At 46.5% G+C, this 261889-nt stretch overlaps 1 protein-coding gene and 3 long non-coding RNA genes across 14 annotated transcripts; 3 read left to right on the plus strand and 1 right to left on the minus strand.

Moving 5' to 3' along the window:
* The first annotated feature begins 23764 nt into the window (after positions 1–23764).
* LOC147574702 (uncharacterized) lies at positions 23765–31561 on the plus strand. Its single transcript, XR_015243439.1, has 3 exons — positions 23765–23897; positions 25450–25705; positions 30381–31561. It is a non-coding gene; the product is annotated as an uncharacterized LOC147574702 (long non-coding RNA).
* KANK1 (KN motif and ankyrin repeat domains 1) lies at positions 26749–241465 on the minus strand. 6 transcript variants are annotated; one of them, XR_015243429.1, is made up of 14 exons: positions 241313–241465; positions 170842–170962; positions 101391–101510; positions 63100–65769; positions 48467–48664; positions 47706–47814; positions 46284–46526; positions 44815–44902; positions 41588–41807; positions 38818–38960; positions 37828–38028; positions 35468–35566; positions 34701–34880; positions 26749–33793 (listed from the first exon to the last, which is right to left on the minus strand). XR_015243429.1 is itself a non-coding variant. In XM_086684946.1 (13 exons), exons 3-13 carry the CDS (start codon positions 101425–101427, stop codon positions 34818–34820), a joined length of 4068 nt encoding a protein of 1355 aa, XP_086541072.1. In that variant the 5' UTR covers positions 101428–101510; positions 170842–170962; positions 241313–241465; the 3' UTR covers positions 33851–34817. The 6 variants fall into 6 exon arrangements, 4 of the variants coding, with proteins under 4 accessions (XP_086541072.1, XP_086541071.1, XP_086541073.1 ...); XR_015243431.1 differs by having other exon boundaries at positions 26749–33821; XM_086684946.1 differs by lacking the exon at positions 26749–33793 and having other exon boundaries at positions 33851–34880; positions 47706–47816; positions 48472–48664.
* Positions 141590–178540, plus strand: LOC112868730 (uncharacterized). 6 transcript variants are annotated; one of them, XR_015243436.1, is made up of 8 exons: positions 141598–142102; positions 158485–158650; positions 159057–159347; positions 171332–171755; positions 172384–172469; positions 174565–174699; positions 177711–177825; positions 178023–178540. It is a non-coding gene; the product is annotated as an uncharacterized LOC112868730 (long non-coding RNA). The 6 variants fall into 6 exon arrangements; XR_015243432.1 differs by having other exon boundaries at positions 141590–142102; positions 171332–172469; XR_015243435.1 differs by lacking the exon at positions 174565–174699 and having other exon boundaries at positions 141591–142102; positions 171332–172469.
* LOC147574703 (uncharacterized) lies at positions 163790–165056 on the plus strand. The gene is made up of 2 exons (XR_015243438.1): positions 163790–164499; positions 164896–165056. It is a non-coding gene; the product is annotated as an uncharacterized LOC147574703 (long non-coding RNA).
* Positions 241466–261889: the final 20424 nt, after the last annotated feature.

Here is a 261889-nt window from a genome sequence, read left to right on the forward strand (position 1 = left end):
GGAAGAATAACGTTCTGAAGCTAGTGAGCTTAGGTCTGCACTCCTGTGCTCGGCATTGAAAGCCAAGGAATCTAGCAGAGCCTTGCTTACAAATAGAAGGGAAGAGAACAGAGTGGTTTTGCCAGTTCACCCGTGTTCTGTTAGGTGATTAAAATACGTCTGCTCCAGATGCTGGTATTTTCATGGTTCTGTGAACATGATTGTTTTAGAGAACAATTTTATCGAGGAGCTCACTCTGTGACCTGTAAGAAAGAACGTGGTTTTTAGCAATAGACTAATGCAAGTGCTTACACCCCCTGAGAGAGCAGACCCCATCTTCACAAGTGACCTGTGCGTTTATTGTTAGCTCTGTTTTAGTTGCTATTTCTTTTGTTTTTTAAGTTTATTTATTTATTTTTGAGAGAGAAAGAGAGACAGCCGGGGGAGGAGGAGGGGCAGACAGAGAGGGAGGGAGAGAGAGAGAGAGAGAGAGAGAGAGAGAGAATCTCAAGCAGCCTCTGCACTGTCAGCATGGAGCCTGATGCGGGGCTTGAACCCACAAACTGTGAGATCATGACCTGAATCGAAATCAAGAGTCGGATACTTAGACTGAGACACCCGGGTGCCTCAGTGGCTGTTTCTGATCATGGTCGTGGCCGGGGGCTGTGTTGCTGACAGGGTAGCTATGTCAAAGACTCTAGAGGATCACCTGTGTCCATAATGGAGCCAGAATCCTTTGGATAGTTGGGGCCATTCACGCAATAACTGTGTGTGTAACACTGGCAAGAGCCAGTCTGCTTGTCTTACTTAGCAGCTATATAGCACCTTCTTTAAAATGCTTGGACATTCTTTTATTATCTGACCATAAGCCCACTGTAAAATTATGTCTGCATTCCATCTGCTTTTTTTTAAATGTTTATTTATTATTGAGAGAGAGAGAGAGTGTGTGTGTGTGTGTGCAAGTGGGGAAGGGGTAGAGAAAGCCGGAGACACAGAATCTGAAGCAGGCTCCAGGCTCTGAGCTGTCAGCACAGAGCCCGACGCGGGGCTCAAGCTCACAAACTGAGAGATCATGACCTGAGCCAATGTCAGACGCTTAATGGACTGAGCCACCCAGGCGCCCCTCTGCGTTCTATTTTCAAAACAAATTATAAATTCTCCTGTGTGCTGTTTGCCCTTAGATTTCTAATACTGGAAAAACGTTAAAGCTGATCTCAAACTTCTCATTTTTATAGATAAGGAAACAGAATCCAGAGAGATTATAGGACTCACCCAAGGTAATTTAACTAGTTAATATTTACAAGTTTTGTGTTTGCGCTGTTTTTTGTTTTTTTTTTTTTTTGTTTTTTAAGAAATCCAACATTATTTTCTTTATTTATAAATCAGCTTTGTGTTGAACAAAAGCAGGTTCATGCTGGCAGATTTCAACGACCCACTCAACCATTTGTTCTAGAAATAAGGCAAAGTTATCTATTGGGAGTTGAATTGTGTCCCCCAAGAGCTCATGTGTTGAATTCCTCCTAACCCCCAGGGCCTCGGAACGTGGCCTGCTTTGAAAGTGGGGTCAGGGGCGCCTGGGTGGCGCAGTCGGTTAAGCGTCCGACTTCACCCAGGTCACGATCTCGCGGTCCGTGAGTTCGAGCCCCGCGTCGGGCTCTGGGCTGATGGCTCGGAGCCTGGAGCCTGTTTCCGATTCTGTGTCTCCCTCTCTCTCTGCCCCTCCCCCGTTCATGCTCTGTCTCTCTCTGTCCCCAAAATAAATAAACGTTGGAAAATGTAGGTTTGATCTGGAATAGGGTCCAGAAATCTGCATTAAAAAAAAAAAAAAAAAAAAAGAAAGTGGGGTCAATGCAGGTGTAATTAGTCAACTTGAAATGAAATCGAGCTGGAGCAGGCTGGGCCCCTAATCCAGTACGACTGGTGTCCTTATCAAACAGGGAAATTTGCATACAGACATGCACTCAGGGATTAGGCTGTGTGAAAATGAAGGCGGAGATCACGATGATGCGTCTACAAGCCAAGGAACAGGTAAGATTGCCTGCAAACCGCCAGAAGCTAAGTAAGAAGCTTGGGCCAAGATCCCCCCCTCCCAGCCTCAGGAGGAACCCCCCCCCCCAGCCTCCAGCACCATGAGCCAGTATGTTTCTATAGCCTAGGCCCCCTACTTAGAGGTACTTTGTTTGCAGCCCAGCAAACGAATACAATACCCAAGACTGCCGGGTATCTAATGAATTTGGGAGGCCACAAATAATGTGATCACGTCTTTGGAAAAGGTAGGAGAACCTCCCTGAGCCCACAGATACCAACTATTAATATGACAGCAATTTGTGGCTGTGGACCTGAGTGCCACGGATTGCCAAACTACCAATTATGAAGGTTTCCTAAAATCCAATGTAATATCAGCCTGCGGGGTTTCTAGAGACCTCCGATTGCCTGGTCTGCCCAACCGTGGGGGTGTTACAGATCAGCTGTGCTGCCCCATATAAAGCCGTTGCAGAAAACCAGGGATGAATTTAAGCATCCTGATTTCTACGTAGTACGGCACAGGATGATGATGTTACGTTTTGTTCCTTTTCTTTCTTGAGAGCCATTCCCGTGTATTATGGGAAAAGCCATATTCCCGTTCAGTTTAAAATCCTTCTCTCCTAAGTTGTCATTTCCGTTAGCATGTCCCCAGCATGTCACTGCGAAATCGAGGGAGAGGACAGGTGGACGGCAAGGGGAGGGGGACGTTTATCTCCTTTTAGGTCCAATCACAACTGGACGGAGGAAAGCATAGGATGTAGGAGCAGATATAACCACCCTTCTCTTCCCAAAAGTACCGCCAGGAGGTGACCCTAGGGGAGCGTGACGCTTGGCTTATATGACAAAATCTCTCTGAGGAGGGCTCAACATGAAAATACACAGTCTCAGCACAAAGGCAGGTACGGTATAACCTTTCGAAGCCTTTGTCCCGTTAAAGACTATTTACCTGAGCTGGCAGGTAAAATTATGGCCTGGAGGTGAAACTCTGGAGGGCAGCAAATGAAAGAAATTAGTGCGCTGTTAAAATTAGATTTGCCGATGAAGCAGGGAAACCTTTGCCCGCTGGGGCTGCTAGGGCACCCTCCCGGGTCTCTGGCCGAGGACACTGCCACGGCCACGGAGGAGGGGATTTTTAGCCCATTTGAGCGAGGGCCCTTCCAGAGTCCACTGCCATGTTCTAGCTCAGGAAGGGCTGGATTCTCGGAGAGCGAGAGCGCTGCCCAAGTCCCCGGGCCCATTTCCTCACCTTTTTTTTTTGTTTTGTTTTGTTTTCCTGTTTGGCTCCCATAATGATTCTGCTTATCAGACCACCTCAGGTTTTGCCCCCTGGAATGCTTTTTTGCCTTTCAGAAAGCGAGGAAATTACCAAGAATTACAAAAAGGCAAGTCAGAACCATGGCATTTAGAAAACAACCATATTACTCTGCCCCGCATGGCCTTTGGAGAGGGAAAAATAATCGAGTCGGCGACTTTGAATCCTGAGCCGCTTTGCATGACTCATTAAACTGCCATTTTGAACACTTTTGCCTCATGCTGTAAGAATGATAGAATCCTGGAACAATCTGTACGTTTAAACTCTTTTATATCTGAAAAGCCTCATGGCACGAGTGCCTTCAGACGTGAGCACAGACATCAATTGAAATACAAGACAATCATAATAGACCTAAATTTGATAAGCCATCCGAGCATGACCCAGGCAGTGCGGACTCTTAAATAAGGATGCACAATTAATTGCTATTCTTTTATTTATTATCTTTAATCCCTCCTTGAATACAGTTGACTTGCTACTTCCTGGGATGAAGCCACAGCATAGGTGGGAATGAATAATTTTAAAATTATGAAGCAATTTCTTTGTACAAACCTGGGTTCAGACAATGTCAATTTCCAGTGGCTTCCTTTTCCCAGGGCCCTTTGAACTTGGGAAGGGCATTCATTTTTCCTTCCTTCTACCTCCAGTGGGCAGAAAGTCAGGTTCTTGGAGGCCAGTTCTTGGAGGCCACTGGTGTTTTTCTTACCCTCACTAAGGACTTTGCATCATTTCCCAGAATCTCCTTCTCGACACCCTACAGGCTCTTTAAAGACTGATATTATATTCAAAAGAGTAAAACTCTCTCCTGGGTGAACTTGCCCTTTCTACAGCCCTCTTCCACCCCACCTCCAACCTGGTGTATTCATTCCTAGTAACTAGGTCAAGGTCTGCACCTCTCAGGAGGTGAGGATTTTGCCCTTTGAACCTTTGGTGGTTTTGAGCTGAGTCAGCCTAATGAATCACCAGGATGTGATTTCAGAGGCATTAGGAAACCACTTTCCTTCCTGCTTATTTAACAGTATTCTCCACTGTCTAGAGGTGTCTAAAATTCTACTGTTAGGGATGTCATCCTTTGCCTTTGTTCCCTGGTGAAACGTATTGTCGCGGGTAGCATCACATGTTAAGCATTAACAGTCTTTGACAGTTGAGCCTGAGTAAATGACGTCATAGACTCCTATCTTGAAAGGAAGCCAAGTAAGGGAGAAAGGAAGCAAGTGACAAGACAGTGGTTCGGGAAGGGCCACACACAGTGGGGACACCAAGAGAACAAACAACGCTTGAACCCCCACTTTGGAGTAGCATTGGCGCTAATGTTGGGAGAAAAGGATTGGCATTGTTTGATACGTATACATATTTCAAGATCCTTTTGTATTAAAAAAAAAACTATTGATTCCTGATCATAAAAGTCATTGATTCTTATTATAGAAAACCTCATAAAATATGTAAAAATATATAAATGCTCGGGTGCCTGGGGGGCTCAGTCAGTTAAGCATATGACTTCAGCTCCAGTCATGATCTCACCTTTCATGAGTTCAAGCCCTACGTCGGGCTCTGTGTTGACAGCTCAGAGCCTGGAGCCTGCTTGGGATTCTGTGTCTCCCTCTCTGTCTTCCCCTCTCCCATTTGTGCTCTGTCTCTCTCTCAGAAATAAAATAAACATTAAAAAATTTTTTTAATATAAAAATGCTCATAATCTTATAATCTGGACATATCTAATACTTTGCTGTCATTTTTGTGTCATTAATAGCATACATTATGTACACTTGTTTTTGATTCTTTCTCAATTAACACTATGTTGTGAGCATTTTCTCACGGTGATTTTTTCATGGCTACGTAATATTCCATTGTTTATTTCACAGTTCCTCTATCCATCTCTGCTGTTAAATACGACAACGGCCAACATTTACAAAGCTTTCTTGGTCCTTGTCTACATGGCTAACGTGGGTTAGTTCACCTCATCTTCACAAGAGCTTAGTGAGGAAGTCCAAGTATTATTCGTATTTTAGAGATGAGGAAACAGGCACGGAGAGGTATCTTGTCCAGGGTCACAGGCCAGGAAAACCCTGGTGCAAGTAGGACCTCCAGGCCCCCGGCTCCTAATATTTCTGCACAGGTGTGATCATTTCTTTAGTAGAATCTCCAGGTCAGAGTTTCCCTTTTTAAGGCTCTTGAAACATTGCTAAATTGCTTTCTGCACAATTCACTCTTTGACAATGAGTTTCTATTTCCCTTCCTTCCTTGATGTTTAAAAACAAAAGTGAAAGACAAAAACACCTGTGTTGCTATGGCTGAATGGTTCTATTTATATCCTGCCCCCCCCCCCATCCCTGAGCTGGCAGCAGGAGGAGGGACCCAGGAAACAACAGTTAGTCTGCACAGGAGACCCACAGTCCTTGAATTCTGGCAGCTTTGGGGATTTCTGAAAGCACATGCAGATCAGATGCATCCTGGGCCCCGCCCTCCCTGTTCTTTGAGTTGCCTTGGAAACGAGGCAGATTATCAGTGTCCCTCCTTGTGGGCTGCTTTTCTAAGCACGGGTCGGGGAGTCAACCACAGGAGTCTTTCCAGCCCTCTGTCTGCAGAGTACACAGTGTGCCTGGGAGACCTGCATCCCAGCGGGCAGGGCAGCTTGGAGGGGGCAGCCTGGGTGGGCCGCAGCCGCAGCTGGGAAGCCCTGACATTCACATGGTTAGGTGTTTGTTTACGTGCTTGATGTTTTTGATAGAAAAGGCTTCTAAATGTTTCCATAGAAGATGGGTTAAATAAATTATGGCATACCCACTTAATGGCATAGTGTGAATGAAATAATCAGTATGTAGGGAAGTGGAAAGATGCCCAAAGCATTTAGTTAGGAGGAAAAAAAGGAAAAAAAAAAAAAAGAACAAATTACAGAATTGTACCCGTTAATCGTTCCCATTTCAGCATATATACAGAAAAAAAAGATTTCTTCTAGCAACTGGGATGGGAAGGGTTTAGGGCCTTCTATTTTCTATCTTACATATGTTTATATTCCTTGAAATTTTCAGTGAACATCTATTATTTTTAAAATTAATTTAAAACCAGAGCATCTGGGTGGCTCAGTAGATGAAATGTCCAACTCTTGATTTCGGCTCAGGTCATGATCTCACAGTTCGTGAGTCCCAGCCCCACATCAGGCTCTGCGCTGACAGCACGGAGCCTGCTTAGGATTCTCTCTCTCCTTCTCTCTCTCTCTCTCTCTCTCTCTCTCGATAAACTTAAAGAAAATAATTAATTTAAAACCAATAGAGAATTTGCAGTAAGGTAGAATACCTGGGGTATGAAATTTTAAAATACACAAACATATAAACTCACATTTACAAGGAAGGGAAATACATAAAGAAGAAACCGAGATCTAAGGCTATCTGGTACAATTAATACAAAAGGACTCATTGATCTGGTATTTGGGAGATGGAAGTATGTTTTTCCTCATTGTGTTTTCTAAATGTTTGCTTGGTGTAATTATATAACTACTTTACACACCATTTATATAGTTGCAACGTAGATGTAATGAAAAAAAGCACGAAACTGTATTAAAAGTAAACCAAAAAGGCAACTCTACACGGAAAAGAGAGAGTATACAGGAGTAGCAAGAGTGAAGCCTAGGATCCAGATACCTACGTCTCCCCCAGGCTTGCTGTGTGACCTTGGGCAAGTCACTTGGCCTCTCTGGGCTTTGGATTCTTTATCTTAAGCCTGGCGGTTCTCAACCCTGACTGCACATCAGAATCCCCTGGGGAGGTTTCAGAACCGTATCCTAGGCTTTTTGGGGTGGGATCTGGATAGGCTTCCTGGTGATTCTGGTGAGCACACAAGGGTGAGAACCCCGATAAGCCCGTGCTCAGGGAAGGTCAGTTCACTCGTACTGGGGAGCCTCTTGACCCAGACCCAGAAGCGACTAGTGGTCATTTAAATAAGTAAATAAGTAGATGTTTATGCAGCTCTCGGAGAAGAAAATTTTGAAAGGCATCATTTGGCTGGATCACCTCTTGGGTTTGAAAAGTGGCTGCTCTTTGCGCATAATGACCACTTTCTGTTGGGATTTTCACTCGGCATTTGGGTGTAAAGAGTATGCATTTTTAAAGCTGTCCAAATGCCTATTTATGCAATAGACCATAACTCCTCTCTGGATAAGCTGCTATGCTTTATCAAATAAATGATACACATTTAAAAAACTGTCTGAAGGGGCATTTACCTGAGGGAGTGTTATTGTGTTGGGATTTTTTTTTTTGAGCCCTTACGGTTCATTGGTTAAATAATACCTTTTAACCAATTTTTAAACAGATGTGTCTAAGCAAGATGCCATTGAATCAATCTTACCCACTCCCATACTCTTCAAAGAGGGATCTTTTAGGTTTTTTTATTTTACCTATTTATTAAAAATGTTTATTTTTTTTTTTGAGACAGCACATATCAGGGAGGGGTAGGGAGAGGGGTACAGAGGATCCAAAGCAGGCTCTGACCCCATGTGGAGCTCGAACTCATGAACTGCAAGATTACGACCCTGAGCTTAGGTTGGATGCTCAACCAACTGAGCCACCGAGATGCCCCTAGGTGGTTTTTATTTTAAATTTTACATTAAGATACTTTACCAAAAAAAAAAAAAAAAAAAAAAAAAAGGAAGAAAACAAGAAAAAGGATCAGGTCTTTATTATTTTTTTTTTTTTTAACGTTCATTTATTTTTTTGGGACAGAGAGAGACAGAGCATGAACGGGGGAGGGGCAGAGAGAGAGGGAGACACAGAATCAGAAACAGGCTCCAGGCTCTGAGCCATCAGCCCAGAGCCCGATGCGGGGCTCGAACTCACGGACCGCGAGATCGTGACCTGGCTGAAGTCAGACGCTTAACCGACTGCGCCACCCAGGCGCCCCAAGGATCAGGTCTTTAAAAACTGAGTATTACGGACTCCTGGCTGGCTCAGTCAGCTGAGTGTCCGACTTCAGTTCGGGTCACGGTCTGACAGTTTGTGAGTTCAAGTCCTGTGTCAGGCTCTGTGCTGACAGCTCAGAGCCGGGAGCCTGCTTCAGATTCTGTGCCTTCCTCTCTCTCTCTGCCCCTCCCCCGCTTGCACTCTGTCTCTCTGTATCAAAAATGAATAAACATAAAAAAAACACTAAAAAAAGCCTGAGCATGAAGAAGGCACCTGGCCTTGGACTTTTCTCCCCTCTGGTAGATAAAAAGACTTTCTTATAAGTTTATTTTTTTTCTTCAATTTTTGGAGAAAGTGGGGGGATTGGAACTGTTCCAGAACGAGAGGGAGTTACTGATCTATGATTGTCGAACGAAGAACATTTGGTGGGACGGGGTTTGCATCAGCATGAGTCACGGGACTTGTACAAGCAACAGAGCCAGGGACGGAGCACTGCCCTGCAGACCCCCAGCGAGGAGACGGGAGGATTTGCTAGAGAAATACAAGAAGGCTTCGAGCATCCGTACGGAGGACCAAGAGCCTTCTACGGATCAGGGCTCTTAGTGGCAGACAATAGGAGCCACTTGAGCTCGTTCCAGCAGAAAGGGGTTTACCAAAGGATATTAGCTGATGCACAGAACCTCCAGCAAGGCCACACAGGCTTTTATACACACAGGAAATGACACAAAGTAACAAGGCAGCCAGCAGGAGAAAGGAGGAATCAGACCTTAAAAGGGTAATTTCGGGGGAGGGGAGGGCCTGGGTGGCTCAGTCGGTTAAGCATTTGACTCTAAAAAAAAATTTTTTTTTTAATGTTTATTTACTTCTGAGAGAGGGAGAGAGAGAATGAGCAGGGGAGGGACAGAGAGAGACAGAGACACAAAATCAAAGCAGGCTCCAGACTCTGTGCTGGCAGCACAGAAGTTGGATGCTCAACCGACTGAGCCACCCAGGCGCCCCTAAAAGCACATCTGTTTGAACACATTCCATTCGCAGTCAGAGCGAGAGCTTCATACACACACCTTTATAATTTACACCTGTCCTATTAGGTGACATTGCTGTGGCCGTACCGACTGTAAAGTCTAGCAGGGCGCTGAGTCGCAGCGGGGACGTCTGTGTCCTTGGCGGGATCCGCGAGCCCCCAAGATTCAGGTGGCCGGGAGGATGTCCCTTCAGTCCCGCTCTGGCTGACAAACGCTTCCCCTCTCGCCGTTCAGCTCTCAGTTCAAACATCATCTCCTTACAGAAACCCTTCGCCAGGGCCCCAAACTCGTGTTGCTCACCCCGGAGGTCACTCCCCACCACCACTGTCATTGTCTCCTCGGTCCATCTCACTTTCTGCAATGAGCTCATTGATTTGTTCAATGCCCTTCTCCCCACCAGAACATAAGTGGGAAAGTGACTTGCCCACCTTGTCACCGTGGCATCTCCCTGCCTTCCCTACTCGCTGCCCAGCAGGCTCCAATGACTATTTGGAATAAATGACGAGGCACGGATGGGCAGCCCCAGGACCACAGTGCCTGCGTCACAGCTGTGGCCGGTGAGAGAGGCAGTGTCAGGTAACGTGGTTTCTGTAAAATGTGTGGGGGTGCTCCGTCTCTCCAGAGATAGCCTAATGGACTCGCGGGGACAGAGGAGAGGGAGGCGCCCCATGGAAGGGCCATCTTAGTCACTCAGTTAGAGAGGAGTTGATTAGGGCCAGAATGGTTGTCCCTTCTTCCGGGCTGCTGCTGAAGGTGGAGATCGGCTGCTGTCACAGTCACGGAGACCACACATGTGGCACCTTTCTGACACGATGCTCATCGCTTTTGCGGAAAACCTAGCTCATAGCACTCAGGTGTCCAACCCCGGGACTTGGTTTAAGTTAGCTGGACATGGCCGATTGGAAGACACTTGTGCTGTCTTCTTCATAGGCAGGCTTCTGTGTTCTCATCCCTAGATGGTTGTTCGCGTTATCTCGGTTAATTCACTTTTCAAATCTATGATTTAAAAAACTTGGACACTGATGTACTCTTTCTCAATGGAATTAAAGTTTTACCTGTCTTAGAAATACAAAAAGCAAAATAAACAGCTGAAAGCAAACCTTGTCCACACCAAAATGCTCTGCACAGAGGTGGTCTGGTGCCTCTGTGGGGGTCCGTCTACGATGCACTCACCTTCTCAGCACCTTTAGTGTCCTTTGCCAAACGAGGAAGATGAGAGTCAGCCTATTGGGCTTTGTGTGGCAATAATGAGCTACTGCACAGAAAACAATATAAAGCCTGGCCCAGAGTAAGTGTTCAATTGTGATGGCCACCTTGGGGCAGACCAGAGGCCAAGGTAAAGGTGCTGCATGGGAGGGAGAACGGAGCAGCCACTCTGGGACACGCCCTGATGCCCAGACAGACTTGCATTCCTGTGATTAGTCACTGCGGTGTCCCCAGGTTGACTACTGTCCCCTAAAAGCCATGTGCACCTAGAACCTCACCATGTGACCTCATTCAGAAATAGGGTCTTTGCAGAAATAATCAGACAAGTTAAAGTGAGGTCACAATGGCCGGTGTCCCTGTCAGAAGACGGAAATGTGGACGCGGACCCACAGAGAGGAAGGTCTGGAGTAACTCGTCTGCGAGTCAGACTGCCGGCACCCACCGGAAGCGACAAGAGACAAGGATCCTCCCCTAGAGCCTTGAGAGAGAGCGTGACCCCGATTTCACCTTGATTTTGGACATCTAGCCTCCAGAACAGCTAGAGAATACATTTCTGTTGTTGCAAGCCCCTCCTGGCGGTGTGTGTGCCTTCCTGTATTTGCTCGCCACACGGCCGCTGGGCGCCACAGAATGATGACATCACATTTGGAATAAGATCCACTTCCGAAAGCAAGCTGGGGTGGCCGAGTGAGAGACAGGTGCTCCAGGGACAGAGAAATCCAGAGATGGAGAAGGAGGCAGACTTGACCATGGTGTAGACGATTGGAGAGTCTCAGTCTTTTTTCAGGGGTGAAAAGCCAAGCACGTCTCCTTTGATGATCACATCAAGCTTCCGGTCAGGGCTGCTAAGTGTCACGGGAGGAAGCGCACCTATCCAGGAGGTCACCTACCTCCTTCTGGGCTCTTCCAAAGACTTAGGCTTCCTGATTACAAAGGCCTTTTCTCTTTGAATTCTGTGGCAGAAACCAAGGCGCCTGCCCGTAGGAGGAGCTAGGATGGCCTTGAACAGCATTAGCTGCCCTTCTGTGTGGTGGTGGTCTGGCTGACTCATTCACCTTGCCTAATTCCTTTGGGATCCGTGGTGGCCGTGGACCCATCACCACTGTCTTAAGTCACGGTAACACCCTCCTCCCCACCACCTCTCCCACCCCAGCAGAAGAGCTTTAAAATTCCAAGTCCCAGGGTTGGGTAATTTTTTAAAAATTACATAAATTGGAGCACGTGGGTGGTTCAGTCAGTTGAGTGTCCAACTTTGGCTCAGGTCACGATCTCACAGTTCGTGGGTTCGGGCCCCACATCAGGCTTTACGCTGATAGCACAGGGCCTGCTTCGGACCCTCTGTCTCCCTCTCTATCTGCCCCTCCCCCGGCTCGTGTGCTCTCCTTCTCAAAAATAAATAAACATTAAAATAATTTTTAATTACGTAAATAAAACAAAATTGCAAATCCCCATAAAACCCTCTCAATATGTTTCTGTCGCTGGTCTGTATGCATATAACCAACTATATCTGAGTGCTGGCCAACGGATCCTTCCAATGGGCCTTTGACTCCCGGAAAAGCTGCCAGGTGTGGGATTCCGTGCTAGATTGGAGTTAGCAAGCCGGTGGCACCAACCCCACATTATGGAAGATACAAAGTCTAGTCTTAATGTCATGCCCAAGAACACATTTCGCTCGCGATGTGATTCCTCTGTAATCTCCACGCGGGTTGCTGGGAGTCAGCGATGGGCTGGAAACCCCAGTACTGAGCCGATAAATGAACCAAAGCACCTCAGTCCACCAGCTCTCATCAAGTTGCCAGTCATGGGGGCCCAAGTCGCCCTCTTCCTACTTATGCCACTATTGTTCTCTCTTCTCTTAATATTCCCCCGTCTGCTTATCTAAGCTCTTATTGTACCCATAATTTGTTTTCTTTCTTTCTTTCTTTCTTTCTTTCTTTCTTTCTTTCTTTCTTTCTTCTTTCTTTCTTTCTTTCTTTCTTTCTTTCTTCTTTCTTCTTTCTTTCTCCTTTCTTCTTTCTTTCTTTCTTTCCTTCTTTCTTTCTTTCTTGGTTTAATTCAAACCTGTACTGTACTTTCCAATATGTTGATTCGCAGACTACCTTCTTGGTGCACACGTATCAGCAGTGAGAACAAAAGGCGAAAAACTGCACTAGTATAATTCAGTCCTTCCAATCACAAAGGACAGAAGTAGAGAGAAGTTTCTACTTTCGGGGGCCAGAAGTGCAACCTTACTCTGTACCCAGAACAGGAGAAAATCAGAGTGCTTAGTGAGCGTACATCATCAGGGGTCCCCACACTCTGCCCACCTGGCGGCCCAGTGCCCGGCTCACCCTCCCGCTGGGCGCAGAATATATTCATCCCTCTCTCCCGCCCCTTGGAGCCCAGATGTCCCATCCATTTTCAGTCTCCAGTTCACAATTCGGGGTCTCAGGACAGCCTGTACTTCAGCGAATGAGGTGCAGTCTTATCTACCTGCAAACCAGTGAGCAGGAAAGCTGGGCTAGCTGTGTCCCCCACCCCGTACGCGATGGCTGTGTCACGACAGGATCCGTGCACTAACCACTCCTTCGGGAAAGGAAAATAGGAAGTGCACCGCAGTCCCCGGTCAAGAGCAAGACTGAGGGCGCACAGACATTCTGAGAAGCCCCCACTCCTCCACCTCGGCAGGGAGAGCGTCGTTCTTGAAGGGCCCTGATTCCGCGCCCTGGAGCCGGCTCCCTGTCTGTGCTGCCCGTGGCCTGCGGTTCTGCCTTGCTGTTTGATCACTCTCCTAGATGCCATTTGAATAGGGCACTAGTAGAGGACATTCTTGGGGGAGGGACAGCTTTGTCAGTCTGCTTGCTCCTCAAAGGTGGTGGAGAGGACCAACGGTCATTTAAAGTCTCAAGCAGGGTGCCTGGGTGGCTCAGTCGGTTAAGCGACAGACTCTTGATTTCAGCTCAGGTCATGATCTCGCGGTCCGTGAGTTCGAGCCCCGCGTCAGGCTCTGTGCTGACAGCTCAGAGCCTGGACCCTGCTTTGGATTCTGCGCCTCCCTCTCTCTGCCCCTCCCCTGCACTCTCTCTCTCTAAATAAATAAATAAAACATTAAAGAAAACAGGATGGGTAAATATTCTTCCTGGGCTCCCCAAACAAGCCCTCAGCTTTGGGGCACCTGACTCAGTCCCCAGAGAGAAGGTCTGGAGCCCCGCAAGCTTGCACCCTCCAGTTAATCAGACACCCCTGCCTTAGCAAAGTTTTCTTCCTTCCCTCCTCCATCCTCTCTACTTCATCTTTCATGCTCTCCTTCCAGCCAAATGATTATTAACATTTATGTTTTTATCTCTAGTGCCGGGCAATATGGTTGAAATATACCTACAATTTCTCCCCTACTATCAAGGATTTTCCTGGGCACTAGGGATGTAAATCTTAAATGAGGGTTGTTCTGGGCCCAAGGGACATAAATATTAAATGGGACACACTCCGTGCTGGATAGCTTCCCTTGCCCAGCCAGATCGGCTCTCTACCTCCCCTCCCTGCTCTCTGCCGGAAGTGTGCTTGATTCTATGGATCACCTCCCTGGACTCCTTGCCCTCTGGCATCGGTTCAGCCCATGGGGAGCCTTAGTAGAGACCAGAGGGCAGGAGGGGGGTGAGGCTGGGGTATGGATTCCCCTGGACTGTCCTTTCCTGTCCCTGTATGCTTGGCTCGGGCTGTTTATGTCCCTCCTGTAAAGGAGACCCTTTTCCACTTGATTGTCTCCTTCTGGCTTTGCTGGCTCTGGGTACTGTGGCATCCTCTGTGGTTCCCCCTCTGCCAGCCTTTGTCTTGCTGAATTGTCCCTTATTAAGTCCCCATGGACTTTCCCAACTTGGCAGTGGCACCTGTTTCCGACTGAGACTGGTCCACGGCTCTGTCCTAATTGGACAAGAAAGTGACACACAGGTAAACAATAGGCATACTATGTTGTGACGATAACTCTAATACAAGAAGCTGGGGGAATTAGTGTGGGTGAGTATGGGTAAGAGAAAGCTTTTTTTTTTTTTTTTAATGTTTATTTTTGAGGGGGTGGGGTAGGGGCAGAGAGAGACGGGGGCAGAGGATCCGAAGCAGGCTCCATGCTGACAACAGACAGCTCGACGCGGGGCTCGATCTCACGAACTGCGAGATCATGACCTAAACCAAAGTTGGATGCTTAACGGACTGAGCCACCCAGGCGCCCCTAAATTATGATTTTTCAAAGATTATGTATTAATTTTACTCCAGAAAATATCCACGAAAACGGGAACAATGGTAATCTCTGGGTAGTGAGGATATAAATACTTTTTCATATTTTTATTATCTAGTTGTATTCGTTATCTATTGCTACAGAACAAAGTCACCACAAACTCTGTGGCTTAAAACAACACACAGTCATGACTCCACAGTTTCTATAGATCAGGAGTCCAGGCACAGCTGAGCTGTGTCTGCTGCAAGGCTGTAATCAAGGTGATCACTGGGGCTGTGGTCTCATCCGGGGCGAGAGTGGGAAAGGATATACTTCCTTGCTCACGTGGTTGTCAGGAGCATTCTGTTTCTTGTGGGTTGACAGACTGAGGGCCTCGGTGTCTTGGAGGCTGCTGGCCAGAGGCCACCCTCAGCTCCTTGCCACGTGGGTCTTGCCAACATGACCACTGCTTCCTCAAAGCCAGCAAGGAAAAGAGTCTCCTTGTAAGACAGGCATTACAACCTTACGCAACGTGATCACAGAAGAGACATTCTATCGCCTTTGCATTCATGTATGGGTAGAAGCAAGTCACAGGTCCCACCCACTCTCAAGGGGGGGGCATCACAAAGGGGTGAACATCAGGAGATGATGGGGACAATCACAGTGTCTCTGCCACAATTGTTTCCTGATAACAATTTACAGTAAACCTATAGTTTCTGTAATCATGTACTATTTTTAAAATACTGTATTTTAAAATTTAAAAACAGGGGCGCCTGGGTGGTGCAGTCGGTTAAGCGGCCGACTTCAGCCAGGTCACGATCTCGCGGTCCGGGAGTTCGAGCCCCGCGTCGGGCTCTGGGCTGATGACTCGGAGCCTGGAGCCTGCTTCCGATTCTGTGTCTCCCTCTCTCACTGCCCCTCCCCCGTTCATGCTCTGTCTCTCTCTGTCCCAAAGATAAATAAATAAACGTTGAAAAAAAATAAAATAAAAATTAAAAACAGAAAAAAAGATTATTTATAAACAACCTAAAAGGTATTAATTTCTTGGTGAAAATAATTTCTTAAGTTAGGCTCTGTTCCGATTATGTTTCCTAAAGTTGAAATCTGTTTAATGAAGTTAATATAAAGGATAAGACCACTGTTTTTTTGTTTTTTGGTGTGTTTTTGTTTTTGTTCTTACAGAAAGACCCCTGAACCCTTATTTCAAATTGGAAGGTCATCGAGGATTAAAGGGCATACAGTAACATACTAACTTCCCATGGGGCCACATCTGGAAGATGATGCCTCCTGTCCAGCTCATCAGAACTTCCTGGGGGTTGGTCTTAAAAAATCTGACCGTTTCCTCTAAAGGCTGCTCTTTACCTGGGGCCGTCGTGCTGTGTTGGAAGAAAACCTCAACCAGAATGTGGAGAGCTCAGGTTCTAGCTTAGAACACGTTATTTTTGTAACATCAACTGAGAAACCTAATTTCTCTGGATTTCCATTTTTGTCCATTTGAAGGGGAATAAAAATGATACTTGTATCAGCTGACTCCTTAGAGGCAGATGGATGAGATAAATCAATCCACACCCATCTGGCTTTCTAGAAGCTCATTGGTTAGAGTCTGGCAATTCCAGCCTAGGCGTTTCCTGTTGAAGACCTAACTCGGTATCAGGAGGGTCCTCCCCACCCATAGCCTGTTGCCACTGCTAGCTGGTTCAGACTCTCTTGTGTGCAGTAAGCACCCTCCGGAATGTCAATCGAGTTGACATGGACCAACCCCTTCCTGGTCTTCCTTAACCCACAAGCAGACCCTTGGCCGGATGTCTGGATGAGGGACGGGCTCAAACCCAGCTAGGCCAATTGGTTTTGTATCTTTAGGAATCTGCAGTGGGATTTCCTGCCCTTCATCTCACTGGGTCCCTCAGAAGAGGGACTTAAGTTGGACAGATGGACCCATCTTCTTCCCAGGTTTGCTCAGTCAGCCATTCTACTCATTCTTTCATCTGTTCAGGAAGCATTCGTTGTTGTGTGATTTGCAGGCACTTTACCCCATTTCATTTAATCTGTACAGCAGCATCGCACCCATTTGGCATTCTAGAAGTTCAGTGGCCACGAGTCTGAAGGCAGGCATTATTACCACCCGCATTCTACGGGTGCATAAGCGAAGTCTCACAAAGGTAAAATAACTTGCTCACAGTGTCAGGTGTAAAGGGGGAAACCGGGAGCCTAGATGAGGTGTGGTTCCAGAGTTCCTGCACTTTCCCCCTGGAGCCTTGAAGGTACTTGCCAAGTCCCATGGAGTGGGCTCGGGCTGGGGTTGGGTGTCTGGTGATGGACAGGAGGGAGAACTCCACCCTTCTCAGACCACACTGGGGACAGTGCAGTATCCAGATGGAGACACAAGGTGGCAGAGAGCCATAGGACATGCAGCTCCCCAGGCCAGGGCTGGGACTGGTTCTTGCTTCTGCGTTCACACATTCTTTTACATTAAGGAAAGGATATGTGCAACTATTCCATATATACCCAAACTATAAATGTTTCATAATTCACTACAAGAAATAGAGGGAGAATCATAGAAGGAAAAACAAACGTAGGGAGAAAAAAAAAACAAACAGTAGTGACAGGTATCAGCATTGTAACAGGCAAAGATTCACTTAAAATTGCTTTTTTTTTTTTTTAAATATGGTTGTTTAGATGAAAACTTGCAAGAATTTATTATTAAATGGTATATTAATTCCTACCTAAGTTTTGAGACAATAATAGACCTCTTTAAATTCTCTTTTCCTTAGTTTTACTGGAGGGAAGAATATCTTTTTTTTTTTTTTTTTTTTTAAGAGAGTGAGCATGAATGTGAGAGCAGGGGAGAGACAGAGAGAGACAGAGAGAGAGAGAGAGAGAGTGAGAGAGAGAGAGAGAGAGAGAGAGAATCCCAAGCAGAGAGAAAATCCCCACTGACAGAGTAGGGGCAGACGTGGAGTTCAATTTCACAACCGGGAGATCATGACCTGAGCTGACATCAGAAGTCAGATGCTCAACTGACTGAGCCACCCAGGTCCCTCAAGAGTTTCTTTCTTCTAATTATGGAGCGGGAAGGGCATCTGATCTCATTTTCTAGGAAAGAAGTCTACTCAGATGGTGTTTTATTTTAGTCTTACAGGGTTTTACAACGTTAGTACTGAGACTTGAAATCACGTTCTATTTCTTTTTTTTTTTTTTTTCAACGTTTATTTATTTTTGGGACAGAGAGAGACAGAGCATGAACGGGGGAGGGGCAGAGAGAGAGGGAGACACAGAATCGGAAACAGGCTCCAGGCTCTGAGCCATCAGCCCAGAGCCCGACGCGGGGCTCGAACTCACGGACCGCGAGATCGTGACCTGGCTAAAGTCGACGCTTAACCGACTCCGCCACCCAGGCGCCCCAACACGTTCTATTTCTAAGACTGCAGGTGGAAATGGGCCCACAGAGCGGGTGAGGTAAAGGGGAGATCTGGTTTAGCTGGTCCAGGGAGCCCTCTTCGGGCCCTAACCTTACTTGATGTGAGGTACGGCACGTCCAGAGGCCTACAAGAGGAGAGAGTTTTGCTTTGTCTTTTTCCAAAGTAGTGGAGGGCACGCTTTCAGAGATGAAGACTTTCCCACTTTTTTTTTCTTTTAATTTTTTAAAATAATTTACACCCAAATTAGTTAGCGTATAGTGCAGCAATGATTTCAGGAGTAGATTCCTTAGTGCCCCTTCCCCGTTTAGCCCATCCCCCCTCCCACAACCCCTCCCGTAACCCTCAGTTTGTTCTCCATATTTATGGGTCTCTTCTGTTATGTTCCCGTCCCTGTTTTTATATTATGTTTGTCTCCCTTCCCTTATGTTCATCTGTTTTGTCTTTTTTTTTTTTTTTTAATGTATATGACATTAGCAAGAGGATGAACATACGAATAAAGAGGTATTTTCCTAGAATTTATAAATATAATTGTGTGTGTATGTGTATATATGTTTTTTTTTTTCAACATTTATTTATTTTTGGGACAGAGAGAGTCAGAGCATGAACGGGGGAGGGGCAGAGAGAGAGGGAGACACAGAAACGGAAACAGGCTCCAGGCTCCGAGCCATCAGCCCAGAGCCTGACGCGGGGCTCGAACTCACGGACCGCGAGATCGTGACCTGGCTGAAGTCGGACGCTTAACCGACTGCGCCACCCAGGCGCCCCTGTTTTGTCTCTTAAAGTCCTCCTATGAGTGAAGTCATCGGATATTTGTCTTTCTCTGGCTAATTTCACTCCAGTTCCATCCACATAGTTGCAAATGGCAAGATGTCATCCTTTTTGATTGCCGAAGGCTCTCCCACTTTTAGCCATAATGAGATCCAAAGCCTTCTTCCCTGCGTGCCGCCATGTCTGGTCACGAAGCTCCACTGGTGGATGGAAACACTCAGCATTGCGGGTGTTAAGCGTCTGGTGTGTGAGAAATGAGGGGCCACAGCTGTCAGCCGCAGAACGGAAGCAGGGAGGCCCTGGAACAGGACCAAAACTGGACTAGGGTCTACTGACTGCCTTCCCTCCAGATGAGTGGACATGAAAGGCGTGCACTGTTCCGGTCCATCCTGATTGTCTACTAATACGCCCAGGGGTACGGAGAAGGCCACCCCTCAGAACCTTGGCAGGGCCGTGCTTCTCCTTGTGGCGCAGACACGTTTGCTGGGCAAACAGACCAGCGTTTGGGGCTCAGAAGCGCGAGAGAAGCCAAGGAACATCAGCTCTTTGTCGAACACGCTGGGGAAAGGTCATGAGTAACGTAACTTTGTTAAGGTGGGTGACACGTGTGCCTGAGTTTGAGGACCCTGTGGCAGCTTGGTCTGGCAGAGTTGGGGGCTCTGGGGATGCCTGAAACAGGGAATAATAGGAGCATCAAGAGGGACAAGACTGGAGGTGGAGACACCAATTCAGACACTCTCCTTGCAATCCAGGCCGTCGGGGGCCCTGCGTCAGGGGCCAGCGGTGGGGGCAGGGGACGCACACATAAGCTGCTAGGTAGGTCGAACGGGTGAGCTTGCTGAGGACCTAGCTCAGGGGATTTGATGAGGTGATGCCCGGGAAGTGCTTAACACAGTGTCAGCCCCGAGGAAGGGACCAGGGACCGGCAGACATCAGCTGCTGCCTTACGGGAGGAGGGGTGAGTGCGTCGTTACAGAGGGGGGACCTGAACAGTGCAGTGCATCCGGGGAGGGGGGAGTGTGGAATCAGTTTGTCCGACATCGGGAGGAACACGGGAATGAGGGCCCCCCTTCCTCCTCGTGCCCCACAGACGGGCTGCAGGTTCCACAGAGAAACCTTCTCGCTGCCCAGTGTGGGCTTTTCTTTTTGTCCGAGACCAGCCTGCCTGGGGTCAGCGTTGCAGAGGGCTCTCCAGACGGAACATGGGCATCTATAGTTTATTCGTTTATTTTTTTAATTGTTTTAAATGTTTTTATTTATTGTTGAGAGAGAAAGACACACACACACACACACACACACACACACACACACAGAATCCAAAGCAGGTCACAGGCTCTGAGCTGTCAGCGTAGAGCCTGACGCGGGGCTCGAACTCACAAACTGCAAGATCGTGACCTGAGCCGAAGTCGGACGCTTAACCGACTGAGCCACCCAGACGCCCCTGGACATCTATAGTTTAAATGATTGCCCAGCTGCTGTCCATGCTCACAGGGTAACTGGGAAGACATTGTCTTTGGGTGAGTGCCTGGGTGCTCTGGGGAGGAACGCCAGTGACTGAAACTTGAAATGCAAAGCAACCCAACCTTGGGGAAAAAAATGCCCTTCCCCTCAGTGAAATAGCTGACCAACTGCTGCAGCGCTCGGCCACGTCTACAAAACACCCTCACAAGCATGACCTCATGTGATTCCTTGTCCCTTGCTTTTCCAGGTGTAAGAGGCTTGGAGCAAAGCAGCTACAGAGTCTTTTTGGCTTTCCTTCCAGAAGTTTCTCTCCTCCTGGCCAAGTCACATGACCTGAACGTAACTAGGGGAGGCTGTCAGGTGTGCGCGTGGCTCTTCTGGGGTCTGCGCGTCACTGGCAGGGTGCTGTTGCTCACAGGCGTTTCCCACTTTCATGAATCCTTTCTTGCTCTAGCTCTGGACAGGGTCTTAGGCTCCATGAGGACTCACAGGGACCGGTCTGTGAAGGCCTCTGGGCAAGAGGGGGGCTGGAGTGGGGCTGGAAGGTGTTTGAGCTCCAGAGAGCGGTTCTGGAACTGCAGTGTCCAACCCGTGGCAGGAGACACAGTTCCCTCTCCTTGACCGTCTCACCCTGATTTCTGTGGCACCTTACCTCTGACGTAGGAGACGTCGGCTAACACTGTTGGGTGGGGAAGGTTGAAGGGAAAAATTTCAAAATGGCCAGACACATGAAGGAACAGGGCTCGCGTGCCCTGTCTTGCTGTTTTCACAGTCTGTGCCGCAGAGGAAACGGCAGAGGCCAGCAGACTGGTTGCTTTCGAAGGGCACCTTGAAGGAGCCTTATCAAAGCTACAGCCTGATGCTCTGTGGCGGGTAAGGAAGTTCTGTTCTTGTTGACTGACCAGCTGAAGTCCTTAGACTTACTGGCGGAAACCACCCACAAGCTGGAGCACTCAGACAGCCACACTGCAAGGGCACAGAGTCCCCTGGGGCTTGGACCTTCTAATGATACATTCTCTCAGCAGTGCCTGGAAATAAACGTCCTTGCTTATTTTGCTGGAGACAGCAGGCCTCCCTCCTCTAGTCTCCCTCCTTGGGGTGGGAGCGCTTTCCCTCATCGCTTGCTTTTCCAAGTAGAACAGACTTGGAGAAAGCCGCCGTGCTTTCGCTCTTCGTTCTAGAAAGGTCTGTCTTCCTACTCAACAGGTCACGTGATCTAAAAAGAACTGGGACAGGGTTGTGGGTGCTTGTGGGACTTTTCTGGGGTCTGCAGATTACTGGCCCAGCCGTAATTATAGTGGCTAGGGTAGGCTGGAGCATGACACCCGGACGCGTGGAAAACCAAGTAATTGTACTTACTAGGAGCAATCACATCCCCAGAATGAGACTTCTGTGTCTTTAAGTGAGCAAAGTCTAGAAGTTTTTCAGGAACCAATTTTGGGCCTGAAGGATTTTCACTTGCCCTGTAGTTCCTTGGTCATTCGGTCAAGGGAGGAGATTATCCCCCGAGACCCATGCAGAGTTTGGGGCCACAGACATTTGCTGAAAAAAGTCAGGTGTAACTCAATTTGTAATCTTTTCCCTGGAATAAATTTGCCCTCCCCAGTTAATCTCAGACAGAGGGCAGCTTGACTGATTTCCTCTCTGGAATTCAGGTCTCTAACACTAGAAATGTAATCCCACTGCATGTACTGTTTTGGTGAAGAATGCTTTTCTTTCTGTAACAGGGATAGGGATTCTGGAACTGGGTTCTGGGCCCAGCTTTGTCACTTAATAGCTATGTGATGTTGGGCAAGCTGCTCTCTGCTTGTTTCCTCATCTGTAGAAAAGGGGACGGTTTCCAGTAAGGAGAAAATGAGTCAATATGCCTAAAGCACTCAGAACAAAGCCTAGTATGCATTGGTATATAAGAAATTGTTATTTTTTACCATATGAAACCAGAGCAGAATGTGAAATGAAGGGATGTCGTGTTGGTAACTTTAAGTAGTGACAGTCTCGGCCTAGGAGGCAGGAGGCCTGGAACTCTCTAATCAGGCTTCCCATTAAGAAATGGGGGAATTCAGGGGCGCCTGGGTGGCGCAGTTGGTTAAGCGTCCGACTTCAGCCAGGTCACGATCTTGCGGTCCGTGAGTTCGAGCCCCGCGTCAGGCTCTGGGCTGATGGCTCAGAGCCTGGAGCCTGTTTCCGATTCTGTGTCTCCCTCTCTCTCTGCCCCTCCCCCGTTCATGTTCTGTCTCTCCCTGTCCCAAAAATAAATAAACGTTGAAAAAAAAAGAAATGGGGGAATTCTGAGCTACTCAGTTCCTTTTTTTTTTTCATTAAGAAAATATTTTTAACGTTTATTTATTTTTGAGAGAGAGAGAGAGAGCGAGAGAGGAGGGGAGGGGCAGAGAGAGGGAGACAGAGAATCTGAAGCAAGCTCCAAGCTGAGCTGTAAGCACAGAGCCTGATGCGGGGCTCGAACTCACGAGCTGTGAGATCAGGACCTGAACCAAAGTCAGACGCTTAACCGACTGAGCCACCCAGGCGCCCCCAGTTCCTGCATTTTAAAGGGGGGTGGTGGTAACAAGCCCATCAAGAGATAATGGATAAACATACAACGCACCATCACTCAGCCATAAAAATGTAGTGCTGACACTCGCCACAACATGGATGAAACTTAGACCTTATGCTAAGTGAAATAAACCAGACACAAGCAGACAAATTGATTGCGCTTATGTGAGATATCTAGGAAGACAAATTCACAGAAATAGAAAGTAGAACCGGGGCTACCGGAGGCGAGCAGGAACGGGAGGTGGGTAGTTAATGCTCAACGGTTAGCTCCTGTTTTGGGTGATGAGGAAGGTTCTGGAGATGGGGGGTGCCAATGGTTATTCAACCATGTGAATGTACTTAAGTGCCGCTGAATTATAAGCTTAAAAAGAATGAAAATGGCAAACTTTGTATGACGCGTTATTTTACCACCGTGAAAAAAAAAAATCAAACAAAAGAAGCCAAAAAAAGAGAGGGAGAGAGAAGCTTTGAAAGAGAAAGGCACTTGCTATAAACTTTGAACTTGTATAGTCCGTGAGGCCACAAATATGGGCTACCAGGGGAAAACATGAGGTGGTGACATTAGCCCCAAAGCCCTTTCCAGCCTGAGCCTGCTGTGGGTAAACTCCCTTCCTTTCGGGCACTTTCAAGCCCTTTGCTTCCTTCGGGACACAAGTCTGGACAAATCTTCCCAGCCCCCGTTCTCTGTCCCGGGAGCTCCCCTACCTACTCTGGGCTCCGCCAACCTGCCATCCCTTCCCAGTTGCCCGCTGCTCCATAACTTGCTTTTCTTTACTTGTGTGCGGCTGTTTGTCAACTATATTGTTAGCCCCTCCATGGGGAGGGGCTGGTCTTCCCCTACTCAGGGCTGTGCCCCAACCCCAGTCCCCAGTCCCTGACTCAGAATGAGTCACAACGGGTGCTTGACAGGGTTCCTCCCTGCATTCCTTGCCGGGAGGAACTACAACTACAACGGCCTGGCTGCATCAGGTTCTGGCCCTGGTTTTTGCAAATTCTTAGACTTCCGTTCTACCCTCTGTAACCAAGACCTCTTACCTTGTGACCCAGAACATACGTGTGTGTGCACACACACGTATGTATGTAGTTTCATGAACTATTACTAACCATTGCTCTATGTGGTACAAACTGAAATTCTGGATTTATTCGATTTTTTTTTTTTAAATTTTTTTTTTTCAACGTTTATTTATTTTTGGGACAGAGAGAGACAGAGCATGAACGGGGGAGGGGCAGAGAGAGAGGGAGACACAGAATCGGAAACAGGCTCCAGGCTCCGAGCCATCAGCCCAGAGCCCGACGCGGGGCCCGAACTCACGGACCGCGAGATCGTGACCTGGCTGAAGTCGGACGCTTAACCGACTGCGCCACCCAGGCGCCCCTTATTCGATTTTTTAAAGGGCTTATAGTAACAGGGATTTTGCCACCATGACTGCGTGTGTGGAAAATACGATCGGGGGAGACTGGCGAACGCTTGGGCGTGTCCACCACTGGCCGCTAGGGGGAGCTGACAGGCCAGGCCGTGCGGGGCACGAAGGGACAGCGTGGGTGGCTTAGACTGAGCAGTCTCAGTGCTGGTGGGACCTCAGGATGCCCACGCGAGCTCTCACACCCCTTCACGCCAGCGGAGCACATTCTGACTTCGGTTGACTTAGCTGAAAGAGCGGTGTCCTGTTTCACCCTCTCCTGGGGGAGCCATTTAAATGTGTACCGTGCTGGGAGTAGGATTTTTGGCTTAGCATTGGGACCGTCCTTCTCCGGGAGGACAGAGCCCCTCTTTCTCCCTTTTTGCCCAACTGCCCTTTAGATGTGTGACTGGCCGCCTTGGGCTCTCCACGAACACCCTGCAGAATCTGCCTCACGGGGCGGGTTCTGAACCGTACTCGGGCACCCTCCTCCAGACGCCGCCAACAAGGCCTCTCCTGATTGCCATTTTGGCTGTGGGGACACCTGGCCTGGTCTGGGCTCTCTCCCTGAAGAAGCCCACGAGAAGTCCACCTTAGCCACAGGCCATGGGATGTTCCAGCCCTCCTCTGTGAGGGCCAGGACGGTCAGGGCATCGTCATCAATGGGGTGCCCGGTGTGTGTGAGTTACACGGTTCTACTTGTCTACGAGGGTGTTTCTTGTGCTTGATCAAAGTTATGATGCAGGCGGCTCGACGTTCCCAGTGGAACCCGGGAACACGTGCCTCCATGTTTTGAACAGATTCAGCAGACATTTTAGACGCAGAGTAGCCAGAAGGGCTATAAGGTGTGTAGGCAGTGAGGGATTCCTTTCACATCACTGGCAAGTGGTAAAGCTCTTCTCTCTGCCCACCGCCTCTCCCCCAGCCTCCACATGCACACCCCCTCAGTCGGCACAGCCAACGCCCCAGCAGCGTGGGGTACGTTAGGCTGGGAGCAGCCCCCAAAGAGCGAGGGTAATGCCCTCCAGGAGCTGCCCCGACCCTGAGCCAGACTTACCTGGTGAGGCCTCAGAACAATCCCACGGACAAGAATTCAGAAAGGATTGCGGAGCCCCTTCTGTTGGCCACAGGAGGTAGCCATGGCCTGGGGTAAAAATAATGCTTTCGGCTAGGACCTGAAAGCCATTACTCATGCCAGTCCCCTCTTTGTTTGTGTCAGCAGGAAGCCAAAGGCTGTGGAGATCAGACTCGCCTACCGATTCCCCATGCAGGCGCCTGGATGAGGACGTGCGGGAGCTATTGAGTTCCTTCCTCAGTCATGTCTCACCTTGACTGATCCTTCTCAAAAACAGCATTTGAAACCGGCTCCCGAGACTCTTAGGACAAGTCCTCCCTTCCGGCTGCTGCTGGCTTGCCAGCCCCATCATGTCCGAGCTACCGCTTTCTGCCTACTGCTGGAAGTTCACAGTCACTGGACGCTTTCGGCAGGTAAGTCTAGTTAGGGGCTCCCCTAGGGCGATGCTCACGGTAGAGATGATGATACGGCTGAGAAGTGACAAAGGCATCCACCGTGGAAAGGACTCTACAAACATCAGTTAGCCTCAAGGAGGGACCAGATTTATGGTCTCCACCCTTTCCCACAGGTGTTTAAAGGGGACCAATAGGTCTCCAAATCCTGGCCAGAACCACTTAGGGGAAGGATCTCACTGTGAAAAATGTATTGCATTTGATGGTTCCAAGTCCTTCATTCCTTCTATAGCCAAACATTCTGACTGCAGCATCGAGTGCTACTCTCTAAAGAGGCAGGACCCGTTTCCCAATCTCTTTGAACCTGGGCTGCTCTTGTGACTTGTTTGGGCCAAGAGAATGTCATGGAAATGATGGGGAACCAGCAGCGAGCCTGAGCCTGAAGAAGCCTTGTCTGCTTGTTCGTCTTGCTTCGTTGTCATGGCCCCCAGAACGTTCTTGGGCTATTCAGCCAAAAGATACGAGTCACAGGGCTGAAGTCACCTTCTGTCAGCTGACAGGTACAAGGCGAGACTGGCCAAGGTCAGCAGAGCTGATGGTCAGTGGACCACTCAGACACTCAAGCAAGAAATGCTCATGGTTGGGGCGCCTGGGTGGCTCAGTCGGTTAAGCATCCGACTTCAGCTCAGGTCATGATCTCATGGTTTGTGAGTTCGAGCCCGACATCGGGCTCTGTGCTGACAGCTCAGAGCCTGGAGCCTGCTTCCGATTCTGTGTCTCCCTCTCTCTGCCCCTCCCCTGCTCGTGCTCTGTTTCTCTCTCAAAAATAAATAAACACTAAGAAATTTTTTAATAAAAAAATGCTCATGGTTTTATGCCACGGGGGCTTTGAGGGCTGTGTGTTACACAGCATTACTGTGGCCACAATAACTGACATGCCCACTTATAAACCAGAGAAAGATGCACCCTTTGAAGAATTATTAGCAGCAACTTTCGCCTTTCGCTGGTCTTCAAGTCTATAGATGTGTTTAATATCTTCGTAGAGACCACAGAACGAGCACAAGAAGCGAAAAATCATTCTTTATTAGGCATCAGATCGACAGAGGTAGGAGTAAAGCCAAGAAAAGTGACATCGCATTTCCACTGCTTCTGGATAATACGGGATGTCCCTATCCAGACGGCGTGGTTGCTTGTAGCAGTTAGTATTCTTCATGTTGGCATCTGGATAAAAACTCCTCTTCGTGTAGAGGTCAGTGTGTGCACAGATCATTGAAAGGTAGCCTTTATGAGACTTACTGGGAGGCAGTGGCAGTGTTTGGCTTCCTGAATTTCAACGTGGATCAGACGCACAGATAAGAATCTGGCCACACAAATTCATGAATCCAAGTCTGTTGTTCCAGCAATCGTAGGATTATTGGCTTCCTGAGCTGGAGTCCCCAAACTCTTAACACAGAAAGATAAATTGAAGTACTCTGTCCTACCTTTTGAAATATTATGCAGACCAGAAAACACCGCAGGGTTTTTAAGATCAACATCAAGCTTCTGGCTATTTGGTTATATATCTGATCATGTATCCTGACAGTGATTGAATGGGGCATATGGAGGAACTTCATTAACGTTCTCTGGTCATTCAAGGCCTGCCATCAGTCAGTGTCAGCGAATGTACTTTCCGAGAGTGAGTCTTGTCTCTCAGGGATTAATTTATAGATGGGGGAGGATAGAAACGAGTTGCCTCCAGTTTCCCTGGGAAACACTAATTTCTCCTCCCTCTTCTTACTCATCTCAACTCGATCTCCGACCCCAGAGCTGTGGACACGCAGCACACGTGCCTCTGGGTGGGGAGATCCCTCGAGTCGGCCCCAGGGGCCCCAGGGGCTTTCCCTCACAGATGTCCGTCCCTGTCTCTCCGACCTTGGTGTGAATGACCACAGCCCTGGCTCTGAGAAGGGAAACCATTGTGTGTCTCTGCCCACTGCAGAACAGCAACAGAGGGAGGAATTCAGGGACAGCAGCTGGAGGCGCCAACACAGCACACCCTGTCCCTGGTGCCTCACTGGCGTTTCAGCAGGAGACGGTAGTTTTGAAATGAGCATTCACGAGGGAGCCGACACAGAGACTCAGGGGGATCAGCACGAATAAAGATTTCTTTCTTTCTAAGTGTAATGTGTGCATCATTTTTCTCGCAAGACTGCAGTGATTCAAGTCAAGTCCTCTGGCCGTATTCTAAAACCCAGTTCTGCAAGAACACCGGATTTATAAACCCTCAATATATCCCACAAGCTCTACAAAGAAAGATCTGCCATTAGGCAAATGCAACTTTGTAAAATTTGTGAGCAAAAGGTCCACGGTGAACAAGCCAAGTGCTGTGTCTCAGTCACGGGAAATCACGAATATTACCGAGATTAAAGAACATGGACACTTCGGAAGCCTATCCAGCAAGTACTTGTGGTTGAGATAAGAGAGTCTACTTATAACACTCCCTGCCCGTGAGGAGTGGTTCTCAGGGTGTGGTCTCCAGACCAGCAAAATCAGCATCAGTGGGGAACCGGTTTAAAACGCTCATTCTCGGGCCTCTTCCCAGACCGACCGAATCAGAAGCTCTGGGCTGGGGCCCAACAATCTGAGTTGTCACAAGTCCTACCCGGGATTCTGATGTGTGCTCAAGTTTGAGAAGTACACGTTTATGAGATACCATCTGCCTCACGAGGTACACGGGATGATGGCTTTCCTTCCCAGACATCTAGTCCTTAGTGCCCTAAGGCATCTGTGTAACGGGTCACCTTCTCCCTGTGCATCTAGAAGCCTACTGGCACGTAGTAGCTTTGGGAAAATAAGGAAAAGTGTCGAATACGTTGCTGTGGTCTTGACTGAGTCCACAATGCGAGTGTTCTTATTGTCCACAACTCATCTACCAAGCCATTCGGTTAGAGCAGCATCTACCTCCCTGAACCAATTTCTGTATCAACCAAGAAAACTTCAGTCATGCTGTGGTGACAAATCGCCTGCAAACTCCCCTCATGTAATGTCATAAAGGTTCACTGATGGTCACAACACACCTGTAATCAGGTCGGCAAGGACACTGTACCCCACGCGGCACTAGGGGACCCAGGTGACACTTATTGCCACGGACACCGTGATGGGAGAAGGGGGCACAGTGAACCACGCACTGGCTTTTTGAGCTCCCACCTGGAACTGACACGTCACCTCCGCAAATGTGTCATTGCCAAAGCAATCACGTGACCGAGCCTAACTTCAGAAAGAGGCAGGGAGTACCCAGAGAAAGAAGGGGGACATCTGAGATCGGCCCAAGGGATGACGATCCAGGGTTAGGAGTGGGCCACAACCCCCATGTTGTGCAAAGCTGTGTTTTAACATTAAAGAAACGGTCGGGGGTGGGGGGTAGCACTTGGGTGGCTCAGTCAGTTAAGCGTTTGACTTCAGCTTAGGTCATGATCTCATGGGTTCGAGCCCCGCGTCAGGCTCTACGCTGACAGCTCGGAGCCTGGAGCCTGCTTTGGATTCTGTGTCTCCCCCTCTCATGTTCTTTCAATAATAAATAAACATTAAAAAAAAAAAAAAGAAAGAAACAAACCATTCCTAGGGGTTCCCCAGCCCCTCACAGGCTCCCTCTCAGTAATCTCCCCCCCCCCCCCCCCCGAGTGGTAACTGTCCTGACTTTCAATGCCACACATCAACTATTTTTTTTTTTTTAAACTCATTCATTCAACTAGTATTTGTGAGCCAGGCACCAGAACTTCTTAGTCTTGGCAGGTGGTGTTACAAACCCAAGTGTGACAGCTGAACTTCTGAGCTTCATTTTGGAAGACTTGTTTTTGTGGGGGGGGGAGGGGTGTGTGCAGAGAAATGGTGACATATTTCATTTAAAGAAAAAAGGCTTAGGGGCATCTGGGTGGCTCAGTTGGTTGGGCGTCTGACCTCGGCTCAGGTCATGATCTCGCGGTCTGTGAGTTCGAGCCCCATGTCGGGCTCTGTGCTGACAGCTCGGAGCCTGGAGCCTGCTTCGGATTCTAAGTCTCCCTCTCTCTTTGGCCCTGTCCTACTCACATTCTGTCTCTGTCCCTCTCAAAAATAAATAAACATTAAAAAATAAATAAATAAATAAAGCATAGGTTAATTTCGTACTTAATAGTGAATACAGAGTAATTTTTAAAAATAGGATTTGTTTCTGGGGCGCCTGGGTGGCTCAGTCAATTGAGCCTCCGACTTCGGCTTGGGTCATGATCTCATGGTCTGTGAGTTCAAGCCCCACATCGGGCTCTGTGCTGACAGCTCGGAGCCTGGAGCCTGTTTCAGATTTTGTGTCTCCTTCTCTCGCTGACCCTCCACCGTTCATGCTCTTTGTCTCAAAAATAAATAAACATTAAAAAAAAAAAGAAAGAAAAAAGGTTTTTTTGAGAGTGCACACATATGCACATGTGGGGGAGGGGCAGAGAGTAAAAGGGAGAGAGAGAGAATCCCTCTGTGGTATTAGCACTGGGCCCAATGTGGGGCTCAAGCTCACAAACCGTGGGATGGTGACCTGAGCCGAAATGAAGAGTGGGACGCTTTACCCACTGAGCCACCCAGGTGCCCCTGAAGGGTGACATATTTTAGATAGGATTGAGGGACTGGAGCCCTCTGAAGTCACAGGGATCCCATCCAATCAGCGACTTGTCTTTATCACCTGTTTATTCAGGCACATGATTACACAGCGAGGCGGATGGATCACAGCCAGAGTCCCTCTGCTGCCTGACACGTGAGAAGCGAGTGGCCCGCCCGGCCGGCACTTGGTGTGGAGCCGCCTGACGACACTGGTGACAGAGCAGCACCTGACAGTCTGGGCTCAGGGGTCTCCTCTTGCTCTCCACCACACAGCCTCGTCCTTGCAGGTAGTTCTAAGGCGGGACGAGCTGGATCCTTCCGGGTTGGGGAACGGGGAGCAAGTATAAAATTTATTTTGGCTCAAATACAGGACTGGCGTTTGCTCTTTGGAATACCTCCTATGCGACTTCTGTCATCGGAAAGCGAGGGATACGGTTCCCATCCCTATTCAATCGCTAAAGATCTGAGCCGGAGAGGCAGCGGGCAGCTGGTTGCCTCAAACGCCAGCTCCTCCCCCGATGTCCAATCGGACGCCTCCGTACCAGCCCGTGGTATTTTGCGCTCTAGCTTCTCCACAGAATCCTTGCTGGAATTCAGGCCGTGGGTCCCAGGGACACGACTCTAAGTGCTAATTCCACCTTTCACACTTCCAGAGCTGACTGTGACTTCCCAATTCCCAGCCCCCCTCCCCACCCCGGAGAACCACCAGTGACTTTGGCGGGGAGGGAGCGCGAGCACGTGCGGCCCTGGAACACTGTGGCCACCGGCTCGGCCACATCCTTTTGTGGTAATCGTCTTTGGCAAAACGGACTGTAAATGTATTTTTATAATCAGCTGGCTTCTAAATTACAGCCGTGTGGCGTAATGGCAGAGTAAACATATGATTAGTAATTTCCTTATGGCAGAAAGTAGAACGGTCTCGGGCTGAGTCTCTGGCGAAGGCCCAGGGCTTAAAAAGAATTGTTCTTTCAGTACAAGAGAGAAGAGAAAACTCTCTTTATTCCAAAGCCAAAGCAACGGGTCACGGCCTTCTTCCTGTGTAGAAACAGTTCTCCTTCCCGAGGAAGAGGGCAAGAGCAAGATGAACTTGGGAAAATACTCCAAGTGCTGTCTGCACGCTCAACCTCTGTCCCTGAAGTACCGCCTTCCCCATGGCAGCCATGGTTCCTGGCCTTCTAGAAACGACTGCTCCGGAGTTACAGAAATGCCATCCAACACGGACACACACAGACTACCATGGCTCCTTAAACACCCAAGATAAAAGATGCAGCATAATGCTTCTTGTTTTGTTACTGTTGTCTCTGCCCCATCCAACTTGTATACAAAAGAACTACGGTAGTTCTCCTAATTCGGGACTAAAACAATTCTCAGTGTGGACCAAAGGCCGTGTTGAGAAACACCTGGGCTGCTGCTGCTTCGGGTGAAGCTCAGAATGGGCATTTTCCCCAGGTCCTGCAACCATTTCTGACGCGTGCCGTGGACGCGGAAGTTCCCACCAAACAGGCAAAAAATTACTCATTAGGAACTGATCCCATCTGCGAGGGTTACCACACACCTGCACACCCATGAATCTTCCCGCCACAGGACTGGCAAGTTACAAACCAGAGCCCCAGAGCCCAGTACTCCACTTATGGGGTGGGGGGGGGGGGGTGCTGGTCTAGAATGCACACTCCTGGTAACTTTCTCCAGCAGCAAGTCTCCCCCAGCCCTCCTAACCCCCACACAGGGTTTAGTCCATTAAGCCACGGTGGAGCAGGACAAGTTGTATTCAACGTTTTTGTTGTGTTTTTTTTTAATGTTTTAAATTTTTGAGAGAAAGAGAGAGAAAGCATGCGTGTGAGTGGGGGAGGGGCAGAGAGAGAGGGAGACACAGAATCTGTCCGAATCAGGCTCCGGGATCTGAGCTGTCAGCACAGAGCCCGACTGGGGGCTTGAACCCATAAACCCTGACATCATGACCTTAGCCACAGTCAGACGCTCAACTGACTGAGCCACCCAGGCGTCTCTTTGTTTCTTAATGTTAAAGTCTCAAAGTTCCCACTGATCTACCCTTTTGTCTAGGGGTGTCTTCAGCTTCTAATTTTCCAGGGTAAGAAAACAGAGGCTGTCACTTACAGGTTTAGGCTTCTCGTCACATCTGCCAGAAAACAAGATTGGGAGTCTCCAGCCCTAGGCCGGCCTCACGTGGGGGAACCTGCCCCAGTGTCCTGTCACACATTCCTTTATAGCCTTGTGGCTCAAGAAACTGCAGCTACACCAATGGGGGACAATCAGGCTGGTTTATATAATGTGCCAAGATCCCAAGATAAAAAGCCTTGTAAGTGCCCAGTGTTAGCAAACAAGGCACAAAGCAGAGCTCCCGGCAGCTAGATTCTTTCTGTATTGAGACCACACTCCATGATAAAACACTCACTCATTTTCTTTTGCAAAATTTAGCATAAGAAATCTGCAATGAAGCACAGACGTAGGAATTTGTTTTCTCATGCACTGACATTATTAATGACTTCTCTTGTCAAACAGAACAAAACTCCCAGGACCACAAACCAGCAGAGACGCAGCCCTCCCTGCTCAAAAGGCACGTCATGCCATTAAAGGGTACCGAACTCACAGCACCACTTTTCTTCACACACACAACCTTCTGCTTTAATTTATTGTGCTCTTTCAGGTCTGAAGGAGCTTGAATAACTATGCGAACTGAAATTTAGTGCCAATCCCTGAGCTGGCAGATCTACCCCGGGATGGACAAAGATGTTCACGTCCCCAGGCAGCTGTGACTTCACTTTCACGGTTCATGGAAGAGGACAGTCCTTCTGCCCTAGATGTCCCGGCGTGGGACTTGGGGGCCATCACATATGGCCCCAAGTTGGCCTCAATTCCCAGTGCTACTTTTCAGAGCTCCTCTGAGTTGTTCTCTAAACAACCACACCTCTAAGCCTGTGAAACAACAGGCTTTCTAGGACAGGCATCGTGGTGCACACCTGCTGGGAAAATCTGTTCTCTGGTCTCTTTCTCAAGCCCAGCAATGAATGAGCAGAGGAGAAGAAGGAAAGCGGAAGAAGGGAAAGAAACGTGCAAGAACCCGTGATGATTCTCCGGTACACCCTGACTCTCATAAATGGCCTGGGTTAAAATTCACTACTGGCAACCGGGCCCAAGCACCTCATTTGCATTGTGGTGGCCACGCTTCTTCATTGAAACGAGATAGACTGGATCCCCTTCACTTTGTAGAAAAGGCTGCAAGGCAGGTGCAGTCACCCAGCAGCTGTACCCGAAACCAGGACCAGAGGCCTGACAAGAGCTAACTCGTCGCCTCCGCTCGGAAGTTACCTGTCTGATGAGCTGTGTGCCTAGTAAGGCCTTAAATTTCCGACTCCCGACGTGCAACCTGAGTAACGGGCAGAGCCATGCAAACGCAGTGCTCTCAGAAGGTGTCTCGTCTCGTCCAAGTGCAAGACCAGAGGGCCAGCAGTCCCTGCCGGCACAATCCATCAGCTTTTGCTGCCACTGCTGTAAGTCAATAGGATCGGGCAGACGGCTGTCAGAGATGAAGCCGGGACAAGCAAGAGCACTTAATGAAATTTTATTTTGAAAATATGGCAAGAGTCTAAGGCACTTCAAACATTTAAATACATTTAAGACCAAAGTAAACGTGACATGGTATAAAGGAATCCATAAATACGTGGAGAACTACACTATGTTTCTCTAGAGGCAAATATATAGCCAATTCCTCTAACGTGATTCAACCCTTGTCATTAGGTACAGATTTGTGCAATTATTAATTAAAAACACGGTAATGTTACACGTGCTTCTTCATGTCTCAAGGACGACGGAATATAAAAGGTGAAAATACTGTGTCAATTTTATATAGATGCCTTTTATATAAAAAGTCATATAATACACCCACCCAGATAAACCCAACCGAAAAGCTTTCTTTTCATTAAGTTTTGTACTTTCCGAGAGTTCTGTCTTCTATTTTTAAACCAGGAATCTACCAGGCCAGGCCCAAGGTGCTGACGATTGGTCATCTCCACTCCCTCACTTTCCAACAGTGAAGACAAAAGGAAAATCAACAAAACCCTCCCGGAATGGGATTTTCAGAGCTTTCCAATGGCTCCACAAGGGGTAAATATAAATACTTGCGGACAATTGTAAGACCGCCAAGCCAGTGAGAACCTGACGCTTCTTGGCAGTGGCGAGGGCGGGAGAGAAGGGAGTAGGGGCTGCCCGCTCAGGTCAGGTCACCATATCCTACGACTGTACATAACGGAGCAGAGACTCAACAGCAACAGAGACGGGGGTGGGCTCGCCCCCGCGCACAGGGAAGGCGGCCAGGCGGGAGGCGGGGTGTGCCGGGCGGCACGTCCCTGCTGGCTCCGCCCCCACCGTGCAGCTCGGGGCTTCCGCCCTGGCTTACCCGTTCTGTTTGCTGGTGAGCTCAGGCACAGCACGCATACATTCAGTATCTGTCACCCCAAGAGGAACAATTAGCAGCTTAGTGGTGGCATGTAAATGGACGGCTATTTGCATATAATCAGTCAAATGAACTCCGGTGGGTGGGGCCAGGAGATGTCTTCCTTCCAAGCCTGGGGGTACCCTAGAGACCAGGAAAGGAAAAAAAAAGGGGGGGGGGCAGTTAATGAGTGACCTCAAGCAGATGTGTCCTCTATAACAGGGGCTGTGCCCGCCACAGCTGACAACCACCTGTGAGCCAGCGTGAGGGCAGCTGGGACAGGGGACACAGACCCATCAGCAGGAGCTGCTCTGAGCAGCTGTCCGGCTGTCCTGGGAAGTCGCTGTCCCGCTAAGAGTGGGCTCTGGGAACAGAGGTTGCTGCTCACTGTCTGCTTTAGGAAAAATGCCAGGAACGTAGCAATATGTACTCACGGGCACACGATGTGCCACTTGGATAATTCTGTCCAGAAATAAACCCTTCACGTGAGGAGGGCATAAGCGAATGTTTGTTTCCCAAGGACAAGCAGGTGCCCAGCCTCTGTGCTGCTAACCATCAGCACTCCTGGCCTTGTGGGCGGGGCAAAAATCATGAACTCTCAAGTTCCAGACTAAATCTCCCATTTTCAGAATCCTCAGAAAACCCGCACTGCCTGCCAGCTCCCGAAGAGGGGGGCCGGCCAGCCTGCTGGATTTCGGCCTGTTCACAAATGTCAAATGCACAACACTGACCGGAGACTGGGCCTTCGCGAAGTTGACATGGGCGTACAGGAGAACGGCGATGTCCTTGTGTCCCGCCTCCAGGGCTATCGAGAGTGCCGTGCTGCCGTCCTTGAGGAAAGAACAAGCCAGGCTGGGTTTCTCACACTTACGGACAGCCAAATGGGAGCAAAACAAATACTTTCCAAGAATTGATAAAGTTTCCCAAATTTGTTCAGTTCTTCAGGAGACTTTTCCAGATCTCTGTGTGCTAAGCCCTAAGGACGAATGGGGCACAGCGTCCACAATGGGGAAGTCCCAGGTGGAGAAGAATCACCTCATCCCCTCTGGCTCACGGTGGTTAGAGTGTAGATGTGTGCACAGTATGTGCTCAACAAAAGCGGGCTGCCTGCGAAGAAATTTCTCAACTATTCTTCCCACCAGCTGGGGGCTCTAGGGGAAGATGTGGGTGGAAACATAGTTTCTTTTTTCCTTATATTTCCAAGGGAGCAGGCAATACCACAGTGTGTTCTGACACCCTGCAATTTGTCAAAGATCTTTTAGCTTTCCTCTTCGGGAAGGAGTCCCTCCTCCAGCCCTGATCACCCCCAATCCAATGCTGTGAATCCTGCTGCCTTGCAGAAATACATCTTATGAAAACATGCGGGTGGGGTGCCTGGGGGGGGGGGGCTCAGTTGGCTAAGCTTCCGACTTCCGCTCAGGTCACAGTCTCCCGGTTCCTGAGTTCGATGCCCGCATCTGGCTCTGGGCTCAGAGCCAGGCTCAGAGTCTGGAGCCTGCTTTGGATTCTATGCCTCCCTATCCCTCTGCCCCCCGCCCACTTGCACTCTGTGTCTCTCAAAAATAAACATTAAAAGGAATTTTAAAAGAAAAGTATGGGGGGAAACACTAAATATGGAAAAGTTAAAAAGTTTCCAGTTAAATGTTTGGTTCCCATTAAATTGCAGGGATATAGAGGATGTAAAGGAGCAATAAACCAAAAACCCAAAAGCAAAAAACCAAAAAACAAACAAAAAAACCCCAGCACAATTTATTTTCCGTCTGGTCTTGGAATAAGGATTCCCTTATGGTCCCTAGCAGCAGGAAACAATTCCCATGTGGCTGGCATCTAGGGTCCTTCCCTCCCACCCAGAATACTCGGAGCGACTTGTCCAGGGGAGGCCAGCTGCACGCCCTCGTCTTCTATTAAGCGTAAGGAAGCAGACAATTAGCTGAGGTGGCCAGCATTTCGGGAAGCCAATGCGGTTCTCTGGCCTCTTCTTACCACACTTACAGGCTGTTCTTTGCTAAGCGAAGAGTAAAGTAAAAGCAAACGAAAAACAAGACACATGAAACACAAACTGCTCTTGAGGAAAGGGGAGGTGGAAGCTGTCTCCCTGCTCCAGCGGAAGGCGTTCACTCCCAGGAAGTGCGTGCATCTGCGGAAGCCCGTCAGCCCTTGGTACCAATAAATACCTGCACGGGTTTGCTCTTCCTGCTGACTTGGGCCCACAGGGAACCGACATTAAGTGCAAAAAAGGATATTTTCCTTCTAATGTTTTAGTGTTTTGAGCTGTAGGAAGCTCTGGTCCAAACCTGTGCTCCACAGAGACAAACTTTCCAAAACAGAACCAATCCAGCCTGACCTCTGTGACCTTTGCACTTGGAACCACATCACCACCCAAATATTAGTTCCTGTGCCTTCACCTGTTGGTACTCCTCCCCTTTGATCCGGAGACATCCAGAAGCTGCAACTTTCCTTACGACGTGTCCTGGGCAAGGGGTTATCTCGAACAGGGACAGCTCAGGAACCGGGAGAACGGATCAGATGGGGAAGATGGAAAAGCAGAGCAGGAGTGGGGGAGATGTGCTCAAAGGAGCCGGGATGGTCTGGAGGGCCTATAGCTGAGGAGCTGCATGAATCAGCCACTCTGACGGGCCCCAGGGAAGGGCAGGCTTGCCTTCATTTCACGGGTGGGAAAGCGTTTCGGTGTGCTAACAAGTGGTTCAAGGCATGCGATAACCCAGCCCGGAACAACTCGCAGTCCAGATTTCCAGGACTGGGGACCTGGTCCTCTCTTCTTCGTGGGCCTGCAAGTTGCCCACGCTGGCTCTATTCTGTGTTGTAAATCTGTTTATGGCCCTTCGGCAAGCTGGTTCTCATCCATGCCCGTCACCCCTCCTCCTGTAACGAATGAGGGGGCTGAGGCCCGCTGCCCTTCCTGCCTTCCCCTCTAGTTGAATCAAGTGTCAGTTTGCACACGGTAAACGGTGCCAAGCCAGACAGGGAAAGGAGGTGGCCCGGACCACCACAGAAATCCCCACAGAGCAGCAGGGAGGATGTGCTCTTTCCCTTCCCCGTGGCCCCTGCAGGGCCCGTGGGAGCCACTTACGTTGTCTTCCAGGTGGCCGTTGCAGCCCGGCTGGGCCAGCAGCAGCTTGACGATCTCCACGTGCCCGTGCTCACTGGCACACATGAGGGCGGTGGAGCCCTCGTCATCCTGGATGTTGACGTCGGCCCCGCAGGCCAGCAGGCCCTTCACCATGTCGATCCGCCCGTGACTGACCGCCAGCATGAGGGCTGTCTGTCCCGCCTGTGGGGAGGCACGATGGGGCGCTTCAGCGGCACATGCTGGCAGAGTGGGGGGGGTGGGTGGTGGGTGGTGGTGCCGGACTGGGGCGGGAGGTGGGGGGATGGCATGACGACACAGGGAACGAGGCACATGTGGGATTAACGTGGGGCTGTGCGGTGGCAGGCACGGAGGGAGAAAGAGTTTCTCATTCTGAGCTATGAGCTAAGCAACGTCAAGTAATGGGTCAGTTTTCGCCTGTCGCTTGCAGTATCTATCTGGTTACAGCAAGAAGCTGGCAAGTTCAAAGGTGCTTCAAAGTCCAACTGTGAACACATCTGCACCGCGCATGCTCTGCTTACGATATGGAGACAGTTGGGAAGCAACTGTCGCTGAGCAGACGGTGGAGACTCCCGGGCCCCCAGATGCAGGCTGACCTACGGTTTACATGCACATGCTCCCAACAGAGGCAGCGCCAAGGCCGGGGAGTGGGGAGCCTGCAAGGTGAAGCTGAAGCCAGTACCTCACAGCTCTGCCCAGTCGCTATGGACCGCCAGGCAGCCACGCGGACACGAGGCCAGGCCCCAAAGCGCGTGTTCAGTGACGGGAAGCACGGCCCTGGCCCGCACAGGTCAGACCTGCGGAAGCGCATGCTCAGCAGCGGAAGCGCGGCACGGACTGGGGCGCATGCTCAGTGTTGGGAAGCAGGGCCCCGGGCCGGCACGGGTCTAGAGCTGCGGAAGCGCATGCTCAGCGGTGGAAGGTGTGGGTCAGAGCTGCGCAAGCGCGGGCCCGGGACGCAAGCGCGCTCACCTGGCTGGCTTTGGCATTGACGTCCCCGCAGCCGAAGAGCTCTTCTACGACACGCATGTCCTTCTCTGCTTCCACCGCGGCAAGGGCTGCCAGCATGATGGGGGTGTATCCCGCCTTGTTCTGGTGGTCCACGTTACACACGTCTGCAAAGACACGTGTCCCTTTAGGGAGAAGCCTTCCAACAGTGTCCCTTCTCCCCAGCACCTGAAGGAACGGGGTTTGGAGGAGGCCAGTGAAATGGCCTCAGGTGCTCCAAGTCCCAGAGTGACTCAGACGGAAACGCAAAATACGTTTTCATGTCAAACCAAGAAAAAAGGTCTCTTTGGTACTGTGTGAGGCCAGAAGCAGCAGAAGTGACAGTAAGCTTCCACGGCACCTCTTGTTCCCAACTAGGGGCTGACCTTCAGAAGCTCTGAAGTCAGGGGGCTTGGTCTAGGAAATGGTTGCTTTGAAGGGTCAACAAAGACGTTGGGATGTGGAGATTAATCTATGTTAAGGGGACCCCGGTTTTGCAATGAAGAAGGCAGTGAAAGCTACAAATACTTAGGAGGGACTTGTAAAGGCTTATGCAGAGAACACCATGGTGTTACCTGCTCAGCCTTTGCTGAGCCTGATGCTCAGCCATCAGTACCTGTTCTGACACCCTGATTTTGCCACCCTGACTTGTTGGGGCCCTTGGAAGCCGGACTCCAACCCCACGACACCTATCAAGCTGTTCTAGGAACTTGGTCTGAGAGCAAATGCAGTTAAGAAACCGTGAGAACTGACAGACACAATAAACCAGACCTTTTCCGTTCCTGTAATTTTTTTTTTTTAATATATATTTTTTTAATGTTTATTTATTTTTGAGACAGAGTATGAACAGGGGAGGGTCAGAGAGAGAGGGAGACACAGAATCTGAAGCAGGCTCCAGGCTCTGAGCTGTCAGCATAGAGCCCGACGCGGGGCTCGAACTCACGGTCCGCGAGATCATGACCTGAGCCGAAGTTGGACGCTTAACCGACTGAGCCACCCAGGCGCCCCAGCCATTCCTGTAATTCTTAAGGAGGCTTTGGGGGCTCAATTACCCTTAGTAAATTCCTTTAGCACTTTCTAATAAAATGAAAGGAATGGAGAGTGCAGGAAAGCAGCTTTCACATGTGACCAAATATAGTTAAAATGTTCAGGATGTTTCATCGTTAAGGGGTGAAGAGAGAAGGTACTACCACAAAACGTCCCTTGAGTTCTAAAATAACTGCATACCAGGAACATGATGGTATTTACACAAGGGCATGTTTTTGTATGTAGAAAGGGAAAAAGAAAAGAAAATGCTGGGTGATGGAGAAGCACGTGGGCAAACATGCTCTCAGAGGCTCCTCATCGTGATGTTCACTCCCTCACAGATGATTGCCGGTCACCCACATTCACCAACACACCGTATGGAGCCCCAATCACAGCCTGTAATGGTGACCAGTACAAAACTCAGTCAACCCAGAAGGGTGACTAACCAAAGCCATCCAACAATGGAGTTGAAATCATTTGATTTACCAAAATATCTCATCCACACAAATTTTCCAAGGGTAGATTAAACTGTTGCTTTCAAGAGCAAAAAATCTGAAATCTGTTTAGCTTTTCTGGATATTAACCACTTTTCTGTTGAGACAACGTGGCCTGACAGGACCAGCAGCTCTGTTTATCCTCTGGGAAGGAGGCTTGGAATTCCTTCTCATTAGATGGAAGCAGTTTTGGCCTCCATAGCCCCATACGCTGGGAATAAGCAAACTTAGAAAAGACGATAAATCTGCCCAGTTACTTCTCTGCATTAATTCAATTTCCCCAAAACAGAGTAGAAGAAATTGGAGAGTTGAATCAAGAAACAGTACATGAAAACTGGACAATTTTATTGCATATTCTAAATCAAATGTTCACACTGTTCTCACTGATTAGACCAAAGTACTATAAGTTCTGTATCAGTCACATACTAGAAGTAAAAATACGTATTTCAAAAATAAATCAGAGTCACTTGGGGACTAGGTGAACCACTGGCTGCTCTATTTGAACAAAAAGTTGGAAGCTCCCAATTTTCCAAGGGGACCCCTTCTATCTAGCACACCCTCGCTTCATGTTTAATACACGTCAGAGGCTATATTCTGGGATGGGATATTCCAGTTATAAACAAGATTTGTCACTGTCCTCATTACTATGGCTCAGAGAGAAGAATAACAATTTCTTCACTCTATGCTGAGTTGTCAATAACAAGGTATATTTTGGGGGGAATATACCATTGGTGATGATTCTACTATAATCTGGTATAGTGGCTTTGCATGGTCCCCATCTCGGCTAACTGTACATATCTGGGAGGCAGTTGGATGGGGTCGGGGAGCCAGGACAGGAAGAGCAGCCTGGGGACACCAAAGCTGTGACTCTGGCCCTACGAGCAGTGATCTGTCTCCTGAGAGCGCACCCGCCCAGCCTGCATGACTCAGCTCAGGAGGGACCCTGAGTCATGTTCACCTCCAGGGATCTACCTCGCCTGAACGCAGTGGAACTGCAGCAAGACTATCCTTAAAACCTCCCCTCCAAACAGACCTGGAATCTGTGCCACCCTGCTTTGTTTCCATTTCACGCCTTCCCTCAGTGACTCAAGGATGACATTCTTGGCCACATCATGCGGAAAAGCAATGGAAAGGGTGTTAGGGTGGTCACAGAACTGAGGTGTGGCTCAACCAGCCTCTCTGAGATGAGTCACACCCCAAGTGCTGAGGGGAAGAGACCAGGACGGCCAACGCACCGGCATCCAAGAGCAGCTTCACGATCTCGAAATTGGAATGTGACACGCTGTAATGGAGGGCCGTGTTGCCGTTGCCATCCGCCATGTTGATGATGTGGCGCAGGACGTCCGGGGAAACGGCCTCAAAAGCAGCTATGTAGTCCCCCACCATGGCCGGGCAGGCCGACTTCTGACTGGATACGCGGAACCACTCGTGCTGCAGGGTGTTCAGACAGGACCGCTGCCAAGACACCAGCAAGGGGCATTAGTTCTTCTATTTATAGACCTTTCCGAGACCCAGCTGCAAGCCCAAGAAATGAGGCCTTTTATAGTCAGGGTGCGTGCAGTTAGAATTTGCTCTCAAAGAATGACTAATGAAACGCAGAGCCCTAAGAGAAGCCTCAAACTCCAAACTGGAGCGTCCCTCCTGCTTTTCAACGACGGACACGTTCTAACTTATAAAGAAGAGGTCAGACAGCAATACTCAGGAGCTCCACCAGCAAGGTTCAAAATCTGGCTCTGCTACTTGTGGGCCGTACAATCCTGGGAAAGACACTCATTCTGTGCCTAAGTTTACTCATCTGCAAAACGGGGACGGTAAGAATACCTTTGCCCCACAGCACTCGCCAGGAGGACAAACGAGGCAAGACACATGAAAACGCTCAGGCCTGGCTCCAGTGATTATCGAACTATTAATATTACGTAAATTGTGCTGGCCCTGCACCTGATTTTCAGAGTAGTCAGGACAGAAGAAGTGACCTCACCCACACTTGATGATGCTGCTTTCTTCCTATACAGACCAACCTCAACTCCTTCAACATCCCCACAGCACTGGGCTGGGAGACTGTAAGCATGTAGTCAGTTCATTGTCACTCCAATCCCAGATACAAACGTTCAACCACGGAAAGGGCTTAAAAAGCAGGTCCCAAACAAATGACATTTCTCATTTAGGATCCTCTGCATCTGATCACGAGCCCCAGGCGCCCTCCCTTGGGCTGTGGACACATGAACATGGCGTTTGTTTCCTGGTCAATCAAGTCAATCCCAGACCGTATGAAGTTCAGTGCAGACTGTGGGCAGCCACTGCTGGTGATGGAAAGAGCTATAACACTTCTTCCATGAGCCCTCTTTTACATGAGTTTACCATCCATTCATTTGTGCTTTGCTTCTTCTTCTTCTTCTTTTTTTTTTTTAAAGTGAGTTCTGTGCCCAATGCAGGGCTTGGACTTGGGACTCATGATCTCACGATCCCAAGATCAAAAGTCACGTGCTGTACTGACTGAATCAGCCAGGTGCCCCTTGTTGCTCACTCTTTAAAGACTTCAAAATATATCAGAGAAAGATGGACCGCCTCTGTCAAAAGCACCAGAACCCAGGAAGTCCCCTTTCTACAGAGGCTGGAGCTGGAATTGTACAGCTTCCGTATCTTTATCATCCTGCTACTGATTATTCAGTTTTAGCCCATTCAGTCGTACTCTGGGCCACCTGGTAAAAAGGGTCCTGGGCTGGAAAAAATGCATCACATGTTTTCTTCTGCTCGCTCTTTTATGTATTCGGATTTCCATTTCTCTGGAGTCCATCATCACGCAGAGGGAAGGGAACTGTGTCGTCTGGGTGGCGACGTCTGTTACGGATATGCACGTGCTGTCCTGTGATGGTTACCTGGCCCCGGCAATGTCATCATTCAGGTGTCTCCCACTTTTCACAGAACAATGCTTTAAACACTTTTTCACCAAGTGAGTTCAACTTAACCAAAAAGGTACTGAGCACAGAGTGTGCATGTGACAACATGCTTGGCAACCTGGGGCCGCAGCATCAGTATTTTGGGAATGGTAGAAGAAAAAGTCTATTATGGCTATAAGACCTAGGGTCCAGAAGCACCAGTTTTTAAGTTTAGGTTAAACCTTGTGGGAAATATTAACACTGCAGTGACGTTTCCTGGTTTTGCTATTTGTGACTGAAGCACAGACAGGGATTTAGTTTATGCTGATGGAGTTCAACATGTGGTTCTGTGATCCCTCTAGGTCAGGGGTTTTATTTAGTATTTCCTTCTGTAAACATCACCGCCGTGCTCCTTCCTCAGCACACTAATTCAATGTCAAGACACAGCTGGCTCTGATAAATTTAAGTTTCTATAGCAATATAAACAAATGGGTGAAGAAAACATAATTTAACAAACAGGATTCAGAGAGGAGAAATAAAACACGGACCAGGACTTGAGACAGGTAAAATCTAGCCCCAGTACTAACTAGTAGCTAGTTAACTAGCTCTAGATGAATCTCATAATCTTTAGGGCCTCAGTTAAGACAGGATAGACCAGAATACAGCGGCCTCACAGGTGTGCACGCCCAGGGACCTCTCATGCCTGTGATGGCTGTCACCAGTTCTTCAGATTGTGTGTGTTGTACATGATGAAAACTGCGCCTTTCCAGGATTAGGCAGCCCCTGAAGTCCCTTCTTGTTCTAACATTTTGGTTTCATAACTTTATAATCCTCTGAAACTTAGAAATCAACTTTCTCACTGGCTGCTGACAGATGCAGCATAAAACTTCACATTAACAAGATGCAAATATTCAAATGCAAACTGTATCTAACGTAACTGAGAATTTACATTTTTCTCACTGTGCTGCGAGAAGTGTCCATCAGAGGGCCAGTCTGACTGCGAGAGGAGCTGCACCTCCAAACGTCACCAACACACGAGGGAGCGACGAGCTTGGCCGTGGTATCAGAGGCACCATCGCCACGGAAACGCTCACCTGTCCTGCGCTGGGCCATTCATGTGCCCAAAGCGACCCCCAGCTTCTCTGCCGCGTGTTTCCAAGTCTCTCAAAGTGTGCGACAATGACAAGTACAGTCACTCCTAAGTTTAAAAATAGTGGCTGCCTGCATTCCGCATCAGAACTTAATACGCAGTTTCATAATTGAAAGGAATGCTGACCTCGGCCCAGAGAGGTTGCTTTGAAAAACACACGCCAACTTGAAAAGAAAAAAAAAAAATTCTGGTGACTCTTCTCCCTGGATGACAAGGTTCTGTGAGCAGAAGCAGAACCTGTAGAAGGCTGACGACTGACTGCAGTTCGCCTTCCGTTCCATGGGCGTGAGGCCCACTGTGCATACACGAGTGAGAAAGAGTTCGGGGAAAGGCACACGAGTGACAAGAGCTCAGGGCAGGCTAGAGACACCCTCACAATGGGGTCCACTCGGGTCCTTTGTACGGACTGGGGACAGTGTCTGCAGGGAAGACTCACCATGTCCTTGCTGGTCAAAGCTTTGGGGTCATTTATGTTATTTTTCAGTAAGTTGCATGCAGATAACATCTTTTCACTTAATTCATACCTAAAAGGGGACAAGACAAAAGAGAGCTTATGTTTGGCCACAAAAGGAAAGGCATTTTTATTTCCAACTCTACAGTCCTTTAAAACACAAGAGGCCCCAAGTTGACCTGGAGCAGGTTGTGGTGGTATAAGGTGCTTGCCTGGAGGTCACACAGGCGTCCCCAGGCATCCAAGCATCGAAGCCACTGCACAGAGCCAGTGTGTCCAGCCAGAGCTCAGCTCTGGCCATACGGGTAGCTTTCGGCTTCACCTGTTTGGCCTTTATGATAGTGTGGACTAACATCTGGAGATTTTTCCCTCCTTCTGCTCTAAGTTCTCAAAAATATTTTCAATCGTAAGAGGTTGATGCAGTCTGTGTTACCACATATCCGTTATGCTGACCAGTAAACCACACCTGTGAACTCTGCAAGTGTGGAACCCTCCTGAAAATATCAACTTAAAAATTGCATGACATATGGTACACAAATTATATCTCAATAAAGCTGTTAAAAAAAAATCTAGATGATAAGATCCTGAGCCACGTGAAAATACTTGGAAATATAAACTAGAAACACTTACCTCGTATTCATGTAGTTAAACTTCCATTTGCACAATTAAATAGAAGTTTAGTGAAATGTTCTATTTATACTTCACACAGTGGAAAAACATCTTGAAATTTCCATCTGTTCTAGTCTCTCCTGTTTTATAAGCATTGATTCTCTATTTGCTAACAGTCTGTAAAATCTGCTACATCGTTAGATACGTTTCAATCAGAGTATTTATTTGATATTTTAGCTGCTGTTCAGGATATTCCCAAACCCATTCTTGTGGTGTTCCTTATCACTCACTGAGCAACAATATAGACATGTGACTGATTACATCATCTTTACGGTGAATGTGGTCCCTGAGGCTAAAACACTGTTCCTCTTATGCACAGAGATGTTACCATAACAATACTGACACCAGTATCCAGAAAAATGGCTAATGATATAATCTGAAACCTTGAAAGAAATGTGCTGGCCACACAAAATTCTGATATGCCTTTAAATATAAGGTGGGTTGTCCAAACAATGGAAACCTCAGTGGCACTTAATAGTTCTGTGGACAGTGGCTCCACATATAAAATTAGATAGCGAATAGGTTTAAAGGAAACAAAGGTGACAGGCTGAGGAGCCCTTCCCTTTGCTGCTCCTCTGAGAGACCTAGAACTTATCCCCCTCCACCTATATTTATGAGCAGCAGACGCGATGGTCGTACCTTTGAGGATGAAGTTTAGCTTTCCTTTGGGGGTCAGAAAGACCAAACCAATAGTTACAATTGCAAAATCTCCTAACTGGACAACTCTTCTGCCCAAGCACATTGAACGTGGGAAAGGTTAGGGAGGGGAGGGGAGTGTACCACACCTCTCTCTGATTTCCACCTTCTCAGGTTCACATTCTGGAACCTGCATTTCATCTTCCACCCTGGCGGACTTGAAACCTTCCATATTAACTGCATGGTGCCCTTCCGCCATTCCCCGAGTGTCTTCGTCCTCCTCTTCCTCCTCCTCTTCCTCAGGAGGATACTCAATGACGTCACACTCGTCATCGGACTCGGAGGAAGAGCTTTCATCTGAGCTGGAATCATCACTTGAAGTTGTTTCATACCTAGGTGGCAATTGGGAGTTCAGGAGATGCAAGGCGTGCCCGGAAAGACCCCGTGACAGAAGTTTTTATGCAGGGAAAGCTAACTGACTCCGGACATTTCACCAGTGGTTTTAGACCCTGCATTTAGAAGTTCAAAGTAAGTTCTATTTAAAAATCTGGTGGTTTTGAATGGGCTCTGACTTAAAAGGGGCAACTTGGGTTCCCAATCGGTATCATTATACACTTGTAGGAAAAATATGTATAAATACAGCACCTCTGGCTTAGTAGAAATCAAAGGAAACTCAACTTCATGAAAGAAGTTAAGGTCTGCAGTGGTTCATTTTTTTCTGTGCCTTTTCTTCTCCCTTACATTCTTCCTGTTTTGCTTCATTAACTGTACCAGTGTTACGGTGAACCGATTATGTAAGTAACCCATAGTTTCTCTGGTCCATATGTCCTCCAAGACCTCCTGGGCCACATCACCCAATACGACTTCAAAGATTCAGAAAACAGGCCTCATTAAGTTAAAGCTCTACGGTACACTTTGCTATAAATATTACCTCCAATAACTGCCCTACTGCTTTCTTGTCGAGGCCATATATGGATTCATAGATTTGCTGCTCTGATTCAACTGTAGGAAGACAAATTGGCTTCACTACTTATCTGGCTCAATGAGAAACAAAAGAATAAACAGCTAATAAACACTCTATTTAGAGAGTCAAGAAGTGACGCACGGCTGGATTACTCATCAAGTGAAAGGCCCTACAATTTTGTTTGTGTGCACGGAGAGCTAACAGCCCATTCTCAACGAGTGGACGGCCATCACCGGCCCGTGGAGTGATGCTCTCTCGCCTCTTTCTGTGTGTTTCTGAGTCTCACACAGGTAAGCACAAGTTGGCCAACACCGCGGGACACCTGCTGCCTGCTGCTTTTGTTGAAGACTACCGGTTTCAGATCAGAGGTGAGAAGATGTCAATAGCTCAGCTCCGTCAGGTGTCCTTTCAAGAGTGAGTGGCATATCCTTAAACAGAGCGAGAAGAGGAGAGGACAGAAGCCCAACTGCACCTTTCTGAGGGGATCTTCCATCACCAAAATGTGGCAGCAGCCCAGACTAGCCACCTTTGAATGGGACTCGAGGAGGCAGGAGGCAAAGTAGACAGACAGACCATGGAGAGACGCTCGGACCGCCATCTTCCTTACCCTCCGTTAATGCCAACAAACTGCAGATTCTTCTTTGCTCCATTTGAATCTCTGCTGCCATCCTTCTTCTTCATGATCGACTTCAGCGTGCTTTCACTGTTGGTACATACTGTGAAAAAAGGAATCGAGGCGATCAAAATTAACATAACTCATATGCACACAAGTTAAGTGAACGAGAAATCTCTCCTCACGTATGTTTGGTTTTTCACCACATTTATGTCAATCTAGATCTTGGCATGTACATATGAGAAACTTGCACAGAATCCAATGGAAAAAATGTATGCATACAAAGAAAATAATTTCAAGTTTTTTAAATGGAAAAAAAAACCCATTAGTACTTCCAGACATAACAAAAACAATGACAACTAGCATTTGTATCAGGTTTCACTGTATAAAGTGACGCTGTATCTCATGTGGGCCTCAAAAATCACTTAGGCACTAAAATAGGGATTGTTATTATTCTTTTCCTTCAGCTGAGATGATCTGGGAAAAGTTGCTGCCTGCCAGACTGTGGAAGAATGAAATGGTGCTTAAATTATTTCATAATTCACAAAATTAGAGGAGTTTTTTTTGGGGATAGCACACCTCTTTCTTTGGTAAATCTTCGTAGAAGATATTCTAGGCCTACCTTCCTAACGTTTGGTTCTTAGGTCAGTGGTTATTCCAGGTCAATCTAGAAGGCACACTGACACCAGACTGGAACGCAGGCAATGCCGGTCCCAAAAGCCTGAGGCTGAGAGGGACCAAGTGAGGGGAATTACCATAGAGGCCGGCGGCTATCTGGTCGTCGGTCAGGTTCACGGGAGACAGCGCGCTTTCCTGAGAGGGGAAGGCGTCCTGGCCGCCGAGGGGTCTCCCTTCCGTGGTCCCGGCTTCTTGCTCATGCCGGGATGTCTGGGTGTTGAACGGTCCTCCTGACTGAAGGCCTCCGCACTTACAGGGGTATTCCAGACTACTGCCTGTCAGGAAGGAGACGGGTGCACAAGTGTGTGATGTTAGGACCAAACGAAGTGGGTTCAATTTTTTTTTTTTTTTTGAAGACTTATACAACTCATCATCTTCTCAAGGGCTTTTCTCGCTGCATTTTCTTTCTGCATATATGGCAGTACCGTGCAAGCTGTCCAAACTCAAACCCCAAGGCCGCCTTCACCCTCAACCTTCCCTTTATCACCACATCCGGGTCTGCCCGGGCCTGTCCTTCCACCTCCCTCCCTTCTTCCTGGCCTGGCTGCTACCACCCAGCCCGGGTAGAGCCAGCAGCGTAGGATCCTGACTGCCCTCTTGCTCCGCCACACGCCTCGCGCACACTGCTACAGAGCAGCAGCCAGGTCCCTGGAGTCCCGGTGGCATTCCGGCTCAAACGCACCCGAACAAAGCTAAAACACTCCCCTCTGCTCAGGAAACGCGGCCCACCCTGTTTAGCCACATATTCTAGGCCACCCACAAGCCGGCACATCTTATTTCCTCTCCACCTTTGTTTCCCACCATGCCCGGGGTCCCTGTGGAGGTGAGGACTGCAGCCCAGTCACTGGGATGCTGAGAGTGGGCGTCTCTCATTCTCCTGACAGCACTTTGTACCTTATGCTCTCTTACCTGGAACGCTCCTTCCCCCCCCCCCCCCCCTCACAGGGTCAAGCCCTCCATCACCCTCTCTTCTGAGCCTTCCCTGACCTCTCTGAATACAAATGATGTTCCCTTCTCCGTGACTCGCACAGCCCTCTTACCTCTCGGACTCTCTTACAGGATCTGTAGTAAGACAAGGTGCCAGATAATTCCTGGGACCGTCTAAGACTCCCTTGTAGTCTGTGAGTATTCTGAGGGCACGAAACCATTCAAATCAACTCTCTCTCCTCACATTTACTACACCGCTTTTGTGTATTTGGAGTGCCTAATATTTGTTCACGGACTCAAGCAGAAGATGTGGTTAAATGACTGCACATAATTAACGTATACAGGCACAGCACAATATTTTCAATGTGGCTGACAAGGAAAGATGTTTACAACATATGATTAAATAAGAAAAGCAGATAAAATTCTACATATGTGATTCTATTAAAATACATATAAATACACACATCTGGAAGCTATGCAGATGTTAACTTTTCCCTGTGCTTGCCATTTTTTAGAGTGACTATTAACTGTGTTCAAAATCTTTCTTTCTTTCTTTCTCTCTCTCTCTCTCTTTCTTTCTTTCTTTCTTTCTCTCTCTCTCTCTCTTTCTCTCTCTCTTTCTTTCTTTCTTTCTTTCTTTCTTTCTTTCTCTCTCTCTCTCTTTCTTTCTTCCCTCCCTCCCTCCCTCTCTCTCTCTCTTTCTTTCCTTACTTCTTTATGAGACACACAGCATGAGTGGGCAGAGGAGTAGAGAGACAGAAAGACCGAACTCAAAGCAGGCTCCAGGCTACGAGCCGTCAGCACAAAGCCCAATGTGGGGCTCCAACTCAAGAACCATGAGATCGTGACTTGAGCTAAAGTCGGACACTCAAGTGACGGAGCCACCCAGGCGTCCCTGTTCAAAATCACTTTAAGAAAAGAGTAAGAAAATGCTTTGCCTAGCAATTTGTTTCTAGAAATTTTATCCTAAGGAGGTACAAAAAGATACAGAAGGATGTTTATTGTCTGCATGAGTAAAACAGTGAAGAGGCAGATACCGCAGTATGCCAATAAGAAACCAGTGAAATAAGCTGTGGTATGTTGACACAAAGGAATTCTAGGCAGCCATTAAAAATGTTGGTGCAGAGGGGCACCCGGGTGGCTCAGTAGGTTGAGCACCTGACTCTTGGTTTCGGCTCAGGTCATGATCTCATGGTTTGCAGGTTCGAGCCCCACATCAGGCTCTGTGCTGACAGTGCGGAGCCTGTTTGGGATTCTCTCTCCCTTCTCTCTCTGCCCCCCCTGCCTCAAATAAACTTAAAACAATTTTAAAAAATGTTAACGTGGGTGGACATTTATTAGCACAGAAAGATGAGCATAATGTATTAACGAAGTTTTTTTTTTTTAGCTTTATTTTATTTTGAGAGAGAGCACAAGTGAGGAAGGGGCAAGGAGAGAAGCAGACAGAGAATCCCAAGCAGGTTCTACTCTGTCAGTGCTGAGCCCAATGCGGGGCTTGAGCCCACAAACTGTGAGATCATGACCTGAGCTGAAGAGTTGAACGTTTAACCAACTGAGCCACCCAGGTGCCCCAGTGTGTTAGTGAGTTTTAAAAATAAGTTATTAAATTGTTCAGAGAAAATAAACTTATTTTGGTGAATGATTATATGTATACATATTAGAAGAAGTCTGGAAGGATCTAGAATAAACCTGCTTAACACTTCTTTTCCAAGGCCAAAGAATTATAGGTTGTTATGTTTTCTTCATTGTGTTTATTTCCTAAATTATGTATTGTAAACCTAACTTACTAATACAAATAAAAAACTTAAATCTACCCACAATGTGCTATGGTAAGAATCTGATCACAACTTTCTCTCTCTTCAAGTTCTGAAATCCCTTAGATCCTTAGAAGAAAAGACATTTAAATACTGATTGTATTCTAAGTCAATTAGGAAAAAAAGAACCATGATAAGATTCTACAACTGTTCTCTTCAAACTCCACTGTTGATACCAATCATCTGGGATATCTGTTAAAGTGCAGGTTCCCAAGCACCTGCTGCTGTGACATCATTCTGCAGAACTGGGATGGGGCCCAGTGGTGGGCATTTCTGACATCTCCACGGTGCTGTCCCAAGAGACGCTGATGCAGGTGGCCCACTTTCAAAAGTACTGGTTTAAAACAATGACCCCCTAATAAAAAAAAAGTGGAGGGAGGCAAAATAGTCACAGTGGGGCATTACCACCTCAATTTTAACTGTCATTTATCCAAGCTAAGAATTCTGAAAGCCAGGGACATTCGTTGACTTCGGAGCTGGACCAGAACCCACGTTTCCTAATTCTGTCCGTGAATCAACAGCACCAGTGCCCTCTGCTAGCACTGCGGGCATGGGCCTCCCTCGGGGACTCCACAAACCCACCTTCCTCCCCTGCATACACAGGCAACATTGAACGCAGCCCTCCAAATCATACTTAGTGCCCTTTTGACCTAATGTGCTCCCCCAACATCAAACAGGAAACGTCTAGAGCGCCTCTGACTTACTTTAAGTGAAGTAAACAACGCAGGGCCTTTGCCTCTGTCCCTCCTTCTCCAACCCCACTCATCACTGTTGCGAAATTACTGCAGTCACCTCTCCCACGTCTCAGCAGTTATAATCCCCGAGTGCCAGCACACTCTTTCTGGACAAACACTCACTAAGCACGCTCCTATTCAAGAACCAGTGAGGACTTTTACAATGCAAATACACCAACAGTTTTTTATTATTACTGAAACCACAAGCACATACAAAATTAGACGCCAGCAGAACAAATCCTTGCGTGCCCATTAAGGGCTTCAACAACCGTGGGAGCTACCTGGCCTCACCTAGACTCCTCCACCGACACTCAGGATTACTGGAATGCAAAAACTAGAGGGCTTACCACTCTCATCCATAACTATTTTAGTATACGTTCCTAAAATAAAGGGCTCTTAAAAATAATTACAGCATTAAAACTTTCAAATCTAAAAAATTTTAAACAAAAGCTTATTGCAGGGGCATCTGGTTGGCTCAGTTAAGTGTCTGACTTTGGTTCAGGTCATGATCTCACCGTTCGTGGGTTTGAGCCCCGCGTCGGGCTCTGTGCTGACAGCTCAGGGCCTGGAGCCTGCTTTGGATTCTGTGTCTCCCTCTCTCTCTGCCCCTCCCTCACTCTCACTCTCTCTCTCAAAAATAAATAAACATTAAAAAATGTTTTTAAAAAAGATTATTGCATATTTGCTCAGTATTCAAATTTCTCTGATGGTCTCTCAAAAAACTTTTGTAAGGTATCTGAATTCAAATCTTTGTCATAAATTTCCACTGGCTACTCTGGTTTTTAAGTTTTTGGATCCATAGATTTCTTTCTTCTTTTTAACCACATCTTTCAAAAAATATTTGTAACGTGAGGTATAATTTCAATAGAAGAAAATGCACCACCATGTAGTCTGACGAGTTTCGGTACATGCATACACCTGCATAACCACTTTCCTCCGGAAGATACAGGACATTCCTAACAATGGAGAAAATCCACGCTGCCCATGCCGGCTTTTGTGGACAGTCCGCCCACCAGAGGCCATCGCTCCTTCTCACCAGAGCTCAGATGTGTAGACAAAGGCTTCGGAGAACTTCTCCCGTGCAGGGCCAAGCCCTCAGGTGGCCATGTGAGGGTCCTTTGTAATGAACGGGTGGCTTCATCTTGCCTGTGGGAGTTCTACTGCTCAACTATTCCTACCCTCTAGGTGTTCACAGTGCTCGTGTGATGTAATCACTCCCACCTCTGTGCCCTTCTTTACTAGACTATTCTACAGGCCTGGAATTTCAGCGACCTTCACCACCTGAACCCTGACCATACACCTTTCAAGGCTCGCCAGGATTCTATTTCTAGAGCGTCTTTCCTCTGGTGCTATCTCACAGAGGTCTCTTTTCTCCCTCAATGTCCTGCAGCGCTCGACCGTCCAGACCAAAGTATGCCCATCCTCTGTTTTACACGTGTCTCGTCCACGAGCACGCCAGCTCCTGGCTCCATGCTATACTCTTAGCTGCTGTCCCCTTCAGGGCTGAGAACAATGCTGGGGAAAGGAAAGCCTTCAGCAAGTGCCTATATCATTTGATGGGAAGTCACGGGGGTTCTGTTCAGACTAATCAGCAAGGCAAAGAACAACATTAAATGCTAAACTAGTTCTCATTTGCTGAAACCGGAAGGAATGTGTCACTTTTATGGCCAGAAAATGCTTTTCAGAGAGGGCTGAAACTCTGGCTGCTCTTGAATGACCCATAAACAACTGTCCGAACTTGATAAGGACCCATGGTAGTTAGAAGGCACACACAAGGACAGGCACACCAGCACAAGGCTGACAAATGACTGCTGTGTTCAAGTACAACGCAGGAAAGATGCAGCCAAGAAAACCAAAGTACAGAGAACAACAAAATTCAACAGCCTCAACCCTGGCTACACTTCAGAATCACCAAAGTTGCGGATGGGGCTTTAAAAAATACAGATATGAGGAGGGGTGCCTGGGTGGCTCAGTCAGTGAAGCGTCTGACTTCGGCTCAGGTCATGATCTCACGGTTCATGGGTTCAAGCCCCATGTCAGGCTCTGCACTGACAGCTCGGACCCTGGAGCCTGCTTGAGATTCTGTCTCCCTCTCTCTCTCTCTGCCTCTCCCCCGCTTGTGTGCTCTCTCACTGTCTCAAAAATACATATTTAAAAATAAATAAGTAAAAAATACACAATGAACTATCTGTAGGTGGGCCCAAGTATTTATTAGTACCTTTTAAAAGCTCTCAAGTGATTCTAATGTGAGGCCAGGATTGAGAACCACTGAATTAAATTAATGGGTACAAAACCTGAATGCTGAGGGGCACCTGGCTGGCTCAATCCACACAGCATACGACTCATCTCAGGGTCACGAGTTCAAGCCCCACCTTGGGCATAGAGCTTAAACTTCATAAAAACAAACTTGACTGCTGAACACAAGAGTTTAGACTTTCCTCTGGTTAATTTAGTCCATCAAGTTGGACCATGTGAATTGTTAGGAATTAGTGGAGTTTACTTAATAGTTCTGGACCATTAATTGTAGAAGTCCATGACTACCAGTAAATGCTACCCCAACAACATGGGCAAAACGACAGGAGTAACCCACAAAACACCTGCAGAATTCCAGCACTGGGGCCTAGATGCTCAAAACTCCCACCAGGTGGCAATGGTTCCTACAGGAGGCACCCCTGGAGAGTTAGGGACCAGGCGGGGAGGCAGCTGGGCTTCAGTCTTTAACTCATAATGACCATCGATGCCAATAATGCATGAACCTCATTTGATGATTTGACCAGAAGAGTGGTAACTAAAACACAGTGAGTCACAGAAGTCTCAAGGTTCTGAAAAACAAGAACACCTGGAGATATTAATTCTAATTCTAAAGTACATGTAGCATTTAATATATGGATAATTCCACTAGCTAAGGCAAACTATAATGAAAACTAAGTCACATTAAAGAGAAAACTTTCTGCATGTTCCTGACTTGAGAATGTTTAGAAAGTAACATTTAGAAATGCTGAAAGCAAACGATTTTATTTTTATTTATTTATTTATTTTTTTCCAACATTTATTTATTTTTGGGACAGAGAGAGGCAGAGCATGAACAGGGGAGGGGCAGAGAGAGAGGGAGACACAGAATCGGAAACAGGCTCCAGGCTCTGAGCCATAAGCCCAGAGCCTGACGCGGGGCTCGAACTCACGGACCGCGAGATCGTGACCTGGCTGAAGTCGGACGCTTAACCGACTGCGCCACCCAGGTGCCCCGAAAGCAAACGATTTTAAAAGAGAAATCTTTTAATGAAAAACAGAGCTGGAGGAGTGTTGTTTTTTTTTTTTTTTTTAAACAAGATCACCCTCTCCAGTTTCCTCCGTGACATTTCTCCATCTAGAATTTATATTAGTTCTTGGCACATAGCAATGTGTATGTTTGTTAGACAACTGATTTTAAAAAATAAAATTGATTTTAAAAATTGCTCTGGGGCGCCTGGGTGGCGCAGTCGGTTAAGCGTCCGACTTCAGCCAGGTCACGATCTCGCGGTCCGTGAGTTCGAGCCCCGCGTTGGGCTCTAGGCTGATGGCTCAGAGCCTGGAGCCTGTTTCCGATTCTGTGTCTCCCTCTCTCTCTGCCCCTCCCCCGTTCATGCTCTGTCTCTCTCTGTCCCAAAAATAAATAAACGTTGAAAAAAAAAATTAAAAAAAAATTGCTGTTAAAATATTCCAATTCTTCTGCATGCCAACCAACATTTTCATTTACAATGCCAAGAGCGTTCTGAAAATGCAACTGTGAACACTGTGGCCAGGTATTAAACATGTTATTTTGCTAAAATTTCAGCTAAACATTCTGATTTGAGCTTATTTGTCAGGAAGAAGGCCTGAAATGTCTGAATCATTATGGAGGCCATGCCATCATCTAGGTATTTTCCCCAAGTAAAACAAAGAATTCAAAGGGATCTGAATATGTCTAGTTTTTCCATAAAGAAAGAAGCTTGAACACAAATTTACCCTTTTCAGCCCACATACTGGTTTCAGGAAATTAGTAGAAATTATTCATGAAGGATCACCTGGGTTTTTGTTTGTTTTTTTGTTTGTTTTTGTATATACTACTTTTGGGGGAAGGTATGTATCTTTGATAGAGGAAAAAGGGCAATCCCGTTCTGAATGAGGCTCAATATTCGGAACCCTGCCTAAAGACCAATGTATGTGGCTACCAACAAAGTCAACTTGAACTGGAGAGCTTCAAGGATCAGAGCTGCTTAAAAATTTCTAGGGCCATTTTAATATCTCCCTGGGAACATTCCAGACAGCTGTCATGAATGTATCTAAAAGTGGGTACTTAAAATGCTAGAGTGGAGGAAAAATCGGATTCTCCTTCACCACAAGCCCACCCACATTTAATTACACACCATCCCAAGACTTGACCCAGAAAACCCACACCGACAGGCTGCAGTGACTAAACTTGGGTTAAGCATGTGTGTGCTTCTAGATACAGCCAAGGACCTCATCTCCTCCCCCAGCGACAGACGACTTGACTGCAGCTGAACCCTTGGAGCACCTTTCTATTTGCACATTTGGTGGCTAACACACAGCGCCATAGGTGATCATTCATATTTCTGGAATACCTATCTTGGCTTCCCAACTGGACTGCGAGTTCTTCAAGGCAAAGACCACTTTACATCATTTGAGTGCAAGTTCTTTAAGGCATAGACCACTTTATACACTTTGCATAGAGCTGGCAATGAATGGATGGCTATCAACTGACCTGAACAGACAAGGGGATAGGGCAGGCTGTAAGCATCTTTACTGAGATATTAATAACTAGCCGCCCGGAGAAGTATGAACTAGTAGCTAGTAGCTACTAGTAGGTTGGAGGAAGAATGAACAGCTGTGATGACTGTCCAATATCAACAAATTCACTTCATCGGTTATGACTGAACATCCAAGAACTCACTTCAGGTCTCAAAAACTACCAATCTGCATGCTTGGGCCAGCAATGAACTGCGTATTTTAGGATTCAGAATATAGGCTAAAATAAACTTGTATCTGTTTCAGGAGTTCCCTGTCCATTCCACCAGCACCCGTTTAAAATAATAAAGCATCAGTTTAAGAGGGTAAGATTTTCAAACACGTGTCAGCTGAAGGGTTCACAAAGGTGGTGGACAGATTTTAAACCTTTATAAACGATTTTCCTTGGGGCTGGAGTACTTAAGCGCCAGGTTTGTAACAGATGTCCCAGACCTGCAGTTTCAATTTTTCTGAGTGTAAGCTACCTCTTTTGAGGATCTGAGGAAAACTATGCAGTTTCTTCACAAAAATTCCTAACACAAAACAGTTCATGAAGCAATGGCCCCCAGATTAAGAGGCCTTGCTCTAAGGCTGTTTATTCTAACATTTCCCTGAAACAGGGCCTGGGTGGCCACCACCAGGCGGTGGGTGGTGCTGGTGGGAGGCAGCAGGAAACCCATGAATTTTAGAAAAAAAGTTTCCCAGCTGAATCTGACGGGCAGCCTGGCGAAGAGGTACGTTAAGAGAATAATTCTGCTCAAAGGGCATCAAGCGAGAGAAACCGAATCCAAACTTTTCATGACACCGGAGGGTATGGCAGCCTCCTGGCTTCCTCTCTCAACCAATACTTCCAATTTCGCGAGCAGCCACTTCCGGGTCAGCTCTTCAGACTTCCGGGTCAGCAGGACCTTCCCTCCATCATGCCATCAGACACCCCAGGGTTTCAGAAACATTTTGTCTGGATTACATGACGCTCTGGTAACACTTATTTTAAAAAACTGCGATTAAAAAAAAACCCCCAAGACCTAGGACAAGTAGATGGTGTATTAGTTGAGCTAAGATAAAACCAACTAGAAATAGTTACTTCTGTGACGACTTTATTTCCCCGATTTTGCTTTGGCTCAGATCTCTTCTACAAAATTACTTTCACAGTTATGGGAATGATTTCAAGTTCATACTTTTTTTTTTTTTTTAACCCAAGATAATCAAGAGTTCAAATACGAAGCTGATTTCAAAAGCAGTTCTCCCCCTACCCAACTCGTGTGCATGTGCTCTCTCAAAAATGAATAAACATTAAAAAAAAATTTTTAAAGCAGTTCTTCTGAGTGTAAGAGTTGAGTTTTCTGTGAATCGCGGCAGGCAGTTAAGTTCCACTGTTAGAGTTTTGTTTGTATTTGCTCAGAGACACAATATGAAGTACATGAAACTCACACTACCAGCAATCAAAAAGGACTTTATAGATAAACGCACCCTGATGTTCACTGTAGCACTATCAACAGCAGCTAAATTATGCAAACAGCCCAAGGGTCCATCAACTGATGACTGGATAAAGGAGATGTGGCTTATGTACAGAATGTAATATTATTCAGCCATAAAAAGAAGGAGATTGTGCCATTTGCAGCAACGTGGATGGAGCTAGAGGGTATAATGCTAAGTGAAGTAAGTCAGAGAAACACAAATACCATATGATTTCACTCACACGTGGAATTTAGGGAACAAAACAAATGAACAAACAAAATAAGAGACAGACCAAAAAAAACCCAGACTCTTAAATATAGAAAACAGATGGTTCCCAAAGGGGAGGTGGGTGGGAGGACGGTGAAATATGTGAAGCAAATGAAAAATACACTTATTGGGGCACCTGGGTAGCTCAGTCAGTTAAGCATCGGCTCTTGATTTCAGCATAGGTCATGATCTCACGGCTTGTGAGATTGAGCCCTGCACCAGGCTCTGTGCGGACAGCACGGATTCTGCTTGGGATTCTCTGTCTCCCTTTCTCTCTCTCTCTCTGGCCCCTCCCCTGCTCACTCTCTCTCTCTCAAAAATATAATAAATAAACATTAAAAAAATACACTTATCATGAAGAGCACTGAATAATGTATTGAATTGTTGAATCACTATATTGCACAACTGAAATTACTTTAACACTATATGTTAAGTACACTGGAATTAAAATTTTCAAAAAGACACATTGAGGAAAAAAAGTGCTTTACAGAACATCTTGGGTCATCAACAACTTGCGGCTGTGTCAAAATTATGACAAGGTCTCTTGAATCCTAGAAGAATGTTGGTGACCTTCTATGTGAAAAATAGAGTATGTACAATTCAACTTTTGTTATGAAATTACATCTCTAAAATACAGAGCCACACACATACACACCTGTATACAACAACCACACAAGGGATTACCCCAAGAGAGCACGAGGAGACTTTCCCTTTTTATTTTGTGCTCTTCCTGAACTGTTAATTTGTTACAAGCACATATTTCAGTTATAATTTTAAAAAACTGAATCGGGGTGTTAGGCATTATGGTGCTACAAAAAAGAATGTTCTTTCACTGTGAAAAAGTGATGCCCTCCAATCTCCAACCTAGAAAAATGGAGAAGTCTCTGGACTGGGCACAAATACACAAAATTCAATTTAGGCTTTAGCTTTAGCTTTTACGCAGACTCTGAATGACTCAGAATTGAACACTTATTCTGTTTGTTTTGTGTTTTCCCATTGTTACCGGTATCTTTATCTTGATAAAACTGTTTGTTGGGGAGGCATAATAATTGAGGGAAGAAGGTGACAGCCAGAATTATGAAGACAGAAACTTGGATTAGAAACAAAAGGCCATTTGTACAATTTGCATTTGGGCCACTTGTTCCATATCTACATTTCCATTTCTGGAAGTACTAAAACAGCAATGACAGCCAGCATTTATTGATCATTTACACTCTGTGCTGCAGACTATTCCAAAAGCTTTCCTCCTATTGACTCATTAAATCTTCATTTCAACCCCACGAAGGAACAAAGACAAATTGTCCTAGTGGCCGAGAAAAGAATCTGAACGCAGAATGTCCGGCTTCAGAGCCAAACTTAACTTTAAAAAAAAATTTTTTTTTTAACGTTTATTCATTTTTGAGACAGAGAGAGACAGAGCATGAACGGGGGAGGGTCAGAGAGAGAGGGAGACACAGAATCTGAAACAGGCTCCAGGTTCTGAGCCATCAGCCCAGAGCCTGATGCGGGGCTCGAACTCACGGACCATGAGATCATGACCTGAGCCGAAGTCAGATGCTCAACCGACTGAGCCACCCAGGTGCCCCAAACTTAACTTCTTAAAGTAAAGTACTAGGTTCATGTAAGGCATCATTTCTATGCTCTTTTGGTGATGTCAAACTCAAATTCCACATTATTTTCATTGGGGGAAAAAATGCCTATGCTCTACATGAAATGTATTCTAGACTGGGCGTGAACAATATTCTGTATCCTACAGAGCCCGCGGTAAGTCCCAGTGATTCTGACACGTCTTCACTCTTCACAGCCTGCAAGTGCTGAAAAGCTCTACTGTAACAAGCTACTTTAATTTTCAGTCCATATAACAATAACGAGTAACAGAAGCTTAATGCTCTGGGTGAGTCCCTAACAGGACTCCTTCTTCACTAGAACTTTAGAAGACAAATGTGATGTGAATTACAGAAATACTTTATTTTTAAATGTTTTTTTAACATTTAATTTATTTTTGAGAGAAGACAGAGACGGAGTGTAAGCAGGAGAGGGGCAGAGAGGGAGACACGGAATCCAAAGCAGGGTCCAGGACCTGAGCTGTCAGCACAGAGCCTAAAGCGGGGCTCGAACTCATGAAGTACGACATCACAACCTAAGCCCAAGTCGGATGCTCAACCAACTGAGCCACCAGGCTCCCCCAGAGGCACTTTAAATTTGCTCTTGTGTGCTGGGAGGGAGCTGCCACTATGACCAAATAAGTGCTATTAAAAATATTCATACTTTTGCTCAAATGCTGTAGGTCTCCTGTATTTTAGCTGATTAAATCGGTGTTCATTTGCGGGGTCAGATCTAAACAGGGATGTCAAAACCTTCTCCCTGTTCCTGATGCTCACGGTGTCAGGCGGGTGACTGCAAGGGTACAACTTAATATTTTTGGCAGGAATGTGAAATAGAAACCCCAGTTTGGGGAGGAGGGAGGAAGCCGGCAAGAAAATCTTCTTATAATGGATGATGCAGTGCACCATCTGTGTCTGGAGGCATTTAAGAGTTTTATTTGGACTTCACATCTGACATCATGATTTTTAAAAAGAAGTAGAAACAAACATGTTATTAGTTACTTAAGACTGCTTCAGTCCACGTATCGTTTTAATCCTATTTACTCTAAAATGACCCCTCTGTACATTTACTAGGCTTGATTCTAAAAGGCAAAAACCCCACACATCGGCTGTCATTGCCATGTTCATTTTTTTTCTTCTATGATAAGCTATCTCTTCGCATAGAACGTTTACTAGAAACTAACATTAATTCAGGTTTGAGAGTGAAAACCTAGGAACACATAAAAGTAATCTATTTCAGCCTATTTTAATCATTACTCTTTTGACTGTAAAGGGAAACAAAGAATTAAAAATTTTTGTTAATGGTTTACTTACAATTCAGTCTATAATACATGTTTTCATATCAAATTAAATGCACACCATACAGTCCATTTGAAGCATTAACATTCATTTTACCTGAAGCATTAGTCAGAGTAGAGAGTATGGGTTTTTTTTAATTTCTTTTTTAATGTTTTCTTTCTTTTTGAGAGAGAGAGAGAGAGAGAGAGAGAGAGACAGACATAGTGTGAGCAAGGGAGAGGCAGAGAGAGAGAGGGAGACCCAGAATCTGAAGCAGGTTCCAGGCTCCAAGCTGTCAGCACAGAGCCCGATGCGGGGCTCAAACCCACAAACTGCATGATCATGACCTAAGCTGAAGCTGGACGCTCTATCGACTGACCTACCCAGGCGTCCCGAGAGTGTGTTTTTAGTAGCTTTCCAAACCTCAAATACAGTTCAGCGTGTCAACAAAAGAAGCCACACGGGACACACACGATTAGCACCATCACCAATGACAATAAAGGCTTATTCCCGCAGTGAATACAGAGGCAGCCTTACAGGATGGGTGCCCTTCTGTTCCCATTTTACAAATAAAGGGTAAAGAAGGGTGACTCTGTCTCCCCAGATCATGCTGGTGTGAGAGAGCTGGAAAACCAGGAACAGAACCCTGTCCTATGATGATAAGATGCACAATTAGAGACACATGGCAAAGGGAAGTCCTTCTAACGAGGCCTGCTGGGAAATATCCTATGTCCTAAAGCCTTCTGGGGTAATTTCTCAATTAGTTTCAATTTAAAGAAAAGCTGGGGTGAGCAGGAATCCCCCTGAAGAGAGGAGAAGAAAGACAAAAATGTAAGCACCTATCAAAATGAACCACGGGAAAGGCTCTCTTCTCTGAGTTCGGGCTGCGGACGCCCTTATCAGAGCGGCCTTTCTGGACCACCCCATTTCCAAGAGCTCCCCCCAACCCCCCGCCCCGGCCCCAACCATCTCCACTCGCTATCCCTATAACTGGAGTTCTTTTCTTCATAGCATGGATCATCACCTGACATCCTTCAGGTCTACTGTTTATTGCCTGTGCCCTCAACAGGAAAGTAAGCATTGTGACGACAGAAGCCTCTAACTGTGCTTGGAATGGAGTAGGAATTCAATCATTACTTGCTGAATTAGCAAGTGAATTCATGGAATCGCTCTCCCTTGGTAGAAGTTTTTAAGCTTTTTTTTTTTTTTTTTTAATGTTTATTTGAGAGAGAGAGAGAACACGCATGCGCGTGATGGGGAGGTGGGGCGGGAGACAGAGAGAGGGAGACCCAGAATCCCAAGCAGGCTCCAGACTCTGAGCTGTCAGCACAGAGCCCGATGTGCAGCTCAAACCCACAAACACGAGATCATGACCTGAGCCAAAGTGGGACACTTAACCGACAGCCACCTAGGCGCTCCATACCTTGGTAAAAGTTTTAATGAGAAACATTTTATGCCAGTATGTGTCATTGATCACATACAGGTAACTATGATTACAAACCGTGGGACTTTTTCAGGCTGTCCTGTATAAAATGAGCAAGTAAGTAACTAGAAGATGTCGTAGCAAACCGGTGCGTCCCAGAAGATAGCCACTAGGCCAGCCAACGCTAGCTTGCTTTTCTGCTCCCGGCCACAGTCCTCAGCCAGAGGCCAGTGAAACCATCAGACAACGAGAATCAGCAGAGCTGTTTCTGGGTTTTGATTCTTGCTGCTTATGGGTGTTCCTGCTACGCACTACCATTCTAAAGCTCTCTCCACGGTTCCAAAAAAAATGGTTCCAGCAATTAAAAAGACCCATACCTCCTGGAAGTACATTATTATTCCCACCCTCCCTCCTCCCTGGCTCCCTCAGAAACCCACCTACCTGTGACTTTACCCAGACTCATTCTTGGGAAGTCAGGGTTCCTCAGCTCCTCCGTACTTGCGGACTTCATGACTGAGTTGATCGAGGACAGGGTGCTAATGAGCTGAGAGTTCAGAGAGCCGATCTGCGAGTGAGGCTCCCCAAAAGCCTCTGCCAGTTCACTGTAGTTCTCAGCCAGCAGTGTCTGCTGCTCAGCCAGCAACTTCTGGACACGCTCAATGTAGTGATCCAAGCCGGTCACCATTCCGGCAGGAGCCTGGGGCAGGGGGCTCTCCGCGAACTCGCCGCCAACAGGCCCATCTCCTACGCCGACGCTCCTCCTGCTGGCTGCCAGCCCCAGAGTCAACTGTGGAGGGCCACAGGCGATGGTCCTCATTTTGAGACCAACCAGATAATTGTCATTAATATTTATCTGCCCCACGCCTGACTCTCTGGTCTTCACGGCCGACGGCCTGTCAAACCCAGAAGTGCCAGAGAGCACGGTTCCAACTCCGATGGACCGTGTGTTGGCGGAGGAATTGACATCCTTCACGCGGCCTTCTCCTACAGCCACCGTCCGCATCTCCACGGTCTGAGTGCTGGTCTGCTTGTCCAAAGTGCTGAGGGAAGTGCTGGTGCAGGATTCCGCAAGGGTAACCACCTCGGTGTTGGTGCCCCGGTCCACCTGCTCCCAAACCGTACTGGTGTGCTGGCTCGCGGTACGAGGCACCGCCATGACAGCAGCCTCCACCAGGCCAGCGGCTTCTGTGTTCACGCTCCGGGACGTGAGCTCCTTCGGGGGGCAGACAGTCACGTCAACGGAACAATCCCCGCAGCCGATGGATCGCACTTCTTTGAGATTCAGGTTGGTCTTGAGGAGCGACAGATCGTGCACGGACTCCTCCGTGTTGCTGCCCGTTTCGCAGACGCTGATTTCCACACCCACACTCTTGTCGCACGTCTCCACGGACCTCCCAGTACCCTGCTCGTGCGTTTCCACCCTCTCCTTGACAATCCACCAATTCATGGGCAGCTCGGGCCCCACGAGCCTGCTCTCACAACGGGGCCGGCAGGAGACGCCCAGGCTGTGCATCTGCACGGCGCTCCCGACACAGGCATCCGCCAGGTCCACGTGATGGCCAGCCGTCTGGTCTCTGGTGGCCACCACCGCCTCCACCATCTTGCTGAGAACCAGCGGCTGGGCCGTCACGGCTTTGTCCGCCTTCTTCCTCGACCCCGCGGCCTGCAGCTCTTGCTTGAGTCTAGTCATCTCGCGGTCATGGGTGGTTTCTTTCAGTTGCACTTCCAGGCGGTAGATCTTCTCCTTCAAGGCCTCTATGGTCTGCTGCTGCAGCTCTATTTCCTTGTCCGCTTCCGTGGTCACGCCAAGCATGGCCTCTGTCACGCCGACCCCACAGTTCCTTGACTTGGTGGCCGTCCCGACGGCGGCGTCCTTCCGGGACGCGGAGCCCCTGCGGTACACGACCACGCGGTCCATGGTCTCGTCGGCACCCACAGCCACGGACCGGCACTCCCCGTCCTCCCGGGGCCCCGAGGAGGCCTCGCAGCTGCTGTCCTGGATCTTCCGCTCCAGGGCCTGCATGTCTGCCGCGAGCTGCCGGAACTCCCTGATGCTCTGCGCGCTCTGTTCCACGCGTTCCATCTCGTCCTCCTCGTAGTCGATGTACAGTTCACCTCCGCCGCTACTGCGCCGGGCCCTGGAGAGCCGCTCCAGCTGCGACGCGTTCCCCGCACTGTAGGACCGCTTCCTCACACCGCACGCGTCGTTCTGGGCTGTCGCTCTCTGGTGTTTCAGCTGCGAGGCCAACTGTCTTTTCTCCTCTTGCAAGACGGAGATCTTCACCTGGAGCACAGGGATGGTTCGCACCTGCTCCTCGAGCTCCTTCAGGCGCTTCAGGGCAATGGCCATCTGCTCGCGGATGTGCTGCAGGTGCATGGGGCTCACGTTGGTCACTGGCGTGGAGATCCCTGAGCTCAGGGGGCTGTGGCGGATGGAGCTCCCCATGGACGACGTGGTGGCCACGGCTGGGGCATAGCCGCTGTACTCGCCGTTGCCTTGGTATCCATTCTGAAGTTGGTGCGCGGCAGGATTGTGGTTTCCGGAACCCATGAAGGAGGAGAGCGAGCTCGTGGAGCCCATGCCTCCAAAACTGGCCAGCCTGGGCCTGCGGAACTCACCCGGGGCCACCTGCATGGTGACTCTCTCCTGTTCCAGTCTCCTCCGGGTCTCCATCAGCGTCTTGGTGACATGAAGGTTGTGCTTTGGGAGTTGAGGGGAGGGCGGTGGCAGCTGTCGACTTTCTGGGACGGTAAGGAAAGGGGGTGAGGCCTCCAGAGGGGCAGGGGGCCTTGGGATGGGAGTCGACGTAACGTGGCTTCTGGCTACTAGGAAGTGAGGACACTGCCTGTTGTCATCACTGTTGGAGGACGAGAGGGATTCCGTGGAAGTCCACACAGCCTGCTGACCGGGCACGGCCCTGCTTTCCGGGCATGGCACCGACGGCTTTCGCCTCTTCTGGATGTTGAGTTTCTTGATGGTGTTTCCTTTCTGTATGTCGTCCACGTACTTGAGGAAGTCTAAGTCCAGCTGATAACCATAGGGGGTCTCCACAAAGTAAGGATCTTTCTGTTCCTTGTCAGGATCTCCGTTCAGAACATCATCTGTTTTTCCTAGGAGAGCGAGAAGGGAGTATTATAATGCCATGTGATACACTCAGTGATAAAAACCAGTATCTGTATATTCGGCAGTGTGGCAAACTAGTGTGATTTCAGAGTTGACGGACTTCTGTCTGTTCTGATCCTGGATCTACAACCTGACAGTTGGGTGAGTAAGCGAGTATACCCCTGGGAACTTCAGCTTCTCCCTGAGTAAAAATGGAAACAACAAGTATATTTACCTCATAAGGTTGGTAAAGAATGTAATGAGACTGTGGTTTTAAGGATCCCAGGGTATATGAAGTGCTTACCAACTACTTTTATTTTTGGAAAGAACATATTGAAAAGACTTGTGTTTTCAGGGAGATCATTTCTTTTGTTGTCTACAGGCCACTGAGGTATAGAGAACAGTCCTTAAGCCTCCTATTTTCGGGGTGCCTGCGTGGCCCAGTTGGTTAAGCGTCTGACTTCGGCTCAGGCCCTGATCTCACGGCTGGTGAGTTTGAGCCCTGTGTGGGGCTCTGTGCTGACAGCTTGGAGCCTGGACCTGCTTCGGGTTCTGTGTGTGTGTGTGTGTGTGTCTCTCTCTCACAAATAAAGACATTAAAAAACAATTTTTTTTTAAAGACTCCTATTTTATAAAGTGAACTATGAGGCACCAAAGGTGAAAACGCTTAGAATAAAGGACCACATCGGTGCAGATCCAGGAAGCCCAGGACGTGAGTTCTCCCCACCACTGGTCTTTTGCAGACACTGCAGCCTTTCTAAATGGTGGCCGAAAGCACCCCAGTGCCTGACCACCACCACAAGATCACAATTTGCCTTGACCCTTTCCTTGCTGAGAAAGCCGGGGGCAATGAGTGATTAACTCTAGCAGCATGTGTGTAAGAACACAGAAGGCAGACTTCAACTCTTCGTGCCTTCCCATTTAAAAACCACCACCACCACCACCACCACCCCTGTCTCAAACGGAGAACTTTTCTCTCTTGGATTTCTTTTGGACAAAACATTCGATCTCCCAAGAACACCTCCTTTTGTATTTGTAACACGTCCAAACAGATGCAGAAGAGAACGAAAATAAAAGCAAACCTATACTCTAAACACTGGATCATGTGGCATTCAGTAAATGCTAACTTGGGGCTAAACCAAACATTTAGAAAAGGAAACACAAGAACTTTTCAAGGCACAGACCTTGCTGCTGACCTGAGCTGTGCATTTCAAATAGAAAAGCAAGGCCGTTTTTGTTTGTTTAAATTGCAGGATTAAGTAATGTGTTTTCCTAGAGTCATAATAACAAACTCTGCTTTTTTTTTTCTTTCTTTTTTTGAGCAGTGGAAAGATCCCAAAACCAATGAGTGAAAATGCAAGCCATGTGTACCCCTGCTCCTATCCTGGGTGTAAAAACCCACCACATTGCCGGACAAGCATTTCCAGTTCACTTTATAAAATTTGGGTTGCCTGCCTGTCCTTCCTAGTCCAATCACTGCTGGGCATTTGCACCTGATAGGGTGAAGGCACTGAGTAAACCTTTTGCCTCCTCTTTCCTCTGAAAAGTTGGAAAGAAAAGTACAAAAAGACTGCCAAGCAGTGGAGTAGAAAGGTTATGTATTCTTCGTGTCCTGATTTAAAACAATATTAAGCTGTTCTCCCTGTTCGTATTTAGACACTGGATTTCATTTCTAAAACGTGGAAATGCTATTGGAACCAGGTGCTCAGCTTTAATCCTTTTCTAACCTCGGGGTGAGCTGATGAGGAGCCGGCACCCGAATACTTGGGCTCACGCTAGCAGAATGCTTCCTTCCTTCCCTCTTTCTTTCCTTTTTAACTCCACACGGGCAACACGCTCGCTCAAAATATGCAGCCCGACCTGTTTCCAGAACTGTCTGCGATTCCACAAGCAGAGAGAAGCCGCCGGCTCGGGTGTCCAGAAAAAGCAGGCAGATCTGACCAACGGGATCCGGCGATTCTAAAACCGGGCCACCGCTCCTGCAGGCCACGGGGAGCGGGTGCCCAGGCCGGAGACTGAGCCCCGCGCGCGCATGCCCGCCGCGCTCCGCTCCCCGCCGGGCCCGCTCGCCTGCTCGCCGCCCCGCCACCAGGTGCCCGCGGCGCCGCGCTCCCCGCCGGCCTGAGGCTCGCCGCCCGCCGCCCACCCGCCGGGCGACCGCTGAGCTCCGCTCCCCGCCGGCCGGCTCCCCTGTCCCCGCACACCCACAGGCCCGCTCTCCTCTCTCCCCGCCGGCCTGCCCCCCGCCGGCCGCCCCGCTCACCAGCTGGCTCCCAGCGCGCCCGGCCCTGCCTCGGGCGCCCTCGATCGGTCTTCACCCCGTAAGGAAAAGAGGTTCAACATTCGTGCACACTTCGCCCGGCCACGCGCAGACACCATAGGCCCGATGCTCGCCAATGAAGTCTCCCTCCGGCTCCGGTGACACCGCCCCCCGCACACACTCAGCTGCTCGGCATTCCCTGCTTTCTTAATGAAAACAGGAAACCGGCAGCTTGTGCAAATGTGGGTTCTCCGTTCCAGTCGTTGCCAGGCATAAAAATAAAGCCGGCAATTTAAACCTCTCCACACAGAGGTTCTGTGTCCGCCGTACCAGCCACTTCGTCCCCGAAGAGTTTGTGCGCCGGTGTGGAAACTAAGCAGCCTGGGGCCTGGGTCACCTGAGGAAGTTCCAGGCACAATGGGCGCCACTGTCCCCTGCGGGAAATCTCAGCACTGGGCTCATAACCAGTGACAAGCAGTTATCCTTTGACAGTATTAATCTCAACCGCGCCTTTGCCACTGATGAAAAGCTCTTCAAAGACAAACACCAGCCCCACCTTTTCCCAGCTACAAAAGTAGTCCATGCTTATATTAAAAAAAATAATAAAAAATAAAAAAATCCCGTACAGGCCATTTAAAGAATGAAAAAAGTCACTCTTCTCTCACCACCTAGTGGTAATATCAATACTTTGGTTTAACTCCTAGATTTTTCTGTGTTATCTCTTAACATGGTTATTTTACCCATCTGCAGTAGAAAAAGTTAATTTTTGTGTTCTTTTCAAAAATGCTTTTTCAAAATGCACTGATTTAATGTCAGGATTTGGAACAGAACCAAACACATCACATTTTTCAGCGAAATTTAACTGCCCGGCTCATTTTAGTTGTTTCTTAAATGCACACTGAATTATCCCCCAAATGAACTCTGGACTTCTAAATCTGGGAGTCAGGAAAGGTTAGAATTCAACCACGTTAAGGTTTGATCATTTCCTAATACTGCTTAAATCAGACTATCTTAAGTGACTTCTAATCCAAATTTTATCCTCCAGCAACTAAAAAAACAACCCGTGTTTCTCAAGGTGTCATTTTTATAACCTACTGTCCACTGTGTATTTCTTCTACAGTTAAATAAAGATACCCAGGGTCATTTTTTGCCTCCTGCTTTCACATACAATACCACAGATATGGCACTTATAGGACCCTGAATGTTTTCCCAACTTTTCCACACGTGTATATCCTATCCCTCTGGGCTAGACTTTCATGTATCTTGAGCAACAAATTAAAAAAAAATTTTTTAATGTTTTTTTTTTTTTAATTTTTATTTTTGAGAGAGACAGAATGTGACCGGGGAGGGGGTCAGAGACAGGGAGACACAGAATCCGAAGCAGGCTCCAGGCTCCGAACTGTCAGCACAGGGCCGGAAGCGGGACTCAGGAACTGCGAGGTCATGACCTGAGTCGAAGTTGGATGCTTAACTGACTGAGCCACCCAAGTGCCCCAAGAGCAACAAATTTAATTTTAAAAACTTCCTTCACTGCTCCCCCTTGCCAATCATATACATCAATTAGTAAGATGTGGAGAACAACATGGATGTTTAAAAATGTTTACTGAAGGAATCCCTGAATATACAGTATTACTTAATGAATTTTTAAGAACATCTTAATACTCTGTAGACAGAAGTTGTTTGTTCTACATAGCGTTCAAGACAGCTCTTCCGTGAAGTTGTTTTCAGTGTTTTTTGTTTTTTTTTTTTTAAGTTTATTTATTTATTTAGAGAGAGAGCACAAATGGGGAAGAGGCAGAGAGAGAGAGAGGCAGAGAGAAACCCAAGCAGGCTCCGCACCACCAGTGCTGAGCCTGATGGGGGGCTTGAACTCACGAACTGCAAGATCATGACCTGAGCCGAAGTCGGACGCTCAACCGACTGAGCCACCCAGGCGCCCATCAGTGGTTATTTTTACACTGTAGAATCATGAGTGGTTGTATGTTGTTCTTCATATTTTATAAATTTTTACAACACCTACATATTCATCTTTTTAAAAAGATTTATAAGTCACTGTTTGGAAAGCAGGAGAAATATATTGAAATCAACTCCGAGAAAATTCATTTGGGAGGGGGATGAATGGGCAACCATGGCAAAGACAGCTAGATGTTCCCCAGTATGTATGTTCCCCAGTATGTGTTATTCCATTCTTTGACACTAAAAGAACTCCTGGTTTAGCTAGGCATACATGAAGATTGTACTTCCCTGGCTTCTTTTACTGTTAGTATGTCCATATGCAGAAATGTTATGAAACAGCGCCCCCCCCCCCCCCCCCCCGCCGCCCCACCCAGAACCTCCCTTACAGGACACAGGAATAGCTCTTTGCCCTTTCTTGTTACTTCCTCCATCCTGCTGCCTGGAATGCAGATGTGATGACTGGAACACTAGCAGCTTAATTGGACCATGAGTTCACACATGTACAGATGGAAGAACAATGTGCTAGAAAGAACCTGGGTCTCTAAGACCTTTGTGGATCAGAGCTATTATACCATCCCTGGAAAGCCACCTCTATACTTCTATGTGAAAGACAGATAAACTTCTCTCCTGTTTAGCTATTCGATGTGTTGGGTCTCTGTTACTTGGAGCTAAACAGAATTCTAATGGATACAGCAGTCTCTCTCCCACAAAAAAATTAAGACCAGGGCAGCTGGGGGGCTCAGTCAGTTAAGCATCCCACTTCAGCTCAGGTCATGATCTTATGGTTCCTGAGTTGAACCCCGTGTTCGGCTCTGTGCTGAGAGCTCAGAGCCTGGAGCCTGCTTCAGATTCTGTGTCTCCTTCTCTCTCTCTCTGTCCCTCCCCTGCTCACACTCTGTCTCTCTCCCAAGAATAAATAAACATTAAAAAAAAGAAATAAAGGCCAGATCTTGAAAAGAAGAAAAATGTTAAATGATTAACTGGGGAGATGTTATAATAAAACATTTTTATTATAAAAGTTTCGTTAATTCAAGAGTAATTAGGAAAGTATAAAAACAACAGTTTAAAAAAAATCTCTAAGTGGGTTATAAAGAGACTCTTAACTGCCTGAAAACTCTTTAGGTGGGGCGTGGGGGGACTAACAGGGTTATGTCTGCTTATATATAGCCAAAAACCGCTGTCTATGTCTGCAAATGGAATCCTGAAAGTAACAGTTTCCAACTAAATATTCTGGAATCAGAGGTCTGTCCCTGGGGTTTACAAGAATTTTCTAAGTGTCTGGAAATCCAGTGGTGGAGACTGATCCAGGCACTACCTCTGCCTTCATTATATAGCATTTATTAAAAGCTTAATTGGGTGCAGAAAATGGTCCTATTCAGTGGAAAGAGTAGGAGGAAGGATTGTAAGAAATAAAAGGAGGTATAGTCTCGCTGGGAAATAAATGCCAAACATCCTAAACATAACGCTAATTGAGATCAGTTACAAAAGCATATTATGAACAAGAACAATATGATAGTATGTGAATCATTAATCAAAACAGAATGGAGTTAACCGAGGGCTGAGTTTTTCAGATAAGGTAAGTGATGACAAAGTGTTAAACAACAAGAGGTAGACGATAAACAGCCAGGGCAGAGGCTGCTGGTGCAGCTGGAGGAAAGGGGTGGTCAGAAAAGAGGGGGATGGCTGGGCACCTAAGAGGCCACCAGACTCAGGCGCCGGACCGGGGCATCTTGTCTACTTATAGTCACCCTTAGTTTGCACACCCAGCCCCATGCGAAAGGTTAAAAGGCATCAGTAAAGATTGTCTTGACGCTGTGTGTGGATTAGACCAAGGTAGGCACAGAGTTTAAATTTAAGGGGGCCAAGTGGAATGATAAAATCCCCAAGTGTGAAATGCGGGCCAACCAAATAAAAAGGTATTCCTACATTCGGCTTACAATATTGATAAATAAAAGCAATCTAAGTCCTATCTATCCATCCACCCGTCCACCCACCTATCTATTGTCACTTACTATTTACCAGGCACTGTTCTAAGAGCTGGGAACACAGTGTGATGAAGGCTTACGGTCGGGCGGGGGGGGGGGGGGGTTCATGGGGGAGAAAACAAATAAAATGCAAGGCAGAAATGAAGAGGTAGAATCACCAGAATCTGTACTGTGGTGTCCAGGTAAGCAAATGGGCTGCTAAGAGCAGGTGCCCAGCTTCTTGGGTTCGCATCATCTCTGAGCTGACCTACTTGCTAAACATCAACGGTATCAGAGTCCCTCTTCCCCCTTCTCTCTCACGACCCAGTTTGTACAGTTTGCAATTTAGGGTAACCAAACACCAAATGTGACAGCACCAACTAGAGACAATGAGGCCAAATTCCCTTGTGTTCAGAGAGAAGCTGAAATCATCAAACTAAGGGTAATTCTACTCTTTATTTCTACATTTACCACCTATCAAACTTGGTGCTCCATGAGAGTGGCCCAATTTATGGCCTCCGGAATAATTTAAAGTTTCTTTGCAGTTTTTCAGCATTAGTCAAGTAAAATGGAGATACGGATATCTCAAAAATAACTTTTTTTAAAGTAAGCTCTATGCCCAACTTGGGTTTGAACTCAAGACCCTGAGATCAAGAGTTGCATGCTCTACCGACTGAGCCAGCCAGGTGCCCCCAAAATAATTTATTTTATTTTTTTATTAAAAACATTTTTTTTAAGTTTATTTATTTTTATGAGACAGAGAAAGACAGAGCGTGAGCAAGGGACGGGTAGGGAGAGAGGGAGACACAGGCTCTAGGCTCTGAGCTGTCAGCATAGAGCCCGACGCGGGGCTCGAACTCTGGAACCATGAGATCATGACCTGAGCTGCAGTCGGATGCTTCACCGACTGAGTCACCCAGGTGCCCCTGAAAATAATTTCTTTTAAATTAAGAAAGAATTATACGACCTTGATTTTTCTTTTCTTTTCTGGTGCAAAAAGGTGATTTTATTGAAGCACGGGGACAGGACCCGTGGGCAGGAAGAGCTGCCCGATCTTGATTTTTCTTTTTAAATTTTTTTTTTTTACCGTTTATTTATTTTTGAGACAGAGAGAGACAGAGCATGAACAGGGGAGGGGCAGAGAGAGAGGGAGACACAGAATCTGAAACAGGCTCCAGGCTCTGAGCTGTCAGCACAGAGCCCGACGCGGGGCTCGAACTCACAGACCGCGAGATCGCGACCTGAGCTGAAGTCGGCCGCCTAACCGACTGAGCCACCCAGGCGCCCCCGATCTTGATTTTTCAAGCGAATTAAACTTAATTTCCAAACAATATTTGGTTTGGGCAGACAAAAAAATTTAACACACTCCCTGGGAGGTGGGAGATCAGACAGGTGGCAGTAAACTAGTCACCGTATTAACCTGTTTGTGATGGTTCTCGACTAGGGGTCATTTTGCCCCCCAGGAGACATCTGGCAATATCTGAGGACGGTTTTGGTTGTCACAGCTGGAAGGGGTGCTACTGGCATCTTGCGGGTAGAGGCCAAGGTCGCCACTAAACATCTGACAGCGCACAGGACAGTCCCACTCTCCCCGACAAAGGATCATCCAGCCCGGGATGTCAGTAGTGCTGAGGCGGAGAAGGCCTGCGCCCAAGGCAGGGGGGCAGAGTAACAACTTCTCATAGAGCAACTGAGTGTTTGGCCACGTAAGTCATGGTGTTCGAGTCCCTCACCTCCCGGGGCGGGGGTGGGGGGGGGTGGGTGGGGGTGGGGGAGGGTGGGGGAGGGTGGGGGTGGGTGGGGGGCATGACATCATGCACCAGTGACAGGGTGAAAAAAACACCACTTCTGAGTAAGAAAACAACATATTTTCTACACATTCTACCACACGGAGCCACTCTTTAATAGGAGCAAAATGCACCAAAGGTTTCTGAAATAACATGTCCTGGTGGACTTTTAAATGGCCAAAACTTTGGTATTATTAGTTTATCTATTAGGAGACAAGGACTTCTTTGTGCCAATGTCACTGCTGCACACGCTCAGCCCGATTACCGACTGACGAACCCCACCTTGAGAAATAATTACACCCATGTGCCACCCTTCCACACATTTTATGGAGTTTTCTTCACCAGATACTCTAACGTGACGGTTGAAAATGAAGAACTTTGCTAATTCTGGTAACTGTACTGTCTCTCCTCCCACAAAGCATGAAGGCTTTGTCCAAAGAGCTGAGTCAGTCCCCGAAAAGCACATAATTATCCTGGATTCCCATGTTTAAAAGCAGCAGAGGGGCGCCTGGGTGGCTCAGTCGGTTAAGCGTCCGACTCTTGGTTTCAGCTCAGGTCATGATCTCACAGTTCGAGAGTTCAAGTTCCCCATCAGGCTCTGTGCTGGCAACCGGGAGCCTGCTTGGGATTCTCTCTCTCTCTCTCTGTCTCTCTCGGCCCCTCCCTTGCTCATGCTCTCCCTCTCAAAAACAAACTAAAAAAAAAAAAAAAGCAAGCAGAGTTGCAAGCATCCTATTGTTAGAAGCAGTAAAAAGATTCCACGTCAGCCAAGGCTGAGAGGCAGGAAAGAAAACCAGTAGGACGAACTCAGGGAGGGGTGGGGGGCCGTGGGGGAAGTTCTAGCTAAGTTAATTACTCCTAGCATGAGAGCGACTGAGTTCCAAGTCAACTTTCCTAGGCTCGCATCAGCGGGACAGAGAAGAGAGCAAAGTGGAACAGATCCTTCTGGATGGGTTTAACCGGAAAGTTCTCCCGATGACATTGTTGGCATCAAAACTTTCAGACCCCAGGACCTTCCCTGTACCAAATCCACAAGAAACACTATTGGCAGAGAGAACACAATACAAAGGAGAACAACGTAAGTGTTCCTCATTCTGCTTTAAAATAACGTGTGACAGATGAGATTTCCTCTTGTTCTTTCATTCCCCCAAAGAGTTACTTTGACACCAACGCCTTGTCCCTCCCAGTTAACAAACCTATCCGTCCTTCCATTCGCACGACGACGAGGACCTGCTAGGAGTCAGAACCTGTTTTGTCAAGCCCGAGTTCCTGTTCCGGGGACCTGCCTGCCTCCGCCCTGCCTTCTCCAGGTTGCAGCTGTTCTGAACAGCCACCCCAAGGCTTCGGGCACACGGGAAATGACAACGGTAAAGAAAGCGAAAGTGTTAAGCCACAAGTTCACAGGAAATCCCAGGCCAAGTGAGCTGCTGTACAATGAACTGCAAGTGTACAAATTATACAGGCTTGGCCGGGTGAGAGGGCTAGGTTGTGAGATGGTGTGGTTTCTCGTGTCCGTAACTCTTTGCAACTCCTGTTGGCTTCTCCCTCTGAACGTTTAGACTTCCTCTCGAAGCCAGTCTCATCCCTGCTTTTTTAACCTGTGCCCGCGGACACATCTTCCACGGTCTCCCATCACCACTGCTTTCCATCCCGGCTCCATAATCCCACACCCCATCAAGGGCAGGCTGATCGAGAGCAAATGCAACGACCAGACTGAAAGAAGGATTTTATGCTTCCGTTTGGTGAATATTTATCAAGTACCTATGATGGGCCAAACCCATGAGCTAAGCACGTTAGACACAGAGCCCGTTTGGGTCAACCTGGGAAGCACCGGCGGAGACGGAAGAGACCGGGGGAGGAGTGTGGCACGAGAACACCAAGGACAGAGCGGGGACCCCACCAGGAGGGAGTCTGGAGCGTTCCGCCACAGTGCTGTGCTGAGGACCCCGTGCAGGGTGTGTGTCTGCAGGGTGGAGGGGAAGGGGGTGGGAGAAACTCTAGATAAAGAAACCGCATACCCACAACCTGCCACTTTAGGGCACTGAACAGAGGGGCTCTGCCCCAAGCGAGGCAGAGAGGGGACTGCGCCCCAGCCGTGCAGGGCCCTGGGAGGCACTCTTTTCCCAAGTGCCCTGGGAAGCTATAGAAGGGTTCTCAACAAGGGAGCGAACTGCTCAGACCTGCATTTTAGTAAGACTGCTCCGGCCACATGCTGGAGTATGGATCGCAATTCCCTTCAGCATCCTGCATCAGGTTTCCGTGGGTGGCTCCCAAGGCCCCGTGAATTTGTCTCTCAGTACCACACGTTCCCTTGCATGGTGTGAGTTTTATTTTTTTTTATTTTTATTTTTTTGCACGGTGTGAGTTTTATTTTTTTAATTTTATTAAAAAAAAATTTTTTTTTCAACGTTTATTTATTTTTGGGACAGAGAGAGACAGAGCATGAACGGGAGAGGGGCAGAGAGAGAGGGAGACACAGAATTGGAAACAGGCTCCAGGCTCTGAGCCATCAGCCCAGAGCCCGACGCGGGGCTCGAACTCACGGACTGCGAGATCGTGACCTGGCTGAAGTCGGACGCTTAACTGACTGCGCCACCCAGGCGCCCCGCACGGTGTGAGTTTTAAAACAACTCGATGTAAGTGCTCGCCACAGTGTTAAAACCACGAGAACCTACAACGTGCGTGTGGGGACCTGCGGCCTACACCTTCCCCAGAAATCCTGAGGAGGGAACGGAGAGGGTCTGGCAAATCTCAGCCACTCTGGGCTGGGCTGGGCTGGACTGGGCTGGAGACCAGGGTCGGCTCTCGGGGACTCGTCCCCTGGAGCTCTATCCATGACCTCATTATGCTGCTCAAAAAGAAAATATTTTTCTTCAAAGCAGCAGATGACTCACTGTGGGGAAAAATGATAGGATTTCCTTTTCTGAAAGTCAGTACAACATGATAAATCTAACTTGGGGGGACAGGGGTGGCACGGGGGAGGGTCCGACTTAACTGGCTCTGAGATGCAGGGTATAAACTTGGTGTGTCCTTGAAAATCTAGGACGGGAGCAGCAGGGACTTCAACGTGACTGTGAAGCGAAGACAGCACTGCCCCTGACACCAAGCAAGCGTCTCTGTGCAGGAGGGAGAGCGAGACAGGAGACAGGACAGCGCGTTATCACCTCCCCTTAGTGCTCCCGTCCCAGCCGATACTTTACCCACACCTAGCCAGGGGCCGGCTCACCTAACAGGGAAGGCTAACGACAGAGAGGACAGAGTCTGGGAGAATGTAAGCAATGCTCTCCAAAAATCCAAGACCTCCACTCACTAAGCTGGTCTCCGACCAGCTCAACTTCAGGTCCCTTGAATCACCTGTCATAGCCTGCCTGCCCGACAAGGATCTCGCTGCAGGTGGCCCCTCCCTGTGGCCTGAGGTGTGTACAACATCTAGAACTCAGAGAACACGTGCCACCTATCAGTTATTCTCAAATGTCGGTGCACCTCAGATCAGCTATTCATTTATTTATTTTTTATTAAAAAAAATTTTTTTTAACGTTTATTTTTGAGAGAGACAGAGACAGAGTGCCAGCTGGGGAGGGGCAGAGAGAGAGAGGGAGACACACAATCAGAAGCAGGGTCCAGGCTCTGAGCTGTCAGCCCCGTCCCAACGGGGGACTCGAACCCACGAACTGCAAGATCATGACCTGAGCCGAAGTCAGATGCTTAACTGACTGAGCCACCCAGGCGTCCCAGTTATTTATTTATTTTTTTAAATGTTTATTTATTCATTTGAGAGAGAGACAGAGAAGAGGCTCAGAGGGAGAGGGAGGCAGAGAATCTCAAGCAGGTTCTGTGCAGTCAGCACAGGGCCTGATACGAGGCTCAAACTCACCAACTGTGAGATCATGACCTGAACTGATATCAAGAGTTGAATGACTGAGCCACCCAGGTGGCCCTCAGATCAGCAGTTTACAGACAGCACCCACCTGGCTCAGGTTTCTTCTGGCTTCTCACTGTCCCACTCAGGGAGAATTTCAGCATCAAAATACTGTGATTGATGATATAGCAGATTACACCCTGATGAATAAACCAGGGACCTCCGAGGCCATGATGTTCTAACAAATACACTTGAGTGCTAACTAACGAATAATGGAATTATGAAAACAAAATCATCACTTAACAGCCACTATAACAGTGGCTGATTTGGGAAGGAATCCTCACCACTGGACATAAAGCTTACGAGCAGAGACGCTGTGCTGAAGAACAGGGTATTGGAATGGCCTCTGACTACCTTCCCAGAAAATACTTATCAATCACAAAGGGAAACAATGGTCAGTCTGCGGTGCAGGAAGCTCACAGACAACCTCATGGACCAGGAGGTCAAGGCTGACGTCACGTGACCCTGAGGGCATGCTCTTTCTCCGGTGTTCCTGCCTAGAAGGCATGGCATGAGTCTGGAAACGTGGATGGATCCTACTTGAAAGGCATTCTGCAGAACAGAAGGTCTTTCTTTAAAACCGTCAAGGTCATGCAAGAAAGGAAACTTGCCAAGAACTCTTCTAGGTTGAAGGAGACTTACAGAGACAAGGTATACGCATGACAGACATGGAAAGAGACGGAGCAAATGTGGTAAAAGGCTAACCACTGGGGAATCTGAATCTGGGCTGAAGGAGGAGTAAAAATTTCTTTGTAAATTTTCCATAAGCGTGAAGTCCTTTCAAAGTCAATCACACATATACGTGGCTGTATACGCGGAGTCTAGAGAGGACAGTAAACTCTCTTCGCTTGTGTCTTTAGGGACATGAGTACAGACAGCCAGTCACCAGGGAGCAAAGCCAAGAGTCTGCTCATAGATGCGAATGAGGCAGCTTGCTTTTTTTGTTATTGTTTGGTTTGAGTTTTTTGTTTTTTTTAAATCGGGGCCTGATGCCTCTGCTGTTCTGTATGACATATCCTTTGACCAATTTTACATCTGCTTGAGGTATCCCTGGCAATGCGGAGGGCTTCTCAATGATTAACCTTGCAGACTGATATGTCAAGAGCCCCATTAGAGGGAAAAACGTCTAAAAGCTCCTTTCTGTGGCACTGAAGAGTCTTCAACAGTTTGGCCCCAAACCACCCCCCCCCCCAGGCTCCTTCCCACCCTGAACCACAAGCCACGGAACAGCCTTCAAGCCTAACCACCTTCACTCGTTCTGTTCCCTCCACCCGCCCCTGCCCTTCTCATCTGTCAGAATTAGCTGCGCTGTCCTGGCCCAACCCAAACAGCCCATCCTTTGTCGAAGCTCCGCTTATCCCCAACTGCTGTGCCCTGGGAGGAACTGGTCACTTTCTTCCTTCTGTTCTAAAACACTCGGCCTACACATGCGGATGAGCAGGCGGGTCTTCCCCAACCAGACGGTGTCTCGGGCCGTGGAGGGTGGGCGGTGGACAGGAATGCAGAATTTCTTTTTTTTCATCCCTGAGTGCTTGGCACACAGTGTGATCCATATATGTCGAAATGAAAAACTCCACATCTAGGCATCTACAGATTAATGAGGACCGGTGGGGGAAGAGACGTCATGATTAAGAGCAGGCACTCTGGGGCCAGACTGCCTGGGATTGAATCCTAGTCCTGCCACTTTGCAGCTGTTGGCAAGTTAGATCCTATTTCGGCCATATAATTGGGAAAATAACAGACCTGCTTCACAATGCTGTTGCAGACTGCTTAGATCGATGCCTGCGGTCTGTTATTATTTACTATGACTGATCACCCTCTGTGGCTGGGTGAAGCATCCCAGATGATCCAGAACGCCTCCCCTTCACCCTGCTTCTTCTCTCACACTCCATGAAGCTAGGGTTTGAGGTGTTTAGCCAATGAGTTGGCTAAAACTTTGAGGTCCATGTTGGATCTGGCTTCCGAGAGTGGATAGGGGAGATGTTGGCTGGGTCGTGCAGGGGATGTGCGTGTGGGAGCACAGGGACACGGGGGGCATGGAGAGCAGGGACCAGTTAAGGGCGAGAAGTCCTGGGCCAACACCAGTTATGCAGGAAGGAGGTAACATAAAACAGGAGCAAAAGTAGACGAACACCCCCAATCTTCAAAAATAAATTATGGCCAGGGGCACCCGGGTGGTTCAGCGGGATAAGCGTCTGACTTCGGCTCAGGTCCATGAGTTCGAGCCCCACGTCGGGCTCTGAGCTGACAGCTGAGAGCCCAGATCCGGCTTCAGATTCTGTGTCTCCCTCTCTCTCTGCCCCTCCCCTGCTCACGCACGCTCTCTCCCTCTAAAATTAATGTTAAAAAATAAAAAAAAAACAAATAAATTATGGCCAAATTAAAACATTCCTTCCTAAGAAGGGGACATGAGTAGGCACTAATTTTTTTGAACCATCTCGTGCTTCCAGCTCTACGGCAGCCCTAAGAGTAAAGCCCTCTTTAACACGCTGTGCGGAGACGTGTGCTTTCGGACCACGGGGCACATCTCTGTGACGGTCTAGGCTGGCTTGCCTAAACTGGGGAAGGTATGCTTTTCAATAAAGAGGAACAGGAGCTATAAATATTTCCCAGGTCACTAACAAGCAATGGGCAGCAGGGGCCGGGGACCGCACAGGGCAGAGACAAGCGTTGTATGCGTGAAACGAGAGGGCTGGTAGGACTCTGAGACTCCACGGAAGTTTCTTCCAGACCATGACCCTGTGACCGTACTGCACTCACAATGTCACGACACCACACGCAAGGTGCTCAGGTGAAGAAAGCGGTTAATGGTGGCAGGTGTCAGACCAGATGAGCCCAGACAGACGGTGCCCGTGGCCTCTTTCTTTGCCCCTTTCATCCCGTAGCACCTTCCCTGATGTGTCACATCACCCGGCATGGCCCAACCGGCCCCGAACGCGGCCCCCCTTTGCTGCATCATCAGGTCTGGCCCGGGCATGTCGCCAGAGTCCAGAAGCCAGGCTACAGGTGAGCGGCTGGGAGGGAAGAAAGCGGAAAGGGTTACGTTCCTGGGAACGGAATGGGCTGTGTCTTAATGAAAGGCACTTTGTGTGAAGGGGGCACGTGACACTGCAGGGGCCCTGAGGTTTACACAACGGCCCTCTTCTCCAGTGCTCCGTGCCAGCGCTCAGAGGCGACGACTCGACCCCAAATGGGTCTCGAAGTAGGGCCCTTCACCCACGGAGGCACTGGTCTCTAATGTTCACCATCTAACGTGATGAGATGTTGCTGAAATACAGCCTGAAATATCTGTCACGCATGCACAGGAGAGAAGGAGCCTGGGGACTAAGGGCCGTTTCTTCAGAACTTTCTTCAGAAACAAGCATGTCGTGCTATGTGTAAATATAGGAAATGTGGCAGTTCAAAGGGTAATTCTGTGGAAAGCAGAGGAGTCACACAAGCCCAAATACTGGGCTTTTCTAACAAAACAGCATGGGTTTGGGGCATGGGGTGGCGGGGGGACAGAACTGAGGTAAACTATGAATCACAGCCCTTACTTTGTTTTATAGTGTTTATATAAGAACAAGAAGCCAGCTTTGAGGCACCCAGAACGGTTCCCCATTCGAAACACAGAGCTGAAAACAAATGACCAAAAATGGATTTAGCAACAAAAAAGGAAATTCTGGAATTGAAATACACCATCAATGCAGAAACGCAAACTGTAGAGTCTACGTACAACCTTTCACTCCCACGACAATGACATCTTTATGTCGAAGCCACAGCTAAAGCTGAAATGATCAATGAACCTAAAACCAAGTACCAAGTTTTCATTTCCAGCTTGTAATAAAAGCAAATATTTGTCATAACCTCTAGCGCTCCCCCCACCCCCCAAACTTCACCCTCTCCTCTTTTTTTTCTTCTTTTGGGCTTTCTTACTTACCTACCCAGGAACAAAATAACTATGATTTTCAGCAAGCAGGAAGCCAAGCCTCCAGCATACTTCCCTCGTCATTAAAGGAACTATACACATTAGCAGGCAGACAGCCCAGGAGCTGCTGGAGGGAATTTATTTATACCCATTTGGAATTTCCTGACCAACTAACAGCCTGCTGGCTGCGGGGTTTAATTCCAGCACTCCAGGCGTCAGTGAGACAGCAAAAACCACCACCCAACAAAATCGCCAGCGAGGATCTTAACAACAAATAAAGAGGTGGAGACAGACCTCTCCTGTGCCCTTCCTATTTTTCAAAGACGCTATCCTCATGTTCTTTAAACATGTGAAATGCTAACCTAGAAGTATAGCTGCAAATCAACTAATTCTAGGAAGAAGTCAGAGAAGCAGCAAATGTTTTCTGTGCACCACCCCCCACCACCCTAACTTATTCCCTCCCCAAAGCCTTGCTGCTAGAAGAACTTTGAGCTATGGCTCAGTAGCCGTCTGCTGAAGGAAATGATTCAGTCGAATGCTGAGCCCAGGCTGGGCTGGAGGCGATTGGTTCCCCCGCTTGGTTTATTCTTCTGTAATGCAACATGTAATTTGAAGGCTAAAAACACCCCCGGTTGTAAACCACAGACCCAAGCCCTTTTTTCAAATCGCTTTAAACATTTTTATCCAAAACCAATCATGTGACTTTCAAAGACACAGACTTAGTTCCCAAACAAGTGCACTCTGTCTTAGGATGGTAACATCTCTCAGCAACCTTTTGTTTCTGTTTTAAAACCTAAGAATGATGTGCTCCTCTAATGGAACATTATTTCTGAGAGAGAGAGAGAGAGAGAGAGAGAGAGAGAGAGAGAGAGCACGAGTGCGTGAGCGAGCAGGGGAGGGACAGAGAGAGAGCGAGACACAGAATCCAAAGCAGGCTCCAGGCTCTGAGCTGCCAGCACAGAGCCCGATGCGGAACTTGAACCCACGAACTGTGAGATCATGACCTGAGCCCAAGTTGGATGTTTAACTGAATGAGCCACCCAGGCACCCCAAGAAAAGGTACTTTAAAACCTGCTCTTCATTTGTCTAACAGCACTGGATAAAAGTGACTCTAGTAGGGGGCGCCTGGACATCTCAGTCAGTTAAGTGTCTGATTCTTCATTTCAGTCAGGTCATGATCTGATGGTTCGCAGGTTCGAGCCCCACGTCAGGCTCCACGCTGACAGAGCAGACCCTGCTTGGGATTCTCTCCCTCCCTTTCTTTGTGCCTCTCCTCTGTTCTCTCACTCTCTCACAATAAATAAATACGTTAAAAAAAAAATAGTGACTCTAGTAGAACAAGATTTACTGAACTCTGTCTATGGGGCAAACAAGCAAAACCCGTTCCAAACAAAAAAGAGAGATTAACAAAGATTAGGGTGACTCCAAATCACCTGGTTTGCAAAATTCGTAACAGCAGACAGCTATGCACAGAAAAGCCAAATTTTTTCAAGAATCCACTGAATTCGCCTCGTGCGACTGGTCCATCTGAGTGCCTGTACACGTCCTGAGTCTCACTCCATTTACCTTCTTGTTCCATCCTCCTGGCACACCGCTGGTGGCTGGATGCTTATCTTTCGGACATACACCTTTCTGTGTGAAGCTACAAGGACTCAACTTTTTTAAGAGGGTGTGGGACTCATTTGGGCTTGTTTTACGACAAATGAAAAAACGGATTAAAAAAAATGAAGAGCAAAGCTTCGAGTGCCAGACAGTCTGAAATATAGGGTCCAAATAATTCCAAATTATTTTATCCAAAAACAGCTACATTAGATGAAAGATTTGAGTTACGAGGCACTGGGGTGGCTCTGTCGGTTAAGCATCTGATTCTTGGTTTCTGTTCAGGTCATGACCTTACCGTTTCATGGGTTCGAGCCCCACATCAGGCTCTGCACTGACAGTGAGGAGCCTGCTTGGGATTCTCTGTCTCCCTCTCTCTCCGTCCCTCCCCATGTGCACACGCGCACGCTCTCTCAAAATAAACTTAAAAAAAAATTCTTCCTCTTTGGTGAGCTTCAAAATGAGCTTATTGAGATATTTACATACCATAAAATTTACTGATTTTTAAAAGCGTATATATAGTTTGGTGAGTTTTAGTAAACGTATACAGTGTGGCATCCACACCCACAATCCAGTTTTAGGAAATGTCCATCATCCTAAAAATTCCCTCGGGCTTGTTTTAGCCTTTGCTTTTAACAGAGAAACATTTTTCTCCGGACTTAGGAGAAAATCCTGGTATTATTCAGTCACACTATTATATTCCAAACTAGGTATTATGATCAAAAGCCTTGTTCTTAAGAACTAAAGGGATGAATCTGAACGTAGTGTTTCTTAATCCTGTGAAAGAGGATTCTGCTCCATTTTTATTCCGTAAACATTGTGTTCCGGTTAAGAATATAGCTTATTCTAGAAGCAGCTGAAGAAGGGAGCCCGGGTGGCTCCGTTGGTTAAGCGTTCGACTTCAGCTCAGGTCATGATCTCAGGGTTCTTGAGTTCAAGCCCCACACCCGCTTCAGATCCTCTGTCCCCCACTCTCTCTTTGCCCCTCCCCTGCTTGCGCTCTCTCAAAAGTCAATAGCTGAAAGCAATTATTTCCTATGTGTGCTTCCGTTAAGCAGAAAAGTCATAGTATACAGATACATGTCTAGTCCTTTATGACGGATGACAGAGGATGGAAACGGTGAACAATAAAAACAGGAATGCCTTCTGCCTGGAAAGTGCCAGTCACACAGGTTCCCTCTGCCGGGAGAGAAACACACCTGTTGGCCTTCACTCTCTTTTAATTTATGTACAAAAGAAGCATCCAAGCGAACCCTGGGAGAACGGGGATGTACTTTCCTCTGATAGGTGGAAAGCAGCCAGAAAGGCTGACGGCCAGCGTGAAGGGAAAGAGACTGTAGACAAAAGCCTTCTGTGACACCAGGCAGGCCGAGGGCACTGATGGTCTTTGTCCCCTGGGTGGCCGCTGCGGGGCACGGAGGCTGCAGTCAAGCATGTCTGAACCCACAGTTCTAATGCTTACTTAGCAGGATTACTGCATCGAGACTTTTACCTCTGACCCCCAGTCTAGAGATAAAACCCAAGTTAAATGAAGTAGGGAGTGGTAATGGGGAATTACACTTCGGACATTTTAAGATGCAGATTTCCTGACACACCCCGAGTGTACCTTCCTCCCCCAGTACGTTCCTCTTCTCTCGGTGACTGATTACTAACGCGCTCCCGGCCTCACAGACACGGCACTGCGCCCCCATCTATCCCGACCATCCAGTGCACACGATTCTTCTGGACCACACTGTTCGAGGCACTTCATACAAGTGCGAATGCATTTCAACTTCACCACCACCCTGTGAGCTAAGTATGGTTACTGGTATTTTACAGATGCAGCTTACGTGATCTATATTGCTCACTCCTCTACGGCTGTGTGAGTACTACCCAGTACTGAAAAGCCACTTACAAAGTATAGTCTTTTCTATACCTCAGAGGGCAGAGAAAGATGGGGGCGGGAGAAGGGAGCGGGAAACTCTGAAGGGCAGGGAGAAGGAACGTGCTTTGGCTTGGACTGTTCCTTCCCCTTCTGTATTTACATTTAAAAACTATATCCCCCCCCTTTTTTTTTAAATACTTTTAACGTTTATTTCTTTTTCAGAGAGACAGACGGACAGACAGACCAGACAGGGAAGGAGCAGAGAGAGACGGGGAGACACAGAATCCCAAGCAGGCTCCAGGCTCCGAGATGTTGGCACGGAGCCAGAGTGGGGCTCGAACTCACAAACTGAGATCATGACCTGAGCCGAAGTCAGATGCTTAACTGACTGAGCCACCCAGGCGTCCCTGGATTGTTCCTTCCCCTCTGATGTGTTTTCCCAGCCTCTCAGACAAAGTTCTCCTAGGCTGCACAGACCAGCTGAAGTTATCAGTTTTGTCTGAAGCTGGCCCTTACCCTCCAGCCATGTCCTCTCTGCAGGCTTGCAGAAGGCCTGTGCCTCCCTCTGTCCCTACTCCTGCACACACCTCACACCTCGACAAACTTAGGGGAGCCATGTCCTCTAAATCTCCATGAAGTGCGTGTCCCCAGAAGGGCAGGCGCCCAGAGCCCAGCAGGCTAATTTTAATCCTTCCAGAGGAGCCCAACTCTGCGTGTTACTCTTTCCTTTTAAACAGATGTGCGCACCTGTCAGAGATTGAGCCCATGCCCTCATCTTACAGCTGAGTCAGGACTCTGGGCTGGAGCGGCCGCAGCGCTAACATCACTTTTAGCTTTCGGGGCAGAAGTACCAACACTGGGACGTCCCAGACCAGCACCCTCCGTGCCAGAAGTTTTCAACCCCACTGCACAATTAAACTGCCTGGGGCTGTTTTCAAAAAACGCTGAGCTGCCCGCCCCCCACCCCAGTGAATCAGAATCTCCTGGAGCAGAGCCAGAGGCATCAGCATTTTTAGAGGTTCCCCAGATGAGTCTATACTGAAGCCAGAAATAAGGTCCTCCGCTTTAAGCCAAACAAGGTCTGCGTCTCAAAGTGTGTCTGGCTGAGGGCCAAATTGGGGGCAGCCCCTTAACCATACAATCACCCTCAGGGTCCAGATGACAAGTTCAAACACCCTCAGAGTCCAGGCCAGTCACTGAAAGGAGGGGTCCAGGGCAGCTGGGGTGGGGGTGGGGTGGGGGAACCAGCGAGCACCTGTTCCCTCCAGCTCACTTGGCCTGGGGAAGAACAACATCCAGCAGACACCTTTGACCTTTCAAGAGAAGCTGAAGAAATTAGTGTTTTTATATGAAATCACCGCATTTTTAAAATCTTGGCAATTAAATTAAAACAAAACCCTGGGTTGGCCAAACAGAACTCACTCCCAGGCCTCAGTGTGACCCAGCACGGGCTTCATGGTATCCATCCGGGATCCAATTTCATCCCTGGTCCCATTCCTTTTCTTTTCCCATTTTCCAGGTGACCACCTATTTTTCTTTCCCATTTGATTATTTTTGAAAGATTTTATTTATTTATTTAAAAAAAAAAATTTTTTTTTTTAAATTTTTTTTTTTTTTCAACGTTTATTTATTTTTGGGACAGAGAGAGACAGAGCATGAACGGGGGAGGGGCAGAGAGAGAGAGAGACACAGAATCGGAAACAGGCTCCAGGCTCCGAGCCATCAGCCCAGAGCCCGACGCGGGGCTGGAAGTCACGGACCGCGAGATCGTGACCTGGCTGAAGTCGGACGCTTAACCGACTGCGCCACCCAGGCGCCCCTGAAAGATTTTATTTTTAAGCAACCTCTATACCCAACGTGGGGCTCGAACTCACAACCCTGAGATCAAGAGTCGCACGCTCCACCAAATGAGGCAGCCAGGTGCCCCTTCTTCCCTTAAAAAAATTTTTTTTTTTACATGTATTTATTTTTGAGAAACAGAGTGAGACAAAGTGTGAGCGGGGAAGGGGCAGAGAGAGAAGGAGACACAGAATCCGAAGCAGGCTCCAGGCTCTGAGCTGTCAGCACGGAGCTGGACGCGGGGCTCGAACCCACAAACTGTGAGATCATGACCTGAGCCGAAGTCAGACGCTCAACTGAGCCACCCAGGCGCCCCCTTCTTCCCTTTTTAAATTAACAAGAGTCCTTATTGGAGCAAACCATAAAACAGATTAGAAAAACAATGTTAATTGTGCTGCATATTAATTTAATCACTTTATGTTTCACTTAGCTCTGTTACTATTACGATGTTTCATTAAAAAAAAAAAAAGATACAGGAGTATATGGGGGGCTCAGTGCATTGAGCATCTGACTTCAGCTCAGGTCATGATCTCACAGATCATGGGTTTGAGCCCCATGTCGGGCCCTGTGCTGACAGCTCAGAGCCTGGAGCCTATTTAAGATTCTGGGTCTCTGGCTCTCTCTGCCCGTCCCCTGCTCACATTGTGTCTCTCTCTCAAAAATAAACACACACACACACACACACACACACACAAAAGATGAAGACAACAGCCTGGGATCCTTACCACCATTCCTCATGAAGGTAAACTTAAGGTGCAGGAGTGCTACGTATAAGAATTCATCTTAAAAAGAGACAGACTGAAATCAGGATGCTGTGCTATCACTCTTGAGGAAGGCCGGGGTTATTTCTTGCGATACTGTAGATGTGCCTCCCTCCCAATCCCTACAGAATTCAAACTCCTTACCATGCTTCTTCACCCTTCCTGGGCTCTCAGAACGGAGATGGACTGACACACAAGCTGATGTCTAGGCTGACTCCAGGGAGGGAGAGCCGTGGGAGGAGCTCCCTTCCACATCCCTGCCAGCTCCTTCTCCACCCACCTCTGCCACAGCCCTTGAAGGGGATTACAGGACAGGTCCAGCGAGGGCTTCTAGCTCTTTCTAGTCCTGTTAGGTGTGTGCAGCGTTGGGGATTGCAGGAGGGTTCCTCCTTTACATGCCTGGATTTGAAGGATGTGCTCTTTCTAAAACTTACGTGTTTTAGAAAGGGGAGATTTTCCAAAGAGAGGCCACAGTCACCAGGAGGAGGGTGTGCCCAGCAGAAGTGTGGCATTCTGGCCAGGAGAGTGATATTAGGACAAGGACACTGTGGGTGATGGGCCTATGCAAAAAGGCCCAAAACAAAAAAAAAACAAAAAACCAAAAAACCAAAAAACCAATCTTCTGTCTTTGTTATACCTTACTCAACAAAGTGCATTTCCTCGAACACATGTAAGTCTTAACGCCAGAGTCAGAATGATTTTCTACACGACAGGCTTTCTTCACAGTCTGGGGTGCCCCATGATTATTACTTTCCTCAAACTTATACAAGAGACTGTCTCACGATATACTTTCACCTAGGTCTTGAAATCAGCTTTGAAAACAGCCCATGACAAAATGGATTGAGAGGCGTGAAAATAAATAAGGAGATTAAGACTTTAAAATAGATTACCACAAAGACCATAACCACCTCAAACAAGAACAGTCTATTTAACATTCATTTATAATTAAAATTTATAGTTGATAATGATGATAATTTATTAATTATAATTTATTTAATAATTATTTACTATAATTAAAGAACCGTTTATTTCCTGCCACCTAAAAGGGGTCAGAGATCTGTAGACACCTCCCCAAGAGCACCGTGGGAAGAAGGCGGGCCGAATGACCAGCCATACTCCCAACCTGAGAGGCCACCAACTCGGTTTCCCAACCATGGTTCCAACCAGCCTGCCAAACCAGACTAGGTAACAAGCCCGGGGCAAAAGGAAGTGACTGGAGCTTAACATCCTCTCTCTGGCTGGATCCTCTCTCTGGCTGGGTCGCTGACAAGAAAGAGGCCATGGAAGCTAGAAAGAACTTTCCAATGGCCTTTGACAATAATCTTCCCTGGACGACCACATTATATCTGCTCACCTTGCCCCGGAACCCAAGGCACTTAACAGACAATATCATTTCACACCGACCTTAGAGCACGTGATGGGGAGAAAGGAGATACGAGAACTTGCACTCAGTGGTGAGGTGAGAGGAGGAAGCCTGTAAGCGAGTGTATGCCACAGACTGAAAAATACCCAGGGGCCCAGGCTGGGAGAAAACCGTAAAAGGTGTAATGATGTAAGACGGGCACACGGCAGGGCTCAGTTCAATCGCACAGAGACGCAAGCAGGCCCTGTGCCTGTGTCTTGCTCTGGATTCGAGGCCCAGTGTTATGCCAGCACAAAACAGGTGCGCTGCAAACAGGTGCTGCTTGAACGTGGAGCCTGAGCAAGCCACAATGGGCACACCTAGTTGCAGATGACGTGGCTCTTGCCTCTGGAGGCCTCCATCCTGACAGACAGGTGAGGCCCACAGCCCTAACTCTTAATGAAAAGACAGGGCTCTCCAGGAATAAAGAAGAGGAAGGGGTGAGGTCCTCCTGGGAGCAACTGAGAACACCTGTTAGAAGAAATAAGTGAGGAAGGTCTTGAGGGAGGAGGAGTAGGTACGGGAAAGAAAGCCACAGCAAGAGGACAGTGCTTTGAGCAAGCCCCTAGGAAGCGAACAGACCAGGTGGGCAGGGGAGCAGCAGCGGGGACGGTGCAGAAGCCCCAGCCTGTTCCACAACTCTGCCCAGAACTGGTCTCTGGCTGCCTGGGGCCCTGGAGGGCTGGGAAGGCGCCCCATGATTTTCCCAGGCATCAGGACCGAAGAAACAGAAACAGATCCTGATTTCTATCCAAGGAAGGCCAAAAACAAAAGCCCAGAGTTAAGAGGAGGGAAGAGAGATTAAAGTTCGTGAAAGCTAACATGTTTGGAGAGACAGAAAGAATAACAGAAGTATAGAAAATCCAATGATCCTTAATCTTGCCAGCCATCCTTAACAAAACAAAATCACAAACAAGGGAGAGTAAGGCAAAGAAACACCAACTTTCACAGGACCTCAGGGCTGGTCCAGGTCACCAAAAAAGGGAAACAGCCGTCCCTCTGCCAAACGAATTTCTGCGTAGTCATTTAGGGGCACCTGGGTGGCGCAGTCGGTTAAGCGTCTGACTTCAGCCAGGTCACGATCTCGCGGTCCGGGAGTTCGAGCCCCGCGTCAGGCTCTGGGCTGATGGCTCAGAGCCTGGAGCCTGTTTCCGATTCTGTGTCTCCCTCTCTCTCTGCCCCTCCCCCGTTCATGCTCTGTCTCTCTCTGTCCAAAAATAAATAAATGTTGAAAAAAAAAATTTTAAAAGGGAGCTACTGGGGGTGCCTGGGTGGCTCAGTCGGTTAAGCCTCTAACTGCGGCTCAGGTCATGATCTCGCGGCTCGCAGGTTCACGCCCCGCCTCGGGCTCTGTGCCGACAGCTCGGAGCCTGGAGCCTGCTTCGGATTCTGTGTCTCCCTCTCTCTCTCTGCCCCTACCTTGCTCATGCTCTCTTTCTCTCTCAAAAATAAACATTAAAAAAAATTTTTTTTTAAGTAAAAAAAAATAAAAGTTCGTTCGACTGAATGAACGAACTCATGGAAGTATTTTTACTGAGTTTTCTATCATTCCTTCTGGTTGTTCCAAAACTGCACCCTGATTTATATTCACCACTGTCTGCGAAGTATTTTTTTTTTCATATGAAAGTGGCCAGAGGACAGAAGAGCAAAGAATAATGCCCCAGAGGGGAAACCCCAGCTTTGAGGCCCCTTTACCTTTACGGAAGATTTCCTGTCTGGGGTTTCTTCATTGAAAATCAGTCGGCTGAGGGGCCATAAGTTCGAGGAGCTATTTTCTAGCGCCCCAACAACGTCCAAGCAGCCCTGTTCAGGGAACCCACAGCTGCTGCATGTGTGAGTGATGCATGAGACTGTGGAAGAAGGTGCCCAGGAACTGGTGGGATTCCTTCCCACACGGGGTGACAGGGAGCCAACCACAGAAGCTTAGGATGTGAGGTGACTGCTTCCCCTTCACACTGCCAAGCTGCTGTCCCTGGGAAGGACTTGGAACCCGTGTAAAGCATGGTGCTAATGGAAAAAGTTGGCGGTACAGGGCATCGGTGTTTTGCAATTTTTTTCCTGTAAGCTACATTGTTGGAATGGTTTGACACGCAAACCTCTCCCTCCACCCCTACCGGCCCACAGACTTCCAGGTCTCCACCCTGGTACGCGACAACAATCAGCACATCATCGGGCTGACTCACCACCTACAGGGGCGGGGTCCCGGCTGGGGTCCCCGCGGCATAAAGCCCACAGGTACCGATGCCTCCTTGGCCAGCTCGTGGGAAGACAAATCAGTCTTTGTTCTCCCAGCTGGACGGGAACACGCCAGAATGTGCTGCCTCCAAAAACATCTCCGCGGCGTGTTCCTGAGATGTGTTAATACATCCCAGTCAATCAATTTGGAATGCTGGTGGAAAAGGAAATCAATCAGCCATACGGGGTGGGCGCACGGACGTAGCCGAGGAGGACACTGACAGCAGAGGAAGAAGGAACATTTTCGGCTTTAATCAGAAGAAAGTGAGAGGTGACGCATGTAACTAAGGGTGTAAAGATATTATGCAGCTGGGCTAATCAATGGTCAGAAACATCATCTCTCTCTCTTATATTTCGAGTCCGGGAACATCCTTTTCCTCTTCTTCCAGGAGACCTGGTGTGCCTGCCGAACAGCAACACTTAAAATGCCTTCACTTTGTGGGCAGTTAATCTGAGAGAAAAAAGGCACTCAGAAGTGGGCAGGGATGGGAAAATCTGACAGCACAAGCTGAACCAATGTTTTCACAAAATGGTTTGCAAAGCTGATGGGATTTATTGACTGAACCAAATATTGTGAGACTAAATTCAGAAAAATCACATGATGACCTCTTGATTCTACCTAAAAGAGAGCATGTCCAAAATACAGAAGATCCCTCTGGGGAGGCAACTTGTTCACTTAGATAAGATCATGAAAAAAGACCTAAAATACACACTGTACTTGTGACTCTTCATAGAAAATTGCTTCCATAAACATCATGCTAAGTAGCACCTCCTTTATTTTTTTAATGTTTGTTCATATTGGGGGAGAGGGGCAGGGAGAGAGAGGGAGAGAGAGAATCCCAAGTCCCAACCCCAAACTGGGTCTCGAACTCACAAACCGTGAGATTATGATCTGAGCTGAAATCAACAGCCAGACACTTAACCCACTGAGCCACCCAGGTGCCCCTAAGCACCGCCTCTGTTAAATAAGGGCTCACGGGGGCACCAGTTAAGTGTCTGACTTCGGCTCAGGTCATGATCTCAGGGTTCGTGGGTTCGAGCCCCACCTTGGGCTCTGTGCTGACAGCTCAGAGCCTGGAGCCTCCTTCAGATCCTTTGTTCCCCTCTCTCTTGGCCCCTCCCCCACTCATGCTCTCCCTCCGTCTCAAAAATAAATACATGTTAAAAAAATTAAAAATAAATGAATAAATAAGAACTCACAAGGTGAAACTTTACCATGCCTACAACCTCCAACCCAGCTGGGAGAAAAGTTATGGGTCCCTCAAACCTGGCCTGTCACAAACAAGACGGAGTAAGTGCACACAGATTCAACTTCTGGGATAAGAATGCTTCCTATCAATCCCATAATCTGTCCATTGACCCAGTTTTCATTCATGGTTATAATCTGCTTTTCTTATCTGTTGGTCAGAAAGGCCTTCTGAATATTACAGAATGTTATTTAACCTCATTCCAAGAGCTGCTAAGATTAGAAATCTGGTCAGTATTAAAAAAAGAACCCTCACGAGAGCGGAATACTTATTTTTAAGTAGTGAGATCACTTGTGCACTTAGAACTACCAGCTGAGATCATGAGGAGACACGCATGGGCTGCATGTTTAAACATTTCTTGTTGCCAGGATTTACGGCGAACTGCAACCCAAACCAGAACCAGGCTTAGCCTCTAAAACTGCACACTGGGGCACCGTGGTGGCTCAGTCGGTTAAGCGTCCAACTTCAGTTTGGTGGTGATCTTGCAGTTTTTGAGTTCGAGCCCCGCGTTGTGCTGTGTGCAGACAGAGCTTCAGATTCTGTATCTCCCTTTCCCTCTTGTATTCTCCCTCCCCTACTTGTGCTCTCTCGCTCCCAAAAATAAACATTTATATATATAACATGAGCATACTTTTCCTAAAGCATATGGAAATGAGTAAATCAGCTGCAGCTCATTCCAAAAATATCCGGCAGAGAAGCCAAGAGAGGAAAAACAGAATCAACCAAAATTTTTTCCAAGTGAGAATTTCTACAAGGGTTTGAATGAATCCTATCAAATCTGATTTCCCGGTTGGGTCTCCTAGGAGGTTTTGATGAGAAAAGTCTACTCAATGCAATTTTTAGGTATGTTGCCAGGAAACAGCAAGAATTTATAACCTCTGTGAATTCGAGAACTATGCTGATATTCTTTGTGCCAGAGCAAATCAAACAGCCCTGTACAGAGAAGGACCCCAAAAGCAGCAACTGCGAGCTGAAGTTGCTCATTTTCCAAGCCCACACAAACCCTTCTCGGGAGCTGCACAAAGGAGATGAACTGGAATTATCTGGGGCACAGAAGGCAAACCTGTGGAAAAGAGGCTCATTTAATGAGCTAGACTCTGGATGGGGTTGGCTAGCCCACCCAAGCTCTTCGAGAAAGAGGGAAGTGCAGAACCAGAAATAAACGCCAATACTCACGATGGGAAGTCTGGGGGGTAAGCAAGGCACAGAATATTCAAATCCTGTAGGAAAGGCTGTTTTAATCCTTTGCCTCACTCTGCAGCTTTATTTAAAAATTTTTTTTTCAACGTTTTTATTTATTTTTGGGACAGAGAGAGACAGAGCATGAACAGGGGAGGGGCAGAGAGAGAGGGAGACACAGAATCGGAAACAGGCTCCAGGCTCCGAGCCATCAGCCCAGAGCCTGACGCGGGGCTCGAACTCACGGACCGCGAGATCGTGACCTGGCTGAAGTCGGACGCTTAACCGACTGCGCCACCCAGGCGCCCCACTCTGCAGCTTTAGAAAGAGAGCAGGAGCTCAAGTTTTTAATGTAGCGCATCTCCCTGCTGGGCTTTTATTTTGTGTGTGTGTGTGTGTGTGTGTGTGTGTGTGTGTGTGTGTGTGTGTGTGTTTCCTTTCTTCTTGGCACCCAGAGAGCATCTGGGCAGAAATCTCCAAATGGAGGGTGTATTTGTGCCTGATGCCGGGAAGAGCCGGGATCTACCCTTCCCACATCCACGTGGGCTGTCTCTCGCTGCAAGATAAGGCATCTTTCCTTGGCCTAACCAGAGTTTAATCGCCTGTCTGAAACCTGAATGATGCTTAACCCATTCTGACTTGCTTGAGGTCTGGAACCACAACGACCATAAGGTGAAGCTGGCTGCGGGTTAAAACAGAAGTCTTACGAGGTGAAACAAGCTAGCCCTGAGGAGGGAGGGACCCTTCAGAAGCTCTCTGGGGGCCGAATGAATTCTGCGGTTCTGATTTAACCAGACAGGTGGAACTCTGAAAGGCAAGGCCTCCTATTTGTAGTGGTCTCAGCATTTTATTTATCTTTTCATGTTTATTTAATTATTCTGAGAGAGAGACAGAGCAGGAGCAGGGGAGGGGCGGAGAGAGAGGGAGACAGACAATCCCAAGCAGGCTCCGTGCTGCCACGCACAGCCCGACGCAGGGCTTGAACTCACCAACCGTGAGATCTTGACCTGAGCCGAAACCAAAGGTCAGACCCTTAACCAACTGAGCCACCCAGGTGCCCCTCGGCATTTTAAAAATTAGGAAGTTCGAGGGTAACTACTACTTTCTTAAAAAAAAAAAAATCTTCTGAAACACCATCACTGTGTAGGAAAATACATTATTTCATTTATAAACTCCAGGGTGAAATTAGCCTTTCATAAGCTAAAAACTAAGTTTCATTTAAAGTTGAAATGTTGGGGCGCCTGGGTGGCGCAGTCGGTTAAGCGTCCAACTTCAGCTCAGGTCACGATCTCGCGGTCCGTGAGTTCGAGCCCCGCGTCAGGCTCTGGGCTGATGGCTCAGAGCCTGGAGCCTATTTCCGATTCTGTGTCTCCCTCTCTCTCTGCCCCTCCCCCGTTCATGCTCTGTCTCTCTCTGTCCCAAAAATAAATAAACGTTGAAAAAAAAAATTTAAAGTTGAAATGTATAATTAAGATCCAATTATTGAACACACCAGAGGAATGGTGCTGCATGCTATACTAAATACGAATATGCCTGTTACTTTGGCTCTTAATTCACACTAAGAAAAAATACCTTTTCACCATAACCTCTATCAGGGAGGCCAGTTTACTGGTGACTGGCCTACTTTTGTGTTTCACGTAGTTTTCTCAACTATATACCTTCCCCTTGATCTGTTTAATCAGAACATCACAGACTCTACGCTTCTGATTTTTTAATGCCAACAGAATGCGGGGAACAAGGAAAACCGCTCTCTGTGTTCCGCTTCTGGCTTAGCCATTAACTAACGGTGTGAGTTGGGCAACTTGTGTTCTGTGGTCTGAAAGTGGGGACAAGTGGAATCAAAAAGATCCCCGATGGCCCTCACCTATGCTTTTATGTCAGACAACTTTGTTTCTTCCGTTTGTTCTTCTGATACACCACTCACAGGAGACCCCAAAGGACTGATCAGAACACGCACTTAATCCTTGTGCCGACTTTTCCAGAACACCCTGAAAGGTCATGGAGAGCAGCCCGAGCCTCTCATCAGCTTCCGTTCTGCCTTCGGAGAACAGGACTAAGACCCAACACCACAGACACACACAACGGGTCTCGCGCTTGACCATCAGCAGGCAATTTCGCTATCGGGTTCACCGCAGTGGGCTCAGAGTTCTGTTTGAGAAATGCTGCTGCCCAGGAAAAATATTTACACAATCGAGTGGGCTGCACGGCACGGCAGTGTTCGACCTGCTCAGCCAGGAGCCTGTCTTATCAGCGGCCTTTGTACCTCATTTAACATCCACATGGCGACAAAACCTGGAGCCAGGTAACTGACCAGAAGATCAAGGTCTTATGAAATTGATTGTATGAATTTAAAATGACCACCAAATTTTTAACGCAGTTCGGTAAGTATTGTAAATAAGCAAATATATAGTTATCTGGAAAAAATAAAAAACTAACAAAGGCAAATATTAGCAAAAATAAGGCTGGGTGATGGGAGGTATAAAATGCTACTCTCTAATACTCATCTGTTGCTTTCATTTATTTAGCTTTCATTAACAGTAATATGTCTAGCCTTAAAATCACCGTATCTATGCACCCCAATGTTTAGAGCAGCACTATCAACAATAGCCAAATTATGGAAAGAGCCCAAATGTCCATCAAGTGATGAGTGGATAAAGAAGATGTGGTTTATATATACAATGGAATACTACTTGGCGATGAAAAACAATCTTGCCATTTGCAACAACACGGATGGCACTGGAGGGTATTATGGTAAGTGAAGTCAGTCAGTCAGAAAAAGACAGGTATCGTCTGTTTTCACTCATATGTGCAATTTGAGAAACTGTTTAACAGATGACCATAGGGGAGGGGAAGGGAAGGAAAAAAATGAGATAAAAACAGAGAAGGAGGCAAACCATAAGAGACTCTTAAATACAAAGAACAAACTGAGGGTTGATGGGATGGGGGGTAGGGGAGAGTGGCTGCTGGGCATTGAGGCAGGCACTTGTTGGGATGAGCACCGGGTGTTGTATGTGAGTGATGAATCATGGGAATCCACTCCTGAAGCCAAGACTACCCTGTATGTTAGCTGATGTGATAAATAACACACACACACACACACACACACACACACACACACACACACACAGGGAGAGAGAGAGAACAGGAGAATACCTCTGATTATAGGAAAAAAAAAAAGGGAAAAAAAATCACCGTATCTGATGGGACCTTGTACAGTGGCACCTGAACAGGTGCCTTTCGGACCAGGAACTCACAAGAGAGTCAGCAGATCAAGAAGGGCAGTGATTTCCCCTGACATCCAACCAGCATTTTATACCGTAAAAAAAGTGTTTTTATGGCTATTATTTTATCTCTCCTTCACAACACACCTGTGAAGAAGGTAGGGCAGGTATTCTTATCTTCATCTGACAAATAAGCCACCTGTCATTTAGCTTCTGAAGAGATGCTAAGCTCTAATTAAAGTTTTACAACAGCAATTAGTGTTTACAGAGGTAAACAGTGCGTCCAGTTTACAACATGATTTCAGAAACCTGAGAAAGAGCAGACTGTCCCCATCCCCAAAGTGCAGAGACACAGCCATCCTCCTAACCAACGGCCCTCACTTCCTTCGTAGCTGGCCCCAAGAAAAGGGGACAGTCACGAGCAATCTATAAAAGCTTGTACCTTGTCACGCTGACAGGTGGCCTTAGGGTGTTCTCTGGAATACCATAATAAAGGGGTTTTCGTTAATGAAATCACAACTGGACCAGTCAACAGAAGTAGGACAGAGATCATGTGGAAAAGAGGTCACATAGAAACAAATGACTGATACGGACAGGGTGGCCTGGAGAAAGATGAATCTGGAAGGGGTACCCAGGCGAGACTGTCCTGTGTAGCAAGTAAGAACAGAGGACACCCGGCTAAATTTGAATTTCAGATGCACAGTGCATACTTTTTTTAGCGTGAGTCAGTCCTCTACTTTATCCAGAGGCTCTGTCCACAGGAACCCTCAGCTTCCACTAGACGAAAGGTCTTCGAAAGCAGGAGGTGTGTCGACCGAAGGCCTGTTTTGTTCCCTGCTGCATCCGAGTCCCTAGAACAGAGCCTGACCCGCTGGACGCCCTCCATAATCTTTGCCATGAACTTGTAAAGTTTATTTCTGAAGCCAGGTGCTATGTATGCAGGTGCCTGTCATATCACCTTTATACATTTTGTATGCCTGGGATTTATTATAATAAATTTACAAATTATAGCATCAACTAACTGCTCTTGTTTTAAAATCAGTATCTTTTGGGGTGCTGGGTGGCTTAGTTGGTTAAGGGCCTCTTGATGTTGGCTCAGGTGGTGATCTCATAGTGCGTGAGTTCGAGCCCAGTGTCGGGGTCCGTGCTGACAGCTCAGAGCCTGCTTGGGATTCTGTCTCTTCCTCTCTCTGCCCTCCCTGCTTGCACCCTCTCTCCCATTCTCTCTCCTCCCCTCTCTCTCAATATAAATAAACTTAAGAAACAAAATAAAATAAAATCAGCTTTTATTCTAGCTAACTGAAGGACTCAGTGGGGAAGTCCAAGTATAAAAGGACTCTGAATAGTCCCTTACTCAGTTTCAAGTCTCAAACAAGGACACGATATGTGATGTCAGACCTCAGATGTGCTGGCAGGCCAAGGGCACTGCTTGGCCAAGTGGTGTTTTTCTCAGCTGGCTTCTTCTGCTTCTGCTTTGTTCCTCAGACCATGAAAAGCATTTCTCGTGCCAATGCTCTGACTCCAACCGCATATGGGACTTTTCCTCAGGTTTTATGGAAGCCCAAAGCCTTGATTTTTCAGGGGAAGGGGTGGGCCAGACTCCTTTTGGGGCCATAAAGCCCTCTTTAACCCATCTTAATCTGCAGTCTGTAAATGTTTTTATGTTAATTACATTTCAAAACAGTATATTTATAAACAGCATATACTTCTGCATGTTTGAGTTTGGCTTTTTTTTTTTTAAACAATGGGCAGGCATTTCTTTTGCAATACAGAGCAAGAAAACAAAAGGTAAAAATAGTGATTTTTATAAGCATTATCTCAACTGCGTGAAATATTTAAAATTTAAAGACCATACCAAAGGGGCGCCTGGGTGGCTCAGTTAAGCGTCCGACTTCGGCTCAGGTCATGATCCTGTGGTTCCTGAGTTCGAGCTCCACGTCAGGCTCTGTGCTGACAGCTCGGAGCCTGGAGCCTGTTCGGATTCTGTGTCTCCCTCTCTCTCTGCCCCTCCCCTGCTTGTGCTCTCTCTCTCTCTCTCAAAATCATAAATAACATTAAAATGGATTTTTTAAAAACTTTAAAAAATAAAAATAAAGACCATACAGAAAAGGAGCACAACATGTATTTCTGGGTGGGGGCATTACCAGTAATTCTTGCTCTATTTTTTAAGAAAACGTTAAACTTTTATATCTTAGAATTTTCTAAAATGGGCCTTATATGTATACATGCATGCATATACGTGTGTGTGTGTGTGTGTGTGTGTGTGTGTGTGTGTGTGTGTAACTATAGTAATTATGTATGGCTGAGCCTCTAATCAGATTGCTTACAGAGGTCATGGCGACTAGAAAAAACAAAACTGTCCCTTGCCTGATGCAGACACCTGTCTGCAGTAACTAATCATACCCTGATACCCCAGAAGTCACAAATCATAGAGCTTCCCTTTGTTTCTGGACTCAGTGCCCAGACCTGCTAGGCAGGGGGAAAGGTTACAGCTGGGTCATCAGACTTTAAGAACCAAAGGAAAAGAGACACTCCAGAAGAGTCAGGCTGGAGAAGGAACTGAGGGCAAATGGGGTAGGTATCTAAACCCTTGAAGACAGGAATGTGCTAGACACGCCAGTGGGTCAAGGTCTAGAGGCACCACTAACTCCAGCCCCCCTTCCTCTGAACGTGTGGGAAGTGGGGGCAGGAGAGGGAAGGGAGGACCATCACAGGAGATTGAAACTCACTCACAACACTCAAGACATTTCATGTTTCAACCTCCTCCCTCAGCAAATATTTGACTCGACACGAGGAATGATCCTGACTTTTCTTACTTAGGTTAAGGGACTGAGGTTCTCTGCCATCACACAGGGCTGATAGCGATGGTGAAGGGGACAGTGTCATCTCACAGGATTACGTACGAATTAGGGATGGGAGTAGAGATAGAGCAGCTTTGGCATCATGGCATGCCGTGAGCGTTCATTTAAAGGCTAGATTTGTGTCGTCTGTACTTTATTTTTAAGCTTATTTATTTTGAGAGAGCAAGCAGGGGAGGGGCAGAGAGAGAGGGGGAGAGAGAGAATCACAAGCAGGCCTCGCAGTGGCGGCACGGAGCCCGACGCGGGACTTGAACTCATCAACCGTGAGATCATGACCTGAGCCGAAGTTAAGAGTCAGACGCTTAACTGACTGAGCCACCCGGGCGCCCCCAGTTTTCCTCGCCGACAGCAGTCCTGAGCAGAATCTCTACAAGTCCCTGGCAGCTGGCAAGTAGAAGGGACCAACCGAAGAATAAACAGAGAAAGATCGGTCGTCCCAGAATAAATGGAGTTTGGCTGGGTTTGGCCTGGGGCAAGAAAGCTACCAAGTTCTTGTCAGAGGGGATGCTTGCAGCCAGGACTACTAGAAGGAAGAGTCACACGGGTGGGCTGGGGACACCCCCCGCAGAGGGCTCCTCCTGCCGCAGTCCTTACCAGAGCTTGCCGGCTTACCTGGCACTTGTAAGTCCGCTTCTGGTGCCCGCGTGGGTCTCAACCCTGCAGGCAGACACGTTTACTGATACCGCACACCCGGAACAGTCCTGCCCCCCATTTCATGGTTAGTGCTGGAGCTGGGACTCCAATTCAGGGGTCCTGATTCCAACTCCACATTCCTTCCATGACCCAGTGTTCAGAGCAGCAGAGCCCCGACCCCTTTTCAGACACCACGCGACAGTTCCTGCATACATACACGGTCACCGTTCTCGCACATTCTGCTCTTTGGCTGATCGCTCAAGAGAGGGACGGACGCTCGGTGTACCGTTGGGGGCAGGTGGTCATCTCTCAGGAGGACTTCCTCTGCATTTGTCCTATAAATTTCTCCCACATCTTATATAGGCAATACCGGACGAGCTATGCAACCTGTGTAGGTCTCTAACGTAACTAGAGTAACAGCGACAACACAAATCTTTATGATTCGTGATATGGCTTGTTGATTATTCCTCTCTGGGAAAGTTGCTCTAGCAAGTAAGCTCTTCCCTAGCCACTCTGTCCCTTTGTGCAGCAACACGAAACAAACCCTGCTTGGGACCAGACACTAGGAACTGGTTTTAGGCATCCAAACCTATCTCCTCTCGCATCGCTCAATCCCTCATAAAGAAGGGCAAGAGGAATGCCCATTATCCTTGGATCAGCACTCGGATTTTACATTGATCTTTCAACACTTCAACAGTATTGACTTGGGTAATAATTTACCTAATTGATTTCTGCACATAAAGACTCTAAAGATAAAAGCAAATTCTCTAAGAGATTTTGGAAAAAACAAAAACAAAAACAAAAAAATTTAAAAAAACCAACCTAGCTTCGATGGATAGAAAATTGCTTTCAAAGTCCAGTTACCTAGGCAACCTGCTATTATCTACCCATTACTGAAAAAGACATAAGAAATCAGTTTGAGCAAAGGCATACACACACACACACACACACACACTCTCTCTCTCTCTCTCTCTCTCTTTCCAGAGTTGAGTTACCTGAGGCACAGCCGTTAACCTTTGTGGCGTGAGCCATGCTGGCTGGAGTCCAATGACAGATCCAGAAAGGAGTGAGGAATCATGCAAATTTTATGCATCAAGTTCCCAAACGCGATCAACCTGAAACAATGAAGACAGCCTCATCAAAATGGATCATTTAAAAATATGTACAACACTAAATCTTAGACGTCTGTTTACAAAGAATGGCTGCTAATGGAGAGAGCAAATCGGGAGTCGGGGAGAGATGGCCTGTGGATGGGGGTGATGACGGCCTGGCCCCGCCACTCGGTGCTGAGATTCACGTACCCGCAGATGTGCCTGTGGACGGGCACCCAGAGCAGGGCTCTAGACACGATACTCTTATCGGAGATGGAAATGGTTCTCCAGAAACGTGACATTTTTAGGAAGGTGGCCTTCAAATACCAAGGGCCTCCTCAGGGGCATCATTCCCTAGCCTACCGCAAATCCACTACAAACCATTTTTGGTACTTTACAAAACAATTTATTTTTGAGAGAGAGACAGAGAGCGAGCGAGTGCACAAGCAGGGAAGGGGCAGAGAATCCAAAGCAGGCTCCAGGCTCTGACCTATCAGTATAGAGCTTGATGCGGGGCTTGAACATGCAAACCTAGAGATCATGACGTGAGCTGACGTCGGATGCTTAACCGACTGAGCCACCCAGATGCCCTGACCATTTGTGGTTCTTAAACGTAATGTCTTTTCCAGATGCTGGCTCAACACCTTCAAGGTAGTTGCTGTTGTAGCAAGCCTTCACATTTTTAAAGGATTGATTCACGGGAACCCTTCTGAGGTATCTCAAAGTCTTTTGCCTACTCGGTCTTTTAAAACATAAATCTGAGCCAGTCAGCTCCCCTCTTAAAAAAGTCTTCAATATCTCCCACTGTCCTGTCAGATAACCTTCAAATGACAGTATGGCACAGCACATGGTTTGGAAACATTAGGGGTCACGACAGGCACCATATTTCTTACTTTATATTGATCCTCTATTTAAAAGTTAACTGAGATTACTACTATAAGACATAGTAGAAACACAAAATTTAAAAAAAAAAGAAACAAGAATAGTAGTAACAGGAAGGGAACATTGCTCTAACCTCTGCTTTTTCAAAACGCCTTTTGAAAAATGCTGGTAAGGAAAGCAAACAATGGTATAGAGGAAAATAGTCCATTTCCACTGTGCCCAGATCCTAACTCTAGACCCACAAAACCCGAAGAAACTGATCTAACAAATTCCAAGTTGGGAATTCAAGTGTCGGTTCAGAAACCCGCAGTGACCTCCCTAAAAGAACAAACTGCTGGGGCGTCTGGGTGGCTCAGGGGGTTAAGCGTCCGACGTCGGCTCAGGTCACGATCTCATGGTTTGTGGGTCCGAGCCCCGCGTCGGGCTCTGTGCTGACAGCTAGGAGCCTGCTTTGGTTTCTGTCTCCTGCTCCCTCTGTCCCTCCCCATGTGTGCTCTGTTTCTCTGTCTCTCAAAAATAAATAAATGTAAAAAAAAAAATAAAATAAAGAACAAAATGCTAATACATACGCATATACACGTCTAATGCAGCCAGTGAAATCACTTAAGAGCTTTCAATAATGTAGTAAAATACTCAGAGAACATCGATAAAAATTGTATTCTGTCATAAACCCAATTTTGTGAAAAATATGTACATATTTACACATTGATTTAAAACCCCAAGAAATAAATACACCAAAATGTTCCTTATGGTTGCCCCTGGCTGATGCAATTAGGGAGGAACTTAGCTCCTTTGTTAGATTTGTAATAGTAACTATTAAAAAAAAAAAATAAAGATTGGAGACTTCCCGTCTCTGGTTTTATTTGCTTTCAAGTGCACGGGAGAAAGAAGAAAGAATTTTCAAAACACAATGTGAAAGGGAACTATGAGGCCACGGTCATGGAGAGTGTAAGAAGTGAGAAATCCAAGTACATAGAAGGCAGGCACAGGAAATGGCTGATCTCTGTGATCACACAGTGACAGTCACTAGCTGAAGAGCTAGTGAAATTGTCTTCGCTGCCTGAATGGGTTTTCGCTTGTAGTTCAAAGCGAACTATTTACTGTTCCCTTGCTTGGCTTTTCCAGCTTTGGGGACTGCCACTCCGCCGGCAGAGACCGGATTCTCAGCCTCCCCCGAGAAGCTCCCTGCTGGTCCCCACTTGGTGTGTGACAGCACACCAGGAGGAAAGGATGGCTCTAATCTCTCTGCAGTCACCTGACATTCTGTTGGAAACAGGCACCGGTCCGGGTCCATGGCATTGAGCTTGGGAAGCAGTAACCTCCGTGCGTGCGGGCAGAGCTGGCTTTAGGGATACAGTGAGCATTACCTTTAAGAATAGGAATGACTACACAGGTCTGGCAAATGTAGCTTGGTTAAAAAAAAAAAAAATGTGGGGACTGGTAGAGAAGAAGGAAGAGAGGGAACAGGGAGATAAGGGGACAGAGGACTTCCTGTCCAGCTTCTGAAATTCTTCAACTGATTACACTTTTGAAAGCCAACAAAAGCAAATATAATCTGATTCGTGACCCCTTTCTAGATTGGTGCGCTGGGCTGGTGCTCTTGCTTCAGAATGGCTTGTAAATACCACCCCTTAAACTCGTGAGGGCAAACAGAAGGCAAGAAGAAACAGGCTGCATGTGTTATGGGTGCATGAAGTAGGTGTCAAGGTATTTGGATGGAGATATGCCCAGAATCTCCTGAGTGAAGCTTCATAAACTTTGGTCCAAGGTCCCCTCCTGTTAGTGAACACCCTTCGCCTGGCAGAAAATCTTTATGTCCGATCCAAACTGGTCTCTCCCACCCTCCCCCAAACCGAACGATAAAATCAAAAGGAAGGAGAAACCTCAAAAAGGGAACAAGCATGCCACTGGTAATATAATAAGATATGTGTCACCGGGTGTGGATCCGGGTAGTGTCTATGCAAAAACAACAGTTTCATATGGTGTATTGATTTTTCCCAGTTATTGTTCATGCCTGACAGGTGGCCTCAAACTGTGAGGACTTAGTCTTCTTAATGATATGCAGATTCTTATGTCAGTGCATTACATAAACCAGAAAAGGGTTGGCCATGTTCCATTCTCTGTTACAGATCAATAAACTGCTTCTTTTCTTCCCCAGAGAAGGCTGCAAACCAGTAAATCTCAAGCGGTACAATGGTGGCTTAGTTGAGCTCACTAAGAAAAAGCACTCCTTTGAAAGCCTCTAGGGAAATACATCAATACAGAAAATAAAGAATTTGTCGTCTTCTCTATTTCAAGCGACAAATCTGAAGAACATTTTAGTAGCTCCCCGAGCGCAGCACAGAGAATAATGTAGACGTTGCATGAATTTATCCCGTAAACGCATGACATTAGTTCAATACAAAACCAACGGGAGGAACAGCCCACCGGGTCTTCTCTAAGAAAGCATTAGTGAAAACAGATAGATGAACTTGAGATTTGACATATACCCTAGACTGGCTCTGGCAACCAACCAAATGCCACTGCTTTGGTTAGAGCCCAGATAATGACGATGAGGACACTGCTGATGACCAAGCAGATGACAGCTGGTATTCACTGAGCTCTTACTCTTATCAGTTATTGAGATACAAATGGTATCCATTCTATGGTGCACCATTACTTTAAGTAGCACTGATTAAAAACTAATGTTGCTAATTAAACAGTCTTAAAATGCTTATTAAGATTATATTAATTGTAGGATATACCCTCATCTCAGAAATGTTAGAATGTGAAAAATGTGCATCTTAGAATTTGTGAACTTATGTTACATTCAGGGCATTTAGGTTTTTTAAAAATTTATTTGGGGGGGGGCATGAGTGGGAGAGGGACAGAGAGAGAGAGAGAGAAAGGTGGGGGAAGGGGCAGAGAGAGAGAGAGAGAGAGAGAATCCCAAGCAGGCTCTGCACTGTCACCACAGAATCCTATGTGGGGCTTGATCTCATGAACCACGAGACCATGACCTGAGTTGAAATCAAGAGTTGGATGCTTAACCAACTGAGCCACCCAGGCGCCCCACATTCAAGGCATTTGTTAAAGCACCTAACAGTTATCACCTCATTCAAACTTCACAATAACCCTGTGAGCTACTAAAAATTCTCTCCCCATTTTACAAACAGGAAGCTCAGGCATAGGGAGGTCAGAACACGCCTGGCTAGGGGTGCCTGAGTGGCTCAGTCGGTTGAGCGTCCGACTTTGGCTCAGGTCATGATCTCGTGGTCCATGAGTTCAAGCCCCGCATCGGGCTCTGTGCTGACAGCCTGGAGCCTGAAGCCTGTTTCCGATGCTGTGTCTCCCTCTCTGTCTGCCACTCCCCCGCTCATGCTCTGTTTCTCTCTGTCAAATATAAATAAACATTAAAAACAAACAAAAAAAACCATGCCTGGCTCACAGAACTAGGAAGTGCCAGAGCCAAGTGCAGGGGTGAGCAATCCAGCCCTAGAGCCCGCACTCCAGCCCTCGTGGGTAAGGGCCCTGTTGCTTTCACAAGTAAAAATTTATGCACCTAAATAAGGGGAACCTTTCAAGGCCCTCACCTGAGGGATGTATACGCTTACTGAAAGGATACTTAAATTCCTTTTAGAAAGAAAGCTATGTTTCAGAATTTTACGGCATTTGTTTTTGAAGCAACTGTATTTCCCGTCTTAGTCCTTGAGATGACATGTTTAAGAGCCTGAGGAGGGACTTACATGACACATAGGAAAGGCCATTGTATGCGCCCATCACACTTTGATCGGGACTCCCCAGGATACTCGTCCATGTGGCTATCTGCCTTGTTCCTTAGACTGTACTACGGATGTCATTTGACTCAATACGTTAAGTACTTTTTCACCTGACCAACATGCTCCCCCACTCAGGGTTAGGTGGGAGGCTCCCAATGGAATCATAGTAATTTCAAAAATGGACAGACTCAGGGCAGTCAAATTGGAATAAGAACCTTCCTGTTCAAATGACAAGTGTTAAGAGGGGAAACCACCGTTTTGATGTACACGTTCTGGAATCTCTTCTACAACATGTCATAGTATTGTTTCTTTTAGCTTCACAAAATTAACAACATAGTTATACCTAAAATCTGGAAAAGACAGAAAAAATAGTCACTCATTATCTCTCAGTGCTGACGTGGCCATCATGACCAGCTGAGGCTCGCTCTTTTTTTTTTTTTTTTTTAAGGTTTATTTATTTTTCAGAGAGAGAGAATGAGAGAATACGAGCAAGCAGGGGAGGGACAGAGAGAGAGGGAGACACAGAATCAGAAGCAGGCTCAGGCTCTGAGCTGTCAGCACAGAGTCCGATGCGGGGCTCGAACTCACAAACTGCAAGATCGTGACCCGAGCTGAAGTCTGACACTCAACCGACTGAGCCACTCAGGCGCCCCCCTGAGGTTCTTTCTCTTCAACGTGTGAGGACTCTATGTGTATTTTTGTCACTTCAACACGTTTTGAAGACCTGCAACTCTTAGAATTGGTACCAGCCACTCTTCCTTTTCTACTTGGAGGCAGCAGATAAACGAAAGCTCCGCATCATTCTCAGAGGCTGACACACTACTGCTGGAGGCAGACAGACACACAGTCAAAGGACAAAGCACTCGAAAAGCAGTGTACACGCAGTTAATTCTAATCCACAGCAAGATGGTCTTACCTTGCCCAAACAGGCTGTGAATGGCCAAAAATGTATTCATAAGAGACCACGTGGCCAAAGTCTTAAAGGATGAATGAATGTTTTCCAGGGTGACAAAGAAGGGCATTCTCGACAGAAGGAACAGAGTATGCAAAGTCAAGAGATAAGGAAGTGCATGGTGGGGTGCCTGCCTGGCTCAGTCGGTAGAGCATGCAACTCTTAGTCTTGGGGTTGTGACTTTGAGCCCCACGGTGGGTGTAGAGATTACTTAAAAATTTTGGGGGCACCTGGGCGGCTCAGTCAGTTAAGTGTACAACTCTTGGCTTCAGCTCAGGTCATGATCTCACAACTTGTGAGTTTGAGCCCCGCTCGGGGCTCTGTGCTGACAGCTCCGAGCCTGCTTGGGATGTTCTGTCTCCCTCTTGCTCTGCCCCTCCCCTGCTCTCCCACGCTCTCAAAAATAAATAAATAAAATAAAATAAAATCTTGAAAAAAAAAAAAGAATAGAGTACATGACAAGTAGGGCTGTGGCTAGAGCAATGTCTGTTTCCATAGGGGCTCAGTTATGGTAAAACAAAGAGGACTAAGGCCTGAGTGCTCAAGAGAAAGCTAAAAGGAATACAGTCTACAAGCCAAAGTCCACACACACACACACCCCTTTACCCTAATAAAACATGCAAAGCTCATTTATTTCTTTAAATAAGTCAGTCTTCCAAACAACCATCCAAAAACCTGTCTAACTTATTATACACCCTCGATGACTGCCCAGATACATCTGTCCAGAGTTTAATTAAAAGTAACTTAATTAAAAGTACGTTTGAGTGCAAACTTAGGCCATCGTTCATTATCAGATTATCTTCTGGGGGTTTCTAGTATTGGCTCCTACCACAAGAATTGTGGCGGTAATGTTAACCAGCTCTTGGTCACTTTCCAACCAAATTACCTAATTATGACCCAACCCCATTTACCCTTCTCAAATACAGGGGATAATTTTCTTGGTATGGGGTTGGGAGTGGGGGGAGGGTTTGCCGGAAGGAAATCTCAATTATCAATCAAGATCTAAATCAGAGTCCTGGATGCTGGTTTCATTTATAACATAGAAAGGCAATTGCGTTCTCCCCATTATAAAAATTTTATGCTACACTTGTTCAAACAGTTATATTTACAATCTTATTCTCTGGGGTGATATTTAAGAGGCCAGAAGAAGTGTTTCTGTTTCAGGAAAAAGTTGAAATGCAGACATTAAAGAGAATGTATGGAGGAAGCAATAATAAACACATTCATTTATTCATTTAACAAGTGCCCTGTCATGTGCCAGGCACTGTTGTTGGCACAAAGGATACAGCAAGGAGCAAACAAGACACCCACCTGCCCCCATGCCCCAAACAGTCTAACTGGATCTGTGCTTTGGGTTGAAAGAGACTTTAGATTTCAGAGTATGTTTAACAGATGAGCTGTACTAACAGCCAATTCCTGACTCCTCTTTTCCGCATTATTTGAAAAGAATTCCCGTGTTAAGACCTGCCTCCTTGTGCCCCAAAGTGGGTATAGGCGTGTCCAGCCCTCGCCCAGACCCCCCCCCCCCCCGCCCCCGCCCATCCACATCCACATCCTGCAAGTGTGTTTACGAACAATGCTCCTCCAACAGGTTAAAGGCACCTCAGAGCCTGCAGACGCTCAGAGCCCAGCCTGGCTCTGCTCCAGCCGGGTTGCTGGAATCCACACAGCTTCCTGAACACTTGAAGAAAATGAAGGTAAATTTTCTTTCCAGGAAATTTTCAGTGATCAGAGTTTATCAGATCATAACCACCTAGGCTGAAAACTAGCTGTTTTTCTCTGCAAAACAATGGGGCAACGGACGGGCAGACAAATCAGAATCAGAAGTGTTGAAGCTGTTTTTTGGTTTTTTAATTTTTTTTTTAATGTTTTATTTATTTTTGAGACAGAGAGAGACAGAGCATGAATGGGGGAGGGGCAGAGAGAGAGGGAGACACAGAATCGGAAGCAGGCTCCAGGCTCCGAGCCATCAGCCCAGAGCCCGACGCGGGGCTCGAACTCACGGACTGCGAGATCGTGACCTGAGCTGAAGTCGGACGCTTAACCGACTGAGCCACCCAGGCGCCCCGAAGCTGTTTTTTTAAAGCTTATCACCTTTATGTTTTTTGTTGACTTCAGAGGAAACTGCTTTTATGACTCCGCATAGGCACACGAAATAGAACTTAACCGATTTGCTGTGGTTCATTTCTAAAGGGTGTAGGGAAAACAGACCACAGCAGAGACCTAACCCTTTCATTTATAAATTTGTTCTCATCAGTGAAATCTTGGTCTTACTTAGCAAGCATCTCCACTGCTACTGGTTTAGAGTCAAAATGTCAGTGCTTTTGCCGATTCAAATATTAAAGGACCCACATGTGATGGCCACAGCTGTAAGAGAATTAGTTTACTGTCAATCAAAAGGATTTTGTTCATTTCCTTTTTTTAATTTTTTTTAATGTGAAATTCTCATTTATTTACTGCTGTAGCAGGCATTTTGCCTCGAACTCCTCTGGGATTGGATTCTTACAGGACATTCTCTGTGATTACTCTGAAACTGATCAAAAGTAATTGAATGGTGAGTTTAAGGGTGCCTGGGACTGTCACTAAGCCAACGGGGATAACGCATCTTTAGTTGCTTCATCTTCAAGCAAAAGGCTCTCAAAGTGTGGTTCCTTGGCAGCAGGATTAGCTTGGATGTTCTGGGAACTTCTTGGAAATGCATCCCAGACCTACCGAATCACAATCTTTGGTGGGGTCTGCATCTTAACCAGTCCTCCAGGTGATTCTGTTTCAGGCCTAAGGTTCTCAAAACCACTGCCTTAAAAGGTGGGTTAACTGAGAAAAAAATAAATCCTAAGGCTCCAAGAGCCAGGAACGTCCACTGATTTAATTTTTTAATTTTATTTATTTTGAGAGAGGGAGGGTGCAAGAACAGGGGAGGGGCAAAGAGGGAGGACAGAGTGAATCCCAAGAGAGCTTCATGCTGTCAGTGCAGAGCCTGATGTGGGGCTCAAATCCACAAACCGCGAGATCATGACCCGACCCAAGATCAAGAGAGAGATGCTCAACTGACTAAGCCACCCAGGCGCCCCAAGAATGTCCACTGATTTTAAGAAAATGGCACCGTCTGATTTAGAAAACACCCCCCAAGGGGCACCTAGATGACTTAGTCGGTTAAGCATCCGACTTCGGCTCAGGTCGCGATCTCACGATTGCTGAGTTCAAGCGCCACATCGGGCTCTCTGCTGTCAGCACAGAGCCCGCTTCGGATCCTCTGTCTCCCTCTCTCTGCCCCTCTCCCACTTGTGCCCTCTCAAAATAAACATTAATAAAAATAAAAATAAAAATAAAACATCCCCAAGAGGCCTAACTTTTTGCCATTCATTTACCCCAAAAATAACGATTGGGTGCTCAGCATGGAAGAGGCACACTGCTGGAACTTGAGGGGTCAACAAAATAAACCCAGTTCCTGCCTTCTTGGGGCTTCGAGGCAGGAATTTCACACACAGTGACACACACACACACACGAGGAAATTATTAACATTACGCTAAATACCACAAGGGAGGAAAAAAGTAGGTGTTGAGTGAGAATACAAAGGCCAACGTTTTTAGGGTTGAAGATGAGGACAATGGAGCCGGGTGGGATGGGAGGTCCTCAGAAGCATCTCTAGGGAAACGTCACTGAAGGTGAGGAGTGAACAACAGGTAAGGGCCAGCTGGGGGAGTATGGGAAATGAGGACGGGGCCCAGAAGCAGCCAGACACATCAGTGCTCCCACCAAGTCCCACGATGGCGTATCAACTCCATAAAGGAAGGAAAATCTTTTCAAAGAACAGCAAATGGCCACTTAGAGGCAAAACAAAAAACCCTGACCTCAACGTTTCACCCCACACAAAAATCAATTTGATAGGACCCATAGTCTTGAATGTAAAACAAAAAATACCTTCTAAAACCTTTAGAAGAAAACGCTGAAGATCTTCAAGACCTAGGGCTTGGAGAGGAGTTTCCAGAGGACGATGAAAGATCCATAAAAGTAAAAACTGATGAAGTGATCATTAAAATTAAAATCCGCCCCCCCCCCTTTTTTTTCCCTGTAAAAGCATGGTCCAAAGGCACTTGGGGAAAGAAAAAGCTCTATAGATTTGAGCAATTGAGTTTATTTAAGAAAGGTAAAGAGCAGAGAGGTGAACAGAGGCTAAATGAGAGGACATTTGTTGGGCCTTGCTGGACATGGGAAGGAGAAGATGTTTTATTTTTTTCAAAGTTTATTTATTTTGAAAGAGAGTGCACACGCACGCGTGCATGCACACACACATTCACACAGACATAAGTGGGGGAGGGGCAGAGAGGGAGAGAGAGAATCCCAAGCAGGCTCTGCATTGTCAGCCCAGAGTCTGATTCAAGGCTTCATCTTAAAAACCGTGAGACCTGAGCCAAAACCAAGAGATGAACATTTAACCGACTGAGCCACCCAGGCGCCCCAAAGTCACTGAGCATTTTAATCCCAATGAGTAACACAAAATAAATTATCTTACTTTCAAGTATTTTGCTTAGGCTTCTTACCATTTTAAGGAATGGTAGGTTGGGTCTTCTATTATGATTATTCTCATTCTTATTCTTATTACCACTACTATTGAGAGAAGACAAGAGATGTTCCAGGAATGGTTTTTTCAGACTTCACAGAAAATTTCCCCTCTGAGTATACTTTGACTTTGAAAATTTTTACTTCAGACTCTTTCACAGAGAGGCACAGCCATGCCAAGCAGACATTTCCCAGAAGTTCTTGCGTCTTCTCCAGAACATACAAGTTCCTACTTATTTTAGAGAAACTTAAAAGATGACAAGTACACAGCCCACAATGGTACATTGTGTTATCAATAGAGCATATGCACTTCAATTAAAAATGGTTACAGGAAAAGCTGGAACCAGAAACTAAACCTAGAGACTTGGGAAAAACCAGCTTCTGCTGTGCCCCTGGACACCCTCAAAGTCAAGTTGCCCTTATATGTCCTACAAACTGTTCCGGCAAGTCTTAGATGTTGTTTTCTTTAGCTGAAACAAACCTCACTTAAGCTTTTCCCTTTTGAATGCAGGAGATTCAAAACATTCACTGCTTTTTTTTTTATCGTCTCAGGCTTTCATGCCGGGACAAGCACACTGCTTTCGTGACTCTGCAAACGTCCTGCTCACGTTCATCTACCCATGGTAGGTGAGTAAACACCAGGGTGTAGGGTGGGGGCGCTGGCAGCGGCCGAAGCGGAGAATGGAAACGCTTGGATCTAGCCAGCATCTCATTCCACTGAGGGATGCTTTGGATAGGAGCAACAGAGTGAAAGCCTGACCAATGACAGGCCACACCTGAGCCTTGTCTCCTGGTCATCAAGGGAAGGGCAGACCCCTGGCGTCATTCCCACCAATTTCAAATGGTCAGAGGGCACAGACACGTCCTCTGGGGGCCCATTCGAATGCCATCGATCACTCAACCTGTTCAGCTGGGAAAGGCAACAGGCCTGGGGAAGGCGACTCAGCAGCGGGACTTCAATCCCTGCCTCCTCATGCACAGGTCCTGCCTCCTCCAGGCTCTGCCTCTCTGTTCCTTCTTCTAGAAGGCTCTGATAGCAACGGCTCAACTCTCCCACACCTGGAAAAGTGCGAGAGGAGGGAGCCTGTCCAAGACAGGCTTCACCCCTAACCCAGGACAAAAACGCTGGGCTTGAGTCAGAAACACAGGCTGAACTCATGTCCCCAGAAGGGCAGCTTTGGAGGATGAGAGCGGACATCTGCTCCCCTGGGGGCCTTACTGAACATTTGGCCTCCTGGGTATTAACACCTCGCGGGTAGGAGCGGATACAGCCGGGAGGCGAGAAGGCAAGGTCCCAAACTCAGAAAGGCAGCGAACACTGAGATCCAGCTACAGGGGGGTAGAAAGGTCTGTTAGGGCATGTGTATCACACCGAAGCAAAATTAATTCACAAACATTTTCGTGCACCTACAGGAAGGGGGTAGGGAGAAGCCCAAACAAGAATTTCTAGCCATCAAGGGAAGATAAATGTTCATTAATGGCAAAGTATCTATTATTTCTAATTTAAGACGTCTAACATCTCAGGGACATGTTTTTATTAGGGTTATGCTGTTTAATAAAATAAATATAGGGGTATCTGGGTGGTTCGGATGGCTGAGCGTCCAATTTGGGCTCAGATCATGATCTCACAGTTCATGATTTCGAGCCCCACATCGGGCTCTGTGCTGACAGTGTAGAGCCTGCTTGAGATTCTCGCCCTCTCCTCTCTTCTCTGCCTGTCTCCTGCTCATGATTTCTCTCTCAAATAAATACACTTAGAAATAAATAAATATAAATTACAGGTTGATAGGCAGTTACAGGTGTTGGCTAACAGCTTCTAAGCCCCTGTGCTGTTCCAGCATGTTCCGGGTCTATATTGCTTGTAACACAGTAAACACAACACCAAAAACTACACATCTGAAATCTCTCTGCACACAACTGATGTGTTTTCAGGAAGTTTGAAATTAACATGACAATTTTCACTGTTCACTAGGGGATTCTCTGCTTATTCTTCAATCTTGGCTCAAGGTAACTCAGGTTTTATAAACTCAGTTCCTACATAGGGTATTAATGTTGTCGCTGGGGGTAAATTTATCAAAAATGTTTCATTCTTTCATCCGGAAGTCCAGGAAAGAGAAATCCTTGATTGACTTACAGTGGCTCATTACCTACTACATTATAAGAGGCTTGATGTGTAACTGACTGGTCAGAACAGAGATGGGAGTAAATTCTAGATTCCTGTCCTAAGACTGAAGAAGTCGCTGTAGTCAAGTACATACACTTGGACCCTATGTACCTTCTGGAATAGGCTCTCAATTATCCTTTTAAGGAGGTATCTAATGCACATGTCCACACCCAGAATAAGCAGATGGTTCGAGAAAGTGCTGGTAAACCACAGAAGAAAATTTAGCTATTGCTGCCCTTGTGAGGTCAGAATCTTTAAGTTAGTCTCATGGAAGGAGAATTTAATACAGTCAACTATGAATTCCATAAAATTTTTTTGAAGCTATGAAACAAAGATGTTTTGATGTGTTTTGTTTTTTCTTATTTTGGAAAGAGGGGCAGAGGAAGAGAGAGAAAAGGAAGGAGAGACTCCCAAGCAGGCTCCACGCTTAGGGAGGAGCCCAACACGGGGCTCAATCCCACAACCCTGGGACAGTGGCCTGGGCTGAAATCAGGAGTCGGACACTCAATTAACTGAGTCACCCAGGTGCCCCCAAAGGTTTTTTCTTTTTTTTTAAAGAGAGCCGAGACTGCAGGCAAAAATAGAAAATATATATGTTGACACTCAAACATATTTTGGAGGTGCCCTTATAGAAATAAAACCACACACAGCAAGTGAAAACATGTGAATAGATTACATATATATAATGCTGTGTGACCACGGAATTCTTGGTTGCTGTGGCTTAACAACCGAAAGGGCTCTGAAGATCACCTACATTAAGATCCTGTTTGCTTTTGTAGAGGAGAACGTTCTGTGAAGTAGCAGAGGAGAAGAGGCAGAATACAGTCGGAGAAACCAGTGAACGGTGGCCCCACGTCCTTACGGGTAAAGAGAGGAACAGCTCCTCTCCTAGAATGGAAGCAAGAGGGGATGGAACTTTCCTTTCCTTTCTGAACTTCCTCTAGTTTCCTATTCATTTCCTTAGACTTCTGTCCTCCCAGCCCTCCACTGATGTAAAAGGAGCCCATGTTTGGAATTCTAAGCCCACAAAATGTGCATGTCTGTATTTTATTGGCAGGAACGCTGGGCCTCTGTACAGGACACGTTATTTAAGAGTTTCGAAGACACTGGGAACCAGAGGTAAGGTGCCACTGGACGGTTCTTCCTGCTCTAGCCTCTGCAAAGCACAGCAGCTCGTGACAGTCCAGGGTCCCCCCCCTCAACCCCCCCGTGTCACTCTAACTTGCCTGCGGTGCAACAGCGACATCCAGAGTCAGAACCAGCTGAAGCACCCGTGTCCTGACTCCCCGCGGAGCCGGTCAGAAAGCAGTCTGGGGCTCCCCGTCCCACCCCGAGGACATCGGAATCTGCATCTCCACAAGAGCCCATGTTCAAGTGTGAGCAACACTGGGGTTTTTTTTTAAAAATTTTTTTTAACGTTTATTTATTTTTGAGACAGAGAGAGACAGAGCATGAACGGGGGAGGGTCAGAGAGAGAGAGGGAGACACAGAATCTGAAATAGGCTCCAGGCTCTGAGTGGTCAGCACAGAGCCCAAGGCGGGGCTCGAACCCACAGACCGTGAGATCATGACCTGAGCCGAAGTCGGCCGCTCAACCGACTGAGCCACCCAGGCGCCCCATCACTGGTTTTAACAGAGATCTTTATACCACGTCTGACCTCTCTGAAGAGTGGGCTCTCTGGGGAGAGCACCACATTGACTGTCCCTTCGGTTTTTCTTTCTTTTCTGACCTTGTGCTTTCGCTTTTCAAGACTTAATTCCTACATATTTCTTTAGGGCTCATGAGCAAAGAGGCCAAGCCCAAACTCCAGTACAGCTGTCAACGGAGAAGGGCGGTTATGCATTGCTTTTAACCAACCACAACGTGCACTGAACTTTTCGGTCAAGTGCTCTGCTATGAAAATACTAGGATCACAGATACTAAGATAGTAGGGGAGCCTCTTGACCTTTTAACAAATTCCACATGACTGCTGGTTGGTAGGAAGGGACAATTTCACTCTGTTACAGTGAGGGTCGCAGGGGGGCACGCAGAAAGTGGCACCCACCCCCTTGCACAATTTTCTCTTTAGGCTACTGCACCTTACGGTCCTACCTTCTCATTCGGAGGGAGGAGCAGGAGGATGTGGGGGAGACGCTGCCTTGCAGGCCCACCCCTGGGAGCTGCCTCCCACTCACACCCACCCCCTGGAGTTATGCAGGCACTAGACCTGCTTCCTACCCTCCCCCCACCCATGGGGGGCTGGCTGCCATGGGTGAACAATGGTCAAAACCAAGATGGAAACGGGGGCTCCCTCCTGGCTCAGGCGGTAGAACGCGAGACTGCTGATCTCACTCATGGTCCTGAGTTCAAGCCCCACAGTGGGTGCAGACGTAAGTTAAAAAATACCAAGATGGGGGCGCCTGGGTGGCGCAGTCGGTTAAGCGTCCGACTTCAGCCAGGTCACGATCTCGCGGTCCGTGAGTTTGAGCCCCGCATCAGGCTCTGGGCTGATGGCTCAGAGCCTGGAGCCTGTTTCCGATTCTGTGTCTCCCTCTCTCTCTGCCCCTCCCCCGTTCATGCTCTGTCTCTCTCTGTCCCAAAAATAAATAAAAAACGTTGAAAAAAAAATTAAAAAAAAAATACCAAGATGAATACCATCTTAATGCAAATCCTCACATCAATGAACACCTGGGGAGGCCTTTAAGAAGGAATGTGAGCCTGGGGTGCCTGGGTGGCTTCACGGTTTGTGAGTTCAAGCCCCGTGTCAGGCTCTGTGCTGTCAGCTCAGAGCCTGGAGACTGCTTTGCCTTCTGTGTGTGGGTGTCTCTCTCTCTCTCTCTCTCTGCCCCTCCTTCCCTCCCCCTCTCTCTCAAAAATAAACATTAAAAAATTTAAAAAAACAAGAAAAGAAGGAATGTGAGCCTTCAAGCTCCAACAAGCCAAGCTAGTATGGAAACTGACACGGAGGGTGTCAAGGCTACCGTTCTGAGCCACGGGGCACAAACACATGTTCTTGTCTGAACAGCTCTCAGTAGGGAACCTGCTGCGGTGTGTGTGGAGGACCAGGCTCTCCGGACTTTCACCTGCAAACTGCATTCCAGGACGTTATGGGACCAAATCCACACTCCCGGTCAGTGCAATGACTGAGGTCAGTTCTCACAGATCTTTACAATTCCACTAATTTCATTTTTTTTAATGCCTTGAACCAAGGCATTGAAATTTCCTCCAAATTTCATATTTCTTTTTTCTTTCCTTCCTTCCTTCCATGCCTTGAACCAAATACAGCTTATGGCCCAACTCAGGGCACTTTGGAGAGTGCGAACACATCGGGTAGACGGGGTGTTGGAACAACAGACATAAACTAGGATGGTCCCGGGCAAACTGAGACATGTAATCTCCAGGCCTTTAAAGAACTAAAAGAAGGAGAAGGAGGGGAATACCAATACGTAGAAACACTGAGAGACTGCTATAAAGACCCTAGAACCCAAACATAAAACAGGCACCTTGTTAGACCCCAGGGCTGCGAGGCTCTGTACGTTCTTATTTGTGGGTAGAGTGAAAATATACGGTGGGTGCCGAGAAAGGCCGACGGCGGCCAGTGATATCCAACAAAGCCGCACTGTTCTTGCCGTCCTCACCACTGGGCCTCTCGTCGACAATATGATTTTCTAGAGTGAGCGGCTCTGAATAATACAACCTCTAATGTTCTCCGGGGAACTGCACTCGACACTGATGTGCATTGTTTCCCCTTAACTCACAGTCTCAGAGCTGGATTATCTAAACGGTGTCAGGACAGCAAGTCTCCCACCTTCTATTTTAAACCACACCTGACAACAGATGGGGTCCACGCCGTACAATTTTACAAGGTTTTCACATGCGTTATCTTAGCCGAGCTGCAAAACAGCTTCGTGAGATTTGCTCCCCTCCCACACTCCCCGTAACAGATAAGGAGACTGGGTTCAGAGAAGCGAGCTCCCCTTGGCGCCTGCCCCTGCAAGGGCACTTACCAGCAGGATGCTCACGGTCAGGGTCCCGCAGCTCCTTCCCACTGGGCTGTAAGCTTTCCAAGTGCCATGATTAAATCGTTCATGTTTTCTGAGTATCTAGCACTCAGAGCCTCGGACAGCCAATGTCCCAAATTATTCTTAATTAGCTAATTAAAAATTATTTTTTGAGGTAATGAGTCAATTGCATAGGAAAACGAATTGGTACATTTCGATTCTTGTGTCTGTGTTCTCATTTTATGACCTAGAGAAGGCAAATACGGTATACATACAATATTTTTTTTAAGTTTATTGATTTGAGAGGGGGGGAGAGAGAGAGAGAGAGAGAGTGGGAAGGGGCAGAGAGAGAGGGGAAGGGAGAGAGAATCCCAAGCAGGGTCTGCACTATGAGCACAGAGCTTGGCACAGGGCTCAAACTCACAAACCGTGGGATTGTGACCTGAACTGAAATCAAGAGTTGTATGCTTAACTGACTGAGCCACCCAGGCGCCTCTATAGGTAGAATATTTTTAAAGAAATACGGAGATGATCCTGTTAAAGAGAAAAGAGGGGTACCTGGGTGGCTCAGTCAGTTAAGTGTCTGATTTCAGCCGAGGTCATGATCTCGGAGTCCGTGAGTTTGAGCCCCGCGTCGGGCTCTGTGCTGACAGCTCAGAGCCTGGAGCCTGCTTCAGATTCTGTGTCTCCCTCTCTCTCTCTCTGCCAATCCCCCGCTGTCTCTCTCTCTCTCTCTCTCTCTCTCTCTCTGCCACTGCCCCACTCATGCTCTCTCTAAAAAGAATAAACATTAAAAAAATTAAAGGAAAAGAAAGAAGACAAACACAGGACTTACTACTATGTAGTTAACATGGAGAAGGAGTGTCGGAAATGGCACCTGGAAGCAGAAGGCTGAAATGTCTTAGATCAATCAGATCCTTTAGCTCTGCCCTGATTTCCATGGACTTCAACAACAGTCCCATGTAAAACACTTTTCCCAAGCTGCCCACTGAAGGTTTTGGATCGGGGCTGCTGTTTCCGGTCTCTGCTATAATAAGTATGGGCCAGAAGAAAACCTGAGGTCATTCAGTGCCTTCTTTAGTGTTTGTTCTGAGTCAACAAGGAAAAAATAGTGTGGAACACTTTAGGAGATTATGGCGAGATCCTAACATTTCCCGTTTCAGCGCTTCTCCTTAGCTGACACCAGGGGTGCACACGACTGTGTTAAGAGCTTTTTCTGCAATACCACTCCCATAAAGCAAACTGGAATGATGAAAGAAAGAAAGAAAGAAAGAAAGAAAGAAAGAAAGAAAGAAAGAAAGAAAGAAAGAAAGAAAGAAAGAAGGAAGGAAGGAAGGAAGGAAGGAAGGAAGGAAGGAAGGAAGGAAGGAAGGAAGGAAGGAAGGAAGGAAGAAAGAAAGAAAGAAGGAACGAACAACCCCCAAACAAGACATAGAGTGGGGATTAAACACACATTTAATGGAGAAAGCATGTGGACACTAAAAACCTACACTTGTTTTCTGTAGTTTTAGCTACTTTGAGACCTGACCAGTGCCAAAATCAATACGTACAATGGATTAAGTTTCGTGGAATGTCAGAGGAAAACACACAGATGTCAAAGTGACAGTCCTCTTATATTTAAGCTTCTGTAAACTGCTTGTCATATTTCATCAATATAGTAAGAGTACATTACAACATCTGTATGTAGGACACCACGAAATATTGTAAAGCATCCTTATGTGATAATGACATACCTACCCAGAATTTAGGTGTCTGCTTGGAACCCTAATGAGAATAGAAAATAATCAAATAAACAATAAAAAATAAATCGATGAACTTTGCTTACACCGAAACCTTAAACCCATAGCCAATTTACTCTTTTTCACGGGGGAGTCTATTAAATTTGGCTGTGTGCCCTCCCTCCCCCACAGCCCAGATCAGATTACAAATTCGGGGGATTGCTTCAGAAAGTCATAGTAACTCAAAGGCAAATCCCAACAGCAAGGGAAGAGATGGTAAAATGATGTTGAGAAAAAGCAGAGGAGCGCCTGGGTGGCTCAGCTGGTTAAGCATCGACTTTGGCTCAGGTCATGATTTCGTGGTTGGTGAGCTGGAGCCCCGTGTCAGACTCTGTGCTGACAGCTCCGAGCCTGGAGCCTGCTTCAGATTCTGTGTCTCCCTCTCTCTCTGTCTCAAAAATAAATGAACATTAAAAAATATGAAGAGAAAAAAAAAAAAAAAGAAAAAGCAGAAATTCTGGCACAAAGCCCTGTAAGCTGTATGGTCCCCAGTGACGTTGCTATTATCACAGCACAACATACTAATTATGACTTATGGCAACAGACCTAACTTACTAACAGAAGCTTAGATCACGCTCAACAGATTGCTAAAGAATGTGTCTAAACAGGTCATCAATTTCAGAAAGTTTTCAAACCGTAACGGTCCGAGTGAGAGAAGGCACCATCACAGGGACAAATTCTGAGCCATTTGGAAAAGCTCAGCTACCCAGAACAGCTTCTGCTCTGGAGAAACAGAACCCGTATTTGACTACGATTTGCTTTTAAGCATAAAAAAGTATTTCCTGAGGCGCCTGGGTGGCTCAGTCCGTTAGGCGTCCGACTCTTGATTTCGGCTCAGGTCATGATCTCAGTTCCTGGGTTCGAGCCCGGCGTCCTGCTCTGAGCTGATGGCACAGAGCCCGCTTGGGATCCTCTCTCTCCCTCTCTCCCTGCCCCGCCCCTGCTCATATTCCTCTCTCTCTCAAAATAAATAAACTTAAAAAACAATTTCCTGGGGTGCCCAGTGACATTCACATTTTCCCAAGGGACGTATGACTGGTAAAATAGCCATCCCAAGCGAATGGAGAAAACCATGAAAGTAAAACAAAGCATGAAGCGATGGCATTATTAGGCTACTGTCGTGCCCTGAATTGTTAGCCCCAGGGGATCTACCACGATGCTTCAGTCTTCTTCACTCCTGCAGTGGTAGTCTGGCTGGGGCTCAGCACCTGGTAAGGGTTCAGTAACTGGCTGTTGAAATCCCTAGCGTAATTCTGTAGCCAAATCAGATCATTAAGGCCAAAAATGTAATCTGTGGTCAAATCATGAAATGCTCTCTTTAAAAACAACAACACAGGGGCGCCCGGATGGCTCAGTCGGTTAAGCGTCTGACTTCAGCTCAGGTCACGATCTCACGGTCCGTGAGTTCAAGCCCCGCGTCGGGCTCTGGGCTGATGGCCCAGAGCCTGGAGCCTGCTTCTGATTCTGTGTCTCCCTCTCTCTCTGCTCCTCCCCCGTTCATGCTCTGTCTCTCTCTGTCTCAAAAATAAATAAACTTTAAAAAAAAAAAAATTAAAAAAAAAAACAAAACAACAACACAAAACCTTCTTAACCCTTTACCTTTTCTTTTTGTTGCCAAGACCAAGGTGCACGTATGAGTTTTTAAACACTAGAGATTCCATTTCTTAAAAATGGGACCTCTTTTATTTCTCTGATTAACTTAAGACCTAATTCTTAAGCTCCTAAAAATGCCAGAGGAGAACTCAATTCCTTTTTACCCAGGTTAATGGGTAACTGATGCTTGTTCTCAAAACAGCAGCACACACACAAAACTCACAGGTACCTAGCACCTTGAGTGAAACCACAGGGACCACGTAGATTTTAAAATAAAATCTGTGCTTCCTTGAACTGCTTTCCCAGAAGACGATACAACCTAGTCTCCAGACCCACCAGGCCAGGATCCTCTCTAGTACATTATCAAGGTTAAGAAAGCCTGGTTTTACCACAGACACTGCATGGACAGGCACAATACAAGTGTGGTAAAGAACATTCCATGGTCTACAGAGCATGCATCACAGACTGCCCTTAAAAACCCATTTTCCCCATGCAAAACACATCAAATCCAAGTCTCACCCATTTCTATGAAAATCCCTTGCTTTAAAAAAAACATACTCATGGGAGAAGCCCCCTAGAACGCAGATTAAAATTTTAAGTGGACAGTAAATTAAACCAAAGATGAATATATTGCAAAAAAGGATTTTGTTCTGCAAAGGAAGCATTTAGAGTTAACTAATATCGGAAGTCGTTTTTTTTAACAGCGAAGAGCAGATCTCAAAACCAATACGTTAAAAACTTATCGTCAAAAAGGTATTTTAAAGCAGTGGCTTTGAAAAGCTTATGAAAATTACAGACCTTATCACCAGAAAGTGCAGATATGCGTACACACACCCACACACACACACACACGCGCGTGCATGAGATTTCAAAGGAAGATGGAGACAAAACATGCAAGACTGTCACCCTCACCCTCAATGAATTCACGGTTCCAAACTTTGGTTCCAAAGTATGAGATCTTCCCAAATTGAGAGCTAAGCAGACACTGAAAAATGACCTTCCCTTCACTCTTTGTTTCTAGAAAGGCTCTCCTCTCCCCTTTTTCTGTTTTGTTTATAAAGAGGTTCTTAACATATTAAATATGGGACTGTAAAGTAGGACAAAGAAGATAAATTTACTCGGGCATAAACTGCATCAAAAAAATCTTCTACAACACCGGAACACTTACCCGCACCATCATTTTGACACTGGCTTACGGACAGGAAAGTCTGCCAATCGGAGGCACAAAAATAAAACTTTCAAAATACCACAAGGAAGCACTAACTTTCTTCCGTCTACAGAAACTTACCAGATGAAAGAGAAAAAAAAAAGAAAGGTAACAAGTACCTATTTACTTTGAAGGACGTACAAAGAAACAAATTTGTCTTCAGAAATTCAAATAAATTTCAAATAATAATTACCTGCCATAAAAGTTCTTGTCTAGCTTGAATTTTTCTCCCCCGCAAAGAAGGTGAACTCTATCAGTTGGACCTTCATGGAAATACAAACCACTACTCAGTTCGGGTGGCTGAGTATGTCCATGATCCCAGAATTTGGGGTATGAAATGGACAAAAGCAAGTCTGTGCATTGCTGGGATTAGCAAAATCAAACACGTGTTCAAAACCAGACCTGCCCCTCAACACCACTCTCCTCAGTTTTTGTTTGGCCAAATGTAAATTAATTCAGAGAAGTGGCTGGAAAAATAATGTCTGTTGTTTTAAGGGCAGAGAAGAGAAGCAAATGGGTCTTTACATGTTACCCTCCAAGAGAAAGGCCATTCTCTCCCCCTACCTTTGTGAAACACAAACGGAGGGGCCCGAGGACGCCTCTGTTCCAAGTTCTTTCAGTGTGGCGCCATGGGCGTCAAAAATCTTTGTAATCCCAATGCTTGAATACCATGAACACTGCTCCATTTACGCTTATGATGGTGGTGGTGATGATCTCATTAGTCATTTCATGGACTAAACCCATCGCTTGGTAAGGATACAGAGGGTACCAAGGAAAAAGGATTACCAGGATGGATGTCCTCCTTTACTTCCAAAAACCAAAGCAAACACGTGACAAGGTGGAGTCTAACACAGGAAATAATTTACTTAAGTAAAAGACTTTCATTTGTTTATCTGATAAAGACAGAGTAGATACATACATGCCCAGACTACCTCTAGACATACTGTGCACGTCTAATTGCATTAATTATCACTTCCGTGGGGAACCTGGTTTCTTACAGCTCAAATCCTCACTCTGGCAAGGCTTTTCCCCACGCAGAGCTACATTTGCAGGCTTGAAGCATCACTGGTTGTAAATGGGAAATTGGTTTAGGCAATCAATACGGCTCTCGACAACATCTATTTAAAAAATGACATCAAAATTGAGCACACCCTTCTACAAAATATCATTATAGCCCAGGCAGACATTTTTAAATGCTGGTGCGTATCCCAAAAAGGAACTTCCATTCAAGCAGACTGCACCTGCCTCAGTAGTTAGGATGAAGGTGAGTGGCCGAGAGTCGTGCATTTCACAAAGCACAGGACTGGGGAGGAGAGTCTTTGGGTCCTTAACTCGGGTGTAGAATGAATTCTAAAGTGGAGCTGTGTGCAATAAGATCTAGAGACCTTACTACAGCCTGAAACAGACACACACACACACACACACACACACACACACACTCCCTCTCTCTCTCTCTCTCTCTCTCTCTCCCTCTCTCAAGAAAAGCAGAAGGGTGTGGCACTGTGTGGTAAAATCATCCAAGATCAAATCTCCAAATGGAAAGAAGGTGGGTTCTTGAGAAACTGGATACGGCCAAAGATATGAATGAGAGAAAATTAAAAGGGAGGTATATATTCAACTAAAATGGAGAGAATGTAATCTTAAAGTAAAATGACAGCTAGAAGAGAGCTGGTGGAGGCTGGTGAAGCCAAGTGTTTAACATCACGTCTGTGGGGGAAAAGTGCATCCTAAGAAGGCTTTTATGAGGCTCCGTAAGGAAGGCAGAACTTCTATCGAGATACGGTTTTGTTTTGTTTTGTTTTTAACATACCATGCACTTTTATGAAGCTTCTAAATCATTAACCTTGTTTAGATGAATGTTTTAAAACACACAAAAATAGGCACACCTGGGTGGCTCAGCCGGTTATGGGTCCGACTTCGGCTCAGGTCATGATCTCACCGTGCGTGAGTTCGAGCCGCTCCAGGATCTGTACCCTCTCTCCCTCTCTCTTTGCCCCTTCCTCACTCATGCTCTCTCTCAAAAATGAATGAATGAATGAATTACACAAAAATAAATGTAGTCAAATCTACTTGCTCAGCCTTGGGTTAAAAGAAGCAAGCTGTCTCTGAATTGCGGACATCATTATGCCCTTTTAAAAAAAAATTTTTTATTAATGTTTTTTATTTATTTTTGAGACAGACAGAGACAGAGCATGAACTCTGAGAGGCAGAGAGAGAGGGAGACACAGAATTGGAAACAGGCTCCAGGCTCCGAGCCATCAGCCCAGAGCCTGACGCGGGGCTCGAACTCACGGACCGTGAGATCGTGACCTGAGCCTAAGTCGGACGCTCAACCGACTGAGCCACCCAGGCGCCCCTCATTATGCCCCTTTTTACACCTGTTCCTGCCAGCGGCACGAGGTGAATGGCAGTGGAGAAATCAGAAGAGGAAATTTCACGACTCTCGTCGGTTTGGGGAGCAGAGAAACCTACAGAGGAGAATTACAAGAAACCAAGGGCTCCCTCAATGACAGACGTCCAATTCATCAAGTTTACAGAGGACAACAAAGTCAATCAAGTTTGAAAGGACAGACAGCTGCCAGTCTGCCCAGTGGCATAGACGGCCCCCCACTATGCTTGCCAAGTATTCTGCCTCTAGCTGACAAGACACCCTGGGGACGCTTCGTGGAGCTGGTGGCAACAAGGTAATCTGAGCCCCAACGGTTAGGAAATATTTATGTGAGGCTCTGTTTACCCGCACATCCTAAGTAAAACCAGCACAGCCCCGACACAGCAGAGGGGCCCCATCACAGCTACCTTCGTGAAGTGCCAGACTGTGGCCGAGGGAGGACAACCTCAGGAAAGGTGCAGGAGAGGAGAAAACAGAAGTGGCTTCTAGGGTACAAGATTTGAGCCGTGGAGGCTCTAGCGGCACCACAGGTAGGGAAGGCAGCAGGAGCAGGGGGCTTCTGAGCAAGGTTCCCATTTGGTCAAGTCCTGTTTGCAACTAGACTCTGGCACAGAGGGCGGCTTCGTCTGCAGTTTCCTGCTGTCATTTTGGACAAGCCTGGGTTCTAGGCAGTGACAGAAGCCTGGTGTCTTTCTTCGTGATACTGGTCTTCCCAAAGAATCACTGGAACCGGAAAATTCTACGATATACCTTGAAAGGACAGAGACGTTTAAGAAAAGCCTCAAATAATTACAGTGCGGGGGGAGAAAGGACCACAAGGGTATACTTCTTGAACGACCAATGTCTCCATCTGCCACTGATGATGGAGAGCACAGAGCTAAATTAATATGGCCCTCGGGATGCCTGGGTGGCTCAGTCGGTTGAGCGTCCGACTTCAGCTCAGGTCATGATCTCACGGTCTGTGAGTTTGAGCCCCGCATCGGGCTCTGTGCTCACAGCTCGGAGCCTGGAACCTGCTTCGGGTTCTGTGTCTCCCTCTCTCTCTGACCCTCCCTCATTCATGCTGTCTCCAAAATAAACAAACATTAAAAAATTAAAAAATAAAATAAAAAAATAAATTAACTCGGCCCTCAGTGACTGCTGTGCTCGTACCTTAATCACAATACTTGATAAGAACCCCTGGATCTTCCATTTCAGTTTCCCCAACAGTTACCACCGCTACATACATCAGCTAGGCTACAGAATAGTGTGTATCTGGGTATGATCTGGATGTGATGCTCGGCACTTCTGCAGCCGTTCTGCCACCATGCAGAGCAAGCCTGAGGACCAGGAGCACGTGGTAGAAAGCAGAGTGGAATGACAGTAAGAACCTGGGTCTTTGCTGGTATCACCAAATCCCATGTGAAAACAGACGGTCCTCAACTTATGATGGTTCGGCTTGTGATTTTTCAACTTTACGCTGGTACGAAAATGATACGCATTCAGGAGAAGCCACACTTCGAACTTTTAGTTTTCATCTTTTTCTAGGCTAGCCACGTGTGGTACAATATTGTGGGTTTTTTTTTTAATGTGTATTTATTGTTGAGAGAGAGAGAGAGAGAGAGAGAGAGACAGAGACATAGCATGAACGGGGGAGGGTCAGAGAGAGAGGGAGACACAGAATCTGAAACAGGCTCCAGGCTCTGAGCCACCAGCCCAGAGCCTGACGCGGGGCTCGAACCCACGGACCGTGGGATCGTGACCTGAGCTGAAGTCGGACGCTTAACTGACTGAGCCACCCAGGCGCCCCACAATATTGTCTTTCGACTCTGGGCAGCAGCGGCAAAAGCCACCCACCCAGGCAGCCACGTGATCATTGGGGGAAACAGCTGATATACTGACACCCGCCTGTACCCTCCCACCATTCTGCACGTTATTCAATAAATTACAGGAGATACTCCACACTTCATTACAAAATGGCTTTGTGTGAGATGATTTTGCCCAACTGTAGGCTAATGTAAGTTTTCTGAGTACATGTAAGTGGGCTGGGCTAAGTGGTGATGTTTGGTAGATTAAATGTACTACATGCGTTTTTGAATTACAGTATCTTCAACTTACGATGGGTTTATCAGAACATAACCCCATTTCAAGTCAAGGAAGACCTGCCCACTTATTCCTGGCTTATTTCTTGGTCCCACAGGACAGTGATTCTCAAAGTATGGTCCCCAGAGAAGTAAAAGAACCACCACTGGGGAATCTGATACAAATGCCAATTTTCAAGCCTCACCCCAGACTTACTGATCCACAAGCCTGAGGGTAGAGCCCACCAATCTGTGTGTCAATAAGGACTCCTAGTGATTCGGATGCGCTCTGACACTTAAGAACCACTGCCGTAGGAAACCCTACTGATGATATCAGGTATCAGTCACTGTTAGACACAATCAAATGCATGTTGAACCATACAAAGTGGGTTAAAGACCTACAGTTCTGGGGCACCTGGGTGACTCAGTCAGTTGAGCATCTGACTTTGGATTTCAGCTCAGGTCAGGATCTCAGGGTCATGGGACTGAGCCCTGCATTGGGCTTCATGCTGGCCGTGGAACCTGCTTAAGATGGTCTCTTCCTCTCCCTTTCCTTCTCCTCCCCCCAGTCATGCTCTCTTTCTCGCTCTCTCTCTCTCTCAAAAAAAAAAAAAAGTATCGTTTTACCCTCCGTTTTCTCAACAAAGAACATACTACAGGTGGCGAAGAAAGGTGAGAGACAAATGGACATTCAACAAATTCTCAAACGAAAGCTTTCACATCGTTATTGTAGAGAGGGAATAAGAATCTTTGCTGGCTTCCGAACAAAGCAGAAGTCCCAGGAAGAGCAGATTTGAGAAAGAATGGGGCTGGGAGGAACAGTTATTGCGATTAGCCAGGACGAGCCTTCTTCCCGATGAGAGAGAGACTCAAGAGTTGCTGGAGGAGGGGAATACAGAAGTTTTCAAAAAAAAAAAAAAAAAGGCACACAACTGGATTAAATAAACATAAATACTCGATAATCGAACATGAAGCACACCAAAAAAGTAAGCACAATATGCCTTGTGTGATCAGACATGCTGGTGAAAAAAAACAATAAAATGTGGCAGCAATCTGGGCAAGAACTCTGAAAGTTTGAAATTATTCTGATAATTCTCACCATGAAGGGTTTTGCCAATGGACATGTAACTGTAGAGTTCTCAGCCCAGCTGCCCAGTACAACCTCTTGGGAAACTCTTAGATCCCATTTTATGAAGCTACATCAGCCCTATCCTGGAACTGGCAATGAATCTTTGAGGATGATATTCAGATGTGCATATTTTAAAATTTTTTTAATGTTTATTTTTGAGAGAGAGAGAGGGAGACAGAGACAGAGCATGAGTGGGGAAGGGGTGGAGAGAGGGAGACACAGAATCCGAAGCAGACTCCAGGCTCCGAGCTGTCAGCACGGAGCCTGATGCGGGGCTTGAACCCACAAACCGTGAGATCATGACCTGAGCCAAAGTCAGACCCTTCACTGACTGAGCCACCCAAGTGCCCTTAGATATGCATTATTTTTAAAAACCTCCTCCAATAATGATGATGTATACTGAAGACTAAGAAGCACTGTCTGAGAACATCAGAAAAACAGTAAAATTTTAAAAATCTGAAGCCTGTTACACCATCGCAGAACTGGGTTACAACTGTCCCTTACAAAAGAGACAAAAATCAAAATGAGTGGAGGAAGAATATGAACATATTGTGAATGTTACTTTCACGTCTTCTTGTTCTACTAATATGGAATTCTTACTTATCTAATAATGGAAAGGGATGACTGTTCTATTTTAAGGACTGGCTCCAGTCTCAAAGAGGCTAAGATGTTAAGAACACTTCCTTCTGTGGGTTATGTTAGAATTAGTAACATTTTGGGGAAAGGGTTTGCACAAATAAAGTCAGGGTTTGTGGTTCTCTGAAAAGTACACTAGGGAATAGAGACAACCACAGACATGCCCCCAGGATCTCAGAATCCAGCTGGAGATGTGACCTTCACACAAGTGCCAAATGAGCAGAAGGGAGGGAGGGCAAAGAACGTTTCACGGAGCAGAGGGAGCTTAGGTGAGGACCTGGGGGGTGCCTAGAATCTGGAGGTGCGGCGGTAGGCAGGCACAACTTTGTAAAGCCACCAAGGGGAGGCCAAAGGGCAGGGGGTGGTTTTGGTGGGTTTGGGGAGGAGGGATATACAATAGGAAGGAGGAAAGCCCCTGAGTCCTCATGGTGGACTTTCTACCTCTGTTCTGCCCAGGATGGTTACCAGAGTAACCTCCTTGTCCTTGCCAGTGATTCGTTTAGGAATGGACATGTGACTGACATGTGACATCTGGTCAGTGAGATGCAGAGACGTTCTCCAGGGCACTTCTGGGCAAAGATTCCTCCACTCCTTAAACACACCCACAATGCCCTATCTGGATGTGAGGCTTCATGCTTCTGCGGCCATTCTGCCACCACCAGGGGATGCATTAACCGATGGCAGACAGTGCGGCAGAGGGCCACCAATCACCGGGGCCTTTGAATCAACCAACCTCAAGAGCTGCTCTGTAGACTTAGGTCATGAAAAGACTAATCTTCCTTATCACACAAGGCACTACTGACTTAGAGTTTTCTTGGGTTTTTAGTTGTACCTAAAACTTACTCAAATAGTACTAGACTGGAAAGAGGAGTTAGGATGAACTCTTGAGGGCTCATAAGCTAGGTTCAGTACCCTGGATCTTGTGCCGTGGGCAGAGAGATTTTACTAATTTGGAGTCTCGTAAGAGGGTCACTGTTGGTAGTGAACGGCATGAAAAAGAGCTGGGTTACTTATTAACGGTTCATAAAATATCTCATTCCCTCGTTTTCTTACAGGATGCTAAACATGTATACAAATTCAAGGTTGGGCAGAAAATGATACAGAAGCTGTAAAAAAAAAAAAAAAAATCCAGCTGCTTGATTTTGCCTGAAACCTCTATCTATATCGGTTACGATACACGTAATAAGCAATTATCTTCTCAATGTTCCCAATAATTGTCTTCTCTAACCGGCTTTTAAAATATTTGCCATTCAACTTTTAAGAGGAACAACATAATTACCAAACCATTGATTCCCTTAACTTCTCTTAGACACCCAAGGCAAAAGTGCAATTATTTTGACAAATAGGGACACGCAATGGATAGGCGTCATCCCAGAGATCACAATCAGGGAGCGTGGAATTTCAGGAATATTTTTGGTCATGAAAATCTAGAAAAGCTGTCTGCTAATACCTGAGGTCAAAGGAGAATATGAAATCTGACTGAGAAGCTCACTGCTACCTTGTATTGCTTGGTCAAGTCTTGGTCATCCTTAAGTAGACCATCAAATGTCACCACCTTTTCATTCCCCTCTTCCAGAGACTGTTAAGGGCCAGACACAGTGTTCGTCTTAGGGAGACGGGGATTAGTGGTACAGCCTTGGTCCTCATCGAGGATGGAGTAAGAGAAGGGAAGTTATTATGACATATTTCAATTTAACCTCATGATAAGTACTTACCCGAAAGGTGTGAGCGGAGGGCTACAGGAACACAGGGGCGTAGTCGATAATCCAAACTGAGATGTGGGAATGGGTTATCAGAGGGCATCACCCTTGGAGGAAGTCTTCCAGATCAGTGAGTTGACCCTCAAGGGGAGGAAGTATAGTCTTCTAAGAAGGCGGGCACGCAGCAGACGTAGAGGCAAGGACAGCCCACAGGACGGGGTGTGCATGACAGAGTTGTGGGAAACCAAAAACCCCCAGGCTGGATGACGAAAGGCTTGATGTGTCAAGCCAAGGAGTTTAGATTTTGTTTTGAAAGTAACGGGAGTCAGTGAATGTCACGTGAGCTCAGAAGCCACAGGACTGGGTTCATTCTTAGGAACTACTGCTCTGGCTGAGCTCAAGAAAAAGGCCTGTCTAGGAAAGGAGCAAGGACACTCCTTCGGAGCTGTTCTGTCATGGAAGTATAGAGCAATGATGGCATCTACAGAAGTGATGGAGGCAGGAGCGAAGTCTGGGCTGGAGCCTGGTGGTATGGGGCAGTGGGGCCCAAGGGTTGATGGACCCCTGAGAGAAGGAAGTGGTCTTGGATCTTGGAGGATAAATCCATGAAGCAGAACCCCGGTTAGGGTTACCCAGGGGAAGCCCCAGTGATCCTGGGATGTTAATGAGGCCATACAGCATTTCATTTGTGTGTGGACCACGTAACTTTCACAGATAATTCTGTTTGCTGGGCATGCACTGCATAATTAATCTGTTTCCAGCTCAAATTCTCATTTCATGACCTTTATCTCAAGGACAGAGGCATAAAAATCTATGTGTGGGTGGGTGGGATTCAGAACATGGGACCAGAAGCAACAACAAAGGGTCCATATCGCTCTCAGAACTGCTTACAAAGCTCCCATCAACCAGTCACGCCTTGACTTTGCCTTTCGGGCAGAAACCCTTCAACCACCAGATTTAGGACAAGCTCTCTGAAGCCTCTCTCACTTCCCGTTTCTCGCCTTCACCTGAAATGTGTTGATGCTCTTGATTACTACCTTTTCATTCCCTTTGTTTATTCCCTTTGTTCTTAAAATGAGCACTCCTAGTCCACTGACAGATGAGCTAATAATAATATACACCAAGAGCCTAGTGCAGGGCTTGACTTATAGAGAGAGGGCACTGGCCAAGTTTTCTGCTGGCTACAACACTCTCCCTTCTCCAAACACAAGTCTTGAGTCCAAGTGCCCTCTTTACTTTGTCACCCGCCTCTCTCTCTAGGCGGTACAGCATTGTATCGGAGACCGCAGCTATGAACCTGTCGCCGAGAGAGAATGGGGTAGCTATTCGGCACCTTCACCAGGAGAAGGGAGAATCAGCTATTTGTTACTCATGTTTGCTGCAGAGACCAATGCGTTTTCTCTCCAAACACATGTTTGGATATTTATAATTTGTTTGGCTCCTACCCACCCTAGGGGAGGCAGGAGAGCAGTTAAGTTACTGAATCAGAAAATGTCATCACTTTTCCTAGCAACGCATCTGAGCAGATGGCAAACGGCTATTTTTACAGCTTGTTTCTCTATTGCACGTAGAAATATTGGTTAACATTGTATTTCTGTCCTATGTGGGCAACAAGCAAGAACCTAAGTTAGGCGGCCGCCAGGAAGGCTGGGGGGAGGCTCAGTGAATGGTGGTGATACATTCCAGCTTTACGGTGGCAAATAAGCAAGCCTCAGCCTGTGCGATGCAGAGCCAGGCCGGGGAGCTGGGAGCGCCCACTTCTCCCAAAGCCAAGCAATGCTAAGCAAGGCAGCACCAACAGCCACCCAGAGTGACTCTCACCGCCTAACACCACACCACGTTCCATCAAATGTGCGATGTCACCATCACAAGATGGGCATTATTCTATGGGCCACCGAGAAAAGAAAGGCACCCAAAGTGGAGGGTTTAGGAGGAGAGCCCCACGTGAAGCGAGGGTACCAAGAAGCCACAGAGAAGTAAGCCCACCATGCTGAAAGGGAACTGCAGAGAGACCTTGGAACCGAGCGTGGAGGAAGGGGGACTCTCCCCTGAGGATGTGAACTGCAACCAAGTGCTCCGAGCGTTTGCCTTCTGAATTCCCATTACCAGCGTGGTCCAAACATCCTCAGGCAGGGATTGCAAACCTTGGCCTGAGTTTGGTCGCGCCCCCAGTGACCTGTAGACACAGACTCTCAGGAAGAGGACGTCAAGGGTGACCAGAAGGTGCACCTCATTTCAGATGCATGAATGCCTAAGACCATGTGCACCTGGGAACAAAACTACAAGAACCTCCCCCCACGATGAGGATCATCCCAGGAGCTATTCAGAATCGGCAGCTGAGAACACCACAACCAAAAGAGGGAAGACTGAAACCGAAGTCCAAAAAGCAAGAGCAAGGTTGAACAGGTGACCAAGGGCAGAGAAAGGCAGCACACGGGAGGCAGGACGGCCAGGTCGGCGGCTAGGAGCAGGTTCTCACGAACAGGCTGGGGTCTGGGGCTAAGCCCCCGTCCGCTGGCTGTTCTGGCCTCAGGAGCCAGGAAAGAAGCTCTCCCAGTTTCAATTCACGGTCAGGAAAAGGCAGAAAATACCTTCTCTAGGATGAGTGAGGACATGAAACAAGTGATTGTATTTTAGAAGTGTTTTGTACACCATAAAAGCACTGTGCCCGTAAAAGTTTATGGTTTTCTCCTCCTCGGATGAGCATTCTGAGGGGCTCCTTCAGTCACAACCCACATTTTCTAAAAAAAATAAAAAATATTTTGTTGGAAACCTTCACTTAGCAGAGGGCTGTGCATAAAGCAGGCCCTTAACAAATCCTTATGAAGTGAATAAATAAGTACTGTTAACATCTGGCCCCAGCCCTATTCAGCCCCAGTTCCTGAGGGTCCGTTGCTGTGGTGGCTGCAAGCAGAAAAGAGAGGGAAAAAATAAAACCCACTCGCCTGGGATATGAGGTCTTTGTGCCGAAACAAAGATCCCACACACTCACCTCTGGCCTCCCTGAAACTCACAACGAAACCAAAACACTAGCCGGGAGGACAGCAGTGACTGAAGGCAGGTTCCAGGAGCCAGCTTTACAAGGGGGTCAATCAGGAGAGATGACAGAGAGCTTTCAGAATGGCAGGGTTGCTCATGGCTGGCAAAAAACACCCTCAGCATCATCAAAAAGCCCTTTTGGCGGCGGGGGGTGGGGGGGGTGGGGGCTGAGTGGCTTTGTCTGTTGAGCGTCTGATTCTTGATTTGGGCTCAGGTCATGATCTCATGATTGTGACAGCACTCAGCCCAGAGCCTGCCTGGGATTCTTTCTCTCCCTCTCTCTTTTTGCCCCTCCCTGGCCTCTTCTCTTAAAAAAAAAAGGCCCTTTAGGAGATGACACCAATGACTAGGTGCCTTAGAACATGCTGGCATCAGCCTGTCAAGCTTATTAACAGGGACCAACAGAGAAAGGAGGTCCTTGCACACCTGGAATTGGGCAGGAAAAAAAGGTAAGTTGAGAGCAAGAAACCCAAGATCAAAGGCATGGGTTTCGATTTCCACCGTGAGTGGTCCTGAGTGTTCCAAGGGCCTGTGCTTTAGGAAAGTTAGGAGCACTCTAGAAAAAGGGCCAAATTCTCAGTCTTCACATACAGAGCATTATGCTCAAGACAACATTCAGAAGACTGACCATTTTTTATTGATCTTATTTTTTTTTTTTTTCAACGTTTATTTATTTTTGGGACAGAGAGAGACAGAGCATGAACGGGGGAGGGTCAGAGAGAGAGGGAGACACAGAATCAGAAACAGGCTCCAGGCTCTGAGCCATCAGCCCAGAGCCCGACGCGGGGCTCGAACTCACGGACCGCGAGATCGTGACCTGGCTGAAGTCGGACGCTTAACCGACTGCGCCACCCAGGCGCCCCTTATTGATCTTATTTTTAAGTAATCTCCACACCCAACATGGGGCTTGAACACATGACCCTGAGACCAAGAGTCGTGTGCTCCACTGAGCAAGCCAGCCAAGCACCCGGGAAGGCCAATCATCTTATTTATTTATTTATTCATTCATGTTTAAAAACAAATTTTTTTTTTTACATTTTATTTTTGATGGGGGGGGGGGAGGGGCAGAGAGAGTCAGAGACACAGAATCCGAAGCAGGCTCCAGGCTCTGAGCTGTCAGCACAGAGCCCAACACAGGGCTCGAACTCACAGACTGTGAGATCATGACCTGAGCCGAAGGTGGAAGCTTACCTGACTGAGCCACCCAGGCGCCCCTCACTCATTCATTTTTAAATGTTTGTTTTTGAGAGAAAGACAGAGCGTGAGTGGGGGAGGGGCAGAAAGACAGACGGAGACTCAGAATCTGAAGCAGGCTCCAGGCTCCGAACTGTCAGCACAGAGCCCGACGTGGGGCTCGAAATCATGAAAACGTGAGATCATGACCTGAGCCAAAACCAAGAGCTGGACGCTTAACTGACTGAGCCCCCCAGATGCCCTTTTAAGTTTACTTATTTATTTTGAGAGAGAGAGAACACGATCAGAGATCAGGGGAGGAGAAGAGAAAGAGAATCCCAAGCAGGCTCTGGGCCCTCAGTGCCAAGACAAACGCAGGGCTCAAACTCAGGAACCTGAGGCAAAACCAAGAGTCAGACGCTTAACCCACGGAACCACCCAGGCGCTCCAGGAGACTGATCATTTTAAACCATGGTCCGTGTTTGGTACAGGATGCCTGAAACTTCTTTGCATTCATTTTATTCTGAACACTTGTTTCAGCAATGATTTTAGAACATTTCTAAGGGGGCTATTTTATTTATTTTTTATCAACTTTATTTTTTTGGTGTTTATTTTTTTTTGAGAGAGAGAGAGAGAGAGAGAGAGAGAGAGAGAGAGAGACCACGCAGAAGCAGAAGAGGGGCAGAGAGAGGGGGAAACGAAATCCAAAGCAGGCTCTAGGCTTTGAGCTGTCAGCACAGAGTGGGGCTCAAAACCACAAACCATGAGATCATGACCTGAGCCAACGTCAGACGCTTAACTGACTGAACCACCCAGGTGCCCCAAAGGGGGCTATTTTAGTTAACAAACCAGGAAAAAGGCACAGAGCTATTCAAAACACTAATTTAAAAAAGGGATTAGACAGTCTCACATTCTGGCCTTTTCCAGACATTCCTTACAGAATCAGGTATACAGAAATACAGAACTTTTTAACAATGGACAACTATCACAAGACCCAACCTACAAGTTTCCTGTGGATTAAAAGAGGACACACACACACACACACACACGCAAGCACGCCTGCACAGTCAAAGGCCTGAGCTGAGCGCAGTAGAAAACAATTTTTCTGGGAAACTTGGGAACGAGGTTTATTTCACCTCAGGCTGTCAGCCAGCATTTTTGTTGGACTCAAGGGCTAAATACTTAAGGGTTCTTATCTAGGTGCCCTACTTGATAAGGACTTAGGAAAACATACCAAAAAAAAAAAGTTTTAGTAAACTTTTTCATGACAGTAGCTGTCTTTTCCTCCCTGAGGAAATCTGGCTCTTATCTACAGGAATTTGCTGCCAAAGAAGGGACGCCTCTGCGAGCTTAGGGGGTCTGTACAGACATTAACAATCCTAAATGCCATACACCCTTGGTGGGACACTTCTGATCCCTGAGCACCTTAGAGACGCCAATTTTATAGACTCTGATGATAGGTTCTGCTGCCATTTTATAATTTAGAAATTAAGGGAGAAAAAAATTAAGTAGTTCGCCCAAAAGCATAAAGTTAAGTCTTTGTCAAGATCGAAGCATCAGACTCAAGACTGTCTGGGTGCACATCTCTTTTTTTTTTAATTTTTATTTTTTTAACATTTATTCATTTTTGAGAGACCAAGAGAAACAGAGCACAAGCAGGGGTGGGGCAGAGAGAGAGGGAGACACAGACTTTGAAGCCGGCTCCAGGCTCCGAGCTGTCAGCACAGAGCCCGAGGCGGGGCTCGAACCCACGACCCGTGAGATCATGACCTGAGCTGAAGCCAGATGCTTAACTGACTGAGCCACCTAGGCACCTCTGGATACACACCTCCTGACTCATACTTAAGAGGTAAGACGGGCTTGGTAAGAACATTTTCTGTATTTTTATTCAGTTATTTTTAAAAGGAGATATTGGTTTGTTGTTATTTTTTAATGCAAGTGTTCAGATGCTTCTGTGCAGCTCACCAGGTACACACGAGATCCATTTGAAATTAAGCGATTATTTACGCATTTATTGTTTGCTTCCGTTCGAGTGTAAGCTTCTTCCTGAGCAGGATTCATGCCTTACTTTTCCACGTGGCCATCTCTCCCTACACCTAGCGCACTGTGCCACCACACAGAGCCCGAGAGGGGCATGAAGTAATGAGATGCAAACGTGGCCGCCTTCGTTTTGCTGCAAGACAAGTCTTACCTAGACACTGAAAACCCGAGTCATCAATTTCAGATACATATCATCAGGCTTCAGGTATCCAGCGTGACTGGCCCAAATACACTACTGCTCCCTTCTTCCCTTCTCATCTTCATCCCTGGTAAAGTCCCATGACCCAGCAGGGCAACGGAAGCTCTAAAAGCACACTGCATCTAGAAGCTTAAAGAAGCGTCGAAGACAATTGTAATGAAAAACAAACTTCATATGAGAAACAGGAAAATGCGTACATTCCAATCTTTAAAGTCATGATTCAGCGTGTCTCTGAACATCATGTAAGATTTGCATGGTCTTTCTCTTTCATAATATGGAGCTTATGTGTGTAAGTTTATATGCGTAATATGAAGCCTTAATACGTAGTTTCTGCACAGCATGTAGAACAGTGAGTCAGGAATCCAAAAACCCCAGTTATACGGTCTGAGCTCTGTCGGTAGTAATCTATGAATTACTCAGCGTCTCAACTTGTAGAAACCCCTTACCTCTTTTTTTTTTTTTTTTTGCTTTTCTATTTGAAAAGATACATTCCTTTTGTCTTTCACTTCACATGACTAGTGAAAAAATTAAAACCTCAATCTACATTATGCTTCAAAACATGAAATTTTTACACAGATTCTTATACTAGTAAAATCAGCATGATTGGTAGACGAGGCTCTTACAGCTGAGATGTTACTACCCAGACGTAACCATCCAAGAATCCAACAGAAGTCCAGAATTGTTTCTTCAAATTCCCTTCCCTGTTGTTCTGTACCAGTGAAATCTGTTCACATGTACACGTATCATTCTTGCCAAACTGATAGGTCTATTTTTAGATGCAGGTTTTCCGGGAAAAGAAAAAATGGTGCAAAGAGGTTGGAGACAAATTAAGAATCTCAGGATACTGAAAAAAGGGCTGACAGTATCCAAGGGGACAGGGATTCAAACCAGGTGGGCTAGAAAGGGGGAGGGGCAGAGCCTTGGCACAACTCAGAGTCCCTGGGGCCGAAAGGAGCTTCAAGACACCCACGGGCTTGGAGGTTGGGCCGTCCAGTGTTTGCCCCTCAGCGCTGTCACTTGCTGCGTACTTACACTTCTCTGAGGTTTCCTTCTGCATACTCTGCACGGTGATAATAAAACACGAAGTCATATACACAGCACCACGTACAAGGGGAATGTTCTGTGAACGGCCGTGGCTTAAATACGAGCAGAAAGAAGCCGGGGCTTCCTAGAGCATTTATAATGCCAGGTGGTAACTGATGTCTACGCTTCTGCCTCCACCAGGCCGTGTAAGCTCCTGGAGGGCCGGCATCCATGCACCAGGTCGGCTGCAAATTCAGGACACTCTGATTCCATAGGTCTGGGGTGACGCCCCGGCAAGCAGATTTGAAATGAGCTCAGGGGTTCTGATGATACACGGCCGGGGTTTAGACACACTAACCAAATCCAATATGAAATCCCTGTCTGCTCGGGACTGAAGAGGCAAGATGGTACCCAACAAATGGGTTTACAGTTCCACGGTGGGGAGAGAAATCAGTCAATAACTAGGCTAAGTTTACCAGCTATGGAATCACGCAAAGCCCTGTTATACACTGAGTGGAAGCCGCAGAAGCTTCCCCATGCCTGGGAAAAGACAAACACACCTAGAAAACCTCTCCCCAAAATCTTTCACCCCTTCCCTTACAGCCTCTCCCTCCAAACGGGTGAGGAGATTCACTATTAGCTTGACGTGCTTTGAAATGGGTACAAAGCCAAGGAACCCAATAAGTAAGAATTTTTAGATGGAACCTGCCTGTCCCAGTAGGGACAGCCTGTCAGTTATTCTTTTCTGAGGTTTCTGAAGGCAGTTTTGTGGGTGTGTTCTCTCTCTCTCTCTTCCCAGGAGGCTCTGGCAATACAAGAGGTCCCCAGCGCAAACCAAAGCTATCCGGCAGAGGATTTGGGTTCCTCATCCCCTGTTGTCTGGACTGTATCCTCTCTGCCGGGAAGGTCACCAGCAAGATGCCACAATGGGCAGTGCAGGGACAATCAGGGGGAGCCCGCGTGGCTGGAACGTGGGATGGGAGCACCCACGGCAGGGTCCGCTTCAGAAGGAAGAGGGGACCCAGGCTCTCACTGAGAGAAGAAGGAAGAAACCCACTCCGGCTGCAGGAAGGTCTGGCAGCCATGGGAAAGGAAGGGATGAGTTACCGCGGGGCTTGGACATTTCATCTGCAGCTGCGTGGGAAACGCCGCTCCTTGAGGATTTGATGGCAGAGATTTACCAGATGAAATGAAGGAGGCCCGAGGCCTGGGAGTAATGGTTTCCGTGGTCTGCGACCCCTGTGTGGACTCAGATCCCTTTGGGTCATGATGACTTAAGAATTTCCACACCTGCTAAGTCAGTATTACGTGGAACTCAAACCTGACTCAAATGCACCTCGAAGCCTTTGCTGACACTTGTTTACTCTGTTGTCAGTAATGCTTCCTAAAGCTCAAGTTTAATGACAGAAGTTTGGCAGAACTGATATACATAGTTCAAAAGGATTAATTTATCTTTGATCGCAAGGACTATTCAGGCTGCTAATGCATTATCCCTAAAGTAAAATTCTTAGCCAAATACACTAGGTTCCCCAAAGGGTCTGGCGGATTTCAGGTAAGGAGAGAGAGAGAGAGACTGAATTAAATACCTTAGATTTCTGGTATTGAGCACTCTGGAAATATTCGTGCAGTTTAGCCCTTAAATGAGGACTGAGACAGAACAGATGAGAGACAGCAAATTACAGAATTTGACCCAAAAGGCTTACCTGGGGTAAATCAAATGACGACTCATTTCCAACATGGAATTAAATCAATTCAATTAGCAAACGGGTATCCTATCTTTAGATCCAGAGCAAAACTGTTAATAGGGCTGTGCTCACTGAAACAAGACACGACACTTTTTCTTCCTTCAAACCTTATATTGCTAATTCTATGCCTCCCGGATCATTTTTTTTTCACTATGTTTTCTTGCAAAGAATTGCTTGTTGCTCTCCCTGGCCTCTGAGATCAGGTTTCAGATGAAGGGCAGTCAAAGAGTTAAGGATCCATTCCAAGACAGGAGCGGGATGTGGTTAATGACCCTGAGTAATACAGAGAAAAAGCATTTCAGAAGACACCAGGGCCCGCAGAAAGTCCTCTGGCCTACCCAGACGTGACGTAGGTAAACAGGCGCACAGCAGGAGACATTAAAACAGCTAGATACACGCAGCGAAACGATCCCACCTGAGGGAGAGTCTCTTTAAACTATTTTCAAGTTATGGCAAATTGCTAATATTTTAACATGGGAATCTACTGTATCCAAAAGCTTTGAAACTCCCAGCAAGGCTGGCTTGAAGCAATCTGTGATGTGTACTCTGTGTGCACCCTATAAACCAAAGGCAAACTTATTTGTGGATCCAGAAATGTCTTCCTCGACTCTGTCCCTAGCTGAAAGGTGGAAAGCTACTATGACTCCAGAGCGGTTCATGTGATTCTAAAAGAATGGCCGATTTAGCGATTCTAAACTCACATCACCTCTTCTGTGTGTAAATACTCATACATTTTCTTTCAAATAATTTTTTTAATCTTTATTTATTTTTGAGAGGGGTGGGGGGAGAGGGACAGAACAAGAGCTGGGAGGAACAGGGAGAGAGGGAGACACAGAATCTGAGGCAGGCTCCAGGTTCCGAGCTGTCAGCACAGAGCCCGACGCGGGGCTCGAACTCACGAACCGCGAGTTCATGATCTGAGTTGAAGTCAGACGCTTAACCGACTGAGCCACTCAGGTGCCCCAATACTCATAAAACTTCAAAGCATAAAGGCAACTGGGCTCGCCCAAATTTGATGATATGCAAAGGACCAATTACACCTAGCATTAGAACCAAGGAAGAAGTTGCTATGACACCAGCCGGCTAATACTGTGGCTATGAAGCCTACCTCATTCTTTCCCCACCCCCAACCTTCCAGCCAACAAGTGAGATTAAGCACCGTGCCTCTAAGTACTGGATGGTTTGAAAAATAATTCATAGAAACTATTCTCAAGGCATAGATAAGACACCCTCCCACTCCCACTGAGCCCCCAAATTCAAAAGTACTCGAAGTCTCTCCTACTCCTTTGAGACAAGTATTGATTCTAAAGAAAGAACTGAGGAGTCAGCTCTGCAAGGGAACTTTTAATGGACAAGGTAAGCGTTTCTTTATAAACTTGCACTTAGTTACGGCCATTTTTTCTCCCAAGGGTGCTGTGGATTTTTATCAACAGCTGCTGGACATAGGTTCGGAAAAGGTGAAATCGCGTTTAAAAAGGCTCTAAGTCACAGGGAGAAAAGCTTGGCCATTAATTCCCTACTTCTTTTCTGGAACAAATTCACTCTCTGTTTCCAGGTGACACACTAAGTTTGTTCAAAGTACTAGAAGCAGCAGAAAGTACTTGGGACAATAGGCTGGAGCCAATTTTGCCTCAAGACAGACAAGAGCCGGCAGGAACCAGAAGAAAAAGTCTGCCTCCCACCCAGGGTGCACAAGCTTTCCTACAGAACCAAAGCAGCTCTTCCTGGAGGACAGATCTGGGTGTTGCGGTTGACGATTTTTTTTTTTTTAACTGACCAAGCTTGGGGCGCTTGAGTGGCTCAGTCGGTTGAGCGCCCGACTTCGGCTCAGATTATGATCTCATAGTCTGTGGGTTCGAGCCCCGCATCAGGCTGTGTGCGAACGGCTCAGAGCCTGGAGCCTGCTTCCGATTCTATGTCTCCCTCTTTCTCTGCTCCTCCCCTGCTTGCTCTCTCTCTCTCTCTCTCTCTCTCTCTCAAAAATAAATAAAAACATTGAAAAAAATATGTGGCCTGGAACTGAGAACAGTCTGCCTTTCTCAAAGAATGCCACATATTTACAGCACAGGAGGTCTAGAAATGCCCATTTCATTCTTGGGAATGTTCTTTACCCAGAGGAAGTTGAGCTCCGGGAGTAATGTTAGTAGAAACAGGCTTGAGGATGAGGTCTTCCGTGCAGGGCAGATAAAAGCAGGAGGCAGGCGGGCCAAACACATTTCTTTGATAACCGCCCACAGCCAGCTCAGCATCCGGAGGGTGGTTCCATAAACACCACTGACTGACAACAGCCAGGATTCACTTCTTCCTCCACTCTGCCCACACCCTCTTTCTGTAAGATATTCCACTATATAAATATGTGTTGTCATTTTGGCCAAAGTGATGTCTTTTTTTTTTTTTTAACATGTATTTATTATTGAGAGAGACACAGAGCATGAGCAGGGGAGGGGTAGAGAGACGGGGAGACACAGAATCCGAAGCAGGCTCCAGGCTCCGAGCTGTCAGCACAGAGCCCGACGCGGGACTCAAACTCATGAACCGTGAGATCATGATCCGAGCCGAAGTCGGACGCTCAACCCATTGAGCCACCCAGGCGCCCCAACAAAAGTGGTAAGTCTTAAGCGGGACCTACTCTGAGGGAAACCTGAGCAGGAAAGTAAAAAACAGGGGAGTCTGGGTGGCTCAGTCAGTTAAGCCTCTAACTCCTGATTTAGGCTCAGGTCACAATCTTCCTATCGTGAGATTGGGCCCTGCGTCCGGCTCTGTGCGGATAGTGCCAAGACTGCTTGGGATTCCGTCTCCCTCTATCTCTTAAAAATCAATAAATAAACATTAAGAAAAATAAAACATCTGCTAAAAAAAAAAAAAAAAAGGAAAGTAGAAAAGAGAACAAGCAGTTCTCACTGCCTATAGGTACATGTCCAGAGCTGGCTTGTTTGGTTGAGGTTTCGACAGAGAACATAGGTAGAGAACATCAGCCCATCTGCCCTAAGTTGGTGGTGGGAAAAATTCAGCCCAGGAAGCGATTTTGTTCTACCAGCCCATTTTGCTTGTGCCTCTCCCATGGCCAGATGGAAAAAGAATCACTATAAAGGTGACCTGGGGCCCCTCCTGCCAGGCTGGCTTCTGGCCCAGCGCAGAAGTAACTTCTCAGACTAAACAGATAGACCCACAGAAGCAAGGGCTGACATCTTTGAGAAAATTAGCAAGGAAATAAAATCCAAGATATGAGACACCTGCCATCCATCTCTTCTTCCTGATACCTCCCCTCAACTGACTCCATTTGCCTTGTGAAGACAGTAGACACGTTTGGTTTTTGAAAAATAAATGTTTAACAGCAAAGTCAACAAGTGACAGTTGTAGAATACAAACTGTTAAGCCACTGATAAAGAACCGGACAAAGTAAAATAACTTCGATGTTAGGGTCGCCTGGGTAGCTCAGTCGGTTGAACGTCCGACTTCGGCACAGGTCATGATCTCACGGTTTGTGAGTTCGAGTCCTGCATCAGGCTCTGTGCTGTCAGTACAGAGCCTGGAGCCCACTTCAGATTCTGTGTCTTCCTCTCTCTCTGCTCCTCCCTCACTCATGCTCAGTCTCTGTCTCTCAAAAAATGAATAAATGTTAAAAAAAAATTTTTTTAAAATAATAACCGTATGTTAAAGATAGCTCAAACACATAACTTTTAAATTATACTTTATTAGATTTAACAGATTGTTTGCAGGAATGGAAAAAAAAATCAACCTAAATGACCCACCATTCACTTATGAAAGTATATTTGAAACATGAAACAAAAACCACTCTCTTAGAATATTACGACCTTGTAGGGTAGGAATTGCATTTTTAGATATGTGGTGGTGGCATTACTCTTCATCCAAATTTCCCACCCCTTCCTAAGGAGGAATTACACATCCCCACCCTGCTGAGTGCAAGTGTGGTCACATGATTTGCTCCTGGCAACGACCATGTATCACTTGCAGGAGAAAATATGAAAAACTGGTGTGAACCTTCCTTCACCTAGCTCTCTCTTCCTCCTGCTCTGAAGAGTGACAATGATGTAGACAGAGACTGTCCCATCAACAGACTGGGGTCAACATTGTGGACAGTTGCAGCTAACCCACAACGAACGTGGAACACGAATGAGAAATCAACATGAAAGCCACTGAGATTTGAGGTCATGCAGAATAATTACTGTCTTGATTGACTTTGAGTGCTACTTACATAGGGCTCTTCATAAAGCTTGGGTGAATGTCTGGAAGACAGGAAGTATTCGGAAACTCAATGGTGAAATTTGGTAGGTGTCAGGTGAACAGAAATCAAATATTTCTTTACAGGGTGTGGAGACAAGAAGCTGTTAGGTTAAGCGACAGCTACAGGAGCAGCAAACAAAGATTTTGTGAACTGCAATTACAACCTGGGTTATGCAGTGTGACAGCAATTTGAGCAGCACTATCTAGTCTAGCAATCAGCACAAGATCTGCCATTTTAATCCAGCGGCTCCAGACAGGAGTAGACCGAATATCAACCAGCTCCTGACAAGTCACCAAAGTAACCGCCAAAATAGCTTCACTTTAGTCCCCGTGGATATAAATTTCTAATATGGTCATTCCAGGGAATGGATCAAAGATTGCCTAAACCTTAAACACCCTCAGTGCTGGAAGAGCCTCGTCGGGCCAAGATGATCAACTGGGGCACAGAACTTGGGTTATCAGTTGGCACAGCCTTCAGAACTTGGCATCCCATGGACCAGAAGCAGGCTCATAATCTTTCCCTTGGATTTGGCAGTTCTTTCCTCCTTCTCGCTTTTATGACTCCCTTGGGATCCCCTCTACCCCTGTCTTCCGTCTTCAGACGTCAACCGCAAGATACAAAATTTGCTCCTGATGTCTCAGCCATACCTTATGGTGCCCTAACCGACATCCAGAATCTGGTATTGACTGGATCAATGCGAAGACCAAGCAGGGAACACAGCCACTAATCAAGCCTTTACCAAGAGGACTGGCCCGGTGGTAGGCACCATGAGAACATTTGGGAATCCTCAAGTCCAGGTCTTAAGCTCACAGGGGTAGTTTTTAATCTAGTTGAGGAGAAAAGAAAGAAAAAAGAAAGGAAACACACCCTTCTCAACTAGCCCAGTTTACAAATGAATACCCTGTGGGTAGCAAACCTTCACTCAAGGGCAGATGAGATCAGAGAGAGGGAGAGAACACAGGCAAGCCTTCCTCTCACCCAATGAAACACTCAAAGGAGGGAAAAAGACTAGCAAAAATGGAAGAATCTAGGATGTCGGGACTAAAATAGCGAAGAATATAATTCACCCCTAAGTTATTTGTGTGTTAAAAGTTTCAATTGAAAATGCAAAAAGAGGGGCGCCTGGGTGGTGCAGTCGGTTAAGCGTCCGACTTCAGCCAGGTCACGATCTCGCGGTCCATGAGTTCGAGCCCCGCGTCAGGCTCTGGGCTGATGGCTCAGAGCCTGGAGCCTGTTTCCGATTCTGTGTCTCCCTCTCTCTGTGCCCCTCCCCCGTTCATGCTCTGTCTCTCTCTGTCCCAAAAATAAATAAACGTTGAAAAAAAAAAAAAGAAAGAAAATGCAAAAAGACACTTCCTAGTTCTTAAGAAAAGGATACTAAAATTCACCTGAGGGAAAAATAAATGCTTGGAACTTAATTTTTTCTAATGTGTATTTATTTTTAGAGAGTGATAGAACATGAGTGGGGGAGGGTTAGAAAGAGGGGGCGGGGAGGGAGACACAGAATACAAAGCAGTACAGTCAGCACAGAGCCCGACATGGAGCTCAAACTCAGGAACCATGAGATCATCACCCAAGCTGAAGTCAGACACTCAACCCATGGAGCCACCCAGGGGCCCCATGGTTGGATGGTTGGAACTTTAAAAGTGGAGATGGGGGAGGGGGGAAGCAGGGCAGAGGAGAATGAATTATCTGGATGTGATGCATGGGCTAAACAGAAAAACAAAGGGTCCAAGCAAAGTACACGCTGAGGTTATACGGAAAGCATACCAAAAAATGATACATGTACAATTTTATACTATATAAAAACTGTGCTCATGTACAATTGACATGACAACCCATAAATAATGCAAACGAGTAGAAGTTAAGGTAACATGGTTATTGGTTGTGGGGTTTTTTTAATATAAAAGTTATTTATTTCGTTAAAAGAGCATGCCCAGTGAATTCCACAAACCCCACAACTTACCCAGAACCCTCCAGTCTGCAGCTCCCCCCACTACCCCAGGCGATACCACCTCCCCGGCCTTGCCCCCTTAGGGAGGCACAGGGACGTGTATGTTACCGGGTGGTCACAGCGGCTACGGACGCTCCTGGCATTTCATGGACAACGGCCAGGGACACGGATCACCCTACAACACATGGGACGGTCCCACACAACACACGACTGTCTTACTCAGGACACCAGCAGAGTTGCTATAAATAAAATACCCCAAGGAATAAGACAAAGACCAGTCTTTCTAACACTTGCTACGTGAGATACACTATAATAAAACCCCAAACCTCAACCAAGGGCCTTTAACTTCCTATCATTATGATTTTAAAACAATACTACCTTTTTCACTAAAAAAAACACAAAAACCTGAGAATATAATCTCTCGTCAAAGAAGCAAATGGGCAACAGATTTTTACATCATTAGAAAACAAAATTACATTTCCTGAGAGAGATTATATTGCAGTGATGCTAGATACGATGTAAGAGTAAGCACCGAGGGTCTAACAATTATCCCCGTGTGCTAAACACATTATTGCACCCTTTCGGGATACCATTAGCCCGCAGCTGGTCCAGAACTACTGGGACTACTGGCCTGTGACATGCGGGGGTCCAAGCCGGGACACTGGCTGGAAACCGGAGCTGACCGCGCTGGTGGGCAATTTGCTTCTTGCCAAAGGTGCTCCTCTGGGCCTCCCGGATGTGCCTGCAGTAGTAAAGACAGCACCTTCTCTCTGGCCAAAAAGAAGAGAGGAGGAGGAAACAGAGAAATTCCTTCTCACCAAGGGTGTAGAAAGGAGATCCTGAATGTTCAATGAAAAGGCTTTCCTACCTTTATGATTTTCAGTCCTCGGGGAGACTCCTGGGGAGAATCAACTTCCCAAAGGGCTGTTGACACTGCCATCTAGTGAGCACAGTCCTTTTTACACCAGAAAGTCGGAAAAATCTAAGAGCTCACGGACCCATGCTTTCTTAAGGTCAGGTACAGGAAGTAGAAATAGCCTGTTCCTAAAAACATTTAAAGTATCCCTTATTTTATGGGGCCCCCGGGTGGCTCAGTCAGTTAAGCCTCCGACTTCGGCTCAGGTCACGATCTCGCGGTTCATGAGCTCGAGCCCCACATCAGGCTCTCTGCTGTCAGCACAGAGCCCACTTCGGATCCTCTGTCCACCCCCTCCCACCCCTCCTCAACTCCCTTCCTCCCTCCCTCTCTCTCTCAAAAATAAATATGAAAAAATAAATAAAAATGAGCACAGAGGCAAATTCCATTTTCCCCATAAAGTATGCAGGCTCGGCTCTCTGCCCAGCAGTGGCTGTCCAGGTCTGCATGTCAACAGCACGGCCACTGTCCCCTGTGTGGGCGGCACCCGCACTCTTCCCAAGTAGTATGCTACGTATCTGCTCATCGGCTGTTAGGCACCCGGGAGCCCAGTCCGTTCCCAGCTTATTTACAAGACACAGAACATGCTGTCCCTACCTTCCTTCCTCACTCCCTCTTCTTGTTATTCCCCTCTGTCCCAAGATCCTCACCTACGGATTTCCAATTTTATTTTGCATGCCTTTTTAAGTCCCCACGAAGTGTTTTCTACAACAAGACTGGGGAGGTACATAAACGAAGTCCGCTAGTGTTGCCGTTCTGCGTGCCACGCGCTGCTGGGTCCACAGGTCAGCAAAGGGAAGGGCAACTTCACAGGGCCCGCGGGGTTCCTGCCTTCTGGGACCCTTGGGGCTCCCTTCCCTCTTGTTCATTCATTAGCAGAACTGCTGACGGGCTAAGGCGGGGTTCACACTAAGTGCCATCATCCAAGACGCTGCTCGCTTATAACTGCCATTCTCTTCACATTCCAGGATGGCCTTGTAAGGTGTCTTCTCCTTGGGATTTCAGGCTAAATTCCCACAGTTTCTTCAACTGAAGGCACTGCCTTAATTCCCATCCCACAAATCGACCGTGTCTCACCGTGTTCACACCTTGCCCCTTCCCTAAGTAAATGGTCTATGTATTCCAACTTACAGCATTTATATGAAAGGGTTTTTGTTTTGGTTTTAAATGCAAAAGCTTGTTGGGAGGCAGAATAGAAACTGTTACAGCAATGTGCATGAAGATAATCCCCAATCCCAAAGGCTTTCCCTCCTCTCTCAAGAACCACATTGGAGGGACTGGTTAGCTTATCACCGCCCAGGCGTATACCGTGCTTATCTCCAACTCTGGCCTACGTGCTGCTCAACTGCATTCCAACGCCGTTGCCTCCACACTGATGCCCCGTGAGAGTTCATCACTGGGACATCTCAGACTTGGTACTGAAATTCCCTTTCTTATTTCTAATAATTGGCTTGTAAAAAAAACCAAACCAACCAAACCAACAACAACAGAGACTGTAAAAATTACATTCTCCATCCTACACCCAAGAGTCACAACATCTGTATTTTCTCGAGAACTGCCCAAAGCACAGCACAACGCCTGATATCCTGTTAGCAAAGCAGAGCGTAGGGGGGTGGGGGGTGGGGGTGGGAGGTAGTATAGGCAATATGCGTGTTTGTTATACAAATAAAGGCAGGTGTTATTTTCCAACATCGTAGTTTTCTATGGACAGGTGCACACCAAGTTAGATGGTAAAGATGAGGGGGATAAATGAAAACTTACTGCGAAGATAAACTATCAAAAATGCCTCGGAAAGGGAATCTGAAGGTCAGAGAATCAGTATCCAAGGTTCTGAATTTGAGACTTGACTCCTATCTGATGAGATAGACTCTCTCTTTCATTAAAAGCTGAAGGGAAGAACTTTTTTCGTGGCTTCTGTTTGCAATTCAGCCTCTGTGCAGGCTGAGGACAGAGGACACAACATCTCATGGCTTTTATTCCAATTTTAGTCATCACCTGAAGCCCCCACCTCTTCCTCTCTATGTCCTAGATAGAATCTGGAAGGTAAGTCCAGACACCCAGTTTTATAAGTTGGAAACTAAGGCAGAGGGGGTGAGGAAGCCGGCCCAGGAAGCAGGACTTGGTTCAGTAACAGCTGTTTTACCAAAAGATTCTCTAGTTTACCTACTGTTTTTACAGGTAGAAAGCTGTGGACTGGGCCCAGTGCTAGCAAATCAAACTCTGGGGACTGACAGCCAACATCTCCAAAGGCCAAAAAACCACCACACATGTCAGGCCAACCTTCCCTTCAGGTGTGGGGATGGAGACAGGGCTGGGGGACAGAGTGGCAGTAAGCTACTTATACTCAGGCCAGGGTAGCAAAGTAAGTGAACACATATGGGGCATAGAAGATACCTCCTTTCAAAGGCAAAAGATCCAAAACAATTCAACAAAAAGAAAAAGAAAGAAAAACAAATGGGAGAACACCACGGTACTATTCTCCTGTAAGCAGACAGAGGAAATGAACAGTTGTAAAAAGCAGTCCTAAAAGCAGTCTTATATATTGGTTTCTTTCCCTTTGCTCAGCCACATTTCCTAGAAAGATGGAAAAGACGTCAAACGTGATTTCTACCTATGGGTCCAGAAGATGCAATCAAATGTCAAAGACACCCGGGTCACGGACGTGTAGCCAGGAGCGTGTTTTTCCCTAAACACAACTGAACTGCTCCTCCCACGCCCACCCCCCAGCTTTCTGTCCGGTCAGTGCTCTTGGGCCTTGGGTATCCAATTCCTCTCTTATCTGAAGGGATTCTTCAATGGCCCTTACACCCAGGAGCGCTGGGGCCTGCTGCCTCCAGCCACCTCTTGAACACAGTCAAGTGGGCATCAACACCACTAGTACAGGAAGCTGCACTGTGTCCAACCAGCAGCTACAGAAAACCAACAATGGGTAACGTCTCCGAAGAGGGAACTGCCTGGATTCCGTTTTCTGAAATAGGACAAACTGGTACTTTAGTTTTTTTTTTTTTTTTTTTAATTTTTTTTTTTCAACGTTTATTTATTTTTGGGACAGAGAGAGACACAGAGCATGAACGGGGGAGGGGCAGAGAGAGAGGGAGACACAGAATCAGAAACAGGCTCCAGGCTCCGAGCCATCAGCCCAGAGCCCGACGCGGGGCTCGAACTCACGGACCGCGAGATCGTGACCTGGCTGAAGTCGGCCGCTTAACCGACTGCGCCACCCAGGCGCCCCTTTTAGTTTTTAAATACCTCCTACGGTCACCACTTCTTGATCATTCCACTCATCAGGACCATCTTTTCTCGCCGCACATAACCTTTGCTTAAGGGCTCACCGTGGCTCCCTTTGGAAGCATCTTAACTTTATATACGTCTCTACCATTCTACCTTATTAGGGTGATCCCGTAACTGCTTTTATAATCTAGAAACCGTCTTTGGATAATTATAAACACCTTAACTAATTCAAATCACGTTCGTGCTTTTGACCTAGTTATTTCTGTGAATTTATCCCAAGGAAATAAGGTTTTACTGTCATGGTGTCTAAAGTATCAAAGAATTAGACATAATTAACATTTTTAACATTAGGAAGATGGTTCACAAATCATAGCACATTAATGTGATTCAACATTATTTATTATTACCGCAGAGGCTTTGTCAAAGAGTCGGTAAACTGAGGCACCTTAAGTAAAAGCATTCGAAATACGCCACATAAATAAAATGAAAACTAAAACACGTAAGATGAAAACATGTTTACATGAGAGACAAAATCTGTAAGTAATTTGAAAAGATCTTGTTGGTTTTAACAAATCAATACAAAATACTTGCTAACCAGGAGTCTGAGGAAAATTAATTTTGCCCCGATTCCAAACTAAGATACAGACCTACTTCTCCTTCATTTAGAGTTAACCCAAGTGGAATTTATAAGCTTTCCTAAATTTTACGGGAGTCTACTAAAAGAAATGAAAGTACCACCAATGGGTTAAAAGACAAAAATGGTAGCAGCATCAATATCTACTCAATCTCTTTAAAATGGACTTGAGAGGGGTGCCTGGGTGGCTCAGTAGGTTGAGCGTCCGACTTCAGCTCAGGTCATGATCTCACGGTTCGTGAGTTCGAGCCCCACGTCAGGCTCCGTGCTGACGGCTCAGAGCCTGGAGCCTGCTTCAGATTCTGTGCCTCCCTCTCTCTCTGCCCCTCCCCTGTTCATGCTCTGTCTCTGTCTCTCTCAAAAAGAAATAAAAACAATAAAAAAAGTTAAAAAAAAATAAAAAGTAAAATGGACTTGAGATTGCAAGGATTCACAAACACACCCCTAAAATGCATAAGCCATAAACTTATCAAAGTACTTCCCAAATTAAAACAGTGCAGTGGCATCATAACACCACCCTAATTATCAGTTTAATAACATGGTGAATTTCCTCTGGTCAAGACCAAATGCTGTATGTGTGGACAGTCCATCTTTTAAATTTTAATTCACTGTTGCGGCCAACTTTCTGAAGGGGTAGGAGTCAAGTTTTCTTCCCTTTGGGTTTTCAGAACATAAGCATTTTCAACCATCTTAAAAAGGCTCAGGTCACGAAAGGTAGCTGGGCAAGGACAGCGGGAGGCCAGCCGTGACCCAGAAAGCTAACAAGAAGCGTGAGTGTGTGCTCATGTGTTCTTTCCCATGGTTCCATCCAAGAAAACGCTGAACTGAAGCGAAGGGTATGAATGCATCCATTATCCCACTGAACATCTTAACACCAGTGCAGTTCACTCCCTTGGAGACAATCTGGGCCATCAACTGGGGTGGAGGCCCTTGAGTAACTTGACGAGTTGGCTTCATCTAGGGAGCTTCTCAGGTGTGGTTCAACAGCCACACCCTAAAGACTGATAACCTTTTGTGAATTATTTATCATGTCTGTTTACCCCTTTGGCTTGAACCAAGACAGAGGACCCAGTCGGCCTGGGTGATGTCCTAGTCCTGAAGGAGACACGTGCAGACAGAGCCCGCCTCATTCACGTCAACCGTCTTGATGGTGCCCTCATGCACACGCTCTCACGCTGACCTTCCTGATCTCTTGTGCTCGGAAACAATGACATTTTTCTACATGTAACATGGGTCAATAAAGGTATTTATGTCTTGAAGAGAATACGTACATATTAATAAAGGAAAATTGTTCTACGGTCACAAGATAACCATCAAATAAAGTCACTCATGTGACAATCCTGAAAGTTTATGCTCTTGCCTTCAAAGGTTCCATGGTAGTGAATAAGTTATGAGCACACATACCCAGACACAAACACAGGTTTCCAGAGGGAAAACAAATGTGGCATACACACAAGCCGGAGAGGGTGGCAAGAACGTGCAAGAGGGTTTTCCTGGTGTTTTCTAGAGATCAGCCTCATTTCAACCCTACGCCCATTTCAGTGCTGCTTCTTGGCCTAAAGATCCTTGAAACCCCTACCGTGACATTCTGTTCCTGCCCTCTAAGTTGGGAGAACAAGAAGTTTATGGAGGTTCTTACAGCACTATTTTTCTAGAACTCTGCTTCTGGGCTTGGTGAAGACAACAAGGCTGGCCTCCTGGACGGGGGTGAGGCACGTATGTGCAGCTGGCCTTGGAACTGGGTGGAAGCAGGAATCTGTACAAGAACCAACAAGCCCAGGAGAGAGGTACCCAATCGAGCCTGTGTTGAGTGCTTAGCCATCTGTCTTCACATGGATTATGAAATGCCAGATGTAACCCTCAGTGCCATTCCGAATGACCCAACAGCACGCAGAGGAATTAAGGAAGGCGAAAGAGGGTGCCATTCATTCACGAACGACCAGTCCAAGAGCCAGTTTTAGAGGATGACCCAGGAAAACTCATAAAATTGGAATGTACGTGGTAGCCCCCAAGTGTTCCGTGGGCATAAAACGTTCCAAAACGAAAATAGGAGCGAACCACTGTATTTCACTAGTTTCTTCTGAAGTTTCTAAAACCACGCAAAAGCAGGTTGTAGGTCGTCCAAATCCACCAGAACATCAACACCGCGAGAGCAGGTGCTCGACATACATGTGCTGAGTTCACCGAACACACATTAAGCCCTAATTCTGGTTCTCCTTTCCAGCTGCTGTGGTCACATGAAAGCAATAACTTACTTTTGCCTCTGACATTTTTAGTTTTCAAACTTTTTAGACAACGTGTTTAAATCCATTCAAACATATTTCAATTAAACATTCCTCATATGAGATTCAATATGACATATGTGGGGGGTAGCAACGAGGTTTTTTTTCCCTCCCGTTCTGGTCTTTTCAAGAGGAAAACACGCTCGTGCTAGTTTGATAAAATCGGCTGAGTGGTAAAAGCCAGAGCTGGAATCCAGCATACGGCAAAGCTGGTTTAACGAGCACCCGCTTTACAGGAAGGGTGCGAGGACACAGGGCCCATGTAGCACAGAGAGACCTGGTGCTGCCCCAAGTGTCATCTGGGGCATGGAGACAAGTTAATCTCCTTACCACTTCTCTCTCATCCTAGTCACTGCCTACCCCATAATAAAATCACTCTCACCAGGAATGCACCCACTCACCAAACCGTTCCGGGCACAGCGGCTCTCTTGAGTAAGAGAGCTCATTTCCCCATATTTCAAAGCACTAAGGGAGAGGTGGCCACCAGCGAGACTCCTTTCCCACCCCTTCCTTTCCCCTGTCACTATGCTCACCATCACTAGACCGCACCATCCCATTCACTTCCTTGGTAAATCTGATCCCTTTTTTTTTTTTTTTTTTTTAACTCCAGAGTTTTCCTAAGGCCTGGCATTCCCAGGTATGCATTATCTGGTCTCTCCCCCCACCTCTAGCTTTTGTTCCATTAATGGCCCATCGAGCACTTAACATCTTCGGCCAAGATGCTTGGTCTAAGCATGAATAAATCAGCGAGCTGCAGTTCGCTTGTACATCTGTTGATGACTTCCTGTATTTTGTGGGGAAGACCACACTTCAGTGCCTCCCTTTCCTCACCTGGAAATCAGATATTAAGACGCCCTCCTATGACTGGTCTACAGAATCGCCATTAGGGTAGATCAAAAAGTGATAGGAGTTAAGCCTCTAGCGACCTACTTTCCTATAAAAAAAAAAAAAATAGTAATATATACTTTTTTCCAAAACATATTAGGACACATACGTGTAACTGAGTATTTTCTAGTGAAACGTATTTTGGACTCTAACAGATGGATCCAACACACTTCTGCCCTAACACTCTGAAATTGCTCTCCCTGCTACTTGGGAGTTCAATTTCCCTAGATTGACCATTCTCACTACTGCCTGTTGTTCAAGACCCAGGATCAAATGTCCCTCCTTCCATGCAGCCTTCCTTGATCACACTGGACAGAAAGCATCCCTCACGCCTCTCATCTCCTACGGCTCCCTGTGCCCCACTGGTCTTTGTTTCACTTGCCAAAGTGTCTGATGTCATATTGGGCACAGACTGGGGCAGACACGCCACGATTACCATAGCAAGAACGGCCCTTTCTTTTTTTAAATTTTTTTTTCAACGTTTTTTATTTATTTTTGGGACAGAGAGAGACAGAGCATGAACGGGGGAGGGGCAGAGAGAGAGGGAGACACAGAATCGGAAACAGGCTCCAGGCTCCGAGCCATCAGCCCAGAGCCTGATGCGGGGCTCGAACTCCCGGACCACGAGATTGTGACCTGGCTGAAGTCGGACGCTTAACCGACTGCGCCACCCAGGCGCCCCAAGAACGGCCCTTTCTATACGTCCCTTCATATTTATAAGAGAGAAAACTAGAAACAGACTGAACACCCAACATCAGGGGACAGCTTCGCAAGAACCACGGTGCATCAACACAATGGGGTATTATGTTCCTCATAAAGACAACCGCTAGATGACTTCTGCCCGTTTGTGGAAATGTTCAGATCGTACAATACTTTACAGAAAAAAAAAATACACAAACAGAATATGAACCATGCCTCCAATTCTAAAAATGTCTGGATGCACCTTTACAAGGTAATTTGAAGTTAAATAAGTAAACTTGACAAGAAGTAGCATTTTTAGCCTACATTCATAGTATCACATGACATCTTAAATTCTCCCGCGTTAAATATGTCGCCAAAAGAGCCTTACTACGTTAGACATCATCAAATACCACTCCCAATGCCTGGGGACCTTCTTCACTCTAATGTAACATTGTTGTTTTAGTCCCAATTCTTGAAAACAGACTTAGAGAAGCTTTGCTAGCTGTTCGTACCCGGTGAAACACACCCTTTCTGAAACCAAGTCAAACCATCCAGAAAGCCTTACCCTCAAAGCTGACCTCTGTGACCCTGGATTTGTGAAAAGGAGTGGATTTAGTAAAAAGGAATGAGAGGTCAAGTCAAGGAGCGCCAACAAGTCAAAGAACAGGGAGGAGAGCCACAAGAGTGTGGAGGGAAAGTGGTCTCTGTCATTCCACAAGTGCCCATTCTCTGGGCCCCCTCCCCCCGTCCCTGCATGGGGAAAGGAGCACAATCCAGTCTCCTTCCACCAACACGGGGATGTCTCACTGCACCGGGGTCAGGGCACCCAAATGCGCTCAAACAAGGAAATTCTGGGACACCTGGGTGGCTCGGTTGGCTGAGCGTCCGGATCTTGGTTTTGACTCAGATCGTGATCTCGTGGTTTGCGGGTTTGAGCCCCACATTGGGTTCTGTGCTAATAGTGTGGAGCCTGCTTCTTGGGCTTCCCTTTCCCCCTCTCTCTGTCCCTCCCCTGCTCACACTGTCTCTGTCTCCCTCAAAATAAATACACTGTGAGTGAGTGAATGAATGAATGAAAGAAGGAAGGAAGGAAAGAAGGAAGGAAGGAAGGGAGGGAGGGAGGGAGGGAGGGAGGGAGGGAGGGGAGGAAGGAAATACTAGTGACAAGAGGTCTCCCATGTCAGAATGCCTCTGACTTCAGGAAAGCTCACTCCAGTGTTTTCTACTTATGCCAATCCCCACCCCCCCCAAAATTTTAAGAGTCTGCACATGGCGCATATATCATTATAACCATCTTTCTCCCGCAATTTCTAGTCACTTCCTGAAGTGTGATTTAAGAGACAAGGTGGTAACAAAATAACTTCCCATCAGCAACAAAAGAGACCAGGACCTTACTGCTTCTTACCATCACAGCCTTTTCTTCAGTGGTTAGAATAACAGAGTAACAAAACATCAGTTGTGAGTGGCCCTGTTACCCACTTCGGAGGCATGCACGTTAAATAGAGAAGGCTGACAGTTTTCTGTCACGTCGTCTAAGCCATCACTCACACGAAAGCCACATGGTTACTTTATACTCAAACCCAATAGCCAAATAGTGTCTTTTAGTGCTCAAGTTATCTGTGATTGCTGTGTTAATAATTTCCACCGTGTCTCTTTTTAGCCTAAGAAGGGTACTTTCAGACTACAGAAGCTGGATAGCTCCTTGAAGCCCCAAATCATCCATTCGTTACCCAGCAAAACCCTAATGCATCTTAAGCCCAACACCTATGACCCCAACTTTTCCTGAACTTGTAAAGCAGGTTTTTAATCACCTGCTGGATGAAAATCCACCCTCCTCCTTTCTCAGGACTTCCTTCTTCCAAGGATGATCTCATCATGAGCCCAGTATAATCACAAGCTCACATCTTAGAGATGTAGGAAGGGTAGATACAAGGGAGGTTCAAGTTAGGGCTTTTTATTTCTTCCAGCTAAGATCCCACTTGCACTATCTTCCAGGCTTCCTGAATCCAAATTCCACACACTGTTGCCGGGTGCGGGTGAAGTAGGAGCACCGGCACGAAAGGTCAAGGCAGCTTCCAGTGACTCATCCCCAAGGTCTATACACTGTGAAGTTTAGTGTTTAAGTGCTTATCTTTTCTGCTGTTAAATATACTCCACCAGCCCAAAGCCTCAAGCTTCTACTCACAGTAAAGCAAGAAAGCCTAAGAGAGAAGTTGTATTCAGCTTCAAGAAAAGGCATGATGGCACCATCTGGGAGCAATTTCCTCTCCTCCTATCTTGAATTTTATTTCCAGAAACCAAAGGTGTGACAATAGCTGAGCCCCCAAAAAACTAACCTTAAAAGTCATTTTTTTCAAAATCATCTGAAATGTTTTTCAAAATTTAAAGAGATTTTGAGGGGCACGTGGGTAGCTCAGTCTGATGAGCGTCGGACTTGGGATCACGTCATGATCTCATACTTTGTGGGTTCAAGCCCCGCATCGGGCTCTGTGCTGACAGCTCAGAGCCTGGAGCCTGCTTCGGATTCTGTGTCTCCCTCTCTCTCTGCCCCTCCCCTGCTCGCTCGCTCGTGCTCGCTCTCTCTCTCTCAGAAATAAACAAACATTAAAAAAATTAAGAATGGCAACCCTGAAGGCATTCTCCTCTTTAGCGACATGAGGACAGTCACAGAATGCTGTGTGGGATGAGCAGTGACCTGAGACAATAATCCAAGCCGTTCTCGGGTCTACTCACTATGTAATCCTGGATGAGTCATTTCACGTTTCAAGCACTGGGTTCTGTTTCTGAAATATTGGGAGGTTTCTATTAAGAGCAAATGAGATGCTATTTGAAAACTATCCCCCACACTGCCTGGCACACAGTGCTGGTTCAATAAATGGTTATGAATGACTGACATCACTATTAATATTCCCCATGTCTCCAGGGAAGAGAGAACCAGAGAACATGTTTCGTGCTTTGAATGTTAGCTCTGTTACTCTAGGCACTAGAGCATCTATGAATTGGTACCTGAAAGTCAAGATCCTATAGGAGAAAGCTTTTTGCGAAATTCAAAGGGCCAGTGACATGCTGCTCACCTCAACCATGACTTAATGAATAAAAAAAAAAAAAAAAAAGAAAGAAAAATTAAGCATAATAAGGTGGAATTTTTAAAAGAGAAAGTTTAGTCCACTTTTTATTTTAATTAATAGTAGGGCACAGAAAAATTATTAATATGGTAGGTAAAATATTCCTGTTCTAGAATGAGGGAAAGGTAAAGATGATTAATGCAGCAACTATAAAGAGTAAAGAAATACCACATGTGAATGTGGCGTCTCTCCACACAACTAGGGCTACAGTTACAATCTTACGCTCCTAACCTTTCAACTGGATGCAAAACAAGGGCGCCTGGGTGGCTCGGTCTGTTAAGCATCTGACTTCTGCTCAGGTCATGATCTCACAGTTTGTGAGTTCGAGCCCCATGTCGGGCTCTGTGCTGACAGCTCGAAGCCTGGAGCCTCTGCTTCTAATTCTATGTCTCCTTCTCTCTGCCCCTCCCCCGCTTGTGCGCTCGCTCGCTCTCTCTCTCTCTCTCTCTCTCTCTCAAAAATAAACGTTAAAAAATATTTTTAATAAACAAACAAACAAACAAACTGGATGCAAGGCACACGAGCTATTCTTAGCAAAATGTTCTGGCTGAAGAATGTAATGATTAGTTATCAAAACTAGTTGAAGCTCTTCAAGATATCTTATTGCTGCAAAGATAATCTGCACATTTAGAGATCAGAGTCAGCCAGGCATATTTTCAAAACATTACCACACTGGGCTTTAACTGGCCAGCTGGGGTTTGTACCAAATCGCACCTAACCCCACTCCCAAATTCAAGGGTATCAGGGGTGAGAAGAATACGGAAATTTCTTACAAAAGGTCCAAGTCGAAAGGCAAAAGCCCTTGAAAAAGAATGACCTTCTTAAATTCTGATATACAGCCACTCTTCTTCCATCTCTATTTCGAAAGAGGAACATACATACAAGAAACAGGTGGTAAGACCCAAGAGTGAGCTTTGAACTAGAGCAAAATGCTCAGGCAGATCCTTATCGCTGGAGATGAATACACTTTGTAACTATTATAATCCCACCAATCACCTGTGGAATGTGCTTTGACTTCATGCTTTGTTTTCACAGACACTGCTGGCCACAAGAGCTGGGATGTGGTCACAGAAATATGAAAAATTACAGAGGAAAACAGAAGTCACTCTGGAATCTCATCTAGGCGAGCTCTATTTTGAAAGAATTAAAAGCAGCCAAGAAAGTATACCGGCTCTCCAAGGAAAAGAGGCCCTCAAAGCTCGTGAGTAATAAAGATATTTTACCAATGGCTTCTGACTATAAGATTTCATAAATAACATTATAAGGACATAACTAACTTATCAAAAGTCTTGTGCCACATAATGTGTATGCAAAAATAACTTATTATAGGATAATCAATCTGCACTTAGACATTGAGGAAAACACTCATTAATAAGAATACATTAAGTAGCATTTACTCTCTATAATTAACATAAGGACCAAAAGTTATTCATATTAACCTTAAAATATGGCATGGGCTAAAAGTGAGAGTCCAAAATCCTTGAGAGATTATTTGAGGAATGTTAGGAATGTTAGGACACTAACACCGGCCTTTCAATGTTAGAATGTTTTTCCACAAAAAAAGTTAACCTGTTCCATTTACAGGCAAAATCCCTACTTGTCTACAGGTCTCTATGTGCAGTGATTTTAATGAACCACCATTAAATGATCTGGTCAAAATGATTTGACACCGAAATGACTAACTGCCCAGCGGAGTCAAGATCAGGTTTCAGGCCTGCCACAACCACAACCGTGCTCACGAGGGAAGAGCTCATTTTAAAACAGATGAAAGAGGGGTGCCTGGGTGGCTGAGTCAGTTAAGGTCCCACTCAGGATCTACGACGGATGCTGAAGTCAGTGACAGGAAGCTTGAGGAGAAGCAAGGCCTTTGCACAGTCTCAAAGGAGCTGACCCCCAAGGTATTTATTACTTACAAAAAGACTAATTTACCAATTACAAGAGCAACTTTAGAATGGAGAAACCCAGGAGACACCTGAATCAAGTGGTCAAGATTATCATCACCACCAATAAGGAAAAGGGACATCAAGTAACCACTCACTGGAAAGGAAGCATCATCACTTGTGTGGTCTTCTTCCCAAAATGCATAGCCTCACAAGCAAATATTAGAAAACATCAGCAAACCCCCAAATTTAGGAAATTTCGTTCAACAAAATAACTGACCGGGGGCTCTTGGGTGGCTCAGTCAGTCAAGCATCTGACTTCGGCTCAGGTCATGATGTCACGGTTCGTGAGTTCGAGCCCTGTGTCGGGCTCTGTGCTGACAGCTTTGAGACTGGAACCTGCTTTGGATTCTGTGTTTCCCTCTCTCTCTCTCTCTCTCTCTCTGCCTCTCCCCTGCTTGCTCTCTGTTCCTCTCTCCTTCCAAAATAAACATTAAAATAATAATAATAATGACCAGTACTGTTCAAAAATACCAAGATCATGAAAAACAGGGTAAGACTGGCGAACTGTAGAAATCTAAGGAGGCAGAACAACTAAATCCAATGTGGATCCTGGACTGAATCCTAGAAAAGAAACAGGATAGGAGTAGAAAACTGGGTGGGAAGCTGACAAAGCCTATAGCATAGCTACAAGTAGGGTAACAACTTAGAAGTCCTGATTGTCATCATACATTCTAGTCATACATTCAAAGAAGCTGGCTGAAGGGCACACGTGAACTCTGTACTCACTTTGCAACTTTTCTCCAAGTCTAAAATTATTTCAAAATAAAACCTTTTTGAAAAACAGATGGAAAAGGAAAGCAACTGAGGTTACTCTTATTCCTCACTTCCATTTGACTTCCTTTGTCTAAAAAAATTTTTAACGTTTATTTTATTTTTGAGAGACAGACAGACAGAGCACGAGTAGGGGAGGGGCAGAGAGAGAGAGGGAGACACAGAACCCGAAGCAGGCTCCAGGCTCTGAGCTGTCAGCACAGAGCCCGACGTGGGGCTCGAACCCTCAAACCGCGAGATCACAACCTGAGCCAAGTCAGATGCTGAACCGACTGGACCACCCAGGTGCCCCTATTTGACTTCTTTTTCTTTGGGGCTTTTACAGAAGCATCTTCCTCTGCTTTTCTTAGTCAACCACAGCAAAGCACAGGAAGGTGTAAGACGGGAGACTGAGACACCGAAGAACAGGTGACCCTACCCCAAAATGGATGTGGTCTGCCTTCTGGGGTTTAGCTAAACTTTCCAGTTAGACTTGAACAAAACAAAGTCTCTACCTTCGGAACATGTGAGCAAATTCTCAAGCTGGTCTTTCCTGGACAGTGCCAGAAAAGAGAACACTGGGTGTTCACAGTATCTGTCACCAAGCAAAAGAACTTTTGGAGTGATTACCAGCAATTAGGGGGAGGGGTGTGGATAATGAAAGATAGATTAGGAGGGGGGTGAGGTGTACAGCAGGCAGGAGAGAGAAAAGCCCAGAAGGCACCTATGTGCTATCAGTTGCTTTCTTCCCTAACAACATTAAGCTGGGCTAACAACGCATTTAAAAACACCTTGTTTACATAGCGCATACCCAAAAGGATTTTATTATTTACATTTTATTTAGATGATAGGTTACCAGGTAGCGCTAGAAAAAAGAACGGTTAGACGCACCCTCATTTTTACATTTTTCTCCAAGCATTTACTCACTGTGATGTTCTTAGATAAGAGTAGGTAGCATCTATGCCCATAATAAACACTATAAAAACAAAATCTCTCCCTGTCCACCAAAAGATACTATGTGCCTATTTTTTGCTTCAGCAATTCTACTTATGGGAAACTACCTTCAAGACATACTCACATAAGTATGTATGGATACAGGCACAAGACTTCATTGCTAGATTGTTTATAATAGAAAACATCACACCATCTGCTGACGTCACACTGACATCGCACCAAATGTTCATTAAAAGAACCTTCTTGGGGTACCTGGGTGGCTCGGCAGGTTAAACGTCTGACTTTGGCTCAGGTCATGATCTCACGGTTTGTGGGTTAGAGCCCCACGTCAGGCTCTGCGCTGACAGCTCGGAGCCTGGAACCTGCTTCAGATTCTCTATCTCCCTCTCTCTCTCTCTGCCCCTCCCCTGCTCGTGCTATGTCTCTCTCAAAAATGAACAAACATTAAAAAAAATTACAAGAACACTCTTAAAGTACAGAACATCTGTACAACAGGATACTCTGCGGCATTTGAAAGGAAAAATGTAAATCTAGATGTAGTGATGTAGAAAGATATTCATCATCTATATGTAAGTTCAAATGGAGGCAAAGTATATTATGAGTCTACTCAAAGGAACAAAGTTTATTTGCATGTATATGTACAGAAAATATATGGAAGGATGTCCATCAAACTAAACAGGAATATATAGGGGGATACTGGGGTTCTTACTTCATTTTTAAAAGAACCAGAAGAGATTTTTTTTAACGTTAAATATTTGCTAAATAAAAATAACATATAGGCAGCTGTGTTTCTATATACCAGGAAGAGACAATCTGAAAAGGAAATCAAAGAGACAATTTCATTTGCAGCTGCGCCCAAAGAATAAAATACCTAAGAATAAATTTAATGGAGGCAAAACACTTGTACCCTGAAACTATATACCAATGCTGAAATAAGTTAGGACAGATATAACTAAATGGCAAGACATCATGTGTTCACGAATTGGAAAACTTAATATTGTCAAGATGACAATACTATGAAAAACCATCTACAGATTCTGTGCAATCTCTATCAAAATTCCAATAGCCTATTTCTTCTTCTTCTTTTTTCTTTTTTTTTTTTTGCAGAAATAGAAAAGTTGATGTTTAAGTTCATATGGAACTACAAGGGGCCCTGACTATTCAAAGCGATGTTGAAAAAGAAAAAATTTGGAAGATTCACATTTTCCAATTTCAAAACTTACTACAAGCTACAGTAACCCTAACAGTATAAATGGACACAAGGATAGACAGACAGACTAATGGAAAAAAACCTAAGGGGTCCAAAAATAAACCCGACGTGACCAATTCATATTTTTTTTAAGTGTGAAAAGGCCACTCAATTGGGGATAGAGAATCCTTTCAATAAATGGAACTACTAGATACCCACATACAAGAGAATCAAGTTGGACCCTGACCTCTCACCTTATGAAAATTAAATCAAAATGGATTAATAGACTGAATTTAGAGAGAAAAACATAAAATCCGTAGACGAAAATACAGGGATCAGGAAGTCGGCATGAGCAACCGAAGAAAAAATAAATAACTTGAACTTCATCAAAATATAAAAACTTGTGTGTGTCCAAAGGACATCACCAAGAGAGTGCAAAGAAAAGAACGGAAGAAAATGCCTGCAAATCGTGTATCCGAGAAGGGTCTAGCATCCAGGATATACAAAGAACTCTTACAACTCAACAACAAAAAGACAACCCCATTTATTTTAAAGACAGACCAAATTAAAAATGGGCCAAGGATCCCACTGGGGGATGGGAAGGAGAAATGGACATTTTTCCAAAGATACACAAATGGTCAGTAAGTACACGAAAAGATGACCAATGTCATTTGTCATTGGGGACAGGTAAATCACAACAACAATGAAGTGCTACTTGCTAATCACAAGGATGGCTAAAGACAAAGAAGGAGAAACAGCACGTGTTGGTAAGGAAGTGAAACAACTTAAAGTTATGCACTGTTGGTGGGAATGTAAATGGTTCAGTTCCTGGGGAAAAACAGTTTGACGGTTTCCCAAAAAAGTCAAAAAGCATTTGCCTATGACCCAGCAATTCCACCAAAGGACTGAAAATGGGGACCCAAATGCTTATATACCCGTGGTCACGGCAACATTATTCACAGGCATCAAAAGGTGGAAAAAACCCAAATGTCCACCAGGTGAATGAATTGAAAAAAATTGTGGCACGTCCATAGAAGAGAATACTATTCAGCCACACGGTACAGCATGGATGAGCCTTGAAAACATGCTACGTGAGAGAAGCCAGACACAAAAGGTCACATATTCTAGGATTCCATTTATAGGACATATCCAGAATGCGTCAACTCAAAGACAAAGCAGATGAATGCTTGCCAGAGGCTGAGGGAGGCGAGTTAATGGGTACAGGGTTTCTTCTTGGGGCAATAAAATGTTTTGAAACTCGAGGGGCGCCTGGGTGGCGCAGTCGGTTAAGCGTCCAACTTCAGCCAGGTCACAATCTCGCGGTCCGGGAGTTTGAGCCCCGCGTCGGGCTCTGGGCTGATGGCTCAGAGCCTGGAGCCTGCTTCCGATTCTGTGTCTCCCTCTCTCTCTGCCCCTCCCCCGTTCATGCTCTGTCTCTCTCTGTCCCAAAAAATAAATAAATGTTGAAAAAAAAAATTAAAAAAAAAAAAAAGAAACTCGAGAGGACAGCGATGCAACGCTGTGAATGTACTAAAATGCCACTGAACTGCTCGTTTTTATTCTTTATTTTCATTTTTTAAAGTTTATTTGAGAGAGAGGGAGAGCACAAGAGAAGGGGAGGAGCAAAGAGAGAGGAAGAGACAGAATTCCAAGGAGGCTCCGAGCTGTCAGCACACAGCCGGATGCGGGGCTCAAACTCACGAACCGTGAAGATCACGACCTGAGCCGAAACCAAGAGTAGGATGCTCAACCGACTGAGCCACCTAGGTGCCCCTGTTCATTTTTAAATGATTCACTTCTCTGTTACGAGCATTGGGAGTCATTAAAAACAAACAGAGTTGAAAAGAAATAATACACAGCTAAGACCCAAACACTAATTCCCCAGTGAGTTACCTTTCCCTGGAAGAATGAGCAGCCCCAGAGCACATGGGCGTTTTCTGCATCCAGACACCCACCCCGCCACACTCTGGATGGATGAAGGACTGTTGCCGGGGCAACGACACATACACACCAGCGGCTGTTAACAAGCACCGGCCCTGGGGTGGCAAAATGACCCAGTGACTGACAGTTAGCTCCCCCCCACCCCCAAGAGCCGAGAGGTCAGATACGGACATCCAAAGGGGTCCCACTCCCTCCTCTATTTACAGGGACAGGAAATGAACTTGGTGCTTCACCATCCACACACAGGACCCTGGGCAGGGACTCGGAAGAGATGTAGTGAGCTGCGAGAAAAGCCGCGTGTTACCCTTTTACCGAGGTCTAGAAATGAACACTCCCCCGTTCCCTCCGTACAAATCTTCCTGGGAGTCCTCTATCAGGAGGCCCACCCTCAACAGAAACGGGATGGATGGCTCCAATGCTTTTTTAGGGGGTGATGTGGGGTGGGGGGAGGGTGGGGGGAGGGATGGGACAGGGGTGCTCCTGGGAAGGCAAGAAGTCTCCCCTTCCGAGCCCTCTCCCGGCAAGATGAATTCACACCAGAAAAAGCGCTGGCCCTTCAGCCCCTCATTTTCTGGGTCAGAGAAATTAACTCTGAGTCAAATTACTCTTTCTCTCACCAGGGACCGAGGACTGCATTTTAATTTAAGCTATTTTCTTTGGCCATTTCAGTGGGGTTATTAGGAAACAAGAGAACTTCGGATCAAAAAGCAGCTTTCAAAACTCCTTAAAGTCAAAATGTTTCAAGAATAAGAAAGAAGGACAACTTCAACTCATGTACCTTTACTTGTCCAGTCTCTTGATTAGAATAAAGAGGTTATCAGCAACAAAAAGTGGCTAAATCAAGAGTTTCTTTTATATGTTGGAGGATGCTGGGATAAAGGCACAGGGGGTCTCAACTCTCCATGCTTTTTTTATTTATTTTTAATGTTTATTTATTTTAGAGAGAGAGACAGAGAGAGACAGAGTATGAGCAGGGTAGAGGCAGAGAGAGAGGGAAACACAGAATCCGAAGCAGGCTCCAGGCTCTGAGCTGTCAGCACAGAGCCCGACGCAGGCCTGGAACCCACAAACCATGAGATCCTGACCTGAGCCAAAGTCGGACGCTTAACCAACTGAGCCACCCAGGTGCCCTTCCATATTTTTATGTTCAATTGTCCACATTCTTGCTCAGTTTAAATGTCATGATTAAATATTACTAATGCTATTTTTTAATGTTTATTTATTTTTGAGAGACAGAGTGTGAGTGGGGGAGGGGCAGAGAGAAGGAGACACAGGATCTGAAGCAGGCTCCAGGCTCCGAGCTGTCAGCACAGAGACCTACACAGGGTTAGAACCCACAAAGTGCGAGATCTTGACCTGAACCAAAGTCAAACGCTTAACCGACTGAGCCACCCAGGTGCCCCTACTAATGCTATTTTAAAAACTCTAGACACTCATGGATGAAACCCCATTCGATATTTTTAAAAATCCAAAAATATCTACCCTTGTGGATCTGAGTTTAAGGGATAAAAAAAGAAAAAGGCTCGTGAATTCTCTACTGCATTTCACTGGATCTTAAGACATTTCATAAAATATAAACAAGCTCGAGCTTATTAGCAATGAGAGATTTTTACAGTGTTTCTGCTTCACCTCAATCCTTGGCCGAGTGGTTTCCATCACTTCCTCGAGAGCTCCTAAAATGAGAACTCCACGTTAAGGTTTAGATTTAGAGACTTACAAAGTCAAAAAGAAATCATAACTCCTGCACTTTTAATCATCTACCCTCCTGGTCGATGATTTACCCCATACTTCCCACCAGGAAATGAAGAAAGTTTTGAGGAACGAGTTATTCCCAATGTAAATCTCCAGTCAGCCTCTGTCAATCATGTTGGCCTTTCCCCCAGTTAGCCTCTCTCCACCTCCTGCCTGAAAACTACACTACTATTTAATTGCTTTGTGACTTCACATTTTATTAAGAGGCAGAAAAACATAAAGAGTGAAAACAAGGAGATAAGCCCATGGCCGTAAATTGTCCCCTTATGCAATGAAACTTGCCTTTCTGGTGCAATAAAGTGGGCACTGTGCAAAACCCTGGCAGGGGCCATTCTGCACAAGCCCGGCGTCCCCATCACTTACAGAAACCCCTCCGGCTCTCTGGGGGGGGGTGCAGTGCCATAGATCAGAGGCCGGGGTGGTCAGCGGCTCACTTCGGCCTGCCCGTGTGAAGGGCAGAAGCCTGTGACTCACTGTGCTCTCTGCCCCAGGCCACCCTACACTGATTTCTATTCTAACGACAAAAAAAAAAAAAAAAAAAAAGGCAGAAGAGAACGACAGAATGGTGAAAAAATTTAGAACCCGACAGCACCCCAATCTGTGAGCCCCTTTCCCCAGAAAGCAACCTGTGCGTTCTATCAGCCAGTGAAAACGTTTTTGCTTAATGTTCACTCCCACGGACGGAGAAGAATTTCTCCTTTCCCGCCCCGCTGGCTTCTAAGTCCCTGTTTCTTCCTTTGCAGTGAGAACGAAGTCATTATCAGATGACACCACATTCCTGAGGGTGCCCGGACCCCTGCCCTCTGGAAGATTACATCCAGTGACTCACACAAACTAAGCAGGACCTGGTGTTTAAAGCCCTGGGAAAAGATCAATTAGTAATTTCTCTAACGTGCTGCCAGCTAGAAAACAAAGGCTTCAAGTGTTTTTGAAGCCCACTGATGTGCATAAGAAAGTGCGTTCATGACATTGTTCAGAAAAAGTATGCAAATTATTTGTGGGGGATGGGGGAGAGACAGAGAGAGACAGAGAGAGAGAATGTGTCAAGATCAAACATTAATGAAGAATAAAAAAGCCTGGGAGCGCCTGGGTGGCTCAGCTAGTTAAGCATCCAACTTGGGCTCAGGTCATCATCTCGCAGTTTGTGAATTGAAGTCCCACGTCAGGCTCTGTGCTGACAGCTCAGAGCCTGGAGTCTGCTTCAGATTCTGTGTCTCCCTCTCTCTCTGCCCCTCCCTCCCTCCCTCCCTCTCAGTCTCTCTCAAAATAAATAAACATAATAAAAAAATTTTTTTAAACACTCATGCAAATCAGTAACAAAAAAGCAAACGTCCCTTTGGAGATACGGGCAAAGGACATGAACAGAGAATTCACATTAGGAGAAATATAACTGATTCATAAATATATGACCAACGTTCACTTGTCCAGAAAACTGGATAAAGTTTTTTTTTTTTTTTTCTAATTCTATACTCTAATGTTAAGAAGAGTATGGGAAAGATATCTCTTGCTACTGTCAGTGAAATTTGTAAACTGGTTCAGATCTTTCAGGTAATATACATCAAAAATCTCTTTTCTGAACTTATATTAAATATTATTAAAAAATTTTTTTTTAATGTTTATTTTTGAGAGAGTGAGAGAGAGCACGAGCAGGGGAGGGGCAGAGACAGAGGGAGACACCGAATCCAAAGCAGGCTCCAGGCTCTGAGCTGTCAGCACAGAGCCCGACCTGGGGTTGGAACCCACAGACTATGAGATCATGACCTGAGCCGAAGTCAGAAGCTCAACCAACTGAGCCACCCAGGTGCCCCTTATATTAAATATTATTAAGAGCAGCCTCAAAACTAGTTAGGAGGGTATGCATTGACATGTATGTCCAGAGGAAATTTCATTAAGCACATTCCTAAACTAGAATCTTCAGCAACTTTAACTAATTATGTTGACAAAGACACCACCAAAAAAGAAAACTACAGACCGGTATCTCTGATGAACACACATGCCAAAATCTTCAAAACATTAGCAAACTGAATTCACCAATACATCAAAAGGATGTTTTACCATGATCAATGAGGATTTATTCTGAGGATTCCAGGTTGGTTCAATATTCACAATCCCATCAATGTGACACATCATCATATTAACAAGAGGAAGAATAAAAACCCTCTGATGATGTCAACAGGTACAGAAAAAAGAATGTGACAAATTAACAATATCCGTTCATGATCAAAACACTCAACAAAGTGGGTTTAGAGGGAACATGTCTCAACATAATAAAGGCCATATATCAAAACCCCACAGCTAATATCATATTCAATGGTGAAACACTGAGGGCAGCTTTTCCTCTGAGATTATGTACAAGACAAGAATGTCCACTCTCACCACTGTTATTCAACGGAGTACTGGAATTCCTAGCCACAGCAATCAGACAAGAAATACAAGGCATCCAAGTTGGTAAGGAAGAAGTAAAACTGTCACTATTTGCAGATGACATGACAGTCTATGTAGAAAACCTGAAAGACTCCACCAAAAAAACTATTAAAATAAATCAAATCAGTAAAGTTGTAGAATATGAAATCAATACACAGAAATCTGGTGCATTTCTATAAACTAATAATGAAGCAGCAGAAAGAGAAATTAAGGTAACAATCCCATTTATAATTGTACTGAAAAGAATGAAATACCTAAGAATAAATCTAACTGAGGAGGTGAAAGTCCTGTAATGTGAAAATGGTAAGATACTGAATCAAAGAAACTGAACACAACACAAATGGAAAGATGAGAAGAATATCATTAAAATGTCCATACTACCCAAAGCAGTCTACAGACTCCATGCAATTCCTATCAAAACATGAACTGCATTTTTCATAGAACTCAAACAATCCCAAAATTTGTACAGAACCACAAAAGACCTTGCATAGCTGAAGCAATCTTGAAGAAGAAGAACACAACTGGAGGTATCACAATCCCACATTTCAAGATACGCTACCAAGCTGTAATAATCCAAACAGTATTGGAATGGTAGAAAAACAGACACATAGATCAATGAAATAGGACTGAGAGCCCAGAAATAAATCCACGTCTATATGGCCAATTACTATATGACAAAGGAGGCAAGAATATATGATGGGGAAAAGATAGACTCTTCAATAAATGCTACAAGCACAAGAATGAAACTGGACCACTTTCTCACTCCATACACAAAAATAAACTCAAAATGGATGAAAGGCCTAAATGTGAGACCTCAAACCATAAAACTCCTAAATGAAAACATAGGCAGTCACCTCTCTGACCTGTCTTACAGCAACATATTTATGGAGTTGTCTCTCAGGAAGGGAAACACAAGCAACAATAAACTACTGGGACCACACCAAAATCAAAAGCCTCTCCACAGTGTAGGAAAACATCAACAAAACATAACCTACTGAATGGGAGAAGGTATCTGCAAATGATATAACCCATAAGAGGTTATTATTCAAAATATATAAACAACTTATATACAACTCCCCCCCCCCCAAATAATAATAATCTGATTAAGAAAGGAGAAGACCTGGGGTGCCTGGGTGGCTCGGTTGGTTGAGCGTCCGACTTTGGCTCAGGTCATGATCTCGCGGTCTGTGAGTTCTAGCCCTGCGTCAGGCTCTGTGCTGACCGCTCAGAGCCTGGAGCCTGTTTCAGATTCTGTGTCTCCCTCTCTCTCTGCCCCTCCCCTGTTCATGCTCTGTCTCTGTCTCAAAAATAAATAAATGTTAAAAAAAAAAAAATTAAAAAAAAAAAAAAAAAGAAAGGAGAAGACCTGAGTAGACATTTTCCCAAAGAAGACATTCAGATGGCCAACAGATACTGTGTAGATACGTATGTGTGCGTATGTATGTGTGTGTATACACATAAAATATAAACTTTTGAGACCATCAGCAAGGTCAATAAAAAACCCCAACGTTCCCACATCCCCACGGACTCTGCCAAGCTGCCTGTAGCAGTATGTCCTTGGGAAATAATGGATGTGCTCAAAAGTCGCACGTAAGGAGGCAGGGAAGGGACATCATTCTATCGCCATGTAACTGAACAACATATGCTGTAGAGAAAAAGGAATAAGCATCTTCTTAAGGAGGAGAGGTAGGTGGAAAAAAGCCCACTGGTATGTTCTGAGTGGGTTTACCAGCCATGTGAGAGGTTTATTTATCAAGTCATGTATCTGAACCTCAATTTTCTTACAATGGGGATAAGAAAAAAACCCACTTCACAGGGTGGTGAGAATTCACACATTGATATAAGTGCTTAGGATACAGCCTGGCCTAGGGCAGACACGTGATAAACTCGTTTGCACATATCTAGCAACTTAACATGCAACACACACACATCATTACCAACATTTGTAATATGAATACTACAAGTCATGCACTAAAATTTTAATAGGCATTATCCCTGCAAGTGAAACAACAGCCTTTTTTCTTTTAAATTCTCTGTTTTCTAGATTCTCTTTAGTTGAATAAAGCCAGCAATATATTAATATTTAAATATCTCCATTTTTTCCCAAGTAGCCTTAACAATACTGCTTTCCATCTATTAACGTTTCTCTAATATAACCCACTTTCTGCATAGTGTGTTTATGGAAATAGGGTACTTCTGTTGATTTAATCTGAAGAGTAATACATTTCCCCTTTATTCTTCACAGCCAAACAGTTTGCTCATATTTCTTCCGATAAAGTCCTTTCTGCCCTCTAATACATTTGCAGATGAAGAGTACCCCGAAAGGATTTTAGAGCATAAAAGGTAGGGAGAAAGAAGGGATTAATGTCTCCACAAAGCAAAGTTAAAGGACACAACGTGGCAAGTTAAGGACAGCCATACGGAAAAAGGACACCTCACCTCAATTATGTAAGGCCGGCAAACTACCGCAATCAATATTTCAACTCCATTCCCCTAGTGTGGTCAAAAGATGGAGACAATTCGATAGCTCAGCAGTCCGTCCGGTGCTGCGACAATCATTCTGGAAGAAAAGGAATCTCGTTGAGGAGAACGTGATGGCAAAATATGCTTGATTACTGGAGACAGCTATAGAGTTGAGAAATGAGCAGAGTTAAGCCATTTTCCGTGATTGGGGGGAGAGGTGGGGGTGGAAGGGACGGGCCAGAATGGCAGAGAGCCTACGAGCTCATGCAGGCCTGGGTCCCCCTTGCTCTCGGTAAAAGCCGGGTTGCTTGCTCTTTCGGGATCTCCCCATCGCTTCAAAGACAAGGGCTGTTCCTCCCAGCCTCTCACTGGCACTTCCAACGCTGTTCAGGTGTTTGTCGGCGGGTCTAGAAGCCGGCTCAAGAATACCATTCATTTTCATATTTTGGTATCTCTGTCATTTCAGAGTCAGACTACTCCGTAAGAAGCACATGGCCTTTCCCCGAAAACCAGCTCCACCGAGGATTTTTCTCAGCATGTGGCAGTTCCCTGGGATTAAAACCTTGGGATTATGCGCAAGCCATCCCCCATCCCAGAGCAGTCCAGCACCACTTTCCCTTGAACATCCCACTGTTCTGTGCCCCGTCTTTCTCACTCCGGTCCACCGTGCCTGGCGAATACCGGGACACCCCCAGCCGCCGACAGCAGTGGCCTTGACCCTGCCCTCTCTCTGCAGACCTCCGCCTGCCCACTCTCTTGCAGACCCGGTGTCCCTGTCCTCTAACCTCTGCCACCCTCAACAGCCCCCTCTCTCCTGGGCCTCATCTTTCTGGGCTATAAAATGAAGAACGGATTAAGATGTCCTCCCTCGATCTTCATTGTGCTTTGAGGTCAGATGTCCCGGTGCTTACATCCCGCCCCAGCCACTTGGCAGAATTTACACAAGTCCTCACAAAGGGGGCCAGTTGACATCTACCCCTAAGGTTGCTGTAACAGGAAAAACTATGAGATCCAGGGCATGGTTTACAACACATGCTTGAGAAATACTGGTCGTTCCCACCCCACCTTATAGGAGATCTCCAACTCTCGACTTCTCTGGTCTCCTCATTTCGAAATCCAGCATTCCTTACATGAGGATCCTGGGTGGCAACAATATTCTCTTCCGTCAAATATCAACTCCTCCACGGACTTTCAGAGGCTTCCATAACCTAGCTCTAATTTATCTTATCTTCCTCCAGCTTACAACAAATAATTCTGGTCCTAGTCAGGCTAAGTCTTACTATGTTCCAAAGAACACACCCTTGACCCTTCCTTTGTTTCATTCCTCACGCAAGATACTGCTTTTCTTATTCCTTCTGTCAAAGCCCAGCTGAGCCTGTGGCCCCAGTAATGCCCATGTTCCAGACACTTGAACCCTCACACAGTGTCTTAGTGGCAATGTCCATTGTTTTGTGTTTATTAAGTATAGTGGTCCAGCTGGAAAGGGACCGCTCTGATCATTTTAACTTAATTTTACAGGTTAGCATGGACCACAAACCAACCCAGCATTTTTTGGATCAGCTTTGTGAACGCTTTGTGAAATTTATACGCCTTTGTGCCTTGAGGTAATAAGACTTTTTTTTTTTTTTTTTTTTTTTAATTAACTCCACTTTCATTTGCCTAGAGAGGCTCACACAGGAGCCTGTTTCATCAGCGATGAGGAAACCGCGCACAGACCATCCAGGGGCCTCCTCGCGGAGCCAGGAGAGGAGCTCTAAGTGCGTCCGATGCCTGTGGATTTTGTGTTGAAGCCAATGTGTTCGGATTTGAAAAGCCATCTTGTGATAACACTCTCGGCAACAACAGGACTCACGGTGGAGAGAAAGAGGATTGGCCGCTAGGCTTTTACCTCCAGAAACACGACGGCTGAAGTTCCAGGACTAAAGGAAGCGTGATGACAGAAGACACAGTGAAGCATCAAGGGAGACACAGGAGGAAGAACTTAAGGAGGAGATACAGAGCGAGGGGATACAGAGGCAGAAGAAACAGCGTGCAGGTGCCGAGACCGCTAGCCCAGGGAAAGATGAGCGACGTCGAGGGCTGCGGATGGGGACGAACACGATGTCACGGAGTTGAGCGCCTAGTAAGGCAGCCACAGGTGACCCCTGAGGACAATTTGTCATAGGGGCTGGTCCAGGGTGCAGACCACAGGGGACTGCGGACAAACCAGGAGGGCAGACGGAGACCAGCAGAGACACTGTTATCAAGAAGTGTGCTAATCAAGCCACCGAAACAGCTGCTTATCTCGTATCCTGAAGTTCACCGGACTTAAACCAATAAAAACACCTCCCCCCATGCATGCCCTCACTCCTCGCTTCTCCACGGGCACAGACCTCAGTGACCAAAAATAACCGACGACAGAGCCTTCCAACCTCTCTCTCCCAACACCCCCCACGGTGCCTGGTTTTGGCTAAGACACCTTCTAGAACTAGTCAACAGCCACCTGCTATCAACGCTCAGCATCTAAATTCGATTGTCCCGCCTCAGGTAAATGCCAGTTACCTGTTTATCAGAGGGAAAAATGAAACCAGACGCTACAATGTGTCAGCTGAACAGGAACAGAAGCGCAAACTCAGGTCAGATACCTTTGGGTGAACTATATCATTGATCCTCAACTGTCAGAAAGAGAACTTTCAACTTCTACTTCCTTCAAAAGCATGCTTGTTCTTTACTGTAAGTTTAAAAAACAAATATGAATAAAAAAAAAACGATCAGCATTAGCCTGTTTTTTTTTTTTTTAATTTTTTTTTTCAACGTTTATTTATTTTTGGGACAGAGAGAGACAGAGCATGAACGGGGGAGGGACGGAGAGAGAGGGAGACACAGAATCGGAAACAGGCTCCAGGCTCTGAGCCATCAGCCCAGAGCCTGACGCGGAGCTCGAACTCACGGACCGCGAGATCGTGACCTGGCTGAAGTCGGACGCTTAACCGACTGCGCCACCCAGGCGCCCCAGCATTAGCCTGTTTTTAATCTTCTACTTTGTTGTGTGCATGATGCATCTATAAACATAATACACGAATGTGTCTCTATTGACCTAAAAAGAGACTCCCTAGCAGAAGGATTTCCAGCTGTGTTTTTAGTAACATTTCTCTCTTAACAGTAACACCAGGGACTACCCCCGTCTCCCTGCCAATACTAAGCCAGGTTAACAGCTTCTGCTTCATTGGTTCCTCTGGTCCTTCTACGTTCTGTGTTAGTCAACTCCCCTCTCTCTCCTCTGTCACATGTCTTTGCTGCTGAAGAGCCATTCTGGTCACGAGACAAATATTTCTGTTTAGGAACCAAGGCTACTTTATCAGCCACTACAAATGTAACCCGTGACAGTTGACTTTCCAACATTCCCAATACCCTCGAAGGGTCCTCCGCTGGTTATAGGTTAGCGACAGCTAGGGTAACAGTATACATGTGAACCTATGCTTTTGGCGGGGGTTAAGAAGCACTGTTGCATAAATATTTTAAGTAGAGCCTGTACTGAAATTCTAGATGAAGAGGCATTCACCGATACTCTACAACATGCTGGGGGCCCAAGGTAGCAAATTTTTATTGACGCTGTGAGCAAGCCTTGCCATCTGCTAGGGGGGTCTCCAAGATTTCACCCTAAATGTATCCCCCTCCACACCAAATGTTTCTATTTTTTTTTTTTTTTTAATGCATTAGCTGCGCTGTGGGCCAGGTAGTGCGTGACACAACGGCCAAGGACGGTGGGTGCTCGGTGAAGCTGTCTGCAGTCACAATTACTCGTCGCTTTGGGAGCCCAAGGGCACAAGTGCACAGTGCAAGTGCACCAGGCGGGTGAGTTTCCCCGCAGCAATATCACCACAACCAAGTCATTCATCGCCAGAGAAGGGAAAAAGAAACCTCTCCCCAGGATTTGACGCATGCACTGAAGATTTATGGAAAATGCTTCGGGATGTGAAGGCTACTTCTCCAGAAGAGGCAGGTTTCCGGACTGCCCTGGGAAACAGCCCAACGATAGATGCCTCTGTCCCCCTTGCTGGTGTGGGGCAGGTACAGCCACCCACAAATCTGGAGCCCTGAGGAAGAGCGGGAGACGCCCCCAAAGTGGGGATCCGACTGTGGGTGACCGCAGCTCTAGGAGCGCAGGGGAGACAGAGCCTAGCCTCTGCCCACTAGGAGGCTCCTATATTTGTCTCTCCCCACTGCCCTCATTGCTGTGGCTGGAGGGCTCTAACTTCTCTGCTTCGGGGAGGCTGCAGCCAGATTTTGTCAGGAGAATAGGGCTGGAGAGGAAAGCAATTGTCCCCTAAGGAGAGTCTTGCGGGAGGGCTGAGTGGGAGACGTGGAGGAGCACAGGACTGCACCTGCTCGGACGGGGTGACAGACACGCAGGAGGCCGGAGGGAATGGCAGGACTCCTGCTGTGACAAAGTACCTTCCCCAACCTCAACTCTCACCCAGAAGCAGCAGGGACCAGTGCGAAGAGATGAGCCAAGGGTGGGGGGATGGGTCTTCCAGACCTCATGACATATCATAAGAATGTCGAAGTCTGGGGGGCACATGAGTGGCTCAGTCCAGTGAGCATCTGACTGCGGCTCAGGTCATGATCTCGCGGTTCATGGGTTAGAGCCCATGAGCTGTGCTGACAGCTCAGAGCCTGGAGCCTGCTCTGGAGTGTCTCCCTCTCTCTCTGCCCCTCCCCTGCTTCCACGCTCTCTCTCTCTCAAAAATAAAATAAACATTAAGAAAATAAAAATAAATTAAAAAAAAAGAACTTGGAACCCTGGCAAACCTTGCTGGGGTGTGTGGGAAAGAGACCCAACGTTAACCTTTCTGCTACCACCCTGGAGTAGAAGATGAGTGGATTGAGAAAAATACAGTATTTTTTTGCACCCTTGAGTCTGTGGACCAAGATTCATTCTCAACTTGAATTAACAACTCAATGAGCAAATGAGCTCATGATGAAGGTAAACGGCTTAACAGCTAGTAACCTATATATTTTTCTGACACTATCAGTCGAAATGCATAGATCTCCGTCAGATCAGGATGCCATTCAGAGTAAAGGACCCTTTGAGAGCAGAGGCTCATGAGGCTTTTGCATCACGCAGACATTTACCATGAATTTTGGCCTTGCTCGTCACCAGAGCTGTTTCTAAAGGTGCAGCACTGACAGAGACAGGTGTCACTGGAGGCATCACCAGCTGGCATTGACGAGGCCTCATGGGGTGGAGTCACTCAGAAAATTCACTGTCATCCTTGACCTTGATTCCCAGCCTAGCCCAAGGTTTCTTAGGTCCAACAATGAGCTTTTCTTGGAGCCAAAGAGGATTCCTCCCCTAGAGCGTGAAGTTAATGAATAAATCCACAGCAACACGTTCATGGTATGCGTGGGGGGGATGCTTCGGTCCCCTCCACATGAACTACTCCCTTCTTGGGAATTTTCTGATCCAGCTACAGGGTCAGAGGGGACTCTCCCATACTGCCTCCTGGTACACACACATCTCACCCAGCCAAGGCCTCGATGGGCCCCACGGAGGCATCAGACCCATGCTAAGCAAGAAGCTTCCTTCCTCGGGTTTTCAGCCAGGCTCCAGATGCAGGTGGCTCTGCCCACAGAAAGAGCTGATGTGCAGAAAGGTGGGGTGAAGCTGAGGGCAGTCGAGACAACAGAGTTCTCCATGTTCTCAGTGCTTTCCCTTTGACCCTAGGTTTTCTCTGAGGGTCCTGGATTCCTTGGGGGTACTTTGGTATCCTGAGAAAGCCCTCCTCAAGTTGGTTTTGATTCTCACAGCCAAAGACGCCCAGCTGAATACCATTCTTTCCCTGTTACCGTGTTCTCCAGAGGATAATCAGATGTGCTGGGTGAGCACTGGACCAGACCAGAGAAAGGAGAGCCAGGCTGGGGGGTGGAGGGGAGAGGTGGGGGTGCCTGCTGTAGGCCATGTTTTGAACCTGGAACACCTCCAGGTCTAGGCCTCTCGTCCATTTTCAGTGTGCCTCCCTGGCCCATTTGTGCCTCCCTGAATCCTATTTTTCTAGCCTTGCATGCTGACTATTCTACTTTAGCTGACGTTTTCCTTACGTACACACATACATACATATATACATTCCATTTCTCCTCCTGTATTCAGCTGTACTATTTCCAGCTGTAGACATTCTATGAAGTCAAGATACAAAGATAAACCCCCAAGAGGGACGTGAGTGCTCTGCTCAGTGCCCACTCCTGGTATATATAGGCTTGTCATCTCAGAGGTGGAATTTTTACCACAAATTGAGCCTACGTTACAAAGACAAGTTAAACATTATACAGAGATGGGAGAAAACGGTCGTCTATAGTAACATCAGGTTTTTTTTCATAGAAAACTGGTTGGGTCTGGTATCTTCTCCCATAAACATGCACGTACAATTTTTCTTTTTTTTTTTTAAGTTTATTCATGTATTTTGAGAAGAGAGAGAGCATGCACATGTGTGAGCAGTGGGCGGGGTGGGGGCGGGTGGTTAGGGAGAGAGAGAATGAGAGAGGGAGAATCCCAAGCATACTCCATGTTGTCAGCATGGAGCCTGACATGGGGCTTGAACCCACAAACTGTGAGATCATGACCTGAACCCAAATCAAGAGTCAGAAGCTTAACTGACTGAGCCACCCAGGCATCCCTACAATTTCTTGAGCTGGTAAAGAATAGTCCAACTTGGTCATGGGTATTTTTTTTTTCAATTGTCATACTTGATTTTATTCCTTAAAAACTTGCAATGATGTTGTAACAAAGTATAAATCTTGCTGTTTATTATGTATGTATTTAAGAAAAATCAACGGTGAGAAACACTTTTTTTTTTCTTTTTAAGTAGGTTTCACGCCAAGTGTGGAGCCCAACATGGGGACTGAACTCAACACTCTAAGATCAAGCCCTGAGCTGAGATCAACATTCAGATACTTAACCCATAGAGCCACCTGGCGCCCCTGGTGAGATATATTCTCCAATTGTCCAGGGGGCGGGAAATTAAAATATATTTAATTTTTAAAATTTTAAAGAGAGGGTTCAATAGAAAAAGCTTTTCTCTTTTAAGATTAATCAATCAGAAATGAAATCGTTGACTGACATGTAAACTTTTTTTTTTTTTTTTTTTTTACCCTTCGTGGCTTGACAAACGCAAAAAAAGAAGAAAAAGAAGAAGGAGGAGGAGGAGGAGGAGGAGAAAGGAAAATGTCACACTCAAGAGACTGCACAGGAAAAAAGGGCATTCAGTCATCCAAAGTATAGTTCCTTACCTGATATCTAGATTTTATAAAGGAGGAAGAACATTTCCACTTAGGGCAAAGAAAACAAAATTACTTGTACGTGTGTGACCCAATCAAAAAGTGCTTTCTCTCTGACGGGGTTACCAAACTTGGCTCAGTTCTGCCATCTAAACCGTAAGCCCCAGGATGGAAAGTTCCAGACCTTCCAGCACTTCTCTCCTTTTTCAGTTCTCTGTGGAGGAAGTAACTACATCTGGGAGTGACCCGGGGGTGCGGTGGCAAGAGACCCCTTCGTCAGACTGAGGGAGGGGTGTGCAAGGAGGTAACCATTAGCTATAGGCACTCTGGAGAATGCCACATGTCAAACATCTTTACTTCCCGAGAAAATTATAACAAAAGGTACCATTAAAAGAAACCCCAGGGGTGCCTGGGGGGCTCAGCTGGTGGAGCATCAGACTCTTGACTTCGGCTCAGGTTATGACCTCAGGGCTGTGGGATCGAGTCCTGTGTCGGGCTCTGTGCTGACACCGTGAAGCCTGCTGGGGATTCTCTCTCCCGCTCTCTCTGCCCCTCCCCCCTCTCAAAACAAAAACAAACCCCCCCAAAACCCCCAACACTGAAAACCACTGGTTCTCAAATCTAAGCATAAATCAAAATTGAAAGCATAAATCTATTAAAGCACAGATTTCTGGTCCTCACCTCAGAGTCTTGGAGTCACCAGGTCTGGGGTGAGTCCTGAGGACCAACATTTCTAACTAGTTCCCAGTTGATGTTGCACCACTGCTGATGGTGAGGTTGGGGGGGGGGGGGAGGGCAGAGAACCACTGTCTTAGAAAGAGAAGCAAATGAAGGACATGAGCTCTTCAGCTAAGGATACAATCTTTGTGTTAGCAGCCATTGTGTCAATATCCACTGATAAGGAAATTCATTCCACAGCAGTTTACCAAACCCCTTAGCTACAGGGAATCTAATGCTTTACGAGAAGGGCAGGGTCCCTCCTGCCTTCCTCCACACACCCAAGTAAAATGACTACTCCAAGAACTTCTGTATCTCCAACGCACAGCCTCCAGAAGGAACCGAAACAGAACTCCCGGTGGTTATCCATCAAAGGACCAAAGCGAACGTCTGGAGCTGCCATTGAGAGTGAGAGCCCAACTAGAAAATGATGAAGAAGCCATGAGGCACGAGGAGCAGAGTAATGGCACACAGTAAGGGCACGGGAGGGAGACACAATCCAGGAGACCTCTGCTTCCTGACCTACGCTTTCTCTGCACCTTCATCAGTCAGGTCCAGGGAGCCTGTAAGGGTTTTCTGCGCCAGGGCCACCAAAAGTGCTGCCCTACTGCCTGAGACCCCAAGCAGGTCTATCACCCTGACGACTCCATGCACCTAGAACTGCATAGACAATGACAGAGAGACAATGCACCAAACTCGGGCTTTCCAGACTCAAGAATGTGTCACAAATACATCAAGGGCGGGGCGCCTGGGTGGCTCAGTTGGTTAAGCGTCCGACTCCGGCTCAGGTCAAGATCTCAGGGTCCATGAGTTCGAGCCCTGCATCGGGCTCTGTGCTGGCAGCTCAGAGCCTGGGGCCTGTTTCCGATTCTGTGTCTCCCTCTCTCTGTGACCCTCCCCCGTTCATGCTCTGTCTCTCTCTGCCTCAAAAATAAATAAATGTTAAAAAAAAATTAAAAAAAAAAACAAAAAAAAAAACCCCAAATACATCAAGGGCTTTAAAAATACAGACTGCTGGACCTAAACCTGCTGAGTTTAATTCAGGAGATCCAGAGTGAGGCTTAAAATGTAAATTTCTAACAAGTTCTCAGACGATGCCGGTGATGCTGGTCCAAGGATCATATCTCTGAGAACCACTTGTTAAGCTATTCCTTGCCATTAACTAGAACACTATCTTCTTTAATTAATTTATTACATGAAAGAGAAACCTCATACGTAAAAGACTAAGACTACGGCTTTTGTCACCAACCATGAGATCTACCTCAGGCAGGTACTGTACTTTCTCTATGTTTCCGTTTTCCATCTGTGAACTGAGAACACCTACCTCCATGATACTGTGAATCTGACTAAAGGTTATTACTGTGTAATTTAAAAGATGTTACCAAGTATCAGCTTCTGCCCGGTCCTGACTGCTTTCATTGAAGTAATGTGTAACATTTAAGTACTCACACCCGTCACTTACCAGACAGAATGGGAGAAATCTTTATCTTTTAGAAAAGATTAAGCCCAGATGTGAGTCTTGCCAGACTCCACAATAACCTGAGAAGATGCTGTTGATTATTCCTCATGAAGATAAAAATTACTTCAATCAAGTTCCATTGTATATATAAAGACAAAGCAAATAGGGTGCCTGGGTGACTCAGATGGTTGAGCGTCCGACTTCGGCTCAGGTCGCGATCTCGCGGTTCGTGGGTTTGAGCCCTGCGTCAGGCTCTGTGCTGACAGCTCAGAGCCTGGAGCCTGCTTGGGATTCTGTGTCTCTCTCTGTGCCCCTGCCCTGCTCATGCTCTGTTTCTTTCTCTCAAAAATAAACATTAAAAAATTTTTTTTCAAAAGCACAAAGCAAATGCACACAAGTTTCAATTTGAAATACACACTGTATTTTTTTTTTTTAAAAAGAGAGACTGTGTACTTTAAGGAAAGAATGACAAAATATAATGGCTTATTCCCAGTTGAGAACACAGGGTGGTACAGGTGCCCGTTTCAATATTAACAATTCTATAAATGCCAGATTTCAATCTTGGGAAGAGCAGGGATCAAGGCTCATTTCCCCAGAGCACCTTTGTCGACTGGGTCAAGCAGTAAAGTTCGCCAAGAAAATTCTCTCCCAACCTCATTAATTATCAGAGCCCAGGCTCTGGCATTTTGAGAGAGGCAGCTGGTGACCTGCCCACCCAGTACCCTACCACTCCTCAGCCTCTACGGAATATTACATGCACAGACCTCCCGTCACCTTTCTCAAGAGAGGAGTGGTCTGCTTCCAAATACTTGCAGTCCAGGGGCCATGCGAGTCAATGCTAGCGATGGTCAGGGAGTCCTACTCCACAAGATAAAATGACTCCTTCCACTATAAAGGTGAACCCAGGGGGCGCCCGGGTGGCTCAGTCAGTTGAACATCTGACGCATGATCTTGGCTCAGGTCATGATCTCCCGGTTTGTGGGGTCGAGCCCCGAGTCAGTCTCTGTGCTGACAGCTCAGAGCCTGGAGCCTGCATGGGATTCTTTCTCTCTCAAAGTAAGTAAAATAAACTTTAAGAAAAAAAGATTAAAAAAAAAAAGCCAAACCCAGGTTACCCTGGCAGACATCCTTGGAAGCACACAGCAGAAGTGGACGGGTACAAACTCCTAGGTGAGCCTCTCATTAAAGCTAATTAAAGCGACCACAAAAACCAGAAGCGTGTTGTTCATCTAAAGTCAGCCCAGCCTCACATGAGACATTCGCACAGCGAGTATGTATCTCCATTACCTCGTCCTGTAGGCAGCCTGGCCTTCCTCCATCAGTCACTCTCAGCCCAAGGGGGTAATTCCTCCAACTCTTCACTCAGGATTTCCAAAGCAAACATCCATCCGTCTCGGGGGAGGGGGGTGAGTCACAACTCTGTCAACTAGGTTAGCACTTTCTTTAAAATACAAACAAAACAGTGCTGTGACTTCTATATTCATCGTTACCCTTGCCACCGAGAGTACTCTCTCCTGACCATGACTTAGGTTACTTCCAACTTGAACCAGCAAAGAAACAAACAAAAAAAAAATCCTGGTTTTTAATTTATGAGGTAAATCTACAGACGGGTAAGGCAGCAATTTTAAGTGATTGATCTTGGCTGTCCACCTTTCCAAGTTACCTTTCATTCTTTGACTGTCAAGAGCGTCCTTTGGTAATGGCATGAACTCATTTAGGACATAAGACTAATCACAGTGTTGTCGGCATCATGAATTCTCCAAGTCGGACTCCCTTCTACCTTGCCAGGAACTATCATTTATACCGGCTCAAATATTTTTCTCAAAACGTGGGAGAAAGGAAAAGTTAATTTCCTGTTAAACCTAACCTTCACTGTGTTAGGACATATATTGTAATGTTCGGTGAAACTGCACAGAATAAGAAACCAACTCCTGGGGCCCCTGGCTGGCTCAGTCAGTAGAGCAGGCAACTCTTGATCTCAGGGTTGTGAGTTTGAGCCCTTCATTCAGCACAAAGGTTACGGGGGGGGGGGGGGGGGGAGGAGGGAACAAAGATTTTTCTGCCAGCAACAGCCATTGTCGCCTCATCCAGTAAAATGCACTTATGCCCTGGTATTTTAAGAATTCCCACTTGAGGGGTGTCCAGGTGGCTCAGTCAGTTAAACATCCGACTTCTGATTTGGGCTCAGGTCATGATCTCAACGGTTTGTGAGATCCAGCCCCACAAAGGCCTCCACACCAACAGCATGGAGCCTGCTTGGGATTCTGTCTCTCTCTCCCCCCCTCCCCCGCATGTATTCTCTCTGAAAATAAATAAAACTTTGTAAAAAAAAAAATAATAAAAATTCCCACTTGATTTGTGATAAAGGAAGCAAGAATATACAATGGAGAAAAATAGTCCCTTCAATAAATGGCGCTACATGGACCACCACATGCCCAAGAATGAAACTGGACCCATATCTTACAGCCTACACAGAATCAACTCAAAACACATTCAAGACTTGAACATAAGACCTACAACCATGAAACTCCTGATGTTGGTTTTGGAGATGATGGTTTTGAATCGGACACCCAAAGCAAAAGCAACAAAAGCAAAAATAAATAAATAAATAACCAGAACGACGTCAAACTAAAAAGCTTCTCATGACAAAGGAGACCATCAATAAAATGAAAAGGCAACCTACTGAACGGGAGAAAATCAGTACCAATATTTCTCTGATAAGGCTCAAGGTCCGAATTACATAAAGAACTCCTACAACTCAATAGCAAACAACACAAAACAAACAAAAAATACCACAATCCCATTGAAAAATGAGAAGATCTGAACAGACACTTTTCCAAAGACAGAGACGCCAAGAGGTACAAGAAGAGATGCTCTACAACGTTGATCATCAGGGAAATGCAAACCAAAGCCCCAAGGAGATGTCACCGCACACCTGTGAGAAAGGCTCGCCTCAAAAGGACAAGAAGTAACAAGGGCTGAGGAGGATGTGGAGCAAGGGAAGCCCTCAGGCACCGCTGATAGGAAGGAAAGTGGTGTAGCCCCTGCAGCAAACAGTAGGAAGGTTCCTCAAGTGATTAGAAGTGGAGCTTCCGTCTGATCTGTCGCCACCACGTGACCCAGCAATTCTACTTCTGGATATTTATCTGCACAAAACGAAGATGCTACTTTGCATGAGCAAGTGTGAGTTGGGGAAGGGGGGGGGGGGTAGGGAGGGAGGGAGGCAGAGGGAGGGAGAAGGGGAGGGAGAGACAGAGGAATCTTAAGCAGGCTCCAGGCTCAGCAGGGAGCGTGACACGGGGCTCATGACCTGGGCCACCGTCAAGAGTCAGATGATCAACCGACTGAGCCACCCAGGTGCCCTGTTCAGAATTTTCATCGAAAGCGCTCCTACCTTAGAGCTAATCCACTAACACGTGTTGGCAAAGGAACACGATGTAACTGCTGCATTACCACAACCTGCGGCGACTGTCAACGGTGCCTCCGGTCCCTCCGGCGAAGCTTTTCTCTGGCTCTGGCGCGTCCGTAGCTGTACCCAGTGCCACTGTCTGCCTTGGTAACAATGCCTTTTCTTGTGGAGAAGACACGGGACGCCGCCTTGTCACACAAACACCCCAGAGCAGGAGCTGGTCCTGGGTGGAGCCCGACAACCCCACCCCCCAGTGCTCCTGGATGGAGCACGGAGACCACCCCCCGGGGGGCTAGATGGGAGGCAGGCACGCACATCCCACCATGGGGTGCACACTGGTCTCATTTGAAAGAAACCAATTTTGGGGTGCCTGGGTGGCTCGGTCGGTTAAGCGGCCGATTTCGGCTCGGGTCATGATCTCGTGGTCCGTGAGTTCGAGCCCCGCGTCGGGCTCTATGCTGACAGCTCAGAGCCTGGAGCCTGTTTCGGATTCTGTGTCTCCCTCTCTCTGACCCTCCCCCGTTCATGCTCTCTCTCTGTCTCAAAAATAAATAAATGTTAAAAAAAATTTTTTTTAATAAATAAATAAATAAATAAAAGAAACCAATCTGGCAAAACACATCATGAGTCTTTGGAGAGGTTACAGTTATTTAGTATTATTTCTATATATACACACATAAACACACACAACTTTGTGATTTCCAACCCAGTCCCTTTGCTTCCAATAACATAGATTAAGGAAATAATGTTCCAAAAAATCTGACAAAGATTTAGGCCCAAATACAGTTACTGCCCCACCATGATCACAATAAAACATCAGAAACTCAAATTACTATTAAACATTATGCAGACAGGAAACGTGTATGAAGCCAAGGAGTCTTAAATAATTTTATTAGCATGAAAGGCAACATAATTTAGTCTCTGTATATCCCAAAAACTTGCAAAATATACAAATTTTCAATTGCTCATTATATGTGACTATTAATGTTAAGTGAATGGAGGCAGGTGGTTTTGGAAAATCAATTAAGAGGCACCTGGGTGGCTCAGTCAGTTGAGCATCTGACTCTTGATTTCAGCTCAGATTATGATGTCACAGTTCGTGGGATCGAGCCCTGAGTTGGGCTCTGAGCTGACAGCAGGGAGGCTGCTTGGGATTCTGTCTCTCCTCTCTCTCTGCCCCTCCTGTGCACATGTTCTCCCTCTCTCCCTTCATCCCTCTCTCTCCCTCTCCCCTTCCCTCCCTCAAAATAAATATATACATTAAACACTTAAAAATATAATAAATTAAGTGTTCCATGTTCAGTTTCCATAAAAAATAGGGTGAAGCAGGATGCATCCAGATTTTACCAAAAGCATTAAGAAAATAATTTCTGCCTTTTATAGGGATGAAAGTTCCTCTAACAGGTTAGCTTTCTGATGAGAACCCCTCGTGGACAGGGTCTAGGTCACAGATCAGGTTTCGGGGAACCTGGGTATTGATTTCTTCCCATACGACAGGGGTACCCCCAGCTGGGCCCACTGAGTAACAGCACAGACAGGCAGTGGACTCTTGCACTCCTGAAACTGTGAACCCCACTAGGAAAATAACTCTTCATGGTCAGACCACACCCAAGACATCTCATTTTCATGGTAATTAAAATACAAGTGCAGATTTCAAAAATGAAGTGTAAGTAAAGTTTATGGAGATACGTCTTTTCCAAATGTCCATAATTTTATATATTTATACCAAATATATTATTGGGTATAAATATACTATATATAGTATTTAGTGTTATATACCAAAGAATTCAAAAAATACTTCAAAGTAGCAGACCACACTCCAAGCACAGATTAAAACAAAACCATGATAGAAATAACAGGCATTTCAGCAGGAAAGCCAGGGGCATCCGGGTGGCTCAGTCAAGTTAAGCATCCAACTCTTAATCTCAGCTCAGGTCATGATCTCACGGTTTCTGAACTCAAGTCCCAAGTAGGGCTCTGTGTGGACAGTGTGGGGCCTGCTTGGGATTCTCTCTCTCGCCCCTCCCTCACTTGCACTCTGTTTTCTCCCTCTCAAAATAAACTTAAAAAAAAAAATCCCAGTACATGAAAGAAACTATTTTCCTAAAAGTTATTGCTTCAAGGAAATATATATCATAAATAAAATTGTTTTAAAAATAACAGAAACACTTGGGGCTGGGGAACATGGAGATTAACAAAAACAGAAGTCCTATATATCAAATTTTAAGGATCTGGCCAAAGTCAGCACAAAGATAAATTCAAGCCCTGAGTAATGGCAATAAAGTACATATCCGATGAGGAAAAATGCTCAACTCCATTTGTTAGTAAAATTACTACAAAAATAGCTCAGCAACAGTGAACACATAAAAGAGAAGAGAAATAAATCCAAAAGCTTATTTAAAATCCAAGAAAAAGGGGGCCTGGGTGGCTCAGTCAGTTGAGCGACTGACTTCGGCTCAGGCCATGATCTCACAGTTCGTGGGTCTGAACCCCAAGTAGGGTTCTGTGCTGACAGCTTGGAGCCTGGAGCCCGCTTCGGATTCTGTGTCTCCCACTCTCTCTGCCCCTCCCCGACTCGCACTCTGTCTCTCAACATAAAAAAAATTTTTTTTTAATCCAAGAAAATATAATAAAATCCCATCAAAGAAGTGTACCTAAGTGAACACAATTAGAAAAAGAAAAGCACTAGGACATACTAAGGGGATACAAGGAAGAATGATGTATAATAAACAGATACAAAGTTATGCTTTTCAAAACGACTTGACAGAATAGGACGGAAGGGCAGCATGAAGACTAGTAGCAGGAAACAGCTGGGTGTCAGGTGGACTGAGGTGAGGTCTCTGCTCCAACAGCCTCCGATGTCACCTGTGTCCCACAGCAGGGACAGTCCCGGATGGAGCATCACAGCTGGGTGGAACAGCACTGAGACCACCCATCCCACCCCAGGGGCTAGGTCCACAGGGAGATGGGCACTCACAACACAGCCATGGGCGTGGGCGGTGGTCCCATAGTTAAATGAAATCAATTAGGGAAAAATGTATCAAGGTCTTTTAAAGTGGTTACAATTTCAAAAATAAATGTAACTTTGATCCTATAATTTTGCGTCTAATAGCACACATTAAGAAAAAAAGGTTTTAGGGGCATCTGGGTGGCTCAGTTAGTTAAGTGTCTGACTTCAGCTCAGGTCATGATCTCACAGTTCATGAGTTCGAGCTCCACACTGGGCTCCTCACTGATGGTGTGGAACCTGCTAGGGATTCTCTCTCTCTCCCTCAAAATAAATAAACTTAAAGAACAATTTTAATATTTATTGTGAGAGAGAGAGAGAGAGAGCACTTGTGCAAGCACGTGATCAGCAGACTGGTAGAGAGGGAGAGAGAGAAAGAAAAAGAGAAAGAGAAAAAGAGAGAGAAAGAGAAAGAGAAAGAGAAAAGAGAAAGAGAGAAAGAGAGAGAAAAAGAGAGAGAGAGAGAGAAAGAAAGAGACAGAGACAGAGAGAGAATCCCAAGCAGGCTCCACACTGTCAGTGCAGAGCCTGACACAGGGCTCGAACCCACAAGCTGTGAGATCATTACCTGAGCTGAAGCCCAATGCTTATGCTTAACCAACAGAATCACCCAGGAGCCCTGTGATTCTCATTTTTAAAAAGGAGGGGGAAAAAAAGAACCTCTCCCTAGCAAGGCACATATAAACATAATTCTGGACTCAGTGTCACTGACACTTCTCACCTAAAGCCCAAGGATAAGACACTGATTCTCTACCACCTACTTGCAAATACAGAAACATATATAGGATCATATAATCCTAAACCGAAAGATTCTATGTTTCAACAATGCCAAGTACTTCTGAGGTTTATTCACGGGCTTATCTTGTCAATAACATGATATTAGTGAGTGGCAAAGAGAGAAGTCCCATCAGAAATAAAACAGCACGCTTGCTCTCGAACACAATGCACGGGCCTGACACAGAGAGGACATCACTCCAGTCACACAATGGCTATCCAGAGCTCCCCGTTAATGGGATATTCACAGTTTAAGACTGAAACACAATGCACAAAGAACAGAAATACAGACAACGTTGCCACATTAGAGATGTGGATGACAGAATTAGCTTCCTGGCCACAGAGACTTCAGCGACGGCTATACATAAGCCAAAAAATTATTTTCTATTAACGGTCAGGCAATGAATATAAAGTTGGACACAACAGTTCATCGGGTTGAAGTGATTTTATACAACACCGCTCCGGTCAGCGGGCTTGTTCATCTTTTCTCTTCAACCATCAAAGAAAGTAGTCCTTTTCCAAGCACCACCCTCTATCAGCCGTGGGGTCCGCTGGGTTGCAGCCTCTGATATGCCTCCTCTTTTCAGTGATTTCTACAGTGTATTGTTGTTGTTGAAGTCAGCTCCATGCCCAACACGGAGTCCAATGTGGGGCTCAAACTCACAAACGTTAAGATCAAGACCTGGGCAGAGGTCAAGAGTTGGATGCTGAACGGATTGAGCCCCCGAGGCGCCCCTCTACAGGGCTCTGTGATGAGAAATCTGCACTGCTTTCCTCACAGACTCTTAACACTGAAACATGACACGTCTAGAGAAAACCATCACCTGGTCGTATGCAAAAACTTTCACGACCTTTGGGAAGGGATCTTAGATCGCTGTCCAACAAACGCTGAACTCACTGCCAAAATCCCCAATGCACGCCTCTGGCTTGGGGCCATCCCAATTCTTGAATACATCCATTTCTATTGGTAAGGCTGTTTGGTGAGAAATATCCAAACCTTAGGGGGAAAAAAGAAGAAAAACAAAAAACAAAACGAGAGTAACTTTGAGCAGGCTATTTTGTTTCTGAGAATTTGTCTTCAGGAAGTAACTCGACAAGAACACAGTGATGGGAAAATCTCAACAATATTCTTCACAGTGCCGTTGCTTATGATGCTAAAAACAAACGAAAAACCCAAACAACAACAACAACAAAAACAGCAACCCAGCAAAATGGCGATCAGTGAGAGATGGCTTTAATAAAGTAAAGGTGTGTTTATATAGTCGAATACACGCAGCCACTAGAAAGAATATAGATAAACATAAAATGATGTACATGTGGTATTTGGTGGAAGGAAGCAATTACCAATTAGTAAAAACACAATCTCTATTTTCTGTGTCAATGCATGGAAAAAATGCTTGAATTAACTGACACAGATGAGAATGTTCTTAAGTCTATCCACAAGCTCCCCTTCTGAGAAGTTTGCTCTCCTTTCTACCCCACAGCCTTTCAACGCTGCCTGGTACCTGGTGGGAGGTACTTTCTAGGCCATTTATCTCCCTGGTTTACCTCTTAAAATGTGGAGCTCAGAACCCAAAGCAAACACTCAGAGGATGCCCGGCCAAGTACAGGAAACAATGGGATGATTACCTCCTTTGTTCTGAATACCCCATCATTAATGCTGCTAGAGATGGCTGACCACATCCCAAGGGTTGGCTAAACCCTTACATCTTTTTAACGAGAGCTGCTATGGACCCAGGTCGCTCCATTCCACAAACATGCAACTTTTTTTTTTTCTATCCCAGGGATAAGGAAGTTGCATTCAGTAGGGCTTAATTGTATATTTGTTCATGTTGGTCGCCTTTGGCTGGTAGAAACCTTTTTCTATCCTGATTTCGGACTCCCTAACGTGGAGACAGGCACATGCATGACCCACCTTTATCAAAGGTCACTTTCTTAAACCAGGACACCATGTCTTTTTAGAAGGATACGCAATTTATCTTATGACAACTTAAAATGTTTTTATGTCAAAACGAAAACAGCCAAGTTAAAAAATCAAATACAAAGTGGATTCATCTTTGTGCAAAAGCATCCAATGTCAAAGACGCATGGCTCTTGTTTTGCTTCCAACTCACCCTACACTCCCACCTACAATCGACCCTGTGCCTTCCACCCCTTCACGCCTTCCCCTAAAAAGTATAAACCCTCCTCTTCGTAAATAGTACTCTGATGGGAAAATGAGAATAGCACTGGCAAGGTAGCAAGCCGCACTAAGTCAAACGGTTTATCAACCCGCAATAAGTCTATAGTTAAGCCCTCGTTTTTCTAACTTATCCATAAAAGGACCCTAAGAAACTTAGTCAAACACCTGGTCTTATTCTGATATCCCCTAACAACGACACTACTCAAACTCTCAGACAACTAACTGATTTAAAGAGGAGGAAGGGGAGGAAGAGGAGGAGGAGGAGGAGGAGGAGGAGGAGAGGAGAAGAAAGAAAAAGTTAGTTCCAGAGAGGCTTGTCCTTGGGAAAGCCATGCTAACTTCTTGTAACCACTATGCCTCTTTCCTAGGTAATCCCAAACTATCCCTTCTTCCCTCTCTTTATTCCATTCCAAAATCATTTCGCACCTGTTCTTTTGAAGGCACTGAACTAGTCTAGGAGAGATGATACAGTAAGACAGGGAGGCAGAGAGAGAGAGAGAGGACACAAAGGCCAACAACTCCAATGCAAAGTAAAAACGCTTCAAGAAAGTTCCAGAATAGGGAAGCACTAGCATGCAGGAGGGAAGACCTCTATCTGGTGGGATGGCGGTAGGCATGAAGGGTGGGAATAAAGGTAAGAATGGGGCCACAAACATTCTTAACGTGAAGATTCTGATTTTGCTAGGGAATCGCTTTAAAGCTTTCCGAGCCACACTGTGGTGTTCTATTTCAGGTAATTCAAATGCTTTCAATTTCTCAAGAACACCTGCCCATCTTCTCACTCTTTTTGGCCTTTCTCCTGTCCTCCGAGATTGCCAACACAAGTGTACAAATCAGAAAATATTAGGCCCTTAGACTTTTGACAGCATTTTTAAGGTAACAAAGCATTTGCAGGTGGATTACCTCTGGAAGGACTTATTAAGGTCCTAAGATATGAAGACACCGGGCCTGGAGCCTCGAACTCAACTTTGGTCATCTCCCCCAGCATGGGCACCCCCTCCACTTTCATCTATGTTTTGCTCTCTCCAATTAAAACTCATCATCTTTGAGTATCCTAAGCTGAGACAAAAATGAAAGCGATCCCCCAAGTGACTAACAGTGTTGACTATGTGATCAAAAACTCTGATGCACAAATCAACTGAATGGATGACCACCACAAAAAACATGTGCAAGAAATTCAAAGGGGCTACTACCTTTGACATTTAGAGTTCAGAATAAACCTAAGACTATGTCCAAGAGAGAAAGTAGTAGTTCCTTCTTTTTGCCAAATATGTGGCAACAATATTCAATGCCTCTGGGCAAACTACCCAAAACAGGCTTGCAAAACTTTAGAGTGGATCCTCATGGACTCCGTATTTGCCAAGCGGCCTGATCCGTGAAATCTGTAACCCCCAAGTCGGTACTCACGGCCACTCGCGGGCACGGGCTGCGGGACAGGGAGATATTTGAGTCACTTTATACACACATTCCCTGCTGAGGTCAAACAAGGCGACACAGTGCCTTCTTCTCTCGGCTCTCCTGCTGTAAACAAGGGCTCGTCCCACAGTCACTTAGTGCCCTGTTGTTTTTGCATTTTTGTGCTTTCTGTCATTTTGTTGTTTCAAATGGCCCCCAGGCCTAGCGCTCCGGTGCCGTGTGACATTCCTACGTGCAAGAAGGCTGCCGTGTGCCTTGTAGAGAAAGCACACGTGGTAAGATAAGCTTCGTTCAGGCCTGAGTTATGGCGCTGGTGGTCCCGAGCTCAGGTCAGTGAGTCACCAACAGGACAAGGGGTCTTTGAAACAGAAACACACACGAGACCAGGCTACCCATTCAACTGCTGGTGAAAATGTTACGATCAAAAGCTCCCAGGAACCTAAGCTAGTAACTTTTTCCTTTAGGAACAACGGTGTAGTATTTACTAATGGGGGGCTCATAGCACTTTACGGAACCGAACAGCCACATATAATTAGCACGGACTGTGCGACAGTTCGGGGGGGGGGGGGGGGGGGTGGGGCACATTCCCTGTCTCTCCTACAGTGAGCAGTTTCAGTTACCTCCGGGTCTCCTGTGATATCACAGAACAACCCCAAGTCCTAGGTGTATTCTTTCTTACTCTTCTCTGCCTGAAAGAGAACGCTGTTTTTTAACATCACCACATGCCCTGATCGAACCCTAACACAATTAATACTGGTCTTATCACAGAGAACTCAGTCCACATTGAAATGTTTGTCATTACCTCAAAGGTGGCTTTTTGTAGATGGTTTGTTGAAATAACAAATCTAAGTAAGATCACACACTGCTTTCTCATCTGCAGAGACCGGATGGAGGGCTACAGCAGAGAGAGGAGTCCTAAGTGGGTTTGGAACGAGATAGAAGATGCTCCTACAACTGAAAGAATTAAAGTAGAAGGCGAACCCACAAAAATGGACAAAATAAACAAATCTAACGCTTCGCTGGCAAGTAAAAAATAGGGCAGTAGCCAGAGATAAAGCACCAAGGGGCTTTGTAAAGAGAGTAAATGGATAAATTATTGAATTATCTTAATGGAACAGGGACATTAGATTTTAAAATCCCACTTTAGATCAGTAGAGAAATGGAAAACTAGCTATTAAAAAGGAAAACCTGAGCATGTGAGTGGCTTAGTTGGTTGAGCATCTGACTCCCGATTTTAGCTCAGGTCATGATCCCAGGATCATAGGAGGAAGCCCCACATCAGGTTCCACACTGAACGTGGAGCCTGCTTAAAATTCTCTCTCTCTCTCTCTCTCTCTCTCTCTCTCTCTCTCTCTCTCTGCCTCTCCCCTGTTCGTACACACACACACACACACACACACACACACTCCAGTGAGAGAGAAAGAGAGAGAGAGAGAGAGGAAGGAAAGAGAGAAAAAGAAAAGAACAAAAGAAAGGCTTACCATTACTGTCTCTAATTTATTTCACTTCCCATTTAGTTTCACACAAGCATGTTCTTTTACATCATGGCACCTTACTAATTACACTAGTAGCTTAAAATGATCTTCCATAGAAACTCGTATGTTATCTCACAGGGACCAAATTAAGTGTAAAATACCATGTAAGGTAGTGACATTGGTGTAACTACTTCCAGTTCCTGGGTTCTTATCCAAAACACTCAGCAAATTCAGCATGTTTACTTTATTTTTTGCAAAAAGGAAATGAAATCTAGTCATGCAATTTCTCAGGATGATAGCTAACCTTACCGGTCATTTACCAAGCCAGGCACCCCACAGCAGCATAAGGTTGATAATATAATTCTATCTAAGAGATGTGGAAAATGAGACTTCACGGTTAAATGATACTGTTAGGGTCACATGTGGAAACTGAAAGCTTTGGGACTGTTAAGCCAGCCTGGCCAACTCTGGAGCTTAAGACTCCAGCCGCACTCAATGAGAGGACAGCACAAGGGAGAAACCAGGGTTCCCAAATGCTTCACCAGCAATCGCTAAACACACACGGAACTTCTCTCTGTGCAGCAGATACAGACATACGTACACAAATGAGGAGTTTGTTTGCTTAAGCAACACATCCATGTTCATGAATTTAAAAGTAAGAAAATCAAGCAAGATAAACTAGTAATTCTAACAAGAAACAAGTGTTGACAAGGATACAAAGACAAAGGAACCCTCATGTACAGGTGATGCAAACGGGTGAGGCCACTGTGGAAAAAAGAATGGACGTTCCCCCCAAAATTACCAGCAGAATTCCCGTATGATACAGTAATTAACTCCACTATGGGTATTTACCCAAAGAATATGAAAACACGAATTCAAAAAGATATAAGCACTCCTATGTTTACAGAAGCATTCTTTAGAAGAGCCAAATTATGGAAGCAACCCAGTGTCCATCAATAGATGAATGGATATGGAAGATGGGGTGTATATATGCAAACGGAGTATTACTCAACCACAAAAAAGAATGAAAGATTGCCATTTGGAACAACATGGATGGATCTAGACAGTGTTGTGCTCAGTGAAGTCACTCAGAGAAAGACAAATACCCTATGATTTCATTTCTATGTGGACTTTAAGAAACCAAATGGACAAAGAAAAAAAAAAAAAAGAAGAAACCAAAACCAGACTCTTAACTAAAGAAAACGGATGGTTACCAGAGGCGAGGTGGGTGGGGGGATGGGTGAAATGGGTGACAGGGATTAGGAGGAGACTTTTGGGATGAGCACTGAGTAATGTGTAGAAATGCTTAATCACACTCTACACCTGAAATGAATCTAACACTGTATGTTAACTCTACTGCAATTAAAAAAAATTCTAATATATCTCATTTTTTTGAGGTTCATTATCAGAAGTGGCTCCAAACTTTCTCCGACTCTTTAAGATTTTCTGAAATCCCTTTGTATTTAGTGTTAATTTTGATTTTCCTCCTCAAACTGAAACAAAACAGACTCTAAAGAATAAAGGAAGAAATATAACTTAGCACCTCCCCCATCAACTTTCAAATGTTAAAAAAATTTTTTTTAATCTTTATTTTTTTTGAGAGAGAGAGACAGGGTGTGAGCAGGGGAGGAGCAGAGAGAGAGGGAAACACAGAATCTGAAGCAGGCTCCGGGCTCTGAGCTGTCAGCACAGAGCCCGACGCGAGGCTGGAACCCACGGACTCTGAGATCATGACCTGAGCCGAAATCAGATGCTCAACCGAATGAGCCACCCAGGTGCCCCTGAAATATTTTAATTAGAGAAGGATGATGTAAAAAGTAGTTGTCTCTAGAACACCTGTGAAAGAGTTTGATATTTTAAATATGATCAGTGATGTCTGTCTATACACAAATTAATGCTGTGACTGTAACATCACAAAGGTTAAAACTTTTTTATTTCTTGTATGTTTATTCATTTTTGAGAGACAGAGAATGAGAACAAGAACGAATACGAGTGAGGGGAGGGGCAGAGAAAGAGGGAGACACAGAATGCGAAGCAGGCTCCAGGCTCTGAGCTGTCAGCACGAAACCCAACGCAAGGCTCAAACTCACAAGTCGTGAGACCATGACCTGAGCCAAAGTCAGACGCTAAACCCACTGAGCCACCCAGGTGCCCGTTGTTTTATTTCTTAATAGAAGAGTTGACAGCTTTTTTATCACCACTAGAAGGTAATTTTTGCATTCCAAAAGAATTTTCTTCTAATTGTATTTTGAGAGACAGAGTTTCAAAAACATTTATGCACTGGTCTTAAATCAAGTATTTCATATTCCAATACAAGTCTGGACACATCCAATCTGAAAGAATTTCTTCAGGCTTACTAAATCAGCCTATGTGATTTCATTTCCAGCCAAATAGGAATCATAAACCTTTTGGTTACTGCCGACAGTTCTCACATCACTGCAAAGAGGGAAGGAAAAGCCAGAAAGCCTTTGGCACTAAAACATCCCCAAGTAAGGATCATCTCCATAATCTACAAAGTACAATATTGTACCTATTGGGTTTCTGAATCTTGATTTACATTTACTCGTTTGACTCAACCTTATCAGCAGTACGGACAATTATGCGGACTCTGGCAGACAGGAGGATGCCACTCTGATTCGGCTTGTGGCTACTGTCTGAGGCTGGAAAATGGCTCTCGGGGACGAGCTCTTGGCTCATCTAACTTCATTAGCATTTATTACTGTCCCCATCCTAGTGGTTCTCAAAGTGTGGCCCGCAGGCCCGCAGCAGCAGCACCTGGAAACCTGTCAGAAATCTCAACACTCAGACCAGTCCCATGCCTTCTGAATCACAAAGTCTAGGAGTGGGGACCAGCAACCTGTGTTTTCCTTTTTCTTCCCTTTTTTTTACAATATTTATTTATTTTTGAGGGAGAGCACAAGTAGGGGACAGGTAGAGAGAGAGCAAGGGACAGAGGATCCAAAGCGAGATCCGCACTGACAGCAGCGAGCCTGATGCGGAGCTTGAACCCATGACCCGCGAGATCACGACTTGAGCTAAAGTCAGATGCTCAATCGACTGAGCCACCCAGGTGCCTCATCAATCTGTGTTTTAATATAGCCTTCAGGGGATTCAGGTGAGAATTACAATTTGAGAACTACTCGACAAAAGATTTTTTTTTTCAAGTGGTCATGGAGACTGCCATTATATTTGGGTTCAATTCCCACTAAACCATGAAGAACATTTACTGATCTTCCAACAGTCCTATTCAAGTACATGAGAACACAGGGAGGCTTTGAATTTACCAAAACTTTTGTGTTAGACAGCGACTCGCATCAAAAGGCCTTTTTCTCATCTGTGGTCCTTCCCATAGTAAGAAAAAGTCATTACTTGACTCAGATTTCCTCAATGTGCCGTCACTCTAGTTGCCAGCATTTGAGGGAACTCCCAGCAACTGCCTAAAATAAACCAGAACGGCACGGGGGCTGAAGAACAGGGACCCTGAGAGGGCCTGAGGTCAGGTCTTAGCTCTGCCATGTTTCAGCCTCAGTTTCCCCAAATGCTACAGTATACCTTCATCACAGGGAAGTCATCAGAACCAGAGAGATTCCAAGCACAGTAACTTTGCACGAGGGGGCCCTGCATGCACGAGAGTCATTTTATTATTTCCTAACAGAACTAGTCCATTTTAAATTTTGCCTCTGAACATGCTTATGTCTCTGGAAAATAAAAGATGCCAACACCTAAACCACTTTCTCTGGAAAAGCACCCGATTAATGATTTTTTTTTTTTTAAACAAAGGTGACAAATTACAACCACGTGCATTCCTAACAAAGAAAACCCCATCAGGGAAAAACAGCTCATTCTGCACTGAGAGCAGCGTATGTGGGGATCTGAGCGCAAACACCCTGATCAAGAGAAAACATTTCAAAATATTTTCCTTAGAGATCATGAAGCTGTTATGGGGGCGAAGCCAAGGCCCAGTACGGACTTGCGCAGATTCGCCAAGAATGCGATTGGATGAATTAAAGAAAGTGCACTTTGGCAAGGCTGAAGCCGAAGGCGGGCCTAATTCCAACTTTCCGCTGGGTGATCCAATTAAGTCCTCCTCTCCTTTCTGCAGCCGATAACTTAATAGTAAAACACAGGTTAGGTTATAAATGAAAAGGCCAATAAGCCATATGGAAAGAAAGCTTTCACTTCAGAACCTTTTAAATAGTCTGTGGGTTGAGGTGACCATCATTGCTGCGTATTGTTTAACAAAGCGCTCAGGAAAGGATGGCTTTAATCTTCATACAGTTTTGGATTTGAGTCCTGGCTTGGCCACTTCACCAGCCAATGGACCTCGGGCAAGTCCCTGAGCTTCTGAATTGATCTTCTGCTTCTACTTTTGCTCTCATCCTGTCCATTCTTCATCCGTCACAGAATCCTAATCTGTTCCTCAAGAAGGCTAAACACCCTTTCTACCCCAGGGCCTTTGCACATGCTGTACCAGCACCGTTCCCCTGCTTCCCCCTCTGGAGCATCCGCTCCCAACCTGCACCCAGCCCATCCTCTCAGTCCTCGGGTCTCAAGTCACTTCTAGGGAAAGCTCTCCTAGCTGATACTAGATTCCATCTTCCCGTGACACACTCCTTTTCCTTACTTTAATTCCTGTCACAATTATAACTGCACTATTTTTAATTCTCTGTTGAATGTCAGTCTACACAAGTGAACTGCAAGATCCGTGCAGGCAGGGATCACATTTGTTCACCGCTGTATCCCTAACACCAAGAGCAGGGTCTAGAACACAGCTGAGAGACATCATTATTAACAGGTCCTTAAGCATGGTTTCAGGAAACAGAGGGACCATCTAACTTCACAGAGTTCAGGGGTAAACGCAATTCTGAATCAGATGGGTTTTTCGACATGCAATACGGTCTGATGAGAAAGGCCTTTCTCATTTCCAAAAGTGGAATCAGGAAAAACAAACAACAAACTGAAAAGCAACTTTGCACCCTCTGAGTTCAAACAGACAGCTAACTTCACATTCATCATTCTGGGAATCATTCTTATAAAGCCAAATAGCCTCGTCTGCCGAAACTGGTATTAAATGCCATCATGGGTCACACCGTGTCTCCCATCCAGTCTGCCTGCGTGAAAGAGGGAAACAGGCAAATTCCTCTGTTTTCCCTTTGCCCCCAGGGCTCATCTGTGTTCTCCCCACCTTATCTTTTCACCTTTATTGGAACGGAGAGAAGCCCGAGGAAGGGAGAGAGGCTTCTCGATCTTCTGATCAGAACACCTGCAGCTGGTGCCACACAGGTGACATTAATAAGTAATCATGACCCGCCACCCCACTTCGGGTCATGTTCTTCATCTGCCTCCTTCAATTCTGCAGGCGGGCTTTCCTCCTTGGAGAGCACCTGTTCTAGGGCTCTCCCTTCCTGTCCCGTGTTCAGCTCCTCCCAAGACGCAAAGACACAATGCCACAGCAGCAGGAGCGCTGGCCCTAAGGACTCCTTGAGCCACATGACCTTGGAGAAACTGAACATATGGTAGGAAATGAATCTGGAGTCCCGGAAAAGGGGGGAAAGGGTTTGATCAAGTCCAGGGATAGTTCAGGGGAAGAAAAAAAAGGCACCTGGATAAAACAGAGTGATTACAGAGATTCCTCCACCACTGCTGGTCCCTTTTCTCTTGAGCCCCTCCCTCCCCCAACCCCAAAGACCTAGAAGCTCAGACCCAGCAGACCAGGCTGCCCATGGCCTCTCACTCCTGAAAGAATTTGCTGATAGAGGAGTCCAGGTTCCTTTAGGTTGGTGGAGTTTGAAAAGGACTCATCTGTTCCTGCTGCTTAGCCCAAAGGAGTACAGTCAGGCTTACGAATGGATGTGGAAGGCGTGGTAAACACCACCATGTTCTTCAGGTAACATGGACGAGTGGGTTTTTGGGGGGGTGGGGGGGGGGTTGCCTGGGTGGCTCGGTCATTTCAGCCTGTGACTCTTGATTTTGGCTCAGGTCATGATCTCATGGTGCGTGAGTTCAAGCCCCACGTCGGGCTCTGTGCTGGCAGTGCACAGCCTGCTTGGGATTCTCTCTCTCTCTCTCTCTCTCTCTCTCTCTCTCTCTGCCTCTGCCCCTCCTCCCCTAGCACGCGCAGGCACACTCTCTCTCAAAACAAACAAACGAATGAATAGCTTTTTTTAACTGACTCCTAATGGTTTCCATAAAACCCAAAGATCAGAGCTTCTCCTTAGAATTACCAGTATCTAGGGGCGCCTGGGTGGCGCAGTCGGTTAAGCGTCCGGCTTCAGCCAGGTCACGATCTCGCGGTCCGTGAGTTCGAGCCCCGCGTCAGGCTCTGGGCTGATGGCTCAGAGCCTGGAACCTGTTTCCGATTCTGTGTCTCCCTCTCTCTCTGCCCCTCCCCCGTTCATGCTCTGTCTCTCTCTGTCCCAAAAATAAATAAAAACGTTGAAAAAAAAATTTAGAATTACCAGTATCTAAAAAGGAACTAAAAATTACAAAAGAATTTACCACAGATTAAGGCTACATATTTTTCCTATCTGCAGTATGATGTTTTTTTTTTTTTTTTCCAATTTGAAACTTATTTTCTGAATATCTGCCTTCAACCCAGTGGTCCTGACACTGCTGACATTTCAGACATGTCCACATGGAAAGCAAGTCCTCACCCCAGAGGGTCTCAGAGTGACGTGGCTAGAGAGAAAAGACCCCAGTCCACCACGGAGGTCTTCCCTAGGGAATGTTCCGACTCGCCCCCGGACTGTGTATGTACAATCCCCCAGTCCTACTGAACGATCATTTTCCCCTCTAGAAGCTATCAAAAGATGAACGCCGTCCCAGGAAGGACTACGGTCACTTCCTCCACACAGACAACAGGCGGCCACCTGCTCGGGGATTTATTCACCAGCTTCCGAGTTCCTGTGTCATGGAGACACTGCTGCTCCCACCCCCGATGACAAGGAGGAGAAGGAAACAAAGGAGCCAGGTGGCTGGGGCACTGGGAGGAGTGGGTGGCTTCTCTCTCACACCCCCACAATGCAGCCGGGGGGCTTGTGGGAGCCAGGTTGCTCCCATCTCAAACTGCGTGCAGAGACAGCTGTCTGAGCCACAACAGAAAAAGGAAGGGAAAACAGGCCTTTCTAAGGACTGACCTGGTCTTTTATTCTAAAGGAACAAAAACTGGTAAGCACGAAACACAGACTATCTCGAAACACCATAGAGATTTCCCCGACCAGTCAGGTTCGATCTGTCACCAACAACTCGCTGGCAATTCTCTTCACTAACAAGAAGCTTCTAACGAACCAAGTTAGTTGTAGAATGAGGTACCCTTGCTGTTTACTAGGTGAAATGTTCTCTCCCACAGGGAGGAGTGGGATCACACCCACTGTAGGAAGTCAGGGGACAGACCTCGCAGAAGGGTCTTGACCGGGGACTCTCCACTCTCCCTACTAGAAGGTTCTGGAATAAGAGGTCTGGAAGAAGAACTATCAAAGTGAGCATGAAGAAGAAATAAAATCAGAAGCAAAGTTGAAAATTCATATATGCTTTCTTCCCCTCTTGTTTTCCTGTGGAGTAAGTGGAAAAGAAAGTAAGCGTCTTTGCAAATACTGGGGATACGGAAATGAAAATAAAAGGGGCACCTGGGTGGCTCAGTTGGTTAAGCGTCTGACTTCGGCTCAGGTCATGATCTCATGGTTCACCAGTTCAAGCCCTGCATCAGGCTCTGTGCTGACAGCCTGGAGCCTGCTTTGGATTCTGTGTCTCCCTCTTTCTCTGTCCCTCCCCTGCTGTCTCTGTCTCTCAAAAATAAATGAATTAAAACAAATTTTTTAATGAAAAAAATTGCAATTAAATTAGTATAATTAAAAAAAAAAACCTGTCACTACTGTGAACATTTAAGGATACCCTTTTATATTTTTTTCTACACAAATGCAGACATATAAATACATGGTGAGTTAGTTGGGGGGGGGCGGGTATTTGTTGATAAAAATCTCCCTCTACCTATTGGATTGTTTTTTCACACAAGTCATGAATATCTGTTTGTTCAAATAAATACAGATTTGCTTGTATTCTCTTTGCAAACGTTCTTGGTAAATATCCCTGCTATTTACTGTTAACGCAGTCCTAGAAAGCAAACGGGCATTTGCACACGCTGCCAGAGATTAACAGCCTAGAGATACCCCAGATTCATCGGCTACAATCACAAAATCAGGAATCCTCCATATAGACCTTTAGAAAGCCTTCCTGGGTCAGTAACTCAAGTAACACTAAGAAAGCAGTTTGATTCCTTCCCTAGAGAATCTTCTGCTGGTTGTCCCAAGTGAGAAAAACCATTAATCATTTCCACGGAGGGTTTGCAATATGGTTTCGAATGACTATGGATATCACACAAGGGTAAGGATTCCCCTCATTACTTTCCCTTAGTTACTGATCCATAAAAAATACCCTTTCCTCCAAGGAATTACCATAGAGAATTTTGAGCACACAAAATAAAAGGAACTGGGCAAACCAAAAGGCAAATCGTTTTTCCCTTTTCCCACCATCACTTTCCCCTTGCGCAGCATGGGCTGGTACAACAAAGAAAGTGAAAAGCCACAGTGTGTGTTACTATTTTGTGGGGTTGTAGACGGAGTGCGACTTGAGAAGCTGATACAGAAAAGGCATGCCTGTGTCACTGGTCTTGTGACCCTCAGTGTGCAGGAAGAGAATTCTTATCAGCCCCATCTCTTTAAATTACATGAAAGACAATTTAACGGAAAGGGGCCTGAAACCCATCTGTACATAGAGCAGTTAATTCAGAAAGGACTCGCCCACAACCAAGGCTTATGGTGCATTCGCCGTGGCCAGCGCTCAGTGTAATCCCTCTCCTTCACCCCATTTTAAGACGAAGATGCTACCGATGCCTAACCCACATGTTCCCTCCGTCTTGAGAACTCTTGGCCAACACTTGATATTGAGCTTGTTTGCAATTCTTTCCGGGGCTGCAGATCGACCTGCTGTGGCCAGTACAACACTCCCGGAAACAGAAAAGACAACTTTCCTCCTCAAGCTCACCCCGGACTCTCCAAGGCTGTTCTGTGAACTAAAGAACATGGGCAGTAAGTTGGAACCAGGCCGCCGCCAGCCTCACATTAGGGGGGCTCACAAAATCCAGCCAGCAACCTTCCCTACCGTGCAGCACACGGATTACCAGAGGAGTAGCCAGAGTGCCTGAGGAACTCTGCGCTGCAATCGGAGAAGGCTGCAAGGGGAGAGCAGGAGACGGAGAGCTCACACAGGCAAGCGTTCCTCCACAACCGCAAACATTTCAGTAACAACCAACCTGGGAAAGCAGCCTCCACGTAGTTGGGATAACAGCTTGATTTGTTCCCCCCGGGCTGGGAGAGCTGCTGCAACCCCATCTGGTGAGAACCACTTGAACTCTTTTCTTCCCTGAAGCCAAAGCGAGGCTTGCTTCCAAAGACCAGGAATACTTCCTGTCCTTCCCCAAGCCTGACGGTCCAGGGGTCGATGGACCTCGCATTAAAGCCTTATCACCCTGACCATGAATTACGGGCTACTTTAGATCAGCCAGAGCAACACTGGTCTCTCTGGTGCCAAAGCAGATTCTCCTGGCCACATGGCACGAAAATACAAATGTCCTACAAGTTGCCCAGAAACAGAAATGAGGACTGAAGAATGCCTTGCATTGCAGTAATGTGAAGGGGTGGGGGACAGGCAGTGAAAATGGCCACAGCAGAGTAACTAGTTGAAAAACTACAACATCCTGATGAGGAAGGTGACACGGTTAAGGCAGGGAGACCAGCGAAAGGCCACCACACGTGAGGCCGGAGCGGGGGACGGAACGACACTGTTCCCACATCCACCTTCAGCCACCGCCCTCCCCTTCCCTCCTCTTCAAAGAGGATCCTCGAAGATTCACCTCCCCCCAGGTTTCTCAGCCTTCGTACAAGTGACATTTGGGGCCAGGTGACCCCGTGATGTGGGGGCTGGCCTGAGCACGGCAGGGAGGTTAGTAGCATCCCAGGCTCCTGCACACCAGATGCTGGGAGCACCCACCCCTCCCTTGGTTCAGTGGCAACAACCACAAATGTCTTACCGACTGCCCGATATCCTCCTCCCCCCACCCCAGCAAACTGCCCCAGGCGGAGAACTGCGGCCACACCCTGAGCACCGGCTAAGGGGGCCCGTGGGTGCAGCGGACTCACCCCCGGTCCGCTCACTGAGCCTCACCTCTGGCGACTGCGCCCACCCCCCCGGGGCACACCTTGTCCTAACGCCCTCCAAGGCCAGCGGAGACCCTACATCTACACAGGCCGTCGTCCCTTCCTCACGTCCCACCCATGCCGCCACCCTCGTGTCTGGGCCCAGCAGGCCTGACACCCCGGAAACGTTCCTGCTGCCAGATCCCACAGACGACCCCGTTCTCACGGCTCCACAGGATGGGACGCCAGTAACTGCGCCCTCCTTGCCATGCATCCCGGCAGGTCTCCTCTGACCCTCTGGACGCCCGTCCTCCGTCTCCTTCCCGGGCTGCTGCTCTTTGGGATTTGGCCCCAAGCCCCCTTCTCCCGCCCTGAGCCTCCACCCCTCGGCGGGCGATCTTACTCCTTCTAGCATCTACACGCGGAGCCCCGCGGAACTTGACTCAAGGGGCACATTCTTTTCCGAACGTGGAAAGCACAGTTCCAAAGGAGCCTTCCCTCGGACGTCCCGCAGACCCTAGAACTCAGTCTGCCCCAAACTGAGCTCGTCTCCCTCTCCCACAGCCTCCCAGGCTTGCCCTCCCCGAGGAGCGAGCAGCTGGGCCTCCCAGAAACCTGGGCACCTGACTCGTCCCTCTCCCGCCCGGTCAGCTCCCACAGTCCCTCCTCCCCCCGACTCCACCCTGTCCACCTCTCTCTGGCCAGGGGGCCCCCGCCAGGCTAGGTGTCGCTCACCTGGGCACCGCTACGGGTGCCTCGGCTCTCAGCCATCCTCCTCTCGCCAGGCTGGGGGGCATTTCTACTTACACCACTCACCCGGCTTCACACTCTTGAGTGATTTGCCCCCACCCTCGAGATCAAGTTTCAAATTCCTTAACGTGGCTTACCAGGCCCTTTAAGACCTTATCCCCAACTCAGCACACCCTCCTACCCCACCCCACCCCACCCTCCAATTCAAAATGGAACTCAACTCTCTTGGGCTGTGAATAAAGGATGCCTTCCCACCTCCATCTGGAACAGCCAGCCTCTTTCCCCAATCGGCCACCTTACCCGGCTAACTGCACCTCATGTAAGAGGTTTCACGGCTGGAACCTCTCTGCCCACCACCCCCACCGTCCCCGGGACCGTGTGTCCCCAGCAGCCTGTACTTCCCTTCCCGCATCCTCTGCCTGGGGGTGCCCCACCCCCAGCCAAACACGCCCCATCTCCCCTTCCCACCACCTATCAGCTCCTGCCTGTCTCCACCACACAGTGTTGGCTGGTCCTTCTGCTACTCAGGCGAGGGAAAGACTGAGACTCAGCTTCTCAAAGTGGCCAGGGGCAAATTGACAGGCCGAGAAATTAACTAGAAAAATGGCAAATTTTGCAACGATCAACCACTTTTCTTAATTTTTTTGTTTATCTGAGAGAGAGAGAGAGAGAGAGAGAGAGAGAAAGGGGCAGAGAGAGACAGACAGACAGACACAGAATCCCAAGCAGGCCCCAGGCTTGAGCTGTCAGCACAGAGCCTGACGTGGGGCTCGATCCCATGGCTGTGAAATCATGACCTGAGCAGAAATCAAAGGCTGGATGCTTAACCAACTGAGCCACCCAAGAGCCCCAAGTGCCAGATGTCTTAAAATACGCTTTCCCTCGATTCTTACAGCCATCCTCTGAGGCAAATAGTATTAGGTCCACTTGACTAATGGGAAACTCCAGACCTGAATCAAAAGGAGACCGATTTCTCTGTCAAATCTGATGCCTCACCCTTTGTTCTAAGCTGTTCTCAACCAAGTAAATGACCAAGGAACAACCCAACTGCTGAAACCCACCTGTGGGAAGGGACTTTTGCAGGTATCTATAATTTTTTTTTTAATTTTTTTTTTTTAACATTTATTTATTTTTGAGACAGAGAGAGACAGAGCATGAACGGGGGAGGGGCAGAGAGAGAGGGAGACACAGAATCCGAAGCAGGCTCCGGGCTCCGAGCTGTCAGCACAGAGCCTGACGCGGGGCTCGAACTCACTGCGAGATCATGACCTGAGCCAAAGTCGGACGCTCAACCGACTGAGCCACCCAGGCACCCCTGCAGGTATCTATAATTAAATCAGGAATGTTCCAACTTAAACTAGTTGCTGTCATTTTTCCTTTTAAAATTAGCTCTGGCCTGAGGCAAAACGGGTCTCTTAAGTGCCTCAGATTGTTTTGTCAATCACAGAGTCATCTTTACTAAAAAGCTATACATTCTTTCCATCTCCTTCCTGGACAATTGAGAAAAAAAAATCCCCTTAAGGGCTTAAGATTCCTACCCCTCCTGGGACGCCTGGGTGGCTCAGTTGGTTAAGTATCCAACTTCAGTTCAGGTCATGATTTCATGGTTTGTGAATTCGAGCCCTGCGACAGGCTCTGTGCTCTCAGCAGAGCCTGGAACCTGCTTTAGGTCCTCTGTCTCCCTCTCTCTGTCCCCTCCCCTGCTAGTGCTCTCTCAAGAATAAATCAAAAACATTAAAAAAAAAAAAAAAAAAGATTTCTGGGTCACCTGGATGGCTCAATCGGCTAAGTGTCCGACTTTGGCTCAGGTCATGATCTCACCACTCATGGGTTCAAACCCCAAGTCAGCTGTGCTGACAGCTCAGAGCCCGGAGCCTGCTCCGGATTCTGTGTCTCCCTCTCTCTCTGCTCATTCCCTGCTCATGCTCTGTCTCTCTCTGGCTCAAAAATAAACAAACATTAAAAAAATTTTTTGGGGGGGTGCCTGGGTGGCGCAGTCGGTTAAGCGTCCGACTTCAGCCAGGTCACGATCTCACGGTCCGTGAGTTCGAGCCCCGCGTCAGGCTCTGGGCTGATGGCTCGGAGCCTGGAGCCTGTTTCTGATTCTGTGTCTCCCTCTCTCTCTGCCCCTCCCCCGTTCATGCTCTGTCTCTCTCTGTCCCAAAAATAAATAAACGTTGAAAAAAAATTAAAAAAAAAAAAATTTTTTTTTTAATGAATAAGTGTTAAAAAAATTTTCTTAAAAAAAAAAAATTTCTGCCTCTCCTTTATATGCAATATTTTACCCCAAAAAGGGGACCCTAGGACGCTTGGACTTTGCACACAGTCTCCTGATGAACTGCCTGGGGGGAAAAAGACCTTGACTCTGTCCTTACTACAGGTCAAACATTTTCCTACACCGTTTCTCTTGAATACAACCATCCTGAATTGGGTGCTCTGAATCCCTCCAAGCTCCATGTAGGAGAGCAGAGGCTGAGACAAGTCCAAACCCTGTGTTCTTTCCACTCTGGGGACGGTGCTGACGGCACCACAAGCTCTCCTCCCAGACCAACAAAGATGAAGATTTTAACACGGATGACGGACTCTAAGCCTCCTGAGGACAAGATGCTGTGGTGAGCGAGAAAATAAAAGGAGCAGACCCTCAGAGTGAAATTCCACCTACGTATAGCGTTAAAGGCCCATCTGGAAAAGAGAAGCGGAGAAGAGAAGACCGTCCCTCTAAAGGTTTGTCAGCCTCGCGCTACTGACCTTTCCGTCTGCGTAACAGGGATGCCCAGGCGTTGTAAGGTGTTCGAGCAGCATCCCTGGCCTCAAACCACCAGACGCTGGGAGCACCCCTCCCCTGAATCGTGATCATCAACTGTCTCCAGACAGTGCCAAATGGCCGGCAAGGGGCAAATCCACACCCCCACCCCCACCACCAGCACCGAAGGCCCTTGAGAAGCCCTGTTCTACATGAGGCGCTGAAACGTACACTAAGAACTGGTCCTTTCAAGGCCTTCTCTTAGTGAGGCACAAGGTTTTCGGAGTCCCTTTTCAGCATCCTAAGATGTGAACCCATCCAATGCATCATTGTAATCTTAAAAGAAAACAAGACCGCTCCAAATTACTCGTTCAACAAGGAAGGACGTTAGCAGCACTTAACAGACAGTGTTTACATTCTCCCAGACCTGGGCTGTGTCGAAAAATTAATCTACCCCATCTGTGCTTTGATCTTCGAGCAAATTATCTCCTGAGACAAGATTTAACTTGTGAGGACCCTACAGGCTAACCAGCTGTCAGTGCGGAACGGGCATCCAACTCCAGGTGGCAAGGGGAGAGGATGCTTCCCGACCCCCCAAGGGGACCCTGCTCAGTCACACAACCAGATGCCAGCGAGGGGTCCGATTTTCCCAGGAAACGATACGGCTCAGCTTTGGGTTCACAGGGGACAGAGCCTTTTAGGAGGTGGGCCAGTTTTATACACCAGCACTTCTTCTTCTGTTATGGAAGGCTTCTGTTGTTTTAGTTTTTGTTCTTATTTTCACAGCAAAGAGCAGAGTCCCAACCCGAGGGGTCTCCCTGCTTCCGTTGCTTGGTTTCACTACAAGAGGAAAGGACGAAGTTTCCAGTCTTCCAAAGGCTCCTACTCATCTCGCACCTGTTCTGCAAGGTAAATGCTGCCAGCCAGATGGAAGAGAGGAGCCCTGAATGAAATGCTTGTTGTATTGGCAACCAGACGTGTGGCCTATAGGAATGCTGGTCGCAAAGGATGAGCAGAGACTTAATTTTGCAAAGTGTTTATACCTTCCTTTGTGTGGTGGGCAGAATAATGCCCCCCTGCCTTACCACCAAAGACATCCAAGTCCTAATTCCCGAACCTGAGAGTGGCATCAAAAAGAACTTTGAAGAAGGGCTTAAGGTTAAGGACCAGCGAGCTGAGGAAGGTCACCTGCGTCATCCAGGTGGGCCCGATGTCATCAGGAGCCCTTGAGAGCGGACAGACTTTTCTGGCTGCGGTCAGAGAGACAGAGATGGGACAATGTAAGAAGTAGTGGGAGAAATGTGAAGTGTGAAAGGGGCTCAATTTGCCACTGGTGGCTTTGAAGACAAAGCTAGGGGGTCTTGCTTGGGGCAACGAGTGCATGGGGGTCTCTAGAAGCTGGGGCAATGAGGAAACAGATTCTCTCCCAGAACCAGACCTGCCCACCCCTTGATTTGATTCCAGTGAGTCCTGTGTTGACCTTCTAACCTACAGAGCTGTAAGATAATATACCTGTACCACTCTAAGCGTTAAATCTAAGGACTTTTGTCATGGTAGGGATAGAATTCTAATATAGTTCTTGGTTGCCCCGAGTAGGGGGGGATGTTGTAACAAAAATCAAAAAACGTGGCAATGGCTTTGGAATTAGGCAGTGGGTGGGTCTGGAGGAATTCTGCAGAGTCTGCTCGCAAAAAGTCCAGACAGCCTTGAACAGACGTGTTAGTAGACGTTAAGGAGAGCTAGGGAGGGCTCAGAAGGAAGTGAAGGCCAGGGGACAGGAAACCTAAGTTGCGTTGGAGCCATCTATACCGCCAAGAGCAGAGGAAATCCCAAATATACATTCTAACATCTGCTGCCTACTGCGGACTAAGAAAGAAAGTGAAGCCCCAAAGTGGGGAAAGGCCTCTGACCATCAGAGGAGCAATCCTGCTGCCCCACCATGTGACCTGGGGCAGACAACCTTTCTGAACCACATTCAGGGGGCGCCTGGGTGGCTCAGTCGGTTACGCATCCAACTTCAGCTCAGGTCATGATCTTGCGGTCTGTGGGTCCAAGCCCCGCATAGGGCTCTGTGCCGACAGCTCAGAGCCTGGAGCCTGCTTTGGATTCTGTGTCTCCCTCTCTCCCTGCCCCTCCCCTACTTGTGAGCATGTGTTCTCTCTCTCAAAAATAAACAAACTTAAAAAAAACACTCAGGGATGACCACTACGCCCACCTTCCAGGGCTACGGGGATGAAATGAGGTCATGCACGCAGAGCCCTCACACCACTGTGCCCAGCACAGAGCAGGCACTGGGAAATGGGAACGGTTTCTCTGAGTCTACAAAGAACAAGGGCTGGAGAGGAATGCATTCTTCCTTTCTCCCACGGGAGAGCATGTGATGAGTCCTCCCTAGGGAGGACGGAGGGTCTAAGTAAGCATCAAAGGAAAAAGCAGGGGCAAACCTGGATGCTCAGGAAGCCGGTGCTCCATTCATCAAAGGCACGATCTAGGAGTTCTATGGGACTATTCCAAAACGCAAGAGACAGATGGACTGAGGCCTCGGCAAGACAAAAAGGGGGCTGAGTGCTTCTCCGGATGACTCTGTTACTGGAAACTTGCCAACTACAGTTTGAGAACACTGGGCAGAGATACTGTGCCCCACTCTGTGCCAACTTGGACAGGAAGTGATGCGACCGGGTCCCACGGTCGAGAAGCCAGCGGGAGGGGGTGATGGGGACCTCCTCAAAGAAAGACATCATTTTTAATTCTTCAGCCTGGCTTCCTACTCCAGCCAGCCTCCCACCCGTTTCCATCCATGAAATTACGGTACACAACAAAAATTACAAGACCACAGTTGTTCCTACATGGGCATATGGCAAGGCAAAATTCTGCAGAAACCCCGAAAATTCTCTATGGAAGGAGGAATGACAGGTGTCTTCGTATTGTAACAATTTTGTTTAGCTTTGGTGCTTTCAAAAGGTTTCTGGGAGAAGACATCATGGGAAAGAAAGAAAAAAAAAAAAGGCCCTGAAACCATCTGAATATCCCTTCTGTCTCTTTACATCCGTCCCCTGGCCTATAAATTACAGGAGTTCATTTCCTCAGGATTAACAGTCGAGAGTTCAATGTCAGCCAGCAGGCTACTGCATAACTAAGAGGGAGGAAAAGTCGCCTTAGGAATGATTAAGATAAAACCGTGAGGCGAGGAACGAAATCAGTCTCCCCTAGTAAGTTCGTGAGACGTGTGTCCACTGACACACTCCTCATTGTCTGCGTTAAGAGTCACGTTTTCTTTCTTCCAAGAAAACCTCCTAGCACCTGCAGGGAAGACACCACTCGTGACGTGCCTTTCTGTAGCGAGTGAAAGCCACAGCCCTCCCGGGCACTGTGATTAAGGCACCCATGTTGATGAGCCAAGCACATGTACCCACCGAACACAAAGATGCTTTGAAAAAAGAACTAGTTTCAAGACGTCTGCCAACAAGCCCATTGTTCTGGATTCACCAACTGGAAAAGCCTACATTTCTGCACTACATTTTCTGAATTTCGTCAAGCGGGGTGGATCTGAAGGCTCATTCTTCACACTCCCACTACGTATCTCTCAGTGCCCTTTCCAAGGAAACCCAGAGAGGCAGTTATCAGAGCAGAGGCATTATTTGGGTGCACAGGACAACAGAACTGGACCTTATCTCTGCCCACCCCTTGTGCTCTGCTCTTCAGGCTGCAAACCTCTGCTAACCCCTGGGGATTTAAATTTAAAAAAAAAAAAAAAAAGGGTAGTCAAGGGGCTGGGGGACTTACATTCTCCTTATCTCAACCCACATCTGTAGACTCTGGGAGTGTCCCAGGTGTGTCCCCAGACCCTCCTAAAAGTAGGATGTGAGTATGGGGCGCCTGGGTGGCTCAGTCGGTTAAGTGTCCGACTTCGGCTCAGGTGACGATCTCACGGTCCGTGAGTTCGAGCCCCGCGTCGGGGTCTGGGCTGATGGCTCAGAGCCTGGAGCCTGCTTCGGATTCTGTGTCTCCCTCTCTCTCTGCCCCTCCCCCGTTCATGCTGTCTCTCTCTGTCTCAAAAATACATAAACGTTAAAAAAAAAAAAAAAATTTAAAAAAAAAGTAGGATGTGAGTAGCATGCCCAGGGATTTTGTTTGGCTTTTCATAAACTGGGGGAAAGGAGATATGGCTCTGAGAAGGTAAGATAATGAACCTAGCTACTGAAAACAAGTTCCAGCCCACTGCTTGAGGAGGAAAAGGGCATAATGGGTAGGAGCTGTGCAAAATTCCCATGACCTCTGCATCTGCCTCACTCCCTCCCATCAGGAGCAAGCAGTGCTGCCCTGGTTGTTTTTGTCCTTTTTTTTTTTTTTTTTTTTTGTTTGTTTTTTTGAGAGGGAGAGAACATGCCAGTAGGTGAGGAGCAGAGAGAGAGAGATGGAGACAGAGAAGGAAGGAGGGAGGGAGGGAGTCCCAAGCAGGCTCCACAATGCCAGCACAGAGCCCCACACAGGGCTTGATCTCATGAACCGTGAGATCACAGCCTCAGCTGAGATCAAGGGTCCAACGCTCATCCGACTGAGCCACTCTGGCGCCCGTGTTGGCTGAGCTGGAAGAAACAGCCTCCATTATCCGGGACTTCTCACCAGGAAGAGCCAAACACCTGACCGTGTTCCTGTAAAAGGGATTCGCAATTCAAATGAGTCCAAGAGTTCACGATTGGGAGATCTTAACAGTGTGTCGGGGAGGATAAAAATACACATGTATATAACGTTCCATTTGCAGGCCTCTTCCAGGAGCCTAAGAGCTCTCCTAAGCATTTAGACTGTGCCAGACCCTTTAAATGCATCGTGCATTACTTGGTCTGTTCCTTACAAAGAACCACCAACAAAATCTGTGTTCATTCTTCACTTGAGTCGATGGAGGCTCGGAAATGTTAAACAACACGCCCAAAGTCACAAATTGGCAGACCCAACCTCCGAACCCAGATTTATGCTCTTACCCCAGGGTTAATGCCTAAGACATACCGTGATCGGCCACCGACTCTGAGAGCAGCAAGGGTTCCTACAAAGTGCCTGCGGGTTCAACAAATTTTGCCGAAAGAATTAATGATTATCTCCCTTTTTCAACAACCTTTGTCCCAGCACGTGAAAACCTCACACCCCCAGCTTTGCCCCTGCCGGACAAGAAGTCACAATATCTCCCTGGCAGCCGGCTTCAAAGCAATGCAAATATTGCAAAATGCCTTCCTCTTGAGGAGTCACCGCTCCTGCCTGACAAACTCCCAATTCCAAACTTGCTCGGGACAGCGACTGCACGGTGCTGGGTGCCTGGTGCATTCTGTTCCAGGGGTCACCCAGCCTTCCCCATCACGGCCAGTGCCCAGCACACTCCTACAACTGTGTACACAGGGTTTATTGCACCAGCACAGTCAGCTCTGCTCTCTGGCCAAGAGATAAGAAAAATGCAGTTGATTCGGATGCTACCGTTTGTAAGGAAATTCCTGATCCACTCCCGAAATCTGGGAGTGCCTCTCTTCAGAATAAACTCGGGCAGTTTTACCCACTTTCAGCATGTTTCTAAGGCACTGATGAAGACTACATTTTCGTCCCCAGCTCAACTAGCCAACTGTAGGCTCAAGCCAAGTAGATTGGTGAAGTCTTGTGGACAAGTCATGTTTCGCTTCAGAATATCAATTATATATTAAAAAAAAAATTTTTTTTACTTTTTTTTAACGTTTATTTATTTTTGAGACAGAGAGAGACTGAGCAGGAACAGGGGAGGGGCAGAGAGAGAGGGAGACACAGAATCCGAAGCAGGCTCCAGGCTCCGAGCTGTCAGCACACAGCCGGACACGGGGCTCAAACTCACGGACCGCGAGATCGTGACCTGAGTTGAAGTCGGACGCGCCACCCAGGCGCCTCCCAAAAAATTTTTTTTAAATTGCAAAGTAGAATGGTGGTTGCCAGGTGCCAGGAGGAGGGGCAAATGGGGAGTTAGTGTCTAATGGGTATAGAGTTTCTGTTTGGGAAAATGAAAAAGTTCTGGAGATGGATGGTGGTGATGGTGGCACACCAGTGTGGCTGTACTTAATACCGCTGAAATGGCCACTTAGAAATGGTTAAAATGGGGGCGCTCCTGGGTGGCTCAGTCGGTTAAGACTCTTGATTTCAGCTCAGATCATGGTCTCCCGGTTTGAGCCCCACATCAGGTTCTGTGCTGGCAGTAAGAGCCTGCTCGGGATTCTGTCTTTCTGGCCCTCCCTCACTTGCTTGCTCTCAAAATAAATAAAAATAAACTTAAAAAAAATGGTTAAAATGGTAAAATACAAACAAAAACTACACTGACATTCAAGTGAGTGCTTCTTTTTGAAACCCCTCACTTGCAAAAGCAAAGGAGGCCATAGCTCCTTTTTTTTTTTAATGTTTTATTTATTTTTGAGACAGAGAGAGACAGAGCGTGAGCAGGGGAGGGGTAGAGAGAGTGAGACACAGAATCCGAAGCAGGCTCCAGGCTCCGAGCCGTCAGCACAGAGCCCGACGCGGGGCTTGAACCCACGGATCGTGAGATCATGACCTGAGCCAAAGTCAGAGGCTCAACCGACTGAACCACCCAGGCGCCCCAGCCATAGCTCCTTTTAAAACAAATCATGGAGGGGCGCCTGGGTGGCTCGGTCGGTTGGGCGTCCGACTTCGGGTCAGGTCATGATCTCACAATCCATGAGTTCGAGCCCCGTGTCGGGCTCTGTGCTGACAGCTCGGAGCCTAGAGCCTGCTTCGGATTCTGTGTCTCCCTCTCTCTCTGCCCCTCCCCTGTTCATTCTCTGTCTCTCTCTGTCTCAAAAATAAATAAACGTTAAAAAAAAAGTTTTTAAATAAAAATAAAAAAAATAAAACAAATCATGGAAACACCCTGGGCCCACCCCAGGCGTGACTGGAAGAAGTGTAAGTGAGTTTTAGCCCAGAGCTCCTAAAGAAAAATAGGATGAATGCTCTTTACTTTTTTTTTTTTTTTTTGAGAGAGAGAGAGAGAATGAGAACATGAGTGGGGGAGGGGCAGGAGGTAGGGGGGAAGAGAGAATCCCAAGAAGGTTCCGTGCTGTCAGAAGAGAGCCTGATGTGGGCCTCAATCCCACAAAACGTGAGATCATGACTTAAGTCAGACACTCAACCAACTGAGCCACCCAGGCACCCCTGGAGTTACTTTTTACTCTGCATACACTAAGTGAAACTAAAGTGGTCTTTGAGTCCTCTGAGGAAAGGACTGAGCACAGGGGCTCAGAGCAGCCCAGACCTTATTTGACAGTCTTCTGTGGACGGAATGTTTGTGCCTCCTGGCAAATTCCTATGCTGAAGCCTTAACCCCCAGTGGGAGGGTGCCTGGAGGCGAGGCTTGAGGGGAGCTCACAAGGGATCAATGCCCTAAGAAGACGAAGAGCAAGAGTGACCAGAGCCCTTCCTCCATCCACCAGGTGAGGACAGAGCAGGAAGGCAGTCTTCCCACAGCCAGGAAGCACACTCGGGCCGGACCCAAACACGCAGCATGGTGACCCTGGACTTAAGCTTCCACGACTGTGAGAAACACACGGCCGTCAGGCCACGCTCTCTGGGGGACTGCTCCACAGCTGTGAGACCAGGCTCCCTGGGAGACTGTGTTACAGAAGCCCGAACTAAGACAGGTCTCCTCCATACTCTACCTGTGTTTGCACTCACGTTCAGGTAATGGTTGAAACTTCACCGTCGGGAGAAAACCAGTTTCCACGACGACTCAGTGATGTGCCTGCACTTTGGGCACCGGCACTGAGGTGGGCATCCGGATGAGTTCTCTTCTCTTTCCAGGTATCACAGTGCAATATGGCAACAGCCTGGCTCACATAGGGACACACACACACACACACACACAGAAGTGCTGGAGTGGTGACTGTTTTTTTTCTACTATAGGGGCTATTTCAGAGTAACAGGGAGGAGAGATGCCAAAACGCTGTCACGATTCACAATGAAAGGTCTCTGGTTCATTACAGTCTTTTTTTTTTTTCTTCCATCTCAAAGCCTCTTCACCAGGAAAATCACCAAGGCCGCTGCACCCCAGGTGACTACTGACACGATATTTCCGACACGTGGAGAATGAACTCGAAAGACTCAGAGTCCCAGCCATCGAGCCTCTTTGCCCAACTCTCCAACTGAAGAATTTTGCGTTATAATTATCGACCTATTGCATCATGTTTTTCTTCCCTCGAGACTGAATGCTAACTCGTAAACCAATCTTGATCCCAAAAGTGGATAATTAAGTACTTTTTACTCATTTTGGTATCTGGTTTGCCCCCACTGGAAAAACAAAACAAAACTAAGGCTTACATTAGAAAACTCTGAGCTGTACCAACCTAGGTCAGCGTACTTCCGAGTTACATGAGATGCTGGTTTCCGTTAAATTTTGCATAATTCACCTTTAAATGTCACTGCAAAATTGGGTGTTAACATCCACATCAACAAAATAATAAAGAATAAAAAGCTAATCCTAATACCAAAATGTGTTAGAAAACCCTTAATACTTATAAGTGTTACAATGAAGACGTGAAGAGGGAGGCTGATCAAGCGAACAGTCAGGAAATGGACACACAAGCATGTGGGTGGCATTTCCAATCAAAGGAGATAAATGTATTAATATGTAAATGGCTGGGAAAAGCAAGAGCCTTCTAAAAAAAGTAAACTGGGATTCCTACGTTCTGACATAAATTCAAGGTGAATGAATAATATAAAAACTGAAAGCAAAGCAATAATGAAAGCAGGCCTGGACAATTAAAAATAATAATTTTAGAGCAGGGAAGGCCTTTTTCTCTTTACAGTGTTAAATTCCAAGGCCTTCAAGTTAGCAGCTGATAAAACGGTCCACAGGGAGAAATGCAACATAATCCAAGAGAAAAGATGAACAGGAAACTAGGAACACTTCTAACTTGCAACACACAAAAGGGGCTCATTTCCCTTGTACATAAAGTGACACAAATTGGTAACCGGCAGCTGACTAGTCAAGGAGAGAACATTCCACAGGAAGGTAGGTGAATACAAAGGGCTTCTACATACAGATGTATGAAAGGATGCTCGCCCTCCCCTCCGAAGTGAAATGCAAATTAAAACCACGTGATATCCTCCTTTTCACTTATCAGATTGGCAAAGATTAACAAGTTTCATAACATACCACGCTGGCACCCATGTAAAGAAACAGGCACTTTCAACCCTTGCTAGTGACAGTATAGATATCCGCGCAGCTTCTACGGAAGACATTTGGGGCAGTATCTTCCCCACATACAAATGCCATGGGACCTTTCACCCGGTGATCCCGTATTTAGGATCTCATCACATGCGAGCAAAACAAGGAGGTGCAAAGTTATCTCTTGCAGCATTGCTGCAAACAGCAAAATCAAAAGGAAACCAATTTAAAACAGTATCTGTAAGAAGAAAGAAACTATGCTGCTGTCTTTAAAACTGTGAAAGTAAAGCTCTACCTATCCAGAGGAATTTCAAGATGTCTGGTTACATGACAAGAGCAAGGTGCACAACAATGCATAAAGTCTGTTATTATTTGTGATGTCAAAAGCGGGGGGTAGGATATGACAACACATGTACAATTTAATTTTTTTTTTTTTTACATATGAGTATCTTTAGAAGAACATTATTGTCTCTGAGAAGGGAATATGATGGTTAGTGGCAGGTATTAGGCGGCTTTTCATTTTACCCTTCTATGTATTTTAAATTTAAGCCACGTATATTTGAAGAATGTTTTTCAAAAATTCTTGTTTATTTTTGTGAGAGAGAGAGCAAGCGGGCACAAAGGGGGTAGGGCAGAGGGAAAGGGAGACAGGGGATCCGAAGCAGGCTCCACACTGACAGCAGAGAGCCCAGTATGAGCCTTGAACTCACAAACCATGAGATCATGATCTGACCAGAAGGCTGATGCTTAAATGACCGAGCCACTCAGGTGCCCCAAGAGAGCAATCTTTTTAAAGATATGAGAGAACAGACTATCCAAGCTAGAAGTATATGCCTAGCTAAACTATCAGGTGTAGGGTGGGACCTAAGACAATTTAGACGTGCCAAATCTCCAGAAATATCTCTCCTGTATAACCGTTCTCAGAAACTGTTGGCCAATGTCCTCTTTAAAGATAAAAGACCAAGAAAGACCACAAGGAAAGAGGACAACATAGAATCGAGGAGAGAGAAATGCAGGGCATCTCTAGGTTGATGAGGACACACACTCATAAGGAATGCTTTTAGGGGCACCTGGGTGGCTCAGTCGGTTGAGCATCTGACTTCAGCTCAGGTCATGGTCTCACAGTTCCTTAGTTCGAGCCCCATGTTGGGTTCTGTGCTAACAAACAGCTCAGAGCCTGGAGCCTGCTTCCAATTCTGTGTCTCCCTCACTCTCTCCCCCTCCCCTGCTCATGCTCTGTCTTTGTTTCACAAAAATAAATAAATGATAGCAAAAAAAAAAATTGTTTGAAGGAATGCTTTAGGAGCAATAGATCAAAGAGATAGTTACCCTCAGATTTTCAAACATAAAAAGGTTAGGTTTCCATTTGGGGGTAAATCAATGAGAGGTACATATAGCTCACAAACAAAACAATTATTGATTCTGGGTAAGAACAAGCTGTATGAGGAAGGAAACGTTCAAATTATACATCTCAGCTATGAGTTATTTTCACACATTAATCAAACCAAAAACTCTATTAAGATGACTTGAGAAAAGAGAGTTCCAAGAAATTATAAGAAATATATTCTCATCTTCCACAGTATGAAGACAGTAAATCATTTCCAAAATTGGCTTTATCCAATTAAATAAATAAAATAACACTGGCTCAGTCAGTGAAGCATGCAATTCTTAATCATGGGGCTTGCAAATTCGAGTCCCAGGTTGGGTGTAGAGATTACTTAAAAATAAAATCTTGCAGCACCTGGGTGGCTCAGTCGGTTAAGCACTGTGAGATCAGGCCCTGTGTCATACTCCAGGCTGGGGGTGGAGCCTGCTTAAGAGTCTCTCTCTCCCCCTGCCTCTCCCCCACTCACATGCACACTCTTGCTCTCTAAAAAAAATAAAAAATAAACAGAAACAAAAAAATAACATTCTTAGTATCTAATTTTTATTTTAAAATGATGAAGATTGCAAAATAAAATCAAAATCCCTTGCACGTCTCTGTTTTCTGACACCTTGTTCTTGTGAGAGGTGGAACCAGGGAGATGTGTGGGTCTCAAGTATAATCAACTTGAACAGGAAACGGAACTCATCTGTAAGAACCAATGGCTGTAGGTAATCTCATTTTATAAAACAAACTAAAGCAATAGCTCCTTCGAGCAACAATTTCAATTTGTTTAAAAACTAGTCGTGTTGGGGCGCCTGGGTGGCGCAGTCGGTTAAACGTCCAACTTCAGCCAGGTCACAATCTCGCGGTCCGTGAGTTTGAGCCCCGTGTCGGGCTCTGGGCTGATGGCTCAGAGCCTGGAGCCTGTTTCCGATTCTGTGTCTCCCTCTCTCTCTGCCCCTCCCCCGTTCATGCTCTGTCTCTCTCTGTCCCAAAAATAAATAAACGTTGAAAAAAAAAAAAAAAGTAAAAACTAGTCGTGTGTGGGGGGGGGGGGGGGGACACCTGGGTGGCTCAGTCAGTTAAGCATCCGGCATCGGCTCAGGTCATGATCTCACGGTTCACGAATTTGAGCCCCGCGTCAGGCTCTGTGCTGACAGCGCAGAGCCTGCTTGGGATTCTCTCCCTTTCCCTCTCTCTCTGCCTCTCCCCAACTCGTGCTTTCTTTCTCTAATAAACTTGAAAAATTTTTAAAATAAATAACAAAACAACTAGTTGTGTGGCTTCCAAGGAGTCACTAGGCAATCGCCCATCTGGTTTGAATGACGAGCAGCGGCCAGAGGAGCAGGGAAATCGATACAACCCTGGTGTTCACTCTCCTAGAGAACAGTGCCCCTACCACTTAAATCAAAGCAGAACACCTACTGGCATCATTAACTCAAACGGGGCCAACTCAGAAATAGGAAATTCCACAGCTTTCTGTTAAGAGTCTGTGTGACGGAATTTGCTAAGACTGCCCAAAAGAAAAAGGGATTTCCCCAACACTTTTAAGCAAAGGTGAAGTTCCAAGAAGACACTTAAGCTACAGCTTCAGATGCCCGATAAAACCGCCCCCGTTTGGAAGGCACGCGCCAGGACATCAGTGCTTCTGTGTCCAGACCGAAGAGCCCACCATCAATTTAATCCTCTGGAGTTGTAGCCAGCCATTCCCTTTATCGAACTGGGGCAAGAAATTCTTCAAAGGTTCTTCTGTCAGAAATTAGGATCCCTGGATTTAAGAAGCAAGAGGTTGCGGGGCGCCTGGGTGGCGCAGTCGGTTAAGCGTCCGACTTCGGCCAGGTCACGATCTCGCGGTCCGTGAGTTCGAGCCCCGCGTCGGGCTCTGGGCTGATGGCTCGGAGCCTGGAGCCTGTTTCCGATTCTGTGTCTCCCTCTCTCTCTGCCCCTCCCCCGTTCATGCTCTGTCTCTCTGTCCCAAAAATAAATAAACGTTGAAAAAAAAATTTAAAAAAAAAGAAGCAAGAGGTTGGGATGGACAAGAGCTTACAATATATTCATAGTTGGAGACGTGCAATTCAATCAAATAAAAACTGAAAGATGGCATACCATCTGAAAACTATGGTTTCAGAACACTCATCGAACCCATGGCGCTCACTACCTGATGCAGGGGCGCCAACCTGAAGTCCAAAAGTACGCCAGCTATCAGCTAAGAGAAACAAATCTCTTCTGTAAACTACTTCTCCTTGGCAGAGTGGATCTGAATTCTTATACGCCACTGGCATCCAAAGAGGACTTGAAGGGTCTACCAGTAAAAGGCACAGTTATTGTCAATAAATAAAATGAACCCCAAGACAGTTTCACCAACTTCTCCCCTTTCCAGGGGAAAGGGGAAGATGGACTGTAGTATTTTATCTACATACTGGGGCTGAACCAAGCATAAAACTGGATTCCTGGCATCCTGTGGCCAGAGCAAAAAAGCAAGTATGATGAGGTGTACAATTTTCCTAACTGTGGAAAAAAATTAAAAGTCCCTGTTCATCAGGGAAATGGATGTCTTTTTCCTAACAGGAAGTGAAACATACATTTCCTTATACGAGGGATTCACAGTGAACCCTATTAGCAGCTCATTCAACAAATACCTATTACGCGCCTTCTATGTTTCCTGGGTTTAAGAGTTTGGTATACGTGAGCCAACAAACCAGATAAAGAGCCCTACCCTGGGGAAGGCCATATTCCGCTGTGGTAGATAGACAATAAACAATAAACCTAAGAGGCAAGTTACATAATCTGTTATTATGCTGTGGGAAAAAATATAAGGAAGGGCTCCGTCACGGAGAACGAAGGATGGCAAGAGAGGGCCGATTTCAAATCGCAACCCACAGTCAAGGTCCTGAGATGGCAACATTGGAGCAAGGACCCAGCACGAGCAGGCAAGGGCATGAGAAGAACACTGCAGGGGCAGAGGAGGCAGCCAGGACACGGGCCCTAAGGAGACATACACAAGCAAGCTGGAGGAAGACCACGGGGCCAGCACTGTCAGGCCAGGGCAGGGAGTGGTACGAGACAGAAAGTTAGACAGTACCAAGAGACCAGGTCAAAAGAGGCCTGGAGTGCACTGTAAAAACTTTTCCTCTTATGGAAACAGGAAGCCAACAGAGGGTTAGAGCAGAGAAGCACCACCATCTGGCCTTTGTTTTTCAAGAACCACTGTTGGGGGCACCTGGGTGGCTCATTTGGTTAAGCATCTCATTTCAGCTCAGGTCACGATCTGGCAGACCGTGGGATCAAGCCCCGTGTCAGGCTCCGTGTTGACAGCTCAGAGCCTGGAGTTGCTTCTGATCCTGTCTCTCTCTCTGTCAGAAATAAAATAAACGTTAAAAATTAAAGCAAAAAGAACTACTGAAAAAAAGGGGGTCTAGTGAGAGAGGCCACAGAGATCTTACACTATTTCCTAGTCCTCAATACTGTGACCTAAGGACAGAACATGTGCCAGGCCAATAAGAGAAATTAGAGTGAAAGGAAAAGCAGCATCACAACTACCCAGTATTTTGAGGAGACTGACGTATAACATCCTGTAGAATTTCAGAAATGGACACGATTTCTCAAGTTTTCATTGATACTTAGGCCGCTTAAGTGTTACTCACTTTAGGTTGGCCCACTTACCTTAAAAGCCAACCAATTATGGTTAGTAATACTATGTATGTAAAAGTGGAGGAGAGCAGATCTCAAAAGTTCTCATCACCCCAAAGGACACATGACAAGATGCTCAACATCATTCATCATCCAGGAAATGCAAATCAAAACTACAGTAGCCCCTCACACCTGTCAGAATGGCTAAAATCAAAAATACAAGAAAACAAGTGTTGGTGAGTACGTAAAGAAAAAGGAACCCTCTTGCACTGTTGGTGGGAACACAACTGGTGCAGCCACTCTGGAGAGCAGTCTGGAGGTTCCTCAAAAAGTTAAAAATATAACTACCCTAGATCTGGTAATCGCATTAATGGGTATTTACCCAAAGGATACAGAAAAGCTAATTCAAAGGGATACAAGCACCCCCAAGTTTATGGCAGCATTATGTACAATACCCAAATTATGGAAGCAGCCCAAGTGCCAATCCATAGATGAATGGATAAAGAAGATGTGGTACACACACACACACACACACACACACACACACACACACACACACGAGTATTACTCAGCCATAAAAAGAATGAGACCTTGCCCTTTGCAACAACATGGATGGATCTACAGAGTATGATGCTAAGTGAAGTAAGTCAGAGAAAGAGAAATACCTTACGATTTCGTTCCAACATGGAATTTAAGACACAAATGCACAAAGGAAAAAAGAGAAAGAGACAAACCAAGAAACAGACTCTTAACTCTAGAGAACAAACAGATGGTTAGCAGAGGGAAGGTTGGGGCCGGGACGGGGCTGGTGGGGGGTGGGCCGGAGGGTGGGATAGGTGATGGGGATTAAAGAGTGTGTGTGTATATATATATATATATATATATATATACACACACACACACACACACCATGACGAGCACAGAGTAATGTATGGGACTGCTGAATCACTATGCTGTACACCTGAAACTCATCTCACATGTATGTTAACTAATTAAAAAACTTAAAAAAAATAGAAGTTCTCATCATACGGAAAAGAAATTTGTAGCTACATGTCGTGATGGAGGTCAGTTAAACTTAGTGTAGTGATAATTTGGCAAAATATACAAATATTGTATTGTGTCATTCTATTACACAGCTAAAATTAATGTATGTCGATTACATCTCATGTTTTTTAAAAATCAACCAATCAGGGGCGCCTGGGTGGGTCAGTGGGTTGAGCGTCTGACTTCCGCTCAGGTCAGGATCTCACAGCTTGTGAGTTTGAGCCCAGCTTCGGGCTCTGTGCTGACAGCTCGGAGCCTGGAGCCTGCTTCGGATTCTGTGTCTCCCTCTCTCTCTGCCCCTAACCCACTGACATTCTGTCTCTGTCTCTTTCAAAAATAAATAAATGTTAAAAAAATAAAATAAAAATTAACCCATCAGAAGACACTTCAGCATTCTAATAAAAATTATAGGAACTATGCATGACTCTTGCCTACATAGCCCCTACTCCATAAGAAGGCTGTGACCAAAATCCCCTGCCCACCCCCCAAAAAGGGTTCTAAATCTCCCCAATATGTGGATGGAGCATGACCACTCAAGGAACTGAAGTTTTATACCTCGCAGTGAGTTAAATTATAATTTGCGATCTTTCTTCAAAGGTTTCCGATTTTGTCCTTTTTAAACGCTAAGACAGACATTCCCCAGTAAGGGTATTAGCAACAGCTCAGCAGTTTCACTTTTGAAAGAAAAATACCAGGACAGATTCACTAAGCCCTCATAAATTTTAGTTTCTCCAAAAGGCTCATCTCTATTATTCTCTTTACAGCATCATCCACCTTTGAGCGGCTGCCAAAACTGTATTAATTCAGGCAATTAAACAAAACACAATCGACCAGCAAGATAGCAGTAACACATAGAAAAACATCCAGAGATGAAAGTCAAGAGTAATTTACAGAGTAAAATACGGACGTAGACCCTTGAGAAACAGTGAGTGGAAAGTTACCAAATTGTGGGTACAGCTCTCCAACTCATAAAAGATTAATCCGTCCTGTATAAAAACTAGACCCAGTTTTCCGTATGTAGGCAGATCTCTGAAGCAGAACTTTTTCAAAACCAACCCCAAAATACAGATGTAATCCATTCTAAACACTGTTTCAGAATCAGCAGACAGGCCATTAAACCTCTTAGAATTAAATACAGTTTCCCATGGCGGTAGATTATGTTGTTGTTTCAATTATCTGCTGCCCTTCCTATAAAAGGATACACTTCCATTGTCAAGTCACTTATAGTGTCTCCAGATGGAAGAATTAATTATACTTCCCAAACACACTGTTGGTAGGTTTAGCCATGTGACTTGCTAGAGACACCTGAATGTGAGAATGGACACATCAACACAATCATTAACAGTTATGAATGGATTGTTCATTCTCTTTCTCACCCTCTACCATGAGATAACATCCCAGAGTGGAGTGGGCTCACGTCGTTGAGCCCAGATCTAGAGCTAGAATAAATGAGACCTGTGGAGAAGAGCCATCACTGTCATATAATGTGAACAAGAAATTAAAATACGTTGTTTAAGGGTGGCTTAGTTAAGTGTCCGACTTTGGCTCAGGTCTTGATCTCGCAGTTCGTGGGTTCGAGCCCCACGTTGGGCTCTGTGCTGACAGCTCAGAGCCTGGAGCCTGCTTCGGATTCTGTGTCTCCCTCTCTGCTCGCCCCCTGCCCACACACACACTCTGTCTGTCTCTCAAAAATAAACATTAAAAATAATTTAAATAGGTTGTTTTAAGTTACTGAGCATCATGTAGCCTAAGCTGAGAGATGAAACTATTTCTTTTTTTAAAAAAAATGTTTTAATTGGGGCACCTGGGTGGCTCAGTCAAACATCCAACTTGATTTTGGCTCAGGTCATGATCTCAGTTTGTGAGATCAAGCCCTAGGTCGGGCTCCTCACTGACAGAGCAGAGCCTGCTTAGGATTCTCTCTCCCCCCTCTCTCTGCCCTTCCCCTGGCTTGTGTTCTCTCTCTCGCTCTCAAAATAAACTTAAAAAAATTAAAAAAATTAAAAAGTAGTGTTTTAATGATCAATGGAATAATTAATACCTAGGGCAACCTAATCAAAGTAGCAAGACACTTAAGCCTTACTGCCAATGAATTTCCATGGTAACCACCTACCTCATATAATAAACTGAAAATCGTGTCTTTTCTAATTAAAGTTTTTACCTTTTAAATATGTGCTTTAGAGAGGGGGGGGAAGGAAACTTAAGTTACTTGTTTGACTGACCTTTAGAACACCTTATTGAGAACAATGGGAGATTCAGAGAAGATTACCGTCAACGGCACACCCTTCCACAGGCAGGTAATTAATCTCTAGCTGATAAAAGAATCAAGGCTATAAACTCAACCGGCAAATCAGCGGCCCAGCAAAGCAAGGAAATGTAACTGTCCATGATCTTATGGCATGCAGAAATCATTCCCCAAAAAGTCCACGTCCACTTTAGCTTTTCTGTACTAGGCTCTGCCCGCAAATCTTACCAATATGAGCAAGACTCGATGATGACCGTAGTTTTTCAAATCATCCATTAAAACAGGACTTGATGAAAATTAGATCTCTCAAACTTTCTTCCAGAAGGCCAAGAAAAAGCTTCAAGACTGCTCTCATAGGTACTCTGATGACAAGATGCATAAATTCACTTAAAAGCTTCCTTGCTGAAGGAAAAATATTCAACACCTTCTCTTGCAAATTCATGATGGGGTTTTGGCAAGGTGGACACCCAGAGAAACTCAGAACACTTACTGTGAGTAAGCTGACCCTGGAGAGTGGGAGAGAGATAATGCTGTACTCTGCCTTCAAAAGTCCTGAATCTGGGGGCCGCTGTTCACTCTATTACGGTTAGCACGTCCATAGTAGATATCAGGAAGGCTATTTGCATTACTAATTTTTTTTTTTTAATTTTTTTTTCAACATTTTTATTTATTTTTGGGACAGAGAGAGACAGAGCATGAATGGGGGAGGGGCAGAGAGAGAGGGAGACACAGAATCGGAAACAGGCTCCAGGCTCTGGGCCATCAGCCCAGAGCCCGACGCGGGGCTCGAACTCACGGACCGCGAGATCGTGACCTGGCTGAAGTCGGACGCTTAACCGACTGCGCCACCCCGGCGCCCCTTGCATTACTAATTTCAAATCAAGTTAGGATCACGGTTTGCTACAACTGGATAAAAGTTATAGCCACAAGGTGTGAATCTTCAATCCATTTGGGCAACTATTCTATAGTCCCTAGATGATACAAGGCAACAGGTCCTTCTGCAAGGCTAGTTTGTGGGAGACCTTGGTGAAACTTAGCTCAGGAAGACTTTGCAAAAATCAGGATCAAACTGCTGGGGTTCCTGCTTCCAGTCAGGAAGCAAACACAAGAGTCTGATTTGGTTGTAAGGCAGTGAAGAATTTCCTGGGGCTCTTTTTCCCTGCTCTTGACCAACTGGGGCAGGAGAACGCAAACAAGATGGCACCTGTTTTCTTCCCACACACATTTCCCTTAAAAAAAAAAAAAAAAAAATCCACCCTCCCTTAGCCTTGGTGACTGTTTCCTATGCGATCCCAGCCCCCCTGGCCACAGCTGACTGGACCACAACGACTCCTATTCCCAGGGAGAAAAAAGGAAGCAGAGGCCAAGCTGATCAGCACGGAGGGAGAGAGGGCTAGAAGCAGAGAAAGGTGGTCTGTATGCTGGAGACCAGCTCCCCCAAGTGCCCAACAGGAATCAACTTCCTAAGCCCCCCCGGTTCCCAGGAGGGATGGCTGGACTACTACGTTTTGTGGTTTTACTGGGTTCCCTCCAACAAACTCCTTACTGCTGATGCTGCTTTAAGCCAGTTTAAGTGAGTTTCTCTCTTTTTGTAGCCAATAAGCCTAGCTGGTTTGCTGTAAATCTTGTTTTTTAATTTATAAGTGTTAGATCTCAGGGAGCTTTTACAATGAAGGACTAACAGTCCTACACACATACAGTAAAATTATAAACCTTAAATATTAATCACGATGAATTCTTACAAATGAACACATTCATGTCATCAACAACCACACATCAAGGTAGGCATCATCAGGATCCCACAAGCCCCCACTGTCCTTCCCTAGTCAGTACCTCCCCATGCACCTCCCCCCCTGCCCTATTCTTCTATTCAGCATTGATTTTGCCTCTTCATATAAAAGCAATCACACAATGTGTACATTTATGGCTTCCTTTATTCAATATAGTAACGAAGTTACTCAGTATAGGGGTGCCTGGGTGGCTCCGTCAGCTAAGCATCTGACTTCAGCTCAAGTCACGATCTCATAGCTCATGGGTTCGAGCCCCACATCAGGCTCTGTGCTGACAGCTCAGAGTCCGGAGCCTGCTTCAGATTCTGGGTCTCCCTCTCTCTCTGCCCCTTCCCAACTCACACTGTCTCTCTCTCTCCCTCAAAAATCAATGTTAAAAAATTTTTTTAATTACTCAAAATAACGTATCAACATTCATCATGTTGTTCCGTATAGCAGTCATTTATTCATTTTCATTGCTGTGTAATATTTTACTACATAACCATGCCACAATTTATCTACCTGTCCATGGGCATTTGGACAGTTTTTCTTATCTTACTATCCTTCTATTATGAACCTTTTGCAAGTGCTTCTGGTACACAGCTGCACTCATTCCTGGTGGGCATATGTATCTAGGAATATAATTACTGAGTCACAGAACATGTCTTTGTCTAGCTTTCCAGTAGGTCCAAAGTGGTCAAACCAATTTGTACTTCTATCAGAAGTTCTTGAGAGTTTGAGCTCTTCCATACCTCCATTAACATTTGGCTATCAGGGTTTTGGGGGGGGGGGTTGTTTTGTTTTTCTTTTTTAATTTTTTTTAATATTTATTTTTGAGACAAAGAGAGACACAGCATGAGTGGGGGAGGGGCAGAGAGAGAGGGAGACACAGAATCTGAAGCAGGCGCCTGGCTCTGAGCTGTCAGAGCCAGACACAGGGCTCGACCTCGTCAACCGTGAGATCATGACCTGAGCCGAAGCCGGACGCTCAACGACTAAGCCACCCAGGAGCCCCTGGTTTGTTTTTTTGACTTCAGTCTTTTGACTATGTGTTGGTATTTTACAGCAGTTTTAACTTGCATTTTCCTTTTTAAATTTTTTATTATTTTTGAGAGAGAGCGCGCACACATGCGTGCAAGCCAGGGAAGGGCAGAGAGAGAGGGAGACAAAGAATCCAAAGCAGGCTCCAGGCACCGAGCTGTCCGCACAGAGCCCAACGCGGGGCTTGAACCCACGAACCGCGAGATCATGACCTGAGCCAAAGTTGGACGCTCAACTGACTGAGCCACCCAGGCACCCCTAACGTGCATTTTCCTGATGACCACTTACACAGAATGCCCTTCTGCTCATTTTTAAAATTAGGTTTTGTTTTTCTTGTTGATTTGTAGCTGCTCCTGACACATTCCGGACAAGCTGCTTGTTGGATATGACAAATATCGTCTACCTTATGACTTATCTTTCCCCTCTTCCTTGTACTGCTAAATCAAAGTTCTTGATTTTAATGAACACGAGAACAGGCAAAAGAGTACACGTTGCTGTGAGAAAAAGACCCAATCGTCTGGGCTCCATATAGTCACCTGATTTAAGAAAAGTTAACTAGTAGGGGCACCTGGGTGTTTTAGTCAGTTAAGCTTCCACCTTCAGCCCAGGTCAATCTCACGGTCGGTGGGTTCGAGCCCCACATCGGGCTCTGTGCTAACAGCTCAGAGCCTGGAACCTACTTCACATTCTGTGTCTCCCCCTCCTTCTGCCCCTCCCCTGTTCACACACTCTCTCTCTCTCAAAAATAAACATTACAAAATTAAAAAAAAAAAAAAAGAAGGAAGAGTTCACTAGTTAACTCAATGGACCCAGCCTTTGCACAGGCCTGGGACTCTCAACACAATGTTACTAACTTCATTCCCCTTCATTACTATCTTCATTCACACTATCTTCAGATACAATCGATCACCAATTTAACAACCAGTAGTGGGCGCATTTATGTGTGTTTATCAAGTGTATTTACGCATTCTATCCTAGAAGCATGATTATAAATGGCGTGTGGTTTGCACCACCAGCCCTTAGTAGTCCCAGAACATGCTTCCTAGAAGCATGATTATAAATGGCGTGTGGTTTGCACCACCAGCCCTTAGTAGTCCCAGAACATGCTTCCAGAACATGCTTCCAGCACTGCTCTGCGTAAGCAGCATCCGTAGGGAGTTACTTCCCAGAAGCGATGCACGGAGCGCTAACCTGGGGTCCCAGGACCGGATCTCATTTGTTGGCTTCCCGGTGCCTCCAGACACAAGCACCCCAACCTCAGTGACCAACAGCAATTACCCGGAATCCCGTTATCCTGAACAACCTGCAAAAGTTTCCCTGGCTGTGGCAGCAGGCAGGGCAACAGGATTCTCGAGTGATCCAGATTTTAACAAAGCTCAGCCTGCCTCACAAGGCTACTACCTTGCTGATCATCCGGGCTCCTCTGCCCCGTACCTCTCGTCACCCCCAAGTCACAGGCAGAGACACATGATCTGGCTTGGCCACAATCCTGCAAGACCCTGCAGAGAGAGAAGGGTGGTGGCACTTCTCAGAGTTGGGGGCTCCTGTGGGATCCGGGTCTCTCCCTTTTACTTGTTCCCAGGGTTCTTCTTTGATCCACTGTGTGCCACAATGGCCCTTTCTCTGCTCCTCTGGCCATAAGCAAACAGGATGGCTTTTTTGAGATGTTATTCCAGGGGGGGCTACAGTCAGGAAATACCATATCCTAGACGTTTCTTCCCTTATCTACCCTCCCCGCTTCCTCCCCTCCCCACCAAGCTACATACACTTCAACACCAGGGCAGAATTACATTGTTTCTTTTCAGACACACGGAGGCAAAGGAAATATACACCTGACAGGAAGCTTAAGAACCGAGACTCTAGGGGCGACTGGGTGGCTTAGTCGATTGAGCATCTGGCTTCTGCTCGGGTCAAGATCTCAAGGTTTGTCGGTTTGAGTCCCACATTGGGCTCTGTGCTGACAGCTCAAAGTGTGGATCCTGTTTCAGATTCGGTGTCCTCCTCTCTCTGCTCCTCCCCCACTCATGCCATCTCTCTCTCAAAAATAAACAAACATCTAATTGAGACTCCAGAGCCCAGGCTCTTGACCGCTGCCCTGTATTGAATCAGACCCATTTAACCTCACCAGTCCAAAAATAAAGGTCAAAACCAGGGAAGAAAGTGAGAAAGAAAAGGCTGTCCTGGGCCATGGAGGGTCAAGGAGAGAAACGGAGCTAGTGAGAATGAGGCACATTTTCCACAGATTCTGCACCCCTAGCCAGCCTGAAACCCAGGCTAAAATGGACATCAACTGTGAACAACGGCTTGAGGTCAGGACTCAGATCAGATAAACAGGTGAGCACTGTTATTTGGTCAAACTGGATGTGACGCCCAAGGTTCACAACACTTTTTCTTGGAAAGAGCAAGTTCCCAAGAAAATGATTCATCAACTATATACATGTCAAGCCCTTAAGCAGTATTTCCTCCTCTTGCTCGCAAAGGTGATGGACAGGAAAGACGGACTTTTTCTCCCCATTGTAGTAAAGCTGCTTTATTTACTGGTTCTGGGCTGGTTCAGAGATCTCAAGCTTCTTATTCACCCCTGACTTCAAGAGGTAAACCTCTGGCCGCCCTTCCCAGCAGCAGGCAGAACCGAGCCCAGATGCCGGAGCACCGATTCTGAGTGGGCAATACTGTTCTCTGGAAGGTGTGCAAGAACTTTATGAGCATAAGGGATTTCATTAAAGGAAAACAAAGGTCTTCCCATCAGGTTCCTCTGGTTTCTCATGATTATCCCCAACAGGAGCCTCTCGTTTCTGGAGGTTGGCTAAAATAAACCTAAAAAACAAGCAACGAGAGACCATTCACTTTCTCTATTAAATACAACTCTCCCGGAAAGAAAGGGACAAATAATGCATGGAAAGTTGTGTCCTGCCGCCTAAACATTTGAGTCTTTCCCCAGAAGTGAAGGGACAGGGGGAGGTCTTCGGGCACCTCACCTCTTTCTTCCATTTGCTACTGCCTTTTTCCCGTACCTTGGTCCTGCCCTAGTCTACACTTCCAATTTTTTTTTAACTTTATTTTTTAGTTTTTAAAATTTACATCCAAATTAGTTAGCATATAGTGCAACAATGATTTCAGGCACAGACTCCTTAGTGTCCCTTTACCCATTTATCCCATCCCCCCTCCCACAGCCCCTCCAGCAACCCTCAGTGTGTTCTCCATGAGTCTCTTTTGTTTTGCCCCCCTCCCTGTTTTTATATTATTTTTGTTGCCCTTCCCTTATGTTCACCTGTTTTGTCTCTTAAAGTCCTCATATGAGTGAAGTCCTATGATTTTTGTCTTTCTCTAATTTCACTTAGCATAATACCCTCCGGGTTCCATCCACGTAGTTGCAAATGGCAAGACTGCATTCTTTTCGATCGCTGAGTAATACTCCACTGTATGTATACACCACATTTTTTTTAACCATTCATCCATTGGCTCTTTCCATACCGTGGCTATTGTTGATAGTGCTGCTGTAAACATGGGGGTGCAGGTGTCCCTGTACCCCTTGGATAAATGTCTAGCAGTACAATTGCTGGGTCACAGCGCAGTTCTATTTTTAGTTTTTTGAGAAACCTCCATACTGTTTTCCAGAGTGGATGCACCAGCTTGCATTCCCACCAACCATGCAAAAGAGATCCTCTTTCTCCCCATCCTCGCCAACATCTGTTGTCGCCTGAGTTGTTCATGTTAGCCATTCTGACAGGGGTGAGGTGGTATCTCATTGTGGTTTTGATTTGTATTTCCCTGATGATGAGTGATGTTGAGCATTTTTTCATGTGTCGGTTGGCCATCTGGATGTCTTCTTTGGAGAAGTGTCTATTCATGTCTTTTGCCCATTTCTTCACTGGATTATTTGTTTTTTGGGTGTTGAGTTTGATAAGTTCTTTGTAGATTTTTGGATACTAACCCTTTATCTGGTATGTCAATTTGCAAATATCTTCTCCCATTCTGTCAGTTGCCTTTTAGTTTTGTTGATTATTTCCTGCTTTGTGCAGAAGCTTTTCATTTTGATGAGGTCCCAATAGTTCATTTTTGCTTTTGTTTCCCTTGCCTCTGGAGACGTGTCGAGTAAGAACTTGCTGTGGCCAAGGTCAAAGAGGTTTCTGCCCGCTTTCTCCTCAAGGATTTTGATGGCTTCCTGTCTTACATTGAGGTCTTTCATCCATTTTGAGTTTCTTTTTGGGTCTGGTGTAAGAAAGTGGTCCAGGTTCGTTCTTCTGCATGTCGCTGTCCAGTTTTCCCAGCACCACTTGCTGAAGAGACTGTCTTTATTCCATTGGATATTCCTTCCTGCTTTGTCAAAGATTAGTTGGCCAGACGTTTGTGGGTCCATTTCTGGGTTCTCTATTCTGTTTCATTCATCTGAGTGTCTGTTCTTGTGCCAGTACCTACACTTCTGATTTGTATATAGTGTTTAAGTTGCTGCTTTGTTTTCATACTGACGAGATCGCATTGCCCCAAGAGCCACAAACAAATGGGAACTGAATTAAAAAAATAACACTTCTGACAAAACAGAGTCCATTGAACTTGGGAAGAGTAACTTAAGAGTACCCTCATGGCTCCAAGTTCACTCACTCACACACACACACACACACACACACACACACACACACACACACACACACACACACGGCTGTAGGAAACAAAACGGGACTCAGATGCATGCCTGGCAGTGGGGTGTGTGTGTGTGTGTCTCAAATCTTGTTAGGACAAATCTCTTTTCAACCCAAATGTTTCAACTTCAGCGGATGGAAACACAGAATTCCTGAATGAGTAAAGGATAAAAAAGTTACCACACAGCGAGTACCTAAACCATGGTGATGCCCGATCCACTGACACCTTTCAGACCTTCGCGCAGATCTGGTGGCCTTTGGATGTTACGGATATAATGATGCATATGCATGCCGCGAATACTTCTGAATGCCCACAAAGCACAAGCTAGCCAGTCCCCTTCTATTTGATCACTCCCTAACAAGCCCCCGCTGTTCCTCTGGCCAGTGCCTCCCACTCACCCATACCTCGGTCATTCTCAGCATGGCCAACAATTCTCCCATCCCTTCCCCCCAACGAAAACCTATCAGAATACAAGTTCACATGACTTCATGAGAGGATTAGTCTGGAATTCCCTCAACTTAAAAAAAAAAACAAATTTTTTTAAACAATATACAGCAACTTCCATAGCAGTGAATATTTGCACTGCTTCTCCCAACTGTTACTAAAACCCTGCCTCGATTAAGAAACGGAGTTGTAGGAAGTAAACTCCAATCATTGCTGGCCTGACCTCCTCTCCCAGATCTGGATTGAGTCAACTCCCCCCTGACTCTTGAACTGTTAACTCTGAAAGGAGATCAAAGGGTGGGGTGTCTCTGGAGGCAGAGAAGTCTTACTCAGCTCTCAAGGTCAGAAGCCTGGGTTTCCCAAAGACACTCAGGCTGAGCCACCCAGGATTTCATCTTGCCACCAAGATGCCACACCGTCTCAAATACCTTAAAGGTCCTGAAGACAAATAGTGCCTACCCCCTGACCAGCAACACCCTCCACCCCATGATACTTAAAAGGAGAAAACATTTGCACTGAATAACTACAAGGGCGGGGGGGGGGGGGGGGGGGGGGGGGGAGGCTGCATTCCTAAGGACACAATCCTCACAAAGAAACAATGGAAAAGATAAAACAGGCACCTTGAGTAGAGGCTGAAGGATGAAGTTTCAAAAGGCCAACAAGAAGTAAATCGCAACAAAGTCTAGCACATCAAATCACATGTTACCTTTCATCAAAAGGAACTCGTTTTGTTTTTCTAAAGAAATGGCAACAACTTAGCATGCCACTGACGATACACAATATCCAATGTCTCCCTGGGTTGACAACCCCTTTCTTTTTTTTTGTTACCTTTAAAAATTCTGCACCAAGAGCTCAAGTTTTGTTTTGCTTTTCCTTGTGGAAGTTTAATTCCCGGCCAACTCCAAAATTCTCCTACAAATATGTCGTGGTCAGGGGCAGACATCAGTAGCTCAACTTAACCAGAAAAGTTCTAAGGCTATCATGAGGTGAGCAAAATCTTGGTCTTCAAATATACCGAATGCCTTAATTCTCCTGCAGAGTTTATTTGTAAAGTTTTGTTTACTTCTATTAATAGTGAATCCCTTGACCTGCATCTCCTACCAAATTAAAAGAGAAAAATCCCACGAGAACCGAATTTTATAGCATGGAGAAACAGAACAGCTAGAGCAGTTAAAAAGTGGACATGAAATCTCTAGGTGAATTTTTTTTTAATGTTTATTTTTGAGACACAGAGAGCGAGTGAGTGAGCGAGCGAGAGGGAGGCTGAGTGGGGGAGGGGCAGGAAGAGAGGGAGACACAGAATTCTGAAGCAGGCTCCAAGCTGTCCACACAGAGCCCAGCGCCGGGCTCGAACCCATGAACTGAGAGATCGTGACCTGAGCCAAGTCGGATGCTTAAATGACTGAGCCACCGAGGAGCCCCTCTAGATGAATTCTGTAACTCGCCTAATCTCTTCTCTCTCACTATGCTGTAACATAAAATCCTATGAGCGCTTTTTTGAGGTGCTCACCTTACTCGTCTGGGGGATTCAATAATGCATATTTACAACTGGCTAAAATAAGACAATGGAGAAGAAGCAGCTTTAGAACAACTAGAACTCACAACTGCTGGGCATTTAAATGAATACAACCATCCCGGCAATCTCCACTACAGAATTGTGCAGCCCAGCAACCCCACTCCCAGACGTGCATCCGACAGAAATGTATACATACGTTCACCAGAACACATGCACAAATCTGTTCATGACAGCGCTGTCCATGCTGGTCCCGAAGTGGAAACAAATGACCCAATGCACGTCTCCAGGAGGACGGATTCAACAGTGGTATAGGCACACGAGAGAACACAATGAAACCACGAAAAGAACAATCCATAGCCACACAAAACAACGCGGATCAATCTTACGAACACAACATGCAGTGAAAGAAGCCAGACACAGAGGACACACTCTGTGAGTCCATGTACTGAAGTCCAAACACTGACCAAAGGAGTCTTTGATATTAGATGGATACTCCAGGGCCATGAGTAGGGACTTGAAAGCCATGGGATACCAAGAGGAGAGGCTTGGGTCTGTGGCTCTGTTTGGGGAAAGGGAAACGAGCAAGTATTTGGCAGCCAAGTGGCAAATAGCATCATATAATACAGACAATCACCAACCCTAAAAAGGGCTGCTCTTAAGCTGTTTTTATTTTATTTAATTCATCTAGAGAGACAGAGAGCACGCGCATGGGGGAGGCAGAGAGAGGGAGATACAGTATCTGAAGCAGACTCCAGGCACAGAGCCCAATGCAGGGATCGAACTCACCAACTGTGAGATCATGACCTGAGCCGATGCCCAATGGACTGAGCCAGCCAGGCGCCCCTTTATTTTATTTTAATTTTATTTTATTTATAGAACAAGCGGGGGTTAAGTAGTTATTTTTATAGCAGAGAGCAGTTCTGTTGACGAGGAGGAGGGGGGAAGAGAAGTGGGAGGGAGAGAAGGAGGAAGAAGGGAGGGAGAGGGAGAGAGAAAGAGGGAGGGTGAAGTCAGCTTCATTTCTACCCTTAGTCTAATTATTTTTTCATATTTTCCCCAAGGTCAATGGGTGAAACCAGTCAGAATTACCAACAGGAAGCTAAACAAATTTAGCCAAAAATGTAATGCAGGCATCCACACATTTACATTCTTACCTATAATCAAGCCAAAAACTATATAAAAAAGGAGTTTTATCTGCAACACACAATAAATGTGAACCCTCAACAACAGAAGTTCCTGAGTGCTTCTCTGGGGACCAGGTAATTATAAAAAGGGATTAGTATGTCTTCTGAGTGTTAAACTAAGCCCCATTGCTCAATTCCATTAACTAATTAAAAAAAAAAGAAAAACAACTTCCAACAGAGCTACAGGGTTCCTGACATTACCAGAAATACATAACTGTTCCCAATTAACTGATTGCCTCTGTAATGAAAAAAACATGAGGATATTTAGTTCTAATAGGTTTTTCTGGTCTGTATATCCGTACACAAACACACAACTCAACCATGTACATGTTTCAAGATTCTTCGTCAGTGAGAATATCATTTGCTTTCATCATTCAGACTTTAAACATAAAGCTCAAGGAAGAAAAAGGCAAACAGGTATCAGAGTTTAAAGGCCAAAGCTAGAAAATAAAAACAGTTGGATTAGGTCACCTGCTATGCTCACGGGGGGAGGGGGGGGGGGGGAGACACGCTGACGAGCAATTCACACGTCTAGTGCCTGGAGTGTTTAATAAGAGCCCCACTGTTAGGCCTTCCTCCTCGACAGTTTTGTTCTTTTCCATTGCTGAAATACACACACACACACACTCAACAAACCTTAGTTTTCCATTTCTCCATGGCCTTGTCAAGTATGGAATGCTTTATTTAAAATCATAAAGGTAAATGGAAAAAAAGAACTAAAAATCACTAGATAAAAATTAGGGAATATCTAATAAAATTGGGGGGCAGAGGGGAGACGAAGAGAAGAGAGGTAAGGGGTATTATTAATTCCCTTTTTTCAAATTTGTTGAAATCACGTGTAGATTGTGGCAGTTTAAAAAGGTTCCAAATTTGTCGACACTCTTCCCATCGAGTGGCACATTCATGTTTCCTCCCCTTCCAGTCTGAGCAGGCTTCTTCTGACTGATCCAATGGATACAGTTTGGTGAAAGGAAAGTCATGTAACTTCTAAGGCTAGGTAGCTTCCAACTGGTTCTCTTGAGGCATTCTAGCTCAAGTTAATTGCATTTGTCCATCTGGAGAGTATTTTTAGATGAGATTAACGTTTTAATCAGTGAACATTAGGTAAAGCAGACTGCTCTCTATAACGTGGGTGGGCCACACCCAATCAGTTGATGGCCTAAATGGAACAAAAAGATCAGCTTCCCCAAACAGGAGAGCATTCTCCAGTAGACTGCTTTGGTCTTCATCTGCACCACCTGCTCTTCTGGGTCTCCAGTCTGCTGGTCCACACTGCAGATTTTGGCCTCAGCAGCTTCCATAATCCTGTCAGCCAAACTCCTTAAAATATATCTTTTTTTTAAGAAATATATGCACATCCTATTTGTTCAGTTTCTCCGAGGAACGCTGATTAATACATGAAGGGAGCTGGTGGCCAGGCCACCAGTCCGACTACCTGGGGCCACCATGCTGAAGTCCCCATATGTAGTAATACTCTGGCGAACAGTCAACACGGAGCCTGGTCTCCTGGCCATCCCGGCCAAGGCCTGGGGCATTGGAGCAAAACCTCCTTGGACCCTCCAGACCAGCCAATTTGCCAGTGGAGTGCCACACAGAGACCTCCATCAACACCACAAGCAGCAGCCAAGCCCTGCCTGACTCTATAACCCACGGAATCCCAAACACCATTAAAATAATTGTTTAAGGTAATTTGCTACACAACAATCACCAAAAGAACTAAAAACAGTACTTAACAGGAACACCGGAGACTGGAGCTGAACAGGCACCCAAGAGTGAAGGGTTTTTGTTTTCATTTTAAATGTCTTTGTTGTTTGCATTATTTTATGTACAAATATAACTTCAGAAAGGTATGAAATACTAAAACGACAGCAAATGTGTTTAGTCTTCACAGTGTACCAGGTAGCTTTCCAAATGCTCGGTAAGGTTTTTAACTCATTTAATCTTCAAATAACACGAGGGGAGGGCTTTTATTACCCCCTTCTTATGGACGGGGAAACTGAAACACAGAGAGTTTCAGTAACTGTGCCAAAGGCCACACGGCGGAGAGGTCTGTAGGATATTGAAGGAGACTGGGCCTTGAAAAATGAATACAGGTGGGGAGTAAAGCAAAGGGCATTGCAATGCAGGCCACAGCTTTTGAATAAGCAAGGCAGTCTGGTAGTGCTTAACAGGTCAGTCACATGCTTAGGTCACAGAGTGAGGTCACTCAGGTGAATGGCACCTTGAGATTATACTCTTTGTCCAGCGGCTTGTAACTGCTGAGCCAGCCTGGTTGTCTTTCCGCCCCTTACGCCACCAGAATGAGCCATGAGTATCAGAAAATCCCACCCTTCTGCCCTCCTACTACAACTCTGTATCTTTCTATCTCCCCACTTGCCATGAACTCTGGGAGGGTCTAAGCGTCTGACTTTCCCCACTAGGGCCTTGCAGAAAATAGAAACATAATTTTTACTAAAGGTAAATGGATACTGGCTTATTCTATGTGCAAGCTGGAGGAGTGGTCTTCACCTCAGAGCAATTTTTGCTGCATTTTGAGAGCCAAGAGGAGGGAAGAGCCATCAATCAGGCAAAGCAATGCTCACTGGACAAAAAAATCTGTGACACGTGTTCACAATCGAACCCCATGAAACGGACTTTAAAGTAAAAATATATTCTCCCAGGGGCACCTGGGTGGCTGGCTCAGTTGGTTACGCACCTGACTTTGGCGCAGGTGATGATTTTGTGGTCCGTGGGTTCAAGCCCTGCACCCGGCTCTGTGCGGACAGGCTCCAGAACCTGGAGCCTGCTTCAGATTCTTTATCTCCCTCTCTCTCTCTCTGCCTCTCCCCAACTTGAGCTCTCTCTCTCTCTCTTAAAAAAATTTTAAGTTTTTTTCCCAAAAAGCTCTAATCTTTTTTTCTGCCTTTATATTATTTCACCAATTTTCATGATCTTCCAGAGAAAGAATGGTAGGAGACCAGCATCATCCCCACTGTCCAGAACAGCCTGTGCCCTGTTAATCTCTTTTCTTCAAATGGCTTGGTGGTATTTTCTTCAGAGATATCTGCTCCCTTGTCAATTTCTAAGGCTCCCTTAAAGCTCAGCTCAAGTAGTACCTTTCAGGAAAGCCAATCCTAATCATCCAGGCAAAAAAGATCTCTTGACTCAGAGCTCATAGAAGCATTCACTATTTGTTAAGTGAACTAAACACTCCTGTGTTTCCTATAAGGATTCTGCCTAGTGTTTTTAATTCTTACATAGAATTTCTGGACAACCAGCTACTTAATGGTATGATTCCTCTTGTATCCCCTGAAACTCCTAGCTCAGTACCTTTGCAAAAAGCATCATATAAAGAAAAATTGTACGTGACTGGTCAATGAAATTACAACAATAGTTGCATTTACACTATTGAATAAGGTTATCAGGATCAAAGTCACCATTACTTAGAGAATTACATTACAAACCAATGAGATACCTTTTTGTAGGTAACGTATTAGTAATTTACAGATTTCTCTCATCAACTGTGTACTAGATTCAAGGACAGCTCGATTCTGCAGGTAGTAGGTGAACTACGTGTATCCACAGCCGTGAAAAAAAAAGTCTCTAGTTTGTGAAATAATCCAAAAGGGGGGGGGGAACTATATGCATAAAGATGATTTCTGCAGTAATATATACCAGTACAAGTCCAAAAAATTAACAATCATTGCCGTTATGGGGGGATTATTAACTAGAAACCTGTCCATGGGGTTGTGGATGTGTGCAGGAATTAGAAAGTCATGGAGACTAAAGCAACATGGAGATATACTTTAAGAGAAAATACAAAATCGAGCAGACATGGAAATGCACTGGAAGGACACACAGCTGAAATAATCCAGCTCCTGGAACGGGGTAAATATGGGTCACCTTTTGTCCATTTGCAAAACTCTCTGTAGATTTACTGCTTTTGCAATTTACAACAGGACAGAACTCTCACACACTGCTAGTGGAAATACAAACCATACGATCGCTTGGGCTTCTGTTCAGCAGTGTCTGCTAAACTTAACAGTTTAGAACTCAACAATTCTAAGTATACACTCAGACCCAATGTGTACATGTGCTAAAACGTTCACAGCCAGGCTACGGGCCATAGACAGACAGAATCTGGAAACTACCAAAACACCCATCAATCCCAGGACGGGTAAGTAATTTGGGGTATAATCACGATGGAATATTGCACAGCAAAGACGAGTGAATTACAGCCACTTGCAACATCAGTAAAACTCACCAACATCATTTTGAAAGAAGACAGATTAAAAACAAACAACAACAAAAAGCAACGTATTAGATGATACCATGCATAGAGAGCATGACAACAGGCAAAATTGATCTGTAGTGGCAACAGTGGGTACCCTGGGAAGAAAAAAATGACCTGAACAGAGCAGGAGTCCCCCACAATATGGCAACACTCTCTCTTCTTCTCAGCGTGCATTCTAGGTTTAGGTTCACTGTGAAAATTCACCAAATTGTACGCTTAGGATGGTATGTTACAGTTTAACGATTACTTCAAGAATTGGCATTAAGGCGAGCCACCCATGCAACATGCCAGGTGCAACAGAAGCATAAAATGTCCCCCAACATTTGAAACCAACTTGACTTCTTGGTTTGACTGCAGGGCAGAAGAGAAGTGGGGAGGCTGCTGGGTAGCTTAGACAGCTTCACCTCTGCTCCCTGAAATGCGATTTTTAAAACATGCACAAATAATCCAACAAATGCCTGAGGGACAAGTCTGCGATTTTCACGGACATCTCCCATCTCCCCTCGCGGCTTCTGAACCTGCTCACCCTACAGGCCTCAGCTGCCAAATGCACTGCCCCTTTAGCTTTGCTCCTGCCCCCTCCCCATCGCGTTCTCTCCCACTACACCCCCTCCGCTCCTCCTCCGAACTAGGTGGTTAACACAAGAGCACATCAGCTCATGAAACTATTTGTGAGTAAATGCTGACATCACAAAAATGAACCCAAATCTTGACTGTATCGATTCCAGGGGCCATTTGCCTGTGGTTTCTTTCCTTGGGGCCAATTTAGAGGATTTAAAAGAAAACTGTTTTTAAAACTGCATTCCTCTTTTGTTCTATCACCTTTCCCCCCAAAACACACACATAGACAGAACTCACTTTTGCTGCGGTGGAGCCTCAACTAGGGTCTCACCAAGTGCGCTAAAGCATCCTTGTGCCTCCAGTGTGTCTTCAAAGGAGGCCACCATTCTGCCAATGGCCTGAGGCTCCCTTGCATCTTTAGACGCTAAGCCCACCACAAGACAGCCCCTACTATCAACAGCCCCAAATCTATTAAAAAAGAACCCAAGTTTCTAATTCAATCTCTACCTTGGGAAAACCTCACCTTAACAGGAGAGAGGGAGGCTGAGGGAGGGTGAAATGAAAAGCGCTCATGGGGATGGGGTTTCTTTGGGGGGTGATGAAGACTGTTCTGGAATTCGTGATAACGGTAGAACTTGGTGAATATACTAAAAACCACGGAACTGCACATTTTTTTTAAAAGTGTATTTAGGGGCGCCTGGGTGGCGCAGTCGGTTAAGCGTCAGACTTCAGCCAGGTCACGATCTCGCGGTCTGTGAGTTCGGGCCCCGCATCAGGCTCTGGGCTGATGGCTCAGAGCCTGGAGCCTGTTTCTGATTCTGTGTCTCCCTCTCTCTCTGCCCCTCCCCCGTTCATGCTCTGTCTCTCTCTGTCCCAAAAAAAATAAATAAAAGTTGAAAAAAAAAAATTTTAAAATAAAAGTGTATTTATGGCCTGCTTATTAGATCTCGATTTTTTTTTTTTAAGTAACTAAAACGTGGGAGTGCCCCACTTTTTACTAGAGAAGGTTGGATGAAAGGAGCAATTAGCAGGTGAACAGCTAAGCACCACCTAAGAATCAAACTGACTAAACCCGTGAATTAAAAAAAAGACGAAACAGGTCCTGATTTCCATCCAACTCAGAGGTGCGAGGAGGGGTGGGGGGGCGGAATGGAGGCGGGACAAGAAACTGCACAATTACACGTTTGGAGGATTACCCCTCCTTGTTCGTTGGGTTCTCCTGCAGATAGATTTCATTAATTAATCCGACGAGACGAACCTCGTTCAGAGGAGGTGCAGGCAGCGAGCGCCGGGGGACGCCACAGATTGTTTTTAACGCTAACTCGCCCCAAGCCGTCACCCATCACCCCGGGGCAGCGCGGCTCCCACTAACCCGCAGGACCCACCACCAGGAGCTGTCTCCCAAAGTTCCCCGGGAACCCAGATGGGGGGTGCGGGGGAGAGTGGGCAAGGGGTGGTGGCTGCCCAGAGCGCAGGATGCGCGGGTTTGCTCAAGCGGCCGGGGAGAGGGGGCGTCGGGGACCAACTCCGCTCGCAGCCTCCCTGACCTGACGCCCCGGATCGCCCAGGAGCCCGCGCCGCGCTGGCCAGGGTCCGGCCCCGGAGGCCCCGGGCTCTCCCGCCCTTCCCCCACCTCCCGACCCCTCCGACCCCGGCCGGAGCCATCTCGGGAGTCGGCTGAGCGCGGCTGAGACCACCTGCCGCTCTGGGATACACAGAGAAAGGGGTCCACCGCCACTCCCCCTGCGGAGCGGAACCGCGAACTTCACCCGCTGACGCCGCGGGGAGGGTCCTGCACCCCGTCCCGGGCTCGCACAGGACCCGAGGGTACCCCAGCGCCGTGCGTCCGCACCCTCCCGTCCCCGGCCCGGACTTCCCCGCTGCCCCGACCGGCCGAGCCCCCCCCCCCCCCACCACCACCGCGGCCGCAGCGCGCGCCAAAGCCCGGCGGCCGCGCAGCCCCAGCCACCCTCTCGGACCCCGTCCCTAGGCCCGCCCCAGGGCCGCGGGGGGAGGCAGGGCGAGCGCGAGCCCGCGGGGCTGCCCTCCGCCCCCGCCGCCGCCGGGCGCCCCGGGGCGCGCGCCAAGTTTGCGGGGCCGCCGCGGGGGTCAGGGCCCGCACCCCCCTCGCCCACCCGGCCCGGCATCGGGCCCCGCGCAGCGCCGGCTCACTCACCTCCAGGCGCGCTCCCCAACCTGCGGCGCCCGGCCGGCCGCGGCTCCGGGACCTCGGAGGAGGGGGCGGGGCGCGGAGGGCGGAGCCGGCGCCGGCGAGCAAGCGCCAGAATTAAACCCCGAAACGGACTGCAGCCGCCGCAGGGACGGAGGAGTCGCGGGAGGCCGGCCAGCCTCCGTCCCCAGGCGGGAAGCGACGGCGGCTGCGTCCCGGCGCGGGGCGGGAGGGAGCCCCGGGCGGCTCCGGAGGCCGCCGGGGACCCCTGCCCTGCGCGGCGCTTCTTTGTACCCCGGGGACCCGGCCGGCGGGCGGGCCCCAGTGCGCCTGCGCGCCGCGGCCACTCCACTCGGCCCACGAGGCACCTTCGCGCACCTCCGCCTCACCCCTGCCCGCTGGCCCCTGTCCGGCGGGCGGCGTGCGGGGGAGCTCCCGCCGCCCGGCACGCACCTGCCGCCCCCGGCTGTTTGCTCTTCTCCCCGAGGCCGCGAAGGTTCCACCCGCAGTGAAACTTGAGTCGGTTCCCACCTACCTTCCCCGACGGGGAGGGACCCCGGCTAACACCCTCCCACCCCTCCGCCCAGACCTTGCTCGGGCGCCTGCGGGTTGTTTTCTGGCCCCAGGTGAGCGTGCGGGGCTCTCGCTTCCCGCAGGTGCGTGAGTCCCCGGGGCGACCAGGAACCTCCCGCCGCCGTGCCCACGACCGGCCCTGCGTCCTCCGTGCGTTCGCCCCGGCTCGACTGCGGGGCAGAGTCCTCGGTGGAAAAGAAACACGCGTGTCCAGAAGCGCGCGTGTGTTCGGAGGACTCCAGAGAAGGCGCAGTGCCTGCCTCGGGGGCTGAGGGCCCACCAAGAAGTCAGACGCTCATTTCAGAGCCGTCGCAGTGGGTTCGAGAGAGACGGACGAGTGGCGATTGAGAGACCGTGACTCCAGTCTTTGAAATGAAAATGGTTTGAACAAACAGGACTGGAGGGCCAACTTTAAGGAAACCAAGTGTTACTAACACAAAACACACATGCACACACACACAGGCATTAATGCCAGCTCCCCAGTCAGGGCTTTTAACGGGGGTAGGGCCCTCCCCCCTGAGCTCCTCAGCAGAGCATACACCCAGCGGAGCCCTACACTTGTCACGGGTATTTTTTAAGTGGGTAAAAGTGAGAAATCATCAAACCTCAAAAGACGAAATGCGGGCCTCTGGGGCGAAGAAGCTGTGAAATCAGCGCCTCTCTATGTGTTCGGGCACAGCGCACCTGCTAATTCCTGACAGTGATGGCCCTGCCTATTAAATCTCATCAGCGCCCCTGCAGCTCATCAGGTGGCCTTTCCTTCTTCTGGGCCTCAGTTTCTTCACCTGTAGAATGGGGTGAATGGGTTCAGTAGATCTTCTCCACCCTCTCTCTGCCTAACGTCCATAATTCTATGAAAAGAATCCTCGTCACCAGGGGGACAAGTGGGGGCGCTGCATACACACGGCGCTCTCTACCCTTTGTTTTCCCTTCATTACGTTTAGTCTGTAAATACCTCTTTCATAAACCCTCAAACGTTGTCAAACCGAATCGATCAAAAGGATGGCAGGTTCTGAATCTTTTTGGTGGGTGTCTATTTGAAATTTCACTTCATTTTTAGTCATTTACCCGTTGCGATGCAACCAACATACCATAAAAGTTAAAGTTTACAATATGGTGATTTGAACATATTCAAAGTTAAGCAACCATTGCCACTAATTCCAGAACACTTTGATTATTCCAATAAGAACCCCCACACTGGGCCGTCACTCCTCAGTGTCCCTGACACTGATCCCCAATCAATCACTACTCTACTTTCTGGCTCTGTGAATTTGCCTATTCTGGGTATTTCTGGATATAAATAGAAACATACAATATGTAACCTTTGTGTGTGGCTTCCTAAAGTTTACCTAATATTTGCAGAGTTCATTCATGCTATAGCTTTTATCAATACTTTATTCCTTTTCGGAGTGCCTGGGTGGCTCAGTCGGTTGGTCATCTGACTTCAGCTCAGGTCATGATCTCATGGTTCATGAGTTTGAGCCCCGTGTCGGGATCTGTGCTGACAGCTCGGAGCCTGGAGCCTGCTTTGGATTCTGTGTCTCCTCTCTCTGCCCCTCCCCTGTTCATGCTCTTTCTCTCCTCTCTCTCAAAAATAAATAAACATTAAAAAAAACTTTATTCCTTTTTATAGCTGAATGATATTCCATTGTATGGATAGGCCCACACCTTATTTATCCATTTGCCATTTGATGGACATTTTGGATTGTTTCCACCTTTTGGCTCTATGCTGCCCTGTGATCGAGGAGAGGAGGGAAACTTCTTAGCTATTTGGTAACTCTATGATTAACTTTTCCAGGAACTAACAAACTTTTCCCAAGTGGCTATACTATTTACATTCCCATTATAAGAGTTCTAATGTCTCCAAACCCTTGCCCATAGTTGTTATTTTTATTATTATATATATATATTCTAATGGGGGTGGATTGGTTTTAATTTGCATTTCCCAAATGACTAATGATGTGGAGCATCTTTCTTTTCATATCCTTATTGGCCATCTGCATATCTGCCCTGGAGAAATGTCAACTCAAATCCTTTGCCCATTTTTACATTGGGTTATGTATCTTTTTATGGTTTTTTTTTTTAATGTTTATTTATTGTTTTGAGAGAGAATGGGGGAAGGGCCGAGAGGGAGACCCAGAATCCGGAGCAGGCTCCAGGCTCCGAGCTGTCAGCACACAGCCTGACGCGGGGCTCAGACTCACAAGCTGAGAGATCATGACCTGAAGTCTGACGCTTAACCTACTGAGCCACCCAGGGGTCCCTCATTTTATTGTTGAGTTGCAAGTGGTCTTTGCTTATATCTAATAAGTAATAGTAGTTCTTTATCAGACAGATGATTGGTAAATATTTTCTCCCATTCTGTGAGTTGTCTTTTCACTTTCCTGAGAGTGTCCTTTGAAACACATACATTTTTAATTTGATAGGGATATGTTTTTACAACATGACATAAGCTAACACTTATGTTATAAGCTAATACTTCACAGGTTTTCAGACTGTAAAAGTAATGCATGCCCATTATCAGAAATAAACTTTGGGTGGGGCGCCTGGGTGGCTCAGTCGGTTGAGCATCCGACTTTGGCTCAGGTCATGATCTCACGGTTCATGGGTTCAAGCCCCGCATCAGGTTCTGTGCTGACAGCTCAGAACCTGGAACCTGCTTTGGATTCTGTGCCTCCCTCTTTCTCTGCCCTTCCCCCACTAGTGGTCTGTCTCTCTCTCTCTCTCTCTCTCTCTCCAAAAAATAAATAAACATTAAAAAATTTTTGAAAAAGAAATAAACTTTGGAAAAATATAAAAAGGATAAATAAAAATTAACAATCACTTATGGCTCCGTCACCTGCATATGGTCACTGCTCAGATTGTGGCTTATTTCCTGCAGGGCCTTTTCAAACGCACATTTATTTATTTGCTATCACCCCAATGACATCACGCGGCCCACGCTCTGCACTTGGGGTCATGATGAGGACTCCCTGGCAGCATCCCCAGGTTTAGAACTTCCTCCTTTCCCATCAAAACCAATGCTTCTGTGCCCATTCCTTCAGGTTCAGTTAAACCATCTAGTACAAAGGGGCACCTGGGTGGTTCAGTCAGTTAAGCGTCCCCCTTTGGCTCAGGTCATCATCTCATGGTTCATGGGTTCAAGCCCTGCATCGGGCTCTTTGCTCTCAACACGGGGCCAATTCAGATCCTCTGTCCCCCTCGCTGTCTGCCCCTCCTCTGTTTGCACAGGCACATGCTCTCTCTCTCTCTCTCTGTCTCTCTCTCTCTGAAAAATAAACAAACGTTAAAAAAGCTATCTAGGACATTAATAATGCACATGACCGTAAGTTACAGAAGCTTCGCAGTTAAAGGTCATCTGGCCTGGTTCTGGGATATATACCCCGTCAGACCATTTGCATAGTGGACTTTCATGTCACATAATTAGTCAGTCATCTGCCACATATTAGGGATTTTGTGCAAGTAGCAACTGCCAATGGTTTTACCTCCCTGAGCCTCAAGCTCCTTGTCTGTACAATGGAAATAATACCAACCTTGAGGGGCAGTGAGAATCAAATCTCACAGAGTGAGTTGGACCAGACTGGGCCTTGGGTATGCTGCAGGTAGGAATCTGGGACCCTGTATGTCCCATGCATTCGAGCCCAATAAGGTACACGGCAGCACGGAGATGAATCAGGAAAGAGCAAGGAAGACACGCAGGCAAGAGGTCGCCAAAGTCATACTAGTCCTTTGGGACACGTTAGAATTGGGGCAGGCCCTGGGAGTTATTTCCTTTCTCACATTCTTCTTCATTTCATTTTTTTTTTTTTTTACAATAGGTATATACCACTCTTATCGTTGAGATGGTTTTAAAGTTTTTGTTATTCTCAAATATTTTATAGATGTGAGGGAAAGGGTTTTGTCTGTTTTCACACCAGAGCATTAAAGAGAAGTCCTGGTGGTAAGAATGTGTGTGTGTGTGTGTGTGTGTGTGTGTGTGTGTGTGTGTCCATATGTGTGTGTGCGACGGAGCGTGTGTGTGCAGTGTAAGCCTGGACACAAGTGAGACTCTCTCAAAGAAAAGGTAAACTGAGGCACAGGGTGGGGGACTGTGGAGTTGAGACAGCTGGATCCCCCCATGTAGATCTTTTCCCAAGGCCGACCTCAGAGGTTCTAGATTTTACTAAGGGAAGCTATGTGTTCCTCACCCCTGCTTGGGTCTTAACTGCTGTTAAGGAGTCTTCTTTCTGAATAACATTTATTAATATTACAAAACCCTAGTCCCTGACTCACTGCCACTGGCTCTGTGGTTCCCTCTTCCAAAATAGCACTTCGACCTCCGTCACCGGAGAAAGCTAAAATATAGCAGCAGAAGGGAACGGCCCACATTGCTGGCTCTGGCTTCTTTCCAAATCCCAAGCTCACAACTCAGACTTCACCCTTTCATTTGTCACTGACTTAGAACCATTACAAAGCTTAGAAATTAATGTAAAATAATCGAGTTGCTGACTGCATCAGAAAACATACAGTTACTACCTAAATCTACAAAGAAAAGAGGACCTAATTTATTTCAACCTATAACCAGATAGCCCCACACTCCTGGTTCCTGGAAATGAGTGTCTCAAAAGTAAAGGACTCACTGATTCATTTGCTTTAGTTATTTTGCAAAGTAACTTAGGGTTTAGTCTGCATGAGGCTGAAACACTGTACGAATACGTTTTACATATTGTTGAAGGATATAAGCCTAGTTCAGGATATTTGAGCTAAGAATAATTTTTACTCATAATTATAATCATCAATGTATCATTGTTACTAATATAAAATATTAATACAGTACTCAAAAGGTACATGACATTCTCAGAGATTCCTAAGTAGAGGGATTATATATACAAGCTTATCCCTGCGAACCCACTATATTTAGGACATTTACTTATTTAACAAATATTTACCGGGGACCTACTGTGCCCAAAGCACTGGGTTAAGCTTTATAAAGGACACAGAGACGAAGAATCCCAAGAAACTACCTGTAGTTTAGAGGAGTTAACACGTGTACAAAATTCACTGTCACATAAAAGGCTCTGGCTTGAAAGAGGCATGAAGTATCATTATAATTAAAACAATAGAATGTTAATAATTGATAACACTTACTGAGAGCCTCATTGTCCTGCGAGCTCGTCATGATGATTATTCACGTTGCAGAAATGAAGACAGAGCTTCAGGGAGGGTCAAGTACGTACCAGAAGCCACAATGCTTAGCGGTGGAGGGAGGATTCGAACCCAGGTCGCAGAGCTGCTGAGCCAGAATTCACCACCCATCACTTTCAGCTAGCCTAGTGTGTGCATTGTGTTGGAGGTATTTTGTTTTGTTTGTTTTTGTTTTCATCGTATTGGGTGATAACTTCGCACTGAGTCATTGTCACTGAAGCATTTTCTCCCTTGGCAAGGAGCCCCTGCCCCGGTGATCTTTTGACCTCGACCTCATAGCACCATTCTTTAACCTGGTAGTTTTCGAAACAACCCGGCGGTCCTTTGAGCCTTGGTGACTTTTCATTGAACAGACCTTCAATGGAGGATAAACATGAAGGTTCTCTGAACACAGCTGAACAGGGAGGGCATCTTCTGTGGGCTCCAGGGGCATGGGGGCTTGGTGGGTTGGGAAGGAGGCTGCCCCACATTCAGTGGAGGCTTAGCACAGCTGAAACCCAGTAAGGAACACTGATGTCAATCCAACCTCGGTGTTGTCACTAAAGAAGCGTTCACTTTCCCTGCACTGGCAGGGCTGCATCTAGTTCAACAGATGGATGGGCGTGAACCTGATGAGGTCTTAGAGTTGGTCGTGCTGAATGTTCCTTGTGACATGAAGAGCAGCTTCCTTTAATCGGGAATTATCTTGTAAAGGTCAAAGATGACTTCCTGACCTGGTGGTCCAAACCTGGTCAGGAAGGTTGGGAAAGTCAAACGCTAAGCACCAGAACTGACCAAGTTGGAAAAATGGTGGCTCTTGCTGGAAGGGATCTGGTTACATAAGAGCCTTTTAACGAATGCCTTATTCAAAAGATTCCTGGTATGTGTAACATGGCAGTAAGGTTCAACAAAGAAGGGCTTAGTCAACTTGTTTCTTCCGGCCACAATGGTGGAGTCTGACAAAGCCCAGCCAGAGGAGGGGAGGAGAATGCTGGGGAGGGGGCAGGAGGGGAGGGGAGGCAGTCACACAGAGTTGGGGGACAATGGCTTTAGTTCAGGGATACCCTCCCTGAAATCCTGCTTTGAGACTTGAAGCCAAGGCAAGGATTTTTTTTCCCTAAGGTTTTCTTGTTTACTGTCCTTCCTGTTTCTCTCCAGGAAACACAGAGAACTCTAGAAAGCTATTATTATTATCCTAACAAAGAAGCTAACCCAATTCCTTTGCACCTTCTGTCTCAGGTCAGCCTAAAGGGCAGTTCACTTACCTAATCAATGCAAGGGCTTGCTGTCTGTGGTAGTCTGTGTGCCTTGGCTGACTTGTCCCCTCTGTGTGGTCGGTCTTTCAGGCTTTCACGTACCTAAGCACAGGGACCTAGTCTATTGAACTCTCAGGACACTGCTCAGGTCATGGGCACGATTTTTTTAAATAATATATGTAATTGATTGTTAAGTTAGCTAACATACAGGGCACACACAGTGTGCTCTTGGCTTTGGGGGTAGATTCCCGTGATTCATCACTTACATGCAACACCCAGGGCTCATCCCAACAAGTGCCCTCCTCAATGTCCCGGGCACTATTTTTATGGTGCCGGTTATTTTGAAAACTGGAAGTAACTCAAATGTCTTATAATAGGTATGATTTGAGATGATGTGACACAGCACTAGTGAAGAATGCCATAGAGCCAGGAAAAATGTTAAGAATATTGTAGTCTTTTGGGACACATGCAATGATTCTAAGGAGGAAGGAACATCAAAATACCAAGCAGTGCATACACATTGATATATACTGGCAACAACTATGTAAAAAAAATAAATGTTTGTAGGCTACCAAAGAGCCATGGTGATCTTTAAAGATCAAACATGATTGAGGCACCCGGGTGGCTCAGTTGGTTAAGTGTCCAACTCTTGATTTCCGCTCAGCTCATGATCTCAGTTTGTGAGTTCGAGCCCCATGTCAGGCAACACAATGACAGCACAGAACCTGCTTGGGATTCTCTCTCTCTGTCTTTCTCCTGCTCATGCACACTCTCTCTCTCTTCTCTCTCAAAATAAATAAAGAAACATTAAAAAAAAAATAACGATCAAACATGGTAGAAATGGGTTTAGGCCCAGTCAATCCTTTATAATCAAAAGTTAACTTAAAATATATATAAACTATTGTATTAGTTATATACTGCTACGTAAATAAATTATCCCAAAACGTAGAAGCTTGAGACAACAAACATTTATCGTCTCACCCGGTTTCTGTGGCTCAGGAAGCTGGGAGCTGCTTAGCTGGATGGTTCCGGCTCAGAGTCTGTCATGAAGTTGCGGTCAAAATGTCTGCGAGGACAGCTGTCAAATGAAGGCTTGACCACAGCTGGTGGGTCCACTTCCAAGATGGCTCTGACTCACATGGCTGTTGTCAAAAGGACTCAGTTCCTTGTCATGTAGACCTGTCCCTGGGGAGCACCTCTCCATAGGGAGTGGCTCTCCGTAGGGCTGTTCGTGACATGACAGCTGGCTTCCCCAGAGCAACTGATGATTGAGAGGGAGAGAAAGACCAAGATCATAGCTGCAAGGCCTTTTACAATCTAATCTTTAAAGTGACATATCATCACTTCCGCCATATTCCATGGTCACATAGGCCAACCACGATACGATGGGGGAGGGGACCGTACACAGGTCAGAATACTGAGACAGGATCATGAGGGATAATCTCGGAAGTTAGCTACACAACTATTAATAACAATAAGAAGACATTTTTGCTCAAAAGCATGTTTTGGTTGTTGAACGTACATTTCGAGTATACCTTGAAATACGTATTTCAAAATACCTAAGCCCCTGACTATACTTTTCAAGACACAATCCCAGTATTCACTTAGTATCATCTACGTGCCATGAGCACTGTATTAAGGTTTTACATGGACTTCCTCCTGCAACCCTCACAGCTTGGAGGGGGGCGCTTTTTGTGGCCTCCTTTTAGTCATTTCGGAGATGGAACTTGAAGCACAGAGAGGTTCAGCAACCTGCCCGAGGGCACACATCTATCGAGGACAGAAACCAGCACATGAGCTCAGATATGTCATCCAGGCACACACATCTTCACTGAGCTGTACTGATTCCCCCAGTGACAGTTTTGTGGGATCAATCCCTATCCTAACCCGGCTTTACAAGCTAAGAGCCATCACTCCAGGCGGGTGGGGACTTGAGGATGACCCCGCAGGCACAGAATGAATAAACTAAGATTCCAATTCACAGTTAGGTTCCTGGAGTCTTTCATCATGATGAAGACAGTAACAGTGGCTGGGGCATCTCTCTTCCTCCCCTCTCCCCTCCCTCCACTCCCGCTACACTGGCCTCCCTGCTGCTCTTGAAACATTCCCAGCATGCTTCTGCCTTAGGTCTTTTCTGTTTGATGATCCTCTTGCCATCCCCCAGATCAGCACGGCTCCTTCCAGTACCTCCTTTTCCCAAATGTCACCTCTCCAGGGAGGCCCGCTGATACTGGGCCACTTGACATGATCACTCCACTTTTACTTAGCCCCGTCTTCCCTCCCTGACTCTCCCTTCCCATAGCAGTCACCACCGTCCGTATCTGGGTCTGTTTTGTTCACTGAGGTGTCCTAGCACTTATAACAGTCTTTGGTGCATAATGAGACAGAGAAAGAGAGAGAGATTGTGAGCAGGGGAGGCACGGGGAGAGAGGGAGACAGAGAATTCCAAATGGGTTATGCAATGTCAGTGCAAAGCCTGACGCGGGGCTCGAACTCACAAACCATGAGATCGTGACCTGAGCCGAAATCAACAGTTAGCCACTTAACCAAATGAGCCACGCAGGCACCCTGAGAGCTGTTGTTTCTTCTTCTTCTTCTTCTTCTTCTTCTTCTTTACTATTTATTTTATTTTTTAATTTTTCTTTAGTTTTTTTAATGTTTATTTATTTTTGACAGGGAGAGAGAGTGCAAGCGGGGGAGGGGCAGAGAGAGAGGGAGACACAGAATCCCAAGCAGGATCCAGGCTCTGAGCTGTTAGCACAGAGCCCCACGCGGGGCTCAAACCCATGAACCATGAGATCATGACCTGAGCCAAAGTCAGACACTTCACTGACTGAGCCACCCAGGGGCCCCGAGAGTTGTTTCTTCTTTTTTTTTTTTAATTTTTTTTTCAACGTTTTTTATTTTATTTTTGGGACAGAGAGAGACAGAGCATGAACGGGGGAGGGGCAGAGAGAGAGGGAGACACAGAATCAGAAACAGGCTCCAGGCTCTGAGCCATCAGCCCAGAGCCTGACGCGGGGCTCGAACTCACGGACCGCGAGATCGTGACCTGGCTGAAGTCGGACGTTTAACCGACTGCGCCACCCAAGCGCCCCGAGAGTTGTTTCTTCTTAATGAACATTTTACACATGTTATCACATATGTTTATTTTTCAACCAGAGGAGATGTATCAGAAATTTCTAGAAACGACAAGCACTCTGGAAACAGAAGATGCTTTTAACTTAGAAGAGAGATAAACCCGGTCAGGATGGAAGAATTTTCACTGCCCAAGTAGGGGCCCATTCCTCCCTATGAAGCCTAAGCAAGGGGCACCTGGCTGGCTCAGTGAGAGGAGGACACGACTCTTGATCTTGGGGTCGTGAGTTCGAGCCCCACATTGGGTATAGAGATTACTTAAAAGTAAAATCTTAAAAAAGAAAGGAAGACAGTAAGAAACCAAACAAATATTTGCTTTTGACATTAGAAAAAGTCAGTGAAGCATATGACATTTCATAATGAATGAAATGAAAGACCTTCCTTCCTTCCTTTATTTATTCTGGATAATCTATTAGTTTTAAGTATGTTTTGTTACCCCAGACATAGAGGTATTGTTTGACAGAAGGTCAGCGTTCAGCGTAAATGAGCTCAGGTCTACCTAGAACTATGAACTATAATCCTGGTCACGTCAGAATGCTGATTTACTAGTTGAGAATGTATGCAGTAAAGGTCCGTTGATGCTGAGTTTTTTCTTCCAACCCACTAAACATATCAACTATAGGGGCACCTGGGTGGCTCAGTCGGTTGAGCATCCGACTTCAGCTCAGGTCATGATCTCACGGTCCGTGAGTTCGAGCCCCGCGTCGGGCTCTGTGCTGATGGCTCAGAGCCCGGAGGCTGTTTCAGATTCTGTGTCTCCCTCTCTCTCTGACCCTCCCCTGCTCATGCTCTGTCTCTCTCTGTCTCAAAAATTAATAAACATTAAAAAAATTTAAAAAAATAAACATATCAACGATAGAAATACAGGCACCTGCTAAATGCTAGCCATCAAGCCTATATTATGTCTTAATACCTTCAGCAACCGTAAGGATGCACACCGTAGTTACAAAGCCCGAAGAAGTTCAGCCACCTGTTAAAATTACACAACCAAGGCAGAGACTCAAACCAAGATTATCTGTCTAATTCTGAAATGTGGGCCAGTTTCAGGGTGCCACTTTCCGGCCTTGACCGTGAGCCCAAGCACCAGCCTCACCTACTTATCTGTATGCAAGGTACGACAACCAAACATTGCACGGTACATATTTACATTCAGAAAAGCTTCATTGTTAATCTGAAATTCAGATTGAACTGGATGTCTTGGTTTTTATTTGCTAAACCTGGAAACTCTATAGGGAAGGAACCCCGGAGATCATTGAGTTTAGTGGTTCTTAGCCAGGGGTCCTTGACAAAATCATCGAGAGGGCTTTTCAAAATACACATACACGTTCTACCCCACACCCTATGAAGATTCTGGAGTGTACCCAGCCCTGTGAATTTTCAGAAAGTTTTATTTGTTCATTAAAAAAAATAGTGAGTACTGGGGCACCTGGGTGGCTCCGTGGGTTGAGTGTCCGACTTCGGCTCAGGTCATGATCTCGCGGCTTCTGAGTCTGAGCCCCTGCATCGGGCTCTGTGCTGACAGCTCAGAGCCTGGAGCCTGCTTCAGATTCTGTGTGTCCCTCTCTCTCCCCTCCCTCCCTCATCCTCTGTCTCTCTCTCTGTCTCTCAAAAATAATAAACATCAAGACCATTTTTTTAAATATTGAGTATCTACCCTGCATCAAGTACTTTTCTATGCCTTGGAAACACAGCAAGAAATAATTCCCACCACACTGGACAGAATGAGGGCAGACCAACTGCAGAGAAACCTCAACCAAAATGCACACAAGTTAGCCGGGAACCATACGCTGGGGTGCCCCATGTTTAGAGAGATTCACGGAGCAGATTAGCCAGTTAGTATGGTTAACAAGAAAAACATAGCCCCCGGGGCCCCTGGGTGGCTCAGTGGGTTGTGTCTAATTTCCACTCAACTCATGATCTCAAGGTTTGTGGGTTCCAGACCTCCATAGGGCTCTCTGTGGTCAGCATGGAGCCTGCTTGGGATTCTCTCTCTCTCTCTCTCTCTCTCTCTCTCTCTCTCTGTGCCCCTCCCCTGTTCATGCTCTTTCTCTCTCAAAAACAAATATACATTTAAAGAAAAATTCCAAAGCACAGGGACTAAGAGTGGGGAGAGGGTCCTCCATCTGCCTGTTGAAAATTGGATTAATGGACTTTGCTCCCTGAGACCCAAGGACCAAAGCTGACCTGGGACCAGTCCAGGCTTCCAGGGCCTCTGTGAACTCAAACTTGGGCCTGTCATGGGCCAAACCACTGTCATATGCCTGTCTTGTGAAGCCTAACTTTTGTTTTCTTGACTTCTCCAAGGCAAATGCCAAAGCAAATGAACCACGTGCTTGGCCTCCCTCTGAGACATTGACAGTAACCACCCCAGATAAATCCAGAAAGTCCTTCTTTCCAGGCTCAAGCACAACGTTCTCTTCTGCTGTGTCGGCTGAGCTTGGTGGCTACATAGCCCTCGCTGTGGCCCATCACAGGCCAGAGATATGAGAGGAGTCCTTTGTCACCAACCTGTGCCCCACTCTGTAAGCCATCAACCCCGTGCTCCCTGACAGTGAACCAGAAACAAATCCTGCACCTTTGTTTTTTTTTTGTTTTTTTTGTTTTTTGTCATTAACACTCTTTATCTCACCTGTCACTATCTCTTTCAAACTTGATTCTCAGTGCTCGTGACCATGGGTCCAAAGGACGGATGAGGTAATAGATTGGAATGAACGGTGAACCTTCAGTTGAACTGGTTTTCCAGGGCACAGGAGAGGTGCTGTTTGAGGCTCCTACTTTGCGCGGAAGAAGGGCAAATCAAACAAAAGCGGCCAGATCCGGACTGCTGAGTGGGGGCTCGGTGCTGAGCCCTCTGCATCCACTGTTCCTTTCATCCTCACCACATCCTCACAGGGTGGATAATCTCGTCCATGTTTTCTACTAGGAGGAAGCTGGATCAGAGGACTGAATTGAGGCAGGCTGGCTAGTCTGAAGCAGAGTGAGGCTCGGAGTCGGCGCTGTCTGCAAGGCAGGAATTTTTAACCACCAGCTGCCTGTCTGCCTCTAACCGGTCTGGGGTGTGGTCTGCAGGCCCCTTTACTCTCTCGGCCCCTGTGTCCCCGAAACCCTTGGCTCCTGATGGGAGGGCGGTGGCTTCTCTCTGCTATCTGTGCAGAAGCGGTGAGGGGCCTGCCTGTGCAAAGCTGAAGGATAGCCCGGGGGCAGCAAAGAGACCCCCCCCCTCCACCTGCTCCGTATGCACACAGATGGATCTCTTTGGCCAGCACCATATTATCAGGAGTAGCTGTTGTTTTTAATTCACCCGAGGGCCCTACACGGTGCATTTCTTTCCAATTCACTCCTGATTTCAGCACCCTTAGAGAATCCCCCCAGTGACTGCACACCCGTATGAGAGCTGCCTGAGTCTGAAAGAGCTCACGAGATGCCAGGAATGCCTGCCCAGGCCCCTCTTCCCAGGGGCGTCAGGAAGGCTGAGTGAAAAGCGGGAAGAATGCATTGTCTCTGCAAGCAATGGTGTATTTACTTGCACGAGAAACTACAAACTTCAGTCCCATGATGGATCAATGAGACTTTCAGGGGTAGGACCGGGGACCTAACCATCATTGCATACCAATTCTTCCATCTGACCTAATCCTCACATCAGCCCCGTAAAGGCCACACTTCTGTCATTCCCATTTTACAGGCCAGGAAACTAAGGCCCACACGGGTACCATAAATGGCCCATGGTCACAGAAAACAGTCCCAAGCCACTATTCATTGCCTGGCTTTCTCAAGCCTTCCTGCACACCGGGGTCATGGTGGGGGAATTCTTCTAGGACACCAGTGTCTGATTCAAACCCAAACCAGTTAAACCTGAATCCCTAGGGGCAGGGGCATCAGCGGTGGTTGCTTTTTAAGTGCCCCAGGTGATCTAATGGGGTGAGAATTTTACACCTTAGAAAAGCAGGTGCTTTGGGGAGTGAGGGGTGCTCGCATCTAAAGCTGGGCCAGCAGAGGCCCCTGGGCAGTGGAGTGTGTGTTCCACATCCACAGGAATGGAAAACCGGCAGGAAATAGTGTTGTGTGATGCTTAACGGCTCCAGTCGGTTTCTGGAGACAGACACCTTGCATTTGAATCTGTGCCCTCCTTGATGGCATGACCTTGGGCCCGAGTTTACCCATCACTACGAGGAGGATGATGATGGATCCCACCTTAGAGGCTGTGAGGAGACAAGTGAGGGATGCACGTGTCGAGCTCAGCACAGATTTTTACGCTTCCTGAGCGATTAGCCACTGTTAGTAACTGACGGCAATTAGGACACCTCCAAGCGCCTGCTGCAAATACCAAGGAGTTTCAAAGATCAATTCAAATTCTGAAAAGGCTCTCTGCCGCCTCACTTCTGATCATCAAGTTTTTTAGAATTACCCTCTCAACTTGAAAATTGAATTCATTTGCCTCGGAGGTTCAGCGTCAGGAGGCCCTGTTCTGGAGGTGGGATGGGGGGGGTGGGGGTGTGCAGCAAGGGGAGGAGGGCGGTAAGGCTCCCACCGCAGCCGGTGGGGCCCAGCAAGGGGAACTGGGGCCCCAGCGAAAGCCTTCAGTCCCCAGCGAGGGAGAGGTTGGAGAGGGGGCGGGCGGGGGGAAGCAGGACTCCGGGTCAAAGCAGAATGGGTGACGGGAAGCCAGTTTCAGGGTCTGGGGAAGAGTTCAGAGGTCTCTCACCAGGATCCAAGGACCTCGCTCTACCCACCGCTCCCCCTTCTTTTGGTCATTTTTTGGGTACTATTCTCACCACCCGACAACTCTGCTCTCCATTTAGCTCAGTGATGTTGATTCTTGTAAACCCACATCAAACCTTGCTCATTCTGTGGCTCGTTGTGGCTCGATCTACGTCCAAGCTAGCCCGGTTTCCTCTGAGTGGCTGCTGGCCTTTGTGCAGTTCTACCTGGCCCTGTCATTGCCGCTGCATGAGCTTACCTAGTTTAAAGGTATTTTTGAGTTCTGAGAGGGTGGAGGCCACATTCTGTACTTGGAAGCAGCCCGCCTTCTCCTAGTGAAGGTTAACCCAGATGTTTGACTCTCCGTGGACAAAATGCATTATTTCCACATAGAGCATCTCACAACCAAGAGGTCAAAGAAAGCTTAAACGTCTTGGAGTCCAGGAGGGACAAACGGTCCTCTCCAACCACCTCCAAGTCTTGCAGAGATGTTTTATGTGGCCAAGCCAATGTTTTGTTTTGTTTTGTTTTTTTGTATATAATATTGAGTTTGAGTGCCTTTAGGTAGGGCCGTCCGATCATCTGCTGTTCAATCCGTCTCCTGATGCCTTAACGTTTCAGACAATTTAACCGCCTGACCCCTAAAACTCATTTGCGTCTATGAGCTCTGATTGGAGCCCCGTTCCCCAAACTCTTGGATCATCCCCCCCCCCCCCAAACCTCTGACAGATGGCTCTCCTGCTTATCTTCCAGAGGCAGGGAGCTTCTGGGGAAGTGCATGCTTTTCATACATAGTATTTATAGCAGAGATTCCCCAGCCGAAATTCGTGCGCTGCGTTCTAACTGCTGAACTTTAAATCCTTTCCGTAGCTGTCTGCTTCCTGCGGAATGCTTTTCCCGTTCCCAGGCATTCCATCACAAGACGGAGGCAGCTTTCAGATACGTTTTCCCACCTGCTCTTTGGGAAGAAGACAGGAAACTCGGAACCACGTTTGACTTTGCTCTGCAACGGCCGTCACCTGAAAATGACCTTGGCCAACGCCCCTCTTCACGCTTGTGGAATATTGGCCCCATGCATCCATCCAACTTTTTGTTCTCGAGACTGAACTTTCTCGGGCATCATGGAATACTTTCATGTCTGTCTAAAAGGGGGTGAGCTGAGAGTGTAGGCTGCACCCGCACCCCCAGAAGGCTGCGATTTGAGGATAGGATAGAGCTAAGTAGATCATATCTCATATTGCCCCTTTCGGTCTAGACACTTCCACAGCTTTGTGCTGTACAGAAGTTAGCTCGTGCCTGAATGCCCAGGAATGCAACACCAGCAATAATTTACCAGATGGAATGTGTTTTCTTGTGTTTCTCCCTGTCTTAAGGGAGCTCTGTCAAAGTTTTGACAGAATGGATTGCAGACCTGTTATAACCTGATGAGCGGGGGGGAAATTCCATATTTTTCTGTTTTCAGGAAAAATAATTTCCATGTGAAGGGCCATCTGGAGGACTGAGTATATAATAAATCATTGCCAACACCCATTGCACTTAGTGGAAACCCAGTTATTTTCTTGCAAGTAGAGACAGGTGGATACAGGGTTGGCCTCTCAAAACAATGTTGTCATGAACTTCCCTGAGGGAGAGCCAAAGGTCAGGAAGACCCCAGGCTGTTGGTCTGGGAAGAAAGGTGCTGCTGTAGCGGGGAAATAGGAGACCATTTGGATTTTTCGTTTCTCCCTCAGATGTAGTCCCCACAAAATCTAATATGTTTTTGTCCTATGTAGCTTCCTTGTATACTTCTAGAAAGCACCGTTCTTTGCAATTTGTATCGATCCGCCGATCTTAATCAAGATGAAGGTCTCAAGTCAGTGTCACTTAGTAGCTGAACCACCTTAAGTGACCCTTCTAACTCCTTTAGCCTTTCCTTGCCCATTTGGAAAATGTGGCTGATGGAAATGTACCTACTCTTGTTAAGCTCCCAGAACAGAGGTGATTCAAGGGACATGAATTCTTTTCTCTGGCAAGTAAAAAATTCCAAAGGAGAGGAGGTCTCCATGCATATAAATTCAAGCAGCAAAATTATTATAGTCTATACATTACATAGGCTGCTTAAATCAATTATGTGTTGTAGATATTACCCTTCTTTTTTTCTAAGTTTATTTATTTTGAGAGAGAGAGCATGCACACGAGTGAGGGAGGGGTAGACAAAGAAGGAGAGAGAGAATCCCAAGCAGGCTCTGCCCTGTCAGCATGAAGCCTGATTCGGGGTTCAAACTCACAAACTGTGAGATCAGGACCTAAGCTAAAATCAAGAGTCAGGCGCTTAACTGACTGAGCCACCCAGGCGCCCCGATATTACCTTTCTTCTACTAACAAATTCCATTCTCCCTCTTTCCCCATGAAAGTAGAAAATCAACTCAGAAAGGGCCACTGTGACCCTTGGTTTTCAACACAGTGATTGGTCCAGGATGGACACATGATCTAATCCAAGCGGAGGCTTTCCCTTAGAGTTTTCTGTTGAAAAGATTTTGTCTTCCTTTTTGCTGGAGAGGTCTATGACTGACCCTCACATTTGCAGGGGGCATGCTCCCATCACGTGGAGTCTGGAAGGAGAATTAGTAGTGGAGAACTCTTAGGTCCCCAAGCCTGCCTGGGTTTTGCAGTTCAATGAGCAATCCCAGTATTACCCCATTAAATTCCTATTTTGCAATTTGGCCAGGGGTTGTCAGGGAGTTTGGATGACAGGTTAGAAAATGAAAAACATAAGGAAAATCCGAAAGATGTGATTAGGATAGTATATTTTAAATATATTGCTCTTCTTTATATCCTGAAATTTTATTTTTTTTTATTTTTTATTTTTTTTTCAACATTTATTTTTTTTTTTGGGACAGAGAGAGACAGAGCATGAACGGGGGAGGGGCAGAGAGAGAGGGAGACACAGAATCGGAAACAGGCTCCAGGCTCTGAGCCATCAGCCCAGAGCCTGACGCGGGGCTCGAACTCACGGACCGCAAGATCGTGATCTGGCTGAAGTCAGACGCTTAACTGACTGCGCCACCCAGGCGCCCCTATATTCTGAAATTTTAAATGGAGTAATGATAATAGTTCTTGTTTATTGAACTTGATGTCAGACAAATGTACTTTTTAAAAATATGTTTATATATTTTTGAGACAGAGAGAGACAGAGCATGAACGGGGGAGGGTCAGAGAGAGAAGGAGACACAGAATCCGAAGCAGGCTCCAGGCTCCAAGCTGTCAGCACAGAGCCCGACGCGGGGCTCGAACCCACAGACCGTGAGATCATGACCCGAGCCGAAGTCGGAGGCTCAACTGACTGAGCCACCCAGGCATCCCAGACAAATGTACTTTTAAACTTTATGGGAACCCTGCAGATGTTTCCCTCCCCAGGGAGCAGAAGAGAAAGGGGGCTCAGAAAAGGTGGCTCGTGCAACATAACAGAGCTAATTTGGGGGGAAAAACAAATTTAGAAAACACATTTGTACCCTTTTTTTTGTTTTTGCTCATTTTGGCTCAGAAGTAGGACACTTATTCCTAGGCTGCAAACGTAAAATTTTTAACACAAAGAAAAGAAAAAATCAAGTAAGTTGGTGCTTAACACACTGCTTAGAAAATAGTAAGGTCTCAAAAAAAAGGCAATGGTTATTATTTATTAATAGTATTTCTAGGGGCACCTGGGTGGCTCACTCGATTAAGCACCTGACTCTTGATTTGGGCTCAGGTCATAATCTCACCGTTGTGGAAGTGAGGCTTGTGTTGCGCTCTGTGCTGAATTATGGATCCTACTTGAGATTTTTCTCTCCCTCTTTCTCAGGCCCTCTCCCTGCTCATATATACGTGTGCTCCCTGTCTCTCTCAAAATAAATAAAAACAAACATTTAAAAAATGGGATTTGGGGGCACCTGGGTGGCTCGGTCACTGAAGCATCTGACTTCGGCCCAGGTCACAATCTTATGGTTCATGGGTTCGAGCCCTGCCTCAGGCTCTGCGTTGACAGCTCAGAGCCTGGAGCCTGCTTCAGATCCTGTGTCTCCCTCTCTCTCTCTGCCCCTCCCCCTCTCACACTCTGTTTCTCTCTCAAAAATAAATAAACATTAAAAAAATAGTATTTCTATTGGTGTCCCAGGAGAGGAGCATCTGGGTCCATAGATGAGAGTCCCTCATGGCCAAAATCTTGGTACGATTTGATATTACCGTAGCTGAGCAAGGAAGGAGGTGAGATGCTTTGGGGAGTTTGGACATCCTGGTTGAGGTGGAAACGTGGGGTTGGCCTTCCCCTTTTCTTTTGGGTGGGAATCCAGGAGGCCTTGGTTCTTGCCCAGGTATAGCCAACACTGTGTGGAAGCCATTAAAGCTCCTCTCCATGGGTTAGTTTCCTTGCCCATAAGTGAGGGGCTTTGGACATCATCAGATGATTGCTGAGGTTTTGCCTAATGTTAGGAGTCCTGGAAAAATGACAACCTCAGAGGCAGAAAAATCTAAATAGCCCCAGTAAACTGCACCGTCACCCTGACACCAATGCCTCTCTGTCCTTGGTCCTCCGCAGTCCTCCCCAACCCTCAACCCCAATTCAGGAGAAGAAGGTGAAGGAACGAGGGGACAGAGAGAGAGAGAGAGAGAGAGAGAGAGAGGGATGGGTACCAGATGAGGGGAGAAAAGATGGAAATGACATACTTTTCAGAGAAAGGACAACGGGGAAATGGCAGGGGAGTCAAAGAACAGATGTTTTTATTCTTTAGCTCACCAGAGAAAACAATAGCTGACATTTATGAAGCCTTCTTCTGAGGCCTGGGGCCTTATTGAACGTGCTACATCTCGTTTAGTCTTTATACATCTCATTTTACAGATAAGTAAGAAACAGGAGCTTACAAAGTTCATCAATTAGCCCAATATCACCATCTCGGGCCCCCCGGGGCTGCTATACCCCAGGGCCACAGACTTGTTCTCACAGTTTGGAAGCTGGAAGTCTGAGACCAAGGTACCGATAGACTCAGTGTGGGGTGAGGTCTCTCTTCCAGGTTGCAGATGGCCTACTTCTTGGTGTCTGTCTCCTCACATGGAGAGGGTGAGAGCTCCCCGGGGTTCCTTTCATAAGGACACTAATCTCATTCATGAGGGTTCCATCCTAATGACCTAATTGCCTCTTCAAGGCCCCACCTCCAAATACCATCACACCGGAGGTCAGGATTCAACAAATGAATTCGGGGAGGAACACAGACCTTCAGCCCATTGCCATGACTGACGATGAGAGGCAGAACTAGGCACCAAACCTCAGGATCTTTAATTCCTGATCTGTGCTACCACCGGTCCACACTGCTTGCCTGCCCAGCACCTCTTCTGTGCTAGGGAATGCCACTGTTTTGCTTAAGGCTGACTTAGCATTCAACCTTGATCTCATGGCTGACCTAGCATGATGAGTTCACCACCCACAAGCAGACAGTCAGACAGACAGGCACCTGCCGACACACTCACTCACCCCTTGATGACACTCAAGAAGGCTCAGTAAAGAAAATTCAACACCGCAAATAACATAAATAGAAAGTCTTTTTTTTGTTAGGTGCCATCACCTAGGGACAGCTGTTTCTGCTTCTTAATTAACGCTGGCTTAAACTAATGTTGAAGTTCATTCTGGCTCCTTCTGGGTGCAAGATCATTGCCTGGACACATTCCCAGATCATTCCCAGTTGGCCACAGGTGCCTGAGGTTTGTGGGAGAAGATACCCACATAAATCAGTGGTGACTAACCCTA

This window comes from Puma concolor, chromosome D4, assembly GCF_028749965.1.
Source record: "Puma concolor isolate L17-30 chromosome D4, mPumCon1.1.hap2, whole genome shotgun sequence".
Lineage (NCBI taxonomy): Eukaryota > Metazoa > Chordata > Mammalia > Carnivora > Felidae > Puma > Puma concolor.

What these genes read in the sequence shown, in the direction of transcription:
- KANK1 (XM_086684945.1), bottom strand. Translation starts at nt 101,427, where the DNA reads ATGGCTCACGCCACAAAGGTTAACGGCTGTGCCTCAG. An exon ending in GGTTAACGGCTGTGCCTCAG is followed by an intron (nt 65,770 to 101,390) that starts GTAACTCAACTC and finishes TCGCTCTCCTAG; the next exon opens with GAAAAACAGATGATGTTCTG. An exon ending in CTTTGACCAGCAAGGACATG is followed by an intron (nt 41,808 to 44,814) that starts GTGAGTCTTCCC and finishes GTGTCTTGGCAG; the next exon opens with CGGTCCTGTCTGAACACCCT.